We start from the raw sequence: 287,732 nt of genomic DNA, 5'->3' as shown, positions 1-287,732 counted from the left end.
ATTTAGAGTTTATTGTAGACATAGATGATATAACAGAGACGCTGAGACTCTCCCTGGCCCTGTGCCCCTCCACCTGCAGATTGCTCACATTCCTACACCATAGCAATCACTGGATCAAGCCTTTGTCTGCAGGAGACTCCTGTTAATATACATGGAACCAGAGTGACACATTGAGCTGCTGGCACTCTCGAGCACACGAGGATGGTGACAGCAGAACCCCTAGTTAACTCCAGCATAGAAGGAAACAAGTCCTTTGAATGAAAAGAGCACCGTGCTGTAGAAGGAGACCTCAGTGGGCATCACTGTGAGGGCAGCAGAAAGATGGAAAGAGGCCCCAGTATCCCAGGAGGAGTCTGGCGAACAGCAAAGACTAGACTTGCTCACTTGACACTGAACACTTGAAGGCTGTCATGTTGATGAAAGCGTCGAGTTTGACTTTTCTGGAAAGCATGTTGAACTGGTGGCAGTTAGAGGGAGGAGTATGGCTCCGGGAAAGGAGCTTTCTACTCAGGCTGTGTGCCACCAGCAGAACAGGCTGGCTCTGGTGTGTGTGTGGGGGGGGGGGGGGGGGGGGCGGGGGGCGTCACTCAGGGAAGCAGTCTGAAGGACTGCCTTCTCTCAAGGATCCCGACAGCAGCGTCCACCCCCAAATACAAATCAGAATCACCCAGAAGAGCTTGACAAACATCAGCGTCCCAAACCTCATCCCTTGAGATTCAGTTTAGCAGGTCAAGGAGGGATCCCTGATTTTGTAGTCTCAATCGGCACCCAGGTGACTCCATGACAATAGTGTGTGAACTGACGTTTGGGAGATACTTAGATAAATAATCTAAAAATTATTCCTTTCAAAGTTTCATTTTCTCTAGCATTCACTCTGTCCAAGGGAGAGGTCAATTATACTAATCCTTTCTATTTCTTCCCAAGAAAGAAAATGACTTGGTTCTGCAACTTTTGTTTGCCATGGTGACATATCCCTGGGAGTTCTGTATTTCATTGCCCAAATCCTAACTCCACAGGGGAACACAGGACTACAGGGGGAGCATCATAACCAACAGCATAGGCTCTGATACTGAGCTAATGGGTCCCAGTGGTGTAGTGCTCTCCCTAGAAAGGAGGCCTCCCTGAAAAGGATGCCTCCTCAAAGGGGGCTTATCATTGTTCTTAGGTATTTGGACAAGAGGTAGTCAGGGTGAAAATGCACCATGCTGGGGCTTAGGGGGAGATCAGTGTTCATGTCTTTGGTGGCCTGGCTCTAGGCGTATCATCAGATTTTCCTGAGCCTTGATTTCCCATCTGTAAATACACTAGGTGATTTTCAGATAATTTTATTATTTTTTAAAAGATTTTATTCTTAGGTAATCTCTACACCCAATGTGGGGCCTGAACTCACAACCTTGAGCTCAAGAGTCGCATGATCCACCAACTGAGCCAGCCAGGTGCCCCTCAGATACATTTTTATTAATTCTGAAACTATAGTGACTAGCATTTACTGAGTACTTACCATGTACACAAATGCTCACTTTCTGTCATACATGTGTGTGTACATAAGTATGTATGTGCACATGCATAGGTACTGTGTGCGTATACATGCCACATAGGTGTATACTCACATATGCATATATGTCTGTGTGTATGTATATAAATATATGTGCACGTATGTGTATACACACATGCATATAAGTGTACACACACAAATACTCACGCAAATATGTATACGTATATTGTGTTTCTATGTATGTTTATTTCTCATCCTTACAACAGCCCCAAAGGCTTCCATTTTCTGGTACAGACAGTGAAGCTCTAGGACTGTAAGCATCTTCAGGCAGGTCTCATAGCTGGTGAGTGAGCCAGGATGAAATTCAGTTCCACTGTAATGGATCCTCTGGAAAGACTGACTGGATGGTGTCGAAGCTAGTGGACTCCCTCTGATTTTCTCACAGGCTTGTAGCATCGGCCCATAGGGGGCGCTCTATGTGTTAAGGCTGCTTGGCTGGGTTTCCCCACAGCTGTCTCTGCTAGCGAGGCCTTCCGACATTCACCAGCCTTCTCACTCTCCCAGCCTTGCCATCTGCTTCTTGCTCTAGGTGAGGCCAGACAAGAAGGGACTGAGGCTTCTGATGCCCACCTTCAACGGACCCCACAGTGTCTGGGGCTGAGCTCCTGTTTCTAAGTCAGCCAGATCCTCTGCCCTCCCAGTTCCCTTGCAGAGGTCACCATCCTTTGACTGCTGAGTCCAAACCCAGCGGGGCCTTTGGGCTCTTCCGAAAGCTCTGTATTTTCCATAACACTGTCCTATGCGCTCCATCTTTTGCAACTGGCTTCAGACTGCCTTTGTCCTGCCCTTACTCCCAAGGAGACAACACGTGGACTCCTCCTTTGTGGCGAGCTGCACTTGGGTCACTAACTTTAGTCTTCCTTGGCTTGACACTCCATGGCCGGAAGCTCCACCCAAGCTGGGGCCGATCTCAAGACCTTCCCTAACTGCTTCTCGTTGCAGAGGACAGATAACAGAGCTGTCTCTTTAAGCCTGTTTGACAGTGGCACGCCCCAAGAGAACCCTAGCATTTTCTATTAGGAATCTATCTGCACCCAAAACAACTCCAAGTGGTCGTAGAATCTAAATTGAAGCAGTGTTCTCGCTGTCTAAGTGCAAGTTCAGGACAATCTCCTCTAAGCAGCAAAGTTCTGAAAGTTTGATTACATACTAAGTGAGTGAAGACGTGGGGCAACAGCCCCGCCTATATAACTGGTGAAACTGTAAATTGGTCATACTTCCAAGGACAGCAGTTTGACAGTATCTACCAAAATGCTAAATGCATATACTCTTCGACCCTGCTCTTCTACTATTCCACAGGGTGTTTTTCTCTTGCTTCTGTCATAGATTACCACAAATTATTGCTTAAAATAACACAGGTTTATTATCTCATGGTTGTGTAGCTTAGAGAGTTAAAAGGCTCATCTAGTTTCTTGCTTCCAGGACCCACAAGGCTGAAACCAAGGAGTTGGTGGCCTGACTCTTATGGAGAGTCTTGGGGAAGAATACATTACCAGGCTCATTCTGATTGTTGGTAGAATTCAATCCACTCAATCATAGCATTGAAGTCCCCCTTCCTTTGTTGGCTGTTGGCCAGGGCTTCTAGGAGCTGCCAGATTCCCTGGCTCTTGGTTCCCTCCGTTTTTAAAGCCAATAATGGTGGACTGAATCCTTCTCAAGATTCAAATCTTTCTGTCAACCTCTCATCTCTCCTGCCTCTAGCTGGAAATAGTTCTGTGCTTTTAATGGCTCATATGATTAAACGGTATGCCTAGGATAACCTTTCTTTCTTAGGGTTCATAATCATAATCACATCTGCAAAGTCCCTTTCACCAGGGGACGTAGCATTTTCACCAGCTCAAGGAATTAGAGCATGAACATCTTGAGGGAGAGCCAGTCTGCTTGCCACAGCCTCACTTGCACAAAATGATGTAGCTACAAGAAGTTCATTGCAGCATTGTCATAATAGTAAAATAATGGAAACAGCCTAAATGTGAGTCAGTAGGCAGTAGGTTATAAATTACGGCTGATACAATGAACTATGCTCTGCAGTTGTTTAAAAGAATAAACTGATATGGAAAGATCACATTCTTGTCTTTGGTGCAAAAAAGGTGAGTATAAATGTTACTATTTGAAGAAAGAAAAAATATATATCTATGTTCTGTATGTATATGATATATGTGCATGTGTGTATATAAATGTATAAATACCCTGCAGTATTTTTTTTAAAGATACATAAGTCTACTGACAGTCGTAGCCTCCAGAGGAGTCTGGAGAGTAGAGCAGGGTGAGGGCACTGGGCTGGGCGGAGGCTGTCTACATTCCCAACCCAGCTCTGCCCCTTGCCGTCTAACTCAGAGAAGATAATCTCTCCTGGCTTTATCTCTTCATCTGTTCATTTTTTTAACTGTAATCTCTTTGTGCCTCACATCCTCCTCTGTAAATGGGAATGGTCATAGTAGCATCTCTCTCTTGAGTTGTAAGGATCAAATGAATTAGTATATGTAATGGTTTAGAGCAGGGTCCAGCACAGAGTAAATGCCATGTCAGTATTTGCTATCATGACCTGGTCAAAAACAAGTAAATTGTAATAATAAATTATATAAAGTATAAGAAATTATATTGTACATTATAATAGAGAAATATGAAATATAATTAAGTTGTATTATATAAAAATAATAAATATATTATATATTATAATAAATGATAATAAATAGAGGATGGGGGGACCCTGCACCACATTACTAACCTGGCGACTCCCATGTGGAACTTCCAGGCCCTCCCTGCTAGTGCACCTCTCAGAGCAAGGGTCTGGAGAGGGCAGGGACTTGCCCCAGTCACTCTGGGAGTGGAAGGGGTGGTGGGCGGCTACAGCTCTGGTGCTCCATCCCATGCCCTGTCAGTGGCAGGTGCAGGCACCCAAGAGGCAGTGAGTCCTATTCTGTCGCTTCCCATCCATGAGGGCTTTCCTGGGGCTTCAGGAGCTGTAATAACAATTTTTAGAGGAGGACATGTCAAGCCAGCATCTTTTCTGCTTTTCTTCCAAGTGTTCCCCTTGCAGGGCTCCAGATCTCTGGGCGTGCAGGCCAGACCTACCTGAAGTGGGCCTGCAACCTCTCTCTCTGTCTTCTTTTGAGCTGTGAAATGGGTAAATTAAGATGGAGCAGTTTCACTGGAAGAACCTGAGTCACTCGGGCCATGTGCTATTTTCTGAAGCTCTGGGAAGTAGTGTCAGAGAAACACCAGAACGTCTTCAGAAGCAGCTCTCACCGACTGCCAGGGGAAGTCCTGCACCACTGACGAGTTACGGGAAAATCCAGACATTCCCATGATGGACCAAAAGGGAAGGCAGGGGAAAGGAAATAGGGAATTCGTACTAAATGGCCTCACTTGGAGCGGACACTTGAATCCTGGCGATTCTTTCTCAGCACTCCTCCTGCCAAAGGGAAAAAAGGAAAGAAGCAGTGAAAATCCCCTTCTCCTCTCTCTTTGTCCTGATTTCTTAGTTTTCCTTCTAAACATCCAGCATATGGGTCGGGCTGCCCCCAGAAGTCCCCGCCTTCCTCTCAGGAGCTGAAACCCTTTTGCTGCAATGAGGCAATGGAGTAAAAGTGGAAAGACCTCAGGCGGCGGGTGGTCCAGGGACCAGCCTGGCGAGGATGCCCCGCCGCAGAGGCTGTGACTGTCCTCACAAAAGCAGACGTGCCCATCCAGTGCGCAGGACTGCCGCTCCCTGGTTTTCTCTCTCTCTCCTTCTCTCTTGGCTACATCTTCGATTTCGGCCTGTGGTGAATTATTTACTCGGAGCCGAGCTAGGAGAGCGCAAGGAGTAGACAGCCCAGCGGGAGCAATGAGGAAGCCAGGGCATGAGCCGTGCAGGGTGCTTCGGCAGCTGGCAAGCAGAGCACCGGAGCGGGGGCTTCAGAGATCGCTCCCAGGTAGCGCCTAAGTCAACAGGTATTTGCCCAAATGAGGCTCTTATAACGCAGCCAGCGCGGAGCCCGACGTGCCAGGATGTGCCCCGGGCCAAATCCTGGGGAGCCACGTGCCAGTCAGGCCAGCAGGAGCTCTGTCTCCCCATCTGGACGCTCACTCCCGCTTGGTGACACCTGCCCCTGCCGGGAGAGGGAGGAGAGCGCCGCCGGTCCCCTGGTTTCTCAATTGCTCACAAGGCCTTGCTCCGGCTTCTCCGGCTTCTCCAGGGCGAGGTGGGAAACCCTGGAGCCTGTGCTAAGAGCCCAGTGGGTTCCTGAGGACATCGACCTACACCTGTCCCAGCACCTGCACAGGTAACAGGCCTTGGCCCGCGGGCCGCCCCCAGCGCCTTCTGAAAGAGTCAAGGCGACTTCCAAAACCTCTCCTGCCTTATGGGCCACAAGAGAGACTGCTGCTTCCTTTGAGGAATGAGCCACGGCCTATGCTAGTTTTGGTCCCATTTTCAGGGTCTGCCTAACACGAGGTAAAGCACTACTGTTTATCCTGGGGTTTTCAGCTGTTTTCCCTGGAAGCCGTGCACTGTGCACGAGCTGGAAGCAGGAAGCCAAGTGAGCCAGGGGAGAGGGCAGGCCCGTGGCCACACAGACCCGCCGCTCTGGCTCCAGGCAAGTGGGGGGGGGCGGTCCGGCCTGGGAGCTGACACTCAGAGAGCTGTTTTACTTTTGTGTCTGCATTTCACAACCGGTCACTTTTGATGGACTAGAGAGATACAGTTTATGAAAAAGAACACAGACTTGCCCTGGAGTGACTCTGGTTACAGTTGCCGTGGAACCAACCGGACGAGCTGTGCGCAAATCCCCGCTGGCCCGTTTGCTCTGTGTCTGCTTCACTTAAGGCACACAGACTCTTCGGACTTCCCAGCGGCCCTGCAAGGCAGGCGCTTTATGCGTCCTCCTCCTACGGGCTGAACGCCAGGCTTAGGGAGCTGACTTGCTCAGGATCACACGGTTGGGAAGGGCCTGAGCAGGAATTTGATACCAGACAGTCTGATTCCAGAATGAAGTGATCGTAACTGGAACGGGTCCAGTAGAGGTACAGTTGTGAACAGACCCCTGCCTTCGTCCGCTGGGCGGCCAGAACAAAGTAGCACAGACTGAGAGGCTTAAACAAACATTTATTTTCTCACAGTTCTGGAGGCTGTTGGTCTAAGATCAAGGTGTTGGTAGGGTTGGTTTCTCCAGAGGCCAATCCGCTCGGCATGCAGACGGCCACTCTCTTGATGTGTCCTCACATGGCCTCTCCTCTGTGTACACACATCCTCAGGGTCTCTTTGCATGTCCCGATTTCCCCTCCTTGTAAGGACACCAGTCAGACTAGATCAGGACCCACTGTAAGGGCCTCCTTTTACCTTAATTACCTCTTTCAAGACCCTATCTCTGAATATAGTCTCATTCTGAGGCACTGGGGGTTAGGACTTCAACATAGGAATGTGGGTGGATACGACTCAGCCCATAGCACCCAGACATCTCAGATGAGGAGACTGAGGCACAGAGGGGTTAAATCGCACAGAAAGTAGGACCAGCATTTGGACCTGGGCAGACCAGTTGCAAGGTCCCACTGTCAACCTCTACTCCACCCTATTTGCCAGCCTCTTGTGCTGGGTCACTCCATCCCTCTATGTTTTGAGGCCATGATACTGGATGTTAGAAAATGAAGGTGCTGGACTTCCAAGAACTGGTAGAGGCTAACATCAGACCCCATATCCAAGGCAAGAACAAAAAGGCACATCAGGAGAAGTGTCTGATCAAAGGTCTTAGAATAAGTCCGCAGGAAAAAAAGAGGTTTCCAGAAAGCAAACTCTCTGGGTTACACCCTCCAATGGGACCAGTGTATCCAGACCCTGAGACCTGGTCCCATTAAGAGCTCAGGCCTGGAGTCAGACAGAGTGGGTTTATAGGTGGTTCAGACAAGCACCGCGAATACTCTGAGCCTTCATCCCCTCAGTGAGGGAGATGCACAAGGCTGATGGTGAGGGTGATGGGAAATAACGCGCATTCCAAGCACTTTGCACAACACCGGGCACACGGTGAGCTGTCAACAACCCAGCCCAGGCTGTCCTGAGTATGAGGGCACCTCGCGGTGGTGCAGCAGGAGGAGCTGTGAGAGAGCCCAGAGAGCCCTGTCGGCAAGGAAGCGACCTCAGGCAGCAGCCCGGGGCCCTAATCTGAACCACTTCTCTCCCCCACCCAGGAGCAAGGAGACTGGAGGGCGATTCTATCCCTGCTTCTCTCCTCCCCCGGTTTGCAGGCAGAGCCAACTATGCTGAGAGGCTTAAAATTCCAGACTGATTTCTTCTCTCCAGCGGTTTGCAAAAGCTGTGAGCTTGAAAAGAAAGTCAAACTTTGACCAGGGAGGGGGCGGGTAAGTAGGCCATGGAAGTGGGGGAGGGAGGGACGACGTCCATGTAAGTTTCTAGACAAAGTCCCAGGTGGCATAGGCTGTGTCAAGGCTTTACTGCTGCTCCGAGGGGACAAGATTGCCTTGGCCTGGAGCCAAACTAATCCTGGTTTCCTGCCTCAGGATCTCAGGGGCAAGAACAAGCCTCTGTTCCATGGGAGAGAAGGAGACAACCCCAGGAATCCTTTCACCAAGAATTGGGAAGCCTGATGGGAACTTGCTCTCCCCCAGATGGGGCAAGAAGCATCCTGGGCTCTGGGCACAGCCAGGTCTTTACCCAATGACATCTGTGGCCCAGGGTGGGCTTTTATCTCCTTAAAAGTGCCTTTCCTTGGGGTGCCTGGGTGGCTCAGTCAGTTAAGCATCTGCCTTTGGCTCAGGTCAAGATCCCAGGGTCCTGGGATCGAGCCCCACATCGGGCTCCCTGCTCAGTGGGGATCTGTTTCTCCCTCTGCCCTCCCCTACTCCTACTGGTGCTCTCTCTCTAATACATAAATAATTTTTTTTTAAGTGCCTCTCCTCATCTAGAAAGCCAGTCTGCCATGGTCAATATTGCCTACACCTCCAATGTCCAGAGGACTAGATCAAGTATGTGCATAACTATGTGCAAAAGTAACCGAAAGGTACTCCACAGAACCCAAGATGCTCTTGAGCATCCTCCAGGAAAGCAGCCTTGCCGGCTGGACTTCCCCATGGAGCCCAGTGCAGGTTAGAGAGATCCAAATGATTGATGCTGCCTGGAATAATCAGAAAATATATTTGTAGTAAGCTCTGGGCATTTCCCTTCATCCTCCCCATAGGAGGTGGGTAAAAAATCATGACATAAGATTATTATAATCATAAGCTCCATGAAAAGAACACATTAGCTGTTTGTGGAGAAGCAATGAGATCTAAGACCATGCTGGTTACTGCAGAGGAGTCCAGGTAAAGGCAGCTTTCACTATACCCACTTGCTCGTTCTTGCCTTTATTCAGTTCAACAAGCATCTACTCAGTACCTGTGGCCGAACACTGGTAATCTCAGTCATGGTCTTTCTCAAGATTCATCTCTGCCCTGGTTCTACCACAAGCACGAGGTGAGGAAGAGAATCATTAACCCCAACTGTTACTACTATCCCCTGCCCAGCATCACCCCTGGCACGTGGTGGACCTGAGACACGGTGCCCCTTTTGCTGGAGTCTCATTATAGGCTCAGACTGACTTGGCATCAATACTGACCCAGAAACTGAAAGGCACGTGGGTGCCCCAGCTCTCTCCTCACCTCTGCCATGGCCTGCCTGGGCCCGCTTTGCTTCTCCCTCTGTCCTGTTCCTTCAGGTGTCTCAGAGTGGAACAGGTGCAAGACCATGTATGCTTTCCTTAGAGCATAATTCCAGGGAAGTGTTATCCTAATGGACTAGCATTTTCTTTCTTCTCTTTTGCTAACTGTTCCCCCACCAGTCCCCTGACAAGGGGCAAGTAGGGGGAAAGCTCTCTGCTCACCACACACACCATGCTGAATTTCCTGCCCCCTGCGTCCCCCACCCCCACTCCCCAGGTTGCAGAGCATCTCAAATACAACAGTGAGGAGCCATTGAAGGGATCTGGGCTGGGCAGCTGTACTTTGTGAAGGTGACTCTGGGGTTCAGGACAGATGGATCAGGGTGGGGAAGGTTGGAGGTGGGTGATAGTGACATCTGGAGGCTGCTGCATTGTCTAAGGGAGACACAGTGAAGACTTGAACTCTGGAAAAACCAAATGGAATGAAAAGACATGAAGACATGTGGGAGGTAGACTACCAGGGATCGCCAACGGCCTGCGCTTGGCAGATTCAGGTGAGGCAAGATTACAGATGATGCTACGGTTTTGAGGCTGGGTGAGCAAGAGGATGTTCGTGCTATTAGCTGAGTAAGGAAGGAAAGGGGAGGAACATGTGCGTGCGTGTGTGTGTGTGTGTGTGTGTGTGTGTGTTGGGGAGGTGGCTGCTGAGGCAGACACGTTCAGATGGGTACCTTGAGTTAGAACAGTTCCCTGCTACTGCTGTAGCAGATAGACAGGTTGGACAGTCAACCTGGGGCCTCTGGTTCACAACACTCGGCAAGAGGTCAAGCCACAGACCGAGATGGGAAAGATGGGGGAGGCCAACATCACGGAGCCTCAGAAATGGCCATGGAAAGTTCTGTGCCTGGCCTGGCAAGCCCCTCCCTCGGCCGACCACTCATGAGGGAAACTCACGGGGAGGTCCTAGTGTCAGTAAAGGGTGCTCTGATGTGCTGTGTTCTCAGACTAAAATCATTTCTGCCCCCCATGGATATTTGTCCTCCAGATAGTCAGGCTCAGTGTTCTGGGGTTTTCCTCCGTACTCCAGTGTGAAACTGTAACTCTAGATCATGAAACCTCTTTCAGGGAGACTCTTTGGAAGAATAATGAATTATCATGAGGGTTTTTCCACATGGCAGGAAACCAAGATCCATCAGCAAATCCTAAAAGGAGGCAGGTAGGAGGCAGATAGAATACTGAGCTTTGCCAGAAGTGGCCAAGGCATGCTGGGAGTTCCTATTTCTTTCCAGTGGCTGGTGATCACCCAGAGCGTTTGTCTCCATCCGACCTCAGATAACAATATGAATCATCTTCTCTTCCTCCTCTGTGGTGTGAGCAGATTGCTGGAGGGAGATTGCAGGGGCTTTGCTTTCTTTTCTGTCTTGAGCAGGTGTGCAGAGAGGTGAAGGTCACCCCTCCCTTGGAGAAGCCAGTGCTGGCTCCCAACCGGCCCTCAGGACTGCTCGTTGTCATTGGCTGCCAGCCCCTGGGCTGCCACCCCTTCCTCGGGGTGGCCTGTTTCCTCCCGCGCTTCCCCACAGCGGCCCCCATTGTATCCATCTGCGCACACTGCGGGGAGAAGCCGCCCAGCCCTGGTGACTTACAGCACAGGTTCATAGTGTCCCACCTGAGCCGTAGGTGTGGGCAGGGCTGGCTCCCCCCCAGGGCCGAGCAGCAGACCCCCGGCCAGCCTCGGGGATTTGCAGGAGGCTTCAGTGCTCCTTGGCTGTGGAAGCATCACCCCATCCCTGCCTCATTTCACGTGGCGCTCTCCAAGTGTGCCTGTCTGTGTCCCAGTTCCCCTGTTATAAGGACACCAGGCCTGCTGGATTAGGGCCCAGTTTCCTCCAGTGTGACCTCGTCATAATTACATCCTCTCTGACCCTATTTCCAGAAAGGGTCACACTCTGACACTCCAAGGTACTGATGGCTATGCCTTCAGCATATGAATTTGGGGGTGACACAGTTCAACCCAAAGCATCCCTCCTCTCTCTCTATCAAAACCTTTTCTGAAAGCCCTAGTTCCCAGAGGAATAAGTGGCTGCTAAATCACAATGCCTGGCCCCCACGTCCTGGCCTCACAAAAGAGCATCAGAACCCTCAGCTTCTCAAGGAAACTCCCAGTGGGAAAGTTAGGCACCCATCAGGGCCTATCTGAGCTCTGGGCTCCCTGGAGCACCGGAGACCTACGGCACCAGATCATTGCCAGCTGACCTCGCTGAGCCAAAGACCATCGGATTCATTCTCCTTCCCTTCTCTGAAGACAGTAGATACAGGACCCCTGAGAATTAATGGTTTTTGTGTCCAGGATGTTTTCCCTGGAGAGAATTCAGTCAATCCTGGGTTCAGGTGTTTACTTCTCTACCCACCTAAAACACTCCTTTGATTAAATATTACTCAAAGAACACTAGGAGCTTTGGTCCGTGTAGAAGAACAAATATTCTGGTTTTGGCACTCTCTGCTAATAAAATTGTTTTCCTTTGTCTTTCTGAATTGCCTTCTTGCTTGACACCCTTCTCAGACCCCTCATCCATGACATTTTGGAAGGACACCCTGCTGGTTCAGGGCAAGGAGCTGGTGTGTCTCAGACTCCCAGAGGGCTATCTGTGGAGACATGCCACATGTGATGCCCTGTGGAGGCCTCCACCAAGGGGAGTCATGACCAGGTGCGTGTGATAACCAATACCATGGGGCCACCCCCAAGGGCTACACCCAGTTTGGCCCAGGCCCCACAGGGTTTGCCACCTAGGCCTTGTTTGAAATTTCTAAGCAGGGTCAGACCAGTTTCCTGGTGCCCCCTTCCCTCTAGCTCACCTTCTCCAAAGAGAGTTCTGAATTATCACTGGGGAGGGAGGATTTCGGGGCGGGACCAGGCTGGATGGGAAGAGCTGGGGATTCATCTTGAAGCCGCATTTGCATCCAAACACAATGGTGTTTGTTTAAAGAATATTCTCTTCTGGATGATAGGTGATCAGGAGCCCTTGCCCACAAGAACTTTGGTGGAGTTTCAGACCACTCCTCAAACGAGGGACCCATTCTCATTCTCCAGCTCTTTCTGGAGGAGTCACACCTGTTTCCCACAGTCAGGCTGGTCACTTGTACCCACCTCCCCGACATTTGTGTGCCACACCCAGGCTATGCCTAAGGCTATGGACTTGCCGTAAAAGGATAATTCCCTGGATCCTAACTGAAGGGACTCCTCCCTTCCAAGAGGAAATGCCTTCTACATCTTTACTTCTCAGCTCCCAAAGTGCTTGACTCTTGCATCATAATCTCTTGGTCTGGTTTTGTCCAGTTTAGATTTGTCATTGGCCTCTTACTTCTGCTGCCAGGGACCCTGCAGGATGTGGTCTGTGAGCACCATACTCCACAAACAAGAGCCAAAGGAGCACGAGCTGGCTCTAAAGCTGGGGCACTGCTGACCCATCCACCACAGCTCTCTGAGACTCACACTCAGTGACCCCAGGCACCCCCCATCTTCTTGAGTGTCGAAAGGGGATCAGAAAAATTTCCACTTCACATCACTGGGATGATGCGGCAGGGCTGTCCACACAGCAGACAGCCTGCCATGTCACCAAATCTTGGTCATTGCTAATGTGACCACCACAGTTTGTGCAGCTCACACCATAAACGCAACGTGCCACAGCCTGAGAGAATAGTGGCTTCCAAGAACCTGCAATTCTGGTGGGAGTGACTTCATCAGGGTTCCCTGCAAGGCAGATCCTGAGGCAAGTACGTGAGTGAGGTAGCTTATTTGGGTGTTGACCCAAAGAGAGGGAGATGGAGAGGAAGGATGGGTTGACTCTGTGGCTTCAATCTGTCAGACTCTGTCAAAAGAATGCCTCCTGGAGCCTTCGTTCTGAAGGACGGGAACTTTACCCACTAATCCACTTCCCCATCAAAGGTGGCTCCTTGGGGCTTCGAACCCCCTGGACCTCTCAGGTGTCAGACTCAGAGCATTAGTAAAGGTCCTGGGGTAGAAAGCAGAAGGACTTGGCAATGGGCCTGTGGCAATGCTAATTGCTGGAAGTAAGTCTAAACTCATGGCAGCAAAAATCGGGGGTAAGCCGGGAGATGTGGGGGGCCTTCCAGTGGCATCTGCTATGGGGAACAAGACTGGAAAATGGGGCCAGCAGACCCACAGAGGCTATGCAGGTGTATGTACACGTTTTCACTTCTTTATTTCGGTTTCTTTCCTTGTGTTGCTTTGCAAAAGTAATATATGCTCATGGTAAGATTCAAATAATTTATAAAGTTGTCAAATGAAAAGTAAATAAAAGTACCTGTCTTACCTAAACCTTGATTCCCACTCTCTAGAAGTAATGTCATGTTAAGTTTTCTCATGTTCCTCTCTTAGTATTCTTTTTTTTTGTCTCTTAGTATTCTATACACATTTAAACACAAATACCCATTTTACCCAATTTCATTTTCCCCACAATGAATCCCAAGCATGCATACTGCTTTTTCATGAAAGAGATTGTTCCATAATCCACAGTATAGATCTAGCTCATTCTTCTTAACAGTTGAACAGGAATCCATTGTGTGGTGGTGCCTTAATGTACATACTGTCTTCTACTAATAGACTTTTAGGTTGTTTCCAGAATTTGCTATGATAAACAAGGCTGTAAGGATCATTCTTACGTGTTTTGCTTGCTTCTTCAAACATACCTGTAGAGTAAGATCTTTGAAATTGTTTCATGAAAGTCATATGTATTTAAAACTATAACATTTACTTATAATTTTGGTGGAGATTGCTAACTGGCTCTGCAAACACAGTATATCAATTCACATTCCCACCAACAGGGTGCAAAATGTGGGTTTCCTCACACCCTGCCATGCTAAGAATTATCCAGTGTTTTCAGAGTTGCCAATTTGTTGTGTAAAAACAATCACATCTGGTTGCTTCAATGGTATAGTAGTAAGGATGAACATCTTTCCATGTGACTATTGATGATCTGTATTTTTTATCTGTATTTTTTTAAAGTAAAACTGCCTTTGCCTTAATTTCCCCAGTACTGTTCATATTTTTCTTACTGATTTTAGCAGAGTTCTTTGCATGTTAATAGGGTTTCAAGGATTGAATCACCAATGTGAGAATTCTATTTGAATTCTTTGTGTCAGATTTTCCCTGACCTGGTTTATAATCTGAGTCACCCAGGAAGTTTGATAAAGTACACACTCCTGGACTCCACCCCAGAATTCTGGATCCAGTGTGTCTGGGTTGCGGTCCAAATATCTGCATGCTTTTTTTTAAGCTCCCCAGGTGATGCCGATGATCAGATTACTCAGCATCTGGCTTAAAGACAGCCGAATTTATTACCCTCGGGTTTACCTTTTTGTAAGGCAGGTTCCCATCTCCCTGAAACAGAGGTAAGCGACTTCAAGTTTCAGGTCCCTGGATCCATTAACGAAGGCCCTTTCCAAGTGTGTTCTCACAAAGGCTCAGAGGATAAGAGAACAGAGACTCGGCACAGCTGACCCTGACTCCCAATTGACCTTAGGAGAGCATTGCCCGAGGCCAAGAGAGGCAGCAGGCACCCCGGCAGGCACCCCGGCTCCGACTCCTGGCCAGGCAGGTCAGGTGCTGAACTCTGCCAGCCCTAAGCCTCCCCCCAGAGGGTAATGATCCGATTGCTTGCTTTGGGTGGAATTAGGGTGTGGCACACTTTTTCTGTTTGGTTAGCTGGTTTCCTTAAGGTACCCCTTGCTTGCCCTCCTCCCGAGCAGTGGAAGACTGACTCATTCTCCTGAGCTTGATTGACATGAGCTTCTTCCCACCCACTATCCAGAGCCAAGGTCTGCTCTCCATGATTAGACCAAGTATTCTGGGGCTTGAGAGCAAAGAGAGTTCCCTCAATGAAGCAAGGAATCTTTCTTCTTGTTTTTATGTCATTGTTATCAGGCTTTGCATGCCTCCCATGTGAGTGTGAGTTGCAAAAATTGATTAAATTCAGCTGTTTGTAACTCAGAATTCCTTTTCCCATGGAGACCCTACTTGGATGAAAGTTAACTGCCAGCATAGTGTTTATTTAATAAAGTCCATTTTGTCAGCGGTGGGAGTCTGTGTTATGTGAACGGAGGGCTCAGTCCTTGGAATTCCCCATGAGATTTAGGTGGGGATCCATGCTCTAATAAAGACAACCAGAAAGAAAATAGCAAGCACAACACAGTTTATCAGAGCGAAAATACACTCTCAGGGTGGAAGAGTGAGAATGTTCCTCTAGGTGGAACCAGCCCCTATGTTGTTTTGGGATTGGATATTACTGAGTCTCTCTAGGCTGAGAGGAGCTGTGATATAGAGTGCGAGATATCTAACGGAGGATGTTTCCAGCCTTTGGGAAACTCCTCCCACAGGTTGGGAGAGGGGGTTTTGACCCTTCAAAGATTGGGAGGGAGCTGTACCCACAAAGCAAATGCATTATAATGAGTCTAGGGGTTCCCCTGGGGCAGGGGTGGAAGAGGAGAGCCTATGTTCTGCACCTATGACTTTTCATCTATCAGGCCCAAGGGCTTGGAAGCCACAGGGTCAGAATATTGTGCTTCCCAGCCACCAGCCCCACTCCTGGGCTTTTAATGCAGAGCTATTTTATCACCATCCTTGCCTCTAGCTCCTGTCTGTTATCATTCTCCCCTCAAGGACTTGGGACTCTGCCTCCAGGGCATTCCTTCCCCTGCTCAGGTCTAGCTTCTACCTAACAATTTCACCCACGGAGTAGATGAATGTCAATTCCAAGGGGCCAGGTGAGCAGGGCAGCAGTATCCTCCCTCATGACCCTGGCTCTCGTATCACTATGGAGCACCAGAGGCGCTCCCCACGTGGCTCAACACAGCAAGACCTGGGCAGGGAGGGCAGTTCCCAGAAGTGGCCAGGTAGTCAGAGGAGAGAAACTCCCATCCTAGAAATCGTTCATAAATGTGGTTTATAAATTAGACATATTCAGGTTTCATAAGTTGAGGACCTCTGATATTTCACACTTGTGCTGGCTGCTTCACAATCCAAGTAACATGAGGCTGGCTTAGCCTATTTTATGCAAAGTAACAGAAAATAGATCAAGTTTAAGTTCATAAATAAAGCTGATTTATAGATTGTAAAATCCACTTTTTAAAAACTCTGGCACTGAAACAGATTTACGACTGGCCACAACCCACAAAATCTGTTTCTTACTTTCCCTCAAAAAGGGTTTGATTTAAGCATACTTCTTCCCAAACCCTTTCAAATGCTGAATTCTAATAACACTTCACACTTAGTCCCATGAGTTCCGGATCAATTAGGTTGTTACTTTTTCTCTAAAGCTGGGACATAAAGGATTGGCTACCAACAGTCACCCGCAAATTGCTGAATGGCAAGTCCCCTCACTGCCCATGACTGCACTGATCTTCACAGATTGTCCCTTTAAAAGGTCAGAGATGGCTGTTCACAATGTCCTGTTTTTTCCTTTTCTTTTCTTTTCTGTCCCTTTGGGTAGGTGGGTGGGGGAGTCAGGAGGCAGTCCGGCTCCTAAAATGGTGAAGGCAGAGATAGAACCCAAAGTTCTTACACTTGCTAAAAAAAAAAAAAAAATTCAACCAAGTACTTTGGAAGATCTAATTGGCTTTACTAATGATCCAAGAATCCGGTGGCCTCCCCATAGAGGGCTGCTCCAAGGAGTGGTACAAAATAGAAGGCTTTTATAGGGAAAAGGATGGGGCAAGGAGTTACCAGCAAGAGAAAAGAAAGGATTGTTTTCAGGCAAATTCACCTTCCCTGAGGGAGACCGACAAGGGGGCTTGATTGGAGGATGTCCTCATCTTCCTTTGGCAGAGAGGGCACAGCTCATTTGTCCCAATCAGGAAATTCCTGACTGACCGGTTAAGACTTCCATTTCTGGGGCAGGTTGAAACCGCAGTGGGGCTTGGTGACTTGGCCTAAGTGATACCATTTGGGGCTTGTGGGATTTTTTTCCTTACAGACATGTGTGCACTAGCCTCCAGTCGTGAGGCTGGAGTTTAATTTATCCTTGCCCTTCTTTCCAACATTCCTCATCCCCTGCTCCTGCTTGATTTTTCTCCTTTACATATATCCTCCTGCAGCATACTAAATATTTTACTTATTTATTTATAACCTTCATAAGGGCAGGCGTTCAGTCTGTTTTATTCACTATTATCTTACCAACCCCTAAAACAATTGCTGGCACATTTTATATGCTCAATAAATATTTGTTGAAGGAATGAATGTTGAAAATGTTGTTCAAGGTCTATCTGTTTTACATCAGATGTGTCTCTAGATTTATTCCTTTGTTTACGAATTTCCTTCTTTGCCTTCTTCCTCCTTTCATCCTACTCCTTCCTTCCGCGTTCAGGTTCCTTACTCCTGAAACACATACTTATTAATTCCTTCAGTGAGGCTCTCTTAGCAGAAAATTATTTTAATCTTTGTTTGTCTGAAAATACCTTTGTTTTCCCCTCTTAAATAATGTTTATATTGACATAGATTTCCAGAATATCAGTTATTTTCTCCTAGTACTTTAAAATGAAATCCAGTGTGGTCTACATTCTGTTGTTGCTATTGAGAATTGTACCGCCAATCTCACAATATTTACTTTTTAAACTGCCTTCTTTTCTGTGATTGTTTTTAAGATCTTTATGTTGGGTGTTCTGTAGGTTCACTCTGATGAGTCAATGTAAGGATTCACTTTTCTTGATCTTGCTTGGGATTCCTCTGGCACACTCTGGACCACTATTCCCATGCCCTCATCACCCAACTAGGGTACAAGACAATTACAGGTACCAGAGCTCTCAAAATAGCCAACCTTGAGCCTTTTTTCCCTACCTGTTCTTTCCCATGGGGACTATGGTAAAGGTTCTTGCCCACATTTCCCCCTCCTCTGTCTGCCTCCTAACCAACCCAATGCTTCCCCCGCCTCTTGAAAGCTGCGTGTATAACTCTTAGCTTACCTATCTTGAGCCACTGTAACAAAATTCCAGAGACTAAGTGGTTCATAAATAATAAACATTTATCCCTCACAGTTCTGGAGCCTGGAAGCCCAACATCATGGTGCCAGCAGATTCAACATCTGGTGAGGTCCTGCTTCCCAGTTCATAGAAGGCCATCTTCTTACTGTGTCCTCACAGAGCAGAAGAGGCAAGGGAGCTCTTGGTAGAGTAGGTGGTTAGACATGAGCTGGAGGCAAGGGTGGAGATACACAGGTGACCCATTCAAAGCCCCAGGGCTCAATATCCTGACCCGGTAGTTTCCAAGACCCTGGGGGTCTAACAGACTAAGTGCAGAACATGCTCTCTCTTCTTCTACCTCTGCCCCAGGGTGACCCCTAGACTCATTTTATCTCACTGGCATTGAGGTTTTGCCCCCCTGATGGGACAAGGATGCCATGAGGGTCCGGTACCAACCTTGTAGGCCCAACAACTCCCCCTCCTGACCTGTGGGAGGGGTCCCCCCAAATGACTGTGAGCAGCCTCCATCAGAGACCACTCTACAATGCAAGACCCTGCTTACATAACAAGAAAATATCCTGCAGCCTCAGGGCAGTTGCCACTTCTGGGCCTCTGTGTTCTCTGTTCTTGTGAGTGTACTGTCCTTAATACACTGTGTGATGCTTGCTGTTTTCCTTCTGGATGGCTTCATCTGAGCATGGATCCTCATGTAAATCTTTCATGGGGAATCCAAGAACTGAGACCTTCATTCACACAGCACAGAATCTCCCACCGGTAACTCTCCCTGGGCTTCTTTTACAGGGGTCTGGTCCCATTCATGAGGGCTCTGAAAAAACCAGCACATTGGGCATCAAGTTTCCAATACAGGAATGGAGTTGGGGGAGCACCCAAACATTTATTCCATAGCTGTAACAAACCTTCTTTTCTATGTATCGTCTCCTGATCTGTTGGCCTCACCATACTTAAAGAGTAATAGGATCGGTATTTTAAAATAAAAAGAGAAGGGCACTACTGATTCCAGGAGCACTAAGATCAAAGAATTTAGTAGGCTCCAGAAACTATCAAGGCCAGTGAGGCTAAAGCAGAAAGAGAAGGTCTTGTGGCCCTTTCCCGGGTGACTAGCAAGGGCCCGCATGAGATGAGACCACAGAGGGCCTAGTGCCCTTTTCTTATATTTCCACATCAGATGTACCACACACCACTACTCCTCAGACACCTTGCGACTTGGCGCTTTCCAGAAGCCCTTCAGTATGGAACTTCACTGGGCTTGTCCCCAACATATTCCCTGGAACCATTCTGTTATAGATCTTCCTCCTCTTTCCCTGAAACTACTCCTCTTCATTCCTCCCCATAAAAGTTCTATGATCTTTGTCCTACCACTTGACAACTGATTTTTAGGGTAGATTTATCCTGGCCAATTTATTGTCAGGTACGAGTGGGTTACTATAATTTCCTTCATCTAGGAGACATGTTCATCCATTTATTCAGAGCGTATGTAACATACTTATTGGACACATGTTATGGGAGAGCTGGACAACAGAGGACACTCCAGGGGGGAAAGAAAGCAGTTGAATTCAAAGGAGCAGGGGAGAATGGTAACCACATACTGCCGGAAGCAGTTGGAGCAGACCATCGGGAGGGGGGAGGGAGTGTACCTAAGTAGTGAGGGTCTGCCCTGCGGGCCACTGTGTCTTGCTCACTCTGGCATTCCTATTAGCCCAGGTTCTTCCTCTGGTTTTTATGAATCTTCTGTGTCTCTACGAGTCTCCTTTCTTTAAAAAACAAAACCAAGTTCTTTAGACTTGATTTTGCTCTCAGACAGCTTAGAGCAGAGGGTGAATATTTAGTTTATGTATCATTGGGTCTCCTGGCTTTTCATCCTATTCAGATCGAGAACAGCCTCTTGACCTTGACATGAGATTTGGATTTTGTTTTGACATAAGTCAATAGAGAGCCATAGAGAAGTCTAAATCCCAGGAGTGATTTTAAAAAGATTTTCTCGGCAGCACCATGGAGAGTGTCGGGAGGAGTGTGTGTTATGGGAGAGATGATAAGGCCTCACAGAAGTCAGGCATGGATGAAGAGAAAGTGACCAGACAAATGAGAGGTGACTTTGCGTGACATCAGGAATGACAGTGGCCTTCAAAGAAAAAAACATGAGACAAATATTTAGAAAAGGGGGCAGCAAGTTCTATCTGGAGCTTGATAGAGCTTGGGGAAGATGGAGCCTGAAGTGCCTGTGGGACATTTGATAGAACATTTAATAGGTATTGAGCTTTGGGGACCTGGAGTTCCGTGGGGAGGTTCCGAGTCACACACTGAGGTTTGAAAATTGTAAGGACAGAGATAGCAGATGAGAGTCATGAGAACAGACAAGAGATATTTGCATCTAAGAGCCAGAGAATTCTGGGAAGGATCAGCTTACAGATGAAAGGGAACAGGAGTCACTATGGCCTGGGCACTGGAAGTGGGGATGTTTCTGGAAGAGTCAAACAAAGAGAAGAATTGAAAACTCTGCCTTGAATCAAACAACTGGAGGGCACTAGGAAATTTAGGGAAGTTTTAGAAGAACATTCAAAGCCCCCAGGTGTTGGGGGCTGACAAGCAGCTGGTGGTGAGCAAGAGGCCACACACAGCCTGCTGATGTGTCCACTTTTTCAAGAGACAGGTGCTTTTGGTGGGAGGAAGGCAAGCGGGCAAGTGGGCTGTGGGCAGCAGATCAGGTTGTGATCCTCCACACACCCAGCAAGGATAATGAAAAGGATAAAGCAGAGAGAAAGATGGTCTAGAAGAACAAAATTCCACCATGAATACTAAGGCAAGAAAGCTTGGTCTTTCTTGTAGTTGTTTTATTTGGGGGCTGGACCACGATGGACCATTTTCCTCTGTCCCCTTCTTCCACTCTCAAGATCCAGAGTCCCTGAAACCTCCTCCATCCCAGCAGAAAACCAGATGGCACCCATGAAACCAGCACCCCAGCCCCAGGCCCAGAGGAGGAGCCACACAACCCGAGGTCTGGGCAGGGTGCCGAGGCCAGGGAAGGGCATAAAGAGGGAGGGGGCCAGAGGGCAGCGTCCCTGGAGCTGAGCTCTATGTGGCCCAAATGACTACAAGGAGGGCAGAAACATAAGGCCATTTGCCCCATCCTCTGGTCAAGGATCACCTGATGGCCAAGAAGGGAGTTTTGATTCTCTTTCTGTTGAGGAACAGCCTTCCCTCTGAATGCTACATATGGATGGGGTGCTTGTGATGTGGGGCAGGAGAGGGCGAGGTAGGTGGTTCCCAGGTGGAGAGGAGCCAGGGCGCGGCCCCGTTAGGCCACAGGAGGGTGTCTGGCTAGCTTGGACAGCAGAGAGGCAGGAGAATGATGCTTCCAGATGGGCTCTATTTCCTCTGTGGACTAAGAGGCAAGGTCATTCTATAAAGAAGGCTTGGGGCGGTTTGAGGAAAGTGACAAAGCCTGGAAATAAATACTCACTGACAGGAAGGTGTGAGCGAAGTGGCTGTGACATGAAGAACGGGGCCCTCAGAACCTGACAGGTGCCCATTTCACCCTGGCATGGGAGCCCCGTGAGGGCCGAAAGGACAGGTGGCCCCGTGAGGGACCGCGCAGGGACAGAGGAGGAGGAGGCGGCCGAGGATGGCCCACACATCACTGAGAGGGTGGCAAGAGATCAAAGCCAGAGAGGAGACCAGAGTTGAAAATTTCCCCTCTGACTCATTTCCACTCAAGGCTTGGGCGATGTAACGCCCCAGGGAAATTTTCAGTTCAGTGCCAGGCCAATCGATTTCATCGTTTTAATTACAGCTTGGTTGCAATGCTCTGAAATTTGGGGATTCATGGTTTGCATTTCTGTGTCCTCGAAGACTGAAGATTCAGCTGTTTCCTGTAAAGTGTCTCTCTTTTGTTGATTTCCTCTTTGTAGACAGGCAGATCGATTCCGCTTCACAGAGGTGACATGATCCTGGAGTTGAAAAAGTCCACATGGGATCTTGGGTGTCAGAGTGAGGGGACAGGTTCCAGGGGAACCCCAATCTCCTCACCTTTGTCTAGCCCACAAGCATCGGCAGTGGCACTTACGTCCAGCCTTGGGAGGGCAGTTAGAAACTGTGCACGGGAGGGTGGCAGGAAGGGTGAAGCCGGTGTTACTAAAATTCCTGCGTGGGAGTCTTAATTTGCATACACCTGCCCCGCCCCCCTCTAAGAAGCTGAGTTCCCCATCCCTTTATCAGGCACCTTCCAGGTGAGGACTACAGCTCTAATGCCAACATCTGTTTCAAAGGGAGTAAACAGACACCCAGAAAGACAAGGTGTCTCCCCAAGGTCATAAGACCGCCCACCTGTAGGGGAGCAGCAACAGAATCCAGGCCTCCTGACCCCCAGCCAGTCTCTGGCCAGCTCTACAACTGCACCAATCCAACCGACAGTGACAACCTTCTTTTGCTTCTATCCAGTAGTTCATGTGTGGGATGAAGCAGTGAGGACTGATTGTACCCATCTTATTTCCAAACTAAGGACACGCTGGAAGTGAGCACGCTTCCGCCTCTCTGCCGGCCCCCTGCACTTGCGAGCCAATCTGGGCTCACGGGGCTACTCACAAGGGCCTTGGGTTTGGCCTGGTGTAGGCTCTCCCCAGATCGGTGCATTTGGTTCCCTGGATTCCTCTCCATCCTAAGAGGCCTCGAAAAGTCAGAGGCTTCAGGGAGAAGAGACCAGGACTTCCACCATGAAAAGGAACCAAGGTCACAGAATCACGTTAGGCTCGAGCCGGCTGCCTACTGGCCCAGCTCCAGAGGGTCCCCTGGGTTCCCTCCAGCAACTCGAAGAGGCGCCTCTGAGCTGGCTGCTGTGTGTTCACGTGCCTCTTAGCTGCTCTCCACGTGCACCTGTTAGTGGGGGGACATCCGCCAACTCAGGGAGACTCTTCCTCACTCCCCTTGGGTGGGCTTCAAGGGCAGCGCTCTGCACTCCTGCAGACTCCCGGATCCGGCTGCTCTTCCACTCTCTCCCCTCCCCCTCCTCTCCCCTCTCTGCTCCCTCGATCCTCCCAATGCTCCTCCCAATGCTCTCCGGAAGCTTCCAGTATGCTCTGCACATTCTCGCCTTGGGGCATGTGCTCCTCTGCCTGATACAGATCAAACACACAGTAGACATTTGTTGAGCAAATAATTTTTTGAATGAGCAAATGAATACTGTGATTGTGTCAGCCTAGAAAAGAGCTCCTTCCCTGTCCTCATAGATTTAAAACCCTTATGCTCCGCAGACTTTACCCATTTTTCAGAACGAATCCAAGAGCCCCTGCCCAAACCTATTCGTTGATCTCTTTCCCACACGGGGGGGGGGGGGGGGGGCACATGCTGTGGATCAGCCCCTGGGTGTCCCAATGTCCCCCGCGCTCTGCCGTCACAAGGGTCCCCTACGTGCTGTTGATCAGTTTAGTCAACTGCTTCCTGTGCCTATTTATTATATAACCAGTCTCATTTAATAAACATATGGAACATCTCGGTAGTGCTTTACAGCTTTCCACAGGCTTGGACATATGTCACCCCAGGCAGCGGCTATGTCAACAAGGATGGGTAGGGACTGGGTCCCCATTGGCCAGATAAGAAAACTGAGGCTCCTGCCCAGAATTGTAGAGATTGAGACAGACTTTCCAGAGACAAAACTCACCTCCCCGCCCCCTGGACCAAGGACTGACTCTCAGAACTGAAGCCTGTTAGGAACTGAGGGTCGACCTAGCCCATTCTCAATATCCATGTGTCCTTTGTTTCCTTTATTTTGTCCTTCATGTCCTTATCCTTTTACTGGCTTTCCTGGTCTGCCTGGGCCAGGCGTTCTGCTCAGGTAGATGCTGCATTATTCCCCAACAACCAGGTGTTAAATAGAAAACTATAAGCCCCAAATGGTGGCACTTAAGACAAGTTTTGGCTTCCCCTGGAAATGTAATTTTAACTGGTCAGTCGGAAACTTTCTGCCCAGCATAGGGAGGTAGTCTCACCAGGGCCCTCACCATCCTCTCCCCTAAAATGTGAGGAACTCACTCTGCATGGTAAGACCCTCTAGTCTTCCCCCTAAGGGAAAGTGACATTGCCTGAAACAATCCTTAGTTGTTTTTTTTTTGCTGATAAACAATCCTGTCTTTCCTTTTGCTGATAACTCCTTGGCTCTTCCTCCTTCCTATAAAAACCTTCCATTTTGTACAACTCCACAGACAGAGCTCCTCTCTAATTGCTCAATGGGCTGCTGCCCGATTCATGAATCGATTTATAAAGACAATTAGGTCTTCAAATTTATTCAGTTGATTTTGTTTTTTAAAACAGGTAACCCACAACACATTCTTGATCAGCCCCCTAAATTAATTCTACCTTCCCTCCTCTCCAAGAGTTTGGTCCCAGCAGGTAATAATTATTAGACACTTTGAAACTACTATTTCTTCAGGTAAATATGTTTTTTTCTTATTTGCACATTATGCAAAGGGTAGAAATCCTGGATTTCCATATTGTGTTGATTGCTTCACCTGATTAAGTTTTTAATTAGATTAAATTTTGCACCAGTTAGAAGGAATGCAGAAATAAATTGGCTGTTGCATGAAAGCTTAGGTTGTTCGGGCTTGAGGACAGCTGGGTGGAGGGCAGGAGGAACAAAAGGACATAAAAGTGGTGTTCACTTATATTGGCTTCGATTGAGCAAAAAGGGCACCCAATCATTTTTATCCAGAACCATCCTGGGTCACAGGAAAGCCAGGTGAAGCCTCCCAGTCTTAGTGCCTCAGAGTGATCTTTCTCTCAGTCAAGTCCTTCAGTTTGATGAGTTTGGTTCATTTAAATGCAAATGTCCTTGGGAATGGCTCACACCTCGGGGTATTATCAGCAATCTTTGTTTTTCTTTGAGAGAACCAGGTTGGGGGGGTTGAGGGGGAGCCCCAGAGAAAACCTTCATTTTGCCTGTCAGTCCAGTTAGACACCAATTCTCAGTGGTTCCCAGCTTGCACCTAGAAAGATTAAGCACTAGACACCAATTAAGCTGAATATTTTTTCAAGTCAAGCTTCTCCTTCAGTGTGTTCATTTTATGCCTCAGGAGGCGGGGGTTGGGGGGACCAATGTCATCTTGTGGTTACTTCTCTTCCAAAAGCAATTTGAAGAAGGGCCTGGCTTTCTCGGTTTGTATTTACACAGTGGCTTCCTAGAGCTTGATTTGCAAGTCTCAGCAGGCAGGATCTGTCTCTGGAGAAAGACTGCTTCTCTAGATTTCATGTTGATTTACCCCATTCTACTTAACGATCTATAGTCTCTGCAGTTTCAAAGTCCCCCCCACTCCCCAGACTCTGAGATGGGGAGCAGGGAAGAAAGTCTGGTTCTTCCGTCCTTAGGTGTCCCAAGGGCTGATTTTCCTGGGAGCAGAGGAACCGAATGGAGGAGGGATTCCCTGGGAACCCCCACGTGCTCCCTAGCAGGATCTAGAAACCTGGGATCTCAGGTTTCACAGGCTCCCGTCCAACAGGGGATTTATCTTTTTCTCCACGTTGCTACACAACACACATGGCTAACACTGTTATCTCTCTGCTAGCCTAACACCACAGTGATTTAAGGAAATCTGTGACCTATTCACCAGTGGAAGAAACATGAACCAGTCTTCTAAAGGCCACCTCAAGGCTGAGCCCCACTCCCACTCCTGGTGGCTCAAATAGTGCCCCACATTTTATATGTAGAAGGAAGCACCACAGAGGATGAACAGCCTTCTTTCTTGTCCAGAAAGGTATTTTTGGTGACTTTTCTGTTTGTTAACTTCTTGTTGTGCATGTTAGTTTCCCCAGTGTGGTGGCAACCATCCTGATTACGTCACTCGCAGGTCTCTATTTATCTGTTGACCCCTCTGACAGTGACTGGCCCCTCCCCTAGAGAGCAGTGCTTTCACGTGGAACCCAGCCACCAGTAATCCAGGAAACCCAAACACAACCCCAGGGGAAGCCTTTGGGCTGCTAAGGTCTTTCATTAGGCAGATCTTTTGCCCCCAGTTTTGTTGAGGTGTAATTGACATGAAACATTGTATGAGTCCCAGGTGTACAACGTAGTGATTTGATATACATGGAGATGTTGTGAAATGATCACCACAGTCATCACCGGCTTTAATATCGGTCACCTAGTTATAATTTTTTTCTTGTGATGAGAACTTTTCAGATCTACTCCATTAGCTACTTTCAAATATACCAGACAGTACTGTTAACTGTACTCTCCATGCTGTACATTACACTCCTTGACTTATTTATCTTACACTGGAAGTTCGTACCTTTCATCACCTTCACATATTCCCACTCTGCCTCTTACAACCGTCAATCTGTTCTCTGTATCTATTGATATGAGAAAAAAGGCAGAAGAAAAACTATTAAATTTCCTTATTACTTATAGCCCACTGACATGTCCTTTTTTTTTTTTTTTAAGATTTTATTTATTCATGAGAGACACAGACAGAAGCAGAGACACAGGCAGAGGGAGAAGCAGGATCCCTGCAGGGAGCCCGATGTGGGACTTGATCCCGGGACTCCAGGATCGCGCCCTGGGCCAAAGGCAGGCGCTAAACCGCTGCGCCACCCAGGGATCCCCATGACCTTAAAACAGGCAAAATCTTGCTTCCAAAAGTCCTTAGAGACTTGCCCTCTCCCTAACCCCCTCCTGACTGGAGAGTACATAATGGGCCTCTTCTTATGACCTCAGTGCAGCTTTTTCTGCCCACAGTTCCCATCCCCATGCTTTATATAATAAAACCACCTTTTTGCACCAAAGATGTCTCAAGAATTCTTTCTTGGTGATTGGCTTCGAACCCTAACATCTTTCTTACATCATCTATGAATTAGTTTTGTTTTTAAGATTCCACATGTAAGTGGAATATCCTCCACTACTTGTCTTTCTCTGACTTATTTCACTACACACACACACACACACACACACACACAGGTTGTTTCTGTGTTTTGGCTAGTGTAAATAAAGTTTCAATGAATATAGGTGCAGGTATCTTTTCAAGATAGTGATTTCATTTCCTTCATTCAAATACCCAGAAGTGGAATTACTAGTGGGTAGTTAGTTCTATTTTCAGTTTTTGGAGGAGCCTCCATACTATCTTCCATAGCGACTACACCAGCTTCCATTCCCACCAACAGTACACAAGGGTTCCCTTCTCTCCACAGTCTGGCCAATGCTAATTGTCCCATCTTTTTGATGGCAGCCATTCTAACAACTGTGAGGGGATATCTCATTGTGGTTTTGATTTGCATGTCCCTAATGATTAGTGATGCGGAGCATCTTTATATGTACCTGTATGTCTGGGAAAATGTCCACTTAGTTTCTCTGCCCATTTTTAAAATCAGATTGCTTTTGCTATTGATTTGTATGAGCTCTTTATATTTGGGGAGTATTAACACCTTACCAGATATATGATTTGTGGAAATATTCTTCCATTCTGTAAATTGTCTTTTCAATTTGTTTATGATTTCCTTTGCTATACAGTAAGCTGAGACACAGTCTGATTTTGGCTAATAAAAAGAAAAACAAGTGTGGGATTTTGGCTTATAAAATGAGTTTATAAATGTTCCCTCTTCTTTTGTTTTTTTGGAAGAGTTTGGGAAGGATTGGAATTAATTTTTCTTTAAATGTTTGGGAGAGGGGATCCCTGGGTGGCTCAGCAGTTTAGCGCCTGCCTTCAGCCCAGGGCGTGATCCTGGAGTCCCAGGATCGAGTCCCAGGATCAAGTCCCATATCCGGCTCCCTGCATGGAGCTGCTTCTCTGCCTTTCTCTCTGTGTGTGTCTCTCATGAATAAATAAATAAAATCTTAAAAAAAAAATGTTTGGTAGAATTCACCACTGAAGCCATCTGGCCCTGCACTTTTATTTGTTGGGAATTTTTTAGATTACTGATTCAATCTCCTTATTAATAACTGGTTAGCTCAGACTTTCAATTTTCAATTTTTATGATTCAATCTTAGTAGGTTATATTTTTCTAGCAAGATCTGATTTCTTGTTACTCTCTTATCTAATCTCTGATTTCTACTGGGCTCCTCCTAGGCTCCTAAAACTTCAAAGCTCGGTTTCCCCTCTGACCTTGAAGATTGCTTCAGTACTCTGGCTCTTACTAACTGATGTTGGCATGAAAACTGAAACCTAATCTTCTTCCTTGACATAACCTGTTTTAATGGTAGAAGGGCTTGTCACTAGACTAGAGAAATGGACTTAGTGCCATGTGATATAATACAATAATTTTGGCAGAGAGGCAATATGTTATTCAGAAGGAGGGTAAAGGTATAGATTAACATTAGCTTGTGATAAATTAAGAACATATGTTGCAATTCCTAGGGTAACCACTAAAAGTATAGAAATATACTGCATAACTCTCCAGCCAAGAGAGTGAAGGTGCAAAATTCTGTGACCTGGAGACTGATCTCAAATTGGGCAGGAGATCAAAAAGTGAGAAGTCAGAGCACCAGCAGGTAAATGAGACTATGGGATGTGGTGGCCGTGTTGCTCTTTCAGGTGGGAGAAAAAAGTTCTACGGAAACATAAAATGTACTGGACAGCTGCAGCTTCTCCCATACCTACTTATATTTGATCACCTTTTTGTATGTAGCACTATGAGCCAAACAATGCTATTGCTATGGCCCCGAGATGCCCTCAGCAGGGGAGGTGTTCAAAGATGGCATCAGAGGGGGCCTGTTCTCTCAGAAAGAGTTTGAATTCTGGAGAAATTTTAAAAATCATCTGCCAAAGATTATTTTCTTCTTTATTTCTCCATGCTTTACCTATACCTTCACCTTTTGACCCAGAGATTAGAGTTCAACAATCACCACTACTACCCTCAATCCCATTAGCACCCCAAAGACAAGACTAATTCTAGGAAATAATTAGAAATAATCAGAGAGAGTGCACAGCTCAGACAAATGTCTAGTGACTAATTATGATTCATGAGTGCCTCTATTCATTAAACTAACACCTACTTAGTGCTTACTATGTAAAATTATATTAGAACTAGCATTTATTGAGCACTTACTATGCCCCAGACATTTTCCAACGCATATTAGTTATATTTATGCATTTAATTCTTCCCAAAACTCCACAAGTCCTATTATCATGTTCATTTTACAGAAAAAACTAAGACATGGAGAAGTTAAATAATGTGCAAGATAGTAAAGGGGAGACTTGGAAATTAAACATGGACTGTCTGGCTCTACCTCATGCTCTTCTCCACACCGTGTATATGATGGTTCCCAGAATGATCCCTGCCCTCAGCAAACCTTTTGTATAGTAAGAAAGTAAACAGGTACATGCATAACTCTAAAAGCAGACAAACAGGATGAAAAATAAAAAAGTGTTGTAGGTGGCATAAGAAAAAGGAAGAGATCATGTAACAATAAGAAAGAGAATGTCTTTGAAAAGATAAGGATTTATTTCTACTGGCCTCATCAATAAATATTAGCTATCAAGTTAGTATTAGGAAGAGATGGGACAAGCATGCCAAGAGCAGAGGACAGTGTGAGCAAAGGCATTAGATCAAGTAACCAAGTTATGTTTAGAAATGGCCAGCAAGGCTGATTTGCCTGGAATGTAATAGTAAGAACACCATTTTTCACAGTGAAAGAAACCATCAACAAAACAAAAAGGGAACTACCTAAATGGGAGGAGATATTTGCAAATATTATATCCAGTAAGGGGTTAATATCCAAAGTATGTAAAGAGCTTATACAATTCAACACCAAAACCCCCCCAAATCCAATTTAAAAATGGACAGAGGATCTGAATAGATATTTTTCCAAAGAAGACATATTAGATGGCCACCAGATACATGAAAAGATGCTCAGCATCACTAATCATCAGGACAATGCAAATCAAAACCACAAGGAGAGGCACCTGGGTGGCTCATTTGGTTGAGCATCTTGATCTCAGCTCAGGTCTTGATCTCAGGGTTGTGTTGTGAGTTCAAGCCCCACATTGGGCTCTACTGGGCATGAAGTCTACTTAAACAAAACAAAAACAAAAACAAACAACAACAAAACCACAATGAGATGTCACCTTACATCTGTTAGAATGGCTAAAATCAAAATGACAGGAAATAAAAAGTATTGGTGAGGAGGTGGAGAAAAAGGAACCCTCATGCACTGCCGTTGAAAATGCAAACTGGTGCAGCCACTGTGGAAAACAGTATGGAGGTTACTCAAAAATTAAAAATAGAAATATTGTAGGATCCAATAATTCTGCTATTTACCCAAAGAAATGAAAACACTAATTCAAAAATATATATGCACCTCTATGTTTATTACAACATGATTTATAGCAGCTGAAATATGTAAGCAACACAAGCGCTTCCATAACTGGAAGTGTGTATCTCCCACTCCCTTTCATCCATTTTGCCCAGCCCCCAGCCCTCTTCTCACATGCCAACCCTCAGTCTAACTGAGAAATACAAATACCATATGATTTCACTCATCTATGGAATTAAAAAAAATAAACAAACAAAAAAGCAGAATCAGACCTGTAAACACAGAGAACAAACTGGTGGTTGCCATTAGGGAAGGATGTGGGGGGATGGGCAAAATGGGTGAAGGGGAGTGGGAGATACAGGCTTCTTAGTTATGGCATGAATAAGTCATGGGGATAAAAGGCATAGCATAAGGAATACAGTCAATGATATTGTAAGACCCTTGTATAATGACTACACATGTGGTGAGCATAGCATAACATATAAACTTGTCAAATCACTATGTTGTACACCTGAGACTAATGTAATATTGTGTGTCAACTACACTCAAATAAAAAAGAATTTTGTAAATAACAATTTAAAATAATCATCTCACATATGTTGAAAACTGCCTTTAAGAACTTTGTGCCAGGGGATCTCTGGGTGGCTCAGCGGTTTGGCACCTGCCTTCGGCCCAGGGTGTGATCCTGGAGTCCCAGGATCGAGTCCCACATCGGGCTCCTTGCATGGAGCCTGCTTCTCCCTCTACCTGTGTCCCTGCCTCTCTCTCTCTCTCTATCTCTCATGAATAAATGAATAAAATCTTTAAAAAAAAACAGCTTTGTGCCAATTTACACCTTCAGCAATAGAATAAAATATACCTGTCCTGCTGTCCCCTCATCAGCACTGAGTATTAGAGTGGTTTGAATGATCTGTTGTATTAATTTGTGAAGAAAAAATACTAATATATTGCTTAATTTGCATTTCTCTAGCTTACCAGTGAGATTAGACATTTTTCATGTATTTAAAACAAAACAGTAAGAACAACAATGATGGGACGCTGGGTGGCTCAGCGGTTGAGCATCTGCCTTCAGCTCAGGGTGTGATCCCAGGATCCAGGATCGAGTCCCACATTGCGCTCCTTGCAGGGAGCCTGCTTCTCCCCCTGCCTGTATCGCTGCCTCTCTCTGTGTCTCTCATGAATAAATAAATAAGATCTTAAAAAAAAAAGAACAACAATTATGATGGTGATGATAATAAAAGTAATTAATATTCCAATGCACTGGGCACAAGCCTAAGCACTTTATGTATAGTAAATAATTTAATCTTTACCACACACCTATGAGGTGGCTACTATTATTATCTACATCTTAGAGATGAGGAAACAAGAATAGACAAAGACAGTATCTCACATGAGGTCACAAGGCTAGATGTAAACCTGGTGTACAAATCCTGGAAGACTGACTCCTGCATGTGTAGCAGGTTGCCTCTCTCCTGTGAGGCTGGATTGGAGCATTAAGAAGAGTCACCCAGGGAAAGAACACAGGCTTTACAGACCTGGATTCAAATACCCATTAATTAGTGATGTGACCTTGGGCAAGTTATCAAACTTCTCTTAATATCGATTTCCATGCCATAAAATGAGACAAAACTACCCGCCTCAGGCCACTGTGAGGATTAGAGATAATGTGTGTAAAGTGCCTGGCACATAACTAGAAAAAAGGTCTGGGAATGTCAGGTTAAGGAATAAATATCTAATTCAGTACATGCTCTTAAAGAACTACAAGTCGCAGGATTGCAGCTGAGTTCTAAGAAAAATCATTTGAAAGAGTTTATTAGAGGCATAGGCTCTTAACTGGAATATTCTAGACCTTGAAGGGAATTTCAGACTCCTAAGTTTACCTCATCAAAAATTATAGGTATATCATCCAGGAATTCATCCTATAGAAATACATGTGTACTAAAGAAAACTAGAAAAGGATGTGATATTTATAAACAAATAGAAATAGCTGAAACATCTTTTTATTTAAATATAGGATCCCCGTTATATAAATGATACAAGGAATATGATGGAACGTTATCAAGGGCATTAAAAATATGATTGTGGGGGAGTATATGAAGACTAAATGCTCATAGTGGATTATTAAAAGAAGCAGGTTATAAAACAGTATATGTATAGTATGACCACACAAACCCTCGTAAATCAGTTGTACATATCCAAAAAAACCTGAAAAGCTATAAAATAATTCTAACAGTAATCTTTCACCACTGGAATTATGAGTCATTTTAGTTTTCTTCTTTGTATATTCTCTATTTTCCAAATTTAGGAAATGGGCCGGATATTTCTTTTTATATTTTTATTTTATTTTATTTTAAGATTTTATTTATTTATTCATGATAGTCACACAGAGAGAGACAGAGAGGCAGAGACACAGGCAGAGGGAGAAGCAGGCTCCATGCAGGGAGCCCGACGTGGGATTCGATCCCGGGTCTCCAGGATCGCGCCCTGGGCCAAAGGCAGGCGCCAAACCGCTGCGCCACCCAGGGATCCTTCTTTTTATATTTTTAAAATATTTTATATATATATTTATGTATTCTACATGAGTTTATTTTTTATATATTCTACATATGTTTAAAGCTTTAATTAGGAAATTTTTAATAACTATAATAAACCCATATGAGGGAAAGTGATTCTGAAGCATTTGTCTGGTTAATATGGCGAGTTACCAAGTGCTTCGTTTTGTTTTTATATTGTTATATGTTAATTGCTTTTGCTTTTAGGGTAAAGATTTAGAATTTGAAATAATTTAAAATAAGCTTGACCAAATGCAAGCACTGAGAGTTTTTTTCTTTACTAAACATTTTGAGAACTGAGGCTTTCATGCCAATGAGTCAGGGAGGCAACAGCGTCCCAAATCAGTGCGTTGGTGTGAAGAGACTTTCCACATAGGCAGGGTGAAAGGTGGCAGAAGAGGCATTAGTTCTGCCGCCATCAAAGTGGAGGAAGATGTAGGCTTTATCTTACTGCTGACTTTCTGTCTCAGAAAAATCTTAGTGTCATTGTAGAAAAAACATTAAATTATTAAAGTCTATGCTTAAGAAGCTGAGGAGAGGTGTTTTATGAACACCACTGTGACCATTAAATCTAATTTACTGTGGACTATGATTTTATTTTCTTAAATTCATGGTGACATGCTCCTTTGACTCATGTAGGGTGGCAGGCACATTGCTTTATGAGGTAGTTCCTTGGTTTGAAAAGTGCCCTGGAACCAAAAGGAGAATGAACAACAAAGGGAAGTTCGCTTGTCTGGAAAATACTCCCAGTGGGCAGGCCAACTTGCAGTTAGCTGTGACCATGTGCTGAGGACTCAGCCTAAGAAGGAATAGAATTGACATGATGAATGCGGGGGTGGGGTGGGGGGATGGGGGAATGGGGAGGTGGGAAGGGGGGGCACAAAAGGAGTTGGGGGTAGGGGAGTTCCGGGGCAGTTAGTGCTATCATATAATGGAGGGTAGACATCTCATCTGTGTGCTATACATCAAACTCCAATTAGATTGAGGGCAGTGATGATAAACTTTCACTGGAGTTACAACATTAATGTCCATTTGTTCATTTTTTCTACGTATCTTTTCCAGTTGTGGGTATATACTGGGTTTAATTAAAGCAAATGTGGATTCATTTCTTTTTAAGGCTTTCTTTACATCCTTTGACATGATTTAAGACACTTTGCTTGCCAAGACTGGGTTGGTCTCAGTTGTTATATTTGGAAGTGGTGAGTGAGGTCATGTGGGGATGAGATCAGTCATGCCCAGCATTTTGAGGAGAGCAGAGGACTGAAAACACAAGCATCTTAGTGAAGACCAACCTCTAAGGGCCAGACAGAAAAACTTGAAAACCAAAATGAAGCAAGAGGTGAGGGCAACACAGGAGACAGGGAGATTAAGAAAGCCCCAGCAGAGAAAACATTGAAGGAAAGGGAATGACCAAAACATGAAATGTGGAAGACAGAGCAGCTGGAGACTGAAGTAACTGGCAGCTCATGGACCTAGAGATGAGCTGGGAGGAAGGTGAGGACAGAACAAATGACTGTATGTCCTGAGCTGTGATGAGGGTGGAGGGGGGACATGAAATGAGTGTTACTCACTCTATGTGTTTTTAAATTAGCTTTATTGAGATATAAGTTTACAATCAATAACGCCCATTTTAAGCATATATATTGATGATCTTTGGCAAATGTATATAGTTGTGTAACTGCCGTGGTTCTGGAACAATTTCATTATACCAAACATTCCTTGTGTTCTTTACAGTCAACCCTGTTTCCAGCCCCCTAGCAAACACTGATCTACTACTGCTTCCTGTCACTATAGTTTTGGCTTTTTGTAAGAATTTTATATAAATGGCAGTATACATTATGCAGTGGTCTGTTTCTGGTTTTCTCCGCTTAGCGTATGCTGTTGAGATACATCCATGTTACTGTGTGTCTCAGCAGTTTGCCCATTTTTTTGTGCTGAATACTATTCCCTCCTATACCAAATAATATATTATATTTCTAAGATCCAAAAAAGTGCTGATCCATTCACCAGTTGATGGACATTTGGTTATCAGTTTGGGACTATTAGGAATAAATCTGCTAGAAACAAATGAGAACATGTGGACATATATCTTCATTTCTCTTCTGCAAACACCTAGGAAAAACAAAAGATTTCTAGGCATAAGGTAACTTTACACTTAACTTTATAAGAAATTGGTAAACTGTTTATATCAAAGTGGGTAAGAGTTCCACCAAAAAATGGCAAGTTTTGGCAAAGTTGCCATGCATCTTTGCCAAAACTTGATACCAACAAGCTCTTTATATTTAGCTATCTTAATGGATGTGTGATAGAATATCACTGGGATAGCAATTTTTGTTTCTCTGATGACAAATAATGTTGAACATCTTTCATAGGCTTATTTATATATCTAATTTAGTGAAGTGTCTATTTAAAACATTACCTATTTTTTAATTGAGTTATCTTCTTGTTATTGAGTTGTAAAAGTTCTTTATATGTTCTAGACTTAAAATCTTTATTATATATATATATATAATGAAGATCTTATTTATTCATGAAAGACACAGAGAGAGGCAGAGACACAGGCAGAGGGAGAAGCAGGCTCCCTGCTGGGAGCCTGATGTGGGATTCCATCCCAGGACAGGGATCACACCCTGGGCGGAAGGGAGGCGCTCAACCACTGAGCCACCCAGGCGTCCCTAGATACATTTTCTACAAATATTCTTTCCCTGGCTGTGGTTTCCCTTTTCATTTTCTTATCAGCATTTTTTGAATAATAAAATCTTTAATTTTGATGATGTCCAACCTATTGGTTTTTTCATGTTAATGATTTTTGTGTCATACCTAAGAAATTTTTACTCAACACAAGAAAAAATATATTCCTATTTTATCTAGGAGTTTCCTCTATAATTTTATATCTTAATTTAGGTTTACTATCCAATAAGAATTAATATTGAACATGATCTAAGATTCATTTTTATATGGTGCCCTAATATTTGTCAAACAGATAATCTACCCCCCATTGAATTATTTTTCCCCTCATTGAATTATCTTGATAACTTTGCCCCAAATTAATTCAACATATGCATGTGGGTCTCTTTCTGGTCTCTATTTTTCCCTTTTAATCAAATTATTGATTTCTACAATTGTATTTTAAATCAGTCAAGAGGATCCCTGGGTGGCGCAGCGGTTTGGCGCCTGCCTTTGGCCCAGGGCGCGATCCTGGAGACCCGGGATCGAGTCCCACGTCGGGCTCCCGGTGCATGGAGCCTGCTTCTCCCTCTGCCTGTGTCTCTGTCTCTCTCTCTCTCTGTGTGACTATCATAAAAAAAAAAAAAAAAATCAGTCAAGAGAAAAAAACAGTGAGAAATTAAAAAATACAGGGCCATTTGGATGGCTCAGTTGGTAAAGCGTCTGCCTTCATCTCAGGTCATGGTCCTAGGTAGAGCCCCACATTGGGCTTCCTACTCAGTGGAGAACCTGCTTCTCCCTTTCCCTCTGCCCCTCCCCCCACTCATTTGCTCTCTCTCTATCTCAAATAAATAAATAAAATCTTTTTTAAAATAAAAAAATTTAAAAATACATTTATACTGTATTTGTATTTTATACTTATATTTACCCATGCAGTTATCTGTACTAGAGCTCTTTGTTTTTTCATGTGGATTTAAACTACTGTTTGTCTTTTCATTTCAGCTGAGAATACTCCCATCAGTATTTCTTGTAGAGCTTCTTGGCTAGAAACCAATTCTCCCAGTTTTGGTTTATGTGGGAATGTCATAATTTCTCCTTCATTTTTGAAAGATTGTCATGCTGGATATAGAATTCTTGATTCACTTTCTTTTTCTTTTAGCACTTTGAATATGTTGTCCCACTGCCTTCTGGCTTCTATGGTTTCCTTTTTTTTTTTTGCTTCTATGGTTTCCGATGAGAAGTCAGTCAACTGTTGATCTTCTTGAGATTCCATTGCATTGTTTGTTTCTTGCTGCTTTCGTGGCTCTCTCTTTGTCTTTGACTTTCAACAATGTGATTATGATGTGTCTAGGTATGGATTTTTAAAAATTTATCCTACTTGAAGTTCATTGAGCTTCTTGACTATGTAGATTAATGTTTTGCATCAAATTTGGGAAGTTTTCAACCATTATTTCTTCAAATATTCTTTCTGCCTGTTTCTTCTTTCCTGTCTTTCTAGAATTCCCATTATGCATATGTTGATGTGTTTAATAGAATTTCAGAGTTCTCTGAAGCTCTGTTTACATTTCTTCATTTTTCTTTCTCTTCCCCAACTGAATAACCTCAATGGGCTTATTTTCAAGTTTTCTGATTCTTTTACTAGTTCAAATTTGCTGTTGAGCTCCTCTTGCCCCTCGTGTCAGGCATTGTACCCTTTGATTCCAGAATTTCTAATTTCCTTTTGTGCATACATGCATACATAATTTATATTAGATACATACATATAGACACATACATAATTTTTGTCTCTATTATTATTTTCTTTGTTGAGACATTGTTTTCAATATTCTTATACTCTCAATTGTTCTCATGCTTTCCTTTAGTTCTTTTTTTTTTTCCTTTAGTTCTTTAGACATGATCTCCTTTATTTCTTTGAATATATTCAAACTAGCTGACCTAAAGTCTTGTCTAGTAAGTCTAATGTCTATAGAGATCGTTTCATTCACTGTTTTTTCCCTGTCCATGGGCCATATGTACTTGTGTCTTTGCATCTCTTGTACTTTTTATTAATAGAATGAGGCAATTCTGAAAGTCAGAATCTACCCCTCTCTAGGGTTTATAGTTATTGTTGTTGTTGCTGTTTGTGTAGTGACCCTTCTGGATTAATTCAATTGAGCCTATACTTTTTGTCATGTTTGGCCTCTGAAGTCTCTGCATGAATAGCTTAGTAGTCAGCTCATTGGAAATTCCCTTAAATGCTTGAAACCAATAAGACTCCCAATCTTTGTTGTGGAACTCTGTGTATATATTGAGGAATACATTCAACCCTTAGCCAAGCAGTCTACATTTCTGCCCTGGCCTTCACTTATTGCTTGTACGTAGCCTCAGGGTGAGAATATAGACCTTCTCAGATCCTTCCTGAGGATCCTCATAGCTCTGAGCATGCACATAGCCCTACATGAACATGTGAACTTCTAGATTGCCAGGAATATCTCAGAGCTTTCAAAGCTTTCTGTAGACATCTCATTCCCCAGCACTTGCTTTTAAACTTTTGGGTAACTTTTGTTCTCCCAAAATGTTAACCTACTGCTTCAGACAGCTGCGAGGTTAAGCAATTGTCCCTGACTGTTTCCAACAAATACTCCTTGAGAAAAGGCTTTTCACATTTGGAAAGCTCCTAGTCAATTCAAATAAAGAGAAGTCTTGGAAGTGGTCTCTTTTAAAGAACCACCAAATGGGTCAAATAATGACAATTCTCTGGGGAAGGGCTTCAAAGAGTTCCAACCTGCTTCTGCCTCCTCTAGTGGCTAACAACAGGCTGCTGGTTCTCATGTGACTGTAAGCTGTTTGTTTTCAAAGCCACTGCAGAGCTGGGAAAAGGGGATGGGAATAGGGCAAGTTAAAACACCACAAAAAGGATGCCTGGGTGGCTCAGTGGTTGAGTGTCTACCTTTGGCTCAGGATATGATCCTAGAGTTCCAGGATCGAGTCCCACATTGGGCTCCCTGCATGGAGCCTGCTTCTCCCTTTGCCTCTCTGTGTGTTTCTCATGAATAGATAAATAAAACCTTTTTAAAAACCCTACAAAAGTCAACATTCTTACTGAGATTCTGCTGTTTTTCTTGACTAAAGACTCCCAGTTTGCTTCAAGCTTTGAGTAATTTCTAGAGATCAGAAAAAGCTGAACTTGACTGATTTTTTCCAGTGGTCTTATGGCCCTAATGGAAGAGGTGATTTTCAGGGTCTTTACTCTGCCCTTCTTGCTGAAACCCTGTCTTTTGATCTCCTATCTAAATACAAATGCCACACTATCTCTAATATTGTGTCTTTATAGTAAATCTTAAAATTAGGTAGTCTGAGTATTCCAACTTGGATCTTATTTTTCAAAATTATTTTGGCTTTTCTAGGTCATTTGCATTTACATATAAATTTTAGATAATGGCTTACCAATGTTTACCCAATGAACCTGCTGGGATTTTGATTGGAATTCTCTAAATCTATAAATCAATTTAGGTGGAAGTGACACTAAAAATATTAAATCTTCCAATTCATGAACATGATATATCACCCCATTTCTTTAGGTCTTATCTAATTTTTCTCAACACTAGTTTTTCAGTGTACAGGTCTTGTGCATATTTTGTAAAATATATCCCTAAATATTTTTTGATATAAGTATAAATGGTATTAAATTTTAAAATTTAATTGTTCATTGCTAGTATATAGAAATACAGTTGACTTTTGTATGTTGATATTGTTAAACCCACCATTTTTGTAAATTCATTAGTATTTTGTACATGTACATGTCACAATACCTGGGAATATAATCAGTTTTATATTTTTGCTTTTGAATTCTGTGCATTTGGGTTCTTTTTCTAGACTTACTGAATCAGTAAACTTCTCCAGTACAAAGTGAAATGGAAAAAGCAAGAGCAAACATTCTTGTCTTGCTCTAGATCTAAGGGATAAAATATCTGTCTTTCATCACAAAGCATGATGTATCAGATTAAGAAAATTCCCTTCCATTTCTAGTTTGGTGAGTTTTTTTATTTTAATTTTTAAAAAAGATTTTATTTATTTATTTGAGAAAGAGTGAGAGTGAGAGGGATCATGGAGGGAGAGGAAGAAGCATATTTTCCACTGAGCAGAAACCCCAATGTGGGGCTTGATCCCAGAACCCTGGGATCATGCCCTGAGCCAAAGGCAAACACTTAACTGACTGAGCCACCCAGGCACCCCAAGTATTGAGTTTTTTAAAATCATAAATAGGTATTAAATTTTGTCAATTACTGTTTTTGCATTTGTTGAGCTCATTATATGGCTTTTCTTTTTAAAACCTTTTTACATGGTGAATTTATTGACTTTTCACATGTTAAACCAAACTTGCATTCCTGATGTAAGTTCTATTTGGTAATGATATATTCTAGATTATGTCACTAGATTCTATTTTATTTTTTTTAGATTCTATTTACTAAACTTTTTTTTTAAGATTTTGTTTTTTATTTACTAAACTTATGCTAAGACTTTTTTCTCTGTTCTGAAGAATTTTAGTCTACATTTTTCTTTTATTGTATTGTCTTTTTATGTTTTTGTTATCAGGACAACATTGGTCTCACAGAAAAAGTTGGAAAATGTTCTCCCTTCTTATTTTCTTGAAGAGTTGCTATAAAATTGATATTATTCCTTTAATGTTTCATTGAATTCACCAGTGAACTGGGCCTGGGGTTTTCTTTATAAGCAGTTTTCTGTGTGTGTGGTGTTTTAAATACACTTTCTATTTTAGGAGGGTTCTAGACTTACAGAGAAGCTATGAAGATAGTACAGAGAGCTTCCATATACTCTACTAATATTTTGCATTTATATGGCAACTTTGTCACAACTATTAGCTGATATTGGTGTTTTTTTTGTTTTCGTTCGTGAGTTTGTTTTTGGTTCCAGAATCCCATCTAAGGTACCACATTAGCTCTGGTCATCATGTCACTTTAGGATTTTCTAGGTTGTGACAGTTTCAGACTTTCCTTGTTTTGTTGACCTTGATGGTTTTCAGGAATATTGGTCAGTTATTTTGTAGAATACCTCTCAATTAGGGTTTGTTTGATGCTTTTTCATGATTAGACTGGGGTGATGAGTTTTGGGGAGGAAGACCACAAAGGTAAAGTACCATTCATCACATTATACCAAGTGTACATGCTATTAACACAACTTATCACTATTTATACTAACTTTGACTACCTGGCTGAGGTAGTGTTTTTTAGGTTTCTCTACCTTAAATTTTCTTTTTTTTTTATCCTTAGGAAGTTTTAAATTATAAATTTAACTTCATTAATAGATACAGGGTTATTAATAACTTATTTCCTGTTAAGTGAAATTTGTTTTTTCAAGACCTTTGCCCATTTTATTTAATTGATTGAATTTTTTTACATAAATTGTTCAGACTATTCCCTTAAATCCTTTAGTGGATATCCCTTATATACTTTTAGAATCTGGAATAGTGCTCATCTCTCATTCCTAATATTAGTAATTTGTGTCTTCTTGTTGATTTCCTCCTTTAGCAGAAACCAAAAAATTGGGATGCCTGGGTGACTCAGTGGTTGAGCATCTGCCTTTGGCTCAGGGCCTGATCCCAGGGTCCTGGGATCAAGTCGCACATGGGGCTCCCCATGGGGAGTCTGCTTCTGCCTCTGTGTATCTCTCTGCCTCTTCCTCTGTGTCTCTCATGAATAAATAAACAAAATCTTTTTTAAAAAAAATAAAAGAAAAAAGAAAGAAACCAAAAAATTGTGATATATTTCCTTTTTTGGTTCAAATATTTTCTAATTTCCCTGTGACTTCTTCTTTGACCCATGGGTTATTGAGAAGTATATTGTCTCATTTCCAAATATTTCCAAATATTTTATGCTGTGTGGCACATTCTGATGACAGAAGAAATGATTGCTCAGATTCAATATCTTGGAACAAAGAGAGGCCTAAAAGAGCTATACCATCAGGCACTGCCAAGAAGTACAGGTGACAAGATGAAGCCCCAAGTCCTGGCTCTTGGTTTTATTATCATAGAATGTAGAGTATGCAGAAGCAAGGAAGGAAAAACAACTCAAGAAACCAATTACATGAGAGGCAGCAGGGAACTGCATATGTGACTATCTGCAAGGGTCTCAGAGAAGCATTAACTAGGGAGCTGCAGGGAATGGGAGAACTGACCTCAGTAGACCTGGCTATCTTATACACCATCATTGCTGTTTTCATTGTGTACTGTTTTCGGTTTGAACCAAGGGCAGGAATAACTGACTTTTGCCACAGGCATAAAGCTATGTGTATTCCTATTCTTATTGTTTCTTTTACCCACTAAGGTCCTGATCTCCCACAAAATTTATTGGAAACTGACCCAAATTTCATTTTCTTCTCTTTGAAGAACTAACTTCCTGTAATATTTCTTATGGTGCAGGTTTGCTGAAGATAAGTAGATCAGCTTTTATTTATCTGAAAAGTTTTCATTTTTATTTCACTTTTGAAAGCTATTTTTGCTGGGTGTGAAATTTTAGATTGACAGGTTGTTTGGTCAAAACTTTATGTCATCCTGTTGTCATCTGGATTATATAGTTTCTGGCAATAATTCTTCTGACATTCTTATTTTTGTTTCTCTGTGTTGTTTTCTTCTGGTTGCTTGCAAAATTTTCCTTGTATCTTAGGATAAACAGCATTAGAACTAAAATTTGCAATTCAAAGAAAAAACAATTGTTTCTCTATACTCTAACAATATTTCAGATACCAAATATGTGGTGGGGTTTTTTCCCCCCTACATTAGACAGTTCTTACAATCACTACCTAGAGCTAGCATGGACCCCACAGGTTAAGGGCTCAGTCCCACAAGATTGCCTCTATGTCAGACATTACAGTGTCAGGCTGTAACCTGTACTTCCAACTGACCAGTTGTAAATCACTGTCCTCACTACTCCGTCCTTGGGTTTAATAACTTTCTAGAATGGCTCATAGAACTCAGAGAAATGCTTACTTATATTTTGTTTAAGTTATAACTCAGGAACAGCTAAATGGAAGAAATGCATAGGGCAAGGTCTGTGAGTGGGGGTGCTCAGAGCTTCCATATCACCTCCAGATGCACCACCTCCTAATATCTCAATGTGGTCATGGACCTGGCAGCTCTCTGAACCCCATTGGTCACGTTTTTTTATGGAGGCTTCTTCACATGACATGATTTACTAGATCATTAGCTATTAATGATTAACTTACCCCTTTCTCCCTTTCATGGAGGGCTCTTTCTCCCTTTCATGGAGGTAGGGAGTGGGGTTGAAAGTTCCAAACTTCTAATCATATGATTGGTTGCCCTAGCAAATGGTCTCCCATCCTTAGAACCTTTTAGAAAGCCACCTCATTAACATAAATGCCTGTGGATGACAGGGACTTGTTATGAACAACAGAAGATACTCCTTTCATCTTTATTACTCCATTCTTGAGCTGAGATAAAAACTAAATATTATCATGAAAGACACTCCCATTGCTCTTATCACTTAGGGAATCACAATGGTTTTAGGAGCTCTGGTCAGAAACCACAGACAAAATATGTATTTCTTATTATATCACAATGACACAGCAACACTGGGTAGAAAGTTTCAAGGAGCTCATCTCTGGGGACATTTATATTCTCTGAAATGTGGGAAGCACAGTAATCCAGTAAAAATGGTGTGAAACTTAGAAAATGCGAAGATTTAAAGAGTAGTTGGTAGGGGCACCCAGGTGGCTCAGTTGGTTAAGTACCTGCTTTTGGCTTGAGTCATGATCCCAGGACCCTGAGATTAAGCCCTGCATTGGGCTCCCTGCTCAACGAGGAGTCTGCTTCTCCCTCTCCCTCTGCCCCTCCCCAGTGCTCATGCACTTGCACCGAGGCCACCCTCACCGCACTCCTAAGTCCACACTGCAGAAGCGGCCTGCCCCAGCAGTGGCCAGCCTCGCTCTCCATCCAAGGAGAAACCAAGGTTCACCTGCCGGAGGCCTCCCACCTGCTCCGCCTGGTCTTTGAACTCTGGAGGCTGCAAGGCCAAGGAGCGGGGCCTTACGCTTTGCAGGGCGGGGAGACAGTGAGCAAAAAAAAAAAAAAAAAAAAAAAGTCTTTTCTGATTGATGCTCCGGATTCCCCAGCCACTTTAGCCTACAGAACTATCATTCAAAGAATCCAGGAGTTCTGTGGTCGCCATCTGCCAGAAGAAGGGCACTTCATCAGTTCCTGAAACATGAGAGTGTTCAGGACACGAGCTGACCCTGCAGCCCGGCCCAAGCAGCCTGGGGACACGGGCAGAAAGGGACCAGAAGCTGGTAGGGCGTGAAGTCATTTTTTCAGAGACGCTTTAATTGTCGTATTCATACACTGTCAGCATACATAAAGGCATTCTTTTTTTTTTTTTTAAAGATTTATTTATTTATGATAGACACAGAGAGAGAGAGACAGAGAGAGAGAGAGAGAGGCAGAGACAGGCTCCATGCCGGGAGCCTGATGTGGGACTTGATCCTGGGACTCCAGGATCGCGCCCTGGGCCAAAGGCAGGCGCTAAACCGCTGAGCCACCCAGGGATCCCCACATAAAGGCATTCTTTACCAACATGCTGTCTTAAGAATAAAAACGTCTCAGGCCTCTCCCCTGAGGCCTACTTCCGGCAAAAAAAAAAAAAAAAAAAAAAAAGCAATGCACTTGCTCTCTCTCAAATAAAATCTGTAAAGAAAAGAAAATAAAGAGTAGCTGGTAGAGGCAAGGAGCATAAAGTAGAGCTAATTAGGGGGAGAAAAGACAGGTGACCAGATTAGAAGATGCATAAATTTATAACAAAACTGACCAAGAAGAAGAAAGGTAACTTGAAGAGCAGGAGTAAACCCTATCTGAAACCCTTCACCATGAGACCACTACTCACCATCAAAGGTTCATGTACATTGTAACTTATTAAACATCGCTCTTCTAGGCTCCCTCAGCCACTGGAAATCCAAGCAAGATTGACAGCCCAGAGCTTAAAGACCATCAGGGTTACATATCCAGTCCATTCCTAGGCCTGGCTGTAAAGCCTTCCTAAAATCCTTGGCTCTTGTTACTCTATTAAAAATAGAGAAGAGTTCATACATGGTCAGACGCTGAGGTTAGAACTACACCTTTAACTCTTATGAGAGAGTACCACGGGGTGGGCACTTGGAGCTTTCAGAGAGGCACTGTTTGAATAGGGCAGTTGGATTCACCTGGAGTGACCACATATGAGGCCCTTTCTCTGTGTCTTATTTGCCTGTCAATCATTGCCAGCTTTAGATTTTGGATTTGCCTATTGTCTCAGCTTATGACCCAAGTTTTGCCCAAATTTTGTATGTCAAGTGTGCTAAGTGACCCCAGCCAGGTCCCTTTTCTTCTTCCACTTCACAAGTTAAGGTTTCACTTCACACCCATCTGGATATCTTAGACTTTGCATGAATTTGTAAAAGATACTCCTTTCTATAAGTACACATAGTTCCATATGAGGGTTCTTAGCTCTGCAGGTGGATGTAGGCTAGATTTCAGCCCCTGCACATCTCCTTGACTAGTCACCCTTGTACAGCATAGAGCTCACACAATTGCACACAGCTGGCATGGTACCCTCACTCTTCTTGCCTTGGTTTCCTTTTTCTTGGCATTAAAAATTAACAGTGGCTTTGCCTGCTGGGCCTTGATCTCTGAATTTACTGAATTTTTTTTTTTTAATTTTTATTTATTTATGATAGTGAGAGAGAGAGAGGCAGAGGGAGAAGCAGGCTCCATGCACCGGGAGCCCAATGTGGGATTCGATCCCGGGTCTCCAGGATCGCGCCCTGGGCCAAAGGCAGGCGCCAAACCGCTGCGCCACCCAGGGATCCCTGAATTTACTGAATTTTTATAAAACCACTACAGCTGTCCCTCCAGGTTGGCCCCAATCCCACCCAGGTGGATTATACTTGCTGGCTATTTGCTCCATATTGCTAATCCCCAAACCAATGAAGGTCAAGACAGGGAATGTATTCACAGAAACTACCTCTCTATTTGGGTCATGGAATCTAATGCCAATGTCTGCTAGCCAGGTTGTTTTAGATGAACTGAATTCCTGGAGCCCATTATGGGAATGGAGCTATGATTTTCCACCCACCCCACCAAAGGCTGTCAATCTATATGACAAGCCAGTCCTTCTATCCTTTCATGTTCCTGCTAGTCACTCCCATTTCCAAAAGAGCATGGGCCATACCCTTCAAACTGTAAGCTGCTAAGCTGGGGCCTTGTTCTGACTCCATACCTGAATGCTACCAGACTTGCTCTGACCCTGGGCCTGACCTGTAGGATCTTTTTAGGAAGCAGTTCACTGCAGGTGGGGTCTGGGCTCTTTCTTGACTTCAGTATTTGGGATCTTCTGCTGTTCCTCAGTGTCACTCCTAGAATGTGGGTAGCATGAACACATGAAAGTCCAGTTTCAAACTGTAAAGTGGTTCTTTCACAAAGTTTCGGTAGAAGAATCTGAAGTTGGGCAGCCCAGGTGGCTCAGCGGTTGAGCATCTACCTTCGGCCCAGGGGTGATCCTGGAGACCCAGGATCGAGTCCCATATGGGGCTACCCGCATGGAGCCTGCTTCTCCCTCTGCCTGCGTCTCTGCCTCTCTCTCTCTTTCTGTGTCTCTCATGAATAAATAAAATCTTTAAAAAAAAAAAAAGAAGAAGAAGAAGAGTCTGAAGTTGATAGCCAAAATGTGACCTGGAAATGGGCCAAGGCAATATTTCTCAAATTATGCTCTATGAAACACTAGTACTACAGGCACGTTATGGGTAAAAAAAAAAATTTTTTTGTCTGGCCAAATATACTTGAGAAATCCAGGAGTAGAGACAACTAAACAGATTCCTTTGCTGCAGAACTTCTCAGGGTTTTTAATATGCCAATTCCCTGCAAGGGAATTCAGATTAAAGAGGATTTCTCAAATTTAGGTGATTACAGAGCATCTCACGATACAAACGCTGCTCAGAATTTTCTTGGGGGAAGTTGTTGTGTGGATTTTTGTTTTCCCTGTTTCCCATTGTTGCTTTCTCTGGAATTTAAAGAGGGATTGGGGGCTCTCTTCAGGTAAAGAGGCAATGCCAAGGCCCCTCTGTAATCATGCCAGCTGCATGTGAAACAGAAATAATTACGGAAAATGCCTGCTGATTATGTCTCTGAATCCAGCCCCTTCAGCACTGAGACCTGATTGATCTCTGTTTAACATTCGGCATGTGATTTTCCTGCTTTTGCATTCTCAAACCTGCTTTACCAATGCTGTTCTTGAAATATGCTAATAATTTCCTTTGAAACAACTGGCCTGCTCATTTAAAAAATGACAGGTTTTCTCTTTCAGCCCTTCTACTGAGTTCTCTTTGATTAAAGGTGTCTTAAAAAAAAAAAAAAAAGAAGTCATCTTCTCAGTTCTCATCCCTACCCAACCAAGGAAAGAATGACAGGGAGAAGTTTTTTCAATTATGAGCCACCATCTCTACTTCAAACTGCTTACTTAGTTGATCCAAGTGGAGAGCTTCTTTCAACATCAAAGCCAGGTCTTGACCACTCTCCTACCCAACTTCATTTAGTTTTCAATGAGCAGGGAAGGGCATATGCTTCCCCGGGATGAAAATGCTCCATGGTGAAAAAAGACAGAGCAGAAGTGGTAGCAATGGCACGAAGACTGTTTGGAGAAAGCTAGAGGCCTGACTCCTCAGCACCTTGCAATTAACTTAGTAACTAACAAATATATAAATAAATTAAAAGTTGAGCTATTCATGTTTTCATAGTGCAAGTTCTTATGGAACAGAGATCCTGGTAGACCAGGCTTGAGACTCCTAGGAAGGGATGGAATCAGGGACTTTGAGGGGGCTGTTCATTCAGCAGCCACCCTGTGCTGTCAGGTGCAAGGCAGCATGCAAGGCAGCTGAAACTTCAGTTTTCATAGGCAGCAGAGGCAGGAGCCCTAGGTGATGACGCTTGTTGTAGCCTCCCGGGCCCCGACTTCCCCCAACCTTTCCACTTCCTAGCAGAAGACAGATATTAATTCTGGTATCTGCTTCTTGCCAGCACAACCCATGTCCTTTGGAAAAACATTTAGCTCAATTGAAGCCAATTGGTACCTTCCGTTCCCTGAGCCACATCATTTTTTTGGTGTGGAATATGGCCTGAGGCAGTCCAATCAGAACTGGAATCTTGCTTGGGAATCTGGGGCAGAAGCACTCTCTCTCTCACTGGATACCAATGAGAAAAATCCCTTATTGGCATGTGACAGTTGGATAACAGCCACAAGGGGAGCCACCTAAGCTGGACAACTGATTGGAGAAATAGCAATAGTCTTGGATGCCATCCAGCCTGATCAACTAAACCTGAAATCCCTGCTTTGTCAGTCACAGATCTTCCTCTAGCTAGTTCAGGGGAAGGGATACCACAGAGAATATTTCGAAGCCCAGAGAATGACTGGAAATAGGCTTTAGACTGTGTTTATAGGCACACACACACACACACACACTCCTTTGCAGAAACAGTATGAAAAGAAACTGCAACCAACATCACCCTATGCCACCTCTGCCCCAGGCCCACAAACAGGATGCCCTAGTCTAGCCTGTTTCCACACATAGGTAGTGATCAATTTGGTGAAATTTGTCTGGGACTTGGCCAATTTTAGCATCAAAAGTGTCATATACCCTCAGTGTCAGGCAAACCAGGATGGCCTACCTTACCAATCGAAGCTTTAGGAGGGCACAACCGATTGGTGGAATCCATGTTAAGGCAGCAAGGGGGCTGAGCCTCTACATTGAAAAAGAGGCAGTTACAATGTGGCCAATGATCAAAACACGAGGAGGATGTTTAAAAGACTTTGAGCAGCCAAGATTGACAAACATACAGTAAATCACTATTGCCAGACTTTCCGGGTCCATGAATAGCATTGTTCACCACTTTTGTTTTTCTTTCTTTCTTTTTTTTTTTAAGATTTTATTTATTTATTCCTGAGAGACACACAGAGAAAGAGAGAGAGAGAGAGAAAGAGGCAGAGACAGAAGCAGGCTCCATGCAGAGAGCCCGATGTGGGACTCGATCCCGGATCTCCAGGATCACGCCCTGGGCTGAAGGCAGCGCTAAACCGCTGAGCCACCCGGGGTGCCCTATTTGCCACTTCTAATTGGACTTGTAACCAAAACATCCTGCCTGATCCAGGAGGCCTTCAGCAGCTTCTGCGAGCCCTTGAGCTGAACTGGGAGTGCGTGCCCTCGTGCTGTTCACAAGGATATGGGGCCATGTATGTCTGGGGCTTTTCCTCATGGGATTGCAGATCCAGCACATTTTGCCTTGGGGCCCCAGGAACAAAGTAACGAAAAATCATTGAATAGATAGAAGGGAGAGGAACAAAATTCATCTTATTTGTTAAATGAAACAATGGATTTAATTTGTTAACTTTGATGACAGTGAGCTACACTACCTTGCTGTGAATATGGTATTTTGACTCTGGCACCAGGGTCCAGATTACGGAGCAATAAACCTGGAAGACTCTGAATCTATATCTCCATGAACTACCGAACAAGCGAATGAGGGCGTACGTAGAAGATGGTGGTTGCACTCATCGTTTATAAAACTGTCTACACTGTAGCATTCAGCATGTGGAGTTCTGTCAACGTCACTTACAGTTGCTGCTGAAACGCATGTAACATGGCAAGTCCCCAGTGGGTCTGGGCTGGCAGCCAGTCAGTCTGCACTGCAGCAGTGCCCGGGTAGGAGATGGGGCTTCCCACGCCCTTGCCCACCACCACCACCGCTGACAGCCACAGCTGTAGAGCAAGACACAGGAGAATGTCATGCACCTCCCCACAGGTGCAGGTGAGCCGAAGGACAGATTAGCTCTGCTCTTTGCCAAATCCCTCCACACACGGCAAGTCTCCAGTAGCCTGGAGAGGTTGGAGAACAGGTGTTACGGTATCCATTTGCAAGACAAGCAAACCCATGGTCTTCTGGTAAGGCAAGGCCCAGTAAGAAAAGATTTGTCACCTGAGGCTCTTTGCCTTTGAGGGCTTAGAAGGGCCAAGAAGGCAGAACTAGTCTTATTTGTTAAATTCCAATCATCAAAAACAAAGTCAGTGATTTTTTAAAGGTGTGAATATTTCCCAAATTTCTATCTTTGGGCAGATTAATTTCATTCTAGAGTGGATTGGTTTCTGCATTTGGGCTGAACTACTTGATAAACACAAACTGCGGGGCATTTTTCCTCTTTATTCTGTACAGAAAAAACTAATTTGCCTGAAGTTACCATTTGTGTTCTAAGTCCATGAATGGCACAAAACCATGGTAAGTTATTTGTAGCAGCCCCTCGAAAGTGTCTGAGACCTCACTCATTTCCCTACTGTTCTGCCTCATTATATGCAATCACACTCCACAGAACATTACCTGGCCTAAATGGTCCTCCTCTGGGGAAATTTCACTTTCTTTCCTGTGTGTTCCTGATTCTCACACTCCCATAGCCATTCACACCCAGTCCTGGCTTCTCTTGCTCTCGTCTAATCTGCACACAGGCTACTTCTGGCTTTCTGAAAACCCCCAGCTCTGACTCCTTCCTCCCTACCTAGCCCACCCCTTACCTTCTCCAGTAGCTGCCCAGGTTGGCCTGTGCATGCTCTCTCTACCAGCAGCCTGGAAGAGAACCTCAGATGTACTTGTTCTCCATGGACCTTAATGTCTGGAAAGGGGGATGCATTTTACTCAACCCAGCCAATCAAATTTTCAATTCCTGGGGATCAGGAGTTCAATCTCAGAGAGCATCCCTATAATCTGTTGGTCGTAGGACTGGGGAGCCATGTGAGGCCAGGCCCGGGGAGGGCCATGTCTGGCCTCATCAGCCCAGAGGTGCAGAAAGCAGGTGCTTTGAGAGAAGAATGAAGCAATGAACATAACTGGGGGCTCTGGGAAGGGGCAGGGAAGCCATTTCTCATGGAAATCTCAGTTGTCAAAACGAGTTCCTTTGGGGCCTGGCCATGTTTCCTGGCCTTCCCATTTCTCCTTAAGTGGAGAAGAATCTGTGTATTGTACCCCTCACCATTGCTGCTCCTGACCTCACTCTTAATTTGGTGGGGAGATTTAGCTGACAGCATCTGCCTCTAGCTTAACTGCAGCCTTATTCTGACACTAGCTTTACCATCTCAGGAGGAAATGAGGTCTAATCTACTCTCTATGTGCTATGGGCTGAATTATGTCATACCAAAATTTGTACGTGGAAGCCCTAATTCCCAGTTCCTCAGAATGTGACTGTGTTTAAATGTCTCAAATGGTAATTAAGGTAAAATGAGGTCATTGGGGTGGACCCTAATCCCAGGACTGGTGTCCTTATAAGAGGACATTAGGCCGCAAACACACACAGAAGGAAGATCAGGAAGACATGGAGAGAAGCTGGCCACAGGTAAGCCCAGGAGAGAGGCCTCAGAAGGAGCCACACCTGCCAACACCTTGACCTCAGACCTCCAGCCTCCAGAACTGTTGTTGAATGACCTGCTGAAGCCCCAGTCTGTGGTCGTTTGTCATGGCAGCCCCAGTCAACAGAACACCATAGATCTCCATCCTCCTGGCCTATGGCTTGCTCACACTATTCCTCAGGAGGCCAGTCCCCACCCCTAGAAGGAGTCCCTGTCCCTGTGGCTAATGTCTCTTGCTGAGGCTCCCCTGGTCCCATGTCACCCCTCTATTTCTTTCTGCAGGCTGGGCATCCCTTCCAGTGTCTCTCCATTCATTTTTTTCCTTTTTTTTAATAATAAATTTATTTTTTATTGGTGTTCAATTTGCAACATACAGAATAACACCCAGTGCTCATCCCATCAAGTGCCTCCCTCAGTGCCCGTCACCCATTCACCCCCACCCCCCACCCTCCTCCCCTTCCATCACCCCTAGTTCGTTTCCCAGAGTTAGGAGTCTTTATGTTCTGTCTCCCTTTCTGATATTTCCCACACATTTCTTCTCCCTTCCCTTCTATTCCCTTTCACTATTATTTATATTCCCCACATGAATGAGAACATATAATGTTTGTTCTTCTCCGACTGACTTACTCCACTCAGCATAATACCCTCCAGTTCCATCCACGTTGAAGCAAATGGTGGGTATTTGTCATTTCTAATGGCTGAGTAATATTCCATTGTATACATAAACCACATCTTCTTTATCCATTCATCTTTCGATGGACACCGAGGCTCCTTCCACAGTTTGGCTATTGTGGACATTGCTGCTAGAAACATCCGGGTGCAGGTGTCCCGGCGTTTCATTGCATCTGTATCTTTGGGGTAAATCCCCAACAGTGCAATTGCTGGGTCGTAGGGCAGGTCTATTTTTAACTGTTTGAGGAACCTCCACACAGTTTTCCAGAGTGGCTGCACCAGGTCACATTCCCACCAACAGTGTCAGAGGGTTCCCCTTTCTCCGCATCCTCTCCAACATTTGTTGTTTCCTGCCTTGTTAATTTGCCCCATTCTCACTGGTGTGAGGTGGGATCTCATTGTGGTTTTGATTTGTATTTCCCTGATGGCAAGTGATGCAGAGCATTTTCTCATGTGCATGTTGGCCATGTCTATGTCTTCCTCTGTGAGATTTCTGTTCATGTCTTTTGCCCATTTCATGATTGGATTGTTTGTTTCTTTGGTGTTGAGTTTAAGAAGTTCTTTATAGATCTTGGAAAGGAGCCCTTTATCTGATGCGTCATTTGCAAATATCTTCTCCCATCTGTAGGTTGTCTTTTAGTTTTATTGACTGTATCCTTTGCTGTGCAGAAGCTTCTTATCTTGATGAAGTCCCAATAGTTCATTTTTGCTTTTGTTTCTTTTGCCTTCGTGGATGTATCTTGCAAGAAGTTACTGTGGCCGAGTTCAAAAAGGGTGTTGCCTGTGTTCTCCTCTACGATTTGGATGGAATCTTGTCTCACATTTAGATCTTTCATCCATTTTGAGTTTATCTTTGTGTATGGTGAAAGAGAATGGTCCAGTTTCATTCTTCTGCATGTGGATGTCCAATTTTCCCAGCACCATTTATTGAAGAGACTGTCTTTCTTCCAGTGGATAGTCTTTCCTCCTTTGTCAAATATTAGTTGACCATAAAGTTCAGGGTCCACTTCTGGGTTCTCTATTCTGTTCCATTGATCTATGTGTCTGTTTTTGTGCCAGTACCACACTGTCTTGATGACCACAGCTTTGTAGTACAACCTGAAATCTGGCATTGTGATGCCCCCAGCTATGGTTTTCTTTTTTAAAATTCCCCTGGCTATTTGGGGTCTTTTCTGATTCATTTTTAACTCGCTTCTGCCCCTCTCTCATGTTGGGGACCCATCTATCACAGACCCTAACTAAGGAAAGGAACAGGTAAGCTCTGGAGCACTGTTGGGACCAAAAGCTCCATCCTAAGAAACCCCAAGGGCTGGACAAATCAGAGGCATAGCTCTTGGTTGGGTTGGCCAACACTGTTGCCCAACAAACATGGACACACTTGTCACAAGAGTAAGCCAATAATTCAAGAGATGAGAGTTTGGACAAGAGAAAGAGAGAACTTTAGTTCAGGTGCCAGCAGCCAAGGGAGGTGTCAGGCTCACGCCTCCACCGACCTCTCTGCCTGCAGGATGAACACCTAGAATTTTATAGGAGAGGTTCAGGGGGTATGTATGAGACAGCAGGCTGTGATTGTGTGATCATGGCTGGGGGCAGGATGTGTTCAGCCCACGATCACAGACAGAAAAGCAGATGTGTGGGGAGTGGTTTTTCAGGTATTCCATTGCTATCAGGGCTTTTCTGCTCTGGGAGTTGGGAAGTTCTAGTCATTGCAAAACACCATCATCAATGTCTCAAGGAAGTGCAACAAGAAATAGTCACAATGGGTTTAGTTAGAGCATGAGTTAAGTAGTCTTGTCTATTTCTGTTTTTAACCACTGGGGTCCACAGACCTGAGCAGGTGCCGGTGGCCTCACTCGCGTGATGCCTTTTCTCATCGGGCCCTCACAGTGCTGACAGTGACTAGCATTTTCACCAGATGGCCTGCCATCTCCTCAGTCTCAAAGTCATCTCGCCATCCAATCTGGTCCCCTTCACAAACTCCTCTTCCTCAAATACAATGTTTATTTCTTGATCCCTGTCTCACCGATCACACCCCATTTCTTTGCTCCTCTGTGCAGCAAAACTTAAGAGCACATTCAGTTCTCTCCCTCTGATTCCCCTCGCCCCATTCTCTTTATTTGCATGCTAGACGTATAGCGTGTTTTACTGAGTTTAACTTTTAAGTAACATTAGAGAGAGCTCAGTCCTTGGCCTGCCTCTTGGTATTCTCTGTCATCTCTCAGCTTTACCGCCACCTCTCCACCCAGACCCTCAGGTGTCTCTTCCCCATGCCCCCTCCCACTCTCCAGGCACATGCATCTAACTGCCTCTTGACTTCCTCACTTGGGCGTCTTGGAGATGGCTCAGACCCCACACATCCCACAGTGAACTCCTGACCATCCCTCAAGAACCAGCCCTGCCTCCCACCTTCTCTTCTCAGCTGAGGCAGCTCCTGACTTGCAGGGGCTCAGGGCCATGTCCCAGGGATCACCTGTTTTTTAACTCCTGTACTCCATCTCTCACCTCGCAGGTAATCTTGCTGGTTCTACCTTCAAAACATCCAGAGGCTGAGCCTCTTGCCTCCTCCACTGTCCACACCCTGGTCTGAGCTACCACATCTCGGTGCCTTCCCGAATGATCTTCCTGCTTCTGCCCCAACCCTCTATGATCAAATCTTAACAGGGCCCTCAGTGCCACACTATCATCTTCGGCTCCAGGCCCTCTGCAGGCTTTTTGTTGTGTTCAGAATAGAAGCAAAATCCTTATGTTAGCCCTTTGGGATCTTCCATTTTCACCTCCCTGTGGCCTCGGTCCATCTGATCTCCCCTTTTCCCCCTCTCTCCTTGTGTTCCAGCAACACTGGCCTCCTGGGGTTCGTCTCTCTGGCCAGGCTAGCTCCTGGGGTCCAAAGACCCCGGGGGTCTTTGCACTGGCTGCTCTGGCTCCTGCTTGGGATCCCGTCCCTCCAGCTACCTGCTTAGCTAATTCTCCTCCCTCCCCCCTTCCTAGGCTTGGATCTTGCCTGCACCACGTGCCTGAGCACCCGCTGGGCACGCACATCACCCCCTTCTCGGGCTCTGCGGGCCTCTGTCCAGCACTTTCTACCTCCCGGCACACCGTTCACGTACTGATCATGTGCAATGCTTAGGGCCCAGCCCTGGCTCCCTCGTCTCATGGCTCTGCTAGAACAGAAACTCGAGAGAGAACCTAAGTCTGTTCTTTCCCAGATATAACCCAAGTTCCTAGCACAGTGCCTGGCGCCAAGCATGTGCCTAATAGGTACTGGTTGGAGGAAGAACTAGAACTCTCTGGTAAGCCATCCACCACTGTCCTCGGCTCCCTGAAGTGGGAGGCTCAGGAGGCGGCTTCTGTCTTTCACACCCGGCCTCTTTCCTTCGCCTCCTTCCTTCGTAAACATTCTCACTCCCCACCGAGCAGTCGGCCACCCCCAGGCAGGGGATGGTTCTCTTCACCCCAGGGCCTCCTGGAATCATCTATTGAATTCATTTTTTAAAAAAGCTCTGCTCTGGCTCCCTCTGGCTCCCGCCTCACCAAGCTGGATGGTCTGAGGGGTGGTCCCACGCTGACATGAGTGTCCCTTCTCTGACTTCTCATACCTGCGGTCCGAGGGCAGCCTCTGATTTAAAGACAGATCATCAGCAGGAGATGAAGCACCGTAAGCCTTTTTTATTTGGAAATCCAGAAGAGACTCGGGTAGAAACCTGGCTTGCTCTCTATCATGTATATTGCATTTTAAATTTTCCGTTGACCCCTTAATTGTCCCTACCCAGCATTTTGTCACTTTATTTATTGCCTTCCTATCTATTCCACGGGTGTGTGCTCTGTCTTTTAAGCAAGGCCGTAAGTTCCTTGAGGGCAAAGGCTGTTTTATACAGCGATACCTTGATTAGAAATTCCTCAGAAACAAGGCTCATTTACTCAAAGTCAACTATGTGCAAAAATAAAAACAAAACATCTTCATAAATCATTCTAAGCAGAGCTGCCTGCTTACAGCTGCGTGTCAGAAATACTTCAACGCAGGTTCTGTTTGTCTCCTCGGATGCTGAAGTCAATGGGGCCCATCACAGGGGGTGTCAGCAGCCTGGAAGGTTTGTGGCTGAACCTGGAGCCTCTTCACTGTGTCTCTGGCCTCAGTAGCACCATCGTCAGGCCCCTCAGGGAACTTTTCAGGACATACCCCCTGCTCCCCGCTCCCAGGGCCTCCTCTGGAGCAGATGGGTGCCGGAGCCTGTCCTTCCTGCTCACTGATGAGTGCTTGTATACACCACACTAGACACCTCGAGATTTCTCTGACAGCAGGGACTTCTACGTGCTCTTCCTCAAAGTGCTCCAGTAATCCAGAACAGAGCTTGGCATGAAGCACAAACTTGAAAATACTCTTATGGAACAAGTGACTCTTACCTCCATGGGAGTTCATACTTTGAACCCTTTATCCCCAATTACTCAATGAAATGTTGAGGAATTATCAATGATCTTCATGGGGAGAAATGTGCTCATTCCCTCTACCCTTTTAAGCAAAAATACCCCTGAAATAATACCATTAGGCTTGTGAAAGGGATCCCATAGCTGGCCTGACCTCCCCCAGGGTAAGGCGATGCCCAGAGACTTCCTCACTGGCTGCCATCCCTGCTCCCTGCTTGTCCCTAGAGGAGGTCGGGCTATAGCTGTGTCTCTCTCTCCTGAACCATCTTCCTTGTGTCTACAGGTTCTTTGGGCCTCTCGAGCTCTCTTCTCTCCTGGGCTCCCTGCATCCTTCATAGCTACTGAGGTCCCACCTTGTTTCCACTTGCCCTTAACATTGACCCAGCTCTGCTCGCACCTTCCTTCAGACACAGCAGGTCACATTTCTATAATCTTTGGCCATATTTGGGATCTGGTTCAGGAATTTTCTTTTCTTTTTTTTTTTTTTAAGATTTTATTTATTTATTCATGAGAGACACAGAGAGAAAGAGAGGCAGAGACACAGGCAGAGGGAGAAGCAGGCTCCCTGCAGGGAGCCCGACGTGGGACTCGATCCCAGATCCGGGATCACGCCCTGAGCTGAAGGCAGATGCTTAACCGCTGAGCCACCCAGGCATCCCATGGTTCAGGAATTTTCTTAGTATAACCTTTTTTTTTTTTTTTTTTTCCTGAAAATCTGGAACATCCTGTATTATTTCTCTTCCCGGTAAAGTTTCTGACAAAGACATTCTTCTTGGGGCTGAAAAGTCTTTGCTCACAGAGGTATCACTTAGGTGTTTTTTTAGATTATACCAAGAAATTAGATCCAGAGCAAAAAAGCTTCATGAAATGGGGGCGCCTGGGTGGCTCATTGGTTGAGCGTCTGCCTTTGGCTCAGGGCATGATTCCAGGGTCCTGGAATTGAGTCCTGCATTGGGTTCCCCAAGGGGAGCCTACATCTCTCTCTGCCTCTCATGAATAAATAAATAAAATCTTTAAAAAAAAAAGTTTCATGAAACAGAATTTAATCATTAGGGCCTCGAGGACAGGAACCCCATGTATACAACTTTGTTTCCCTTTCACTGTTTAGAGAAGTTTTAGCCCAGCACAGACCCATAATAAACACCTGTTGAATAATTGATTGACTGACAGCCAGCCAAGCATGCCGGATGTTTCTGTCTGGCTGCGATGTCTGGGATTTTTTTTTTTCTCCAGGAAAAATTGTGATTATTTTCACTGCAATTATTCACCAGATCTCCCTCATTTGTTCTTTATTCTTTCTTTCTCTCCCCATTTTTCATTTTGAAAAATTTTAAACATAGACAAAACTGAAAGAATGCAACAATAACCCTATTATGCTCTTCAACTTGGATTCAACAATTAGCATTTTTCTACAGTTGTTTTTTCTATCTCTCTCCATATATTTCTTCACTAAATCTACACCCATAGTTTTACAACTCTGTATAATAGAAAAACTTTGTTGCTGGGTCATTTGAAAGTCAGTTGCTGACATCATGACACTTCACTTTCTAAATACTTCAGCCCTTGCCTCCTAAGAATGAGGACATTTTCCATATAACCACAACAGCATTATCATAGCTAAAAATTAATAATAAAAAAAATTAATAATAATTTCAAAATATAATCCAATACCCCCTTGGGACGCCTGGTGGCTCAAGTGGTTGAGCATCTGCCTTTGGCTCAGGTAATGATCCTGGGGTCCTGGAATCGAGTCCCACATCGGGCTCCCAGTAGGAAGTCTGCTTCTCCCTCTGCCTATGTTCCTGCCTCTCTCTGTGTGTCTCTCATGAATAAATAAATAAATCTTTAAAAAATAATAATCCAATATCCTTTCATGTATTCTTAAGTTGGAGACATTTGTTTTTGGACCACAAAATGACTTTGCTTTCCAAAACTGTATTCTTGTTCCTTATAGATTCCTTGGGTTTTATAGGTGTGGTAAAGACCTGTAGTTCACAGGATAGTGTTGCATTCTCTGGTTGTTGGATGATAAAGGGTTGTTTAGGCCCCAAAGATGGGTTGTTTCCAGAATAGACCGTGTCCATCCTTAAGCAGGGGCAGGAGAAGTGTGGTTTTGGGAACACTAAGGCCTGCCATGGGCCCCAGATAGTCATTAGAGCTCTTTAGCCCATATCAGCCATACACTGTATGATCTTCTTCTCTTAAATCTGTTGCTAGCCTCCTTTATCTCCTTGTATTTGGAATAAAAACACTATATACAAGTCAGCTCATCTCTTGGCAATTCTGATTCAGTAGGTCTGGGATGGGAATCTCAGGAAATTATATTTTTACAAAGCTCTCCAGGATTAGAAATCTGGCAGGGGGAAGGAGGTATGGAAAATCCCCCATTACATGGTCTGCCTACACAACACTTCTCTGTACATCTTATGGATGTGTGTTTGTGGGTTTTGTAAGATGACTCCAATTATCTTTGGAAGTGAGTGGAGTATAGACTATAAATAAATCAGAGACTTCCTCAGAACATCCACGCGCACCGGAGCCAATCTTGGGACTCTGCAGCTGGCATGGGCAGGCCGTGGGGGAGAAGGCTGGGGATTTGGAGGGAGGTGACCTGTTTCTACCCTTGGTGCTGCTGTCAGCTAGCTCCTGGATGGTTTGGGATAACGTCCCTGAATTCTCTGAGCCTCAGGTCATCCTCCAAGATGAGCAGAGTACTACCTACCTCAGGAGGAATTTGATGGGATAGTGTATGTGAAAAAACTGTAAAATACGCAGCAGGAGTCTAGTTGAGTTGGAGATATATTCACCCCAGAACCCAGATCTATCTGGGGGACTGCTGGGACAGGCACACTGGGAGTTCATTTACTCAATGAACTGAGAGACCTCCCAGGAAGAAGCTCATAGGAAAGGAAGGGAGCTCATCCACAGGCTGGAGGGGAGGAAGGGGAGGGGCATCTGAGGTTAGGGAAGAATCTGCCCTTGACCTGGAAGGTTCTATTTGCTGTCCAGGGCATAGGGAGGGAAAGGTCATCATGCCAGAGCGTACAAAAACTAAAGGAACTGGTTCTTTGCCATCTCTGTGGAATGTGGACAGGGCACATTGCCAGGACAGCTGAAGGCTGCCCCCTACTTCCCCGGTCAGCTCTCAAACTCACCGGCAGCGCAGGTCTGCATCGGCATTAACAGAGGTTGTACTGCAGGGGGCGCTAGTGGTATAGCCACCCGGTGGACTTGTCTTCTGGGAGTCTTGGGTAAAGGGATTTACAAAAGGGGAAGGTGGAGCAAGAACACTACCTTTCACCTGGCAACATGGTGTTGCCGAAGAGAACAGGAATCACTACAGAGGACTTGGAGGGGCTGGGGGTCACCCTGAAGCCACCAACAAGAATTCCCTTTTAGGGCAGTTGTGGTGATGTTCTTTCCCCAGGCCCATTTGTCAGGGGGTTACGGGGCAAGAGCTATGGGGAATGAGGGACTATGGTGCTGACATCCCAGCTCTTCTCTGGAGCTCCTCTCCCCACCTCTGGACCAAGAGAGGCAGAGATGAGGCCCCAGGTAGAAAGATCCATGGGATGCAAAGCAAGAATCAGGTGTGTGAGCAGCCCAGTGGCCTGTTCATCATCATTAATGGATTGACATTCCCCTAATGTGAGGTGAGGAGCTCCGTGTCCAGACACCCAGGAGGCTGTGTGGAGGTTTCTGGGGATGTTTCCAGCAGCGTGGGTTGCAGGGCAGGAGTGGAAGGGAAGTGGAGACAGAAAGTAGTTGTGCTGCGGTTGGTCCAGACAGAGGCTGATGAGTGGGGGTGAGCTTCACCCGCATTTATGGAGACTGAAAAGAAGTCAGTGATTTTTCACCCTGTTTTTTTTTTTTTTTTTACTGAACTATAATTTCATATAGAGAGTACATACATCACAAGCCATTGACCTTTTTCACATCCAGCACAACATGGAATCAGCACCCAGACCAAGAGCCAGAAGGTGTCTGGCTCCCCAAAGCCCCTGCTGTGCTATTTTAGTCAAGTCCCAGCCCCAGCCCTCCAGGTTACCCATTTTGCCTGTGGTGTGGCCAAATGTTTCCTTGTCACTCACCTTCCCAGGCTCTGCAGTGCACAGAGCTGCCCTGGGCGAGGAATGCAACAGTGTCGCGCCTCAATATAAAGCTGGAATAATGGCATTTACATCATTGGCTGTTGTGAAGATTAATAATAATTGCATAAAATAATACATGAATGGCACTTGGAACAGTGCCTGGCATGTAGTAAGCACATCATTAATGTTTATATTTTTAGGGGAATTGAATTCCTTAACTTAAATCACATTGATGAGTTCTTTCTCAGTTATGATGCAAGTCAGATTTCAGGGAAGATTGTGGCAGGTGGTCACCACATGTCTCTATGGGGTATGCAAGTTTTGAGCTTCTGTCACTCAGAGTGGCACTTTTCAGGGACAGTAGTCCTTGACTCACAATGGATAGAAGTGTTATACTCCAAAGTGTCCCTTCCCATTAAAGCCAGCCTGTGGTGGATCCTGGGACTGTGACGGGACCTGAGCCACACTCTATAATCTCCTCTTTCGACAAAAGCCTCTGCGTAAACACATTTCAAATTTGGGGGCAGCAGGGGAGAAAGAGCTCTGATTATCCAATCTTAGTGTTTAATATTTTGGTCCTAGTTAAGGCGTTGTAATTTTGTTTTTCTGTTCTCTCTTAGTTGGGTATTTTGCCTTCATTCAAATATTTGAGGCAAAGAAAAATTGAGCTATCAGATCATAAAGTTTCCATTGTATAAAGACACAAATATCATTAAATTGTGCAGGGCTCCTGACATCTCTGACAACAGTAACAGTGAACTGGCAGGAGAAATACTGAAGCTACATTTCTGTGTTGCTACAAATAGGTAGCTGTTCATACTGTACTATACAGTCAAGAAAAAAACCCTAAGGGCTTCCAGCATGAGAATATTACATTGATAAATGACAGCCACAGTGCTGTACAGTGTCAGGGGCTGAATAAAGGGCAAGTCAACATTTATAGAGACTTAGCTACTCAGCTCGTTACCTGTAAAAACACAGAAACCATGCACGAGTGGCTGAAAGTGTGTGTTGAGGTGTGGTAGGAAAGTCAGCAAAGGTAAAAGTCATGGAAAGACAGAGCTGCGTGTGTGCTGGCTGCAGTGGGGTTTAGAGTCCTAGGTTATAATAGCTTTAGCCAAATGATTTCAGGTTTCTAAGCTTTCCTAACCTGCAAGATGAAACTAACAATCAGGGTGCACACACTGTAAGTTAAATCACTTTTTAAAGAAAATGATTTCAATATCTATAATATCACCCTTACAGAAAAGTTAGGAAGACAATTCCCATATGTTCTTTACCCAGACCTTCTAATATTTTGCCATATTTGTTGCATCATCCTCTGTGCATATTTCTTCTGACATTTTGAGAGCAACTTGTGTTCTATCTTGCCCCTTGGACCTTTGAACCTTCAGTTCACATTTCCTGAGAACAAGAATCTTCTGTGTAACAATAGCACAGTTATCAGCATCAGAAAGTACAACGCTGTGTGATACACTAAGGCATGCTATAGTATGTAACACCATACTGTTGCCTAATCTACGGTCCGTAGTCCAGTTTTGTTAATTGTCCTATTTATGTCCTCTACAGCGTTCTTGGAGTTCCTAACACAGGATCATGTATTGCATTCAGTTAGGTCTCATTAGGTCCACTAGTCTGTAGTGGTTCTTTGCCTATTCCCTGTCTTTCACAATAGTGACATTTCTGCAGATACAAACTAGTTGTTTTACAGAATGTTCCTCAATTTTGTTTTTTTCCAGCATTTATTCATTATGAGATTCAAGTTACAAATCCTCAGCCAGAATACCAAAACAGTGATATGTCCTTCTCAGGGTATCTGAGATATCTATGATATCCATCTGATCCTTGTGAGTGATGTTAATTTTAATCACCTGGCCAAGGTGTCCAGTTTCTCACTATACAGTTACTAAGTTCCTTCTGCAATGAATAAATGTCCTATTGAAAGATATTTGAAGACACTGTAAATATCCTCTTTATCAAACTCCCTTTTCACCAACCAATCTTTACTGTGATGGTGATTTTCAATTTCACCCTTCCATTCACATTTATCAGTTGGCATTCTATGGAAACAAAGATCTCTCCCATCTCCTTTATTTAGTTATCTGTTTACTATCAGTATGTACTCAAGATTCCTAATTTATTCAATATTTATTTTGATACATATATGTCTAGATTTAGCTGGTAGAGGCCCTTCAAGCTGACTCCTGTGATGTTTTGACATTCCTCCACCACTATTTCTTACTCTCCATTACAAAAAGATCTTCTAGGCTCATCTAGTACCTTCTATACTCTGGTCATTGAATCGATCGTTTCTCCAAGGAAATCTTCTTATGGTGGAAAATGGTGTTAGAAACCAAGATCTGGTTGCAAATGTGCTCATTGCTATTGAGGTATCATTGCTCTGGGATCTTTTCAGTGGACAGATCTAGGGAATATGTACATGCATGTAGATGTATAAACATATATGCATATATTTACTGTTAATTCTGATTTCAAATCTACTCCACAAGAATCTTATTTGCTTTCCTCACCCTTTCCTTGTCTTTCATTATAGACCATTCCACATCACATCTTCTTTCTTCCACAGTAAAAATCTTAGCTCCCCAAAGCAATGCATTTTCTTATGTGTTCAATTGCACAATATGCATAAAATAGTTTAATTGCTACACCATAACACTATGAAAAAAACATAAAGAGCTCAAAAATTTTTTGAAGTTGTTTCCTTCTGTAGGCTGAGGTTATATAGCCCAAGTACTTTGTTTAAAAGGTATGCATATTAGTTCTTTTACCCTCTCACAGTGTGGCATTCATTTGCAATATAGTTGGGTTCAGGTCTTTCTTTTTGGATTACATTTTAAGGAACCTCCCCATCTTTGTTAATTTTATTTTACTTTTTGGAGGACCTTAACATGTTTCCAAAAGTCAAACCTAGGAAAAGGTTGTACCCAGGGAGGTGTCCCTCCTTCTATCCCCTCCATCTTATCCTCTCACCATGTATAGGTAACTAATTTCATTGTTTTCTGGTGTATCATTATTATATGCTTGTGATTGTGTTAATTATCCAGAAGTTTTCTCTTGGATGAAGGAAGTTAATTCTCCAGGAAAGGCATATAATGGTCTCTGAATTTTTGCACTCAGTTCCTATCTGTTGTGTTGCCAAAAAAAGCAGATATTTGTATGGTTTACTATTTTCCTTTATATCTAATAAAAAATAGCATATAATATATACTCTTTGCTTTTTTACCTTAATAACATATCCTGGAAGTTATCTCCATATCTGTTCACAGAAGTGTTCCTTATTCTTTCTTATAGTCCAGTCAACAGTGTTTTATCAAGTTTTTGAATTTTTGCCAGTTTGTGAGGGGGTAGTTTCTCTGTAGTGTTAATTTGTAGCTCCACTATGAGTGAAGTTTAACATTTTTTCATATGTTTACAGACCCTTTTTTTAAAAAAAGATTTTATTTATTTATTCATGAGAGAGAGAGAGGCAGAGACACAGGCAGAGGGAGAAGCAGGCTCCATGCACCGGGAGCCCGACGTGGGATTCGATTCCGGGTCTCCAGGATCGCGCCCTGGGCCAAAGGCAGGCGCTAAACTGCTGCGCCACCCAGGGATCCCACACTTGGACAATTTTTAAGTATGTAGCTCTGTTGGCATTAAGTATACATTCACACTGTTGTGCAACTATCACCCTCATCCATCTCCAGAACTTTTTAATCTTCGCAAACTGAAATTCTGTACTTAGGAGTTGTACTATGCTAGGTACTTCGTATCAGTGGAGTCATATAGTATTTGTCTTCCTGTGACTGGCTTATTTTCTTGGCCTCACATCCTCAAGGTTCAGTGACTTCAATGACTTCAGACTGTCACTTCTAGCATTTAAAAAATTTTTTGGACTGCCAGGTCTGAAAATTGCAATGACTTCAGACCTGTTGCCACACAAATGGAAATAGACTTCCTACCCAAAGTCTGACTGACTTTTTTCCTACCCTTCAACATTGTAAAAGTTTAAACCCTATCATATGTTCCTTATTCTATAACATTAATAATGGTTTTACTCCTCTGATCAAAGCCTTACTGATACACAATTGATATGTCTTCATTGGGAATTGAAGTTTTGGCTATTAATTGTCCTTCTTTGTTTCATTTGATGTTCTTTGGTCTGTTCTGCTTTGATATCACAGCTCCTGCATTTTTTAGATTTGGGCTTTCTTTTCTTTTCTTTTTTAAAAGACTTGTTTGTTTGTTTATTTAATCAGGAGAGGGGGCCAAAAGAGAAGGGGAGAGAATCCTTAAGCAGACTCCTGCTGAGCACAGAGACCCACTGGGGCTGGATCCCAGGACCCCGAGATCAGGACCTCAGCTGATTAATTGAGCCATCCAGGTACCCCTTGGAAATCTTTTAATCGGTAAATTAAGCCCATTTGTAATGATATTGTGATATCAATTCTGTCATATTATTTTCTTTTACAATACCACATGTATTATGCTATACTTACTGTGGTGTTTTTTTGCCCCCACTATCTGGCATGTATTCTTTGCTGTTTTAAAATTTTTTCTCTTAGGGTTTTAAAATAGGATTTGATATTTGGGAATATTTATATTTTGCTTTGTGGTCAAGTTTTATATTATTATATTACCCTTAGTTCCTTCCTTTGTTTCTTTTAACATCTCATCTGTCCATTCTACATGGTTTCCTTTGACTTCCATCCATCTATTGCCTATTTTTTTCATTTATTGCCTATTTAATAGTCAATGATATGATTCTGTTTTTTTCTTTCTCCCTTCTCCTTCAATTGCTTTTAGTTGCTTGTGTTTTACTTTACCAGAAACTATAATGCATACATACTATTCTTTCAACCAATTAAATATATAAATGCTCTCCATCAATCATTTTGCTGGTTTTCCTCAGTTATCTCTCAGATGAGGGAAGTTAATTATCCAGGAGTTTTCTCTTGGATGAAGGAAGTTAATTCTCCAGGAAGGGCATATAATGGTCTCTGAATTTTTGCACTCAGTTCCTATCTGTTGGTTCGTAGCTGGACACAAAAATCCTTGGCTGGTATTTGCTTGCATTGAGTTTCTTATAAATGCTGCTCCATTGTTGTGTTGCTTTGTATGTTGATTTTAAGAAGTCTGATGCAGGGATGCCTGGGTGGTGCCTGCCTTTGGCTCAGATCATGATCCCGGGATCTGGGGTCGAGTCCCATATCAGGGTCCCTGCAAGGAACCCACTTCTCCCTCTGCCTATGTCTCTGTCTGTGTCTCTCATGAATAAATAAATAAATAAATCTTTTTTTTTTTTAAAAAGAAGTCTGATGCCAGCCTAAATTTGTGATCCCCATAAGTAATTTGATCTTGTTGCCTTTAAAATCCAATAGTTTTACTCAGATATATTTTGGAGTTGATTATTCCAGAATAGTTTTTCAAGGTACATGGAAGGTAATTTTGATATATAATTGAAATTTTCTCCTATTTCTGAATTCAGAATTTACATAACTACATAAGTACCATATAATTTGTACAGCATAATGAATTGACTAACATATATTGTGAAATGATGACCACAGTAAAGTTAACATTCATTACCTCATATAGATACAAAAAGAGAAAAAAAAAAAGTTTTCCTTGTAATGAGAACTCCTAGGACCTACTCTCCTAATAACTTTCAAATATGCCATACAGCATTACCCATGATGATGCAGTTAACATGTCAAACATTACATCTGGGATTCGTTTTAATACTAATTCTGCTTCACTGGTGTGTCTACATTGAGGACTCCAGTTATATGTATTTTGGTTCTTCTTTCCTTTTACCTCAACCACTTCTCTTTGAACACTTTTTTGTTTCTTTCTTTCTTATTGTTCAATTTCTTGATTATTTTCTTGCCATTCTTCAGTGTCCTTTTACATATATTTGACTATATTCTCCCATGGGCATTTCATAATTATTTTTTGTTTCTCAGATCGTTTTGTCTTCTTTTCCATATTTTTCTTGAATTTGATGAGCTTTAATTGTATTGCTTCTTAATTTTTGTCTAGTCTGTTCTTAGTTTTCGAATTTCTGATTTTAGTTGTCTAGATGTACGCACATTGTGTATGTGTGTGTGTGTCCATATACATGATGCTTTGTTCAGTTTGGTAGTTTGATGTGTGGTGTAACAATTTCTTCTGCTTCCTGGTTTTGTGTGTGTGTGTGTGTGTGTGTGTGTGTGTGTATGTATGTGTGTCATCAGCCAAAAATGTCAGGATTCATTTTTTTTGTCATAGGAAATGTGATTCCTTTTTTGTTTTCTTTTTGTGGTAGTTTTGTATTCATTCAATTTGATGTTACCCCGTTACTAAGAATTTTGACACTGGATTCCCAGTTCTATTTGTAGAGTGAAGTGCAGTTTTTAATAGATAACTGTCTGGGGGAGGGACTGGCCGTCTTTTATTTCTGTAGGATCTTTAATTTGCCCTTTGTACTTCCTTCTTTCCCTTCTCTGCTAGGCCTCCAAAGGGCATTACCCTCTCTTTATTTATTTGACTTCTCCCAGAAGCAAGGCTTCTTCAAGGCTGCCACCTCCTGTCCCATTCTCTTTCAAACCTCTTCCCTGTTAAGTACCTGACCTGTGTTCAGTTTTAGTTTTTGGTGTTGGACTTTCTCTTTGTAGAGGCTTTAAGCCGGGACTTCACTTAAGTCCTTGGCAGCAGTGCAAGGAGCGCTGCTGGAATCCGATGTCTTTTCTTTCTTCTACTTAAGAAGTAATTAGAAGTTCAGTTCCCGGCATTCCCTCTCCTAGCGGTGCCGAAGGCTTGTTTGTGTTTGTATTTTGGTGAGTAGAGATTCAGATTCAGGCAGCTGCCTTATCCTCCAGACGGGGAAGCTCCTGAAATCGCGTTCGAAACAACCAGCGCCAAGTAACAGTTCTTTCTTTCTTAGGAGCACGGGGAAACTTTGCGTGTGGCAAGGGCATCGTCAAGGTTACAGAGATCTGTTACGAGACAGGTGTATTTTCCCGAGATGTTTATGTGCTAACTCTTCTTTCTTCTCTTAAGAAAGCAACACATTCAAAGGAAAAGATCGAAAAAACAAAATACGTCGCATCCCTTCTTCCTCTTTCGCGTTTCTTAACAACAAAATAAAACAAAAATAATCCTGCTACTGAGGGCTGTCCATTTTCTCGGAAAAACGTTCCCTTGACCGCTCGCATTCTACCCGTGGGCCCCCACCTCTGACTAAATAAATACCTACAATCGACAACTGGGGACCAGGGATGTTTTGCTGCGAGATTAGAAAGAAAACTGCGGCGAGCAGGGGCGAAGTCGGGTCCAGCAGGCGGGTTTGCACCAAAGCACTCAGGCGGGCGGGCCGGGAAGGGCGAGCCCGAGGGGTCCCGAGGCCCGGGAGCGGGGCGCCCACGGCCTCCCCGGCGGGCCCCGGTGCGTGTGCACGTGTGTGTGTGCACGTGCGCGCGCTCCGCCGGGCCGGGCCGGGCCGGGCCGCCACCTGTCACTCACGGGGGCGGCCGGGCCCCGGCGGGGAGGACGCAGAGGGGCGGGGCGGGGCGGGGCGGGGCGGGGCCCGCGGACGCCCTCCCGCCGGAGCCCCGCGTGCTGCCGCCATGGAGACGCGGCAATCCCCTCCTCCGGCCCGCGTCCCGGCCCCCGCAGCCGCCGCCGATTGGTCGCCCTTTGCTCCCTGACCCGCTCGCCGCCTCCGAGGCCGCCGCTTCCTGCTCGGGCGCCGCGCCGCGCTCCCGGCCCGGGGCGGAGCTCGGGCGCCGGGCGCGCGCCGCCTTCGCCGCCGCCGAGCAGCCGCCCGCGCCGGAGGAGGAGCCGCCGCCGCGCCCTTCCCCTTCCTCCGCTCCTCCCCCGGCCCGCTCCCCGCCCGCGCCGGCCCCAGGCAGCACTCGCGAGCAGCGGCGGCCGCGGCCGGCGGCCGAGAGGGGAGAATGCGGCGGCGCTCGCGGATGCTGCTCTGCTTCGCCTTCCTGTGGGTGCTGGGCATCGCCTACTACATGTACTCGGGGGGCGGCTCCGCGCTGGCCGCGGGCGCGGGCGGCGGCGCCGGCAGGAAGGTGAGTGGGGCGCCCTGCCCGGGCCCGACCGGCCCCCGAGCCCCCGGCTCCCCTTCCCCCGCCAGCCCCTCGCGCGCCGACGCGCCCCCTGCCCCGCTGCGGACCCCGCGCCGGGACGAGGCGGGCCGGGCGCCGACGGGGGCTCCCGCCCCTCGGCTCTCCTCCGCTCGGGCCCCCGCTCCCCTCCCCCGGCCTCCCGGCCGGCCCCCCGGGGCAGGGGCGCACCGGGCCCTCGGCGCTCGGCCGGCTCGGGAGACGGCGGCCCTGCGGGACCCCGGACGCCTTCCTCGGCGCCCCCCTGCCCCTCCGTGCGCGTCCTCCGGGTAGACGTCCCCCTCTGTCTGCTCCGCGTAACTGAAGTTGAGTCTGGTCCGGCCGCCGGGAGCCCCGTCCCCTGCGGTGGGAAGTTTAGCGGCGGGGGTGTTGGGACGCACAAAAGGGGGTGGGGAGGAGAGGAGGGAGAGGCGGCCGCCTTTCCGAAGCGCCGTGTGCGGGAGAGAGGAGTCCAAGTTTCTTTCCAGCCCTTTGATACAAGCCGCTGCAGAGCCTCCCCCCTTTCCCCCTTGTCAGCGCGCGGCGGGAGTTGGGGGGCAGCTCGGGGTCAGCTCGGGGTCTCGCCGCTTTCTCTGCCCATCGCCCCTGGGGGCGGCGGCGGCGGCGGCGGGTGCAGCCAGCCGGGTGCCGGAGAGAAGGGGCTCCCTGGGCGGGTGTGAGCCGAGGGCCCGCGCGCCCCTCGCCCGGAGTGGGGCCGGCCACAGACACCCCCGCCCCCCGACTTCGAGGCTCTGGCCCGCTCGGCCCGACCCTCCTGGCCCCGCCTGGCCCGGGCGCCCTGCGCGTGCCTTTCCCAGCCCCGCTGCCTGGTTACGCGGGGGTGGTCCCTGTCCTATGGGCGTGCTTTGAGCAGGCTCCCGGGGGCCGAGGGGCTAGGCCCCGGGCACCGCATAAGCCCCCCGACAGCCGGGCGTTTTCGGGAGGAAATGGGGCGGCCAGGGAAGCCCCGACGGCGGGGTCCTGCGGCCGCGCGCGCTGCCGGCGGAGGGCTTTGGCTGGGCACATGCCGCCCGCGGGGTTGTGGCGCTTAGCGGGCAAGAGGCTTTGAAAGCAGCGCTATCTTTTCCAAAATCCTGTAACCCTCATTACTGTGGCGTTTAGTGTCACCGCGAACCCAGGAAATTCTGAGTTCATGGAGGTGGACCGCGGGTTGGGCTGGAACTAGCGAATGGTATTCTGAAACAAGCCAGACGGGACCGACCGTGCATGAACAGACTTTTTAGCCTTCAAGTCAGACAGGTGAAGTCAACGCTGAGGTTTGGCCGCCTCTGAGGTTTCCCCCCTTGTTTGTGTCATTGATTCACTGATTCATTCATTCTCACCTGAAGGTATTAGATGGAGGTAGGTATCTTGTGTGAGTCTTGGGAAATTGCATGGGTTTGCTTTATCTGGAGGGAACAGAAATGGAAAGTCTTTCCATGTGCTGAATTGGCCTAGCTTAGTTCTGCGCCAACAGGGTGCTCTTAGCCCAATTTCTTTTTCTTTTTTTAATGCAGAGAACTGCTGTAGATGTACCTGAAGTCTCTTGTTTATTCTTGAATGGTGAAGAGCAGTGCATCCAGTAGGAGCACTGCAGCCCTTTAAAAACTATGCTCATGTTAAACTGAAATTCTTTTCAAAACTTTGCTTTGCAATAAACTAGGCCTTGGCAGGTCTGCAAGGTCTGGTATGCTGGTGGGACCTGGCAAAGCCTTCTGCCTTTCATGCAAAAGAAAAACAAACAAATAAGCCACACTGGTATTTCTCTTTCCTTGGGTTTAGTACTTTCCTTAGTACCTGTGATTAGAAACAGCAACAGTGTGTCCTTAGCATCCAGAGAGGCTGCTTTCTCCCTGGTGGCCTTCAGCCGCTGGTTTTTGAGGGGTATCCTTAATTGAAAGAAAAAAATCCAAGAACTCTTTGTGACCTAGTGGCAATGGGAAGGTATGGAGATCAGGTAGGAAAAAAATGTGTGGGAAATGAACAATTATACATGGATTGGTGATTTGGGATTCTATTCTTTCTGTCAACGAACCATAAAATTTAATCCTAGCCCTTAGAATGGTTTAGTGATTTGTCAGTTGAGGAAGAGGTGTGTAAATGCAATAGCTTTTGAAATCACAGCAAAAGACTCATTAACTTAGGGTTGTGGATGCTGGTATAAAAGTCGAAGCTGCGAGACCATTCTGGAGGGCCTGAATAGAACCCCGCTGTCCTGAATTTCCTAATCTAGAGTGTAAAACTGGATAGTCTTCCTTCCTCCTGAATTGTTTCCATGGATTTAAAGACTAAAGAGTCTTCAAATTTAGTTCATCCTTATGATGAAAGGAAATCTGTTGGGTTTTTTGGGGGGGGGGCTTGCAAAGTATGGACTTAAAAAAGATCATGTGGTATGCAAGTGAAGGCAGAATGTAAATAATAGCTATAGTTTTTTAGATGCAAGTGGAATTAATGTTTCTTCTCTTGATTCATACTATGCTATAATAAGTCAAAGCTCTTGTTCTGTATTTAGCACGTTTCGCTCTGCCCTGATGTTTTTCACGGGGTACCAGGCTTCAGTATTAGGCTTTGGGGGATTGTCTGACGGGAGCCTGCCTGGTGTTTCTGCTGCTTCAGCACCCCTGCCCGGGCTTGTTGCTCTGTGCCCTGCCTGTTAAATAACTGATCTCAGGACTGTTATTCTCCATTTGGCAAAACCCACAAAGTCAACTCACCTCAGATTGCAGATCTAATACAGTGAACAGGAACAGGTGCTCAAAAGCAATCTGGGCATAGCAGCACCATTTGGGACTCAATGCTGAGGTTCAGGGTGGGTAGTCAATCAGTTTATGCATAATGTTTAAAATTATACCATTTACACATGTATAGATCTCTGCACTCCTCCCATAGTTTGCTTCCCCCCCCCCCCAAATTGATGATTTGCACTTCAATGATGCCTTTCCTTCAAACATCTTAAATGCTTTACAATTTTAATCATGTTAAGTCTCCCCAGGCCTTGGCAGGTTGGCAGTGGATAGAGCTATAGAAGAGAAGAAGGGATTTCTGTTGCAGTGAGCCTGCCTCTGGGTAAAGTGTGGCCGTTGAGGATGGAAAGGGAATGGTTTCCCAGTTTGTGAAGAATGATCTCTACCAAAAGAGAGCATGTCCAGCCTGAGATCCCTTGTCTGTGCTGCTCACATCCTCGGGAGGTAGGTGAGAGTGTTAGCTGAAGGACATGACCAAGGCCTGGGCATCCTGTTCACTTCCCATCCTTCCTTGATGAGTGGATGAACTGCTGCAGCCCTCACTTTGGGGGGCTTTGGGGGTTCGAGGATGGAGGGCTGGGGGGAGGGCGGTATTCTTGTAGGAGGCATTTGCAGGGAGGAGGGAGTGGTGAGAGACCTCACTTGGTTGGAGTGTGGCACGTGTATAGGGGAACAGTGGGGTATGAAATTGGAGAAGGAGGTGGGGACTGGGCCGAAGAGGGCTTCACATGCCAAGCTGACTCATTGATTCTCAGTTTGGTCTATCAGGGAAACAGTCATGTTTCTTGAGCTGGGTTATGGACATTCACAGGAAGAGGAATGGCATGAATCCATTTATTGGCGCTGAGTGACGTTAGCTCTCTACCACCTTCTGCTTAGTGACCTTTACTAATTCACTCTCTGACCCTCAGTTTTTCATCTTTACAGTGGCGATAATCATTTTCACCTTATGGCAGAGAGCTAAATGCCATTAGTAGGTGTTGAGAAATAGTAGATGCTGAATAAATGGTTTTGGGGCTGGGGGTGGTGATAAAGAACAAGTAAAAAGCCACAATACTCCTTGAAAAAGCCGAATATTGAACCAGGAATCTGCAGTGTCTTCTGGCTCTCTGGAAAATCGTTGATGTTTTTATTTTTTCTTTAGCTTTCATCCATTCCTCTGAGATTGATTTGTTTGGTTTATTTGGGCTTGTTCTAAAGAACCTTGAATGACATTAAGGACTGCCTTTGGGGGACGCAGTCTGGACTGCGCCAGCTCTCTCATGCCTAGCTGCGGTATAGGAGTGGGGTCCCCACCTGTTGGCAGCCAGCAGGCAAGCTGGATGGAAGGCACATCTTTCTCTGGCGATTGTGTGAACAGAGCGTGTGATAAACGTGCCCTTCAGTGGAGACTTCCTGTGGCAAGGAAGCCAGCCTGCTCCATCCCCCACCTACGATCTGGGCTCCCCTCTGTCTCTGCAGCCTTGCTTCTCCTGGCGGGAGGGGAGCTATGACTGCTCTCGGCTGAGTGGTTTGAGGTGGAACATGAAGCTGCCATGTGCTTTGATGGGTGTCAGTAGATATGTGAGTCTGTGGGTGTATGTGCAGGAGGGGACCCATACTACACCTCGCCACCTATAATCAGTTTGGAGTTTAAAGAAATTCCATTTGAAATGAGAGTTTGAAGCTGAGGCAGGGAGGGCAGCAGAGGGGGGAAAAACACTATCGCCAGAGAATCTGACAAATGGCACTGTAATATAAACTTTTCTCTAAAGAAAATCAAGTTTCCCTGTTCCCAAGTTATGTTGTGGCTGCCTCCGGGTGCTCAAACATAATGGAAACAGATTGTGACTGATAAACAGTGCCAAAGTAATGAGCGCTTCCCTTAACCCTCTAAGAAAAATGGAAAAGAAGTGGCTGTACCCAGTACAGAGTAGGGTCAGCTTGCTCAGGCTGTCAAACCTTGAGGTAGGGTTGAGGAGACCCAACTGGTAGAGGTTGTACGTGGCCTTCAGGCCCTCTGTAAATCTCTCCACCATACCTCCTCATGCGTGGTGGGTTTCCTATTTGGATCAGAGGAAGAGGTAATCAAGAGGTGGTCAGGAAAATGACTGGGCATGCACGCATTTATATCTCTATATGCATATAATATTTTGTTTCTGCCATTCATGTTTTTCAGATCTTTGGGGAGTGGGAAGTAAGTTTGGGAGGATGTCGATTTCAAAGCAGGCAATGCTATGCTGCCTACCTTCTAGCAAATCCGAGGCAGTTGGCTTAGTGGAAGGAGGAGGTGGTGGTAGTGGTGGTGGTGGTGGTGGTGATGGTGATGAGGGTGAGGCTGAGACTGCTTGGGGCAGAGACACAGGCACACACAGGAGTTCACTTTGAGGTTCTGGCTGAGATCCCAGGAAGGACTCAGGGTATTCCTGGGGAAAAAAAAAGAAAATCTATGCAGCCTCCTAGCTGGCCCAGCAGAATTCGAGGGATGAGAAAAGTAGCCAAACCTGGCCAAATCCACTCCCTGCTTTTGTTCTTCTGCATTTCTCCTTGTGAATCCTCTTCTGGAAGGTTTGCATGGATGAGATGATGCTGAGACATATAAGCTGGGTGGATGTCCAAATGGAAACACACCCATACCGTGATGCCACACAGATTAAAATAGGGGGATGCTTCCATACTGGTTGGTAAGTAAATGTCACTCCTAAGACTCTGAATGATTCCCAGCCCCTGGCTATCCTGGTCTCTTCCCTTGGGAATCCCTTCACCATGATCAGCAACCAAAGAATTGAAAGCTGCCACTGCAGGGGCCTTTTGTACCCTACCTCTGCGTCCACATCACAGTGATACTTAAACATGCTGAGTATCACTCATGTAAGTGTGCCGCTTGGATCCAAGGAAGCGTTGGCCTGGTCTCACTTCTCTGACCTGAAGGGTCATCTTTCCCCTTGAGGGTGTGTTTGAGTCTCTGCTACTGGGGACCCTTGTTCCCCTCTTGTTGTCTTGGATCCAGACTGTCTTGCCTCCAGACTGCCTTTTTGGTGAAGTTTTTGAAGGCAGACCTCCTGGTACTTCCACAAGCAAACCCACCTGAGAGGGTTTTAGGAAAGGCTGGGCCTGGTAAGGAATGTCCCTTCTTTGAGAGTTTAGATTGAATGTGTTGGAGGGAGTACTCCTGTGGACACTCATGCCTGCGTGTTGGAGGGAGCCCTCCTATGGACACTCATGCCCACAGAGTGGAACCAGACTTTGTCTCTTAGCTGGTGTGAAGGTTCTCTAGCCTTCAGCCATGTGCTTGACCTTAAGGATTGGTTCCATGGCAGGAGGTACCAGGAGGACCTGTCTGGTTTACCTGTCTACTCAGGAGAGCCTCCTCCACCTTTCTCCTTTCTGATCATGGGACCATTTCTAGGAAATAAAAAGCCAGACTCGGGGCACCTGGGTGGCTTCACGGTCGAGCATCTGCTGTTGGCTCAGGTCGTGATTCCGGGATCGAGTCCTGCATCGGGCTCCCTGTAGGGAGCCTACTTTTCCCTCTGCCAATGTCTCTGCTTCTCTCTCTCTCTCTCTCTCTGTCTGTCTTTCATAAATAAATAAAATCTTAAAAAAAAAAAAAAACCCAAAAACCAGACTCAAGGAGCCAACAAGGCCTTTCCTGGTGGAGCACGTCACCCTCACCCCTGGTCCCTTGGCCTAGGCAGGTAGATCTCTGCTCCTGCCCTCACTCTGCCTCTTGGAGCATAGAGTGAGACACTTGGCATTTTTGCATTCCGTCATGTCCGGGATTACAGGCCTGGGAAACATGTCGTTTTATACACATTGGGTTTCTTAGCAGGCTGGAATGTAGAAGGCAGTGATTCACTGGGGCTGGGTCTGAGAAAACCAAAAACGGTCGCATAGAATCTCACTCCCGGGCCTAAATTGAAACAGCTCTGCCAGGCTTTGGGAATTCTGTGCCGTGAGCCCCACGTGTTACAGGAGCTGGCTGTTGTGGAGCAGCGGCTGAGGGGTGGCTGTCTGGGGACGTGGAATGGGCCGGTCACTGTGGCCCAGAGTGGGCATCAAAGCTGCCTTGGGCCGCCTGCCTGGGCAAACTCTCCTCTGTCTCCTCGCCCTCTGCCCTCCCCAGGGTCTCTCGGGCCCTGAGTGCTGGTTACCCGATCCTGCCGGGGTAGCTGTTTATGGCCTGGGGATTTTTTGCGGGGAAGAATGGTCAGTCTGGCTGGGACGGAGTTACTGACTTTCCAGAGCCCCAAACTGGACACGTGTTTTGTCAGTGTCCTTGTGGGGCATGATCACCCCCGATCAGGGTTGCTCAGGCTTGACCTGGTTGACATTTGGAGACAGATAATCTTTGTTGTGTGGGGCTACACTGCGTATCATCGGGTGTTTAGTGGCTTCCGTGGCCTTGACCCCGCATGTGACAACCAACAGCATCTTGAGGCACTGCCAAGTGTCACCTGGAGGACAGAGACGTCCCTCATTGAGAGCCACTGCTGTGTCTATGTTAACTTTCATTTCTTTTCTCTCTGTGACTTTTATGGTTAGATCCTAGCAGAACAGGATGGCCTCTTTGTGTGGTCAGGGGTGGAACCCCTGGGCAAGGGTTTTAATCTAATAAACACTTAAGCTGTTAGCACCCACTGTGTGCCAGGCCATGTCCTAACGCTGCTCTGTCAATATGAACTCAGTGACTTCTCCTGATAGCCCCTTCGGTTCTGTCATTTTACTGATGGAGCCTGAAGCACAGAGAGGGGGAGTGACTTTCCTAAGGTGGCGGAGCTGGTGGATGGCTGACCCAGAGTCGTCTGCTGGGAGGAATCTCCCGAGGCCTCGGTGGGTGGTGGGCTTTGTGGCAGCTCGGGGCCTGGAAGGTGTCTGGCGGCCAGCAGCGTGGCATGTGGCTTGCTGTCGGGAGCCGGCCTTGCCGTGCTCTTGGCATGCCCTCATCCTGCTGCCCCTTGTCAGAGCATTCCTGGAAGGCATTTTGGAGCACCCATAGTAATGCTTTGATGGTAGTGTCAGTCTGTTTTGCCTTTTTCATTTTTTAACCTTTTGCGCTGTGAGAGGTTTTGTGTGTTCTCCATCCGCCATCTGCCTGTCCTGAAGACGACCGTCCCCAGCTGCCCCTCTGGCAGGAGCAGAAGTCAAAACAGGCTCTGGTCCCTTTCATTCATCCTTTCAATGAGTATTTCTTTAACACCTAGTGTGTGACAGGCACTATTTGGGTGCTTGGGAACGTGGCAGGACTATAACAGGCAGGATCCCTGTCCTCATGGAACTTTGATTTTAGTGGGGAGCTAGACGAAACCCAGGATAGGTAAGTAGCCGCTGCAGTGTGAAGAAAGGTGCCAAGTGCAGAGGGAGGGGATAGGAACCGAGTGGGGGTCCAGCTCACTGGAGAAGTGAGCTTTGAGCCAAAACTGGAAGCAGATGAATGTTTGGGACTCACTTCGCTTCACACGCAGCCAATGGTTTTAGCCGTGTCCTGTCTTCGTGATGCCTCCTTTTGCTGACTTTTGCCAAATAAATGAGCTAGTTTTTTACCTCTGTAGATTGATACCTTTGGTTTGTCACAGGTGGGGTTTCCTGTGTGGTGTGGGAACCTTGGGTCTTCTTGTTCCCGTGGAGCCTTGGGCCACGTGTACCCATCCTAGGAGAATGGTACGCCTGCTCCCATGCCCCTGTGTCCCACTTTGGACCTGGGGCTGCTTTATGTGCCTGCAGGTTAGTTTGCTCATCAACTCAGTAAAATGTGCCTTTGGAACAATCTCGTTGCTTGATTCCTGGGCTGATCTCTATGAGATGCTAAGTTGGACCTGGGAAGCATGCATTGTCCATTGTTGAGTACACTGTTAAGTGGCATTGCACATTGATAGAATGCTTTCCACGCATGTTATCACTTAACGAGAAATCCTTGCGGTCCCTGCACACCTGTTCCAGCGCAGGATTTCCACTGTGATGTAATCTCTGGGAGTTGCTATGGGCGATGGGGCTTGTTGATTCCTGCAGGAAAACCAGCCTGTAGGAAACCAGAGGTCAGAAGCCTGCCTGAAGCCCGGGCTTTGGAGAGGTTGTGCTTGGCAACGTGGCCTACGTTGATGCTCTGCAATCTGTAGTATTTGTGGGAAATAAAATGGATGTGTGACTTCATTGCCTACAGCTGTTGTAGGGAGGTGGCATGGTAGGAAACTGCAGATTCTCCTCGTTCTCAAGTGGGAGCATCCAGTTGCTTTTCAGAGAAAATGTTGGCATTTATGAGGGATCTTAGGTCCTTTATGGGGGTTATGCATGATGCCAACAATTGTTTCTGGATGAAACAACTGGAATATTTGCATGGCAGCAAAGGAAAGGTAATTTTAAAGACTTTCAGACTTAAGAGCATTTGGGATGGTTTCTTTGACTTTGCTTCTTCAGAGGCCAGTGAAGGAGTGAACTCCTTCCTGGAAGGGTACTGCTCTAGAAGGATGACACACTTCAATGGAAGGGTCTAAGCTGAATCACCTGGGATTGCTGAGCAGTTGATGGAAATTAGAGGTCTGCATTTGGGAGATGCCCATAAACTAATACTCTGTTATCAGGCTGTGGCAAGTGGCGGTGCCTCTTGTGCATGGGGATGCCCAAGGCTGTCCTTGATGATGGGCCGATTGGCCAGCGTGGGAAGCTTCAAGTGTCATTATCTTGGCTCTTTCCACCTCAGGAGCTCTCCCACTGACCAAGATTTTGAGCTTTTGTTGTGACCTTCACGAGGCTCACCTTCTTTTCCTCTTTTCACTGTCCCTGCCCACTTCTGTTCCTTCCCTCTTCCCTCGTGTGGACAAGCTCACCCACTTGTTTTTCTTGCTCCTCACTTTTGATAATCTCTGATTTTCCCCTTCATATAGAATATACCTCTTTTGATCAAATCTAAGATGCCATTATTCATAAAACCACCACTTTATGTACCAGTAGGCAAGGAAAAAACACTGTTCATTGAACTGTGACACATGGTTTCTTTATCAGTTAACATTTTTATTTGTCTACTTATTTAAAGAGCTCTTTTAGACTTAATTAGACATTGATTTTTCCATATATCACTCTTGTACATAGATAAAAAGGAAAATACACATGAAGTGTAGGGGTAAGGTGTTCCTAAAACTTTTCCAGTATCTAGTTTTTGACCCCAAGATATTTGTGCCAATTTTCCTCAAAGTCATCTGTGCCACCAAGACCTTTGGTGATGCAGCATTAAAAAAAAAATCAATGAAAGCGCTAAAAGCTCTTGGTTCTGGGCTTTTAATGTAGCTTGGCAGTTATGTAGAGTTAGCCAGTTTTTTACTCATTTGGGAATATTTTCTGATTTCCCAATTCACCATCTACTTCTCCACTTGATTTGGTTTCTGAGGACTGTGAGAGCTTTATTGTTGTTTCTGGGATTTTCTTCCAGGCCACTGACATGCATCATGTAGACTTTGCTGCTAGTCTGTTGTATGTTTGACCATGTGCTGGTAATGACCTAATTCTCAGGATCCATATAAACAGAAGTTTACTTCTTTTTTTAAATTTATTTATTATTATTTTTTTACTTTTTATTTTTGAGAGGTGAACAGTGATGAGCACAAACCCACTCAAACACTTTGGAGCAATCTCTATTTACAAATTACCCTGTTGAATTCTGGGATCTGCAGAAGTGAGCAAGATACTCTGTCTTCCTTCATGGAGCTCAGGATCACTGAACAAACCAACTAGAGAAAGACCTAAAAAGAAAAAAAAAAATTAGAAGTAAGTCAAATAGGGACTGAATAGTAGATGAACTATAAAGCATCACTATTAATTTTATTAATGGAATCTTGGGGTTGTTTTTTGAAAATCCTAATCTTTTGTAAATCCAATCTTAAGTGTTTATGGATGCAATGATACCATGTCTGGAGGGAAAATTATGGGAGAATAAGATAGGGCTATGTGTTATTGAATTTGGCTGATGGTTACCTGGGGTCCATCCTACTATTTTATTTTTGTGTACTTTTGAAAATTTCATTAATTTTTTTTTAATTTTTATTTATTTATGATAGTCACAGAGAGAGAGAGAGGCAGAGACACAGGCAGAGGGAGAAGCAGGTTCCATGCACCGGGAGCCCGACGTGGGATTCGATCCCGGGTCTCCAGGATCGCGCCCTGGGCCAAAGACAGGCGCTAAACCGCTGCGCCACCCAGGGATCCCTCATTAATGTTTTTAAAAAGAAATTTACAGTTGTTCGTAGCTACAACTAGCAAACCGGGTGAAAACTAATATTTTTTAAAAAGCAACTTGAAGGCTTAGTGACAGAGTCAGTGGAAGGTTTCTGCTCTCAGTTTCCAGCATGTGCATCACAGGGAAGGTTCTACCAAGCAATGCCCCAACACCTGCTGAGTGTCTTACAGTTTGGTCAGATTCAGATACAGTCTGCCCAGAGACAGCACCAGGTCCCGCAGGGTAAAGGCTCAGTCCTATGAGATTCTCCTCCACTTCTGACGCCAGAGCTGCAGGCCCAGGTTGTCCCCTGTGCTTCTGACTGACTGGCTGTAAATCAGAGGTTACCATCACCCTTTTCTTGGGTTTAATTAGTTTGCTAGAGCAGCTCACAGAATTCAAGAAGCCTGTTTACTGACTAGATTACTGGTTTATTACAAAGAACATCAAAGGATATGAAGGAACAGCCAGAGGAAGAGATACGCAGGGCACAGTCCCAAACAAAGAAGCTTCTGTCCTCATGGAATTTGGGGCCTGGCATGGTGGCATAAGGAAGCATTCTGGTTCTCCAACCTGGAAGCTCTCCGTACCCCCTCCTTTAGGGTTTTTGTTACAAAGGCATGACTGATCAAATCGTTGGCCATTGGTAATTTATTCAGTCTTTTCCTCCTCAGCCACCCCCAGAAATCAGGGGATGGAAAGTTCCAGCCCTCTAGTCCTGTGGTTGGTTCCCCGGGTGCTTTTCAAAAGTCACCTCATTAACATAACCCCAGTTGTGGGAGGGGGCTTGTTATAAATTAGGAGACATTTCTTTCACCTTTCTGGCTGTAAGGAGTTTTCAGGAACAGAAGACAGAGACTAAAGTATTATGAGAAAAGATGCTCCTTTTGCTCCCAGGAAATTCAAGGGTTTGGGGAATCATGAGCCAGGAACTGTGGATGAAATTTGTATTTCTTGTAAATCACAGTATCATAGTTAGCAAAGACGTAATCAGCCTTGTGTATCCTCTGTAATTTAGGAATGTCTAGTGGTGATTCTTCCAAAGGATGCTTCAGGGTTGCCTAAGATCTTGGAATTGGCACCCGTATAACAAGGAAAATATTCTTATGTTTGATACCATTTCTTTTATGAAAATTATTTAGGCCCGCCTGGGTGGCTCAGTCGGTTAAGTGTCTGTGTTCCTCAGGCAGGTCCTGATGTCTTGGGATCAAGCCCATGTTGTCTGGCTCCTTGCTCAGTGGGGAGTCTGCTTCTCCCTCTGTCTCTGCCCTTCTCCTATTCATGCTTGCTTGTGTTCTCTCTCTCTCAGATAAATAAAATCTTTAAAAAAAAATTATTTAAACTCCTAGGAGATGGCTAATTTTGGTGATCATTTTGATGGTAGAGTGTCAGTTTAGGGTGCTCTGTGAGTTTGCTTACACCTAACCAGCCTGCTCGGTGGCCCAGAGACCCTGTCACCCACCTGAATTTGGTGGGTTATTATATTATGTTGACTCCATCCTTCTCATTTGACAGGTGTGAGTGGGCAGACAGCACGTTTCTATGTTTAGTCCTTCTGCCAGCTTTTCCACTCATCCTGGGCAGTTTGCTTGTTGGAATAAACAGTCCATTAGTGGGAGCTGGGGATGATTTGGGAAGCCAGGGTGGGAGACCTTTAATAAATACACATTATTCCCCTTTGTTTCTCCAGCAGGATATTATCGCTAACACCTCATATTTTACATCAGATTTGTAAATGAGCGACTTGTGACAAATGTATGATAATGCATGTGTTCTGGAAGGTATAATTCTATAATTCCTAGTACTTCAAATTTGTATCAGCCTTGTCACAGAGATGCCCGAAACAGTTTTAGAGACAGTGCTCGTTTCTTTCATTTCTCTCTGCCCAGAAGAACATCAGGAGCTAGTTTTCTTCCCGCACTCACGCATGTGGTTTTTTGCGGGCCCCAAGGTGGTGAACTTGCCCCCCAGGTCACATGGCAGCAGTTTCGTGGCTGGAATTGTCATGGTCCCCCAGCTAAGATACGGCTTTGGAGAAAGTCAGCTGTGGCTGTCCTGGTCTTAGAGCTGCAGTCAGGGACAAGTCACAAACAGGCTTCTTGTGTATGAACGCAGAGCTACAGCTGCAGGCCTGGAAGGTGCTGATTGCTGGGGCTGGGGATCATCTCGGTAACCTTTTTCAGTGAGAGCTGCTGGTGTGTGGGAGCTGGCAGTGAGCTGGGAGGGGGAGCGGCCTGGGTTCTTAGGAGATCGGAGTGCCAGCCTGAGGGTGGGTGTGCAGGCCTCAGAGACGGTGGGGCCTTCTGTGGAGCATCCCCGCGTGAGGGCCGCGGAGGCTTGTCTCCTGGCCACATTGCACTGGCCCCAGAATGGGATTTCTGATGATGCCATCGGTCTAGTTTTTCACGCAAGCACTAGAAAGCGCTGGTGTCCTAACCACCTGTGTCATAGGTATCTTGAAGCAGAGCTCTCCTCAGGACTGTGAGACTTTATTTTAGGTTTCAGCAGAGGGTAGGAGGCCTCTGTGCAGGGCTAGAGTGGGTTCAGGGTCTGAGCTGCCCATAGAGTGGAGTCTTGGTGACCCAGGTTCTGTGTGTGATGAGGGAGGACTTCTGGGTACCGGTAAGCGCAGCCTGCTTGGTGTCCGGAGGGGTACTGAGTGTCTGGAGGAGGACTGAGTCTCCGGGGCGGTTGCCAGGACAGCTCAGTAAATCCATGTTGGAGCCTCGGGAAGTGGTCTTGCGGAGCCCAGAGAGATTGTGCAGAGAAGTCTTCTGTGGGCAGTTGGCTCTGGGGCGACACGCCTAAGGGGACATGTGGCACGGCGGCCTTAGGCCTGGGTTGGATGTCTGGCTTTTCCAGTTAGCTGTGGAAACTCAGGCAAGTTACCTAACTCCTCTGTTCCTCCGTTTCCTCATTTATGTAGCTCATCGGATTGTTCAGTGAAGAATAAGTCCGAATGGGGCCTGGAACTTACGTGCTAAGTGCCCCTAGCTGCTGGTGCTGACACAAACTCTTGGGCTGGTAGGGTGGCAGGTGCTGGCACCCCGAGCTGGCTGGGGCTGTCCGCCGTGGCTGGCTTTCACCAGCCTGGGGCTTCTGTGCCCACTGGAGCTGGCCTCCCTCTGCCGTGGTTAAGCAGAAGAGCCTCCTTTCCCAGAGAGCCCCTCCACCTCCACGGGCCTGGCCTGGAACCTTCACCGTGGAAGGGGGGTGAGGCCGGGAGGGATTCCCACAGATCTTGCTCGTTCTCCAGCGTGGAGGCTGAGCCCGGGGCGGCGGGGTGAGTGGGGCAAGGGCCCCGGGCGGCCAGCGCGGGCTCTGGGGGCCGCGGCAGGCCCCTTCTCCCGCACGTGGTTACCAAGAGCTTATTTCCCACTTTTACCCCTTAATCTCTCATCTTTGCAAATTACACCAGGATGTGGTTTTTAACTCTGTGACTGTATAATTAATTTTTTAACTCTAATTGGCAATTGGTTTGTTCAATATCTTGAGCTGTTATTATCCGAATGCAACGTGTTATTTGAAAACTTTTCCACAAGGTTTTAATTAGTAAACGTTCTTTTAGTTTCATTAGTTCAGTTTCTGACTTGCTTTTGAAACTGTAGGTGAGTGACAAGTGGAAGACAAATTAATAATTGTGGCAATGAAACAAAGTCCCCCACCCCGGGAGGGCCCAGGACTAGTTCTGTCAATTAGCACGGTGTTCGTGTGGTTTCTCTGATGCCTCTAATTAAGACAATTTATGACTAGATTGTAGATTAATAGATACACTGTGTGATGATTTTAAGAAGTATGATCTATACAAAATTCCGGATGTTTGGTTATGATAACTCAAAGATCCTGGCTCTGGCGGCAGGCCCACATTCAGATGCTGCTGGTATTCTGATTGGCCTCCATTTCCTCATCCATAAAAAGGATTTTTGGAAATTCCTGAGCTGCTGGTGTGGTGCCTGACCAGTTTAGCGAAGGCCTACTTTTATTTTTACTGGCACATGTACTCACCCTCCTTTCTTGCAGATGCTCCTTGGTGCCGGCTCTGGGCTTCTCCCATAGACGAGGGGGCTTGCTTGGAGGGAGACACCCTAGTGGGTGGTGATGTCATGGTATGACTCACTGGACTAGAAATGACATCAGGTGCAGAACCCCCGATGGTGGAAACTTTCCCTCCCTTTGTGGTCTGGCTCCCTTTCTTGGGCCCCACGAAATCACGTGGATCTAGGGAGGGCCCCATTTATAATGGAAGCTGTGGTGCTGAGCGAAGCTAGAAGTGTCACATTTGGGTTACATTTTTAAGGTTCTGTGATTGGTCAAAGTGCTGTGTGGATCCCAGGGGCATGAGAACAAAGCAGACCTAATGGATTAATGGCCTGAGGGAGTGAGCTGATGGGATGGCAATTTCATGGGTGTCTGACTTTAAGTCCTGCCTTCCCAGTCCACGACGTTCAGGCTGGTCAGCTAGGGGCCTCTGGAGCTGGCGCACCCTTGGAGATCCACCCGTGCTCTGTTGGCCCCCCGAGGTGGGCTCTCCTCGTCCCTCCCCCTCAGGGCTGAGCTGGGGGAGAGTCTGGTTTAGGGACCTTCCACAGGGTCTGCAGTACTTACTTGTTTCAAGAAGGGAGTGTCGATATGGGCAACTAATATTCGATAAAGGAGGAAAGACTATCCATTGGAAGCAAGAAGGGAGTGTCGAGCTGTGAGAAGGCACGTCCTGGCTCTGGAGGTCCGCACACAGAGAAATAGGGGACAGAGCCTAGAAACCAGTCCTTGCCCAGCCTGACGCTCAGGAAGGCCTGTGCATGGAACATACCCATTTAAGTGCTAATTAGGCAGCTGGGATGATGGAGCCCGGGAGCCAGGCTAAGAGATGACCTTTAAAGGTTGTCTGCAGCCCTCTGATACAGCACATTGAGATGTTTCAAGATATAGAATTCCCGTTCTAAGGCATTGCTCTTTCCCTTAAAGAGGCTGTCTGGGCTGTTAAATGGTGCCCAGGGAGTTTAAGAGATGGACAACATTCAGCATTTAGTTTCTTGTGGGGGGTAATGGGGGGGAACGGGACACACTGTGTTTGTGCTCCGTGTCTCTGGAATGATTCGGACCAACATTACCTGTGTGTGTATGAAGTGTTGAGGATCCCTCTGGGCATTTCTTAGGCCTTCCCCCAAGAAGGAGCCCCACTGCCCTGTCCTCTGATCTGTGTGTAAGTAGAGGGAAGTGGTGCCCAGGACAAAGGAGGAAAGAGACTGGGTCGGGTGTTGGTCTGAGCTCTTCTCACCAGCCCCGAACGCTGGGCTGTGTGCCCTTGGGGGAGAAGGTCTGCAGCCCCAGAATCCTGCTAGTCCAGCAGATAGCAAGGCTATCTGGGTCCAAGGCTGTCCAGTCTCCCTGGGTCCTTAACTGTGTGCTGGTATTGACACCCAGGACCTCCCCAGCCTGCTGAGCCATGCCATATAATATTTGAATGCCTGCATCCTACAGGCTGTGAGCGTCTTGAGGGCTGGCATGTGCTTAGCTACTCCCCTTCCCTGCCCTCCTCCCTCCTAGAGAGATGCATTAACAATCATGGTGTGTTGACACTGAGGGAGGCTTTGGGGAATGAGGGCCCTGTGGGCTTGGGAATCTGCATTCTGGGAGAGGTGCAGGTTGAAGGCCACCAAAACGGTACTGGATAGCCCTATATGGTGCTCCAAGGGGACTCACATAACCAGCAGAGAGTCCTGAAGGGGGGACATTTGGGGAAGAACTGATGATTGGAGGGATACAGCCATGAGGACATGGTGGAAGGGATGGAGAGGAATCATGTGCAAAGGTCCTGAGGCCAGTCAATTTGGTGTGATTGGGCAATTAAAAGCAAAAAGAAGGCTGGTGAATGGAAGCACAGTGGGCAAGGGAGGCACCAGGTCGGTAAGCACTTAGGAATTTATTCGTGTGTGTCATTGGGTTCCCTGAGTATGCACCCAACACACAGTTGGTGCTCTGTGACCATTGGTCAGTGAGATGAGTCTCAGACTGCTGGGGTCACTGTGATGAGAATGGCTGCAAGCCCAGACTCTGTGGAGGGTCTGCTGCTTGGTAAACATGCCATGCTATACAGCACATGCTGGCCCCTGCCCCCACCCTCCCCTGGGCTTTTTCCCTGCCGGGTGACCCAGCCTTCTGTTACAAGTCATTTACCCCTTTATGCACTGTCTCTGGTCTGTAACAGTTGTGGTCTGGCAGACATGGTCAAGGTGGGGAGTCACCTTCCTTTCTGGGTGTGAATCTGGCTTTTCCTCAAGTGCAGTGCATCCTAGAGCGTTTTTTCCTCCAGAAATGCTGCATTGCTCTTGCAGCCAAACAGGCCCCAGCTGTATCTGTGTGCTATTAAATCACTGGGCCTTAATCAGTGGGGGTGCCGCTTTACCTCGTCTGAGGAGCGCACGGAGACCACGCCAGGATGCTGAAGGAGAGGAGAGAGAGATAATGAACAATAAAATTATCAATTGTTTTTAAACCCTCTTAGTTCCTTCTAGTTGTATTTAGCAAAGTTTTTCCATTGTGAACTCTCCTTCCACCAATTCATCAAATCATAAAACTGCTCTGCACATGGATGGTAATCTGGAGGCAGTCACCTAGGTTAAAATAGTCTCTGGGTGGACACGCTGATAGGCTAGGGATTAGGCATCCATTGTTCTCTTATTCATTACATTCCTGAGTTTTGGGAGCTACCTCTGACTTCTTATTTTAATGCTCTGTGCCTTCGATGGCCACTTATAAAATAAAACTGTGTCTAAATAAATAAAATAAATAAAACTTGATAATACTACTGACTTCTGGTAATAGAGGATGGGAGGTTTAGGGCATCGGACAGATAGGGTGGAGGTGGATGTGTGTTGTGAAATGTGGGGGCCACTGAGTCGGCACACAGCCTGGTCACACTTCAGTCAGTGTCCCTGAGGTCATCGGACACTGCTTGCCAAAGGGGCAGACTCTTCTGGAGCATTTGTTGGGATGCCTGGAACAATTTGTGAAGTGTATGGAGCCAACCCACCAAGGTAAGGGAGGAATGCGGGTGCCACTGGAAGTGTGCTGAGCCACAGGGCAGAGTTCTGTCCGCCTTTGTGCAATGTAGAGACCCAACAAAGGGTTTTACTCCAGGACTTGGCATGCTTAGGAACCGAGAAAATTCTGTCCTCCATTATTTGCAGTGTTTGGAGGTACAGAATAATGAGACCCTGGGGGATGGCATCTGGAGTCATTTGAGCAAGAATTTAGAATGGATAGTGATAATTAATGATACCTGCGCATCTCTCTGCCCTGTGCCGAGGAGTGGTTAATTCACTTTTAAACAACTGGTGGGTGAATGGGGTGTGGGTGGCTGGAATATTGCCCATGTCAAGGGAAGAGGGTGAACGGGGGGTGGGGGGGGGAGCAAGCCTGGAGGGAGACTGTCCTGCAGCACAGCTGGCTCCCCTTTGGAGGTTGGAGCTTCCTGTCTCTGACCTATTTGGGGGTGTTCTCCTTGTCTGGGGAGGAAAACAGCTGCAAAGTGAGTTCTTTGTGTGCCAAGGGCATTGATTTCCCTCTTTGCTCCTTATTCCTCCTCCTCAATTACAACCCCTTCCGCCCGCCCGCCCGCCACCCAGGACATAATTTCTGTAGAAATGAGGATCCAATTGCAGACTGAATCTCCTGCATGGGAGCCCTAGGAGCAGTTAATAACTTATCATTAATAACATGGATTTAGGGCACAGCACTTTCTCCCCAGCTGTGTGTTGGCCATGCTGCTTGTGCTTTTGGGGAACCCTGAGAGTGTGTATGGAGAGGTGGTGTGGGAAGCTTTGGGCTTCGGAATCATCATCTGGGTCCAGTCTAAGCCCTTCTTACTGCTGTCTGTCCCTGGACAGGCACCTTCCTTAAGTCTCTGTCACCTCCCCTGTAAGATGGAAATAACAAGACCTCTTTTGTTCCAAGGATTAAGTGAGATGTTGTCTGTCAAGCACGTAGTATAAACCTGTGCCCCAGCATGTAGGTAGAAAGTGCTCAATATAGTGTGTGTGTGTGTGTTGTTAACTCAGCTCTCAGTCATTTTCTGTCTGCAGCTACAGACACATGTACTCATACACTTGTGTGTACACACACATGCAGCCACACACTCCCACAACTTTGCTTCTTCCTGGCTGAAAAGGTGTGTATGTCATTTCATTAGATATGCAAGGTTACTTTGCGTAGGTTGCGTACTTTTTTGTCTACTACAGGGAGAAACGTACTTTGCCAGGGAAGGTGGAAATGAAGATCCTGGTTTGAAGCTGGCTTCTGTCCCCTTCTTTCACGTGGCAGGCTCCAAGCAAGCATCTGGCACAGCCCCTTCAAAACCTGTACACAGTGTCCCCGGAGAGGAGGGGACGTGGCCTGTTAGGACATGCATAGTGTCCGTATTTTAAGAGCTGCCTCATCTGAGGACCAGTACTAATTAGTAATTTCACTAAGGCAATATATGTGGAGTGAAGGAATTTGTCCATTGATTGCACTTGATTTGCTGGCTTCAAATGAAATTTCGAGGACTGCAGTAGCCTTGGACTCTGTTATCTTCTTGATTCTCCCCACCCCCCCCCCCTTGCTTTTCCCCTGTGTCTTTTAATTGGTTTTCCTTGCAGCTTATTACATCTTTCATACCTGCCCACCCTGCAAACTGTTGTCCAGTGTTTCTCAATCTGGCCACACAGGAGGAACACCTGGGGGGATTTAAAAGTACAGGCACCCAGTCACTACCCCAGACCAATTAAATTGGAATGTTGGGCCATAGGGCTGAAGAATGTTTTAGAAGAAGCTCCCCACTCTTGATTCGCATGCAGTCAGGTTTGGAAACAGTGGTCAGGAAGGTTAATTACTGAGAGTTTCCATCTTTGGCCATAATTGCTAAGCATCATGGAGTCCTTGCATATATGTTTGGTCAGTTTTGTGGACTTTGAATTGGGTCTTCTCTGTGGGTGCTTGATTTAGAGTTGAATATTGACGAGCATATAATGGATTGCCCATTGGATTACTGAATGAGGCTTTTAGTTATAACTAGTTATTCTGGAATCTCCAAGAAGCTTGCTGTTTGCAATAGAAAATAATGATCAAAAGATACCAGAGTGACAGTTTAGAGCTTAAAGAAAATGTAACTTTTCTTATAGGCTCTGGACTGAGTGATACAGGGAGTAGGGTATTCGGTCATTGAGCAATCATGGGTTTTATTTTTGTGTATTTTTTTAAATTTTTTAAAATTTATTTATGATAGTCACAGAGAGAGAGAGAGAGAGGCAGAGACACAGGCAGAGGGAGAAGCAGGCTCCATGCACCAGGAGCCTGATATGGGATTCGATCCCAGGTCTCCAGGATCGCGCCCTGGGCCAAAGGCAGGCGCCAAACCGCTGCGCCACCCAGGGATCCCTATTTTTGTGTATTTTTTTATTCTGGATTTGGTGGTTTTTGTTGTTGTGTTTATGGGTTTTTGTTTTTGTTTTTGTTTTGAGGAGGGAGGTTTGACCCCATAATGTTGAGTGTCAGTGACCATGTGGTTGTAAATCTCCAGAAAAAATCATTCTAGACAACCTATTATGGATCATGTACCCGCTGATTGGGAGTGTTGGGAACTTTTACATGATTAGAGGACACTGACATTTGTCGTTAGGCTGCCTGTTAGCCACTTATCTTCTGGGGGGATATCAACAAAGCTGTCTGTCCCAGTCTGACCTGGAATTGGTGAGTGCTACTAAGCACTCTGCACAGCAGCCTGGCTGCTTCCCCTCCACAGTCTCACACATGCCCATTTGAACTGAAGGTAGAGGACCTTCCAGTAGCACTTCTGTCCTTGTCTCCCTATTGTTATCAACTCAGTATGATTTACTTTGTGTGTGTTGAGAAGCTGAGTTGGGAGGGAAGGGGAGGGAGGTCCCCGTGGTTCTGAGGTTTCTGAAATCTATGAACATCGGCTGATTTCTCTGTTGAAGGATAAACTGGCTAGAATTTAGGAATGCCATGAATGGGTTTATCCACGGGGAGGTTGAAGTTTTGCATCTGTTTTCTTTATTCTGCACAGGTGTGTGTGTGTGTGTAACAAATTTGTAAAAACAGTTGAGACTTCAGTTATTGTCTTTAGAATACCTGATAAATTTCCCAATGTGTAAATCACATGTGGTCAAACACACAGGTAAAATAACAGAAGCCACCAAGTTGTGTAAGAGCTTTGAGAGAGGAATTGCCACAGGTCTGGGGTCTCACTCTGGGTTTTACAGGTCTTGAAACTCAATTTGATTAGTTCACCTTGGAATTTTTATCAATCAAAGATTGGGGTTTCCGTGAATCAGGGTTGTAAAATTTTGGTAAATAAGATTGACAGTTTATTAACTGATGACGAGAACCATGCTGTTGTAAGAAGGCTCCTAGGGGCTCATGTAATCAGGAAACCACAACACTGCTGGGGGAGCAGCTATGTTTTCTGTAGGCTTATTTCCCTATGCCTATGAAGCTTGATGAATTGGCCTTCACCATTCTGGGGATATTTCTGTATATAGAATCAATACCCTCTCCCTAAGGTGGCAGTGGAGACTCATTTTTCACAAAAACCCAGTGTACAATTTATGAAAGTATTATCTCAGCCCCAAATCCTTCCAGACTCTGCTCTGTGATACCCAAGCTAGTACTCTGCATGCCAGCTCATTTCTGCTCTTGCCAGCAGCTCCCTGGCAGGCCAGGTGTGGGTAGGGGGCAGTCAAAGGACCAGCAAAGGACTTGGTCCTTCCCCTAGGCTTCCTCTTCCCATGAGCAGTCCTCAGGGACACTTGCCCACTTCACCTGCAGCAGCTGAATCTAGCTTTCAAACTGCCTCATGGCCTCTGCCTTGTCCTCAGTGCTCTGGGCATCAGGGCCTCTTCTCTGAGTTTGTAAGGGTCAGTCCTTCCAACTTCTCCCCTTCGTCCCCCCAGTCCTGGGGGCGCTGGCCGGTTCTGCAGTTGCTACAGCCCTGATACCTCAGTTACCTAGTTAACAACTTTACACCTAGTTAACAATTCCTGTTAAAGCTACCCTCTGTTTTTTTTTTTATTTTTTTATTTTTTTTTACCCACTGTTTAAAAAGCTCATGTGGCATCTGAATTCTAATTGGATCCTGACTGATACATCTGACTTTCTTGCCAACATTCTTTAGTATTCAGCCAGCAGAACTATTTCCTGAGACATATTGTACTTAATTAGATTACGGTTTATGTTACGTTCCATAGATTTTTTGCTCAAGTCATTCTGATGAGATTTTGTTTTTGATTCCTCTATGAGATTTGAGACATACTCTTTTCTCATCAGCTACACTTCTAAGTCATCAGCTAGAGTGAGCTATTTCCTGGAAAGATCACCCCAGATGGCTAATGCCATTCATTCTCTTGGTTCTTTTTGGCTTTATTTTCAGAGGGTGACATTTTCCAACCTTATCACTAAATTCTATGCCCCTTATGTGACAACTCTGAAATTTCCTTCAACTATCTAGATCATGGCTGTTGTGTATTTAAGCCGTGTACACTCCAAAAAAGATTTGAGGCAGCACATAAAAAATGCGTATATTGTATATAAACACAGACTCATTAAAACAAGAGCTTAAAAATCTAGGGCCCAATAATTTGCAGGGGTGGGGAGAAAGAGGAGAAGAAAACCGAAGTGCTAGGAGAATTGAAGAATGAAGGAGAATGAACATGAAGCATCTCTGTGGGGCCAGATACTGGGTAAGTGTTGCCCATCTGTGTTGATTTTAACCCCCAACATAATCCTGCCTGGTGGGTATTATTATCCCCATATGTAGAGCAGGAGCCTGAGACCCAAAGGGTTAACAGCATAGCTCAGTGCTCACGAGCTTTTTAACAAGTCCGCTGATACTGGACCAAGGGAAGTTCCATCAGTTGTGCATAAGTTGGATCTTGGTAGCCGAAGGAAACATGTTGAGTTACATCGTCCTCGTTTTCTAACAGAATGGAGCACTTCCTCATGAGAGACAAACATCTCGTAGCCTTTACACTTGATGAGAATACTGGACTTTAAAGATCACTGCACATCATAATGGATGGTGTCAGTTGGACAAAAAAAATATCAAAAACTAAATGCAGAGAGGTGCATGTGGCCATTTATTTAAGTCAATGCCCAAAGCTGAAGCAAGGACATGGAGTTCATGTTTGTGAGAGAGAATGATTGCCTCTGTCTAAGGCCCGCCTTCTGCAGCCCTGACGGGTCATGGGTGAGACCCAGGGGTCTGTGGGTCACGCACCTCATCCTGTTCACTTCACCCTTGAGAGGCACATGAGGCAGTTGCCAAGAGGGCAGGCTTTTGATAAGTGGGTTTGAATCCACCCTCTACCATTTATTGGCTGTGTAAACTCGGGCCGTGTAAGCTCCTCAATCTGTCGTAGCCTTAGTTTTGTCACTTAGAAGGGGGGGGGTAATTATAATGTTACTGTTCTTTTGATTTAAATCTGCACATTTTCCCAGAACATCTGATGTTAAAAGGAATATATGTAGTAGAAGTAAAAACCATCAAATAGGAAATAGAACTAAACAATTCGAGGAAAGGAGCTAAAGAGCCAGGTGCGCGGGAACTAACCTCGAGTACTGTTCTGTGTACAGGTCTGTGGGGGGCTGATACCCTCTTTATAGACGAAACAGCTTCACACGTGGAACCTAGCCTGTGTTAGGTGTGCTCCTAACTCCCATTGGGGTGGCGAGGATTAAAGCAATGTGGAGAAAGCTCTCAGTGTAGGGCTTGAGTCACATATGGTTCCGGTTCCTGGTTTCTGGGTTTTCACTGTGATTAAAAACTGGCCCCTCTGCCCGAGGTGTTCTGATTCCCAGATTTTTGTTATCTGTCTCTGATTGAACAGGGTGAGAGAGAAAAAGCGATCAGCGCGAGCTGGGGACCCAGAACCTGGCTCTTCTATGTATCCAGCCTGCAGAGAACTGGTATGGAATGTGGCAGTGGTCAGCAGACCTGTGGGGCTGCATCTGTGCATTCTGTGGCTTGGACAGACTTTGGTGTGGCCCCTCCAGCGGGAAATAAAAACAGTGACCCCAAGAACTGATTGTGTCCCATGGACTCTTTTGAGCACTTGGTAATGTGTTACTTCATCTAATCCTTATAAAAACGGCATGAGGCAGTTTTATCATCCCCTCTGTGGACAGACTGCCAGATAAAGAGGGGTTAAAGGAGTTACCTTAGGTGTTGGAGTTGACACCTGCTCTTGCTGGCCCCTTGGGCTGGGCCTGCCCTTAACCATCACACTCCACTGCTGTCTCCACGTGATGGGTTCCAGTGCACACTTCTCAGAACAAAACCAAGTAGTTCTGGCTTCAGAGGAGATAGTGACTCCGGTGTCCTGTTGTGAGAGGAGGTCAGCAGCAACGTCCTGGCAGGTTCTCCTCCCTGTTTGCTCTGCATGCCCCTACTCCAAATGCTGAATTCACCTGGTGGAGTCTGGGCCAGTCTGGTGGCTTACATAACCAGTGGACTGCCAAAGGGGGGACACTGAGCTCTGTAGGCCCAGCCTTCAGAGGCCAGGCAGTCTCTGCCTTTCTCTCCTGGAGCTGGGCTACTGTGCTGTGAGAAGTCCCGGCCCCTCTTGCTGGAGAGAGAAGCCTAGGGGAGTTTCCCCGGGGGATAGAACACTCCATTGTGGTGGTGGCATGGAGAACCACGGGCCTGTGCCTCTGGTAAGAGAGGCCTGCCCCCTTTATGCCCAGTGACACTGGTGGGCCATCAGGACTGTCCAGGCAGGGAGATCCCTGGGTAGCTCAGCGGTTTAGTGCCTGCCTTTGGCCCAGGACATGATCCTGGAGTCCGGGGATCGAGTCCCCACATCAGGCTCCCTGCATGGAGCCTGTTTCTCCTTCTGCCTGTGTCTCTGCCTCTCTCTCTCTCTCTCTCTCTTTCTCTCTCTCTCTGTCTCTCATGAATAAATAAATAAAATCTTAAAAAAAAAAAAAAAAAAAAAGGACTGCCCAGGCAGCCCAAAGTGCCCTGAGATCTGATAAATCATTGTCGTCCAGGCCGCTGCTTTTTCAGAGGGCTTCTCTGCGGGAGTGTGCCTGGAGTTCCTGAGGCTGGGGAGCGGGAGGGAGTGGGCTCTGCCCTAGGTCTGAAGACAGTTGCCCTCACAATTCTTCTCACTGATCCTGGCTGGCTTCAGTTGGGTTTGCTTTCAGAAAACCTACAAATCAGCTTGCATTTATGCTGTCTTCTCATTCTAGAACCTGTCAGTGTGGCTTGCACCAGGATAGAAAATATTACCTTTTCAGATTTTAATTAGTGAAACCGAACATATTAAATACGTACTTATCTGTGATAATTATGAAGAAAGAATTTCTTACCAATTTCTTAGTCATTTGCTGAAGTGATTTGGTGATTAGGGGCAATGCTAGCTGAGGGGGCCGGGAGGCTGACCCGAGGGCCCCACAGCAGCCTCTCCCACCTCCCCTCCAGGACCTCTTTAATGCTTCTGCATTTGACTCTCATCTTACTTGAGAGATTTCTGTTATCCATCAAGCAGAGTCTTTCTTAATTCATAATTAATTCAGTTTTTCAGCCTCTTCTGTATAATCCTTAGCAGCCTGGGGTGCAGGTGGGGAGGTGCTGTCCATGTTGGGTTTCCTTAATGGCCCTTCATGTATTTCTTCTCAAGGGAAGAATCGGTGTGATCCGAGTTATATACAGGCGTAGAATTAGTGGGACCTGGAAGCTGCAAGTGTTTAATTCACTCTGAGGTCCTCCAGCTCAGGCTCCTTATTCAGCGAAGACTTCCCCTTCAGCAACAGATGGTAAATAGATTCTGCAGGATGAGTAATTCCTTCATTTCTGTCTGAATGGTTTGTTTAGAAGCAAACAAAATGATTCCCTCTTCCTATTAAATTTGTTGTGAGAACATCAGGATCATACTAAGTTACTGTCCAGAGCTACGCCTGTGGGGAGGGGATAGAGATTTCACAGTTCAGACTCAGGGTCATGGGGGACACCGATAACGTTCCTCACCAGACTCTTGAATTTAATGAACTATTTATCCAGATTGTTAAACTGCTAGGTACTTTGCTCAGGAGATAAAATTTTTATCATGTTGAGATTACTATGTTTCAGCAAACCAACTACTTTTTTTTCCCCATGGTAACCATATTTACAGGTGGCTATTCAGTGGCATTAAGTATGTTCACATTGTCGTGTGTGCATCACCACCCTTGAGCTCCAGAACTCTTCCGTCTTCTAAAACGGAAACTCTGTCTCCATTCAACACTAACTGCCAGTTTCCCCTTCCCTAGCCCCTGGCCACCACCATTCTTCTTTTGTCTCTGTCAACTTGACTCCTCTAGGGACCTCTTATGAGCAGAATTGTGGAATATTTGTCTTTTTGTGATTGTTTATTTCACTTAGCAGTATGTCTGCAAGGTCCATCCACACCGTAGCAGAATTCCCTTTCTTTGTGAGGCTAGATAACGTTCCGTTGTACGGACGTAGGCCACGTTTCGTTTATCAGTTCATCTGTCAGTGGACACTTGGGTGGCTTTCACCTCTTGGCTGTTGTAAATAACATCGTCCCTTACATTTTAATTTTAAGAATGAAACAATTATCTATCTTTGATATTAGAAAGTTTGAAATACCTATTTTTTTTTTTTTTGAGAGAGAGAGAGAGAGAGGGAGAGAATGCCTGTCTGTGCACACAAGTGGGGAGGGGGCAGAGGAGAGGAGAATCACAAGCAGACTTCCCATTGAGTGTGGAGTCCCAGGCAGGCCTTGAACTCAACAACTCTGAGATCATGATCTGAGCTGAAATCATGAGTTGGACAGACGCTTAACTGACCAAGCCACTCATGCGCCATGAAATCTCTTTTAATAGTAGAGAATTATGGTAACGTACCAAATAATATGTTGTATCGTACTTAACTGGTTGGCAGTTTAGGGTGGACATGTGTAACTGACTCTTTAGGTTGGCCCCTATAAAATAGATAATACTGCTAATTCTGCCTTGGTTTCAGAGATCAAAGATAAGTTAATATGTATGAGTGCCCCTTGTAAAAAAAAAAAGTATATAAATGCTAGTAATTAATAACCAGGATAAATTCTGAATTTCCTTGTTTGCCTTCTGGGTAAGTACACATTTATAACCATGTTTTTCTAGAAACTTCAAACACTTTACACTCACTCTTTTTAGCACAGACTTGGACTATAAGGTGTTATTTGTGGGATTAGGAGGTTTTGAAGGCATATCTAAATATTATGCAGGTTCTCTAGAGTTAGTGTGGCAGGATGTCCTGTACCCCTGTAGAAGAATGCCAGAGTTTTCTCTTCTTTCCTGTTGTTCTGCTTGGCTGTATCTGTTCCTATGAGGTCTGATGGCCATAATGTAGGATAGTATACTTTTTAGACTATATGCACATAATTTTTTTCTTTCCTTCTCTCTCTCTCTCTCTCTCTATCTATCTTTTTTTTGGCTCAGTGTAGATATTTATTGGCAGATGTTGAGTGCAAAATAGTAACAAATCCAGCATGAAGAAAAAGGAGGTGAGGCATGGCTCCTCTTAACCTTGAGGGCCCTGGAACCAGGCAGGGGTGCCAGAGCATTTGACTTGACTGTGGCTACTTTGGGCCCAATGTCCTCCAAAGAATGAGCTCCCAGGCAGGAGGGCTCCTCACAAGACAGGTGAAGGGAGCAGCACTCCAGAGGTGGCATGGGCTATGTCCTACCCTAGGCTGCTTGGCTTCTGCCCACCACACACCTTGACAGCTCAGCTTAGGGTAGGGGTGTTAGAGGACTGGACTAAACCTGCCTCCTCCAAACTTGTGTGTCTACCTTACGCCTCAGTTTCTTTCCTCCCAGTGATTAACCAGGTTGGTCCACTAGGCTGTGTTGGTAGCCCAGTCCACCCCAAAGTGAGAACTTTCCAGATCATATCATATTTTAGCCATTGTGTGGGCCGCAGGCTCTTGGAGGCTACTAGGATCCCTGAGGGCTGGCCATAGCCAAAAAGACCCTCTCTAGGACACAGAAATTAATCCAGGAGGATAGGCATCAAAGCTACCACCCAGATGTCTTGTGGATTTGCCATGTCCCCTTCCTGGATGTATTTATTGATCATATGCCAGGGACTGCCCAAGATGTTGTAGGAGATATGAGGGACTTCAGTCCTAGATGAATCTGGGAAATTCTAACTGGTAGAAATTCTAACTGGTATGGTGTTACAGACCCAATCATCTGTTGAGTTTTGATGTTCTTGATCGCGCAAAATCACATACGTGAAAGGAGAATCTGAGCTTCAGCAGTGCCATTTAACCGTAGACTTTTAATTGCCTTCTCAGCAGAGGTGGCCTTCCATACCCTCCTGTATCATACTGGCCATCTTTGATGGTGGCATTTCTACAAGCAACTCACCATGTGCTTTGTTGGGCTTGCTTGTGGACTTGGAGCAGTCTCAGTGCCCCCTGGCCCTGGTTTGTTTTCTTTACTGGCACCAATTTTATCCATTTTGCTAATTGGCAGTCATGTATACAGCCTATTCTACACCCCTATGATAGCGATTCCAGGGTTCCCTGAGCCCCAGGCTGGGGTGCATGGCAGGAGCACATCACATCAGACGTCTTGGGAGTCTGGGACAGTAAACAGAGTTAATATGCATTCTTTGTTGCAAGGTTTTTGAAAGCATTAATCTACTAGTGCATTTCCGAATCTGCAGCAAGTCCATATAGCTCTGTAGCTCTGACCAGGATGGCTTGTTTCCCCTTGTCAGAGCTCTTCACATGTCCCATGCTGTGGAACCCAGGAGACGACAGCAGGGAAACCCCGGGGGTGGCATATGTTACACCATTGTGGCCACAGCCATTGCAAGTCTTTTGGCAACTGCCCCTGCCCTCAGAGGGTTCACTGTGGACAGCTTAATGGTATTTTGGCCTTTGTTCCTGGAAGGAGACTTTTTCTTTTCCCATGTTCTGAGGCTGCCAGGCAGGAGTTCCTGGAGTCTCCCTCCATCTGGCTCTGCAGATGGCTTTGCAGACCCAAGCAAGAGGGCTCCATCCTTTCTTTGGGCCTGATGCTTGCAAGGAGGCCAGTTGCTCCCATCACTCTCAGCTTCTTTCCATTCTAGGGTTATGAGACACCTGGCTCTAAGGAATTGCTTCATCCATGGCTTGATGTCCCAGATGCTGCATATGTGAATATTTAGTTAATAGCATTTATTTCCTGTCCACTAGGACCCAGGTGCCTTGAGGGCAGGGCCCATGGTTTATCCCAGCTTCTCATGCAGTCTGTGGTGAAGAATTGAAGTTCAAAATGGTTTTTGCTCAATGAGCGACTGGAAAATGAAGGGTCAGGTTCTGAAAGTAGTTTTAACGTGCTACAATTCCAGGCAATGTGCCCCATTATTCTGCTTCAGTTTTCTAAGTTCTAAGGTGTAGCTAATATTCCTCAAGTGGCTCCAAAGAACACTGGAGAAACTTCCTTGGTTCTCCACCTACTGTGTGCCTGCTACCGTGCAGAACTGGGCCATCCAGGGTTTGTGGTCAACATTAGCAAATCCTGTGAGGTGTAGGCATGACTCCCCTGATTCTGCAATGAGCAACCACAGAGCTGAATAGCTCACTCATGGTCACAATGCTCTTAAGTTAGACAAGTGTAACTAACATGCAGCGCTGCCTCCCTGCAGAATCTCTGTGTGTGTGTGCGTGTGCGTGCATATTTGTGTACACAGAAATATATATATGGCCTCTTCTCTGGCTGGAACCATGGAGGGTGCAGAAGAGAAGAAAAAGAAGGTTCCTGCTTTGCCAGAAACCCATAAGAAAAAGCAAAGGAATTTTGCAGAGTTGAAGATCAAGTGTCTGAGAAAAAAGTTTGCCCAAAAGATGCTTCGAAAAGGCAAGGAGGAAGCTTATCTATGAAAAAGCTGAGCATTACCACAAGGAATATAGGCAGATGTACAGAACTGAGGTTTGAATGGTGGGGCTGGTAAGAAAAGCTGGCAATTTCCATGTGCCTGCAGAACCCAGGTTGGCATTTGTCATCAGGATCAGAGGCTTCAATGGTGTGAGCCCGCAGGTTCTAAAAGTGTTACAGCTTCTTTGCTTTCACCAGATCTTTATTTATTTATTTTTATTTTTATTTTTATTTTTATTTTTATTTTTATTTTTATTTTTATTTTTATTTTTATTTTTATTTTTATTTAATTTTTATTTATTTTTATTTTTTTTTCACCAGATCTTTAATGGCACCTTGGTTAAGCTCAGCAAGGCTTGTTAACATGCTAAGGATTGTGGAACCATATATAGCATGGGGGGACCCAAATCTGAAGTCGGTGACTGAATTGATCTACGAGCGTGGTTATGGCAAGGTTAACAAGAAGTGAATTACCATGGCAGAGAACACATTGGTTGCCCGATCTCTGGTAGATATGGCATCATCAGCATGGAGGGTCTGACTCATGAGATCTGTATGGTTGGAAATTGTTTCAAAGAAGCAAACAACTTTTTATGGCCCTTCAAATGTTCTTCTCCACTGGGGGGAAATGAAAAAAAAGACCACCCATTTTGTAGAAGGTGGAGATGCTGGCAACAGGGAAGACCAGATCAATAGGCTTATTAGAAGGATGAACTCAAGTATCTACCATGATTATTTTTATAATCTGGTCAGTTAATAAATGGCTACTTTCAAATGGGGAAAAAAAGTATACACACATACTTATGTATGTGTGTACATATTTAGAAAGTGGAGGAATACATATATATGTGCATGATGTATACACGCACACCCCTGGTGTAGGACACATTTAGGAGGTGTACGTGTGGGAAATATGCACACACACACACACAATGTACCATTGACCCTTGAACAACACGGTTTTAGCTGTGCAGGCCCACTTATACACAGATCTTTTCTAATAGGGCACAGTATTGTGAATGTATTTTCTTTATGATTCTCTTAATATTTTCTTTAACTTGCTTCATTGTAAGAGTACAATATAGAATACATATACAGAGTGTATGTTAATCGACTCCTTATGTTCTCTATAAGGCTTCTGGTCAACAGCAGGCTAGTCATAGTTATGTTTTGGGGGAGTCAAAAATTCGATGCAGATTTTCGACTCTGCGGTGCCCTTGAGCGTCCTGTGGTTCAAGGGTCAGGTGTATGTGTGTATATGTACGTGTAGGTTCCCCTGACACCTCGTGAATGTGCTCTACAACAGGGGCACCTCACTGTAATTCTGGCTTTGGCAGTAAGTGTTATACAAGCATTTCCACCATGCTTTCCTTCTTTGGCTTTTGTGGCCGGCTCCTGTCAGGTGCTCCCTGGGTCCAGGCACTGGTACACACATCTTCTCAGACAGTTTGTGCCTGCTCTTGAGCGTATCAGGTGCCAGGGCATGTTTGTTGAGCTGAGATTCCCAAGCATGCCAGGTATATTCCCAGTTTGTCAAGACAGGTAAGACAATGCCTTTTTAGATGACTTAAAAGATTCTTGACATGATCCTAATGGTGTTTGAACAGGTTTTCAAGTCCTGGTCAGCCAAACTCTGGGCTAGGAATAAGTGTTTAATAAACCATGTAAAGAAAAAAAAAAAAAATAAACCATGTAAGGGTGATGTAGAAAAAGCATGTATCATAAGTGGAAGTGTGGGTTTTATGAATCTGATGGATTATTGTCTTTGCTTTTTTTGTGTGTAATGATTCCCATTCTTCCTGAGGTTTCCCCTCTTTCCTCAAGAAGCTGTATAATATGGATTCCTTTCCTGGCACTTTGGACTGGGTTGGCCTGGAATAGAGGTTGATGCGTGGTGAGAAGTTCATAGGGGAGATTTTGGGGATGGTGTATGTATTCCTCTTCTGTCCCTGTGCCAGACAGAAGCACAAGAAGTGGCTGCAGTGAAAAGTTGCCTCCTAAAATTAGCTCTCCTCTTCGTTCCTTGACACTTTTTGGTTGGTTGACATAGGCACTGTTTGCCCTCCTTGGTGAGCTGTCTGCATTGTGTAAAAGTGCAAAGACAAATTGTCCATCAGAGGAGCTAATTTTAGGTGCTAGTAAATTTTAAGGGCTTACGAGGCTCAAAATTGTTTCTGTTGTTTCAGAAGAAGCACCCTTCCCACCTGGAAAACAAGCCTAACTGTTTTCAAGGCAGACAAGGGGAGCCCAGACAAGCCCCTTGAGGGCAGATGTGTCTCGGGGGCAGATGTGTCTGGTTTATTGTCTCCAGAGTGACTCGGTGGTGGGCAAATGGGTCTTCTGTGCTGTAAATGCAGGGGCGGAGCATTCTCAGGGGAAGCTTCTGTTGGAGACGGCAACTGCAGCTTCAAAATAAATCAGTAATTTTGGTCTCAAGAGTGAAGTTGTGTCTCTCTGAAATTATAAGCCCAAATAGATGAATTCTTGTTTTAGAATTCCCAGTTTATTTTCTGGAAGAGCTTGTGGCAGATGTGGTTTTGTGGGGAAAGTTGATACCCAATTTGGGGTCTTTGAAGTATTCATATCTGCAAGAGCGAGGTGGAAATTGCTTGTTGATCTGACATAAGGCTGCACAGGCTTCTTAGTTGTAATGACATGCACTTAGTATGAGAACTTGGGACAGCTTGTGGCTTTTTTTTTTTTTTTTTTTTTTTTAAAGAGCAAACTAAGTCTCACGCAGTTTTTCACGTAGGCATTGATGGAAACAGATTCCGTGGGGCAGACTGCAAAGAGACACTCGAGTAATGCAGAAGTTGAAAACATTGCGGTAGCCGTGACAGTGGAAGTGCTAAGGGACTGTTCTGGGGGCAGCCGTGGTGAGCGTGGGCCGTAGGAGAAGAGCGGAGAGTACTCAGAAGTGGCATGGAGAAGGGTGTTACGTGAGGACTCCCTCTGTGGGACCGGAAGTGACATTTTGCTTTTTGTAGGTCACTCTGAGGCTGAGACCCAGGCCTTCCTGGGGTGGCGTTGGGAATACTGCACTTTGCAGTAAGGCTATCTGATGACCCTCGTCAAGTGTGGTTTTGGAGAAATTATAACAGCCTCCACTTCCTTCTAGGTGAGGCTGTCTGGAAAGACAGTTGCTAGAAAGAGCTGTTTACAGAGACAGAGGGTTGTGGTCCTTTGTGTTCTAGTCATCATCCCTTAGATCTCTGGGAGCCCCGAATCCCCTTAATTGGACGTTGATAATGGTTGTGGGATCTCAGTTTGCACATCCTGGGACGTAATGGGGCTCTTACTCTCTTCACCTTGGCTTATTTGGTCCTTGCTCATGGATGTGAGTGACTGTGCTGCCTTCATGAGAAGGTGATTATTTTTCATTCGGCAGGAATTGGGTTGAGCATGGAGATGCTCTCCCACGACTGCTGTCTTTCCTCCAGATGAACATCCACAGCCACGAGCAAGCTTCTGTCTTCAGCCTTGGGGCTGAGAAGAAATGCTGGTGGGCTTCCCTCCTGCCTGGTTTGGATCAGATGTGGGCCAGGCTGTCCTTATCCCCAGGGGCTCTCAAGGATCAGTTGCTGCTTCTAGAAAGGAGAATCTTGCAGGATTTTTATGGTGTGGCTGTAAGGAGAGAATGAGGTGGCTAAGGAAGGAAGGAAGAAAAGGATAAAAAGGAAGAGAGGGAAGGAGGGAAGGAAGGAAGGAAACAAAATGCCAAAACCCCCCAGCCATGTAATTATCATGTAGGCACTTTGCAGTTAACCCTGATTTTGGCCTCAATTCTGGAACAAGTCAGCTGCTTAGACAGACCCCTTATTAGGTAATGGCTTGTTATGTATGCCTTTCCTTCCCTAGTCATTTACTCAGCGAGCGTTGGTCCTGCCTGACCTTCGCTGATTTCCATTCAGCATGTTCTGGAGTGATGCTGTGCATCTCTGGCAGGACTCTCCTCACTCAGGGTGCAGACGCTTGTCCCAGAGAGCCATGTATTGGGTTCAATTAAACAAATCAACTCGACTCTTTTTTTTTTTTTTTTTTAATCAACTCGACTCTTGCTCACTGCGTGCTCACTGGGCAAGGCTCGCACTGTGTTCCTTTTCAGGATACAGCAACATTTGGGGGTACAGCACCCTTGGCTTCTCTGTGTTCTCCTAGGATGTGGGACAGGGATCTTGGACCCCCTGAGGCCTGTAGGCTCTGGGGCCAGGAAGTGCTGCAGGAAGCAGGGCATATGGGCATGGACTTTATTTGGCACAGGGCTCACTCACCCACTGTCACCCTGGCTCCTTTCCCCAAAGCTTCATGAAACCACTGTCTAAAAAACTGAAATCCTGTCTTCTGGGGAATCCTCCTCCTGCAGTGCAGTGCCTTGTCAGAACCAGCTGGTGGGCCTCGGAGGGCCGGAGCTGACATTTTAGCTTGAGGATCTGGATTCTCAGCCCCCTGGTGCTCTAGCATCAGAAATGGGAAGCTTTAAAACCCCTGCCTAGTTGGATACCTTGAGTCATAAAATAAATGTGATGTGCTAAGCAGGGGTGGGAGGAGGGAACAGGTGGCTGGAGCTGCTTCATGCTCGCCACCCACTTAGGCTCCCCTTTCTTAATAGGGTTTCAGAAATCCTGGAGTGCATAATTTGCAACCCTGGAGTTCCACCCATGTCCCCTGTCGCTTCAAAATGTAAATGAAATTTGCAGAGCTGGGAGGAAGGGGCCCTCATTCCTTCTCTTTCCCTGGGTCCCTGGAGGTGCGGCAAATGCGCCCCTGAGCAGTGATTGGCCTGTTATTACTGGTCTTTGCTGCTCGCTGAGCTAATAAAGGGGCAGAAGGAAGCCTCTATAAAGGCACTTGGGGCTTTGCCAGGCTGAGTCACAGCTGACTTAGGGAAATGCCACACAGGACGCCTTCAATTCCCCCCCTGTTCTAAATGGAGGTTTGCAACTGCATACTCAGAAAATGAATCAGAGTGGGGAGGGGGGAGTGTGCAAGAGAAACTCAGCAGAAATGGAAGTGTGGGAGGGCCACAGAATGGTGCTGTATGTAGAGACCCACAGCTTCAGTCCTGATCATTCTTTAGCGAAGGTGTGTTCTGATGCCAGAAGTTGGGGTAGGGGGAAGGATGGGGGAGCCACCGTGGAGTAGATCCATTCTGTTAGTTTAGCTGGGCTTTAACCCTGGCTGGCACAGGGTGCTCAAGGCACGGAACCCTCTCTCCACCTTCTCAGCCCAGGGCATGGTGGTGGGGTGGTGTGGGACCAGCTGGTGGGAGGCAGGGACCCTTTCAGACTGGAGGGCCCTCCTAACCTATCATCTGAGGCGCCTTGTAAAAAGGATCCCCAGACACCATTCCAGATCCACACAGTCAGTCTGCAGGAGAGACAGGAAGTCTGGAATGTATGCAAGTTCCTGGTGGTTATAAAGAGCCTTCTCTGCTAGACCCCTCACTGCCCAGTGTGCTCAAATTGGCCTCGGACCTTGTCCAGTGAGGACTGGAGCCTGACTTTGAGGCCGCCCTGGGGTCCTTGTCACACTGTGTCTCATGGATTCTAAAATGCACCTTTTTTCTCTCTCATGTTTTAACATCTCTGAAACCAGGGTGCATCTTACAATGGACAGTGTTTCATGGTTTAATACCATTTTTCTTCCTAAGTGGCATGTAAAACTAATGGCATGCCCTGCAGTCGATGGTATCTCCATTCAGTGACCCATGTCACTCTTGCTTATGCTGTTGTGGGAGCAGATTCTTTCTGGCCCACCTCATATATATAACTCATGGTAGTCAGCACGGGCGAAGCGTTGAAGCTTACATGAGCAGCGGCACACGACAGCGAGAGCTTCTGTCCCTGTCATTGCAGTGTGCCTGTTTAGGAGACTCATACTTGTGTTTTACTCTGTGTTGGGGTTTCATGTCCTCTTGGCTCACGAGGATGATCATCCCCCTTTACACATCAGGGTCCTGGCTCCCAGGGAGCGGCCCAGCAGCTTGTTGAGGATGGACAGTTAGTAAGCGGCAGAGTAGCTCTGTCTGATACCAAGTCCAGTACCCTGTGTGCGTGGCAATGTGCACACTGTCTCTCCAGTCCTTCTCGCTTACCTTTCCTGTCCCCGAGAGCAGTCGGGTGATTGCAGTAGACATGATTCATTCTTTAGTCTTCAAACCTGCCAGTGTTGTGTAGTAGTTGTACATTAACCACGAGGAGACTCCATGACCTAGGGCATACAGGCTCTTTTCTGCTTAGGATTGCGTACTGGAGAATTGCCAGGTATCGTCTGCTCTGGGTCCTGGACTTTGAGAGCAGAGTTCTGTGTTTTCTGCATGCATGAGCCATGTTATCTCTGGACGGCTTATTCCTCCGTGGGAGCCTGGCCGTGTGTGGGGAGAGTGTCCTATCGCCCGGAGTTTGCAGCATGAGGAGCAGCAGTGGATGGAGATCATTTCCCAGTGCTGGCCTCCAGAAGCCGGGGCATCCTGGTGGCCTGGGGGCAGGGCCCTGGACACTGAAGGCCCCATGTCCCTTCAGTTGCTGACACCTTTGGTGATTTGGCCCGCTGTCCCTCGACCTGGTCGCTAAGGTTGTGACCTCAGTGCTGATGTTTTATGTTGAGCGTTAGTCCCTGTTCCTCTTATTTTACATTAAAGGCTCCAGGGGTTGAGATGGGAAGCGGATGATGGAACTGTCACGAGTAAGGGTCGACACTTACTGTAGGCCAGGCACTGGTGAGAGAGAATTTGATGATGCCCCTCATCAGCGCTGTCTAAACGGTCCCTCTTCGTTGGTTGGCCCCATGCTGCCATCCTGGGTGGTCGTGGGGCGCCCTGCTGCCCAGTGGCGACCAACACGTTCCCTCTCACTTCTGCAAGCGTTCCTGTTTGGACGAAATGAGTGAGTTCATCCTATTTACATGTGTCATCTCATTTACTCCTTGTAATAACGCCATGAGAAAGTATTCTTTCTCATGGCGTTATTATATGTATTCTCCCCATATTTTCAGGGATAATTGGGGCCTCCCGTTTATGAGACTTGCCAGTGGGCAAGTGACAGCAACGTGGGGGTCCCCCTGTTGGTCTGGGCAGGCCAAGCCCCGAATCCAGTGCTCTGGTTGAACACAGAAACGCTGGTTCTGGAAGCTGGATCACAGTTCCAGGAAGGCAGGGCTCCTCAGCCACTCTGGAGAGGGTCGAGTCCCGTCAGCAGAAGGGGTGCTCTGGGGACATATGTTGCGGTGCGGGGACTGGCAGAGGCGGCAGTGGCTCAGACAGCAGCTGATACGTGCAGGCCCTCACCTCCTCCTCGGGGTCAGCTGCGTGTACGGACCGAGACGTAGTTGGGAAGAAACGGGTTGTAGTTTCACAGATTCTCCGTGTGTATGAGCACATGTATGCATGTGCACGTGTGTGCATTCTAAACTGTTGATTAAAGGAAAGAGAATTGCGGAGGTCTTCTAACTTGCAAATAGGTTTTCTTTCTTTCTTTCTTTCTTTTTTTAGAGATCTTGTTGATTTATTCATGAGAGACACAGAGAGAGAGGCAGAGACACAGGCAGAGGGAGAAGCAGGGTCCCTCTGGGGAGCCTGATGCGGAACTCGATCCTGGGACCCCAGGGTCACACCCTGGGCCAAAGGGAGGTGCTAAACCGCTAAGCCATCCAGGCGTCCCACAAATAGGTTTTCTATGAGTAAAAGTAGTTTATGTATCGTGGGTAGAGCACGAATTTCGTAGGGTAGTTTATATGAACAATTAAAACAAAAAATTTTCTTAGATCTTCATTAGACTTGAGATGTTAAAAATCAGAGACAGAGCTCAGGGAAGGGAGAAGCAGAGCCTGAGCAGTCCCTTGGGCAGCTTTGGTGGGGCATTAGCTTCTGGGCAGTGGTGGTGTGACACCAGATGCCTGGATTCAGCTGCCCCGCTGGCTGTGCGGCCTTGGGCAGTGCGTGTACCCCCATTCGTCCTGCGGGTGCAAACAGGTGGATGTCAGTGGTGTAAACCGTAAAGCACTGTGGAAGGTGTTGCTGAGGTCTGGACAGGCTCATTCATCAGGCTTACTGGCTTGCATCGCACAGGGTGTGGGGTGGGGGTAAACATGGTGGTAGAAGACGAGCTCAATGCCACCAGGAGCGCTCACTCTGAGCCACATGGATTTGTTCAGCCCACTGAACTGATCTCACACTCCACTGCTGGCCTCCTCTGGCAGTTGAAAAGCATTCCCCTAAGATCTGTGTCTCCTTAGGAGAAGTGGCTCCAGCAGTCCTGTAAATGGGATCTAGTTGCTTAAAGAGGCTTTCTCAGATGGGTGAATTTGGGCCAGATGCTTAGGGAGTAGTGGATGGATGAGAATACCCAGGTGTTCTTGCTGTAGGCACGGGGGTGGGGCGGAGTGGGGGGGAGCAGGTGTGTGACCTCGGGGAGCAGGTGGGTAACCTGCTGCAGCAGTGGGCATGGGACTGTGCAGGCTCCCTGTAGGGTATGGCAGGGACCTGCCAGTGGTCAGCAGGAGGAGGGCCACCAGCCCTGCCACCGGGTTTGCGTGGTCAGTCTCTCTGTGACATGTATCTGTGTCTGGAGCCACCAATGCCTTTGGGCCATTAGGGTTTGCTCCTGAATTCTCTGGCCTGGCTGGGGCTGGATCCCATGTATGTATCGTGACTCCATTACCATTTAGGTTACAATATTATAAAATTGCTGCATCTATAAAGTTTAGACCTATTGACATTTAGAGACAGTGGTGAAATGGGGCAGGTGGAAGCTGCTCAGGTTGGACACTACAGGGTTAACAGCAAAACAATAAGTGGACCTTGGTTATTAAAAGATAGCTCTTGGGGCACCTGGGTGGCTCAGTCAGTTGAGCATCTGACTTTCAGCTCAGGTCATGATCTCAGGGTCATGGGATTGAGTCCCATGTTGGGCTCTGTGCTCAGCACAGAGTCTGCTTGAGATTCTCTCTCCCTCTCCCTCTCTGTCTGTCCCTCCCCTCTCCCTAAAATAAAATTTTAAAAAATCTTTTTAAAAAAGGTAGCTCTTTTCTTTCAGAGCTGTGCATTTGATTGGCAGATCATTCATCAGGATTCACCAGAAACCAACCAGTGTTTATTCAGCAATTGTCCTAGGCTTTGTGGGATGCAAGAGGAGTGTAACATATGCCAAGACCATATTTGCCCATAAGGAACAAGGAGTGACCCTGGCTGCTTGTAAGCCAGAGGCTTGTTCTGATGCCAGGCCAGCCAGCCCTCATTCAGGCTCAGAATCTCTTGGGGCATGGGGATAGGCATCCACAGGCAAGGTTAGGAACCACTGTGCTAAAATAAATCGCCTCTTTGGGGCTGCCAGAGTGTTTTCCTGTATCTCTTGTAACAGTTACTTTTTCCCTGGCATAGTGGTTTACCTATTTATTTTCCACACCGGGAATTTGTAAGGCAAGGATAAATAGAGTTACACCCTGGGACTTGAAGAAGAGCATGTGGAGGGGCAGTTGCCATGTGGGCATGGACAGGGGGGCAGGAGGCCCCAGATGAAGCCTTCTAGGTTCACACCCCTGCGAGGCCCCCTCCTAGTCCCTGCTGCCTTTACGCCAGCCTGGAGGTGGGAGAGCTCCCCTTGAATTCTCTTGCCTAGACATGAGAACACATCTCATGCTTCAGGTTTTTGTAGCACAGCTGGGGCCCATGTGGACATTTTGACAGAGGGCTGCACAGCTAGACTGCTGGGTAACCAGTTTAGATCTGACCACCTTCTTGCAGTTGGGGGCTGGCTTGGGTGCCCTGCCTTCTCCCAGCATTCTTCCATGGGGCAGCAGCCGTCATGCTCACAACTGGACTTGGGGTTTCCCTACTTAGGAAAAGAAGGAGATACAGACATCCACCTGTTATGATGCATGCAAAGGCTTATTAGCTCAGTGCTCGTGCTCACCAAGCACAGTAAATGTGAGTTGCTTTTCTGGACACCACCTGCCTTGCCCTACCTGAGGCCTCCAGACAGACTTCTGAGTCCTCCAGACAGACCCCCGAGTACTAGAACAGAGAGAGCCCAAGGAGGTGAGAGGACCCTTCCTACCTACATCCTGTTCACTTCCTGTTTTTCTGTCAGAAGACCTTTCTTCTGATGACCTGTACCCACTCATCCATAGGATGGGAGGAACCTGGCAGCAGTGCGAGGCATTAGGGGGACCCTCCCGTCCCCCACTGAGCCCAGCACAATGCAGCTGCTCAGCAAGTATTTCTCGATTGGCAGAATGTGCTACAGAATTTGAGTGCTTTCACAGTTATGAAGTTGGGGTCATCGAAAAGTAACCCCATGAGCAAGGTCAAAGAAAGATTGACTCAGAGAGATTTTTTCCCTATGAGTCCCCTGAGGGGGTGTGGAAAGCTCTACCTTGTGCCTCTAGGCTGCTTTACCCATGTCCCTTGATGATATTTGATCCAAAAGAAAAGGACATTGCCTGAAGGATATAGTGGAGGCTACACTTTGAAACTGCTTCTTGGGCTCCTACAGGCAGTGTGGCCAGAGTAGATGTGACTGCATGACTTATGCCATTTCATGTAATCATGAGCGTCTGGAGCGTGCACGGAAGCCTCTGGGCACAGTGTGGTAGGTGGCCTTCTAGTTGATGAGCCCTGCCATTCACAGGGGCCAGTGTGGTGGAAACAGGTGGGGAGGAAGGACCACAGAGGCTGGGTGGTGTCCGGATGGAACCAGGAGAAGCGCAGGTTTGGGAAAGGAAGGGGGCAGCCGGGTTGGCCGGGGCAGAATGGTCGAGGGTGATTCTTGGGGCAGGACCTTGGGTCACTAGCACTGTGAGGAGTTACAGAAGTCTCAACGGAGGCTGCAGACTGGAGTAATTTTATGAAGCACACCTGATGGTGGTGCTCAGGCGACCTGGGCAGAAAGACTCGGGGTGTTGGGTCAGCCATAGGACACAGGGTGGTGTGTGTGGACACAGGTATGCTTAGGGAGGAGCCTTTAGGCAAGCAGTCAGTGAGCCCCCAAGTCAGAAGGCCAAATGAGTCCATTGCGCCAGTGTACTAATGGTTTACCTCGTTTTGGACATGGGTTATCTACCGTTCAGGTTTATTTCTGTTTCTGTAGTAGGATCAAAGGTGGGGAACCACCTGCACAGCATGTGCCCCTGTGACTTGTCACCTTGCCCTCCGGCAGGCCCTGGGGGTGATGGTCTCCCCTAGCCTGGTGCAGCTCTCCTGCTCAGAATACCAGCATGGAGCAACTGGTGAGAGCCACCAAAGCACCCTGACCACCCACCAAGTGGTCCTTCTGGTTCTTGCAGTCTGGCCTCTAGCTCCTTTTTTTCAATGCTATGGTGGTTTTTAATTTCTGTGCCTCTTTAACCTCTCTTTTATGTTTTTCCTGTGTGGTAGGAACATTTTAAGGGAAGAAGGGATCTCTGGCTTTGCCCTGTGCATGCCCTGTGCATGCTGTTCTTGTCTGAGTCACTGGGCTGTCAGGAGCTGTGGTGGCCAGGGTGTCCCACTAGCATCACACAGGGGCAGGCTATGGAGTGACCCCAGGATGGGTCATTGGGGTCTGTCCCCAGCTCTGTTACCTGGGGGGTGCTCAACTTCTGCTCTGTTTCTCCTCTTAATAACTAGAGGCTTGTGGGAGGATTGAATGAGTGAGTGTAACAGGATGTTGGACACAGTAATAATGCAATAAATTGCTCACACTGCCGCTGTTCTTTATTTATTTGGTTTCTAGACATCTATGCCTAAGCCCTGAGGGTCCCTCCTCAGCTGTGCTTTTTCTGTTTCTGTTTTGTTTTGTTTGTCTCCAAGATTTTTCTGGGGACTTTTCCTGGTTTGAGACCAGGAATGCAGATGCATTGAGTATGAGTTCAGAGGGGTTTGGACCTGAGCCTGGGCTTCTCACAGAAATGGAGAGGTTGTGGTATATGGTTTTCTTTGGGCAGGTTACTAGTACAACTGTAGGACCTTGGGGGAAATTCATGTTCTTCTCTCTAATGCAAGAGACACCCACTGCAAGGTAGAAGCTGATCACAGGTGAGTTGAAGGTGTCATGGGAATATGGGAAGGGTTGGGTGTATATTTATGTAAGCACCTGGGTGTGTGCACATGTGCATGTGTGTGTGTTTGCATGTTCCACAGTGAGGTTTCCCCATTAAGTTCTGACCAGAGATGCTCTCGGGTCCTCAAGACACTGTCCTGAGAAAGCTCTGCAGGGACCCAGGTGGGCTTTCTTTAGCCAGCTCAGATCATCAGGAATTGTTTTAAAGTTTTAACTTCTGATTTTCCCTTTAAAAGCCAGAGCCAGCCCTTGAATGGAAACAAGTTTGCTGTTATGCCTCTCACGGTGATTAGCTTGTTGCATTAAATTAATTGTCAGGTTGCCTGGCACCAAAGCTTCTTAAAATGAAAACTGTTTCCCTCTGGAATGTCTTATGGAGGAAAGAGAAAAGTACCCTGAATGCAGAGTCTAGAGCTAAAGACCTGAGATTTGGGTGCAAAATGCTTTTTGCTTTTTTCCTGGGAGGGGCCGCTGATTCACATTGCAGCCACCTGCTTTTGTCGTTCTTCGCTTTCTAATGAAGGTCCTATTAACAGGTCCTCTCGGGATGCCTGGGTGGCTCAGCGGTTGAGCATCTGCCTTTGGCTCAGGGTGTGATCTCAGGGTCCTGGGATCAAGTCCCACATCAGGCTCCCTGCATGGAGCCTGCTTCTCCCTCTGCTTGTGTCTCTGCCTCTGTTTCTGTCTCTCTCAAGAATAAATAAATAAAATCTTAAAAAAAAAAGGTCCTCTTGATTACAAGCAAAAGCAGCCTAATGCAGGCTAACTTAAGTGGAGAAAGGAATTTATTGTGAGGATGTGAGGGTATGCCACATTGCTGAGAGTAGGAAGGCTGCCTGGCCTCCTGAAGGCCAGGTGTGAGGTGGGACTTGGAAGCAGCCTGGAGCATGGCCTAGGTCATGGCCTGGGTCATGGCCCAGGCACAGCAGTTCCCCCCCCCCCCCCCCCCCCCCGGTTGCTGCTCCCTCTTCTCTCTGCAGAGGGCTTCTCTCTGCCTTGGGAATCCTAATCTGCACACCCTGGTTGGGCCTCCCAGCCTAGACTGAGCCAGCACCTCCCCAGAGGAATTGCTTGGCTTAGCATAGCATGGGTGTCTGCTCGCTGCTGGCACATCTGGAGGGACTGTGGCATGACCCGTGTGCCGGGGCAGGGGCACTGCGGGCTCCCAAGGTGCTAGGAGTACCTGCCTTTGAAGCATGTGTCCAAAGTGCCTAGGTTGCTCCTGGTGAAGGATCTGAAAGCACTTGGTTTCCAGCTCTGCCCACGATGGTCTCCCACCTGAGCCGACAGCAGGCAGGTGAGGAAGAGGGGAAGAAGTGGCAGCATGGGCCCGGGGATCTCTCCCGAGTGTTCCAGTGTCAGCCTTCCCTGTGTGTGGGCTGTGAGGGTGGCGATGGGGAGAAGAGGGAGGGGTGGCCAGGGAGAGGGGAAGTATGGCTGTTGCCTGCCCTGGGCCTGCGCGGGGAGCAGGGACCACCTCTGATCTGCCTTTGGGTGCCAGCCAGGCCAAAAGCGCACCCTGAGCAAGCATCTTTCCTGGTAAAGCATGGTGTCTTCAGGTACTTACACAACACGTGGCATAATCGCGTCCTGTCCTGCCACCAAGGCCTCCTGGATGACTGCAGGAGTGGGCCAGGGGCATGGGGAGACTGTAGAAATATCCTTGGCACCCTCCCACCTGCACCCTCCCTTCCGAGCACATCCTGGTGGGGCTCTTCCCTTGCCGGCTGGCCCGCTGAGGTGCTTTACGCCCACTTTGCTTGGGTGGCAGCTGGACATCAGGACCTGAGAGTCTGGGCTCGTGTGTGCAGGACTTTGAATCTCTGCTTCAGAAAGCTGCCTGCACTGTCCCTGTGCGTGGAGCACAGCGAGTGCTGGAGGGGCAAGCCCCGGGGCTGAGACCGTTGGAATGGTCTGGTCCAGGCCATGCTGGTTGTACCCAGAGCTCTGCTTGGGGCTGCAGCAGCCTAGCACAGAGAGCCAGGGGCCCTTGAGCAAAGGTGAGCCTTCCTTGTACAAGTTTCTTTCTCCTTTCTTCTCTCCTCCTTCACTCACAGCCCCGTTTGCCTGGCATTTGTGTCTGTCTGGTCTGTACCTGGAACCAGAGGGTACAGCCGCTCTCGAGGAGGCTGGGGAAGGGACTGTGGGAGATGTGTAAGAACTAGAGGATGTGACCTTCCCTTAAGGGCAATGACCCTGCACAGAACAGCCAAAGACTGTTTTGGGGCAAGAGATGAGCAAAAATGAGATAAGAGCAGAGTGCCCCGTACAGTGTGCCGAGGGAGTGGATGGCATGGCCCGTTGCTGCGTGGGGGAGGGGGGGAGTTAAGAGCTGAGAGTTTTAGGGTTGATGGGGCCTGGGCGCGGGGACCTCCCCAACACCACCAGCATGTGGGGTTTCAGGTACTCCTCAGGTTCCCTTCAGAGCCTAGTGAGTGACGGAGGCCTGTTTGTGCCTGAGTGGTTAAGGGGTCATGGTCTCATGAAGGTGCTTTCAGGGGAAGAGGGTCAGGGGTGCTCCTGGGCTTGCGGTCGGAGCGCCCATTTGGGAGGTGCATGGGGGGGGGCTCTCTTCCCTGTGCTTGGTGACATGTCGCCGTGGCCGAGGGCGAGCCACTGGTTCTTTCTCGCGGACTCGACTCAACATGTGCTGATCTCTGACATACAGGGGGAGGCAGTTGCATGAAGGACTTAAATCTCTGTGCAGCGCTTGATGTGATAGAATGAAAGTCTTTTTGTGACAAGCCTTGAGTGTCAGAATCTCATCTTTTTCTATTTTTTTTAAAGATTTGTTTATTTATTCATGAGACAGAGAGAGAGGCAGAGACACAGGCCGAGGGGAGAAGCAGGCTCCTCGCAAGGAGCCCAGTGTGGGACGTGATCCCAGGACCCCACGATCGTGACCTGAGTGGAAGGCAGACGCTCAGCGGCTAGTCCCCCTGGGTGCCCCAGAATCTCCCCCTCAGGGAAGCCAGTTTTGACGTGTATTTCCTTGAAGTCTGGAGCTGGCTTCAGGTGCGGGGGGAGCTTCCCACCCACTGAGCAGTTGCCGAGTCACCCAGGATTTGAGAACTAGGCCACTGTGATTCCTTTTTGACCACATTGAATATGAGGTTTTCAGTTTAGCTTCCTGGTGAATTCACACCTCATTCCTGCCTCTTGTCCGCTGTCACCTGGTGCCTACAGACTGTTACTTGTAAAGGAGTTTTCTCAAGTGACTCTTTCTCGGTGAAATTTAGGAAGACACTTGAGCTTAATACATTGACAGACGTTTTCCTTGTTATTATCTCTTTATCTTTGAAAGATTTATTTTTAGGTGGTAGTGAGGTGGGAGGGATTTCTTACAGAGAGGAGGGTGATTGGCCGTAAGTAGGTCCCGTAATGATCAGGACGCTGGAATTAGGGTTGGGCCGACCAGGTGGATCAGAGCTATACTGACCACGTGAGTCATGATCTGACATAACGAGCTGGCTTTCTGGGATGGGCATGGCCCAGGGAATGTGCCTTCTGCTCACCTTTGCATCTAGAATGTTGGATTGGTCTCTTGAGCTTTGCCATAAACACTTGGTGTCGCATAACAGGATAGATATGGCGATGTGTCATTTCGCCATTTCCAGTGTGCAGGCCTCACATTGACCAGGGTGGTTAGCCATGCATGGTGACCAGGACTGTCGGTGTGACTTCTGGGGTGGTCCCCCCCCTTTAGTCCCACTTAGTGCTACCATCTGCAGGGGCATCAGGGTGATCTGCAGTATTTGAGCTATGAGTGACAAGACTGGGTTCCCCATCAGAGTCCCCAGTTGACGACTAGGAGGCAAGGCCGTGCATGACCAGGCTTCTCCCCAACTCGCTCAGGTCTCAGCCTGCCTTCTCATCTGCCCTGTAAGGACTGTGTGGGGCTCAGTCAATTTGGGCTGTGACCAGAAACCCCACAGACTGGGTAAATAATGGGCATTAACTTCTCACAGCTCTGGAGGCTGGAAGGCTGAGGTCAGGGTGCCAGCATGGTCAGGCTCTGGGGGAGCCCTTTCTCAGGTTGCTTTCTTGCTGTGTCCTCACCTGGTGACATGCTTAACCAACTGAGCCACTCCAGTGACCTGATGGGAAGGGAGCTGGAAATGGGGGTGGTCTCTTCTATAAGGGCACTACAGCCATACATGACGGAGTCACCTCCTGAGGCCCCACCTCCTAACATCATCATATTGGGTGTAGGACATAAACATGAACTTGGGGGTGACACAGATGTTTGGACCATGGCAGACTGGCAGGCAGCTTGCTCTATGTGTGGCTCCACCTCACCTCAGAGCCTTTGTTCACACCATCTTAGTGGCAACGCCATCCCAGCCTGTCCTTACCCTGCAAGGCTTGATTTGGATCTCACCTCCTCTGAGAGGCCCTTGTTCTCAGTCTAGCCTGATTTAAAAAATTTTGTGAAGAAGTTCAAATATGCATAAGTAGACAGAATATTATTATGAACTCCACATACTGTTCCCCTGCTCCAACTGCCATCAGCCTGGGGACAGTCTTGCCCCATCCATGTGCCTTCTCAAGCAGGCCCCAGAAATCATTATTTTCATCTGTAAATATTTTAGTATGCATTGTTAAAATATAAGGGCTCTTAAAATAACTCCTAGTATCATAAATCCTACCTTTAAAAATTAGCACATTTATTTAATCATCAAATATTCAGTAATTCAGATTTCCTGTTCATAAATGTCACAAATTTATCTTACGGTTTTTTTGTTAACTCAAGATTTAGATAAAGTCACTCTGATGATTCATTTGCCTTTAAATCTTTTTAAATATCTTTCTTTCTTTTTTATCTCTCTCATTTATTTTTTTTCTTGGTTTGTTTTTGCAATTCATTTGTTCAGGGGAACCAGGCGTTTGCCTTACACTTTTCCACAGTCTGTATTTTGCTGATTGCATCCCCATGGTATAGATAAGCAAGCTCCTTTGTGCTCTTTATTTCTTGCAAATTAGAATTTGGACCTAGAAGTTTGATCAGATTCAGGTTTGAGTTTTAATTTTTCATTTTTGGGGAGAGTGAGCAAGATTAATGTTCATCATGTGTTGGGGTTGCATTGTTCAGTGAGTGTCCCATGGTATCTTGTGGTTGTCTCTTTGTGATGTTAGCAGCTGTGAATGTTCCATGCCTGGATCCCTAGTTCGTGGGGATTGCAGTATCGTGGCGTTTTCATTCTGTAAGCCATTTTTACTGTCCTTGGTAGAATATTTGTAGAAAGGAAAACTCTTCCTCATCCACTGCCTACCTTGTGCTGCCCATATGGGAAAGACAACACACAGCTTGATTCTTTCTCTTTTATTTATTGGTTTTCAGTGAGTTGTGAACAAATAGAGTGTTTTGTTGGTTTGATTTGGCTTTGTATTATTATGAACCATGGATTTATTATTATTTTTTTAAAGATGTTATGTTATTTATTTGACAGAGCACAAGTAAAGGAAGCAGCAGAGGGAGAGGGAAAAGCAGATTCTCCGCTGTGCAGGGAGCCCGATGTGGAGCTCAGTCCCAGGACCCCAGAATCATGACCTGAGTTGAAGGCACATGCTTAACCAACTGAGCCAACCAGGTGCCGGGAACTCAGGGATTTAATGATGTGTTTCAATTTGTTATAGTTTGTATTCTGTTTAATGTTCAGATTATCTCAGCCTTGGTCAGTGAGCCCTTCTCTAGGTGGCTCCTAGCTCCTTTCAATGTGATCCTGGTCACCTTCGATCACTGTCTTGCTATCTGGTATGAAAAGATTTCTGAGGTCACATTGTGCATTTCTTGCCCCAGACCTGGAATTAGCCATTTTCCCAGAGAGCCTTGCTTCCTTTTATTAGGAAGTGGTGTTTGTAGCCATTGTCTGTTCCCCGGGGCGGCGGGCTTCTCATGCTCTTCCCCTAGACCCTCTCATACCTGGCTGATAGTTCTGCAGATACCACCACCATATGTTGCCAATATTTGTTACCCTTGTGACTCCTCCCATTACCTAGGATATAAGTGTCCCAGGGTCAGTAGCTGGCTCGCACATCTTTGGATGCTTAGCCACCAGCACTAACCTTGCCACATAGAACATCTTAATGCAGACCCCTGCTGACTAACCCTTCATCAGGCTTGTGAGGGGTTTCTCAAGGCTACCCCTGAGTTTCTCCAGGTCCCAACTCCTAGCCTGGGTTATAAGGAGGTTGTTAGATAGTAAGGGTAACCTCTGTTTCTTCTCAGAGTCTCCATTTGGTTCTAAGTGGTCCAGGGGTTGCTGCCCAGTAACAGCCTGTTGATGTACGGTTTGATCTGCCTTGTGGATGTTGCCTGCACCCTAATCAGCCCTGCTAGGACTTTTCCTGAGAGGGATGAGGTCCCTGCCAAGGGTGTATCTCCTGGAGCTGCCAAGCTGCAAACCCTCTTGGTGTCTGAGTCCTACCAGTGCGTCCCTGGAGTCTTTGCTTCATGGAACACTGTTCCTTGTTTAAATGGAGCCCCTGCATCTCTTCCCTCCAGTGTCACTATGCCAGCTGGACACTGCTATCCGGACCTTCATGGTTCAGAGCTGGATGTGGAAATGCTCCTTTAGCTTCTTTTCTGCTCTTCCCTCCACAGGAGTCAAAGTTCCTCTCTTCTCTAGGCTGCCTGGGTGAAAAAGCTCTCTTACACACACACATACACAGACACACAAGAACACACACACATCCTTACTCTTCAATAAATTTATTTCTAGTAGTGCCTGTGGCCGGAGGTCATCACACATGGCCAGACATGGCTGAGTCTCAGGCTAGGTCATGCTGGCATAGCTTCAACCCCTTGGTTAAGATAAAACTTCCAGTGACTTCCTTAATTTTTTGATAGACTGAATGGCTCATAGCAAACTTTGAGGTTTACACCAGGCTAGAAATTGGTTAATTTCGGTTTGGACTTCCCATCTTTCTCCAGCTTTATTGAAAGCATTCCCTAGGATGGGTATATGCCAGATGTTTCTCCATGGTGGTGCATGACGCCGGCCCTATGTTCCCTGAGGAGGGGTGATCTTAGAGCAGTGAGTGAGCTAGAGCCAGTGTCCAGTGGGTTGGAGCTGCCTCCCTTTATTTACACTCCCTGGATCTGGATCTGCTTCCAGATCTGGATGTCTGCTTCCCACTCTTCTCTCTTTTCTGCTGGAGCATCAGTCCTCCCTGTGCCTGCCATATGCTGGCAGAGGCCCGTGAGGATGTGAGGAAGTCTGAGCCACCCCAGCACTGGAGAAGCAGCTTCCAGTATTGGAAGAAGCAGGGACTCCTGGGGGGCTCAGCGGTTAGGCACCTCCCTTTGGCCCAGGGTATGATCCTGGAGTCCCAGGATCAAGTCTCACATTGGGATCCCTGCATGGAACCTGCTTCTCCCTCTGCCTATGTCTCTGCCTCTCTCTCTCTTTGTGTCTCTCATGAATAAATAAATAAAATCTTAAAAAAAAAAAAAAAAGAAGCACCAGCAAGGTGTTCACGCATGAAGAGGCAACTCTGTTCTGCTGACCTGTCCTTACCTGTTCATTTCCTCATTTTGCCCCCTCTCATATTCTCTGCTTCTTCCTCAGTCCTTGCTTCAATGCTCAGGATCTCTCTTTCCTTTAGTTCATCCATTTCCTGATGGGCTCTGTCATTGGTAAGGAGAGTTCCAGCGTCTGAATACTCCAGGTTTGGGCAAGGAGACATTGTGCGAGGCTTTGTTTCTATTGTAAGGGAACACCAGTGTCTGTTTTTGTTTGGGGCAGATGCCCTCTTTCACTCTGATCCCCTAAAAGATGGATGGTATCACATTCGTTCATTTGTTTGTTTGTTTGTTTATTTATTTATTTATTTATTTATTTATTTATTTATTTATTTATATTTTGTTTATTCATGAGAGACACACAGAGAGAGGCAGAGACACGGGTAGAAGGAGAAGCGGGCTCCCTGCGGGGAGCCCGATGTGGGACTCAATCCCAGGACCCGATCACGACCTGAGCCAAAGGCAGACAGTGAACCACTGAGCCACTCAGGTGCCCCGGTGTCACCTTTACAACCTGCTAATGCTGGTGTGCGTGTGTTCCCCTGGAGGAGGGTTACACTGGGGGAAATTTGTTGACTTCCCCATAAGGAAGAGCAGCTGGATAATGTCCCAGGCACTGCACCAAGCACTTAACATACAGATTCAGTCCTCCCAACAGCCTTGGGAGGACACATGCTATCACAGAACCCATTTTTTATAGCTCCTGGAAAGGGGACAATGGGAAGGTAGCAACTAGCTCAAGGTCACACAGCTAGAAGGAGGGGAGATTGAGAATTCGCACCCAGGTCTCTCTGATTCTAACATCTCCCCTTCCCTCCTGGACGCATACCGCCTCTTGTAAGCAGCCTAGGTGCTAGGACTTAGCAGAATGAACCTCTGCCCACAAGCGTGGGTTGGCCGTTTGTTGCTTCTCTCAGATAGATTTGGTTAACTAGAGGCTAATCACCGACTCATTCATAGTTGGGTGGGGAAAATAGTGTAACTCTGCCTTAAAAATTTCCTTCTGGATTAGGTCAGGGTTTAAAGAATATGAATCCAAACCCCAAAGCTTCCAAACCAGTCACTGCACACTGATCCTACCTCTCCCCCGATCTTGTCTCTCTGTGAAACCTACACTTTTTCACGTTGTAAGTCAGGAAGCAGGTGTGTTGTGTTCGGGGGAAATCCTGTGTTGATGTTTGCACTTGCACTGTATCTTAGCTTTCTTAGTTGTATTTCTTTTAATGCCCCTTTTTTCTTGCAAGGCTAGAGAAACCAGAAAACCACAGTTGATCAATCAATGTGAGGGCATATGAATGGTAGCGCTGTGTGTGTTTTCCTCCAGAGGATTTTAAAGGTCTCAGCTATTATTAACATTGAATTTATTATCTAAACTTAGGATAAGCCCACTAAAGATGATTCGAGGATGAGTTGTAAATCTGTGCTGTATATGTATACATATGTGTGTGTACCTGCACACACATGCGTATACTTCTGGACACTGATACATACCCACGGGATGTGAATGTCCCTGCAGGATTGTGGTTCAGGATTTTCTTGATTAGCTGTTGAAGTGCCCAGTGTCCCTCATTAATAATAACTTATTTGGGGTTGTGTTGAGTTGGGGAAGGCATCAGGCATTGTAGTGATATATTAAGGGATGGCTATAAAATCATGAGACTGGAATTTTTTTTTAGATTTTAATTATTATGAGAGAGGGAGAGAGCGAGTGCTTATGAGGGGGAGAGGGAGGGAGAGAATTCTAAGCAGACTCCGTAATGAGCATGGAGCCTGACACAGGGCTCAGTGCCACAACTGCAAGAGTCTGACCTGAGCCACGTGATACTTAACCACTTGAGCCACCCAGGCGCCCCAGGAGACTGGGTTTAATAGACTCATCAGGGACGCCTGGGTGGCTCAGTGGTTGAGCGTCTGCCTTTGGCTCAGGGTGTGATCCTGGATCTGGGGATCGAGTCCCACATCGGGCTCCCTGCATGGAGCCTGCTTCTCCCTCTGCCTGTGTCTCTGCCTCTCTCTCTGTGTCTCTCATAAATAAATCTTTATAAAAATAATAGACTCATCAGTGTGTGTGCATTCAGAGGGAAGGATGATCTTCAAAGATGTTACTTTCAGAGGGGGCTATCCACTTACTTCACTGATGCTGTCCTTGCTCAGAGCAGTGCTGGAGCTCTGCCTTTAACAGCATCATCAACAGCTAGCTTACAGGCTGTGTGAGAAAATTGCACTTGCTGTTTGGGACCCATTGTGAGTGTCTGACCAAGAATGAAATTACTGAGCTTGATTACCTGCTGTATTCATCACTCTTGGCTCTGAGTGATTAGTAGCTATTTCCAAAAATCAAATATGCCTTAAAGGATGAAAATTATGCTGTTGCCGCTGGGGTAGGGGGAACCAAGCCATGACAGGGGCTCCAGAAATATTTTGGCTACTGGCACCTTCGTGGGTATACCAAAGGTCTCCCAAGGGGATTGTTTTGAAGGGTGGCCTACACAACAGGTGTGTGAGTTCTAGAATCTGAAAGTAGCCCATCTGTACCCAATGATGGCCATATTTACATCACCTCCACCCTTAAGTATAGACTCCTAAGCGATTCAGGCTTCTGAGAGTTGGCCCCTCACCACTTTTTACTTTTGTCTTTCACTTTGTACCCACTTGGGATCATCCTCCCTTAGTCTATGTTGTGAAAGACCTTTAGTGCATTTCTTAGGGGCCTTTTTTGCTTCCTTGCTTTCTGCTGAGATGAGAAGGGGAAGCGTGTGTGTGTGTGTGTGTGTGTGTAATTTGTATATAGATTATTTATAAGGCAGCAGGTGTACTTAAGCCCTTCTGTCCTGTGGGAACAGAATGTTCTAATTGCTTTCTTTTGTCTACTTTAGCCCCATGATCATAATTTTCGTTTGTTTTCCAGCATCTGCAGTTTTGAAAATGACTTGTACACTTAGCAGATGTGATACAGAAACCAAACCCCAAGCTCACACTGAGCAAGCACTCTGAAAATGCGGGAGTGCCATAAAAATGCTTTTCTTAGGCATTCTCCCTCATTGGTGAACTTTGTAGGGCCCCAAAGTATAGCTCTTGCCATGTAATGAAAGCATGCACAGAGTGATGTGTGCATGAGCTAGAGATTTTGTCCCTGTCCTCTGGACTTCTGGTGACACTTCAACTACTCACATGCCCAGCTCAGATTTAAAAAGAAACACAGATGTTCTCAGATCTGTATAATGTCAAAAATATCATCCAGCATAGATTTAGATGGAGTTAAATTAAGTACAGGTTTTGATAGGTACTTTCTTGCAGTAAATTTTGATCATTTCCTTTTAGTGTTGATGCAAACATGGAGACTAGGAGAGTGGAACACACCAACTCTTAGGAATTCAGCATGTTGGTTTGTTGGTAAACATCGCTGGAAGAACTGTCTACCAGAAGAGCCCTTCTAAACCCAAGCTGTGGTTGTACTGGGTTTGTGACAAGCTGCCATGTCACCTTGTCACCAGTGGAATGTTTAATGTTATTAAAAAGCAAAGAAAATATAATTAGGAGTTCTCTCGAAGGCTGTCCATCGCATGAAAAATCTCCCTGGTTGTACTACGTGGGGGAAGTGGCTGTGGTGTAGCATAGTGGGAGTAATTCCAGGGCTCCTGGTACTTCAAGGAAGCAGGTGGCTGTTCTCCTTAGAGAGATGGGAAGGAACTTTTCTTGTGTTCCGGAATATACCAAATTTCTTCAGGTCCTTGGAGAAAGCATGGACAGGGATCTTGGGACCCTCTACTGATTTTTGCCCTGAGTCCTTCCTATTAATTCAGCAATGAAAATGGAGGTCTTGAAGGCTTAGGGTCCATTAGGGAATATGGTCTTTCCTTCTGAGAACCCAACTGTGTGGTCATCAAATCCAGGATATTGTGCTCTCATCAATTGTATGAATACTAGAAGATCATCACGTTCCTTTGCACTACTGTTTGTTTTCATGACTATTGTTCTTTACGAAACAAACCACAACGTGACCTTCAGATTTTGCTTTATTTGTTGACGAAGTTGAAATGACTTGTCGTGCCATGTAAGCTGATCTCCACCAAGCTATTATTCTTTATTCTTGTTAAATATGAAGGCTTCCCAAGCCTGGTTATGCGTTGCGGCTGAAAAAATGTTTGAAGTCAGTAGACTTCCAAAGAAGACAGCCAAAGTCTGAAGTCAGTACCAGTTGGAGCATTTGTAGGTGAAGATGTGCTAACCCGTCACGCAATTACAATATAGTGTCTTTCCCCAAAGCAAACTAACTGAAATGGGGGGAAGGAAGTTATATGAGGCGGGGTGGGGCAGTGGAGAAAGAAAGTAGAGCTGGGAAAGGTCTCTCTGTTTTCCGAATTCTGCAGTTTGCTGGGTACCCCTCCCTGAGGATGTCACGCCAGGCTGGGCTGGAATTTGATAGTTTAATTAAAGGCACATTGAATAACGAGAGATGAAAGGTTTACTTTCTGGGTTTGGATTGTGAGTCTTTCAGCCAAGATTGTGTCTTAAATTTTGTATCTTACAATATCACCAACTATGGAAAGGCCAGTCACATTTAAAAAAGTCCACAGTTGTGTGGAGGGCTAGTGGGAGTGTCTCACCAGAGCTCCTAGATTTTTGTAGGCTGGAGAGTGGGGTTTGTAGCAGCTTCCAGGCAATGAGAAAATTAAATTGGGGTGTGAAGGGTAACAGGCAACTTTGTGTTGGATGACCCGATCCTGAGAGCTCTTCCCGTGATATTCCAGTCTTCCGTTTAAGTGAAAAGTCAAGCTGTTTTTAAACCTCTTGTCTTGCCTCATATCATCATTTCTTCAGAACTACAACATGTGTGCCAATCCTTCTAAAAGGGATTTTTGGCAGAGTTCCTGATGTCCCCCTCCTGTCTGTCTTTCCTTCCCTCAAGTCTGTGTTTCAGTGACCAAAATACGTCAGACACAGGGAGAATGGTAGCCTCCTAGGAGCTTGGGGTCTAGGTGGAGGCCACGTGTAAATGGGTAGCTGCCCTGTGGTGTGGTGGGGCTGGGGTAGGTGTCGGTGGAGGGGGGAAAGAGGGAGGGCCCCTAATGGTGGAGAGGACAGCCGTGGGAAGGCCTATTGGAGCAGGGACCCCTGAGCTGTACCTGAGGATTGGCGAGTTATCCAGACGAGAGTGTATTTGCTGGCAGGGTGGGTGGGGACAGGACAGTCTTAGCTAAGGGAACGGCTTGAGCAGAGACCCTGAGAACTTAGTGGAGCGGGGTGCCTGGGGGCTGGGTGTGGGGAGACACTCCAGGAGGCCCCAAAGCCCGGAGTGAGGTCACGGGCAGGGCTAGATCGTGGGGTGGAGCAAAGGGCAGAGAGGCGCCCAATGAGGAGTGTAGTGGTGGGGGGCCTCCTGGGGTGCTGTGAGGAGGTGGGTGTGAATGGGACAAGGAGCCTGCTGACTGGGGAGCCATGTGCCTCTTTACTCTAGCTTGTGGGGGCTACGGCTGAGGCCTAATGCATGCTGACGCTTTGAGAGGGTTAGGGTGAGAAGGAGAGGGCTTCACACCTCCCCACCCCAAGGTGTGTAGAAATACGTCAGCACCTCCAGGCCAAAGAGCAGGAATGAGGACAGCACATCAATGTCCATGCACCCAGCCAGGTCCAAAACCGTTGCATCTCTGAGTCGGACAAGGCCTGGGCTGCCAGCTTGCAGGCTTCTGTGGCCTCGGTGATGGGCTTTCCTGAAGCCAGTGGAGCCCCGTGGGATGACTGGCCCCAGGACCGCACAGTGCACCACTCTCCCCTCAGGGCTTACTGGGAGCAGGAGGGATCCACAAGGCTGACTTTTGTTTCCCGACCCAAGCCCTGAGGTTGTAAACATACAACTCCATAGCTCAGTCTGGGGGTTTTATATTCCCAGTGGTCGGTTAACGGATGTTCATATTTCGCCAAGTGCTAGAGCCTGAGAAAGATCCAGAAGACATATGTTCTCTTCTGCCGGGTGCCAGCGGCCTTGGTTTAAAAAGGGGGACAGGGTCTGAGGCTCCTCCCAAATCCACCGTGAGCCCTGCAGCTGGCGCTCTGTGGTGGGTTCCCCTAGTTCACTGTTCTGCCTTCCCTTTCCCACCTGCTTTGGAGGACTCTCTTCATAGTTTGACTTAAAACCTGTGAGCAGTTGCTTTTAAGAAGAGTCAAATATGCTGGAGCATCTCACTGTGCACCTTAATCGCCCTGAGTGATGAGCTGCATTTCCACTTCCTCAGGGCTGCCTGTCTGCTACTCTAGGCCCGGTTACCCAGGCCCAGCGTGGGGTGTAAGCAGGGTGCCTGCGCTCTCCCCAGGTGTGAGGTCATCGTGCCACAACTCCCTCCCTTTCACCAGAGCATTGTGTCCAGGGTGCAGGATATAGAGCATCTTTGCTGGTGAAGACAGAGTGTCCTTGTGGTCGTGCCCTGTGTGTGGGTGGCTCTGGCCCTTAATGCCCTCTGGGGTTCATTAACGCAGTGGCCTTCCTGGGCCGCAGTAGGGGTGGGTGTGGGAGCAGAGAGCTGGCTTGTATGCCTCAGCTGTCATTTTTCTTTTTCTTCTCTGGAGGTTCTCACTGCAAGCTTGCTGGTTAGGTCCTCTCTAGTCCCCATGGGGGCGGGGAGCATATGGGCCCTAAAAGGGCACTGTGGGGCTCGGCTGTGACTTCGCGCCCTCCCAGCCCATCCTAGGCCATCTGTCCTGCCTTCCGAACAGGCCTCCTGTTATAACTGCTCTTTCACACCCCACTCACCATATGCAGCTCGTTCTAAATGCAGGTGCACTTGAGGATCGCATTCAGGGGGTTATAGAGAAAAGCAGTGTCTGCACCACCTTGGGTTGTCCCAGCCTCAACGGGGTCACGTGAGGGCCCTGGTGCTGCTGACTATGGTGGCTCTGGGTGCTGGCCCCTCAGTCCCTGGGAGGTGGCTCGTGCCCTGCCTTTTCTGTGGCGTGCCCCATCATTTGGAGGGTGTGGAGCCCAGGTGTCCTCTGTCCATCCCGTTTATTAAATAAAGCTCCTCAGTTAGTTCTTATACTAGGGTTGGAAACACTGGTTTCTGGGTCTGTCTGCATAGACTCATCGCTTCTTGGGCAGGGAGGTGCACGAGAAAGAAAAGCAGGAATTATCGGAAAGTAGAGAAGGGACTTTGATAAGGATGTTTACGTGAGACTTTTTTTCTGGGTGCGTCTTACCTGAATGGCCAGAGTACCTGAGCTTTGGCTGGGAAGCATTTTCCAGACCCTTTCCTCTGAAATCCCCTCTTGCCTGTGCCAGAGCACTCTTCCAAGTGCCCGGAAGGGCCCAGCCCAGAAGAGCCTTGTCGAACCACCGTCTTCTCGAATCTGGGTCAGTGGCCCTACACGCTGTCCCAGGGCACCCTGCACTTTGCCTGCCCGGGACTTTTAGTGCTTCCGCATCCTTCAGAGCAGCTCAACCTGGCATGTTCTGGATCTTTGAGAGTCCGTGGAGAGGATTTTCTAGATGATCGGTAATACTTCCGCAAGCCCTTTCTTCCCAGAGCACCCGTGACACGGTTTTCACTCAGTAGCCACATGCCGCTGTTCGCGGTGCATAAGTAATGCAGTGTATTTTGGGCACTCTCATAGTTTTGTGATGAGTTTGCTGTTCGTTTGTAGTCTGTTTCTAATCTGGCTCATTAGGAATTAGCAAACTTGTCTTATGCTCAAAATAGATTATGTTGCCAGGATTTAAAGCCAAATTCTGACTGCAGATATGCTGTGAATTTTTCTATTTCTTAATACTTTTTTCTTTCCTATCCTCTAGCCTGTGTGCTATTTGGGGGAGAAAAGCCACAAATCTAAAATCTTTTGAGAGGAGACAGTACACCGCGTGTCCTTCAGGAGCGGCCATGTGCCCTGGTACTGAAAAGATTTCTTCGTTCTGTGACTCACTTAGTATCAGAGTCTTAGAACTCAGAGTGACCCCAGCTGGCCCCCGCCCAAGCATTCCGCTGCATCCCTGAGGACAGGCCTCACCTTCCTGCTGGGATTCCCGGAGCCAGCACCACTGCAGCCTCACTCAGGCTCTTGTCTGAGCCATGTAGAAAGGTCTGGGGGATCTCATTTTCTTTATTTGTAAATTACAGCGTTAGGGTAGACAGCCCCTGAAGACCCAGCTTCTGCATCTCTAAAGCTTCTAGTTAGCTGATCTCCACCAAATCTGGAACTTACTGGTCCTTCTACCTCTGGCACATGAGAATCTCCCAAATATTTGAAAACTACTCTCCCACCACCTTCTTCTGCCACTTGTGAAAGAAACCTGTCCAATTCCTTCACATTTTAGGATTTTTGAGAACTTCCTTCAACCAGCCCCCATCTGCTCCAGTTGCCTGTGTGCTCATTGGAGCTTCTTTACCAGAGCCGTGCTCCCTTTGTGTGTGATCTCACTGTCCATTGTAGTTAATGTCAGCGCAAAGCAGAGGCCACTATTGCTTTCCTTGTTAAATAAATTAAGTGGCTTTGGAAAAGCACTTAACATGGGGTCTGGCAGTTAGAGAACACTCATTAAATGCATTTCTCGATGCTGCTATGCATTAACTTATGCAAAGGTTCCGTTGTGCTGGGAGCCCAGCTGGGAGGGGTCCAGGAGCCCTGTGTTTACCCCCACTATTGGCCGGGCTGCCTAAAGGAACACCAATTGCACACAGAGGCTGTTAGGGGCTCACTGAGGAGCCAGCCAGCAGAAGCTGCACTGTATCTGGAGCACAGCGGGGCCTTGGCTGACCCTGTCTCCTCTCCCAAGTAGGGAACCCCTGCCTGCAGTGCCCCAAGGAGTGTCTGGAATTTCCGCTTAGACAGGTTTGGTAGTCTCAGAGACAGCTCCGAGTGCCCAGGGTCAAACTTGGCTGATGATGGCTAAATTGCTTTAATGAGTTTTTAGGCCACCAGCAAAGCAGCAGACTGGGTCAGGATGGTAGCTGGGGGGATGAGTGGACCTAAGGTAGAAGGAGGATGATGAGCTAGCTCTGGGTGCATTGGCACAGAAGCAGCAGAGGCACTGGCCCCTCACTCCTTCCATGCCCAACTGCTCTCTGTTTCTCATGGGAGTGGAAAACTGGAATGTGAGCCCCAAAGAGGTAGGAATGTGGGGCCTTGGCTGGTCCAGGTGTGGGGTCCCTGGAGTAACTGTCTTCTGACCTGGTTTTTATTTATTTATTTATTTTTAATTTTTTAAACACTTTTTAAAAAGCTTTTTTATTTATCCATGAGAGGTGCAGAGAGAGGCAGAGACACAGGCAAAGAGAGAAGCAGGCTCCATGCAGGGAGCTCCACGTGGGACCCGATCACGGGTCTCCAGGATCATGTACCAGGCTGAAGGCACCAAACTGCTCAGCCACCCTGTTTGTTTATTTTTAAAGATTTTATTTATTTGAGAGAAAGAAGCAGATTCCCCACTGAGCAGAGAGCCCAATGTGGGGCTTGATCCCAGGACCCTGAGATCATAACCTGAGCCAAAGGCAGACGCTTAACTGACTGAGCCAATGGGTTTGGTGTCCATCTGTCTGGTGTACCCATGGTGTGGGTCCCTGATTATATGTGGAAGCTCCTCGAATGTTGGGAAAGCCCATGGGAGGACTAGGTCATGGGCCCCTCCAGCTTGCCTTGCCCCCTCCTCTGGTTCTGTGTCAGGGCTGGGTCTTGCTGATAAATATGAAATTAGGCATCTCAAGGAAGGAACCACAGTGAGCCGTGATGACCTGCAAACTGTCTTGGAGCTTACTTAGGGAAGAGAAATTCAGGGTGGCAATACTCAAATGAAGGAGGGCAGTCTGTGCATTTCTTCAAGCGTGTACAAACTAGTGTTGAAAGAATTAAACCAGTGATTAAAAACATGTTTTGAGCATTTTGTTGGAGAGTAAAGGCCTGCTATATTAGGTGCTTCTTTTCTTTCTGAATACCTCTAAAAATATCTAGTATCCGTTGTGCTGGCCTCCCTTTGCTTTGGAATTATGTTTCTTGAGCATGGGGTGAGAGGATGAGAATCTGTTTACCACCCCCCACCCCATTATAGAGCTGTTGTACACTAATGATAAACTCAAGAAGAGCACAGGAAGCTGTAAGAAGTAATACACAATCTGTATGTGTAAGTGACATTGCCATGGTTCCTTCTAAGCTTCATTCTCTTTGTTTCTTAATATACTTGAGATAATAACATGTTAGGGGTTTTTTTTTTTCCTTACTTGAAAATTTTAACACTACATCATAAGTATTTTTACGTGATCTGAAAAGGTGTTTTTTTTTTTTTTTAAGATTGTATAGCTATGTCCCAGTCTACCTAGCTAATTCCCTGCCAGTCATTTAACTTGAAGTGAACATGTTTTTACACAAACCTTGGCTGAGTTTTTCACCATTTCCTTAGAAGAAATTCCTGGGAGTGGAATTACAGGGTCAGAGAGTTTGAACCTTGCTAAATCTTTTGATAGGTTTCCCGTGTGTACTAACTGGATTATTTTCCCCATCACTTTGTATACGCTGTTTAATAAGGGTTACAAATTGTATCCCTTTGTCTATTTCTGGGGCTAATATTTTCTCTGACTTTGTTCTTGTCTTTTTTAAATAGGGAGGACCTCACGTTATACATTTAAATTCTCATTCTTTTCCTCTGTGGTTTCTTACATTGCTTTTAAATTTAGAAATGCCCTTCTCATCTAGAAGTCAGATATAAAATAATTACATATTGTTCTGGTGTTTGGTTTGTTTGCTTGATTTCCATGTTTAACTCTTCATCTGAATTTATTTGGCATTTTTGAGAAGTGAAATTCTGAGTCGCTTTCCCTCTCTGCTCTCGGAAGCTAATAAAGCAGTGGTCCAGGCGTGACAGCCATTCGCTATTTCTTTGTTTCCAGGGGAGCAGTTTCTAACTGTCCCTCCCTTGTGCTCCCCCCTCTCTGGGTTGGGGCCAGGTGGAGGGAGTCCCAGACTGGGTGGGGACTAGCTTCCTTGACTCAGCCTCTTTTGATGGCAGTGATGCTCTGTATTGACAAAGCTCTTCCCCCACTTCGGCTCATGGGACGGCTCATGGGACATCTCGTGATTGGGATCTTCACCCTCCTGACCACGTGAGGGAGAGGCACCCGGGGAAGGGGGGGGAGCGAAGCGAGTACACAGCGTGTCCTGGAGCATCCCACTCTGCATGGTCCACACTGTAATTCCATACTCCTCCCCTGGGCCCAGCTCAGGTCCGGTCTTGATGCTGCCACTTGCTTGAACAAATCCCCGAGGAGTCTGCCTTGGTTGCTCCATTTTTATTTAAGTAAGAAGAGTGGGAATTAAAAAACTATCAGTGGGCAGCCCGGGTGGCTCAGTGGTTTAGCACGTACCTTCGGCCCAGGGCCTGATCCTGGAGACCCGGGATCAAGTCCCACGTCGAACTCCCTGCATGGAGCCTGCTTCTCCCTCTGCCTGTGTCTCTGCCCCTCTCTCTCTCTCTCTCTCTCTCTCTCTCTGTCTCTCTCTCTGTCTCTCAGGAATAAATAAATAAAATCTTAAAAAAAAAAAAAAACCCAAAACAACAAAACCTATTGGGCTTGCCTCTGAAGCTCAAATGAGACAAAGTATTTGAGGCTGTGTTGAGGGATCCCTGGGTGGCACAGCGGTTTGGCGCCTGCCTTTGGCCCAGGGTGTGATCCTGGAGACCCGGGATCGAATCCCACATCAGGCTCCCGGTGCATGGAGCCTGCTTCTCCCTCTGCCTGTGTCTCTGCCTCTCTCTCTCTCTGTATCTGTCATTAAAAAAAAAAAAAAAAAAAAAAAAAGAGGCTGTGTTGAATCCTCCAAATGTTAAATAATGAAATGTTACAATGTTGAAGCATTATAGCCTACTAAATTCAATCTTAGGTGCTAAGGATTGTAAGATATACCATCACCTTATTATCCCTAACAAACCAAAACAAAACAGTGACCAAAGTGTTCTGCAATCAATTTTAAGACTCCTCTCTGTTTCAGAGATGTCAAGATGGGAAAAATCATGCATCTTTGAGCAAATGACATTTGGTGTTTGAACCTGCCTCTCCTGAGGCATGCTCTCACCGCAGGCATGGCTTTTGGGTGCTCGTGTAAGGACAGTAGGGGAAGACAGTCATTGTGATACCCAGATCTTATTCTCCAATACAGAATCTTCATTTTGTGCCAGTTCCTGAGGCTCGTTTTTCCTCTTTGTAATTCCACTTTGTGATGCTTTTCTTAGAGAGGATGCTATTCTCCAAATTTCTACATCTCATTTCCATTGTGCTGACAGAGAAGCTCTGAATTCAGCCCAGGTGTCTTCCTCTTGTCTTTGAATTGTCAGGCATAAGCCACAGAAGCCATCAGAATCTGCCTTCTGTGTGGAAGCCAGCAGCCCTTCATCCTGTCCCCTTGTGGAGATGTGGGGGTGGGGGGAGAACCCTTTGCAGTCTGGCTTTGAATTTGAATTCTGTCTCTGCCATTTATTGTTTGAGGGATCTGAGACAAGTGCCATCTTTCTGATCCTTAGTTTTTTCCTCTAGAAAATGAGGGTGAAAGGATTTTTTCTGGAGCCTTGTCAAGAGGATTCAATGAGCCGATGTGTATGAAGCCCTAGCAGCGTATCTTGGGCATATTGTAGATATTGTAGATACATCACCTTCCTTTTTGCCTCTCTTACAAGTTGTAGGTGACAGCAGAGTGCAGGGGATGTGAGTTTTACTCCCTTGGTGGTGTATCAAGTACCTCCAGTTGAACCTGCATGTGTATTTGCATGCGGTATTGGATCGTGCATGATCCGTTTGCTTCTCTTGTCTTGTGTCTAGAGTCCCCTTCAGTAGTTGTGTCTGGCTGCCCTCTATAGATGACCCTGCCACAGAGCTCCCACAAGAGAGTAAGGTCCATACCTTGTGGCCTGAGCTGGCAAGCTGTACTTTTTACATTTAACCTAACATTTCAAAATACAGTTAGGTCCACAGGCCTGTTTCTTCTTGTCATGATTTCTAGCACAGTTTGGCCTCCTGACCTCCTCCTGACCAGACTCACCATCTTCCCTGTCTGAATACATTCATCCCTAAGGAGGGAGGTGTGCTCTTCAGATCACTAACTTGTAGGGCTTCACTTCTGGAGTGCTGCTCCTTCTGGAGCACTGGACATGACAGAGTAAGGTCAGAAATCACTGGGGCAATGTTCTGCTTTGATGCTATTATTAGACTCTTCAAACCACCGTGTGTCTTTAGCCTTACCAGACTTGGAGGAGGGCAAGTGGGAGGAGGGTCCTGATAATGTCATTTTGTAAGAATCTACAGTGTCGTATTTGGTCCAAGGTCATTCAGCAAGAACCTATTACAGTAACCCTCAGACCTGAGAGCTCACTGTCCGCATAGCTTGCTTTTCTCAAACCTGAGCCCTGGCTTTCCACTTTGCTTCCTTATCAGGCTTCTCTGATGGTATGCATGGGGTGGGAGACAGGCAGGGGGCTGAGGGGTGAGAGTAACCCTAGGTAGTCAGTGCGTTGTCCCTAAGTTAAGAGACCATTTTTTGAGACAAAAGGCTGATCTTTCCCTACCTGGAGCTTCTCTTTTCTACCCCATTTCCTTAGGGGAATGAGGGGGCTTCCCCAGGGTTTACTGGGTGGAGCCAGATGGTATTGCTCATTTTGGCATGAATGGGTGCTAGGAGGCACAAGTGCTTTGTGGAGAGGAATCACATGGTCTGTCTTGCTGCCGTGGGCTCCATCATGGAATGGAGTGTAGGCAGGGTCTGTGCTGCACAGCAGAAAGCCTGCGTGGACGTGGCAGACGCAGCAGGAAGATTTCAACTGGGAGCCAAGTCCATTTCTGACTCATACTGTGTCGGGTGCTGTTGCCCAGAAGTGCATGTGGTCAGGTGCTGCAGTTGGGGAGCGGGTCTCACACCTCCTCACCTGCTGCTGCTTGCAGGGGTGCTTGCTGGTGGCAGGTGGACGTGAATCACCGACTGATTTGCAGAAGGGTCGTTGCCCTGCACTTGAATTCTCCTGGCTCCGCTACACGTGCCAGACTCCAGTGCCACGTACCACCGTGGTGTCTGCCTAGCTTTCTGGACATGTCCAGTTCAAGAGTGGGACCTAGTTAGCGAAACACACTAAAAATGGGAGAATCAAAAACAAACAAAAAAAATGGGAGAATCGGGCAGCCCGGGTGGCTCAGCGGTTTAGCACCGCCTTCAGCCCAGGGTGTGATCCTGGGGACCCGGGATCGAGTACCGCGTCAGGTTTCTGGCATGGAGCCTGCTTCTCCCTCTCCCTGTGTCTCTGCCTCTCTCTCTCTGTGTCTTTCATGAATAAATAAATAAAATCTTAAAAGAAAAAAAAAGCAAACTGCCCTAAAGGTAAAGTAGGATTTAGCTCAGCTTCTATATGGTTAAGCCTTTATTTTCCTTCATTAATGAGAAATGTAATATATTCTCCTTAGATTTCTTTTGATGTGGTGTTAGAAATAAAGATTTCCTTCCAGACTTTAAATATTTTTATTATTCCCTGGCTTTTTAGTTCTTGTTTTACAAGTTGCTGTGCTACATCCTGACACCTCACTTATCCCTTTTGCCTTTTTCTCCTTGGATTTTGTTCAGTGCCAGTTTGATAGGAAAAAGTGACCTTGTTTGTCACTGCTTGCATCTCTCCTGTGACTTCTGGCTGTGGCCCCGCCCCACTGCCTCATCGGCTGTTGACCAAGCACCTGCTGGAGACCCAGGCAAGAGTGCCTGGCATCTGCTCTCCAGGGACTTACAGACTGCTGAGTCTAGCTAGAAGCTTCTGGCTCTTCATAGCCACTACTGACCATCAACCATTGGCAGTCACCACTTCCTTGAGCTTCCCTTTGCTCGTTCTCAAAGCAGGTAGACTCATCCCCATCTCTGAGTTCTTACGTTAAATGTGGAAATTTAGGTGAACATTTAGCAAATTTTATATTTAAATGAGGGAATTAGGTGAAACTTAAGCATGGGTATATCTTATAGTTAGGAAATTCCAGTAAATGAAGGTCTAACTGGCAAATCTGAAGAGTCATGGTTTTTATGTTGAAATGCATATGTGCTTGCTTGCTTTCCTTCTTGAGAGAGAGAGAGATAGAGAGAGAGAGACAGCATGAGCCAAAGAGGGGCACAATGGGGAGGAGAAGCAGCATCCCTGCTGAGCAGGGAGCTGGACATAGGACTTGATCCCAAGACCCCAGAATCACCACCTGAGCTGAAGGCAGATGCTCAACTGACTGAGCCACCCAAGTGCTTTTTCTTCTCTGTGTATGTTCCTTCTGATGAGAGGATGCATCTGTGTCCCGGGTTTCCTAGTGCGGCTCACTTCCACGGCGGGAGGCTTTTTTACAAATATATTACAGTTCCATCCTTTCCCCTCCTACGCCTGATTCTGCGTGTGTCAGTGTTTAGATATCATCTTGTTTACAAATCCTCCTCCTCAGCCCCCCTTCCCTTTCTCCTCAGGGAGAGGCCTGTGTGTGTCTCAGTGGTAAATGAATTGTCTAAATCATTTAGCATAACGCAAAATAAGGTGACTCTGGTAGCACGTGCCTTTATACAACCCACTTCTACAGTATTTAAATTTATGCAGAGGATCTTCTTTCTGATTACCGAATGATGGTGTTAAGGGGAAGAAAAAAATAAGATTTGTGCTTTCCTGGGTCCTTCGTGGTTTTGGAAGAGCTCTATCCTTATTTCTCTGGTTTTGTGTCATCGTGGGAAAATGTCAGCATTCCCTGCAAATGTGTATATTTTGGAACAAACCAGAAACTAAGAAAGAATACATGGCTATGCAATAAAGATTCTTAAAAACATGAAAACAGAAGATGTGTTCTTTTCGCATGTGATTTGGGTGACCTTTGGGAGGATCACAGGAGCTGATTTATTTCAAAAACGTTCACAGTATTTCAATCATGGAGTCTTGATATTACTCCTGAAAGAAGGGGCCTTACCCATCATTTAAGATAATCATGGACTTCAGGTCCAGATGCTGGCTTCAGATGCTGGCTTCAGACCCTGGCTGTGCCCCTTACTTTGCTTTAAAATTTTTTTAAAAATTGTAGTAAAATATATATAATACAGAATTTTCCATCTTAACCATTTTTAACTGTACAATTGAGTGACATTAAGAACATTCACACTGTTGTACAACCATCACCACCATCCATCTCCAGAACTTTTTCATCATCCCAAACTATAATCCTGCCCCCATTAAACACTGACTCCTCATTCTCCTCCCTCACCCCCAGCCTCTGACCACCACCATTCTACTTTCTGTTTCTAGGAATTTCACTACCATTAGGAACCTCACATAAGTGGAATCACACGGTATTTGTCTTGGTGGGACTGGCGTATTTCACTTGTGCGATGTCCTCAGGGCTCATCTATGTACCATTTTTTCCCCTTTTTAAGGGAATTACATTGTATGTATGTATCATGGTGTGTTGATCCATTCATCTGTAGGTGGACACTTGTGTTGCTTCCACCATTCAGCTATTACAAATCAACTATGAGCATCTGGTGAGATCTCTGCTTTCCATTCTTTTGGGTCTGTATTCAGAAGTGGGATTGCTAGATCATCTGGTAATTCTACTTTTAATTTTTTTAAGAACCACCATACTATCTTCTTTAATAGTTGCACCATTTAACATTACCATCAATAGTGCACAGGGTTCTAATTTCTCTACATCCTTGCCAACACTTGTTATTTTCTGAGTTTTGGGTGGGGTTGGTTTTTTTTTTTTTTTTTTAATAGATCTTACTTTGCTTTTTGACCTTGGATTGTTTTTGTTTGTTTGTTTTTTAAAGATTTTATTTCTTCATTTGAGAGAGAGAGAGTGTGTGTGAGCGAGTGAGTACGCAACTGGGGCGGGGGGGAGACAGAGAGGGAGAAGCAGGCTCTCCACTGAGCAGGAAGCCCAATGTGGGTCTCAATCCCAGGACCCTGAGGACCTTAATCTGAAGGCAGATGCTTAACTGACTGAGCCACCCAGGTACCCTCGACCTTGGGTTGTTAAGAGAATGAAATAAGTTGATGATTATAAAGGGTACCAAGCCTTGTAAACGCTCTGTAGGCCTGACTAGATGATTTGTGCCAAGTTGAAGTTTGTGGATAAGGAAGCTGAGGGGAGACCCTGATGACAGCAACACACACCCTTCCTCAGGCTCAGGGTCATCTGCTATAGGTCAGAGGCACACCATGAGTCACCTCCTGGCCGCATCAAGATGGTGGGATGGAATAGGTCCCCTCTTTCTCGTATTTCTCAGTGTCATGGCAGGTCCTCTCCTTGTTTTTGGCAAGTGATTTGAAAGCAGGTATAAAACATTTTTAGTTTTCTGTGAGTTGATTATTTGGAACTTGGAAAATCATCATACTTTGTGTGTGTGTTGGTGGAAGGGACTGGGCTGTTGCAGGATCAGGAATCCCTGCAGGGGTGTGTGGGACAGATAGAAGAGGCAGGCATATAAAGATAGATATGTGAAGATAGGCCAGGCTTCTGGTAAGTGTGGGAGTCTGGAATATAACTTCTATGAACTGGACATTGCCTGGTCTATTCAATCCCTTAATAAAATACATTTGCATATTTGCTAAATGCTCTCTGGGTACTTAACTGGTCAGCTACTTCTCATTCCCCTGCCTCACCTGGGTAGGAAGGCTGGTTTTCATGGTTTTTCTCTGAATACTCACTTATAAATTACCCTTTTAATGTTCATTTTAAACCCAAAGTGTGGATCGGCCTGTATGCATACCAGGGGTAGATGGGGAGTCCCCAGCTGAGTCCCAGCAGTGGCTACTTGAAATTCAGAGCCTCAGCCCAGCTGGTTTTAGAAGAGGGGGCTAGAGGGCTGTGTGTGAGCAGCTGGCAGAGAGAATGGTGCTTGCTCAGTTTAGCTTCTGGTATTCCTGGAGTGTGAATCCAAAGGCAGAACCCTGGAGTCTTTTCTAGCAGTAGACCCTAGGAATAGGCACTGGAGCACTCTCTGGCTCATCACTGTGGGCCCCGTGACCTGGACAGGGTCCCTGCTCTCTGGCTTTCGGTTTCCACATCTGAAAACTTGGGGGGGGGAGGGGCCATATGACTGGTTCTGTGGCAAGTAATTATTTTCTGGTAAGATGCCAGGGGCCCCCTGTCCATCTGTCCATCTGTTGCAGCAGCAGGAATGAAACACAGAAACTGGATCATGAGGTGAAGTGGAAGTGGCAGCAGTGTGGGTGTGTTCAGGTGGGCACATTAGCATGACGTGCTGGCTTCTACCCTTCAGATAACCCTGATGTTCCATCAGGAACCTGCCACGGGGACCAGTTGCCTTTTCTGTGAATGCTGCTGTTGCTCTGTAAAGAGATGTAACAGATGCAGAAGGGATCAAGGAGAAAGAGATGGTCCAGCTGGCCCTGAACACTGTTTTTCCTTGGCTTTATGTAGCATATGGTTTTCATGTGGGAAAGTGTCAGCCCGACAACCCTTACTGAAGCCCCTGGTTTTCCCAGGCCTCTTTTACTATTCTGATGATTCAGAGGATACTAGGCCTGTCTTTATCTGTGACAGTCACGTGGGTGACATCCATAAGATGGCCAGACTTTCCAGCTGCAACAGCTGTTCTTTGACGTTTCTCTCGGGCAGCATTTGACTGTCACCGTGTTCAGTGGTAAATAGCTCATTTTGTTTCTCCCAGATGATGTTCCTCCTGTCATTTGGGCATTTGTCAGATACCAAGAGTTTTGTTTTTAATAGCTTTAATTGCTAACCTTTGAATCTTAATCAGTTTTAAAATAGCACCCTTTCAAACACAACCATGCCTCTGAAATCTGCTGAAACATGCTCAACTTCCAAAAGCCTCACCCATGAATGCTTTGCAGCCTGGTGTCTGTAGCAAGGAGGTGTGCAGAAACAGATCTGGGTCAGTATTTTGACCTAGATCATGATTTAGAGCAGGTCAGGGGAATAAATGTTACTATGCTGCTTTTGGGCTGCGTTTCAAAGAGATAGTTCTGTTATGACAGGCTCATTGTTCCCTATATCCAGAGTGACTGCAATTTAGGATCCAGGGCCCTTTGGGGAGTGAAAGCAAAGGAGAGTCAGTAATTACAGGGGAACAGTAGCTCCAGATCAGGACAATTGGGGTCACTTGTATACCTCAGATGACCACAGATCCAGTGGTCTCTCCATGGTCTCTGTTCCTTGCTGTGAGAATTATGGTAGTAATCAAAATATAGAATTTCAGTAATTTTTCTTGAATTTTTTTTTAATAATGAAAAACCCGCAGAAGTAGATGCAATGAACTGTGTACTGACCACCCTCTCAGTAGTCACTGGGATTTTACTGTGCTTGGTTTGTCTCTTTCCATGTGCGCTTTATTCTGTCCCTATTGTAGTTTCACGCAAATCCCAGGCATCGTTTTTCTCCTTGTGATACTTACTTCAAAGGAAGCATCTCTGGCCTGAGTCCCTGTTCTCATGAGGGGCAGGAGGAGCGAAGGGACTAATTAGAGACTGGAGGATGGGGGAGAAGCTGCATTTAGAAGGTGTCAAAACGCCCTGTGAGGAGCTGATTCAGGGCAGAGGTTATGGTGAGCATTTCTGATGTTATGGCTTCCAAACATGGAGGGGAGGATGGCAACTCATTTTCCCTTTGGCAACCTTTGGATATCTCCCTGCAGATCTTCGGGAAAGTTCTCAAGGGAGGTTGGGCTCCCTTTCCTTGATAACCTGCAAAAGCAGGGAGAGAAGGGGCTGAGCATCCCAGTGGCTCCCCGGTGGCCCCTCCAGAGTTAGGGCATCTGGAGACTTTCTCACTCATCCTTTCTTTCATCATACTACCAAGATGATCCTCACACCACCATTTCTCAGAGTGCCTCTGTGTTGCTTGACAATTGGCCAATTCAGTCCAGACCCTCTGAATCAGAATCCCTGGAGGAGCAGGGAAGGGGCTCTGAAATCCATATTTTAAACTCCCACCCTGGGCACCCAAGGCTTGGGAGTCTCTGGGTCAGGCCTACAACTTGAAAGATGGTTTGTCATGGAAGCGTATGTGCATTTGTTCCTTGTGTGTCTAGTGTTTGAAGCCAGTCTCCAGTTTCCTCTGTATTTTGTTTTTAAAACACTTCAGTGGTGGGTGAGAAAACACAGCCAAGTCAGTGGCTCTCAGCCCCCTGAAACACCTGGGGATGCTTGGATTGTTCAGCTTGGACTCCGCTGAGGCTGGGGCTTAGGCATTTCCATGTAAAAAACAAAAACAAAAACTCTGCTTCATAGCTAGTGTTGAAAGCCACCCCCCTTGGCATGATGCCTGTGTGGGGCTTGGCCAGGTGGGTGTTGGGTGCTGCCTCTGAGCAGTGGGTGCAGGAGGAAATGGGGTGGTGTCTGCAGGCCCAGGTAGGATGCCCCACAGAGAACCAGTTCTTGCCTTGGTGGCAGTGGTTCTCTCTGAACTTGGAAAGATCACATTTGAAACAAGGTCTCTGTAAATAATTACAGAGAGAAACAGGCGTTCACACTGCTCGTTTTCTTACCCACTTGCCCAGCTCCTTTGGGAAGTGTGTGTGTTTTCAAGAAGCTTACGGCATGTGTTTCCATTATCCTGAGATTATTATCCAGAGAGGAGAGAAGACGGTCCACTCCTTGTCCAGGCCGCTTCAGGCAATCAGTGTACACGTTTCTGGTGCTCCCTGGAGGGTTTGGATCCAGTTCTGATCTCTTGTGAGATTTCTTTCTTCTCCTTTGCTCCTTATTGATCTGTAGATGCTTATGTTTTTTGGCTTGGCTAAAAATAAGCGCTTTTTCCTTCTTCCTCCTGAGCTGGGAATTAAAAAGACAGTCATTATACTTCTGCACTTTGGAGTCAGGCATGAGAAACTGATAAAGGCAGACTGGCTCTTTTTGCCCGCCCCCTTTCATTATGACTGTGAGGGAGCCCCAGAGGAACAGGGTGGCTGGGGGGTGGTCCTGACTCACGTCTCCAGCCCCAGGCCGAGAATTTGATTACACCGCGTCATATATGGACATGACCATTCCTCCTTCCCCAGTATTTTTTGTTAATAATTAAATCATGTTTCAGAATCACTCCCCTATGTCTTTATGGTTGGGTCAGCTTTTACTGTGCGTGTACCACACGGTGGGCATCAGAGTAAGAAGCCAACCTTGTGGTCAGGGAGCCTATGTTTTTAGGAGAAAGAAGGCACCAAAATTGATAATGATGCAGTGTCATCAGGACTGAGCCGGAAGTGTGGCCCATGCTGGGGGTTCGGTGGGACAGGGAACAGGGGGTCTTGCCTAAGAAGTGGTGATGGCATGTCGGGGAGCTACGTGTAGCTCATTTGTGTGTGTGTGTGTGTGTGTGTGTGTGTGTGTATTTGGAAACGTACCCATGAGAAGGTAAAGGGGAGAATCATGTAGGGCATGTGGATGGAATGTTCCCCTGGCAGCACTGCGTGGGAGAGGTGGGAAACCAGTCTAGAGGCAGGTGGGCCATTGGGAGGGTGTTTCTGAGAGAATCTGGAGGGAGAGGCTGGAGCCAGAGAAATGGGAAGTGGAGTCAGAAGAACTCGAGGCCTGAGGCAGTGCTGGGGGTGAGCGGGAAGGCGGTGGAGTCACTGAGTCCAGGGAGATGGCCAGCCATGACTCTCCATCCTCAGTTCTGTGCTTTGACACCATCCTCAGTTTGGAGGGATTGCTTTTGTATTCTTCTCAGCATGTTGATCCCTGACTGATACATATGGCAACATTTAAGGTGGGACACCTGGGTGGCTCAGTCGCTTGAGCTCTGACTCTTGATTTCTGCTCAGGTCGTGATCTCGGGGTCGTGGGATCGAGCCATGTGGGACTGCATGGTCAGTGGGGAGTCTGCTTAAGATTCTCTATCTGTCTCCCTCTGCCCTATGCATGTGAGCTCGCTTGCTCTTAAATAAATCTTTTCAAAAACCAAAACAAACCAAAAAAACTATTTATTATGGTGAAACTTCTCATAGACAGCAGCCTACTTCCTGGTGAAGTGTGGTTTCACCTAGTGTTCACTTTGCCTGTCCTCAACTTCTGGCAGAAATTGTTGGAGAGCTGGTCAGGCTGGGACTGCTGTGGTGCAGGGTGGGTGAGTGCCTCTCCCCTGGGAGAGAAGAAATAGAAACAGAGAGCTGGTTCCCCTTTCCTGGCCCTGAGGTCCCTTGTCTTTCTCTCCCTCCCCTCTCTTGAGATCTCAGGCCAGAGCTGCACCTCATGCCTGCTTTCAGCAGAGCTTGTCTTGATTGGGAGCACTTGCTGGCTGATGACCTTGCTGCACCCCTGAGCAGGGGCTGAGGCTTGGGGGTCACTGTTCGCAGAGGCTGCCTCCTGCGGGGAGCACACCTGCCCCTGGCACTGCCCCGCTTGCATGGGAGGCTTCTTCTCGGCTTTGCCTGGTGGGTGTCGTGGTTTCCAGCCTGGGAGCTTGAGCTGAGCAGTATTCCGAGGGTTGTTTATGTGCTGGAGGCCCTTGTACAAAGTGCCTGGACAGAGGAAGGCACATGTCCCAGATCTTCATAGCAAACGCCAACTTATGCTTCATCCAGTTTGCTTCTGAAACTCTTACACCTGCTGACCCTTCAGACAGTTGTTGATAGTAATAAATACAGTTGTAGCCCTTTGGCACCAGCCTAGAGGACACAGACTCCACCCCTCACCACCTCTGCTTTTAGGCTCTGAGTCTTCAAAGACTGAAGCACTGACCCAGAGGGGAGAAGCAGTGGCCCACAGATGAAGGCTACCCCTGCCCTTCCAACAGCCAGATCACTCGAGAAAGCCCGCATGTGCCCAGTGCTCAGTGAGGGAGAACGCATGGTGATGAGCTACTTTTCTCCCAAACTGAAATGGGGAAGCCTGATACCTACCGAGGGCCTTCTACCAGGGGAAGATCTAGAACATTTCAATACAGTCTGCATGGTGGTGGGATGGTGGAGTCGGGTTCCTCCGGGCCTGCCGGACTGGAAGAGCACCCTGTGGCCCCCTCCCTGCTGCAGAGAGGGCCAGATGCCTTGCTCCTGAATGTCTCTCCAGAAGGATGTGCCTCACTCCCTCAAAGTCAGTTCCGGGGTCTGCAGCATCTTGAGGGGCTTTCCTATCTGAGTCTTGGTTGTCTGGTTACAAGAGCTGCTGCTGCTGTCACCTGGCTCTAGAGGTCATCCTGTGGCCTAGATCTCGTCTCTCCTGGCAGGGAGTCATTGCAGGGCTGCTTAGGGTTTAGCAGTGGTAGCCATGAGTGCAGCCTGATTGCAGGCTTCTGGGGCCCAGAGCATGTGCAGCTCTGCTGGTTTGGGCGCTCTAGGATTATGGCAACTCTTGGGTCTGGTGTTGTGCGGAGGGACGTTTCTCAGCTGAACACATCCCCTCTCCTTTGTAGTGATACTGGGGTGGCCCAGTGTCATGGCAGGGGCACATAGGGCCCCCTCCAAGCATTGGAGTACAACAGAAGTTTGAGGATCCTTGCATTTAGAGGATTGAAAATACCACTTGATTGGTGTGTGTGTGCATATGCATGTGCCGCCTCGGCTGGCTTAACGAGGTGGGCGAAGGGCTTTGTTTTGGTTTTGTTGTTTTATATGTTGGCCATGTAAATATAAACAGACAGGTATTGCATAATTCTATGTCCAGAGCAGGAAATTGCAGCCAAATGCTCTTCACTTTCAGAATAGTGTGGCTGGACGGAACACCCACAAAACTGCCTTACAGGCTCTCCTGCCTCATTAGGATTTCCTCTCTGGAGATGGGGCAGATTGTTGAATTAGTCTGGCAGGGCTTCTCTGGTAGCCATCAGAGCCGTCCATGCTGACGTGTAGGCTCTGCGGGCTTCCCACTCTGATCTAATCCTCTCGAATGCTTCACGTCCTGCCCGTGTCTTACCTGATTGTGCCATAATGGAGTGTGACAGCCCCCAGGATGGGGATGGCTGCAGGGGCTTGGGAGCCAGTGAACCAGGGACCTGCCGGCTTGCTCTCCATTCCTGAGCTTCGGAGCCAGGGAGTCATCAGTTCATTTGGTGCCTGGGCAGCTGCCCACCTATGTGTGCTTGTTTCTCGGTACAGAAGACTCACTTCTTTATTTCACCAAAGGAAGCCTGAGATAGAAAACCCAGAAGAGACTTCACAGGCTTGAAATAAAAGGCAATATTTCATACATCTCCCAAGGTGGCATATTTGCTCCCAAAAACTTATGTTTGGATAAAACAAACAAAAATCCTTTCTCTCTCTCTCTCTCTTTTTTTTTTTTAACTTTTGAACCTATTTCTGAAACCTGCTTTCAGAAGATGTACTAAAACAGCAACTTCACGTTTCCTCTTTTCTTATGCTTTGTTTTTGTCAACAGCCTCCCCGGAAAAGTGAAGGTCTCCGCTGGAGTTTGAGTTGGGAATCAGGGAGGGGGTGTGTCTTACTTTATTCTGAAAGGAAAGTCTAATCTCTTCTGTTGCAAAAAACTTTTCTTACAGAGATGTCTTACCCCCTTATACAGCGGTTTCAGAGCCCTCCTCCTCCTCCTCCTTCTTCTTCTTCTCCTTCCTTCTTCCTTCTTCCTTTCTTCTTTTGAAACTTAAAGCTCTGCTTTAAAAAGCAGAATTCAAAAATTCTGCCCAGGGCACCTCTGTAGAGCTGCTGCAGTGCTTGGCCTTCCCGTGGAAGATATGCTGGAACACCCAGCCCTCTGCTCAGCCTTTCAAGATGGCAAGAGGCATCCAGACAAGCTGGAGAGTGAGCTTCCCAAGTACAGGCTCTGCTGCTCGTCTCTGATGAGTTTTCTGGACAGAAGCCTGCTGTCTGTCTTCTGAACACACAGGAACACGTCTTAGCCTTTCCCTTCCCTGAGGAATCTGTCCTTGTGGTCTCCAGGCAACTCACAGAACCTCTACTTAGGGCTGCTGTGTGCAACTCTTCAGACTAGGGTGGATGTAGCAGAAATATACAGGTGTGTCAGGGCTTTTATGTGATGTCATGCAGCTCTTTTCTGTTTACTCTGCGACCCAAGTTGCTTCCTGGAACGTAATATTCCTCCTGTTGGGCAGATGTGTTCAGGTTTTGTGTGGCCTTCTGGATCAGATTTTGTAGCTTTGTCATCATAGTGATTCCAGAGCACCTGATTGTCACTGCTGCCTCGCTGTCCCACCCTGTCCCTCACGTCCCTGCAAGCTCTGGGAGGCAGGAGCCTGGAGGAGCATTTCCAGCAGAGCCTTCTGCATGTATCTCCTGCCCTGTTTCCATTCAGGTACAATCAGTGCTGCATGTGTAGATCCAGGCAAGGGCGATGATAAAGGTGGGGCTTTTCGTCTAGATGCCTCCGGGAGCCTGGTGATGGCCCAGCCAGAAATGAAAACTACCTCAGAGCACAGGATGCTAAAGAGGTAGTGCAGGGCCCATGTTTCCTTTATAAGGCAGTGACCCTGAGCAGCCGGCCTCCCCAGTGTGGCCCTGGGAGGAGGATTTCCAGTCCTATGATCCACTCACAGTTGCCTTCGCCCAAGGTACCTTCCCTCCTAGGCCCTGCTCCTGCCACATGGGTGTGAGGAAGGACAACACAGATGCTGGGCTCCACCTGTGTCCTCAGCTGCAGGTGAATGGAAAGAAGGCCCTCGGAGGGTCCGGGCTCTATTCCCTTTTACTTCCTTGACTCAGGCTTGAACTTGTGGCCTGTGAGTGGACCCAACACCCAGTTGGAATCTGGAACATGACTCTTCCAAAGGCTAGGGCAAAGTTTTTCAGATTTTAAGTCACAACCTGTAGAGCAGATCATGAAACTCCTTTAGGAAGATGGCATCCATCTTTAAAAGAAAAATAGAAGAGAAGATACTGGAGCACGTGACATCTACTAGCGTAGGTAGTATTGAGTGAAACTTGTTACATGTATGTGGATGTGTATACATCTGTGTACGTGCATATATTAATATAATGTATGTATTATATTTATAATTAATAAATATATTAATATAATTAATATAATACATAATATATGTATCATATATTAGATATGTGTAATATGAATTATGTAATATTAGGTCTCTACCTTGAGTTTATTTCTTTCTGTGGGTTTTGGCAAAAAAAAAACTTGAAAGCTGCTGGGCCAGAGCATAGACAGGACAGGAGTAAGAGGAGAGGCTAGGGAGAGGAGAGGAGCTAGCCAATCCCATTTAGAACACGTATTCATGTTTCGGGTAAGTGTGACAAGATGGGCATCATTGTGATGTGCGGCCTTGGTCCACTCCTCAGATGGCTCCTCATAAATCATCTTCATGGGGCAGGGTCCCCTTCCACCTGCCCATGCCCCACATCTCCCTGCAGCGCCTGCTGCCTGGCTCCCAGGTGCACTACTCAGACACTGCACTGCCCACCTTTGGTCGCCTTTGCACCCTGTTACCTGTCCCCTGTCCTCTGTGTTCCTGCCTCGTGCCTGGCTCTGGTTTGGGACAGGCAGTCCCTCCCAGCTCCCTGCACTTAGATTTTCTTGTCCACCACTTTGAGGAAAGCTTTTAATACTTGGTGACCTGACTCCAGTGCATTCAGCCCCCCTAGGTACATCTAAAGGAGATAAGATGGAAACAGAGAACGAGGACAGGCAGGCTCAGTGCCATGCCTGGGACACACACACAGTAGAGACCCACTGATCACCAGTTCTGTTTCTCTTAGTAAAAAGAGCATTTCTGTAGTCAGATTTGACAGACACCCTAAATAACAATTTATGAGGACCCATCTCTTAACATTTTAAAGATTTTTCTTTTCTTTTTTTTTTTTTTTTGTTTAACATCACGATAAGCACATTTTCATGTCTCTGGGAAACAGAAAACATCCCCATAATTCTTGCTACGTTGAAACCAGCATTACAGTGGCCTTGGTGTTCATTTCCCCAGTCCTTTCGAAAAATACTTCTCAGGGAACATCCAGTCTTGTCTGAGGACGGCTTCTCAATTCACCAATCACCAGTCCCCCAGAGTGCCCTCCTGACCCCCCACCCCTGCTGCCTTTTCATAATTGCAACCCAAAGGTCTCAGTGGTGAAAAGTTCCTTTTGTCAGACCCAGTGAGCTGAGCCTGTCTGGCCATGGCCCTGGTCCCCACCCCCGCGGGATGGATTACAGCCATTTGTTGCCATTGTTTTGCTCCCCTGGCCCTCCTGGCCGGCCTGGCACGCCAGCAGCCCGCAGGAGGCCCTGGGCCCCGGGGTGTGGGGTGGGGGGCCCTCCTGCCGGTGGCCCTGAACATTCATGCTCTCTCCTTCACTGGAGTCCGGTGGAATCGATATGTTCATAAAAACTACTGGTGTCCAGGCCTCTTACCAACTGTGCAGATTTATTGTGTGGGTCTGTCTGCCTGGGTGTCTATCTTCTAAAGACTCAGAAATGGTTTCTCTTTTCACCCATTATTTGGAGAGCATAATAAGTCTCTGTCAGATTAGCTTCTTGGAGGCTCTATGCTTTTTGAAAAGCACTTGCATAATCAGAGTGTCTGTTGAGCTGTTACGCCAAGAACTTATCCCCATTGTGCAATGGGAATGTATATTTTGTACGTTTTAAATATTGCACTGTTCAGTCCTTTAGAAATCAAGCTGCCTGTGCCTGGAATCAAGATGTGGTTCCCTTGGTCATGCGGTGGGTGAGTTCTTCTCCATAGGAGATGAACTCTGCATAGAGGGGGGGACCACAGGCCTCTCAGCTCACTGACCTCTGTGCCAGCTTTCCCCCGTGGCACAGAGCCGATGCTTTCTGCCTTTTTAAGAAATAGTCTTGAGTCAGATGGGATGAAAACAAATAGCCTCAGGTCAGTGGGAAAACCCGCAGCTGAGCCACAAGAGGTGTCTGGGCCCTTCTATTTGTATCCTCTGCCCCCGCTGTGAAATCTCTGGGGGAGAGGTCATCTTTTTTTTTTTTTTAAGATTTTTTATTTATTTATTAGAGACAGAGAGAGAGAGAGAGAGAGAGAGACAGGCAGGGAGAAGCGGGCTGTATGCCCAGAGCCTGATGTGGGACTTGATCCCGGGTCTCCAGGATCACACCCTGGGCTGAAGGCGGCATTAAACCACTAAGCCACTGGGGCTGCCCTGGGGGAGAGGTCATCTTACAGGCATCCCCTCAAAAAAGATATGGTGAATCTTAACCCCCTGTCCCTGAGAATGTGACCTTATCTTGAAGCAAGTTCTCTACAGAGGTAATCAAATTAAAATAAGGTTATTAAGATGAGCCCTATTCCAGCAAGGATGGTATCCTTGTCAGATGGGAACATTTGGACTCAGAGACTTGCTGGTTGGGATCTAGGTTTGGGGCTTTGTTTTCTAGACATCAGGGCCTCCCAAGTAGGGCTGGCTCTCCACTCAGTTTTACTTTTAAGTATTTGGGTTTAGGTTTGGAGCCTGTGGCTGGCCTCTAAGCAGTTTCCCAAATTTGTGGGTTCCTTCCTGTCGAAGAGCATCACTTTCCCCTGCATCTGGGTGAGCGAGTGCCCTCTGATTTCCACCCAAGGATTCTCGAAGCTGTGCATGCTGAGCTCTGGCTCTGTCAGTCTCTCCTGTTGCATCAGGCTCTCTGTCTAGAATCTTGGTCTGATCTCTGCAGTTGGGCCTGCTGCCTCTGAACTGTGGGAGAGTGGCGCCTCTCTGCCTTCCCCATCACAGCTCACCTCTCACTCCCAGCCCATACTTTGGCTTGGCTGTCCCTGAACCGGTGATTGGCGTACAATTCAACCAGGAGATTTTTTAGAAACGGCCATTAATTCAGATGTTTAGGAAAAAGAAATTTTAGGGGCACCTAGGTGGCTCAGTCAGTGAAGTGCCTGTGTTCCGCTCAGGTCATGATCTCCAAGTTGTAGAATCAAGCCCCACTTTGGGCTTCATGGTCAGCGGGGAGTCTGTTTCTCTCTGCTGCCCCCCGCCCCGCCCCCAGCTTATGAGCATTCTCTCTCAAATAAATCTTAAGAAGAAAAAGAAATTTTATCTTATTCCAGGACCTTCAAAAACAGATCAGAAATGTTCAGGGATAGGTCAGTAAGTTCATCCCACCACAAGTGTTATGATAGGGGTGCGAGTGTAGGGTGTATGGCCAAATGGGGTCTCGTCCCCTGGGCTGGTAGCAACGGGGCAGGACTCTCCCAGCATGGCTCCACAGGCAGGGTCAGGCTTTGGGGTCTGCAGCTTTTATAACCTGAAGGCCATTTCCAAGAGAAAGAGTGATTATAAAGCCAAACTGGATTCCCAAGTGTGAAGAACACAGAACGGGGAAGTCACAGAAGGTCAAGAATCGCCTAGTGTGACTAGAGGACAAAGTGCTGACCAAGACAGGTTAGCTAAGGGGCCAGGTCAGGAGAGTGCCCTGAGGGTTCTAGGAAGTGAAACACGGCTTGCTCTAGGGCCTGAGCAGAGGATAAAGTGTTGCTGTGAAGGGCAGATTCCCTAATGGCTCACACATGGAGAAAGAGGGAAGCACTGCATCAGGTCAGGAGACACCATGGAATCCATGCCACGGACTTGGGGTCCCTGGCTCTGCGGATGGCCAGAGCCATGTGAATGACACCGTGGTAGGACTCCAGGACACAGGCTGGGGTGAGGGAAGGTAACTGGGAGCTTTCTCTGGGTGACGGATAGAAATAGAGGCAAAGGCTTTCACTCTCTAGGATGTGGGTCCTGGATGTGAAATGCTGACCAGACAGCATGTAGGCCTCGCCTTTGGGTGCTGATGTCATGAGACTGGGGCTGGAGTGGGGGAGGAGAGGGAGCAGAGTACAGAGATGTGGACTTACAGCAAGGACCTGGCTCCTGAATCCTGTGGGCAAAGCAACATGATGGGGTTGAGCACGGGAGGAGCTGGTGGGTGTGCTGGTTGGCCTCCAGGTGTGGCTGCTTTCCGGCAGCTTCTGGTGACGTGGCTGAGGCCTGCTGTGTTATTTTAGCATCTATTCTGGCTTCAGCACTACTTTGCATTGTCATCCTAAGAAGTTTCCTTGTCCCTGGTAGAATGTTAATTGGTTAATTAACTCAAGAGGCTCCATTTTGTGTTTCTTTTGCCTTCAATGTTTGTTTCCTAAAACTGATCCTTCATGATGTCACCAACAACTTTCACCCTATTTTCCAGACACTAGATATTTTATTATCATTTGTCATGGATCCGTTTATGGTAATTTTTGTTGGGTAGGGGAGGAAAGTACTTTACCTTGACTCATAACCTATCTTATTTTCTGTAACTTAACTTCCTGGTCCCCCTGGTAGGGCAGATACCACCTGCAGGTTGTGGCTATGTAAAGCACTACGGAACTCTGAGGCCATGACATGCAAGCACACCTCCCTCCTCAATTTCCAAACACTTTCTACAAGTTCTGATTCATTTCAATCAGTGCCTGAAATGTAGAAGGTGAAAAGTAGTGCTGGGAAGACAGGTGCTCTGGTCTCGAGAGGCTGAACATCCTGTTTGGGAAGCAAGAAACATGAGGTATTTGAAGAATACTTTGGTTTTCTAATTGAAGATAAATAATTAGGGAATTGATCAAGTACAATAGGACACACGCAAGGTCAGGCTGGGCTGTGTTACATTATGATTTGGAGAAACTATCACGCAGGAAGTGAAATTTGAGCCAGAACCCAAAAGCAAGGAGAGAATTCAGGAAGGTATAAATAAGGTCATCCTAGGTGAAGTCTTATTTAAGGCCATGAACTTTGTAGTCATATGACCCTGGATCAAGTGCCACCTCAATTTCTGCATTTTTAAAGATTTTATTTATTAGCACAGAAGGAAAGGGGACGGGCTCCCCACTGAGCAGGGAGCCCGACATGGGACTAGATCCCAGGACCCTGAGATCATGACCTGAACTGAAGGCAGAGGATTAACTGACTGAGCCACCCAGGTGCCCTTCAATTTCTGCATTTAAAAGCAGAGAAAATATAGGAACTTAGTGTGTAGAGTTGGAATAAGTATGAATCGAGATGTATATGAGCCACTAAACATGGTGCCTGGCAGGTAGGAAGTATAATTATAGCAAATAAGAAAGCTATATCGTGTCACCATACATCTGTGTAGAATGACTTAATAAAAAAACCAAAATGATAATACCAAGCACTGGCAGAGATATAGAGCAACTGGAATTCCCATGTTGTTTGTGGGAAAGCAAAATGGTGTGACTATTGTTGGCAGTTTCTTATAAAGTTCAACACATGCTCCCATGCCACCCAGCAGTCCCACTTAGGTATTTCTCCAAGGGAAATGAAAATTTTGTGCTCACAGTATTTTTGATAACTTAATTCATATTTACCCCAAACTGGAAACCACTTAACTGCCCCTCAGCTGGAGAATGGGTGAACAAGCTGTGGTACACCCATAAGAAAGAGCGAGGTGGTACGCGGTGGGATACCACCCCGTGGCAGAAAGGAAGCAAGTACTGATAAACATACACATGGACGATCTCCATGCACAACATGAATGAAATAAGCAAAACAGAAGGTCACTTACTGTATGATTTATTTACATGTTCCAGAAAGGCAAAACTACAGAGAGAGAAGGCCGATCAGGGGATGCCAGGGCTGAGTTAAGGTATGCAGGGGAATTTTTGAGGTGACAAAATTGCTGTATATCTTGCGTGTAGTGGTGGTTCATGAATGTGCAATTGTCCAAACTCACAGAGCTGAACACTAGAGTGAATTTCACTGTATGTAAATTGTATCTTAATTTAAAACAAATCATGAGCCAAGTCAGGGAACTTAGAACCATCATGTCATTGTAAAGAGCCTGCTGGAACAGGCCTGGAATTGGGCCGTTGGCAGGATCAGTAAGAAATAAGCCTGGGTGGGTAAGGTGGAGCCTGGCTACAGGGGGATTGAAAGTGTTTGTACCTGAGGGGATAGAAGATGGTGAGCCACCCTCAGGACTACCCAGGCAGTAGGAGGCAGAGTGATGGTGGCATTTTGTGTCATGCAAGGGACAGATAAGGGAGCAGCCAGGGACCAGTGCATTTCTCCAGCATGTGGGTAAAGCCTGCACACAGTGGATCTGTCGAGGGGTTGTAGAGAGGGGCTTGAGGCCATCACTAACATATGCTGCATGTTCTAGAGATGGGAATACTAAGGTATGAAGTCAACAACTTTTGTTTTGGAAAAATGCCCAATAGAGGAGAAAGCTAAGACCTCCTGTGACACCGCCAGACTTTGCATATGGGACCAGTGGTAGTCTGCAGGATATTTTTAGCCAGAATATCCCCCTCTTCCCATGAGAGCAGAAGTGGCCAGCAAGTGAGTAGAGCTTAAACCACCTCATGAGACAGCTGGTCTGGCCTACTGGAAGGGTTCCTACCATCTCTCCCTCCAGGTAAATCAAGTCAAGTTGACTCTCCCTCTGGAGCTCTTGTGTTTTGCCATCCTAGCACAGATAAAGATTTTTGTACCATTGGCCCCTAAGTTGGTTGGATGAATGCTGTCTGATGGCTTTGTTTCTATGCAGAGCTGTGAACAAGCAGCCACAAAAAGAACCAGGCTCAGAGGCAGTGTTTCCGCACGGCTCCCATCCCCTGCTACTTGAATGTCCAGCACCTGGGCAGCAGTGTGTTTCTTCTTGCATCACATGCCTGAAGTGGTGAAGGGACCGACCCAGTGTGTCTGCCCAGGGCACTGACACTGCTTTTTGATGATACAGAAGCTGGGGTTGAAATAGAGCTTTATCAGAAGCATGCTCTTTCACCCATAGTCTGTAAACATGCGAGCTTACCCAGCCCAGGAAGAGCACCAATCACCCTGCAGTTTTGGCTGCTATCAATGTGATATTTTATTTACGCAGGGAACTGTCTTCTCTTCTCTTACTGGTTGCTCCTGCCTCCACAAAGATATCTGATGCACATGACTTCTATTTGCACGACACCAAGCCGTTCCATCCATTTCTCTCAAAATGCTGAGCACTCCCTTGAGTTTATTAGGAGGATCTCCAGAAAGAAGATACTCATTGTGAGACTAGGGGATCAGCAAGAGAAGTTCACCTAATTGCATTTCGGCCAGGTGTGAAGAAAATATTTAAAAACTGTAGTTTAGTTTGAGACCGCATGGACCATACTTTCTTCAATGGGAAAGAGATGGTCACTTTGCTCTGCCCTTGGCCCTAGGGCTCCACACTGCCATGGCCAGCCTGAAGACCACACACCGAGTCCATAGGGAATCACCCTGGTCCATCTTGGTTCTGACAGGTGGGCTGTACCACTGAACAGAGTGAAGACTGAATTGGATGGCTCATGTGCAGCAAGGCCAGGTGAATATCGGTCAGCTCCAGGATGGAAATGCAGAGTCTTCCTACCACCTGCAGGCAGGCTGGCTCTGGCCATACTGCGCCTCCTTGTCCCTTCATCCCTTTTTCACCAGGGATTTGGTGGACCTGGTGGACCTGGTAGACCATTATGCCTCTAGGGAACCAGAATCCTGGAGGAGTGCCAGCTTTCTGAAGCCATTGGCCAACCCATGTTTGCCAGTTTGTTCCCAGCTCTGGAGGAGTTGGCCAGCACGCCTTCCATTTCTGCCTTTTGAGCCAGAATGACTACGGAGAGTTTTGGAGGAGTGGGTGGGGAGGTGGAAGTCACAGCCCTTGTGGTGTGTTCTGTCTCCAGGAGCCACGCACTAGGGGCTTCTTCCCTGGCTTCTGGGCCAGTGTCCTAAGCCTCTGCTTATTGGTCAGACCTTCATCTCTTTTCTCCAGGGTGACCATTGTCATGTGAAAGTCCCTCCTCCCTTCCTCCCACTGATGACTTCTGCAGCCCATCTTCCATATCATAGCAAAGGGATATTGTGTTAGTTTCGGGATTATAGTACTGATGGCAGTATTAATGACAGTAATGTTGCTGAATATACAGTGTGCGTCCGGCACTATACCAAGAAATCCTGTGTGGTGACTATCAACTGCTGTTCCCATTCTTTAGACAAGAGCTGAGCCTTAGGGAGGGTGTAGATGTGCCCAAGATCACGGTGTCCACCTAGTACTCAGGAAGAATGCCTTGTGGTGTTCTTGAAGACAGGGCCTGACTGAGCAGTTATCTCTGCAGCTCTACTAGCTGGCAGAGGACCTGGCATATAGTAAGCATTCAAACTTGTTAAAGGAATAAATCGTCTCTGGCAGATGGCTTCAGAAGCTCAGAAACTCTTTCAGCCCTGCTGATGCACAGGTTATCCCAGATCCCTTTTTATATTTACTTAAGGGCGTGTATAATATTTAAACTGGGGGCTGTTGGCTCAGACTGTGTCTGATACTTGGTTTTGCTCCATGTAGCATCCTGTGACTGCCCTTCCATGTCATGCTCCCGTGGTTTTTATGGGCAACAGCCATGGAAAATCACTTCCTGTTTTCTGTCAGCTGTTGTTGAGGATTTCCTGTATTATTTCAGTCCACATCCTTGTCTGTTATCTGTTGCTTTTTGGCAGGTCCCCCTGAGCATAGTGGCCCTAATGGGAATGATTGATGACTCCCCACGACGCTGTGGGACAGTGCCTCTGCAGGTCTCTCCAGATCCGTCCGGGGCTCGCGTGTGTCCCTGCCGTCAAGTGACAGCTCAGTTGGCTGGCTGGTCCAGGACTGCCGGCCGCGGCCTGGGAGCCTCCTTGCCCGAAGGCCCAGGTTAAGTGCCAGGGACCTCGGCTTCCTTGCGGCCTGTGCAGGCCTGTGCGGGCCTGTGCGGGCCTGAGAGGACACGCCCCCTGCACGGCAGGTGCAAGCTCCACCCCCCGGCCTCGGGGGCGGGCGTCCCATTGGCTGAGCCGTCCCACGGCCACGCCCGGCTACGCCCACGCCCGGCCACGCCCACGCCCGGCCACGCCCACGCCCGGCGGCCGCGAGGGGCGGGAGGAGGAGCCAAGAAACGTGGCCGACTTGAGTCCGCCACCTTACGTTTCTGCAGTCCGTGACTTTCGTGACAAATTTAGGATTTTGCACCAGAAATTCAGTCTCTCCTAAGGTAATTATGACTTCTCTTGGGGACTGAAAATGCAGTGCGTTGAAGCGTAGCCGTCGGATCTGGGCTGAATGGAGACGGACTCCATCACGTACGCTTTGCCTTTGGGAGGTTACTTGCATACTTGTCCTCGGGCTCGCGGCCGAAGCTCGTTGCAGCCTAGCTCTCGTTCCTCTTACTCCCTATACTCCTGTGCCTGGGAAGCTCAGAGTTAACATTCAAGTTGACCACAGTATTTTGCTTCCCCATTTCCCCAGTCTCTGTGTCCCATCCCCTCCGTGTTGCTCTTTAAGTCTTTCGTTTTAAGCTTTTGGAAGATGGGGTATAAACCTTTGGTAAGACCCACCAGCAAAATTCCTTAAAAAGGTAAAAATTTCCGGCACTGCCAGTTCATTGGTTTTGCTGGTAAACCTCGGGGTTCTTGTACTGCTGTCCAAGCTTGTGTACACAGGAATGCAAGTGAGTTTGCATGTCCTGCTTGATTTGACTCAGATGAACTTTGCCATTTTTCACGAGCACATGGGCGAGTCAACTTTGTAGTGTGTTTCTTCTGGCACGTGTTACATCTGGTCCACCATGTCCTCGAGGTGTTGGGCGAAGCTTCGGTATCTGAGCTGTATCACAGCTTCTCTGTCTGCTATGTTCGGGTACACTTGCTCAAATACTCTTGGAGGCTAGCATTCTGGATGATGCCACCAAGACTTAGAGAGATGGATAATTTATAAAGTTCTAGGGATGCCTGGCTGGCTCCATTGGTTAAACATCTGCTTCGGCTCAGGTCATGATCCTGGGGTCCTGGGGTGAAGCCCCGCATCGGTCTCCCTGTTCAGCGGGGAGCCTGCTTCTCCCTGTTCCCTCTGCTGCCACTCCCCCTGCGTGTGCACTCTCACGCATGTTCTCTCTCTCAAATAAAATCTTAAAAAAAAAAAAAAAAGGTTCTAGAACCTGGATTTGCATCTAGTTCTTTCTTGTTTTAAAGCCAATGGGCACATGAATCTTTGGCTTACAGAGAGTAAATTAGCAGGCAAACAGGCTCTTTGGAATGCAGCATTAAAAAAAAAAAACCACTGTGTCAAAAGAGTGTAAACTTCTCAGACCTAGTATGTACTAGAGGAGAGATACAAGCACCACTTGAAACAAATTCTGTGGAGTTGACTCACCTTGGTGTCCATTTCTGAGTCCCATAGACTCTGTCTGCAGCAGAAAGAAGGCTCATGACTGGTTGTCAGTAACTATGAGGTCTTGGGTAACCCAGGTGATTTTTTGTGCTTAGTTTTCTCTGCTATAAGATAGAGTGCCTCATAACTTAGAAGACTATTGTGTGGGACAAAGGCTCACTTTTTTGGGGAACCTACTGTGTGTCAGAACCTGCTGGCATCATTATCATGATGCATGTTAACTCATTTAATTCTTGCAACATCACCATGGGTGGAAAACACGATTCCTCTTGCTGTGAGCTCCAGAGCAGGAATCTGAATTTGCCTGCAAAGCCCAAGTTCCCTGCAGCAGATCACCTGCTCCCCAACTTTCCCTTTATGATTAAATGAGATAAAGTTTGTGAATAGGAAAAGCAGTCTTTGAAATGAAATATTAATGTAAGATTATAATTTTCTGAAATTGAGTAAGATTAGATAAAGAGGAAGGGTGGGGAGCCCCCAGTTACTGTCTTATAAACTGTGGGCCAGAAACTTAGATGAGCTGGATTTGGTTATTCTAACTATGCAGGTAGGCACTGAGTCATCCAGTCCACCCGAGACCTGCCTGGGTATGATGGATGGATTACAGACCCTGGGCCGGTCAGACCTGGGTGTGACCCTGGATGCGCTGCCTGTTTGTCACATGCCCTCAATTCTCTTTTTGGTGTTCAATTCTCTCGTCTTTGAATGGAGGCATTAATACCACATCTCCAGAATGCTGTGAGGAATGGCAGAAAGAGCATATATACAGCTACCCCACCACTCCTGGCACCTAGGGACTTCTCTGTAAATGTCTGTTCTGTGGAGGCAGTGCCACTGCCACTGTGACTCCCATTGCCTACATGTTCTACACTAGAGGAACAGGGCCAGTCAAGCTAGAGATGGGTGACCTGGTGGAAGAGAATGGTTTGATTTCTGTGTCTATACTTGCCCGTGAACTCAGTGTTAGTGCCCAGCGTACCCCTTAGTTCAGGTCAGCACCAGCATTGGCCCTAAGTATCCAAGATCAGTTTGGTCTTTTGTCGACCATTCTGGAAGGAACACTCAATAGAGGAAGAGATGCACACAGAGGAGATGGGCCTCTCCATGGGTCTGGCAGTGCTGAATCCTGTCCAGAACAGCAGGGACCCTTCCAGGGCCTGAGGGAAGAGAAGACCTCCCCGACTTCTAGAATAGTGTCTTGTCCTCACACCTTGAAAGGAGAGGCTAGGCTCATGTCCATTTCCAGAAACAGGTCCTGTGCCACCACAGGTTTCCCTGGCTGCTTTGGGCAGCATCCAGACCTTCTGGCCAGATACAAGCCTTCTGCCACAATGCCTTTAATGATGTGAAATAGTGCATAGGTTTGAAGTTCCAACCTAAACGTGTCTGTGCTTAAATTTATTATTCATGAAGGTAATTTAAAAACATGACAGAAAGTTTAAGAAGTAGAGACAAAACTCATTATTCTTCACTCTAACACACCATTTTTATTTTAGTGCGTTTCATTCCAAGCTAACCCATATGGCTACGTAGTTTTATATAGTTGTTTCATTGTGTACATAAAATTTTGTTTCCTGCTTTTTCTTTTAACATATTATAAGCGTTTACATATGGCTGTGTGATCCTTATAATTAGAATTTTTAATGGTGGCATAATATTCTTTTGAGGGGCTATAACATAATTTAACCAACCTCTTTTTGGTACTTTTTTTTCGTAAGAAACAATGCTGCAACATTTGTGCATAAGATTTGTTCCTTATTCTAGGTTAGTTCATTAGGATAGATTCACAGTAATGCAATTTCTCAGCTTAAAGGTTATAGGTGTCTTTCTACTTCTTGATGTGTGGTGCCCAGTTGCTTTCCAGTCAGGCTGGACTAATTTACACTCTTTCCTTTTGCTTTTTTTTTATTTATTAAAAGAAAAAAAGATTTTATTCATTTATTTGACAGAGAGCACAAGCTGGGGGAGTGGCAGAGGGAGAAGCAGGGGGCTCCATGTGGGGGCTTGATCCAGGGACCCTGGAATCATGACCTGAGCCCAAAGGCAGCCGTCAACTGACTGAGCCACCCAGGCGCCCCTCCTTTTGCTTTTTCATAAGATAGTGGGACATTTACAACTCATGTTGTAATACCACATACTGTAATAGTCTGGAGAATGTCCCAGCTGTTGGAGGCACAGAATGGACATGTAAGTAAATGTGCCAGGGGTTGAGGGAGCAAACAGCTTGTCCCTGACCAGGGCTGTCCGTCCTGTCCCATGACAGAACACAAGACGGTGGGAGGCTCCTGTGGCAACCAGCACCCTGCAACATGCCAGCAGACTGTACCCAGCTGGGCGGGGCTTTCTGTGTTGTCGAGTGCAGTGTCCTGCTGCATGCCCCTCACACCAGACAAAGGATGCAAACACTCCACTTGGCTTCTGTGATCTGATGTAAATAACCTCCTAAGAGAAGAGCATGGAGCTTTGGGAAAAACACTGTTTGGAAACAGGCCGGAGTGGAATCTGGGCTCAGGCGGTGCTAGGTCACCCACCTTCCCCCATGTTTACCCATTTATAAAGTGGGCTGATGATGTACGACAGTGTTCTGTTTGCACAAATCATTTGTGAAAAAAGAATTTGTAATTCATAAAATGAAAGCCCAGTGAGAAAAACAGATTTAGGACAACCCATTCTAGGATTTTTCTGTGATGTTCATGTGTTCCCATGGCAGAATGCCTTCCTAGGCATCGACCCCAGATGAAGAGAATGTTAATGAGAATAGATTTTACATTAATAAAGGTCAATGCTGTATAGTTCCCGTTTGCTGTTACTCATTGGTTAGAAACTTCAGAAAACTCCTCCCCACCATCTCACTGAGATGCTCATAGTTTATTTTCCTTCACTGCTCATGACATGCATCTTCCAAGGTGTGGCTCACATGTAGTGTCTCTGGTCCTCTAGCCATGCACACTGATTTTCTAAAAAGACTCGAATTATCATTTATTTTCCAAACACATCCTTCCTCAGCCTTCAGGTTGCACAGCCTTGGTGTTGGCCACAGAGGTGTGCTGGGCTTTGCTGCCTTCCCCTTCTCTCCTAGGGCAGCTTTGGGGGAGCCACCGCCTCTCCCCTCACTTCTCTGCTTCTTTCCTTTTTCTAACATCCGGATCTCTCTGAATTTAATTGGCCCCAAAGAAAAGAGAGTCGAAATCTAGAGAGTCTTCCCTTTGAGGCGTGCGGGTCAGGTACTGTAAGGGGAACCTCGGGTTTGGGGCAGAATGGCTGTATCAGCCTCACCGGACAGTCTGGAGGAGGAAATGAGACAAGACCAGCTGAGGCTTTAATAAGAGATCGTCCCTCCTGGTCAGCTGCACCTGGGCTTTGCTGCCAGGGATTTCTGACTCTAATGACCTGTGATTCCAAAAGGGGGAGGGGGCATAATTCCATGTTTTCCATTTAATTTCTAATCCTGGGTCCCCTTGGAACCCTTAGCATATCATTCTAGGACTTACTTTCTCCTGCAGATGCTCTTCCAAACAGATCTGTTGTTCCTGGAGGATCATTCCCTTATTATATCTGACTCAAGTGGTTACAGAGCTGAGCAAGGGGAGGACAACCCCCCCCCCCCCCCAGCAGGTTGGATTTAATCAGCAAATGGGCAAGTTGGTGGCACCTACTGATGGCAGGGGAGCATTGCAGCACAGGTCTATGAGACCTGATATATCCGTGAGCTGAAGCAAAGTGGGGAAGCAGCTCTACCGGGGTGTTGACACAGAAGTCAGGGTGCTGCCAGACTTGGAGGAATCCTGGTGGCAGTGGGGGGTGGGGGAGGGTGGGACAGCGTGGGTGTGCATGTAGAGAGGCTGGTGAGGGTAGGTTGTGGCTCTTGGTCCTCAAGGCTGAGGAGGGTGCCGCCTGGCTACTCCTCCTGCTGGCTGCTGCACACCGTGCCATGCCCACTGCCTGCCTAACCTTTCTCTTCCCACTTTTATTTCATCTACTGGGAATTATGTTTTTTAAATTTTAATATACAATTGATCTTCGCAAAAGTCATGGGGGAAATAATTTTATTTTTAAGATTTTATTTATTAGAGAGTGAGAACGTATGTACGAGCAGCCAGAGGGGTAGAGAGAGAGAGAGGGAGAGAGAGAGAGAGAACTTCAAGCAGATTCCCTGCCGAGTGCAGACCCCGATGCGGGGCTTGATCCCATGACCCTGAGATCATGACCTCAGCCAAAATCAAGAGTCAGACGCTTAACCAACTGAGTCACCCAGGCAGCCCAGTAATTTTCTAGAATACATTTTTTTTTTGGGGGGGGGGGTAAAAAAAGACATTTTCTTGTCAAGGTTGCTGCTATTCATCATTTCCCTAAAGAGAATCTGCTTCAGCTAATGTTGAAGATTCCAGAACAAGAAGTAGAGTAGCCGTTAAGAAGGGGCTTTGTCCAAGAGCCCCCTCCCCCAAATAGGAGAAGCTGTTTCTCTGTTTATAGGAAGAAAGAGGTAGAATCAGATCAAGTGATAGAAAATGAGACCATAAACAGCTCCTTAAAATAGCAGGTGCTTAGCTGACTTGTGGGCTCTCATTCTGCCATCCTGTGCCTCTGTATTAAAAGGCCTGCTGCTCTTGCCTTCAGGAATGTTTATGATCTGGCCCAAGAGTCGTCTTGCTTCATAAACTCTTATTTAGAAGCAGGAATAAGGAAAAGCTGCATGTTAATAGCCTGCCTTGTGCTCCCTCTGCTCTGGGCTTCCTACTGCTTTGGTCATCTACTGTGAACATGGGAGTTGAGGATGGATTGATTGCTCTTGAAAAGAGAATTGTGGTGTGAAATGGATTACTCCTGGGCTCTGTGTCTCATTGCAAAAATTGGCTTTAAAATCAGCATTTATCAAGAGATTCACACCTTAGCTCCCTGCAGGGAAAGGGAGTGGAATTAAAATTGCTATTAAAAATTGACAGACACCCTAGAAATACAGTTGACAGATGTTGGACCAGGAGTGTTTAATGTAATTATTTTCCCTTTATGTAAATAAGATTTATGCACACATTTAGTTTAAAAAATTTTAAGCTGTTTTTTAGAGTAGTCTTAGATTTGCAGAAAAAAACGAGAACACAAGTACAGAGATTCTCATATACTCCGTACCCAGTTTCCCCTCTTATGACCATCTCAAATTAGGATGGTACGAATGTTATAATTTTTTTTTAAGATTTATTTATTTTTTTTTTATATTTTATTTATTTATTCATAGAGACACAGCTAGAGAGAGAGAGGCAGAGACACAGGCAGAGGGAGGAGCGGGCTCCATGCAGGGAGTCCGATGTGGGACTCGATCCAGGGTCCCCAGGATCACGCCCTGAGCTGCAGGCGGTGCTAAACCGCTGCGCCACCGGGGCTGCCCGATTTATTTATTTATTTATGATAGACACACTGAGAGAGAGAGAGAGAGAGGCAGAGACAGAGGCAGAGGGAGAAGCAGGCTCCATGCCAGGAGCCCGATGCGGGTCTCGATCCCGGGACTCCAGGATCGCGCCCTGGGCCAAAGGCAGGCGCCAAACCGCTGAGCCACCCAGGGATCCCCCCAAATGTTATAATTAAAGAACCAATACTGATACATTTTTATGAGCTGAAGTCCCTACTTTATTCAGATTTCTTGAGTTTTCCCCTAATGTTCTTTTTCTTTTCTATGATCTGTCCAGATCCAACATTACATTAACTTGTCAGATATTTTTGGGCTGCGCTGTGACAGTCTTCAGCCTTCCTTATTTTTGATGATCTTGATAGTTTTTAGGCATCCTGGTCAAGCATTTGATAAAAATATATCCCACATTTGGGGTTTATCTAATGTTTTCATCATGGTGAGACTGGGGTTTAGGATTTGGGGAGGGGAGACCACAGAGGTAACATATGTATACATGTTAACAAGTCAGTGAATGAGCTAATGATGGGGGCGGGGAGGGATGTTCAGTAACCCTAGTGTGAGGACAAAGAGAGGAAGACCGGTCCCTCAGATTAGAAGAAGGCAAGTTTGATGTTCTCAGTAATGGGACTTAATGTCTAACGCGTTACAGTCCATTGGAGCCCTGTCACATTTTTATGGGATAGGATAGAGGGGTTTTTAAATTTCTGTGTTGCATATTGGAAACCCAAGGCCCTGAATTGCCCAGGGTGTTAGAGATAGACCAGGATCACCTTGCCATTCCCAAAGCACATCCCAAACCTCTCCTAATTGCATCTTAGGCTCTAGAGTTTCTGGATTTGAACAGGCGGGGGTCACTGATGACATTTCATCTATATGTGGCCACCAGGTTGTGAACAGGAAGATTTTGACCGAATTAAGGTAGTTGACTGGCTGTGCGGGATAATGCACCTGGCCCCCTGCACGTTAGAAAAGTTAAATAACGGAGGATAAAAAGCGGTGTTCTTCTAACTCATGCCTTTAGTACGATTGATCGTTACAGCTCCCAAATAACGAGCAGCCCCATGGTATTTCTCACCAGCCCACGTTTCTCTAAGACTACACTGTAAGATAAACAAAGCAGTGACCTTTATCATAATATATTTTTTTATTTGCGAGCAAGTGATTATGTATGAAGTAGCCTGTGACTTGAATCCACAGTAGAAATTTGCCCCTTCCATTTTAGCAGCATTGAGTTTCATGAACTCAGTTGGAGAAATGAATGCGAACAACTTTAAGTGCATTAGTGAAGCCAGTGGTTCTCAAGCCTGACTGTGCGTTAGAGCTGCCGGGGGAGCTTCTAGAAAACACCCAAGCTGAGACACGGACCAGGCCTTGGGGCAAGGACCTGGCCTTTCTGTCTTGTTTCTTCCCTCACCACTCTACCCAGCTCCTGATTCTTAAACCCTTCCTATGTTAGGATACTTACCTGAATAAAAGTTTTGGAAACTGTTGGGAAGTTGCCGTTGGAAGCTCACCCTGAGCTCTTCCTACTCTTCTAGCTTGTTTGACTCGCTCTCCTAAAGTGATGAAACCTGGCATTAGGGGTTCTCACTGGTACCCACGCACAAAATGCATGTTCAGAAATGGTTGAATAACTGAGCCAGTGTGGTTCTGGTCTCTACAGTATATTATGTCCCCTTTCTATCCTGAGAATCAGGGAGGAGCACACTCTTCCTCTTAAATTACTGCTTTCAGTGGGAACTGTTATTTAGAAGCAGAAATCTTTTTCCCACCAATTATTTTCATGTCTTATTGCTTTTATTTGAAAAAACATTACTATCTGTGTTGATATACAGTGTCACAGAAACCATCTCTTTTATAAATGCAGAGGTCATTGTTTGCAGGGTACAGGTTTCTGGTCTTAACTGAAATTTGATCATGGTTCAGAGTGACCTGACTCCTAGCCTAGCTAAGGAGGCTTCCCCTGAGTATTCTGATATTCTTTTCTTAGGCTGTTTCCCCAGTGAGTTAAAATTACATTTGCCACTTTATTAATGGGTCATACCTTATTTGGAAACTAAAATTTTGATAGTGATACCTTATATCAGCAGATTTTTTCCATCCTCTCATAAGAAGACCCAGGAATACTCTTTTGCACTGATGTGGTGGGATATCCACCCTGAAGAATTAGAAATAATAAATAGTCCTTCCGTTCCTCTATGGATCACTTTATAGTGAGAATGCTGGAGTATGGGAAGTCTTGGTCTTTAGCAGGAAACTAAGTCTACTCTTTAAAAAATTTGCTTTCAAGTAACTAGTTAGTTTTCAGTATCAGTGGGCTGTGGAAATATAAATGATCATATCTTTTTAACAGGTCTAGCAACCTGGCTTTCTTTTTTACCTCCCAGAACTCAAATGTTGCTGTTAGAGATTGGTTGTGGTAGCGGTGATCACTGAACAGTCATTAAATAACAGTGGAAAGTAGACAGTTGATGAAGAAAAAAATCAAGTAGTCATTCAGATGATATTTTTGGTTACTTAATCGTCTCTGAGCATATGGTCTAGCCGGCTGAAATAATTTAACAGTGACAAAATATATTTCAGTAACGGGAGATTAAAAACAACCTATTTATTTTCCTTTTTCCTTCCACAGTGATATATTTATCTCTGTTAACAAATACAATGTTAGCCACTTAAAATTTATGAAGACAGCCTTTGCTGAGTCTACAATATACCCCAACCTTTATCATCCAGTTTTACGTGTGTAAGCATGTTTGCTTCGGTGGTTCATGATTCAAACGTGTTACCATAAGTGGTGTTAGTCTTTATATTGGACTGTGGACAAGAGAATGTGAGATGAAATGACATTTTTACTGTGCAGACTTGACCCTTTCGTGACTCATCTCTTGGACTCCCATCATCTCATGGCTCCCATGTGTGGATAACTGACTGTCTGGGTCACAGCAGTGTTCTGTCTCCCTTTGGAATATTCTGTCCTCAGCTCTGCCATTCTCCGTCTTAGGCATTGACACACAGAGTGGTTTTAGAGTATGCTCACCAATTTTTTGGCAGTCCTCTTCTCAAAATGTGGGATCTACTTCCCCTCCCCTTGAGTGTGAGCTGGACATAGTGATGTGCTCCCGGTCAACAGAATGTGCTGATGTGACAGGATATGGTTTCTAAGATTAAGTTGTAAAAGGAGCCCTGGTGTCTGCCCCTCTCCCTTTCTCCCCCAACTTTGCTCTCCTCTCTGATCTCTTACTACGGGGAAGGCCAGCTGCTGTGTTGTGAGGGCACACCAGCAGCCTGTGAGTGACCAATCTTGGGAGCAGCCCAGTCGGACCCTGAGATGGTGGCAGCCTGGGCTGACATCTTAACTGCAGCCTCATGAGGGACCATGAGCCACCCGGATTCCTGACTCGCAGAAGCAGAGTGTGAGATAAAAAATGTTTCTTGTTTCAAGCTCCTCAGTTTTGAGGGAACTTGTTTTGCAGTGGTTAATAACATAAGTCACTTAGCCCTTCTGGATCGCTTTCTCATCTGGGACAAGAAACAGGGATGAAATAGGGCCCTGAATAAGCTGATGACAATCTATTCCTATGTAAAAGGCTGCTCTCAAAAACCAGCTGACCCTCTCTGCATCTCTCCCCCAACCCCCCACTGGCCTTTCTGCCTCCACACCTCTTAGCCACTGTCGGCTGTTTCTGGCAAAAGTCAAGTCCACTTGTTACTTACTTCTTCTTATTTTGAAATGGAGGCAAAGCATATTGGGAATATGGGTAATACTCTTTTAATAAGTAAAGCTATATTTACACTAAATTAATTTTCATAACTACTCAATAAACCAACCTACTGGATTTTACTATTTCTGAAAATAATGTCATTTTATTAAAACTCATTGTTCTTTTATCTTCTTGGAAATAGGATGAATTTTGGCTTTTGTACTCTCTAATTACGGTAGATAAATAGATATCACTCAGTCATTTGTTTCCATCTGATTTCACTCCCGGCCTGATTTAATTCCATTTGTGCTTCAGGTAATAGACTGCTTCCGTTGTACACATTTGTAAGAACAATGTGGGCAAAGTGCATATCTCGAGCTTCTAAAGACTCTATGAAAACTCAACCAATTCAAATACGAATAATAACAGCTGTGAGCTCAGGTCAGTTAGTAAGTAGGAGGACAGGAAATTGAGTTTGCATTATCTGACTCAAATGTTTAACAGGGATGAGACCATCTCATGCCGTAGGTGAGGCTCTCCAGGGCTTTCCTGCAGTGTGGTCAAAATGATAAAGTCCAGGGGCGCGGGGAACAGCACACCCCCTGCTCCACGATGGGTGATGGGTGTTGGCAGACCTCTGTTTAAACTTCCCTGACACAATCCAGTGTTGGGCCAGAAGCACTGAGCCCTCCCTGGTCTACATTTGCCAGCAGCATTGGCCCTCAGTGGGTTACTCATTATGCATTTGGTGTCAGCAGCCCTCCTCAGAGGGTGGGAGAGACAATGCAAGGATGGGGCTGCAGCCCAGGAATAAAAGCAGGCTTACCAGATCCTGGGCTTTGAATTCTCTGCAACTTCTGACCCAGCATCAAACCTCATCATGACTCCTCTAATCTCAGCAGTTTATCCTTGTCACTAAAAAGAGGACCTGTCTGTCACCGCATCGTTTTCTCTCAACTGGGAGAAAACAGATCAGTTGGTAGCGCATCCCGGCTGTCAGTGGGTCCTGGGCACCAGAGGCTTCTCCATCTATTTACATTCTGCACGTTTCCCGTTTGAAAGGAGCCTCCACGGGCGTAAATAAGCCTCGTAATGTATGTAGATGTATGGCAGGGGGTTGTTGTAATGAAAAGCTTCCACTGCAAAGTGGGCGAAGCCAGTCAAATCAATCTGAGTAAGTAGTGTGAGAGCTTTTTTCAACTCTGTTTATTATTATGCATCTGACGTGCGACCAGCAGCATACTTGGTGCCACGGGGATACGCCAGAGATGTGACAAAGCCCTTCTGCCCTCAAAGGTATGCCCTGCCCTGAAGTGCTTTCAGATACCAAGCATATGGAAGATAGGTAGAAAGGATAAAAAAGTGCTGGGTGTATCTGGTCCCCAGGAATGCTTGGGCAAGCAGGGACCATGGGACTGGTCCCAGGGCCCTTTCAGCCCAGGGCCCCCCATGGGGAGAGAGAGGCTGGTGACTTCCTCAGACTCCTGTGCTAGAACCCGAGGCTCCAGCTCCCGGGCCAAGACTCTTCCCAACATGCCCCTCAAGTATTGGTATCTCCCACTGGCCCAGGACCCATTCTCACTCAGCTCCTGCCCTCCCAGGGTGCTTTCACATGCTCATCCTGCCTTTCCAGAACTCCAGCCACATGTCTCCCATGTTTGCCAGCCACCTCCTCTCGGTATCTCGCAGTAACCCCAACATTTCCCAAACAGAGCTGTCTTTATTTCCCAGCACCATTCATTACCGCACCCACACAGCGTCGTCGTATTCCTTAGTGGTGAATGCCCCGCCTGTCTGAAATGTCCAGGTTGGAAGCCTCCATCTCTGATCCTTTCCTTTCTTCCTTGCTCCTCTCTTCCAGCCATCACCCCATGGCTGTGCCGACCTCCTCTCTGCATCTCCAAGACCCGGACGTGAGCCAGCTCACCACCATCCCTTGCTGCATTGCCCTCATGGCCCCCTGGCCTCTCCTCTATCCCCTCCCTCTGCTGCCTACACTACAGCCAGAGTGATGTTTCTGGAACACAAGTCTCAAGTCTCCGTATCTTGCCACTTCCACATCTTCTTGTTTCCTGTCTTTCATGGTGTTCTCTCCACCACAACCCTCCTCTCCCTCATGCCCATCATTTCTCCTTGCCAGGTTAATTCTTGACCCCCTCAGATCTCTACTAAGCTGTCAATTCTCATACATAGGCTTCTTGGAGCCTTCCTGGCACTGCTGCCAGTGTGCCCTGCCCCCACAGTCTTCAAGGTGTGCCAGTATTCAGTGGCGCGGTGCCATCATTGTTGGATGCTTGTCTGCACCCCAGCGGACACACTCAGCCGAGGTGAAGCTGCCAGGTCCCCACCATGTCTCTGGGGACTTTCTTCCACCCAGCGAAGGCCACAGGTCAGGGTTTCAGGAAGAGAGTAGAACATGACAGGTGTCTGGAAGGGTGAGCTGTTGACAGGTGGTGGGTCGTTCATGGGCACTGGCTGTCTCAGGCAGCAAATCCAATCAATGATCGTGAACGATCAAGAATTTATGGTGCTCAGACATACTCTGAGATGAATAGTTAATACCTTGTTTTGCTTTACTGTGTCTATCTTGCTGGTAGAAGGGGAAGCTCTCTTATCTAAGGGCAGTGCATAGAATGATGGAGACCGTGGAGTCAATACTAAACCCCCTGGGGTTCGATTGTAGCCTCGTTGTGACCTTTGTGCTACTTTAGCTTTCAGTGCCTCAACTTCCTCATCTGTAAAATGGGGCTAGTTAGAGTACTGTAAGGAAGATCAGTGTGTGCACAGTGTTTAGAGGGGAGCTTGGCATCTCCTGAACGCTCCCTATTAGTAGCTTAGGCAGTTCCTCCTTTTCCTCCTCCTGCTCCTCATTTTCCTCTAGGAGAAGGTAGTTACCATGGTAATTTGCAGTTCTTGACTTGGGAGTCCAGAATAAGAGAGTCCTTCGTGAATGACCTCCTAGAAACGTATCCTTGGATTTTTATGATTTTGTGATAATTGGGCTTTTGTAACTTGGTTTAGCCTGAGTCCTGATTTAGGAAAAGCCACCTTTAAGCTTCTTACTTTTTTCTTTGACCTGTGTGGGCAAATTGCTTAGGCTTGCTGGTCTTCCACGTCCCCATTGTGAAATAGGAATTATAAACTGCCAGGGTGGCTGTTGCAGGGATGGGAGGTATCTGTGTGCAACACGTGGCACATGGTAGGTGTTCATAAACGGCACTTAGCTTTATTTCACCTGCTTGGGACTTTGTCATTCAGCACACTCTCATCTCCCACTTTAGGTTTGTGGTGGGCTTCGTGGACTGGGGTGGGGAGCAGGGTTAAGGAATGTTGCCTGTGGACTACTCAGTCTTGCCTGTGGGAAGAAAGAGGCATTTATTTTCTGAGAAAACATGGACGGTTGGCCTACTTCAGTGTTGATTTTGTCAACAGTACAGCGAATGCCGTGGTTCTTACACATAGAAAGTAAGGCTCCGGCCCCACCAGCAACTTTCACTTTTGATTTTATTCAAGTACAAGGTTAAATGGTTTGATCCGTTAACCAGTATAATGCCTGTGGAGAAAAAAGTTATTAGCCACAAAATGCTACAAGCAAGCTGCAAAATAAAAATTAATAATGCTTAATTAAAAGCCTGCACAGCATGACTCTGGTTACTTTATTACTTACCGAATTAATATTCACACGTTTCCATATATTGTAAAGGCAGTAGTAGGTTAGTCTCTCCCTCTCATACTTTTGCCAAACTTGCTGTGAAATCATTGCCAATAGTAAACCGGAAGTTTATTTTTAACCAAATAATCTCAAAAGCCAAATTATAAATACCTTTGGAAATTTTTTTTTTTTTGCAGCAAAAAATACTTGAATGGGGATACAGATGCATTTTAATACATTTGTTAAAATGCAGGATAAAAATCTTCAAAAGTCCCAGGACTTGGGGCGCTTGGAGGACTGAGGCCATTATCACAGCTGGGTGGGACAAAGACCTCCAAGGTGCCAGAGGGTTCCTCACCAGACTACTGTTTCTGCAGTGGGGTCATCCTCCTGGGTGCCTCGACCTGTCATTTCCATGTTGACCCTGCTGGTTTAAACCTAACTGTATCACTGAAGAAGCAGCTGAAGGAAAAGGTGGCCTCAAGAGGGAGGAAGCTTAGGCATGATTGCTCTTTAATTACCATACCGTTTGAGTAAAAATGCAGATTATTGGCAAAGCAAGTCACATTTGGGAAAAATGTATGATTTGGCCCAGCCCCCGAGGGTTGCCCTCCTTGCAGATCTCACTTTACATGTTGAAGAGCCAAAATGTCTCCAGTGGACAGCTTTTGCACAGCGCACAGCCCACGCTGGTCTGGAGGAATGCTAGCTGGACAGACCTGCGCGGAACTGGTCGGGTCTCCCTGAGGAAGGGCTTAATGCTGCTGCGGATCATCCCGGCAGCATCTGCTCAGGAGAATGGCCAGTCGGCAATGCTTGGCTCACACAAGTCTGTGTAGGAAAATGACTAGCCATGGGACATTTCTGATCTGGGTTATATACAGAAGCCTTTCTTATTTGATTCGCAGAAATCAGATTCCAAGTGGTTGAAAAATATATTTAGCTCTGTGGTCATGGAGATGTTTTTTAGTTTGATTTAATGTTGATGGATTAAATTGTTTGTGCAGATGAGCTGAATAAATTCTGCCAGAACTTATATCTTATTCTGGTTTCACATTAAACCCTTAATTTACAGCTCTGTTCCATTGGCAGTGTTATTAGAGTTAGCCCTAGGAAAAGCTTGGCTGGTCCTTCCTCCTCTGTCCACTGTTATTCAGCGGAATTAAATCATTTAGCAACCTCAAGGGAGGGCTCCAAGGGGCCCGGAGGGAGAATGGGGTCCTAGGGTGTCCTTAAACTATCTAAGATGTCTGGAGAGCTACCCTGATTTTAATGGCTTTAATTTAACCCCTACTGAGTTATTTAATCTACTTTCCCCCATCTCCCTTCCCTACCTTCGCGGATCCACAGAGACCTGGGATTTGCCTCGAGTATTTCCTTCTCATAGATACACAATGCAAATATAAAATGAAGAGGGACGTGGAAATCCTTCACTGGAAAAAGTCACTCCCATACTTTTCTCCCCTCAAATCTCCACCCTTTGAGAACTTCTAGGATGCAGTCCTGGAGATGAGAATTCTCTCTCCCTCATCCTTTGCATCCCCGGGGTCCACTGGCATCCTAACACTTACTGTTTATTGAACTGGTGAACGCAGGTGTGCTTGAAAAACTGATCAACTCATTTGGTGTCTTTGTTCCCCGTAGGAGGACTGGAATGAAATTGACCCAATTAAAAAGAAAGACCTTCATCACAGCAACGGGGATGAGAAAGCACAAAGCATGGAGACCCTCCCTCCAGGTACCACAGCAGCCCCTGGGGACCCATCCAGCCTTGGGCTGGTGGCTGGTGGCTAGTGGCTGGGAAGTCCTCTTGCTCAGAAACTGTAGAGCTGAATGTGACCTGTAGAGCCTGTGGAGCCTGCGGGGTAGAACATGGATTTCATAGGGCTGCTGGAGACACCGCTCTATGGCAATGTGTTGTGGTCTTCCTTCAAGCCCATTAGTGGGTGGTGAAATAAGTGTACTAGGAAATGCCCAAAATTTGTTGAAAGAAAAAAAAAATAGAATAAAATAGAAAATACAGGATAGTATATCGATTCACAAATTTTTTTAAAAGGCTGTTTTTTAGAGTGATTCTAGGTTCATAGCAAAATTGTGCGTAAAGTACAGAGATTCCTATATACTTCCTGCCCCTACACATGCATACCACCCCCACTGACAACATATCCCACCAGAGTGATACATTGCTACAATCAGGGTACCAACAGGGACACATCACAATCATCCAAAGTCCATTGCTTTTATTAGTCTTCACTCTTGGTGGTTTTAACAAATCTATGGGGACATAAATCCACTGTTACAGTATCCTACAGAATAGTTTCACTGCCCTAAGCATCCTCTGTTTTCCAACTCTTCCGTTCCCCTCTCCTCCCAATCCCTGAAACCACTCATCTTTTTCCTATTAGAATCATACAGTATGTTGCCCTTTCAGGTTAGCTTCTTTCACTTGGTAATGTGTATTGAAGGCTCCTCCATGTCTCTTCATGGCTTAATAGTATATTTGTTCTTATCACTGAATAATATTCTGTTGTCTGAATGGACCACAGCTTATCCATTCACCTACTGCGAGACATTGTGGTTACTTCTCAGCTTTGGTAGTTGTAAATAAAACTGCTATAAACATCTGTGTGCAGGTTTTTTTTGTAGATAATACATTTTCAGTTCATTTGGGTAAATGCCAAGGAATAAGACTGTTGGATCATATAGTAAGAGTATGTGTAGTGTTGGGAGAAGCTACCAAACTCTTCCAAAGTAGTTGTACCATTTTGCATTCCCACTAGCGATGAATGACAGTTCCTGTTTCTCCACGTCCTCAGCAGGCATTTGGTGTTGTCAGTGTTTTCAGTTTGGGCTATTATAATAGGTGGGAAGTGGAAATCTCATTGTTCAAGTTTGCATTTCCCTAATAATGTATAATATTGAGTTTCTTTTGATATGTTTATTTACCCTCTGTTTATCTCCTATGGGGAGGTATCTGTTCAGGTGTTCCACCCATTTTTTTAAGTGGGTTGCTCATTTTCTTACTGAATTTTAAGCATTTTTATAGATTTTGGATAACAGTCCTCCATCAGATATTCATTTGCAGATATTTTCTCTCCATCTTTGTCTTCTCATTTTCTTTCTTTTTTTTTTTAATTTTTTTTTTTTATGATAGTCACAGAGAGAGAGAGAGAGAGAGAGAGAGAGAGGCAGAGACATAGGCAGAGGGAGAAGCAGGCTCCATGCACCAGGAGCCTGATGTGGGATTCCATCCTGGGTCTCCAGGATCACGCCCTGGGCCAAAGGCAGGCGCCAAACCGCTGCGCCACCCAGGGATCCCGTCTTCTCATTTTCTTGACAGTATCTTTCCCAAAACAGAAATTTTAATTTTAATGAAGTTTATCAGTTCTTTCATGGATCTTGGCTTTGATATTATACCTAAAAAGTAATTGCCCTACCCAAGATCACCTAAGTTTTTTTTTCCTATATTACGTTTCAAGTGTCTTATAATTTGCTTTTATATATAGGTTTGTGATCCATTTTGAGTTAATTTTTGCGAAGGGTGTAAGTTCTGTGTCTAGATTGATTGAATGTGGTTTTCCAGTTGTTGCAGCACCATTTGTTGGAAAGACTGTCTTTACCCCATCGTGTTGCTTTTGCACCTTTGTCAAAAATCAGTTGACTGTATTTATGTGGGTCCATTTCTGGACTCTATTATGTTCCATTGATCTGTTAGCCTATTCTCTTCCCAATACCACATTATCTTGATTACTTTATAGTAATTCTTGAATTCGGATAATGTTGGTCCTCCAACTTTGTTCTTTCTCTTTAATGTTGTGTTCCTTATTCTGTTTGTTTGTTGCCTTTCATATAAACTTTAGAATCTGTTGATACAAAATAACGTGCTGGGATTTTCATTTGTGTCAAACTTCTAGGTCAAGTTGGTAAGGATGGATGGACATCTTGACGATATTGAGTCTTCCTCTTGTGAACGTGGAATCTCTCTCCTTTTACCTAGTTTTTAAAAAATTTTTATCATAAGTTTTACAATTTGCTCGTATGAATTTTGTGCCTGTTTTGTTAGATTTATATTTGGGGAGGCACTAAAGTATATGGTATTTTGTTTTTAATTTCAAATTCCGCTTGTTCATTATTCATGTATAAGAAAACAATTGACTTTTGTATATTAACCCTGTATCCTACAACCTTGCTGTAATTACTTATTAGTTCTAGGAGTTTTTGATTCTTTCAGATTTTTTACATAGTCATATCAACTGCAAACATCTTCCTTCTTAATCTATATTATATTTTTTTGTTTCCTTATTGCATTAGCTGAGACTTCTAGTATGATGTTGGAAAGTGGTGACATCCTTGCCATATTTCTGATCTAGCAGGAGAGCTTCTAGTGTCTCAGCATTAAGTATAGTTAGCTCTAGGATTTTGCAGATGTTCTTTATCGAGTTGAAGAAGTTTCCCTTCCACTCCAAGTTTGCTGACAATTTTTATCATGAATGAGTTGGATTTTGTCAATTGATTATATTGATTTTCACATGTTGAACTAGCCTTGGATACCTAAGATAAATCCTACTTGGTCATGGTATATAATTCTTTTTATACTTTGTTGTACTTAATTAGCTAATATTTTGATTTTTGCATCTATTTTCATAAGAGATATTGATTTGTTTTCTTGGAATGTCCTCTGGTTTTGTTACTAGGATGATGCTGACTTCATAGAATAAGTTAGAAAGTATTCCTTCAGCTTCTATCTTTTGAAGGAGATTATAGGGAATTAATATGGTTTGTTCCTTAAATGCTTGGTAGAATTCACTAGTGAACCCATCTGGGCTCAGTGCTTTCTGTTTTGGAAGTGGATTTCCTATATAGATAACATACAGTCAGTTGGGTCTTGTTTCTATCTACTCTGACAATCTCTATCTTTTAATTGGTGTATTGAAACCATTGCCATTTAGAGTGGTTATCAATCTAGTTGTATTAATATTTACCATATTTGCTACTCTTTTCTTCTTGTTCTGTTATTTTTATCTTCCACACTTTTTTCTGCCTTCTTTAGCTTTCATTAAGCATTCTACATGAATCCATTTTTCTCTCCTATTTTTTTTCCTTAGTTTTAGTGGTTGCCTTAGAGTTTGCAATATGTATTTACAACTAATGTAAGTCTAATTTCAAATAGCACTAGCCTGCTTCATACTTAGTGTTTTTTATAACAAAATATTAAGAATTCTTCCCTTCCGTTCCTGTATCATCACTGTTATTATTTCACATGTATGTGTGTATATACATATATATAAGCATATATAATCAAATCCATTGTTGCTATTATTCTTTTGAATAAACGGTTATCTATCAGATAAATTAAGAATAAGAAAACTAAAGTTGTCATTTTACCATCACTTTTTCCTTATCTGATGTTCTTACTTTGATTATGGAGTTCTGAATTTCTGCCCTATATAATTTTCCTTCTGTCTGAAAAGCGTCTTCTAATATTTCTTGCAAGGCAGGTCTACTGGCAACATATTGCTTCGATTTTTGTTGTCTGAGAAAGTCTTTATTTTATTTCTCCTTCACTTTTGAAGATTATTTTCACAGGATAAAGAATTCTAGGTTGGCAATTTTTTTCTTTCAGCACTTTAGATATTTCATTCTACTCTCTTCTTGCTTGCATGGTTTATGAGAAGTTGGATGGAATTCTAATCTTTGTTTCTGTAAAGCTGTCCCCCCCCCCAACTCTTCTTTTAATATTAAAAAAAAAATCACTAATTTTCTACACTTTGAATGTGCTATGTCTAGGTATAGTTTGTGCTTTTTGTTTGTTTGTTAGTCTTTGTTCTTTATCCTGCTTGGTGCCCTCTAAGCTCCCTGGAGCTGTGTTTTGGTGTCTGACTTTAATTTAAGGAAATGATCAGTCATTATCACTTCAAATACTTCTTTTATTCCTGTCTTTCTTTCTTCTCATTCTGGTATTCCCATTACACATGTTTGTACACTGTTGGTAGTTGCCCAACATTTCTTGGATACTCTGTTCTGATTTCTTTTCAGTTTTTTTTAATGTTTGCTTTTCAGTTTGGAAGCTTCTGCTATCTTATTCTCAAGCTCAAAGATTCTTCCATCAGCTTTACTGATGAGTCTATCAGAGCCATTCTTCATTTCTGTGGCAGTGTTTTGATCTCCAATAATTGTTTATGATTTTTTTACAAGAATTTTCTCTCTCTGTTTACAGTATTCATTTGTCCTTCCATGTTGTCTACTTTTTCCATTAGAACTTTTAATATATTAATCATACTTGTTTTAAATTCCTGGTATAATTCTGGCATCCCTACCATATCGGAGTCTGTTTTGACGCTTGCTTTGTTTCTTCAAACTATGTTTTTTTGCTTTTTAGTATGCTTTGTATTTCTTCAGCACTAGATATGATGTGCTGGGTAAAAGGAACTCCAGTAAATAGGCCTTTAGTGACATGATGATAAGGTCTAGAGGGGTAGGGGACACATTCTATAGTCATAGGATAGATCTGCACCCCTGGGCTGTCAACTTCACAAATACTCCTCAGTTTCTCTATCAAATAGGTGGGACAGTGTGGCTAGAGGTGATTTGAAATGAGTATTCTCATTCATTTGGGGAATATAAATAATAGTGAAAGGGAATATAAGGGAAGGGAGAAAAAATGTGTGGGAAATATCAGAAAGGGAGACAGAACGTAAAGACTGCTAACTCTGGGAAACGAACTAGGGGTGGTAGAAGGGGAGGAGGGCGGGGGGTGGGAGTGAATGGGTGACGGGCACTGGGTGTTATTCTGTATGTTAGTAAATTGAACACCAATAAAAAATAAATTAAAAAAAGAAAAAAAAATGAAATGAGTATTCTCCTTTTTCCAGGTTGATTAGGCTCTGATAAACTCCCAATAGGTTAGCTGTGGTAAAACAATTTCTCTTGAGGGCAGGCCTTGTTAAGAACAGAATGCTCTGGCATATTTCAAAATGATTCTTTCTCCTCTCCTGTTCTATGGGAAACATGAAGGGATCTGTCTCCCACTATTCACTATGAGAAACCTAGTTAAGCTCCTGGTGGTAAAACTTACAGAGGTGTGGGGGCCCACCTATGGCTGAGGCCCCTGGAGTTTTTATTTCTCAGCCTTGTCTGTGGTGACCTCCAGCTGTTCATCCACTACAGTCTGGTTTTCATTCCCCAGACAACGTTCCCCTAGAGGTTTCTGCTGTGATTCCCTGTACTCACCTGTTGGTCTCTCCAGTTTTTGGAGTAGCAGCATGTTCTATGATCTCACTTCTCTGAGCAAGCTAAGAAGAGTTGATGTTTTGCCTTGTTCAGTGTTTTGCTTTATTATTAGAATGGAATGATAACTTCCAAGCTCTTTATACACTAGAAACCAGAAGTTAGTCCGTGACATTTTTACTTTGATGATGATGAAGAGTCTGTATATTGATGTTTCTTACTGAGGTTGGATAAGCATCACCCCAGGGAATACAGACCCTCCTTTGTCTACATACCCTTCCCATTGTCCCAGTTACACTAGATGTGAAATGTGTGTGTGTGCACGCGCATTAGATATATCTATTAGGGCGGCCCCCTCTCTTCTTTCCCAACTCCTAGATGAGTCAGCAGCGTGAGCCACAGTTCCTTCCTATGTAAAATAGGCATTACCCACGCAGTGGGGAGCATCTGAATGGAATACTTAGCTAATAAGCATTTCTTTATTATAATAATAGGATATGCTTCTACTGTGTGGATTAATGAGAGACTTCCTGTGGGTTGTCTTCTGTTTAAAAAAAAGAGTGTTCTAGTGGATTTTAAGACATATATGGAGAGGGAGGGGGAAGCCATCTTCAGGGCATATACTAGATGTTACTATTAAGAGTCATACTCTAGTTAAAATCCATTCAATGTGATAGTGACCCTGGCTTTCATGTTTCTAGCTGTTACACAGTAATTTCCTTCAGAGATAGGAATGTACTGATTTTCCTCTTTTTTTGAGTTACTACTAATAACTTTTGATGAAGGCACTATGTCCTTTTATTTTGCCAGAGGATGTCATCTGTTTTTGTTGTGACCTTTTTTTCTCACTAAATCAGCATACACATGAATTTTCCCTTTAGAAGTTATTTTGCCATGGTTAAGAAACATATTTTCCACAAGAATGATGGGCAGTACCAGAGTTGTGGTCTGTAAGGAACCACTGTTCATAGCACTTTCCACTTTGTAAAGTGGGTTGCTCAGAAGCTCAGTAGCTTCCTGTGTTCTAGGTGTTGGATATCTAGCAGTTGTAGACAGATGGGTGGGAGGAGGCAGCATGAAGCCGAATATAGGAGCCTGGTGTCTTTCAGCATGGCCACGAAACCCACTGACAGATGTAGGAGCCAGATTAGAGATAGCAATGATGCCCCCAGGCAACAGCTCCAACTTTTTTGACCAAACACCCTATTAGCAAAAATATTTTGAGTATAGCTCACTCTCCCTCTGTATATCTTAAAATATTCATAAATTAAACACATAATACCTTACGAATCTATTGATGCATTCTAAGGCATATTTTCAATAGGATATTATAATGGATTAGGAAAAATACTTGAAAATATCTACTGTTTCTTTATCCCTGAAGAGTGTCTCATGTGGCCCCAGTTCGGATATCACTGCTCTTGAGTCAACCATGGCCACAAAAGCCCAGATTATTTTTTTTAACTAGATCTCCTGTCCCAGCCCATTGTACTTTGGGGGAGAATCTGGAATTTCAATAAAGCATGCCAGTGAAGTGGCTGTGGCAGAGGGGAGGCCTGGAGGCTGGAGTCCTGGCCTTCATTTTCTGTTGAAAGCTCAATCATGTACATCCCAGCTGTAGATTCTAGGGGCTTGAGCACAGACCAAGCTGCATGCTACATGCTGAGCCAGGGCACAGCCCCAGTGGGCTTTGTGAGCTCTGGGCAGGGGCAGAACCACAGTGTGTGAACGGCAGCAGCTAAATCCTTAAACAATTGAATCTAGTGTTTGCCTTTTAGAGACCTGTGATTTCCTCAGCAAGCTCTCCAGTCTAAAGCCCATCCAAGAAGGAGGTTGGGGAATTGGGGTGAGAGATCTGGTCAGCATCATCTTTTACTTCTGTTTAGTCGGATCCCACTGTCATCAGGGTGACTGAGTGCGGTTGTGAAGCAGGCTGGCCCTCACCCAGCTCATGCTGGCCAGGGGTTCTCCCTTGGAAGCTCCCTGGGCTCGAGGGTCACTCAGGGAATCCTCCGTTTCCCTTCATAGATCTGCACTTTGTCTGGGTCACAGACAGCTTAGAAGTCAGATAGTTCTCCTCCGGTTGCCTAAGGAAGGAGGGAGTAGTGTGTTTCCTTTGCACCTGGGGTGGGTTTCCTGGTGCCTTGCAGAGGAGGCTGAGGTCATGCTCATGGGGAGAGTCCTGCTAACTGCCCAGCACTCGCAGGGAGTCCACTGGCACCAGAGAGGGTGCACAGTATTCTCAAGTGGACATGTTCTTCTATCACAATTTTTTTAGAGGTTGAGGAGTTGCTGTAAGATTCTTGAACTCCTGAATGCGTTGGATAGCAACACCCCGTGTCCTCTTTCCAGTGTTTTTGCCATTTCTAAATAGCAGCCGCACAGCAACTGGGATGTGAGAGCTGTCCTCGAGAACCACAGGGCTTAAGGACAAGGCCAGCATCCTGAGCCAGGCACCGGCCTCAGGGCCTAGCGCTGCCCCCAGGTATTTGGCCTTAGAAAAATCGTGTCTATTTGCAGTTTCATTTCCCTTCTATGTAAAACAGAGACACTTTCTCACTCTGAGAGCCCTAGATTCTGTTGTTTCACCTCTGTCTTTCTGCTGCCTTCCAGCCTCTCATCCGAGGTTGGGATCACCAACCTCACTGCCTCAGAAATGGAGTGATTCCCTCCTCGCAGAGTTCAGGTCTGGAATGGAAGGAAGGCCTTTGGCCCTGAGATTCCAGGACTGATTCCTTCCATATCAACTACTGAAGTTTCTTTTTTGGTGCTGATTGTCTGTTTTTTTGTTTTCTTAAAATCTATCTGATGGAGATGAATTTTTTTAAAGATTTTATTTATTCATGAGAGACACACAGAGAAAGGCAGAGACACAGGCAGAGGGAGAAGCAGGCCCCCTGTGGGGAGCCCAATCCAGGACTTGATCCCAGGACCCCAAAACCAAGACCTGAGCTAAAGGCAGATGCTCAAGTGCTGAGCCACCCAGGTGCACCCTGATGGAGACAAATTTAATCTTTTTTCCCCCCTGGATACAGAAAAAGTCCTCTGCCTTGAAAAATTAGTCTCTCTTAGTAATTGTGCCTCCTGCATCCTCTCATCCTGCATCCTCGGCATCTGCCACTCTGACTGATGAGGCCAGTGGGGCAGGATGGCCGATGATCCAGGACAGGGAGAAGCAGAGGTTGGCCAGGGGTGGGAAGGCCGAGGCCTGTCTCTGAGGCACGTTCTTCGTAAGCAGCTCTCATCCTTCAGATGCTGACGTCTCCTTTGAGAGATTTTCTTTCTGCCTCTCTAAAACCGTGGTGTCATTCTGGTGTTCGTTACAACCTCGTGGAAGGGGGAGAGACACGGGTAGGGGGAGAGTCCTGATTACATTCTGGCTTGTCTGGGAGGTGGCCCCATCTGTCCCGGGGTCTCCTCCCGCCGCGGCCCTGCCTGCTGCTGCTTCATTACCCGAGACAGTTGATTTCTCCAAACAGAAATGGCTCGCGTTCACACAAAGATGAATGACACGGGAATGGCGAGGTGTGTAATAGAACCCAAATCCCAGTGTGAATTGCCGCTGATGCTAATGGAAACGTTTTAGCTTTTCTACTTCCCACCTGCCGGAAGAGAGATGAGATGAACCACTTGTATATTTATTCAGCATTGCTGCAGAGTCGGGAGAAATGCTCCCCTGACCTTTCTCCTTCTCAGGGATTTACTGGGTTCCAGCATGGTATGTGTTTTTTAAAACATCATGGTAAGATTCACATAACATAAGATTCACCATTTTAACCATTTTTAAGCATACAGTCGAGTAGCATTAAGCACATTCACACAGTTGTGCAACCATCACCCCCGTCTATCCCCAGAACTTTTTCATTTTCCAGCCTGAAACTCGTCTCTATTCAACACTGACTCCCATTCCCCCTAGCCTGGTCCCTGGCCACCATTCTCCTTCTGTCTCCATGAACTCAACTCCTCCCAACACCTCACATAGGTGGAATCATACGGTATTTGTCCTTTTGCGATGGGTGTGTTTCACTCTGTGTAGTGTCCTCTGCGTTCACACATGTGGTAGCACACGTCAGGGTTGTTGCTTAGGGTTGAACACTCCTCCCCCGTAATCTCTCTGTGCCAGGCACCCTGCAGGCCGCATGGTCAGGGAGCACTGTGTGACAGCCATGGGACAGCTCACTCTGCGTGGCTCGCCATGACCCAGACCTGAGGCCCAGGGCTCTGCTCTGCACAGCGTTGTCATTAGGAAAATAAGTGGTTGAGTATCCTTCGGAGAAGCATCTTTTTAAAAACAAGCAGTATGTTATTGTGGAAAAATTAGAAACTCAGATCAGCAAAAATAAGGAAAGTATTCAAGTGTAATTCTACTACCCCAAAGTCACCACCGTTCTCTGCCACTGCCTGTTCCTCTGGATTTGTTTTGGGCATATATCCAGATGCACTTACCCACGTGACTAAGATGACGTGGTGTCTGCAGCCAGATGTGCCAAGCGCAGGTATGGGAGGCCTGGGGCCTAGGCACAATTTCTGAATCAGCTCCTGGGATTTTCATGTTTTCATGAATCTTTACAAAAAATATGCAAGTAGTCCACCACGTAACACTGCTAAGGATTTGGGGGTTAGCTGAGAAGTCTACCCCCACAGGCCCCCTCTCCTGGGCATAGCACCTCAGGGCTCTCTCCGAGCCTGTCATGGGCGACACCTCAAGCCTCCATCCTCCCTCCCCCTCCTGGGATGGCTCAGGACAGGCCACAAGCAGCCTCTACCAGCTGGTTACATCGACATTTTTATACATAAGGCACCACACTGGACTTCACCCGTTTCTTCCTGGGGTATTCTATCATAAACACCTTCTCGTGTCCATGAATACTTCCTATACAGCATTTTTTTATTTTCATTTTTTTATTTTTTAATTTTTTTATACAGCATTTTTTAAAAAGATTTTATTTATTTATTCATGAGAGATGGAGAGAGAGGCAGAGACACAGGCAGAGAGAGAAGCAAGCTCCATGCAGGGAGCCCGATGTGGGACTCGATCCCGGGATTCTGGGATCACACCCTGAGCCAAAGGCAGATGCTCAACCGCTGAGCCACCCAGGCGTTCCCCCTATACAGCATTTTTAATGACATCAATGTACTGTTACCTAAGCTCCCTGAACTTATCCTGTGCAGTAGGACATATAGAAAGTTTCTAGTAAAGAGATAAATCTTTATATGCCCTTAATTACTTCCTTGAAATAAATCCCTAAAAGTGAAACTGCAGGGTCAGGGGGAAGGCACGTATTAAAGAATTTTTTATATCGGTCACCAGATTGTCTCCCAAGGTGGCCTGTTTCCTTGCACCCTAGCCAGCATTAAAAAAAAAACAAACCTTCTAATGTCCTTCCCCCCACCTTCCAACAAGTAAGAAAAAAAGCTGCAGACAGAGATCAGGTCAGTAGCCAGAAGTAGAATTGTCTTGTGCTCTATTAGTAGAAATAGAGCATTGCAAATAATTCAGATGTCATTTAGTGCCCTTCATGCTGACACACCACACCTGAACTCCTCTGTTCTGCTCTGGGCACAGGGTTTTCACAGATGCTCATAAGCTAGAGTAGGTCCAGATGATGTGACTCAGACGGTGAGGGGGCCGGAAACAGCATCTGATGAGGAGCACTTAAAATAACAGCATGTTTTTACAGAACGGCTTAGAAGGGGAAAATGGAATCGTGATGTCCAAATATTTGGAAGGCCGCCATACAAAAGAGGCTAAAGTCTCATTTTTTTTCTTTTTATTTGAGACTCCAGAGAGTGGAAGTTGCAGGCAGTTTTTGTTATTGTATAAGGAAACCTATGCCAACAATTCCAGCTGTCTGGTGAAACAGACTCCCTTTGAAACAATGATTCCTCCATCACTGGAAACTCATAAGCAGTGGCTGGATGCTAGGAGTTTTAATGAAAAGATTTTCCCACACTTATAGAGAAATAGCCTCCCTGGTTCCTTCTGACTCCAGCCACATAGGATGTCAGCATTCAAGAGAGTAGTACATGGCTTCAACTCAGAGGCTCCATCACACCTGGGGAAGGCCGTGCCATGGCTTGTGCCATGTGAGAGGGTGCTTGTCAGGGGGAGTGCGACCTGCACAGACCTGTGGAGTTACCTTTGGTGCTTGCTTCAATTCCTTTAAAGTGCGTCGTAGGCCACAGTAGAAGGAACACGGCGTTGGGAAGTGAGAGACCTGGGTTTGAGTTGTGGTACCATCATTTTACACTTTCCCAATCTGTAAAATGGAGCAATAATAATACATATTTTACAGGGTGATTGCATGGTATGGGATTGGGTCTGGGTGAAGTGGCTGTCCTGTGGTCACTGGTTAATAGGCTACTACCTCTTTCTCCACCTGTACTTCCAATGCAACAGCTTCAGTTCTGTTCACTTTGATACTTCTACTAATATTGGGGATGAAATAGGGGATCAGTGGAGACTAAGTACAACAAACTAGATCGATTATAATTAGACATTGTCACTTAGAGGAAAAATGAAGAGTTTCCATTTAAAATTTGGAAAAGAAATATGTGAAGATTGCATGATTTCAAGCCAGGTATGGACCTCATAATGCAAATCATAATTGCTTCAGGGTGGTTATTTTTGTAGTTATTTTGACGGCACAAGTAATTTTAAATAAATTAAGGGTATTTACCCTATAACATCTGAGTTTTTCTTTTCATTATGTGACTAAAGAACTTTTAATCTCTTCTTTGAATTCCCTCTTTTTTCATTCTTAAAAATGAATTGTGTACGATTTCTTATTCCAGGAGACAGTTTCTCATTGGTGAGCAAAATTTCTTTTCCTACCAGCTATTCAGTGACAAATAATAATAAAATATTATTTACATGTCATTGTCATTAAATGGATATATTTGTTTGTAGCTCGAGCCTTGCCCCAGTCTCCTCTTTCATGTTATAGCATTATGACCTTCTAGAGAAAAAATATTAGGGATTTTTTTTTTCTCTTAAGTATAGTAAAATTACATTCCATTTGAGATCAACCAGGAGGTTAAAATAAATCTGAGAGCTTTGTCCTTTGATTTAAAATACATTCTATTTCCCTTCTTGGCTGCTTTCCCGGAAGAGGCTGCTCTGTTTTACGCAGACTGGCTTTCAATTTGTTTAAGCCATCCTTCCCGGGGAGGATTTGAGTGAAGCACTACAGTACAGCACAGCCGTGGTAGTAGCACAGAATCCAGAAGTCTCCTGCCCCCGTCCCCCGCCCCCCCCCCCCCAATCTGCTGGCCTGGAGGGACCCACACCAGCCAGGGCACTTTGCTTCCCTTGTACACTCGTGACGACAAGGCTGTCCTCGGGGACGGACACATGTCAGCACAGCCCTGATCTGCCAAAGGACCATCACATCTGACAGGTCTCTGATGTGAAGACCACATGTGTATGTCCCTAAGCACTTGGGTTTTCATAGGTTTCGTGGTATTAACCCTTTAGAAGGTTCATCTTCATAGATTGACATCATTGTTGCTTTAAATATGAGGCCTAGCAAAAAACAAATTTTGAGAAAGAAATGATGTTGTTTGGAAATGTGGTATTGTTTTAAATTTAATGGAAAGAGTCATCCAAATGCAAGCAGTTCCTGGTTATGAAAGTGTCTTTTCCAAAAGATCAGTTTTAGGGTTGGTTATTAGGAGCCTGGAGCAAGCTTTTCTGCAGAAATGCTGTCCTGGGTGGCACTTAGGACCCCCACGGTAGCTGGAACAGGTCCTGACCTTAGACCACAGAGCCAGGCCTCCCATGGACCTCAGCACCTGTGCGGCCTCTGTCTGGGCCCCGTGGATCGTGTGCAGTTATGATCACCAGCTGGTCTCTCTGCCTGAGGGGTGCTGTGCTGCTCTGCAGTGTGGATGAGATTGGGGTATGTGGTGGGGGGGGGTGGGAATGGGGGGGCTACTGGTACTCAGCTAGGAAGAAAAAGATTCTGAAAAGTCAGGAGTAGCTCAAGAGCCTGCTGGGGCGGATTACGGGGGGAGAGAAGAAACTCTGGCTTCAGAAAGCAGCGTGAAAGAGGAAGCATGTGAGCGGGCAGGCTTGCCGGGGAAAGTCAAAGACAGGAAAAGAAAACGGGAAGAAATTGTCGGGCCCGAGCTGAGGTCCATGTGGCCAGGAGGCAGTGCGGTAATGGCCGCACAGAGTGGGCAGGTGCGCGTCTGCAGCATGGACCAGTAGGTACAAGTGCAGGAAGTTGTCTTCTCGCTACTGACCTGAGGACCCGAGCCCGCGGGGGCCGCAAGCTGAGACTCATGAGGCCTGTGGGAGCGTCTGGTCCGAACCTTCTCTCCCAAGATGGTGGCCCCGGGCTTCATCCTCTCCTGCCTCTGGACATTGTTTCTTGTGGCTCGGAAGGCTAGAAAGGGACTGTGTCCTTGACCGGCCCAACCGGGAGACCTCGGGGTGTTGATCCAAGGGTGTGAGGGGGGAGTGCTCTGGCTTCCCCCTGCCGGTAGCCAGCCCCCCCCTCCCCGGCCCTGGCCTGGCCTCCTCTCCCAGCAGGTAGCAGCTCTGGCAGGCCAGGGTTCCTGCACTGCCTGCATCCGTGGGAGCGGCCGCAGAACGAGCTGAGGCTGCCGGCCATGCCTGGTTGTAGAAGGCTCCTTTTGTGGGACACTCCTTTGCATTATTAAACATGTGCTGCGTGGCAGGTTTGAGGCTCGGCCCCTGCCTGGGAGCAAAAAGAGTGAACAAGCAAGCAAAGGGACCAGGCAGCAAAGAGAGCTGCAGGCAGGCGATGCAAGTGCATGTGTGGGGTGCGCCGGAGGTGTGCTCGGGCCTATGAGGGTGGAGGTGCAGACGGAGGCCAGCCTCCACCCTGGCCGGAACTAGGGCGCCGGGCGGAGAGCGCAGAGCTCATCAGTTTCTATTTGGTTTCTGTCGCCTCTATCTAGACACCGATGTCCAAACCAAAAAGGCTGAGCAGGATGAAGAGGGGCTGAGTACCGGTGTCAGACGGCTTTCATGAAAGCGTCTCCAAGTGCAGATAAGCAGAGAGATGGGCCCTGCGAGGACCCACGGGTCTCTGCAGAACCCGCTCCGTAATTCCTGGGGAAGGGCAGAGCACACGCGGTCATCTCTGTTTTCGAGGGTGGACTTGAACTCTGTCCTCGGCAGAATTTTGAGTTAAATTATTAGACGGTAGGAGGCTTGTGCCAAAGCTGTGGTTGGAATGGAGCTGTGTGTGTGAGGAAGAGGGAAGAGGAATGCTGTAGCCGGGGACACCCGAGAGGGCCTCTTGGAGGAGGTGACCACGTTGAGAAGCAGCCCCGCCTCACAGTTTCGTGATGTCTCATAGTACACACAGCATGAGCTCTGCATGGATGGGTTTAGTAAAGGTTTACAGGTAGTCCGTAGAGGGTAGAGAGACGAGGTTGACGACAACAGGAATGAGATCTCACACATAAATGAGAGGTGCCATCCTGGGGCCCTGGCTTCTGCTGTGGTTCCTCATTGAGGAGATGGGAGATGCCGAGAGGACAGAGCAGGGCAGCGCACACAGGGGATAGATGTCCTCGCAGGTTCAGGTCCACGGTCCTGGGCTTAGAGAAGAAAAGATGTGATTCTGGGGACCTGGGACGCATCCCTGGGGGTAGACGGGGTCTTCCTCGGCAGGGAGTCGAGGGGGCAGGTGTTTGGGGGTCAACCATGCCCTTACTTTGGGGGTTCCCCCTCTGAGCATCCGTCCTTCTCCCCGCAGCCAGAATCACTTCCTGGAGTACAAATTTGGTCAGCACTCACCTGCTCAGAGCTTCTGTGCTCCTCAGAATGCGGAGAATATAGTTTGAGCAGTGGAGCTAGGGCTGAGACTTGGGGCTGGGCACAGACTCGCCTTCTCTCCTGTCATCCCAGCTTCATACCCCCTTCCCTCCATCCTATTGTGTCTTCCAACACAGCCCTTCCAGGGCGTGGCAGGCTCCTACTCATGTCTGAAGACCCAGCCCAAATGCCCCTCTTCTGGGGCTTTTTCTACCTCTGGATTCCAGACTCCTCTCATCTTGTTCATATCACTTGGCACACCTTTTCCCACAAGGTATGTATAGCTCCGGGGCAGAGGCTGCACTCCTCGTATGCTTGCTCAGGGTTGGCATCTTCTCTGTCCTGGCCTGTTCCACCCAACTTGGGGGAAACAGAAGGCAGTGAATGTTTCCTCCAAAATTAAGAACTTCCTTACAGTAAGTTTGCCCAGAATAGAACGGCTGTCTTATGCAGTGAGTAGTTCCCCAGGACTGCAAATGTGAGCAGGAACAGAATGCGAGCTGCCCTACAAAAGAGGCTTCCAGATGTCAAAGGTGACAGGGTGGGTTCTGGGACTCACCAGGAAATGAGAAGGTAGAAATGGGACCAGAAATCCATTCCCACCCTGTCTCATGCCCTCTGCGTGCGCGCGCGCACACACACACACACACACACACACACACACACACACACGGCTTCACGGGGTTGGGACCCTTCCCCTCCTTCCCCTTCCCTCCCCCTCCCTCCCCCTCCCTACTGAGCCAAAGCATGGCATCTGTGTCTGCAGTTGGCCCCTGCTGGCCCATGGCACACAGGGTAGGGCTGCTGGGTGCTCTGCTTCCTGTCTGCACTCCTGGGGTATCTATTTCTAAGAAGAAACAATGGAAGTGAGAAGCTGAGGGGCCTCCCTGATCATGATATGACTGACAGCAAAACTAATATTATCTGAGAATAGGCCACTAGAATTCCCATGTTCTAGCCTGATCTCCAGCCTGACTCTCCTCTTCCAGGCAGTAATTCCCATGCTTCCAAGCAGGCCTTCCCTCCCCTCTCCCCGTGGCCCATGATTGAAATGTGATGGTATCACACTGTCTCCCTGCCTGAAGCAAGCAGACACTGACATTGTGTTTATTATTTTTTCTAAGTGCTTCCTGGGCATAGCAGATGAAGATGGAGGAATAGAGGTGCAGACATAGGTTAACTTACCCACGGTCCCCCTTCTCTCTTCTTTTGGGCACTGTAGGTCAAAGGCAGAAGGTGCTCCTGGGCAGCACTGAGGTATGAACTGCATTCTCCTATGTGTTTTAGCCCATGCTCACCTAGCCAGGTGCCATGTTCACCTGGGCAGGTGCTCACAGGAACCTTGGAAGGAAGGTGAGGCTCTCCACTCATTTCCCAGGTTCAGCTGCAGAGGTGAGACCCCCAGGGGAAGCCATGGAGGGGCTGGGTGGGCTCGGCATCTCCCAACGACCCTCCCAAGCAAGGAGCCTAGGTAGGGGTTACATCAGCAAAGTGGAGGTAATTGAGTTTGCTTGGCCAGTTCCGCCTATGAAGTCAGTTAATGTTGTACAGTAGTTAGTGGCTTAGGAATTACTGTTGCTGTCATTACTTCGTTTATTTTTCACAACTTCAGAGGTGGAATGTTCTGATTACATGCAGACTAGGGGTGAGGAGGGGTGGGTGGACTGAGCTCATGCCCAGGTCTTGGGCCTGGGACCCCTGCTCTTCACGGCTGCTTCTCTGCTCACGTTCTGTGAACACTGGCCGTGGCCCTCCAAGCCCCCACTGTGACCTGAGCATTGGCACAGGACTGCTGTTCAACCCGAGTCCTCAATTGCTTGCGTGGCGAGCGATGATCTGACTGATGGGCTCACGAGGGCAGCAGTGTCAGCAAACGAGTGGAAGCCACTGTCCAGCACAGGTAGAGAAAGCTTCTCAGAGGCGGATGTCAGAAGCAATTGGTCATGTGTGCATAGGCTGCTGGGCTCTGTGGGTGAGAAATAGCAACAAAACAGGAGATTCCGCTCTCAGGCGAGGAGTTCCTTCCCAGTCCAGCTGGGAGGAGTATGTCTGGGGTGATGGGAGGCAGGTGGGGCAGCATCAGAAACCTCCTGCTTCTCCAAGAAGCTTATTAGCCTTGAAGGACAAACTTGACCTTGAAAGGCAGGGTGGCCTTGGGCTGGCTGTGTGTGTTCACAGAGTGGTCGGGGACCCCGGCAGGCTGCCTGGGGGTTTGGCTGGAATGGGGTGGGGATTCTTACCCAGCCCCATCGGTCAATATGAGGGCGCAGACAAGTGGCTCTTCCTGCCCGCACATGACCACCAGGAAGCATCTCAGTTTTACAGAATCATAGGTTTCCACGTTCTCAAGGCCACACAGTCCCTCCTTCTCAGAGAAGTTTACCTCCTGGAAATCCATTTCCTCGTCAGCATTTTCAGGACCTCATTTAATAAAAAGCAGTTTTCCTGGGCCTTCGTAGGGTAATGTTGGCTCTCTGCTCTAGTGTTCTCTAATTGCAGGCTCTTTTCCCATTTTCCTTGGGGTTGAAGCTGCTTTCTGGCTTCTCCTGTAAAGTTTTCTATCTCCAGGGTATTTCCTGTGCACTGCTTTTGCCTAGCCAAGTGCACGGTCACTAGATTTGCCTGTATTTCTTTGTTTTCTAAAGTTCTTTTGCAAGGCTCTTTCTAATAATTTTAAGAAGGTGATAGAAGTACAAGATGATGTATGAATGGCATTTTTTAAAGTCAAGTTATTCAAACGTTGTATCTATCATTTGGACTGTTTCTCTCCAACCTGCCCCTCCTATTCTGTTATCTTTGCATCTGGGGGCTTCCCTGGCTACCTGGGATCAGACTGGGGTACGCATGCCCTCTAGGAGCCCTGCTCTCTCTTTTTCCTGCCTCTGCCTCTTCGGGTGGCTCCAACCCTAGGAATTCTGTATAATACAGAAATAACTCATTCCTATAATGGTACTTTAGCCCTGCGTTTTTCAAATTACGGGTTGTGACTATTAGAGGGTGTGTCAGACCCACGTAAGAAAAATAGGATAGACTAGATCTGTTCACACATTGGAAGGGTGAAACCTTCATTTCAGTTGTGTGCATTTGTGCACATCATGACATCTGGGACAGGATAGAAAATGTGTGTCCTAGTCAAACATACTAGAAAGTCCCTGCCAATTTCTAACATATTGCTAAATTTTTATGAAAGAGAAACCAGTTATAATCTGTCTCCAGTAAAATGGCTGTATGCCTTGGGAAAATCATCACAAGGCAAGGCAGAGCCACCAAGAGTCCTGTCTAAGAATGTTCCCAAGGTGGCAGAGTCACTGTGGACTGCCTCTGAGTGGGTTCCTATAGTCTTTGGAGGATGGTTTCTCTTCTGTTACTGCTACTTGTTGTTCTGATCTCAGCTCAGATAGTCTTTCCCTGGGGAAACCCTCCCTGTTCCCTCTTCTATCAGCTTCCTCTGCTAGATGCCTCCACAGAACTACATTCCTTACCATCAGAACACCTAGCTCAGTTTTTAATGACACATTATGGTCATTTTATTGTCGATCTCCCTCCGTCTCCTAGAACATGACCTCCCCAGGACAGGTCTGTTTTTGCTTATTGCACCTGCAGGAGCCAATGTGATGCCTAGCGTGTAGTCCACACCTAATACACACCAGTGGCTTGAGGCCAAGTACCTGCAGTCGACTGACACCAGGCATCCTGTAAAACCCTCTGCAATACTCAGGTCTTTTTCCAGAACAGGGGCGGGGTTTTGATAGCACAAGATGTACGGGTGGGTTGAAAGCCCCAAGAGGTCAGCAGTGGCTAAGGTTGGGCCTAAGGCTAAGAGCCAATAGCCACTGCTCTTTCCGCACATAGACCCACACCAACCAGGAGTGAGGTGACCTTACTGTTCCCAGGGCTCCAGGCGAGGATCATGTAAAGCATAAGCAAAATTATAGATGGACCATCTCTTGGGTCTCTTCTTTGGCTATGGATGGAGCTCCGCAATTCCCAGTTCATAGTTACAAGCTTCACGTTGCAGTAAAGAATATTCAGGCCATTAAACATTAGTGGGAACCAGCTCATTTAGATTCCGTAGAGAGTGTTGCAGGTATAGATTTAGGCTGAGGCTCTGACTTGTGTTAGTCTGAGCACAGGTGGGTGGTTTTTTTTTTCCTCCATCTTAGGAGTCTATAAGGGTGAAGGCAGAAAGGTGGGGTGAGAGGAGGATCAAGTTATTTCTAGGGTCACCTTAGCATGAAAAACATGTTTCCAAAAAAATGTTTTGGAAACATTTTATTTTAGGTGGGAGAGAATGCTGACACTCTGGCTGGCTCCCATAAGCAGACACTTATTGAGGGCATGGCATCGTCATAGCCAGGGAGCTCGTGAGTTTTGAAACTGTTTTTCCATTTGAGAGACTGGACCTCTGTGACCCCAAGCATCATTTCCACGGCAACCAGCTGTGATGAGATGAGGGTTTTGACCTCGCAGGACAATTGCAACAAGAAGCAGATGAGCTTTTAGATGGAAAATTTACTCTATGGCCTTGAACAAATCTCCTGTAAGTGAATCTCAGTTTCCTCATCTCTGAAATAGAGAAAGGAACAGGACATTCTTTTGATTGTACGTGAGAAGATCCATGTTGGAAAAGCTTGTATGTAGGTATTGTTGGTCTTAACTAAACAACCTGACGTTTGACATGGGGCAGAACTATTGCCTGCACATACTTGCCTGTTCCAAGTAGCTGTCAGCAGGCCTGCTTTCAGCTCTCTGACTAGCACCTTTCTTTGTTAAACTGGCTTCCTGGCTGGTCCTGGACAGGTGAGCTCACTGCCACCCTAGAGCCTTTGCACTGTGGTTTCCTGAGCATTTTCCTATGTTCTTCTCAGAAGGCTACATGGCCCTCTCCCTCCCTTTGTCTGCATGTCTGCTCAAAGTCTCCCTAGTAGAGAGCTCCTATCAGACACCCCATAAAACAGCAACCCCAGGATGATCTGTCCCTTTATGCCTTTTCGTCACAGCACTAGGACTACCTGGAATTTGATGAGTATCATGCATGGGGGCAGGGTTGTGGTCATTGTTTCCCTTTCTTTTTTTTCCTTTTTTTTTTTTTTTTTTTTTTTGAGTTTGGTTTGAGTTAGCTACACCTACCAAACTGGCATATGTGTAGGCCATTATATCCCTCATGAAGAACCCTTTTTTATTACTTTTATTTATCTTTAGGAAACTATTTCAAAGAATAAAAAAATTGATCATGACCCTGAAGGTAGCAAGTAGCAAGCAGTGGTCTTTTAAAGCCAGATAGACATCAAGTCCTGAATTTTCTCTTTTGCCTTGGGTCTGTCTTCCCTTCCACCTCTTGGCCTCAGCCCTGACACCTTCGCATGCTTCTTTAGCTCTGCCTTCATTATGCCCAGGCTTGTCCAGGCTCTTCCACCACATTGTGCTCTTTCTTCTAGATCCCAAGGTACTGCCAACACTGCCCCTACGCCAGATCCTAGTAAAAACTACCCACTCTACTATTGTGTTCCTGGAGAACTCTGTGCTTGGCCTTCTAGAATAGCAGCCACTTATCTGATCATGAGTCAGGGCTGCCTTATGCATGGACAGGACAGGCTACCTTGGCTCTGTTCCCTCTTGAAGTGTGTGCTAAGAGGCATGTATGGTAGGAAAGGCTTCGCTCACCTCCATGTGGGGTCAGACATGGCAACAGCTTTGAGAAGAATCCCTGAGGGAGTCTCACTGAGGGGTGTTTAGACAGCCTCTTCTTTGGGGGGTGTTATTCTTTGTTTAAACATTTATTTTCATGGGGCACGTGGGTGGTCCAGTAGGTTAAGCATCTGACTCTTGGTTTCCACTCAGGTCATGATCTCTGGTTTGTGAGAGACTCCACACTGAGCACAGAGTCTGCTTGAGATTCTCTCTCTCCTCCTCCCTCTGCCCCTCCCACCCGTATGCTCTCTCTCTCTCTCTCTCTCTCTCTCTCTCAAAATAAATAAGTCTTTTTTTTAAAAATTATTTTTGAGTTACCTGATGTAGCACAATGGGATGCCTTATGTTTAATTTGGACATTATCTTTTTCACCATATCTGAGATGCTTTTCGGCATTACCATAACCCCTGGAAAGGTGAGACAAGCAGATAATCTCTTTCTTACAAAATGTGGTACCATGCTTACGCACACTTTGGCTGGAAGAAAATGTTGTTCATTAGACAACACCTGAGGTCCAAGTCTTTAACTTCCCTGTTGTGAACTGTAAACATTCAGCTTTCCAATTTATGGGCATGATGATGCTTGCTCAGGCTGTTTCTAACTAGTTTGTTGATTACAACTGCCATCAGAGGAAGCCCTGGGCACTAATTCTTAAGGTAGCACCGTTACTGAGGTGTGTGCTGGCCACCCTGGCCTCATTTCCCCCTTGTCCCACACCGTCTGCTCTGCTGCTTTCAGGAAAAGTGCGGTGGCGAGACTTTAATCAGGAAGCCTACGTCGGAGGGACGATGGTCCGCTCTGGGCAGGACCCCTATGCCCGCAACAAATTCAACCAAGTGGAAAGTGATAAGCTGCGGATGGACAGAGCCATACCCGACACCAGACATGACCAGTAAGTACAAAGCCGTGTGCTGGCCTGGAGCTTCACTTGCTTTCCCACAGTCCAGCAAGCAGCTTTTACCGTAACACTAACATTTTTCTGATACTCTGGGAAACTGAATGCATACGGGGCCTTTAACGGGGTGATAAAACTCGGAAAACTTCTGAGGCACATAGCAATGGAACTTCACCTACTGAAAGTGAAGGCCCATTTGACATCGGATTCTAGTCTTTCAGCTGCCCTAAGGCCAGATCCAGAGGCTGTGGGTTGCTGGCCAGAGTGTGGGAGTCAGCAAGAGAAACCTGTGGTACTGGCCTCATGTTCACTAATCACTTATCGTTTCTAAAATCCATTCACAAACAAGCATAATTTTTCCACTGTTCACAACCTTGTTGGAAGGAAGAAAATCTGAATCCTTGCTTATTAGGACAGCTTAAGTCAGAAATGATATAGAGACCAGAAAGGGGAAAGAAACAACCTAGCAGAGTAGGTGTAAAATGGAGACAGAGGCAGGGTGACATCTTACCATACCAGGTGCTCTCGTCTGCGTCCTTCTCTTGATTCTTCAGGGATCTGGGACCTGAGGGTGGAGGGTACCCTGGGGTTTTTCAGGCTTGGCTGATGAGGTCTCCAGACATACTAACATGTGTTTGTTTGTCACCACGTACCACAAAAGTGATATCCACAGCCCTCACTGCAACTATACCCTAAACCTTGCTGCTAAGAATCTCTGTTGGGGAGGCTGTCACATGGGCATCACTAGGGGTTAGTATTGTTTGAGATTGTAAAAAAAAATAGGGAGCTGCATTTGGAGGAGAGCTGTTTTCCTGGGTGCTTGATAGGCACTGCTGCTCACTGAGTAACTTAGAGAGTCACATTCTTCTGTCATAGATTACACATCTGCTGCTACTCAGACACTGTGTTTGGGTCTCAGGATTCCAGTCAGAAAAGTCTTGGGGTGCCTGGGTGGCTCAGTCAGTGAAGCATCTGCCTTCAGCTCAGGTCATGATTCCGGTGTCCTGGGATCAAGCCTCTAGTCAGGCTCCCTGCTTAGCAGGGAGTTTGCTTCTCCCAATGCCTCTGCCCCTCCTCCTGCTCGTGCTTGCTCTATCTCAAATAGATAAGTAAAATCTAAATAAATGAATGAATGAATGTTTTATCCTTTTCTGGCTGGTCAGGGGATGACAGTACACCAGGAAGCAAGGGGATGCAGTATGCTGAGGCTTGGACAGTCTGTTCCAAATCAATGCAAATGGGGCCCCAAATGGAAGTGGGAAGGTCAGGAAAGGCTCCAAGGACGGGTAGGTCTTGAGCTGGAAGCCTCCAGAAAGAAAGGGGGACAAGGCTGTGACAGGCAGCCCTGGGCTTCCAGAGAGCCAGCCAGGGATCAGATTGCTCTGGGTTTGTGTTCCAGGGATTAAGAGGAGGGTAAGTGACAAGAGACAAAAGTCAACGAAATTCCACACGAACACATCTTAAAGTTTGGCTTTATTTATTTCGTAAGTTAGTAATATATATGGAAAAGTTTTGTTTTTGTTTTTTTCCCTCTCCCACTCTCAGGGGAGCTTGACTTAACTATGTAGGTACCAGTTAACTGCCAGGTGCTCACTTCCTAACAGTTGTCTTTGCCTTCTAGATAGCTCTATTTGCCCATAACAGTGCATAAAGATACAGGTTTACAGGTCTTTTGGAGCAGGGAAGGAAGTGTGCAGTGTGTGTGTGTGTGTGTGTGTGTGTGTGTGTGTGTGTGTGTATGATACGTATTCAATATATGAAACATGCGATTGATGTATAAATGGATGTGATACATAGCATTAATTCTTATCATTTTTCTAAGTCCAGTCCAGGAGGTTGTCTTTGTCTGATATTTCCTATGATCCATTAATTCTTTTTCAAAGGCAGCTTTATTCAGTCCTAATGCTGTGCTCCTGGTTAAAGTCAGCATGGTTAAGTGTTTAACACCCTATCTAAACTAGGATTTGCTGACCTAGGATCCATAGACACCGGGGAGCCCACATGGAAGCTTTGGGACCCTGAAAGCTCCAAAGCTGTGTGTACAGTCCCAAGGTATGTCTGGGGAGAGGTCCCAAGTGCCTGTGTCCCCCCTACACCTTCCTCCCCCCCAAGCTAACTGGACTCTGCACGGCCCCTGTGCTCCTGGGGGTTGCACTTACACAGTCCTCCAGACTCATGGCACCAGACACAAAGGATGTCCTCCTTGCACAGAGAGGAAACCGAGGCTCCTGCTGTAAACACTTGTCCTTAAAAACTTAAGGCCAGGAAGGGGCAGTGTGGCTTTTAAGAGGGTCTTGGCCTAAGCCCAAGAGAGTAGTTAAAGTTCTAGCAGGATCTAGCTCAGAAACCTAACCTGGTGACTTGAACTGACTGTTTAGAATCCCATCTCTGTAAGTTGATGTGAGTGTCTCTGCACCGTTTGGGTTTGAGTAGTTTTTCTGCTGTGGCTTTTCCTCCATAGACTTTTCCTTAGAGCTGAGGGAAACTCGTGTCTTTTGTGATGGCTCATCAGTGTGTGGGCTGCGGTTCTGCCTCCACTGCAAGCCCTTTCAAAGTCCCCCAAACTGTGTGTGTGTGTATGTATTTTTTTTTCAGTTTTTGAAAAATGAGTTTGTCCAAACATGTCTATTCATCCCTTGATGGTATGTGTTATAGGTGGGTTTAATTCTAGTTGCAGCTACTGTGTCATGTTCATTTGCATGTGTTAAAGGAACAGCTGGGATGCCTTCCATGTTTGTTTGACTTTGGCTAAATTAAAGTCCACCCAAGTCTGTGCGATGCCTGGAACTGAGCCAGTGTGCTCTCCTCCAAGCATAAGCTCTGGGATAACCTGCTCATATGAATGTCAGGTTAAGGAGGTCTAGTTACCTCTGTGAATCTCCCCCCACTGTTTCTCTGATAGAGAACAATTAAGGCATTTGACCTTCCATATAAATGTCACTTGTTTTTGTTTGTCTCTGCAGAATCCCCATTGGTCTAGGATTATGGAAACATTTGGATTCAGTCTTCACTTGAGATAAATCTGAAAGCAGTGCACGTGGTTAATTAAGAACAAGGTTTTTGGAGTCACACAGATCTTGGTTGCAATCCCAAACTCTCCAGTTCTTAATTCTGTGACTGTTATCATTTGCTAGATGATGTCACACGATCACTCTGGTTACCCTGAGGATTAAATGGAATGTTCACAAGAGCTGGTTCCTCCTCCCACAAGATTTTGTTTGGGAGCCACATCAGCGAGGCAGCCCTTGACCTTGACCGCCTGCCCTAGGAGTGCAGCCTCTGGCCCCTACACCAGCATTCCTAATCTCCCCCCACACACTTGATCTCCTATAATCCATATCACCACCTACACACCATGCATTTGACTTATTTACATGTTCATCTGTCTTTTCTTAGTAGAATAGTGAGACACCGTGGCCAGGGTTATTATTGGACAATTAACAGCACTCAGTAAACTCAGTAAATATTTGTTGAGTGAGTGTATTGTTTAGCACACAGCCTGACATATGGTGAGTAACTACTAAGTCGTTAGTAATATTAACAGTCATAAAAGAATAAAGGAGAGTAAAAGAGAGGTTTTTAGGCAGTGGAGATCAGATGAACCCCATGATAAACCCCAAATAACTATACCGTGTTTGTGTCTACTCCTTATTTTCGGTCCTTTGAGATAGATAAAAGAAGTCAGAGCATCAGAGCCTTGCAAAAACAAAACAAAAACTCTTGGGCTGTGTTATTTTATTTTGTTTTATTAATTTATTTTTATTTATTTATTCACGAGACACACAGATAGAGAGAGAGGGGCAGAGACACAGGCAGAGAGAGAAGCAGGCTCCGTTCAGGGAGCCTGACATGGGACTTGATCATGGGTCTCCAGGATCACGCCCTGGGCTGAAGGCGGTGCTAAACTGCTGAACCAGCCAAGCTGCCCTGGGCTGTGTTTTATTTACTTTTTTAAGTATACAAAAAATACTGTGCCAAAAAAATACGAACATAGAAGCAGGAAGCCTAGGAAAGCTTGCCAGGAGTGAAATCCTAGATCTGACATACAGGAAATATTGGACACTTAGAAATTACAGTGGAAGCCCATCCTATTCTTGAAAGTACAGTTTCTTCAGTTAAAAAAATAAAAAAAAAAAAGCTTCTCTACCTCATTTATTGTTACTTGAAATCAAATAAGTTATCGAGAGTAAAAGCAAATTAAAAACCAATGAGAATTTGAAAGTGCTTTTTCAGACGATTTGTTTCTTACCCCTCCCACCTCTGGGAAGCTGTTACGGCCGTGGCAAAAGGTCATGCAAAGCACATTGGACAAATCTAGATATGTATGTACTGCAGGCGGAGCCAACAGGACGCACTAATAGAGTGGCCAAAGGGTCTGCCTGGGGGCAGAGGTGTGGGGGACACATCTGGAATTAACATTCAGGCACGTTAAGTTCCAGATGCATTGTATGTGACTGGATTTGTGTATGGTGTTCTCGAGAAAGGTCTTAATGGTAATGTAAATTTGGGGATGATCAGGATGCTGATGGTTCTTAAAGCCATGCCACTGATGTCAACTCCAAGGCAGTGAATGCAGACAGAAATAAGGAGAGGCCCATAGACCAAGCTCTAGATGACTCCACCATTGAAATGTTCACCTATAAATTTGAAGCCAAGGCTAACACTTGGAGTACAGTCCAGTGTGGTAGACCACTTTCAATTTCCTGTGAGTGCCAAGGCCCCAGCGGGGGAGTACTCTTGTACTTCTTAGAGTGGAGGTATGTTAAGGCCTTTCCAGCATCCAACTCACAAGGGTTTTGTGTAGTTTGTTTTTCGTTTGCATGCATGTGTGTGTTGTTTTGCTTTGTTTGCCTGGAAATGCATCTGACGGGAAAGTCAAGTCCAGAAATCAAGTGCAGCCCAAGAAGTTTATCAAATATCATTCTGCCTACTGGGGAAAGCTGGAGCTGATTTGCTTTAAAATTGTTTATATAAGTAAAATCAAATAAACCTTTAGGGAGAGAAATCTTATTATCTTGTTTTCTTCTTTTCCCTGTCAGCTAAACACCATTCCTTTTCATTTGTTTATTCAAGTCCCTTAAAAATGAGAACTGCTTGATAGAACAGGTTTTGTTCAGGTTGCAAAAGTTAAATGATTTGAAAGTTTCTCTCTGTTACCACCCTTTCGCTTTGATCACTAAATTTAAAATGAAAGGTTGTGAAACATTTTTGAGTCTAAAGCTGAAATACTGCTCCTGAGAGCAGGGCTGTCTCAGCTACATCCCACAAAGGATCCTCTCTTAGAGAGAAGTGTGTCCAAACTTCCCACCTAATGGATTCATCTGACAGGCTTTAAATCAAGAAAACACTGCTTTTACTTAGTCTATAAATTAGAGTTGTAAAGGTTTGGTTTGGTTTGGTTTGGTTTGATTTGGTTCCGTTCAGGATCATCACTGAGGGGCTATGTTTTAAGGCAAAGCTTTAAATGTCTGGCTGTAATGCTGCCCAAACACAGAAATCAGGACTCTTGAGGGGGCCATTCTTCCGTTCTTTCTGTGATTTTTTAGAGAATTTCAACAAAAAGGCGGGCATTTAAGTAATGGGCTGTGCTGTTTATTCTGGCTGGAATGTCAGCATTGATGTCAGTTGTTTGAAAAAAGTGGCTGATCAGGATTAAGGGTTGTGGGGAAAGATACAATCTAAACTTCTCATTGTTACTCAGTAAGAATAAACACTTTGGAAGCCAAGAAAAAGTTTGCTACATAAACTCAGCTGCTTGGAGGGATGCTCTGGTGCAGGCAATTATTATAGGACCCAGAGTCTGATTTTTAGGAGAGCAGAGGATCCAGGGAAACAAAATGAGAAGCACCCCTCTGAAGGGAATCTGGCTCCTTGTCAGTAGGTGCATGAAAGGGGGGCTTTTCAGAGGGCCCAGGGCTTTGCTTTCATTTCACATTTTTCTTATAAAAGTGGTCTCATAAACACACAACTGACCTCCCAGTGTGGCAGCTGCTCCGGGGCCGAACTGGCCAGAGCACCTGCTCCCTCTGCATCTCAGTGGGCTCAGCCCCATGAATCCCTGGCACCTGCTTTGCAAACTGAACTCTACTTCCTCTGTCCCGCGGGCAGGGTCCTGGTGGAGGAGGAGGCAGGTGCCACACCAAGGCATGGCACGTGAGACACATGCTTCTCTAAGCAAGGGCCACGGCTTGCTGTAAGTTCAAGTGGCCTTGGGCATTTGTGGGCGGTGGGGCAGAGGGAGTTTGGCTGTGGTATAACAGGCTTTAGAGTCTGTTCAGTAATAACAATAACAGTATTTATTGGACATTTTATCAGTGTCATGGCCTGTGCTCAGCCTTTTATGTGCATTGATTTTGTTTAATCTGCTGGCACTCCTGCGAAGTAGGTAGAGAGATTATTCTTCTGATGACATCATCTGCCAGTCTCCAGAAGCCAGTGAATTGAGACCCCAGCCTCCAGAAGGCACAGGAGCCTCCCCAGGAGGCAGAGTCCCTGACAGTGTGCTGGACAGAGGGGGCCATCCCCCTTGGTCACGTTGTCAGCAGGAGCACATTTAGGGCTTAGCAGGCACGTGGGATGTCCCCAGCCCTCCCTGAGGCACCACCTGTATCTAGAGCCCTGAGTCCCTGGGAAGTCCTGGCAAGTTGCAGTTCTGAAGCCGTAACATTGATGGCATGTCTGCGCAACAGATGGGGAGCTGAGGCTCGGAAGCCGAGCCCCTAGCCTGTGGTCAAGCACGGCAGTTAGTGGAGGAGCAGGAGTGCCAAGCACCTGACCTCCCCGTCGGAGTTCCATCTCCAGCACAACTGCCGTGCCATGGCTCAGCACAGACGTCTTTCCCACTCCTGGTTTTCAGGCGCGAGGCCTAAATGCACTGAAAAGCCCCAAGAATTAGTGACTTAGAGCCAAATGCCTGAGACACATTGGTTCCCCGCTAGCTACATGCTGATGGGATCCTGAGAAGAAGCAAGATTTTGGTTTCTCTCCTTCCAGTCTCAGGCTCTCCATGGGAATGTAATGGAAGGGTGCACTCCGTCTTCATTCCCCTGGGAGAGCTGTGGGCAGGCTCAGGACATGCATGCCACCTGGACAGTCAGAGGCAGCCAGCTGTAAGGCTCCCTGCTTTCACAGGTCCCCTGCCACCTTGTCCTAGGGCCTGACTTACACCTTTCATGCAAAATTCAGACCACAGCCATGCCTCTGTTCACCGGCTTCTTTTGTTTTGTGTTTGCTTGTTTTTATTTTTAGTGTTTTTATAAAACCAACTCCAGCAACAGGCCACTCCTCTCTTCCCCTTTATACAGTCCCCTTTTTGACTATTGGAGGCCTTATCTGCATCTAAAATTAAAAATGCCCTGAACTGGGAGACAGTCTGAGGCATAGACAGTGGAGATTGTGCCTGTGTTAGCAACTCCAAAGGGCCTGGTGGAGGTCCCCTCTTAAAAGATCAGTAGCGAACATTTTGTTTTTTTTTTTTTATTTTTTTTTATTTTTTTTTTATTGGTGTTCAATTTACTAACATACAGAATAATACCCAGTGCCCGTCACCCATTCACTCCCACCCCCCGCCCTCCTCCCCTTCTACCACCCCTAGTTCGTTTCCCAGAGTTAGCAGTCTTTACGTTCTGTCTCCCTTTCTGATATTTCCCACACATTTCTTCTCCCTTCCCTTATTTTCCCTTTCACTATTATTTATATTCCCCAAATGAATGAGAACATATAATGTTTGTCCTTCTCCGACTGACTTACTTCACTCAGCATAATACCCTCCAGTTCCATCCACGTTGAAGCAAATGGTGGGTATTTGTCATTTCTAATAGCTGAGTAATATTCCATTGTATACATAAACCACATCTTCTTTATCCATTCATCTTTCGTTGGACACCGAGGCTCCTTCCACAGTTTGGCTATTGTGGACATTGCTGCTAGAAACATCGGGGTGCAGGTGTCCCGGCGTTTCATTGCATTTGTATCTTTGGGGTAAATCCCCAACAGTGCAATTGCTGGGTCGTAGGGCAGGTATATTTTTAACTGTTTGAGGAACCTCCACACAGTTTTCCAGAGTGGCTGCACCAGTTCACATTCCCACCAACAGTGTAAGAGGGTTCCCTTTTCTCCGCATCCTCTCCAACATTTGTGGTTTCCTGCCTTGTTAATTTTCCCCATTCTCACTGGTGTGAGGTGGTATCTCATTGTAGTTTTGATTTGTATTTCCCTGATGGCAAGTGATGCAGAGCATTTTCTCATATGCATGTTGGCCATGTCTATGTCTTCCTCTGTGAGATTTCTGTTCATGTCTTTTGCCCATTTCATGATTGGATTGTTTGTTTCTTTGGTGTTGAGTTTAATAAGTTCTTTATAGATCTTGGAAACTAGCCCTTTATCTGATATGTCATTTGCAAATATCTTCTCCCATTCTGTAGGTTGTCTTTGAGTTTTGTTGACTGTATCCTTTGCTGTACAAAAGCTTCTTATCTTGATGAAGTCCCAATAGTTCATTTTTGCTTTTGTTTCTTTTGCCTTTGTGGATGTATCTTGCAAGAAGTTACTATGGCCGAGTTCAAAAAGGGTGTTGCCTGTGTTCTTCTCTAGGATTTTGATGGAATCTTGTCTCACATTTAGATCTTTCATCCATTTTGAGTTTATCTTTGTGTATGGTGAAAGAGAGTGGTCTAGTTTCATTCTTCTGCATGTGGATGTCCAATTTTCCCAGCACCAGTAGCGAACATTTTGAAAGCTGAATCCCTGAGTGGCTGTGCACACACATGGCTCTGTTTCCCTGGCTGTGACTCTTGAGTTGTAGTTTGGGCAGAGATGGGTTGGTCCAAAATGAGTAATATAATTTTGTTGTTTTATTCTTTGGTCCCCTTTCTACCAGCATCCTCGGGATACAGTGATGAACACAAAGGTCTTTTTGGTCCTTGAGGAACTTACAGTGCAGTGAAAGAGGCCAACGGCTAAATGGAAAGTTGCATGGTCTAGGAAGTGCAACCCGCCAGCTTGAGGCTGTTCTTCACCGCACTCTGTCCTTTGTGTTTTAGACCCAGTGTGAGTTGCTGTTATCTTCTGGGTGGCCTGTACCACTGGTAATGCTTTTCTCATGCTCAGTATTGGTAAAGCTGTCCCATCTTTTCTTTGGTTTAGTGTTTTCTGTTGTCCATCTTTTCCCATGCTTTCTTCACTTACAACCTTTTTGTTCTTACGTTTAAACTATATCCCATGTAAGTGGCAGCTAATAGGATTTTGGATTTTTATATTCTCTGACAATCTTGTCTTTTAATTATTTAGTCCTTCTACATTTAGTGGAAGTTCTGAGGTATTTGGGATTGACACTAGCATCTCCCTGTTGGTGTCCTTTTTATGCCACCTGCTTTGTGTTCTTGTGCTTTGTGTTCTTTTCCTCTTTTCTGCTTCTTTTGCATTAAATATTTCCCCCTCTACTAGCTTATTGCTTTCTTTACTTATAAGACTTTAACATTAATGAATAATTTTATTATTTCCTGAGCAACCCACAGACCTTAACAGCACTTCACCCCATTAACTTTCCTGTCGGTTTGACATTCTTTGTTGTCATATGGCTTTAATTCCCTCTTTATGTGTAAACTCCATGGTGCATTTTCTGTTGTTTTATGCAGTATAAATGTATTACATATTTCAATTTATTCATATATTTATGTTTCCATTTTTCCTCATTTCTTATAATTTTCACTTTTCTACTTGGGACCATTTTTCATCTGAGAACTTCTGTTAGTATTTCTCTTGGTGCTACTTTTCTAGCAATGAATGCTATCCTTTTTGAAAATACCTTTATTTCACTTTTAGTTTTGAAAAGTATTTTCATTGAATTTGGAATTCTAGGTTGATAGTACTTTGAGCACTTTTATATAGTCATTCTCTTGTCTTCAGGCTTCCCTAGTTTCTGGTAAAATATCAACTGTTAATCTTACTTTCTCACCTGTAGTGGGGTTTTTTTTTTTGCAGACATCTTAACTTTTTCTTCTAGCTGCCTTAAAAATATTTCTCTTTGTCTTTGATTTTAAGTAATTTCACTGAAATGTGTTAAAGTGTGGTTTTTTGTTTTGTTTTGTTTTGTATTTAACCTGTTTGGGTTTGTAGTTTCCTGAATCCACAGCTTCAAACTTTGGTAAGTTTTGCTTGTGCCCCATTTTCTCCTCCCTCTCCCTTTTGGGCCTTAATCACATCTTTGTTAGATATTTCTAAATGTCCTGTGCCCCTCTGTGCTTTTTTCCATATTATTTATTCTTTTTTTATTTCCTGTGTTCTAATCTAGATATCATTCTATTGGCCTTCCTTCTGGTTCATGGATTCTTTCTTCTGCTGTATCTATTTTGATTTTAAAGTCCATCTACTGAATTCTTAATTTTACTTATTGTATTTTGGTGCATGCGGACAAATGTAGAGATATTTAAAGGCCCTAGCTGGTGTTTTCATCCTCCAAAGAGGATTTAGTTTTGCTGCCTGGCAGATAGTTAAAATAGGGCAGATCAACTGGGTCAAGTCTGGAATTGAGCTGCCTTAAAGCTGGGTTTTGGTCTTTTGTAGAGCACTGGTGAGTTTCCAGTTCTCTTGCTACTAGGAAGTAGCTCTTTGGGATTCCACCTGGAAGTCTGGGAACTTTATTAGAGCCCCCTCTCGTTGGCAAGACCTGAACTCCAGTTCTGGCCTCCACAGCACCATGACACCTGCAGAAACTTGGCTTGCCTTCCCACCTGCAAAACCCTCACTTATGCTTGGCTTATCCAGTCTCTTGGCTTCATACTATTTGAGGGGAAGAGGATTAGAGAATGCTGGCCTTACTCTGAGGTCCTCTCTTCTTTTTGGGAACCTGGTCCCCTAACACCCAGCTGCCTTATCAACTCTCCAATGCCTTCAAATAGATTTTTTGGTATGTTTCACCCAAACTTTGTAGTTGCTTTTAGTGAGTAGATTGGTCTATACCAAGGAACTTTATACTATCACTGAAAATAGGAAAAAATCTGAGTATTCTATTTGTGATCCAAATTCAACCTGAATCTTGACCATTCTTAAATTTTGCCCTGAACAGCATTGTCTATCCCAAGTGATAATAAGTAGAAATAGCTGTGGACTTGAGTGGTTAATGGCTCTGTCACTTAACTCCCAGACTAAAGTTGAAATAGTCTCTGTAAACTCTGGATTTCTTTTTTTTTTTTAACTCTGGATTTCTTATCTGCAAAACCACAATAGTGCATGCCCTATCCAACTTACATATTGCTATTAGGCTCAGATATCTGTGAAAGAACTTCATAAGCAGCAAACAAATTCACAAATACAGGATAGTTTGTATTATTATTTTATGTGACTAGCAGCTTGTGTATGAGAAATCAGCTTTGAGCAAAGACTGAATTGTTATTCTGTTAAGCTTTGCTTTCGATATGTGCGTGCCATTGAGCGCAGACGTTCAGCCTTCTCTGTATGAATGCCTCTGTTGTGCTGAGGGGTAAGTGGGTCTTCTCGTGCAGCACAACACTGGAGAGTGTTGTTATTGATCAAAAACAGTTGAGGAACTAACTTTGAAATGGTAATCCTGCCTATTTCAGAAAGAATTTAGAGAAAAAAAAAAAGATGGAGGTCATTGGCATGTTGTTGGTAAATGAGATGAATCTTTGCGTCTGAACAAACCCTCTCCTATGTCAGCCACACGCTTAAACACATTGCTTCACTGTCACCACGTAACTGTTAAAAGTTTTTCTTTTCTTTATTAACTGAAGGGTTTTGTATATTTTAGGAAATAGTATAAACTGTGTTTCAGCTCTCTCAATCCCTTAAACTGTATATTTTACTTTTTTCTGAAACAATATGATTTCAGAGATTTCTTGTGACTTTTCTGATAAGCTGGAAAGAGGTGGCCTTGTCAATTTATGATACCTGCGTTCTTATACCTAACCATCTGCCTGCCCTCTGGTGTAACTGACCTGTTCACAGGGCCCTGGAGTGCTAAGTGTTAGTGGTGGAGTCTGTGAGAACCCAGCTCTCCATTTCAATCTGTAAAATTAGAAGTACAGACTTTTAAAATAACACCCATCTTAACTATACTGAATCAACTGTGATTTCCTCCATCTGACAATGATGAAAGAAAAAGAAAATCCACATCTTTGGAAATTCGAGCCTATTAAAAGAAGGAAATATCCCAATAGGAAAATTGAACTTGGATTTGAAGTTTTATACTCGTGTTGATTTCTTTTGACTCTTGCATTCATGCTTTCATTTAGGAAGCATTTAAGGGCTTACTGTGTGTGACAGGTATTTTTCTGGTCACTAGGGAAAGCTCAATAAAACTGATTAAAAAAAATTCTGCCTTCATAGAGCTTACATGGAGGGGGTAGGGGTAGGAGACAATAAAATATGTGATTAAAAATTATATAGTGTAAGACGATGTTAAATATTATATAGGGAAATAATAAAAGGGTGGGGTCAGAGAGTGTGATAGTCAAGGTTGAAGGTCCAATATTAAACAAGTGGTTAGGCACAGTGAAAGAAACAATAAAGTGAATAGGCACCAACAGAATGAGAGAAAATATTTGCAAATCATATATCTGATAAGGGGTTAACATCAAAAATATATAAAAAGCTCATACAACTCAATAGCAAAAATTTAATAATTAATATATAATTTAATTAAAAGGGGCAAAGGACTTGAATAAACATTTTTCGAAGGAAGATATGTGAATGGCCAACAGGTACATGCTTAGCATCACTAATCATCAGGGAAATGCAAATCAAAACGACAAGGAGATACCATCTCACACCTTGTTAGAATGGCTATCATCAAAAGACAAGAAATAAGAAATGGTGAGGATGTGGAAAAAAGAGACCCTGTGTACTGTTGGTGGAGTGTAAATTGATGCAGCCACCATGGAAAGCAGTTTGCAGATTCCTCAAAAATTAAAAGTAGAGCAACCCTCCACTCTAATAATTCTACTTCTGGGGATTTATCCAAAGGAACAAAATCACCATCTCAGAGGTAGCTACACCTCCATGTTCACAGCAGCAAAATTTATAATAGCCAATACATAAAACAACCTAAGTGTATGTTGATGGATGACTAGATAAAGAAAATGTCACACACACACACACACACACACACACACACACACACACACACACACAGTGGAAACTTAGCCATAAGAAAGGAAGGAAATCCTGTCATTTGTGACAACATGGATAGACTTTGAGGGCATTATGTTAAGTGACATAAGTCACACAGAGAAAGGCAGATATTTTCTGATTTCACGTACATGTGGAATCAAAAAAAAAAAGGAAAGGAAAAAGAAAAACTCCTAGAAAAAGAGATCAGATTTGTGATTACTGGTGGTAGGGGTGGGGGGGGGAGCCTTGAGGAAGGGTGACCGTAAGGTACAACATCCGGTTAGAAGTAAGTACTCAGGATGTCAGTGCAGCTTAGTGACTTTAGTCAGCACTGCAGTATGGTGTGCTAAGAGACAGCATCCTAAGAGTTGTCATCACAAGGAAGACTACGTTCCTTCCTGCCTTCCTTCGTATTTGTATGAGATGATGGATGTTAACTAAACTTACCGTGGTAATTACCTCACAGTATGTGTTAAGGTGAGTCATCGTGCTCTGCGCTGTATTCCGTGCTGTATGCCAATTTATCTCAATAAAACTGGGTGAAGTTAAACAAGTCATGTGGGAAGGGTCTCCCTGACAGGAGGACATTTAGGCAAAGTTCTGAGGGAGGGACAGGGGAGTGCCATCTGGATAGTGGGGAAGGGGTCCCTTCCTGGGACATGGTGGAGGAAAGTTCCTGAAGAGGGAGTATGCAGGCGTATCAGGGCATCAAGGAAGGGGGAGCAGGAGATGTGAGGTCAGGGCGTTGGGGAAGCCTGGAGGCTTATTATAAGGACACTGGATTTTCCTCCGAGAGACATGGGAGCCACTGCAGGTTTTAGAGCAGAGAAACATCACCTGAATCAGGCATCTAGAGGATCATTTCCTTAAAGGTGGGTGTGCTGAGACCAGGCTTATGGGGGGTTGGGGGAGAGGGAGGTGCAAAGACAATCTAAGAAACCCAGTGGTTCGCAGCAAGGGGTTAGCAGAGGAGCTGGTGAGAAGTGGTTGGATTCTGGATGCATTTTGATGGTAGAGACAAGAAGGAAGCTGAGCAATAGCATGTGGAGTGTGAAGGAAGAGGCCAGGGTTCTCGTCCGAGCAGCCTGAAGGAGGCCCTATCCTGAGAAGAGGAGCAGGAGTGCTGGGGGTGGTGCCCAGGTTCGAATCCTGGTGTCCCCTCACCAGCTGCCCAACCTTGGTGCAGCCCTGAGCCCCTTGCCACTTCCATCAGGTATAAGTTGGGGTGATGAAGGGCAGTGGCCCTTCCATGGGACTGTGGGGAGGTGTGAAGGAGTTAACTCCATCCAGCTCCTCGGCATGTGGTAGGCGCTGCATGAACATCAGCTGTGGGTAGGGAAGCCTTGCTGTAGGGACTAGGATGGAACTTTCCATCCGAGTGGAAGGAAGGGTCAAGTGGGCAGTAGATCTGAAATTCAGAGCACAAGCCTGGGTAGAAGTTACACATTTTGGACTTTTTTTTTTTTTTAATTTTTATTTATTTATGATAGTCACAGAGAGAGAGAGAGGCAGAGACACAGGCAGAGGGAGAAGCAGGCTCCATGCACCGGAGCCCGATGTGGGATTCGATCCTGGGTCTCCAGGATCGCGCCCTGGGCCAAAGGCAGGCGCCAAACCGCTGCGCCACCCAGGGATCCCCATTTTGGACTTTTTAAAAAAGATTTTATGTATTCATGAGGGACACACAGAGGCAGAGGCACAGATAAAGGGAGAAGGAGGCTCCCCACTGAACAGGGAGCCCGATGTGGGACTCGATGCCAGGACCCCGGGATCACGACCTGAGCCAAAGGCAGACACTAAACCACTGAGCCACCCAGGGGCCCCCACATTTGGGATTTCAAAGCAGTTCTCTGTGATATTGATGACCATTCTGTTCCCCATCCCTGAATGTGTGTTAGTAAGCATGGAGATATTTCTGATCACCAGAATGGCTTAATAGGTTTGTTCTTCATGGACTTTCTCTCCTTTATGGTGACTGCTGAATTTCCTCTGGTACCTACACTGTGACCCTGAAACCAGCACCTTTTTTATGGTTGATAAATGCTTTTTATATGCTCTTGCATTAAGTACAAAGGCCAAGGTAGTTCATGTTTTTGATACTCCCATCCAGGGGCTGCGTATTGGCGCTGAAGAAGCCCTGTGTGTGTTCTGAGCTAGAAGAAAAGCAGGGCCCTGCCTTCTGGTCCAGGTTGCCTGGTATGTGTGGGCCTGTGGGACTAGGGACGGCCTGTGGGGCTTAGAGTGCCTTTCTCTTCTGGCATTCCTTTCAAAGCAGCTCCTTCCTCTCCACACCACTCTCACTCCAGTCCCTGGCTCCCCACCACCCCCCAAATTGCTGCAAGTGCCCCCCTCAGGGGCCTAGGCCCATCACTCAGACCCACCTCCCCAAACACCCCTCCTCCCTGCTCCTTCCCATGCAAGAAACAACAGAAGACCTCAGCAAGCCAAATCCGCCCTCCTGGCCTTGCCTCAGCATCCCACAGCAGCTGGCCCTGCCTCCTCCCCCTGCTCATCCTTCAAGACACAGCTCACCTTGCTTCTTCCAAAGGGCCACCTCCGACTGGCCCCATGCCCAGGGATCAGTGCCCTCAGATGACCTACACCCACAGCCCTTCACCATCCCCACTGTGTGCTGGAGGGGCTCCCTTGTTTCAGAGCTCACATATTCTTTCTTCCGACATTTAGTAAGCTTCTTGGGGATAGAGACCATCTGTGATCATACGGCTCCCTAGTCCCTCACTTAAACTCCTGAAGAACTCAGATTTTTTTCACTTTAGATAGATATTACTTAGATTTATTACATAATATCCTTAATTCCGGGGCAATATCTTGTAATTAAATGCTAATATTTTTTGCAGGAAAACTTAATGAACATTCACACGAAGTGAGATGGATGAAGCTGATAGACCTCAGTTGGGGTCAGGTTTTACTGCCAAATGAATTCAGATGGGCTCAGGTTTTGCCACGAAATATGATCTGAGGTTTTTTTTTTTTTTTTTTTTTTTTTTTTTGAGAGTTTCAAACCTTGGAAATGTAGATTAGGAATTATGGACTCCTGGTAGGTAAATAAAGAAGAGTAGCAAAGTAAATGTCATCCTGCTGCCACACATGATGAATTGCAGCTAGCCCTAGAGGGACCAGAGCCTACTTCTCCTGCATTAACATAGCTCGAGATTAAGACAACCCAAGTTATCAGATGTATTCACTCTCAGGTATATTAGATGGTGGAAGAGAGGTCATAGAGAAGAATAGAGACCCTAGGAATAATCTCTAACCAGCTCAGTCTCCTGGAATGCTTCTGGAGTTACCTGGAGATTTCCCCTGCAGATTAGCACCTAATGCAGCTCCTGGTATTCTCTGTAACTCACCGTCCACCACTTGCCCAGTGGGCAGAACCGGATCTCACTTGGTGGCTCCCTTTATGCAGTGACTCAGTTGGCACTGTCATCTCCAGAATCCCATTTGTAAAGAGATGCCCACCAGTGCATGGTGGTGTCGTCATCTGAACATGCTTTTATCATGGCCTCCAAGGGGAAGAGGGTCCTAGGATTTGTCCATTCTGTGATGTAAACAGCACCAACCCTGAGGAGCTCAGGGCAAGACACGGATGACAGTGCTGATAGTGATGGTGACGACGATGCCCCCTCCTGTCATTGGCAAACGGTATCTTAAGCAAATGATAGCTGAAAAATCTCTAAAATCTGTCCATTTCTAAATGGACAGTGATCCACCCAGAAGAATTTGTTCTACCTTACATAGGACAGCTTGTATCAGACCTCCTCAAAAAATACCTAATTTCTTAAACAGTTTTTCTTTTTTTTAAATCCTCTTAAGATTTTTTTTTTAAACATTTTATTCACCTATTCGTTGGAGACACAGAGAGAGGCAGAGGGAGAAGCAGGCTCCCTGCGGGGAGCACAGTTGGGACTCCATCCCAGACCCACTGAGCCACCCAGGAGTCTCCAGTTTCTTTTTCTTTTGACAGTAGCTTTTAAAAAGCCCGCCTGCAGCCCGGGGCATGATCTGGAGACCCTGGATCGAGTCCCGCGTCAGGCTCTCTGCGTGGAGCCTGCTTCTCCCTCTGCCTGTGTCTCTGCCTCTCTCTCTCTCTCTCTCTCTCTCTCTCTCTGCATCTCTACGAATAAATAAATAAAATCTTAAAAAAAAAAATCTTTAAAAAAAAAATAAATAAAAAAATAAAAAGTAGATACACATTTGCTATATATCACTCCCCCCAAAAGGAAATTATCTAAAGAATTAAAAGGAATTTAACCCCATCTGAAAAATCTCAGTAGGCAGGGACAAGCATTAGCATTCTTGTCGATGCCCTTCCTGATCCGTCTCTTATATTATCCTCCGATAGATGCATGTAATTATATAAAAATATATTTCTATATTTGCTGTTTGGCATTCTACTTTTTTTCACTCATTGATCCATAGGAAACATTTTAAATATAGCTTTCATTTTTAATGGCTTTATATATTCCATTTTATGTTTATTTAGCTAGTCCTCTGGTGATGGAAGGAGAGATTGTTTCTTTTCAGTTTTAATGCAAACAGTGTTGGGTGAATATTTTTGAATAACCTTTTTTTGCCCACTCATTTGAAAGGAAGTCCTGTTTTAAATGTCACTGTATTACTTGGTTCTGAGAATCTTCCAGAATGTATTCCATATATTGCTGAGTTTGGCTACTATTTTATTTTGGGTTTTGGATTAAGATTCATTGAAATTATCTGTGCTTTCTCTCCCTCCCTCCCTCCCCTCCCTTCATCTGGCTTTGGTTTCATGTTTATGCTAGCTTTGTAAAATGAATGTTAGAACAATCGTCTTTAAGAAAAAAAAAAAAGGATGCTTTAGAAAAACTTCTTTACAAAGAAATTGTTTCCTGAAATTCACTATAAAAGTCATCTAAACCCAGAGCTGTTTTTGTTTTACTCACAGTGGTCCTTTAATGACTTTTAAAAATTCTCTCGTGGATGTGGACATATGGTAGGTTTGTCTGTGTTGTATTTGAATTAATTTTGATAATTTATATCTTCCCAGAAGATGATAAGTTTCACTCGATTTTCAAATGTATTGGCGTGAGTTTTGTGCATATGCACTTAAATCTCTTCACTGCTTAGAAATGCCAGGGGTTTGTCTCTCTGGGTTTTTTCACTTTTTCCTCTTTGTCCTTTACTCTTTCTTCCTTTCATCCTTGGGAACCAAGTGCTAGGATTATAGGTGAATTCTAAGATTTATCTATTTTCTAGCATATTCATGTCAGCCTATGTTATTTTATATTTTCTTCCCTCTTCTCCCCCCCCCCCAATTAGAACTGAATGTTTACTTTTTGTCTGTTAACATTTGTTTCGCTTTGACTGAATTTCCCCTATTATGAAACGTAGCATTGTAATTTCAAACCTCCTCTTAAATGACCAGAATACTGTTATTCCTCACTCTGTCTGGAATTCTACTTTTGGATTCTTTTCTAATACCTTGCTTAATTCAGAGAGTATCAAAATTATAAGAAATTGATTTTTTTTCTTTTTTACTCGTTTAAACTTAAGTCCTTTTCTTTTGGATCTTTTTTTCTCTTTTTTTCACTTTATTGTGGTGTAGTCAGGCATTACAACGTAATAGTTTGACCTGGAGGACACAAAGGGCTTTATTTGTGATGTGAGATGCATGACAGCCGGGGTAGTTGCCTGCAGTGGAGTGTCTTGTTCCCTGATGCTCTGCTAAGCACCTCACAGGCCTTTCTGGCAAGAACTCTGAAATACGTGCCCCTTTTGGTATTGTGGTTTTATATAGGACGAAACAGAATCCCCAGGTTGCATAACTCATGAATAGTAGAGTCAAACTACTGCAGCCTGACTCCAGAGGCTTCAATCTTTCCTTCTCATTTCTATAAATATCTGATTTTTTTTAAGGCTAATAATATCATTGTTTCAAAGTTCAAAATTTACCTGTTAAACGGGTTAATTGCATTCAGAACCTCTTGATCCAAGTTTTTGCTTCTTTTTTATTTTATTTAATTAATTAATTTATCTTAAAGATTTATTTATGAGAGACACAGGCAGAGGGAGAAGCAGGCTCCATGCGGGGAGCCTGACGTGGGACTTGATCCCGGGTCTCCAGGATCATGCCCTGGGCTGGAGGTGGCGCTAAACCACTAAGCCACCCAGGCTGCCCTTTTTTAAAATTTTATTTATTTATTCATGAGAGAGACACACAGAGAGAGAGGCAGAGACATAGGCAGAGGGAAAAGCAGGCTTCCTACTGGGAGCCCAATGTGGGACTCGATTCCAGGACCCCAGGATCATGACCTGAGCCAAAGGTAGATGCTCAATCACTGAGCCACCCAGGTGCCCCAATTTCTGCTTATTTCTAAGAGTATTTGCTTGATATGTGAGACTACTCTGATTTGGTACCTAGAAATTATGTATTCATGATGGATTATACCTTTATTAACAAAAAATTACCCTCTGGTATTGCATCCAATGTCTTCCTGTTTGGCCATACATCTTACTTTTTATAGTGTTAATTTTCTACTTTATTCTACACATTCTTGATATATTTTCATCTCTCTTTTTTAAGATTTTATTTATTCATGAGAGAGAGAGAGAGACAGAGACAGAGACATAGGCAGATAGAGAAGCAGGCTATATGCAGGAAGCCTGATGTGGGACTCGATCCTAGAATCTGGGATCATGCCCTGAGCCAAAGGCAGACGCTCAGCCACTGAGCCACCCATGCATCCCTATTTTTGTCTTCTGTTAGTTTTCTTTTTGTGTTAGTGTCATTTTTATTAAGATTTGTCTTTTGTAAGCAACTAGTACTGTATTTTTATGTTTAGGCCAACCTGATGGTCTGAAGTGTAAGAGAATGCCCTGCCGTTTTCATGGTGGGATCTGTTCTCTGGTTTTTTCATGTCATTCTGTTTTTCTCATGCCTGCTTTTTGCACCGCTTTCTTTCCTCTGTCACGTGGAAAATATGTCATGTTTTACTTGTTGGTCTTCTGTTTTGTCCATTATTTTTCCCTCCTGTGGCTAAGAGAGCTTGTTTCCCACATAGGAGTCAACTAGTTGCACCTTTTTGTGTTTATAAAACTTCAGCAAAAACACTGAAATTAAAGGAGTACTGGTTTAATGCCAAGAATAGAATCATACATATTTCCAGGTGATGAATTAATAAGCTTTTACTTTCTCCTCACTTTCTGGTTTTGTTGATTTACCTGGAATTTGACACAGATTATTGTTCTTTTATATCATCATTTAATTATATTTCATATAATGATTTTTTAAGCAGTTTTTTGTTTGCGCCACCATATTTACACAAGCCTGTTATGATCCTACTACTGAAGTATTTTTCACAAGTCCTACCATATTTTCCCAGAAGTTGAATCTTGGTTTTATTTATTTTTCTAAGTTTATTTATTTTAGAGTAGATCTTCAAACATATTTTCAGGCAGCCAGGTAACTGAAGTGCTCCGTGGGCTTGCTCATCCTAAGAATTACTTTCCACTCCCTTTGTACACGAATGGTAAATTCACAATGCACAGAATTCTTGGGCATGTCTTTTTTTAAGACTCTTATATGCTGTTTTATAGTTTTCTGTTTAGTATTCTGATTGTGTTCATTTCTTGTGCTGTGTCAGGATACTTTAAGCAAAAAAGACATTTTATTGGGGCACCTGGGTGGCTCAGTGGTTGAGCATCTGCCTTTGGCTCAGGTCATGATCTCAGGATCCTGGGATCGAGCCCCACATCAGGCTCCCCACAGAGAGCCTACTTTTCCCTCTGCCTATGTCTTTGCCTCTTTCTCTGTCTCTAATGAATAAATAAAATCTTTAAAAAAAAAAAAAAAAAGAAAGACATTTTATTGAATTATTTAACAAGGAGGTAACTCCTCTAAAAGTTGCTTCTGCTGAACCGAGAACTGTCCTCACCGCCATAGTCAGCATTTTTTTCAGCCTCATCCTCTTTGCCTTCTGGTTGTAAAAAGGCTGCTGTAGCTCCATGCATCACAATCACTTTGAAGACAGGAAGTCAAGGGGTCAAAAATGCTCTTTTCTTTAGTGGCTTATTACTTTTCTGGAAGTCTGCCCAGCAGACTGTTGTAATCCCTGGACTAGAACTAAGTCATGGCTATTTGTGACCATGACTGAGGTTGGGAAAATGAGTTTGTCTTGAGGCATTCAGGATTTACCTCAGGGGCTTGGCAATTCACCCAAAGCAAAATCCGGCAGAAAGGAACAAGACAAGAGAGGGTGGTTTTTGCGTTAATGAGAAGGATGTATCTTTCTTCAGGTGTGCCTAGAGGCATCCCACAGAATCGTAGAGTCAGAAGGACTGAACGTAAAATGTAGTAACTGTCGGTGTCCGGATATGTTAAAAAACCTTATCATTCTTTTTTTTTTTTTTTTACTTTTTTTAAATTTTTATTTATTTTATGATAGTCACACAGAGAGAGAGAGAGAGAGGGGCAGAGACATAGGCAGAGGGAGAAGCAGGCTCCATGCACCGGGAGCCCGACGGATTCGATCCGGGGTCTCCAGGATCACGCCCTGGGCCAAAGGCAGGCGCCAAACCGCTGCGCCACCCAGGGATCCCAAACCTTATCATTCTTTACCATAATATGCCATTCTGTCATAATCTAGAAGTTGATGATTTTTCCCGAGATTCCAGAATTGCTGTTACATATAACATGAACCAAGGATTAGGGAACCAAACAAATTATCCTGACATTGGTTGGAAAAAATATGCATAAGACATGTCAAGACCAACACTGGGTGTCTGGTTCTCTATATGGAACACCGATAGACTAGGGCCAGAGGAGCAATTAAAATAGTGAATCTTCTCTTTCAAGGTTACATTCTTTTTTTTTTTTTTAAGATTTTATTTATTTATTCATGAGAGACACAGAGAGAGAGAGGCAGAGACATAGGTAGAGGGAGAGAGGCAGGCTCCTCACAGGGAGCCTGATGTGGGTCTTGATCCCGGGATTCCAGGATGACACCCTGAGCCAAAGGCAGATGCTCAACCTCTGAGCCACCCAGGCGTCCCTCAAGGTTACATTCTTACCCTTTTTTTTTTTTTTAAGATTGTATTTATTTATGTGAGAGTATAAAAGAGAGAGCATAAGTGGCAGAGAGGGGGAAAAAGGGAGAAGAAGCAGACCCCCTACTGAGCAGGGAGCCCAATTGGGGCTCAGTCCCAGGACTCTTAAGATCATGACCTGAGCCAAAGGCAGATGCTTAACCAACCGAGCCACCCAGGCTCCCCTTTTACACTTGTCCAGTGACAGAACGAGCTGTCTGCCTTCATCCTTACAAGCAAAGGGATCTGGTGCAGTCTTCAGTTGCTAGTCATAGGATCGTTATGTGAAACGTTATCTGTATATGACAGTCAACAACAGAGAGCAATTAACTATATATTTGAAAGAAGTGGTCCCTTCAAACACCATCCTTGACGGCACGTCGCTTTCTCCTACCAAGTTTGAAAAGTCAGAACTGCTGCTCAGTGGCCACCCAGACTCCATTATTTTGAGGCCACAGCTGAAAAAGAAAGATCCAGGGCAGAAAAGAAAGCCCACTGCCTGGATAATCCCCAAAAGGGATACTCTTAAGGATTGGCCACTTCAAGACAGTAGGGAGCAGATAAAATAAAAGCACATCTCTTCACGGAGCACTGAAAATAAAAACTCAATCTTTGGCAACTTGGAAACAGAGGTGGTATCGTTGAGCAGGACAGTTGATGCCTCGTGGCCCAGGGGAATAGGTAAGGGGCAAGAAATGGAGCATATGGTTCTTATTGTCTGATAAGCAGCATGGACTTCCCTCCAGAGGGGACAACCTTTTCCCTGGCATCAGGAGGAAGGAAAGTTTGAAGTCCTGCACTTTCCATCTCTGCACTGACCCCACCAGAATGGTGACCTGAGTGGATGGCTGAAGTGTCCTTGGATGCTTTATGAAGCTCAGATGGCTTCATCCAGGGCTGTCATTTCTGCAACTTTCAAGAACTCTTGACTCCTGAAAAAGTTTTCAGTTAAAATTTAGTGCCTGTAAAACTGGAGGCAGTGAAGGGTAGATGATGCCCTTTGAATGAAAGAAGAGTTTTATTCCATCACATGGTACCTGCTGCAGGCAGCAGGTAGAAACCTACTGTTTTCCTTTCCCGGGAGGAGAACGCCTGTGGATCCCGGGTGCCCTTTGCTGTGGCTGGTGCTGAGCGTGAAGTGTGTGTTGGTGCGTCATCTGCCCTCCTGCCCCAGGGGTGTGTGTGCTTTTGTTTCTGGAACCCCTGGCTTTCCAGGGGCATCAGAGGACTTCACAGGGAGTGTGGTCAATAAGACTGGCTTGAGTTTCCCGTGCCACAGTGAGGATAAATATTTTGTTTGAGGACATGGCTCCTATTTCATATGAAATGCAGGATACAAGAACCTGCAGAATTCAAGAGAGCTGTTTTAGACTAATAATTTCAAAGCAAGACAAACCCATGGTGATTAATGGGGCTTATTCAAATCTCCTGCCAACTAGATTTTTAAGAAGCTTAATTTCAGATGGGTTCTTAAATGTCTCAGGATTTGGTTCTCTTCAGCTTTAAGAGACCTCCGTAGAATAAGCTTTCTAGCTATTAGGACTGATCAGAAATTAGTTGATTAGGTGGAATATTGTGCCATGATCGCTGGAGGATTATTCAGAGTGTGTTTTAATTAAATGAACACCATACAACAGCTAGTTAGCTTTCTTCTTCTTTTTTTTCTTCCCTTTGAATTTTTCCTTCTGTTCCATTTCCAACACCCCTTCCATGCCATGGTCTGTGCAGCCTTCCTCGAACTCCACAGCAAAACACACCGTGAACTTGGCCATGGGAGGCTGATCGTCTGTGGGCGGCCAGAGAGGAAGCGCCTGGGGGTGAGGGAGGCATCCCACCCAGTCTGGCCTATAAATGCTCTTCATGCTCTAAAGGTCGAGGGACAGCCTGTTTCAAGTACATCCCACCTCTTATAGTGTGTCCAGACTTCACATACGGGCTGGGGCTCGTTCCTGGGACCCTGGATGTGTCAGGGCCTTAGTCCAAAGGCCTCAGACTTGACTCTAAGTGTCAGGCTTCACAGCCGTGGTAGAGCGTGAGGAACGCAGCACTGGCGGGGTCCTTACATGGTGGACACTGGGACTCAGGTTGAGGTGGAGGGGGATTGGGAAACCAAGATCTTTTAGAGAAGTGGTTTTTAACCTTTGTGCTATGTGGTCCATACCAGAATTGGGTGTATAATTCCAGAGCTCCTCACAGCTCTGTGTCGGAGACCCGTTGTCCCACAGTCTTCTGCAAAGCTTCTGAAAATGAGGCCCAAGAACAACCTGCATCATCTTCACCTGGGGAAAAGGGGATCTTCTAAAATCAGAATCTCAGGCATCACTCAGACCTCCTTAGGTGGGCGGGGCCAAGGTATTTGCATTTTAGTACTCCCTTCTGAGAGTCTGACACGAACTGTCTGGACCTTGTGATCAGGAGTCCATGCCAGGGCAGCTGCCCTGCCCCCCAGATCCTTTGGCATCTTGAGTTGAAGAGCATGTGTCCAGCAGGTGCCTGCACCCTGGTTGGCCCCAGCCTGGCAGGTGCCCCGGCTGTACAGCTTATATGGGAAATGCCAGGTCACGTGGGGACAGCTGTGTCCCTCAGGCTGCCAGAATGCAGGCAAGCAACAGACCCGCCCTTTCTTCCCTTTGAAATGGAAATCATGCACATGGTCTCTGTGGGTGAGCAAAGGGGACAAATGTGCATTCGGGCCTCTTGGGGTCACCTGCTGTTCAGAGCCTTCCTTCCAGCGTCCTGGGTGTTAACATCCCTACACACACACACACACACACACACACACACACACACACACACGTCTCCAAACACAAGCAGCCAGCAAAGGGGCTGGAAAGCAACAGAATCTGCTTCGAGGGTTTTGAAACGTCCTGGCCTTGCTGTCTGAGCTTGAGCCTCACACATTCTCCTGGTTTGTCTCACCCGGCCGGCAGGGGTGCGTGGAGGCTGACGCTTTCAGGCACTGGGTCTGTGGGGACAGTGTGCTCAGAGCAACCCCAGGGCTCCCTTTGTGGCCCTGTCGCCCCAGGGCTGGGCCCTCGGTGTGTACTTTGGCATAGGATGGTGATATGTGCCACTTCGTTGAAAAGCTAATCATTACACCTCAGGCCACGTCTCCCCATTTCACCCTACCCTCCTCTTGGTTGAGGACAGAGCTGTCTTTGTTTCTCATCTGTAGAATTTGATTGGATTTGAAGGCACCTGTTTTTTCCGTAGGGTAACCCAGGCCCACTCTGTGACTCAAGAAGGTGGGAGTAAATTTACCCCGTTGAAGTTAAAACCTCAATAGCAGAAGGAAGGACAATGCAGGATAAAGAAAAATTTGATGAACTAGTAAATCACAAAATAGGCAGGATTATTTAAAGCTTGATCTTCAAAAAATAGGAATCTCCAAGAATACTGATGAATCAAATAAAGAAAAACCATCATTAAATAATATTAGGAAAAAAGCACAGACATTATTATAGATACAGTAAAGCTTGTAAAGACCATAAGAAAATAGTAAGTACACTTTTATGCAAATAGAGGTGACAAACTTACATGGAATGGATAGTTTTTTAGGAACAGGGAAATTACCAGAATCACTCAAGAAATAAAAAATATTAATAAATACAAGCCATGGGGGAATCCCTGGATGGCTCAGCGGTTTAGCACCTGCCTTCTGCCCAGGGCATGATCCTGCAGTCCTGGGATCGAGTCCCACATCAGGCTCCCTGCATGGAGCCTGCTTCTCCCTCTGCCTGTGTCTGCCTCTCTCTCTTTCTCTCTCTCTCTCTCTCTCTCATGAATAAATAAATAAAATCTTTAAAAAAAAAAATACATACATACATACATACATACAAGCCATCAGCAATAAAAAGTTTGCCTTCCCCAAACTGACAAGGCTCAAGTGGGTTTACACAGGTTTACTCAAGTGTTGTATACACAAGCCAGTTTAAAGAATAGAAATGAAGGAAAGGGGGATCCCTGGGTGGTGCAGCGGTTTGGCGCCTGCCTTTGGCCCAGGGCGCGATCCTGGAGACCCGGGATCGAGTCCCACATCGGGCTCCCGGTGCATGGAGCCTGCTTCTCCCTCTGCCTGTGTCTCTGCCTCTCTCTCTCTCTCTCTGTGACTATCATAAATAAATAAAAATTAAAAAAAAAAAAAAAGAAATGAAGGAAAGCTACCCAGTGTGCTTCACGAAGGCAGGAATACCTTGCTATGAAATTGGAAAAGGAAGGTATAAGAGCAGAAACTCGTAGACCAATCACAGCTATGGTTATATATTCAAAAGATCTTAACAAAATACTCAAAAATCTAATATTTAAAAAAAAATCATAGCCAGTTAGAGTTTATTTTAGGACTACAAGAATGACTGAGCAACAGAAACTGTATGAATACAGTTGACCTTCTCAGTGGATTAAAGAAGCAAAGCTAGGGGTAGTCTGGGTGACTCGGTTGAGCATCTGACTCTTGGTTTCAGCTCAGGTCATGATTTCAGGCTCGAGATCAAGCCCTGCCTGCATCTTGGGCTCCATACTCAGCATTGGAGCCTGTTTAGGATTCTCTCTCTCCCTCTGCCCCTCCCCCCGCTAGCACACATGCAGGTGTTCTCTCTCTCTCTCTAAAATAAATAAATACAATCTTTTTTAAAAAATAAAGAAAAGCTATATGACCAATTTATTAGATGGAAGAGGGGAAAAATCAGTAAAATGTGGCACTTAACAAGGGAATTTCCCTAACCAGATGAAAGGCATCTATAAAACATCCACAACAAACATTATGCTTAATGATGAGAATTGTGATTAGATTAAAGATGGGTTGGAGGCAGGGATGTTCTCTACCTCATTTTTTAAAATCGCATGTTATGTTGCAGTCCATAATCACTGCCTTACCAAGAAAAGAAGCATAATATATACAAGAAATGGGAAAGAAAAGGACAAAATGTGGGTGAATTGATTAGTGGAAAATCCAAGAGAACCTACACACTGTCAGAACCAAGAAGAGAGCCCAGTGAGGTTGCCAAGCACAACATCCACCTGCGAAATCAAGCACCACACCAGCCTGTTAGCAGACCCCACTCTTTATAGGAAGCAGAATGTAGGAATGTTAGGAATAAATGTGACAAAAGATGTGCACAACTTTTTTTTTTTTTAAGATTTTATTTATTCATTCATGAGAGGCACACAGAGAGAGAGAGGAGCAGAGACACAGGCACAGAGCCTGACATGGGACTCGATCCTGGACCTCCAGGACCACGCCCTGGGCTATAAACCGCTGAGCCACCTGGGCTGCCCATGCACTTTTCTGGAGAAAATTAGAAAAGTACAAAATATAATTGACTAGGGCTCTTGGCTGGCTCCCTCAATGGAGCACACAACTCTTAATCTTGGGATCCTGAGTTTGAGCCCCACGTCAGGTGTAGCCATTACTTAAAAGCAAAACAAAACAAAAGCAAAAACAGTAAAACATAATGAAAGGACAAAAAAAACCCAAAAACACCCCACTCAGTATTACAAGGATACAAATTCTGTTCGAATTAATGTAGGAATTCAGTACAGTGTCAAATGGTGCTTTTTCTCATGGAATTTCAAGAACTGATCTTTAAATTCAAAAGGAAAGGCAGGTGGCCCCAAATAGCCAATAAAAAGTCTTGAAAAATCATGGGCAACCTGCCTCGTCTGATGGGAGGACTTCCAGTTGAGGCAGTGTGGCGTGAATGCAGGGTTACATGAATAGATGAACAGAGCAGAAGTGGAACCAGAAATAGATGTCTGCATATAAAAAATGCGGTGTGACAGCAGTGACATTACAAATCAGGGAGGAAGTAATGAGCTATTAAGTGGTGCTAAGACAACGGATCATCCACTTAAGAAAAATGAGATGACTTAGTCCTACCATTCATAAAAATATAAATGGGTAGGTGGAGAACATAAATGTGAAAAGTATTTGTAAAAGTTAAAACATCTGGAAGAAAATCTATGTGAATGTATCAGTGACCTGAGGTCATGAGGACAATTACCCCAGGGCCACAGTTTGAAAAGCAAACTTAAAACATATGTTGGACAGAAGACATCACAAAATTAAAGAATCTGCCACAGGCTTGGACAAGACTTTTACAACGCATCTGGCTGGCAAAGGATAATGTCCAGAATATACAAATTCCTGTCATCGGGTTATAGTGCGGTAAAAATCTCATCAAAAAGTAGACAAAAAATATGAGCAGGCAGTTAACAGAAGACTCCAGTGAACTTACAAACGTACGGACAGATGTGTGGCTCTAGGATCTGGAGAAATAAAAATCGGAATCCTAAGCAGCCGTTTCATACCAATCTGCCTGACAGAATGAAAACATTCTGACAGTACCAGGGGGTGGTGAGACCATAGAGCAAGATGAACTTGTCCTTGTGGGTAGGGGTGAAACTTACAACAGCCATTTTCCAGCGCCCTTGGCTGTCTCAAGTTCAGTTGAAGAGGTACATAATCTCTTAACTACCAGTCCCACATGTGAGTAGATAATGCCGAGAAGCCTTCTCAAGCGTGCAAAAGACAGTGTCCGCTACTCCATTATTCCTAATAGAAGTTGGCAATCCACGGAAAAGGTAAAATGTATTGTGTGCCTACTGTGGGAAGCTAGTCAGCAGTGAACTTGAAATTAATAGAACAACGTGTATCAAAGCAGGCATATTCCCACAAGGTGCAAAAAGCAAGTCATGGTGCAACGTCACCCATATAAATTTCAGATGTATGCAGAGCAATACTACATACTGTTTATGAATATGGACATATATAGTTTACTAAAGACCCACTTGGGGTAATGAAATACCAAATTCAAGTTGGTGGTTACTCCCGTGAGGATGGGGTTTGAAGTAGGAAAAACACAAACTGAATTCCAGGTTGCTACAGAAAACTCTGTGCTGGGCAGCCCCGGTGGCTCGGTGGTTTAGTGCCACCTTCAGCCCAGGGCGTGATCCTGGAGACCCAGGATCGCGTCCCATGTCGGGCTCCCTGCATGGAGCCTGCTTCTCCCTCTGCCTGTGTCTCTGCCTCTCTGTCTTTCTCTGTCTCTCATGAATAAATAAATAAAATATTTAAAAAAAATATAAAACTCTGCTAACCTCCACGTTCCTGTGACAGGCACCAATGATGCACAACCGCCAAATGCGTATTCCATTGCATTACATTATACTGACCTTTCCCATTTTCATTGTTTTTTTTTTCATATATTTTTATTTGATTTTCCCAGTAACCATGCAAGATTGTGAGAACCATCTTCACAGATGACACAGGCAGTAACCAAGGGTACCACAGGCTCTTAGCAGAAATACTAGACCAGCCAGGGTGATGGTGAGCCATGGCACTGGGGTAAAGGAGAAACTACACATCATTAAACTTTTCCATTATTAAACAGAGCCTCTGGCTTCCCCGTGCATCTGGGGATACATCTGAAGAGGTGCACTGGGTTCTTGGATCAACTTTATGATGAACCCCAAATACAACACCCGCATCAGAGAAAAGTCAGGCCCAGAGACAATTTCACTCTTCAGAAGGTCTCGGAAGCACATGGTGCTTGAGATCGACTATTTCTTCCATTTCCAGGCCCTTAAAAGTTCGAATATTGATAGCTGTGTGGTCCCAGAAAAATTTAAAACTAAATTAAAGATTAAAAAAAAAGTCATGTTTGTGTTTTAAGTGTGTTATAGAAAGCTACCAGAGTGATCACTCTAGTAGCAGACCTGTGGAGACTCATGCAAACTTGAGTCCCAGGCATGTGACCAGAGCCCAGGTTCGCTCCCCAGGCATCACATCACTTCCAGCTAGCTTCGGCTGGGAGAACAAAACTAACTGCAGACTTGTCCTGCCACTGACTTGAAATAAGCTGCGGTTGGTACTCCATTCCCCAAGAAAGCTCAAGTATGAAAGTGCCCTCGGCAGCCAAGTCCCCCGATGAGTGGCTATATCGAGCCTCCTTTCACTCGCTCTGGAGTAGTGAAGACTGGTTGGCACAGATAGGACTCTTTAAATGCAAGATTTATTCTGTTTCTTTTTAAAGAAATTCTTCACTCTCCCCCCACCCACCCCCACCCCCTACTTCTCTTGGCTCAGTGTGAGGAGTTCGGATCTGAATCCATACACGTCCACACACACATACACTCCTAACTCATGCGGTGTAAGCTGTTTCTCAGTTTTTGCTCGTTATCCCTCTTTGCCTTAAAAATGGGATACCTCTTAAAAAGGAGCTGCTTCCCAACTGCCAAGTCCTAGCAAAACTGGGTGCCTTATGAATATGTAGAGGAGTTTTAATAAAACGATGTGGATGCAGCAGCCCTCTGTGTTCAGGAAGATGTTTCCAGGGCCCCCTGAGACTCCTGGTGCTCACGGAGAACGAGGCTTCCCACAGACGAAAGGAAGCCGAGAGAATAGGACATGATTGGATGGGTTAAGTTGACTACGATTCGAGGAGAAAAAGTGCTTCCCTGTTTGAATACTCTCATGGCTGGGGTGACTGGCACTCGGTGAGCAGGTGAGCCCAGATGGGGTGGGTGCAGCCCACTCCGCTCCGCACTTCCCACCTGGCTGGGTGGCGCTCACTCACTGCAGAGGGTATTGCCCTCCTGATGCTGGTCGTTAGCTGTACGGATGGAGCTCCGGGGAATGACAGTCCTCAGGAATTTGTTTATAGTTGAACCTTCTTTAATCTAACAATTGGTCAGTTCTTGAAATTGAAAGACAAGGAACTTGCCCATCCATCTACGTGTCATGAAAGACGTGGCTGTTGGGAGCCGGAATGAGGTGTACCATGTTAATGGCCAGCATGCATTTTGTCCCCCGGGCAACAATGACTAGTATATTAGGCAGTTTTCTCATGATTAATGAAAAGCAAGCTTTCCAGATAACCAGAATGAACAAAAGAAGTCCACTTTGTGATTGTGACCTAATTGCTTCTTAATTGCAGTGCTTTTCTTGCCCCTTTTCAAAATGTGCTCCTCTGAAGTTGTTTGCCCAGTCAGGAGGGAAAATTAGTGTCTGTGGACCATTTGCCTTTCAGATGTACCCATTTGTGTGGAGTTGCTGGCCATTGTGAGTTGCTTGCACGGCCACGTCAGGCCTTAACTGCTTAAGTGCTGAGCTCCAAAGATGAGTTGGTTTTTTTGTTTTAAATCTGTCTCCTTTTCCCAATGATTCGCCATTGAAGAGAAGTACCTTTAATTCTGGAAGCAGATCGCTCATAGCTGCGGTAAACTGCGTTAAGAGCTAACGGGTAAAACGAGGTCTTTAAAGTGTTTTGGCCCCATGGAAGGTTCTCAGCTTCTTCCATGCTGGTGGCAGTGTGCTTCATGGCGTGAATTACAGGGACAGTCTACAGATCACAGAGACCAGCCTGGAGGGGCCTCGCTGTGGGGACAATGACAGGTCCCCACCCTACTGCAGGCTCACAGCAAAAATTTTTCACTCTTTGGACCTTGGGTATAAAAAAAGACGATTCGAGAACTGTTTCCCAGCAGGCCAAAGCTTCTTTACTGTCTCCCCAGCCTTTTTTCAAGCTGGTATCCATGGTACCATCATTTTAATAACTCTCTGAATGCACTTAAACCCCAAGCTGATGGTTGCCTGGTGGTCCTGAGAGGCTGTAAGCCCACCCCGGACGTATTTCTCTGTCTCTGGAACCATCACCTCTATGCTGGCATGTTCTCCGTCCAGGGGGCCTGCTCTGAAAGGTCCCTTGTGATGGATTCTCCTGAGCTCCATCTATACCTTGATGGGTCACTTCTTTCTCTAGCATGGGGCCCTTTAGCGTCCTCAACCTAGAGCAGCAGTCCTGTTTTTTAAAAGAACCATTCCATGTTGTTGCAGTCTTGTGTCTGTTTGTGGAGACCAGACCTGAGAAGTGCCTTGTTTTGACCTGCCCCTAGTTTATCCCTGGCTGTTCCAATCGACTTTGTTCAGAGGCTGTCCCTGGGGTCTTTGAGTACTCCTCAGAGTGAGAGGCGAGAGCGGGCGTGCTCAGGTTCCCATGGGCCTGGCCCTCACCCTGCCCCAGCCTGGCAGGGTGACAGACGTGCATCCCTGTTCCCCTGGGTTGGGGAGGGCAGTCAGCGGGACCGAGTCAGGTTCCACATGCAGTGCTGCCAAGAGTCGCAGACGCCTTACGTGCTTGCTGCCGAAATGAGAAAAGAACATCGACACGAATTTGGTTCCACCCCTCAGAAATAACCACTGTGAATTGTGAAAAGCACATCTCTAGAGGTGTATCTGCATGTGAGAATAAATGGGACTTCACTGTTTTAAAACACGCTTTTTTTTTTCAGCGTTAGAAAGATGTTCTCAATATGTTACTTTTCGCCGAAATCATCTTTTAAAATGTAACTCCGGTTGTGTTTTTCTGTTTCCTTATGTCCCGCCATCACTCTCTCTCAGAATAGACCAGTCCCTTCTGCAGATAACCAGTTTATCCCAGAGTGTCCACCTTTGCAGGTTGGGCTGCTTGTGCTCTCCAGAGCCTTCCCGAGGCTGGTCAGGGTCCTTCATTCAGAGAACCATCTTTCTCTCCCCTTAGGTGTCAGCGGAAGCAGTGGCGAGTGGACCTGCCAGCCACCAGCGTGGTGATCACGTTCCACAATGAAGCCAGGTCGGCCCTGTTGAGGACAGTGGTCAGGTGAGGGCAGGAGATGCCACCTATTAGACCTACAGGAGGTTCTCCCTGGCAGGGATGCTGGCCACAGCCCTGTGACCCAAGCGCACCTGGGCTAGGACTGTCTGTGGGGGGACAGGCAGGTCACTAGCACAAGGAGTGGCCAGTGGCTTCTCCAACCAAGGATTGGGACCACCCCAAATGATGCCCCTAAAAGGCCTCCATTCTTTATCTGTTTCCTTAGTGTGCTTAAGAAAAGCCCACCCCATCTCATAAAAGAGATCATCTTGGTGGATGACTACAGCAATGACCGTAAGTACTGAGTCTGACTCGGCCCCCCTCCCCAGCCCTTCTCCTGGATGCCAGCTCTCCTTACTGTGGGTGCTAATGACGAGTTTCCTGAAAAAGCCGGAAGTCAGGGCCACAGAAAGAAGAGGTGCCTCTTCGATGCCCCAGGAGCTCCTCCACCCACAGATGACCGAGAATCACAATCTTTGAATACGAACCTTGTAAACGAGATTCCAAATGCCCTGCTTCTTTCTCTCCCCAGCTGAGGATGGGGCTCTCTTGGGAAAAATTGAGAAGGTACGGGTTCTCAGAAATGATCGGCGAGAAGGTAAGACTCTTTTTTCTTAATTCAATACCAAGACAGTTGAATTCTGACTTTCCCAAGCCCAGAGATAACTTAAAGAAATGTTTCAGCTGAAAGCACAATTAACTTCCTAGTCTTTTTGTCTGTCTCTCTCTACCAGAGCCTCCTGGGAGCCTCGCCCAGCAAAGCCTAGGGAGGACATTCAAAGCTTAATTGAAATTGTTTGTATACTAGGGCAGGAGTTCAAATTACATTTTTATTTATGTATTTAGAAAATTGGCTCCTCTTTTCCTTTTAGAACCTAGGAAGTCTTATCAGTCCCTGGAGTACGAGAGTTTAGAAGAAAAACAAAGATTTAGCAATGAGAAGTTTAATGACTCTATGCTCCAGGCATCTGATAAAATAAGGGATTCAAGTTTGACAGCTCGCTGAAGGTGAGGCATCCCAAGAAGGAAGATAACACTGCAATTACATGCTTATTGGATCTTGCAAATGCCAGCTTCAAAACCTGCTGTCACTCTTATCTGCTGGAGCTGGGCTCATCGAGTTGACTTTATTGGCAGTTATAAGAGAGACTCCAAAGGGGGAAAGTATTACTTTGAAGTGTCTGGAAAGGAAGCTAAAATCACAATGTAATTAACATCCAGTGCATCAGTGCTGTTGGAGGGCACGGTGTCTGGATTCTAGGCTCTAGCATCATCCAGAGAAATCTGTCAGTATAGGAAGATGCACAGATTTTACACGTGCCCTTTGGATTATATGAGAATGACTGTTGGCCCTGGACTGGTGCTTGCATTCCCTGACCAGTGTATACTCTTCTGATTCACTGTACAGTCCAGCCGGAGTCAAGCAATGCAGTCTTTCTTAGCATAAATTTTCAGCCACGATAAAGTGATTGAGCCTGTTAGGACAGTGCCCTCAGCACCGTATTTTAACCAACTAAGGTTGTCAATCCAGATGTTCAAGATACATAGACAATGGGATCAGCTTTGCTCCTAAGCAAGCTCTATTCACGGGACTCACATCTGTCTCCCAAGCTTAGAATAAACCAAAACCTTGAGATCAGACGGAAAATCTTGAATTCTATTTGCTCCCAAACTGCATAATGACTTTTTGAATTTAAACCCAAAGTGTCTGCTAGCACAGGAAAAAAAAAAAAAAAAAAAAAAAAAAGAAGAGGAGGAAAAGAAAAATTATTTTTCATGTCGGCGTTTTATAACTGATCACTTGCTAGCCTTGTCAGAGAGTGCCGTTAGCCTCAGAAATCATGCTTCTAAGTACTTCAGGTTAGGATGTTCATTTGGGTAAGAGCCCATATTGATGCTTTGTTTTGAAACAGGATGAAGAGGGGCAGCTGGGGGAAGGCAGAGGATGGGAAGCCTGTATGGAATAAATGAAGTATGCGAGAGTTGAGTGAGAAAATGCACGCATACAACTGCATGTGTGCTTGGGTGTACCCGTGTGTTTGTGTGTGTGTATCTCATATATTTAAGCATATATACAGGTGCCTATAGTATTACTACTTGATGACAGAAAATCAGTTGCCTAAGGTATTATGGCAGTGAAGGAATGGCTGTAACCCCATTTAGTGCTGGGGATTTTATATGCCAGTGAGTCTTCATCTGGCTCTTTATTAGAATCAGCTGGGGAAATTCAAAGATGACCACGCCCTTCTAACTTGGCAGGACTTGTGTGCCAAATTCTGTGTCTCAGGGCTGGGCTGGTTACCAGCCAAACTCTCTGTTCTTTCTGCCTTCTGGATTGTTCTTTCCTTGGACTCCTTGGGATCCTCCACACTGTGCCTGACGTTCAGGAGTCAGCCAAGAACTTCTGGGGAGGTTATCACCAGAATGGGGCTAACCTTCTTTCCCAGATCTCCCCCTCTAGAGTCCAGCCACTGTAAAGACCCTGAACTCTGTCCTCTGACACCACAAGCCAAAAACCTGATGTTGTGGTGGATCATAGAGTAACCTCAGGAGAAACAGCACATACACAGGGACTTCACTCCATGTGATTTTCTTCTTTGATGGACTGAACCCTCTCTAGTTTCTGCATGCTCCTGACTGCTCTCTGGCCCTTCCCGATACTTGCTTCCTATGTTTTGATCAGGGTTTATAACTGTGCTCTAAGGAAGGGTCTGCCCAGTACAAATGGATTCTCTTGCCTTTGCAACACCAGGCCTGGAACCTTTGTCTCTTCCTTCCTGTGGTGTGCAGCTCTGTAAGAACCATTGAACACCCATTTTGATGACTGTGTATAAAAGAACTTAAAACACTTATCCTTACTGGTTGTGAATAGTCATGTTATCTTCATAAACAGTCATCCCCCGTTATCCACAGAATACATTCCAAGACCCCAGTAGAAGCCTGAAACCATGAGTAGCATGGGACCCATGTATACTGTGTTCTTTCCTATGCATGCATACCTCCAACAAGGTTTGAGTTATCAATTAGGCACAGTAAGAGATCAACAACAACAATAATAAAGTAGAACAATTATAACAGTATACTGTATAAAAGTTATGTGCATGTGGCCTCTCAAAATACCCTGTTCTACTGTACTTATCCTTCTTGTGATGACATGAGATGATAAAATGCCCACGTAACGAGATGAAGTGACACAAGTGACAAAGTGACGTAGTGTCAGGCCATTACTGACCTTCTGACGATACATCAATCAGCAGGAGGATCGTCTGCTTCCAGACTGCAGTTGACCATGGCTAACTGAAATTGTGAAAAGCTAAACCACAGACGAAGCAGGGGGTACTGCAGAGAGCCCAGCATGAAGAACAAACGCCATTTACAACCACCTTGTTTAGTGACACATATACTACTTGTGATAGGACTTGGTGTGGTAGTAAACACTGTATATTAGGAACAGATCACAAATACGTGATAAATGGTATGGTTGGGCCGATAATGGGACTGATTTTGTGTAAAAGCCAATCACCTGAGGTTTGTCATGTATGTTTACTGGGCGGTGGTAAGTCCTAGAAAGAGATATTTGCAGCATTGTTCTCATTACATTATCACCATTCACATCGGCTCCATCAGCCCTTTGAAGCATCTTGAGTAAAACCTTCTGCGGCCCAGCTAATTAGAAAACCCTGTTGCTGTGTCGCAGGAAAGTAGTTGTGAAAGTTCCACACTTTCACTTGCTTGATAAAGGAGACTTCAGTTATGTAAAGGCCTTTCTCAGAGGGCAGTAGTTCTAAGAAAATTGTCTCCCCGGTCATCCAATTAATTTGGAAACAGAAGTCCTGACAGAACTGTGTCTTTGTAACCACAGGGTGGTATTGATCCTACCACCCAAGTTTGCACGAGGGCTGCAGAGCCGCATGGTGGGGAGGCGATGCGGTGCTGGATGGGCTGTTCTGTGGCCTTTTGCTCAGCTACCCTGATGCGCTTTTGAAATTCCTTCTGCAGGCCTGATGCGCTCGCGGGTCCGGGGGGCTGATGCAGCCCAGGCCAAGGTCCTGACGTTCCTGGACAGCCACTGTGAATGCAACGAGCACTGGCTGGAGCCCCTCCTGGAGAGGGTGGCTGAGGTGAGGCCCAGGGTTCACACTGGTTTTCCCTGATGCCGGAAATCGGGGGAGGGGGTGCCTCTTGGACATCTATTCGAAGAGTATTTTATTCACCATAGGGATCTACGTCTGGAGGGGAAAGCACTTGACAGGTAGGAGGCAAGGATCAGCAGAGACTGGTGAAAGCCGGATTTGTCGAATACAACCCTTTGCTTTTTCTCACAAGGACCTTCGTTCCTTGCCTGCAGCTTTGCAGCCAACTCTGAGCTCAAAAGGGGCAGAGTGCTTAGAACAAGGCCTGGCATCCAAGTGCGATCTGAGCATTGGTTGCCTCAGTGCTGGGGGGCAGGTTGGCCTTCTCCAGCCATGCTGCCCCCTGAGAAACCTGCCCCGCAGGCCTGTGGCAGCACGGGGTGCCCGTAACCACACAACCGACACTTTGAGGCTGTCAGGGTGACCCGTGGCACACTCTGTGTGCCTTTGTCTCTCGAAACATCATCAGTGGTATTACTTTTGGCCTTTTGCCATTTCTCTTGCTTTTTACTTGTTTTATTGACTTTCTTTCCTCCCTACTGAGAAAGTGTTTCTTTGGGGTGATACAGCCAACTTAATGAAAGTACTAGAGAAATGGAAAATGAATAAGTCATGCCTTTTACAAGTCAGGTGTGACAAGGGTATAGCTGGCGGACAGTAAGTCATGAAATACTAACTACAAGCTACTAGTAATTATGATATAATATGTTGATATTGTCCACTTGTAATTTGTAATATTACGATAATCAGTATTCCTTACTTAGTACTAACTACATGTTAGACATGTTACATATTACCTTTAATTTAGGTATTACCCCCATTTGACACATGAAGAACTTGATATCATGTCCAGAATTCATACAGGAGGCGGAGCCAGGATGGCAAAGCAGGTTCTACTACATCCCTAACTGAGTCCTCTTACACATAAACACATATCTAGTTGAAAGAAGCCCCCCTGGAATCCCCACCCCTGCCCCCCAACCCCTATCCACCATCCCACCCCACTGCCAGTTCTCACAGCACTATACTGTCCCCAAGGGAAGCAGAGGACACAGGAAAGCCACAACCAAGATACTACCGGTGAAGACCACACACTTCTACAGTGGAGCTGTCAGGATTATTTCAAATACCCTCTCCTCAAGTAAGGATAGCAGAAGGAGTGGAAAATTGTAATTCCCACTAATTCCAGTCCTACCAAAAGAAGTCAAAAGTAGTGGATATTATGGTCTTTGACTCCCACCCCCAGGTCCAGACTGAGCCAGGCAAGGAAGATTGACTTCTGTTTGCAGTGCCCCCCGTAAACTTGCAGCTGGGTGGTGCTGGAACTTCATACTGTTCTCTTATGTGTTCGTCTGATGTATTCTGTTCTTAGCTCTGCAGATTCTGTTACTAATTTGTTTTTCTAAGTCTTTCTTCTGGTTAACACGGGTTCTGTAAATGGCTCAAGGAAAGCACTTACCCTTTTATTAACTCGCCGCATGGGGCAGTGCCTCTCACCAGCATCAAGCCTCTGATTTTAAAGAGGGCAGGAAAGGTAAAAGACCTTATGTTCACAAACGACCAGAATAATAACTGTGGCTGTCAAAGAAATGCCTCCATCTAAGGGGGAAAAAATGTTTTGTTGGGTAGAGTCACAGGTAAGACAAAGTTCGAATCTGGGATTCTTGAGCTGATTTGGGTTACCCTCGGCCATAATGATAGCTATGCTCTCCTCATCACACACCCCTCAGGCCCACAGAAATAGATTCCTAGCATCATCGTGTGAGGATCTCAGCCATGAGTCCATTCCCAAGGTTGGCCACAACTTGCATATTAGGACATTTAAAGACAGCTGAGCTTAGATTCTATCAGAATGAAAGCCCCCCGTGGTTGGAAGTTTTGACATTTGGGAAAACAGAAAAGAATACTGGGAACACCCGGGTGCGGTCCTTGCCTTCAGCCAAGAAAGCAAGCGCCGGAGGTGTCCCATGGCCACAGCTGTCTAGCTGCTCCCCTCCCCGACCCTGCTCGGCACAGACCAGGGCCCATCAGTGTGACGGCAGAGGGCAGGGCGTGTGGGATGGGGAACCCCGGGGCCCCCGTAGGCCCAGTGGGACAGGTGGTGAGAGGGGGTGGCTGTTACTGAGGCTGCCTGACACTGACATCTGCCTCTGGTGGGGGGTACAGGAGGCTTTGTTTTGTTGGTGATACCTACTCCCGTCTTTTGTTGATTTGTTTTTTAGGACAGGACTCGGGTCGTGTCCCCTATCATCGATGTCATTAATATGGACAACTTTCAGTACGTGGGGGCATCCGCAGACTTGAAAGGCGGTAGGTGCCGCTCCTGCTCCACCCTGCCTTGCTCAGGCCGTCCGCCTGGAGGCTGATCCCTGCTCCCCCTCAGGGTCGTGAGCAACAGTGACCGCAACTTTCACACCACTGGCGCCCATGCTGCGAGCAGAGGGCGCCTCCGTGCTGGACAAGTAGCATCTCATAAAGAGAGAAAAATAGTTTCATTTCCCTTAAAGAACTTCCTGTGTTTCCTGTTCTCCTCTTATCTCTTTGACCTTCTGTGGCTGTTATGACATGTGGGGCTTAGTGCACAGTTTTGGTGTCATTTTTAATCAGTGAAGATTAAGCCTTCCCAAGTCAGAGCCTGGATGAGGAGTTGCCAGAGCTGACAGGCTGTGTGGTGAGCATCACGGAGCTCAGGATTTATAGAGTAGCAGGGCTGGGCTCGGCTCTGCCTCCTTCCTGATACCAGCTCCTCTGACAGCCTGTGTCTCCCTGGGGGAAAAGCCATCTACCCCACCCCAACTCTCGCTGACCACCCAAACCCCCTAGTCACCCCTGCACCTGGCTTGGCTGTGGGCTCCTGCTCCCTACCCTGCTGACCACCCACATCCTTGCCTCCAAGGGCCACACCAGCTTCCTGTTGGTCCTCACAGCCTCGGGATGTGCTCTTCACACCCACCACCCCTTGGGCCCCACGAGTGACTTGTCTCATGCTCTTACCTTCTCAGAAACTATCACAGGCCCCAAAGAACTTATGTGTATGTATGAGCATTTGCTATATTAGAAATTAAAGGCAAGAGATTGTTAAAACACAAGACGCAGGTACACATCCTGTTGTCCATCAGAGTACCGATGCTGTATGTCCTGCGGCTTCTGAAAAGCTCTATCATATGCTTTTGAAAGAGTGTGAGTAGTGAAAGAGGCATGTAAATATAAAAGTAGTTTTGGTGTGATAGACCCCCCGAAAGGGTGTATGGACCCCCATGGGCTCCTGGACCATCCTTGGAGAACCACTGGTCTCATGTGGTGCCTCGTGGTGCCTCATGGTGCTGAGAGGTGCATAGGGATCATGGCAGCCATTTGAAGGAACTGGTCACATGACATCTGGTTCTTCCTGGTTGTCCTCATGTCCCTGGGACTGGCAGGGTTGGTTGGGGGCTGGTGACCTGTGCTCCAGGGTCAGAGCAGTGAATGTCCTGAGCTCTGAAACTCATCTGGTTGGCAGCCACACCTCTCAGAACTTGGCTGAGGGCCAAGAGGTCAGCAAAGACTCCCCAGTACTGCTAAAAGAGATGTCAAAGCCTTTGCCTTCTGTTTGTGCAATCTATTCACTATTGATTCTTTACGCCTAAGATCCATGATTTTTTTTCTAGTTGTCCAACACCCCTCTTGCTTGGTGGGAAACAAGGGCCTTCTTTTCCCACCTTCTAACACTTTGAGCTGAGTAGAGAGGTTGGACCATTCCAGACAGACACACACAGGATTAACTGATAGTCTAACATAAAAAAAAAAAAAGAAGAAGAAGAAGAAGACGTTGAAACTGTAAATTTGGGCACAGCCTCTGAAGACAGAATGCCAAGAGTCCGTGAGACTCGGGTTCTTGACCCACCTGCCCTGTCACCACAGGCCGGCCAGTTCACCTCTGCACCTCAGCATGCCCATCTGAGAAGTGGGGGCATAGTAGCACCGGCCACGGGGGTAGTAAAGGGGTGAGAGTGGCCAGCACCAGGTCAAAGATGTGAGTGAGCAGCTCCCCCATCCCAGGGCATCAGCAACAGGGCAGCCGTGGTGGGAGGACTCTCCTTACATCAGGAAACGTAAAATTCAAAGAAGATGCTTAGGAAATGGTAAGAAGGTTTGAAGTTTTAAAGAGGACAGATCCTTAGTTATCAAGAGAACATTAGTGTTCATAATGCGTTCTTCCCCTGAGGATTTGCAAGAGCTGAGGTTTGATGGGCTGTTTATGTGAGAGTCAGTGCAGGACACAGATGCTCTGGGGTGGGGGCAGGGGGCAAGAGTGCTGGCCTCCTGCTGGGTCAGAGGAAGAGTAGGCACCTAGTTTACTCAAATTCCTTTAAGAAAAAAATCAAGGATGACATTTTTAGCAGATTCTCAAAACCTAATTTAGTTTCTTTGGACCAAATTAATAAAATATTAACAATTATACCAAAAATGCAGGTAATGTTACATCACCTGGCCCATTGAGGACTTTGCATTGTCTGTAATCACATAGGCAGGACGTTTGTTTTTTTCCTCGTTGAGGCAGGCTTTCTCCCTTGGGCAGAGCTGGGCTCTTCATGAAAGCCCAGTGGGGCCTGCCTCAGTTTCCTCTCTGTGCCACTATCTCTGCTGCCTGGCTCCCCTGCTGCTCACTCTTTTTTGGCCAGCCTGCCACACTTTGCAGTGACAGCTGGGAGACCATTTGGGTCCCATGCCCCATGGCTGGGCCAGAAACTGCATCCTGTGCTGGCCCAAGAGACCACCAACCTCGCATCCTGGCCTGTTCAGGATACAGACCCATTGACCTCAGAACACCCTGAGGAGAAACCCAAACATAGGTATTGCACAGGGCCTGCTGACAAAAAGCCTGATGGCATAGAGCTGAGGGATAGATGACCCTGGAGTAATTAGGTTTGGCTGCCAGGCCCTCGGAAATGCAGTAAGTGAGCCACCTGTCACCACGAAATGGTCTCCTCGTGCGTCTTGAGAGCATCAGCAGATGGGGTGTACTGGTTCCCACTGGCTCAACGTGGGGACCTTCTGAGTAAGGGTGAGACCCAGCAAGCAGCTTGTCAAATGTCATAAACTACATGCAGGCACCAGGTCTGGGCTGAGCCGTCCTGACTGGCCTGTAGATTCTACAAATGAATTGGGACAGCCGCCGTATTTCTCAGAAGTTGCAGCCTGCTGCCGGCTTTGCCACTTCCTTGGGCTCATTTTCATCTAAAAGCCTTCCCTCTGCCACCTTGCCCCGTATGGTTTGGTTGCAGTCAAGGGACATGGAAGCCAAGTGTGCCGGCTGGGAGACCTGTGCTCTCGTCCCCTCCCTGGGCTCTTTTGGCCTGGGACAGGATGGGAGGCACAGTGGCAGATTGGACTTTGTCCTCCTTGCCGCCCTGTGTTCCCTGTCAGAGTTATTTGCAGGCATTTTATGTAGGAAAGCCCACCCCACATTTTCTGTTGGGGGTGAGCTCCTCAGGGAAGGAGTCACTGGTATGCGCCCTTTTCACTGGCTCCCTGGCCCTGGGTCCACCCTTGGCGCCCTCCCCTCTGCTGCTTCTCGAGTGGTGGTTTTATTATTTTGGGGTTTGTTTTTGTTTTTGTTTTTGTTTTTTTTCCTGTGTGTGGCTCTCAGTCCAGTCCAAATACCAAATCGTCTGAGCTGTGAGGGACGGGGTGCCAGGAGTACCCTCTGTTCTCATCAGCACCCTAATGTTTGGTTTCTTTCCTATGGCCTGCAGGTTTTGACTGGAACTTGGTCTTCAAATGGGATTATATGACCCCTGAGCAGAGAAGATCCCGGCAGGGGAACCCAGTTGCCCCCATAAAGTAAGTGTTAGCACCCCCCTCAGTGACCCCGCTCGGGGCATTTGTTTCGTAGACGCTAAGTTAGGCTCTTTGTCCTCCTGCCCACCACCCACCCTGTTTCCCCTGTCAGAGCTCAAGGGAGAGTTAGCTTCTTCCATCACAGAATAAAGTACTTTGAGATTTCCTCAGATGAAGCCTGACGTACATATATATGAGACAAATCTCCAAGTTTAGGGACTTCCTTCACATTTGTACCATAGAATGGTTTCCAGCAGGGCCGGCTCTTCAGGTTGAGCTTGGAGACTAAAGCGAACAGGGAGGGTTGGGGGGGGCGTGAGTCCCCTCAGCTGCTCCCCTTCCTGCTCAGCCTCCCTCCCTGAGCTACCCCTGCGTTCCCATTTGCCCACAGAGGAGAGAACTCAGGCCTGTGCCCTGCTGAGAAACTTGCGGTTGGGAGTCAGGAGTCCACCACCTGTGGGAGGTGTGAGTGTGGGCTGCCCCTCCATGCTAGACACACACTTAGGTGGCAGCCCTGACACAGCCTGCCAGCACTTGACACTGAGTTCTCAGGGCATCTACTGGGAAGGAGGTGGGGGCTCAGTTAACCCCACCACCACCCTGCCCAGGCTGAGTAAACAGAAGTGTTGAGTCCCAGCTAACAGGAACCAGCTTCAGGATGAGAATGAGGATAGCTGACGTTATCAAGCATCTCCTGAGTATGCTAAGGGCTTATATGTATTATTTACATATTATTTTTTCTAATCCTATGAGGAAACTGAGGCATAGAAAAACCAAGTCCCTGCCTAGGGCCCCTTGTCAGTGAGTGCCCCCAGCTCCAATAGTCACCGTCTTACAGGGAAGGCTGGGTCCAGGCCCTGGCGCTGTGGGAGTGTCTGAGCAGGGCAGGTGGGAGGCATTCGAAGTCAGCAGTGGAAAAACAGTGAGGATGTCCTGAGCTCTGAATGGGGAGCCATGGCTATGCCATTGCTTTTAAGATCAACTTGTAGACATGACGTTGGCATGAGAATGCAGAAGATCTGACCTTAGCCTCTGGCCCGTCCCTCTCTTCCCTCCCACTCTCTCTCTGCCTCTCCAGAACCCCTATGATTGCTGGTGGACTATTCGTGATGGACAAGCTCTACTTTGAAGAACTGGGGAAGTATGACATGATGATGGACGTGTGGGGAGGAGAAAACCTGGGTATGTATGAGCCTGAGTCTCTTCTTTCCAGTCTGATGAAACCATGGCCTTTTCCTACCCTTCAGCGATGTCCAAATGAAAAGTGGAAGCTTTGAAGAGGCTGTTAGGCAGGAGCTGGCAGTGTGCAGGGAGCCAGTTGGAAAAAACTCTAAAGGCCTTGGTCACCATCACTTGCCGTCGGCCCCCATACAAGTATCAATAGCATCCCTTTCACTAGTGTCTGGGGTCAGGTGTTAACTCTGTCACCTGAAGAGCTTACAGACATGGGGAAACATGTGGGATCTGTGCTCAGCCATGTGGAGTGGAAAACGAGCCCTGGCCAGCCTCTGGGGTTGGCCAAACTGGGATGGTAGAAATCAGACGGAGCAGAGAGGCCTTGGCATTTAAGCCCTCCTTTACAACTTTGTGAATGATTCCAATTTGGTTTGATTTTGTTTTTGTTTTTAATAACCCGTGCAAATCAGTTTTCCTCAGGTTTAGGGACAATGAAATTTTATAGACTTTGGTCTACATTTAGTAGCCAAATCATATTTATTGCATTAAGAGAAAAAAGACTCAATTCTTTTTTTTTTTTTTTTTAATTGTTTGTTTAGGGTTTTCTGTCAGGGGTTCTGAACTGATTCTCCTCAGCTACGGATGCTTTCGAGTTAATTCCATCGTTGGATGGGTGCACCCTGGGAGGAAGCAGGGCAAGGACGGGGAGGAAAACGTGACATCACTGTCATTTTTAGTGGTTTTTCCTGTAACAGAAATTTGGGTATTTTTCATTTAAAAGAAAAAACTAGACTAGCCTCTTATTTTTCTCTCATTTTATGATGCTAAAGTTAGTGGCAACATCTCCTCTGTGGAGCGTTTGTCTGTGGTGTTTTGATGTTGAAAGCCTCTCTAGGCTCAGTAACTACACTGGGGCAAAGGACCAGGAGTCAAACTCCTTTTGGTTTTTTTAACAATACGTTGACAGGTAGGAGGGACTTGTATTAAAGTGGTTTGAGCACGAACGGCGTCAGAAGATTTATTAACCTTCTGAAGAGAATTCTGAGTCCCCCTCACTGCACAGACATCCCCTGATGGCTTTGTGGAGACCCTGCCAGCCAGGATCCCACCCACCCACCCAATAGGACAGTGCATCACTTAGGCAACCATCTCCTGAAGCCAGGATGTGCTTTGCAATGTGTGCCATTAGCTGAAAGCACGGATTAGACAGACGAGATGGTGGCCAGCCTTTGTGTCACAGAGGAGAAAGAGCATTGATTGAAGCATCAGAAGGTTATTTCGCCCAGAGAACAGAAAAGAGAGAGAATTTTTTTTAATGACCTGGTTTGTTTGTTGCTGCTGTCGGTTTGGTTTTTATATTCATGTAGCTGTGACACAGGTGAGGTTCCCTGGAAGGGCTTGAGGGGATTGGGATCAGGGTGGAGTGGGACAGGGAGGAAGGGGCTGAAGCAGCCCCTGCCTGGGCACCGTCTGGTACCTTCCCTCCCCTTGCCTGGCTCTGTAAAGCTAAAGAGTTCCAGGAGTCTTCCACTGTCTTCAGAGCTCCAACAACAGAAGTCCCCAGTCTGAGTCCATCTTTCTGACACCACTCTGACTTCCTTTTCTGAGCACTGGGTGCATACCAGCAGGTGTCCAGCCAGCGTGGTATGTGTGGATATGTGTCAAGGGAGGCAGGGTGCAGAGATGCCTTTACTCAAAATCCAAAACCACCTCCTCCAAGTACACCCTCCTCTCCTCCCCCACTTCCCTGCCAAAAAGAACCACTACAGCTTCCATGTTTCCTACCTACTAATGTAAGTCTAATGTAAGCAATTAAAAAGACAAAGAACCTGATACCTAGCCCCCAGGAGACATAGGGTCAGGCTCCTTGGATACCTGTATCCTTTGTGTCATGTCCCCACAGTATTCAGATAGAGGCTGCTTCTGGTACATCAGCTCATTATATGCTCTTTTTTTTTTTTTTTTTTTTTTTTTGAGATTTTATTTATTTGAGGGAGAGCAAGAGAGATCACAGAAGGAGATGAAGAAGGAGAGGGAGAAGCAGATATTGCCATTGAGTGGAGAACCCGATGCAGGGTTTGATCCCAGGACCCCAAGATCATGACCTGAGCCAAAAGCAGATGCTTAACTGACTGAGCCACCCAGGCGCCCCACCCCCACCCCCACCCCATTTTTTAAAAATTTAAGTAGTTAACACACAGTGTTAGTTTCGTTAGTTTCAGGTATATAACATAGAAATTTTCCACAACTCCATACACTTCATTTCCTGCTTTCTTGAAGGACCAAGTTCTTGCCTCAGATCTCAGAGCTGGTCGTTAGCAGAGCTACGATGCACACACAAGCTCCCTAATTCAGAATCCACCCAGTTATCTTGAGGAATCATTCCCAAGTTGTGGTATCCCCAAATTCAAGCAAAACCAGAGCTGAATATAATTGTAATTGTATGTGGCCTTCAAAATCTCCCACTAGATCTCTGAAGGGATCCCTTCGTATTTAACAGCTTCTGCCTATAGAAGCCATTGGGCCTTCCTAGCCCCCAGTTTTGGAGGTTCCAGTTAGGCAACCCCATATCTAAATTTTATTTCCTGAAATACAGAGAACTTCTTACTCAAGGTTTTTTTGGACTCTGAGAAAGAAAATCAGAAGTCCTTGACTGCAGAGGGTGTGGGTAGTCATGACCCTACATTTTTCAAGGGTTCAAGGGTATTGGTTACAAAGGGCCTATGACAGCTGCCAGGATCACTCATTTCCAGCCGATGGGGTATTCCTACTACTTCAGCTTGCCGCATCCAGTACGAGGAGCTCTTGTGATTCTGTCCCTAAGTGGGAGTAACACACCTTCAACTGAGCAGTCAGGGCACCTGCGGCTACCACAGATGAGGCTTTATCTAGAGGATTTACCCAGCACCTCACTCATGGTCTACGGTAATCCCCCCCTTACTTCTGATCCTTCTCTACTTGTAGCAGTGACTGCTAATTCTGTGGATTGTCTTACCTCCTCCTTGTGTTCTTGATGTCAAGAAAGTGCCCTTTTATACCAACCACAAAGTCTCCTGCAGTCACTTGGATGCTTAGTGATTAGGACAGGTGCCTGGTCAGAGGGTGGCAGCCACGTGCTGAGCTTTCCCCAAATACGGTTATTCAGAACAGCGTTTGTGTTGACGTTGGCCTGAGCAGTGCTGGCCAATGTAACTAAGCATCTCATTACTCCTGAAGGTTGATTCTGTGTCAGAGCAGGCGAGCTATTGTTTACTGGCTAGTAAACTGGCTAGTGGCCAGCTTTGAAGGATCTGTGAATTACTCAGGCATCTTTGGTCACTACCGTAGTCCAAGAGACACCTGTGAGCTTCCCAGGTGACTTAAAGCCTGCTAATAATGCACAGTTATGGATGAGTATCAATTTTGAAATTTAAGGAAGAGTTTTTTCACCTGGATGGAGAAAGCGCAGGTGCATAGTAATGCTCAGTGCCCCGGAAGTAAGTTTTAGAGGAAGACGGCATATATGGTGGTCTGTTGTTTCTAAAATCAAAGCTACATTGTGGGCATTTCATGCCTATCAGTGTTTATACACCTTCAGCGACACCTTTTCTAACAGTGTTGATCCTAAGCAAGTGCAAATGTACTACCCCATGGTCATGAACCAGCTAGTGAAGAATTCAATGTGAGCATTTCATTGGTAGATACTGTGATGCTACGTGGACATGCATGGTCTTATGCTCAGTGTCCTTTATATTCAGAATAGACCAAAGATTCACACTTATCTCAGGGTGTCTCATCCGAATCTGGAAAGTGTTTCCACATGCTCTTTCTTTTGAATTTGGAATAGAATTGTTTAATGAAAACATTGGATTTGGTGACACAGATCTCATTGGCTTTTCCCTAATTCAGATCTGTGCTAAAATCTAAGATTGTAAATGTTCCAGGGTAGGTAGTTTATTTGACATTATTCTTCATTTTGTCTGTATCACTTTACATTTCTGTAAAACAACACCACTGGGGAAACACCCTCTTAGTGAACCCACGGATGAACTTTCATTCGATCTTTTTTTCTCTCTTCAACTTTATTGAGGTCCAATTGACAATTTAAAATTGTATACATTTAAGGTACACAGCTTGATTTGAGATATCCGCCTGCACATACCTTCTGGATTGTGCCATGGAGCCAGGAGATCCAGGATGTGTCGGATGTCTCCACTGTAGAAAGTTTGGGACCATGTTCTGGAAGGAGGCCAGTTCCTTATTCACATCTCTTTCAGTAGTTGAGGGCACAAGTGCCCTTTGATGGGATGGTGATTGGCAGGTGTCTGTACCCTGTCTGGGGTGGCTGCTGCTCAGAGCAGTCTGGGGCTCTGTCAGTCATTGTGTCTTCATTCCTCATCGCAGAGATCTCATTCCGAGTGTGGCAGTGCGGTGGCAGCCTGGAGATTGTCCCCTGCAGCCGCGTGGGACATGTGTTCCGGAAGCAGCACCCCTACACTTTCCCTGGGGGCAGCGGCACTGTCTTTGCCCGGTAAGTGGTTGTGGGAGGCTGAGCAGGGACGAGGACATTGGTGACCACCACCCAGACACCCAGACAGGACTTAGCCCTGGGCCGTATGGAAATAGGTTTCCTTCATTGGCATACCACACAGCATTGATAGGGATCAGCTGTACACACTGCAATGTGCGTGCCTCTCAAGGGCGTTACGCTGAGTGAAAAGTTGCATACTGTACAATCCCACTTTTAACACAGTTTCAGACACAGCTACAGTGATGGAGAGCAGACGGGCGGGGCGGGGCAGGGATGTGACCACAGAGGGGCAGCCTGAGGGGTGTCCAGGGTGACGGTGCTATCCTGAATCCTCATGTGATGGTCATCGCACAAGACTTTACATGTGTGAAAGCTCATACAACTGTACACACCTCCAAAAATGTATGAGAAAGCATTATTGTAAAGAAGAGGGACTTATTTTTTTGTATGCATTACCATCCAAGGAACAATATGTAAGTCAAGCCATACTAAATTCAAGCCAAAAAGATGGGGCATGGGGATGTGATTTATGATAGATAATAGATATATTTTAGTAAACATGAGGATGCCAAATGAGCTTTCTGAAGAAAATAGGCAAATTACCAGTCTCAGGCCCACGGTTTTTTCTAGGGAATTCTTTTAGGTGCTAAAGATAAAACTGCACACAAGCCAGCCAGCCTGGCCTCCAGGAGGTGGGAGTAGTCAATCCAATATATGAATAGCTAAATAAGATGATTGCAACTACTGATAAATGCTGTGAAAAAAGATAAAATGTGGTCATGTGGTTGAGCATGAAAGAGACAGGAGAGGTTTGTGGGGTGGCATGCAGCCAGAGGGACACTCTGAGGAAGTGGCACTTGTTTCAGACCCAAAAAGTGGGAGGGAGGGGCTGTGGACTCTTGGGGAGCAGTGCTTCCTGCAGGATGAGCAGGTTCTCGGTGCTGAGAGCAGCATGACTTCTTCAGAGCAGAAGAACACCAGGTGGGACTGGAGCTGAGACAATGAGGGGACAGTAGACAGGATGAGGGAGCTAGACCGGCCCTTGCCAAGCACCTGTGTAGGTCATGGGAAACTGGATGTTGTTTTGATGCCAGGGAAAACTGCTATACATTCCTGACTTTCTCTGGTTTAAGCTACAGTGAGGTCCATCTGGCCACTGGGCAGAGGGTGGCCAGGAGGTGACACCAGGAGGAAATGATGGTGCAAACATCCCTCCCCTCCACTACAGGAGCAGGGGTGAGGGCATTTCTTAGAGCCATTGCCGTGGCCCAGGCCGAGAGGAAGTGCCCTGCCCAGGGGGTGCCAGGCTTGGCCACCTTCTGGAAGGCAGCATTTACAGTGGCCTGACAGTGACAGGAGACCAAGAGCCAGGAATTAAGAGTGAATCCTTGGCCGTTGGTCCTACAACTTGGCTGACCTGGTGCCGCCACCAAACTAGGGGCACTTGAGAGAGGGTGGAAATGAGCTGGAAAGAATGACTAACATATCTCCTGTATAGTGTTTTAAAACTTGGATTCAAAGTACAGATTGCACAATACACACATATTACACAGAAGTTAGTTTCAGCAAAGAATCTGGGTTCTGGGAAACTTTCATGAAGTCAGATAGCAAAACTTCTGACCAAATGATCTTCTTTCAAAGGCCTGTCCTTTCTCGAATGTTGTCTGACTTCATTTCTGTTCTTTATTAGAAACAAAAATGTGTTCTTATCCAGTGAGCTCTACAAGAGCAAACAGTGATAGGTATGTTTTTCCCCCCCAGGGACAATGTGAGATTCCTCCCCAAAACCTCCTGTGTAGACATATCAAATACCCAAATCAAAGCTATTGGTTGCTACCAGCACACGGCAGGCTTTTAGAAAAGAGTCTGTTAGCATACACAGAACATTGCTTTATACGCTTTTTTAAAAGCACTCTTCTTTATATATTTTTTAAAGATTTTATTTCTTTATTCATGAGAGACAACAGGCAAAGAGAGACATAGGTAGAGGGAGAAGCAAGCTCCCTATGGGGAGGCTGATGCGGGACTCCATCCCAGAACCCTGGGATCACAACCTGAGCCACCCAGGTATCTCTAGATAGAGATTCTAAAATGGGCAGTAGAACAGCATGTGGAGGATGATCTCATTTGTGTAGGTTAGTTTGTCAGTGAATGAGTGAGTGAATGAATGAATGGAGCAAGTAGCCTAGTGGGGTCCTTTGTTGTTTTACCACTCCCAGGTGTGCATGTGGGTGCTAGAAAGGGTAAGGTGATGAGACCCACCCGCAAAAACTTTCTTCCTGTCTCTGGTTGTGGCAACCACATCCCATAAGACCAGTTGAGAGTGATCCAGTTGGACAGGTCTCTGTGTTTCCAGTTAGCTTCCTACAAGCCCCTAAGAGACTGGAGGACTCTGTGTCTGCTTGAGTGGATGTGTTCCCCAGGGGCCAAAGAAGGTCCCAATCAGAATAACAGTGTAGAGGTGGGGTAGATCCTTAGGTGGATACTTGGTTTTAGGTTTAGAGTTAACTGTGAGACAGTGAGACTTTACTAATATGATTTAAATTAAATACGGGAAACCAATGGTTTAAAGTTACTTTCTTAACCACCAAGCAGCAGAGCTGGCCCATGGGAATCACACCTTCTTTCTGCTGCCTGCCTCCTGATAGTGCTACTTTGTCTACACTGAGTATAGGGTTGGGCAGAGGGGAAGCAGAAAGCAAAGGGAGCCTGGATGAATGAAAGTGGACCCTTCTAGAGGACACCACCAAGAAGATGGTTTGGCACATAGTAGGTACCAAATAAACGTCTGAATGAATGAATTGAAATGAGCACTGAGTAGCCCAGGAAGCTGATTTGTTGAAGTTATCTAGTATCTTTTCTCTAGCAAGTAGACAGAAGGATATTGCTTTGCATTTAGGAATTAAGAAATGACTTAATTACTTAATGACTTAGCTGATTCAAAACCACTGTGTCATTGGAATTCACAAAACCCTGAAGCCATTAGGACTAAAAGGGACCTAGGAGATGCTTGAATCCAATTCTTTCATCTTATTGATGAGCAATCCAAGTCTAAGAGCCCTGAAGTCACACAGCTGGGCAGAAGTTGAGGCATGGGCCACTTCGGAAAGCCCCCAAATCCTAGTAAGAGTATTTAATGGCTCATCTAAGAAATAATGCTTATGATCCAGCATCCCAGGCACTTCAAATCTTTATTTTTTTTTTTTTACTTCAAATCTTTAAATGCTCATTGCTGTACATCTACATTTCTTACAGAACAAGAGTAAAAAGTATCCTCAATCTCATTACCAAAGACAGCCTTATAATGTGGCAGATCCATCTCTCACCCCGTCCTCCCCTCCTGTCTTTTCCCTTCTCCCTGCACACACAGGTCTACCCTGCACTGGTCTCTCACCCAGCAACCAGTCAGGGACATCATTCCACAGCAGCAGGTAAAATGTCCACCAGTATTTTCTTTTTCTTTTTTTTTTTTTTAATTTTTATTTATTTATGATAGTCACACAGAGAGAGAGAGACAGAGACACAGGCAGAGGGAGAAGCAGGCTCCATGCACTGGGAGCCCGATGTGGGATTCGATCCTGGGTCTCCAGGATCGCGCCCCGGGCCAAAGGCAGGCGCTAAACCGCTGCGCCACCCAGGGTTCCCCCACCAGTATTTTCAATGACTGTAGAATCACCCATTTATTCAATCACTTCCCTGTCGATCATCATATGGTTTCTAATTATTTTTTTTTTTGCCATTAATAACAATGCTGAACTGAGCTTATCTTCACATATATATATTCTCCTTGAGGTAAATTTTTAGAAGTGGGAACTGCCGAATCCAAAGTGAGGGCCCACTCATTCATCTTGTCTTGCCCGTCTCATAAATGGCCTTCTCAACAGTTCGTCTACTGCACGAAGAGGGAGAAAAGGACTATACATCACTTAATGTGAAAGATATGTGCCCTGAATAGAAATTATTTTAATAATTGTAGCTCAGATAATTTGAAAGGCTCACCATTGAAAAGAGATCTTCCTGGTAGAGAAAAGGAATTCTTTTCAAAGGTGATCCTTGCCTCCCTGATGTATTTATTTTGGAAGAACATAATGTCTCCTATATGGGTTCTAAGGAGGAGTGAGTCTACCTTGGAATCGAGTCCAGGATATGGGAGCGGAGAGGCTCACGGTATGAATGTTGATGCCCACGCATGCAGGAGCCTTTCATACAGGCCGTAATGCAAAAGTAGCTTGTTCCAATGGCTTTGACTGATCATACATCATGGTTTTGAGATTTAAGTAGGTATGATTATGAGATTTAAGCATGTGGTTTTCTCACTTGTCAGAAAAAACCCATTCTATCTGTGTCCCTCCAGCACGATGTCATTAGTGGGAGCCCCCGATGTGGGCCATAAAGCTCTCCCCTTCGCACTGTTATTCCTTGTCCAAACAGGACACTCTCTCAGCTCAAGTCTGCAGGGGGAAAAAAGTCTTTTGAATAGTAATTCTTATGTCTTTTTAACTTTTCCACAGAATTATCTAGTAGCGTTACAGCTGCGATGAGACAGGGCACAGAGGCCAAGGGTTTCTGGGCTATACACCCTGGTGCCAGCCATCTGTGCATACGTCATGCAGGCTATTGCAGTGACGCTCTGTGTCCTTCTTGCTGGCCCAGCCCCTGTCTCTTCCAGTACCTGCCTGTGCTTCAGTTCTAACTCTGACTTTTGTTCTTTGGCAATTTGTTTCCGTGAAAGACAAGAAAGCGAGTTCTATTGGTTCAGGAAGCACCCACTGAATGCCAGCTACGTGCAGACATGGGTATGGGTGCTGAGGGGGACAGCCCGCTCTCTGCATCACTGCCATAGCTGCCAGCCCTCCTCAGAGGACCTTCCTTAGTAGCCCTCCATGCAGACAAGTACAAACGAAGTGATGCTGATGGCCAGGAAGCAAATCACAGCTCAAGGAGATTTATTTTGTTTCTAGTAACACCCGCCGGGCAGCAGAGGTCTGGATGGATGAATACAAAAATTTCTATTACGCAGCGGTGCCTTCTGCCAGAAATGTTCCTTATGGAAAGTAAGTGTCACTTGAGCCCTCTCATGCTGCTTTGCTCAGGATCATTGGAGGTGGGGGGAGCCTGTGGTCAGCCCACACCCCATGAACCATTCTGCCTCCCGGAGTCCAGGACGGTTGCCCGGGTATCAAAGCAGGGGCCTCTGCTCAAGGCTGGCCGAGGGCCCGAGGCAGGAGGCGTATGGGAGGTGGGACGAGGGTGTGGGGGCAGGAGTGTGGACGGGCCCCACTCCACTACCCGGCCCAACCCTTTCTCATCAGCAGTTTTTCAGATTTGATGTAAGGAACTTGTCCGTTCTTAAAGCTGGTAAAGGAATCTTGTTTCCCTCTCCTCCAGTATTCAGAGCCGATTGGAGCTTAGGAAGAAACTTAGCTGCAAGCCTTTCAAGTGGTACCTGGAAAATGTCTACCCAGAACTAAGGTAAGCCACTGGGGATCAAAGGGCTCAACGGATGTCAGAGAGGCAGTGAGGTCCCAAGAGGTAAAGAAGTCAAGGAAGGTTGCACCTCAGGCAAGAAGCCAGGAGCTGGGGTCCCGGTTTCCTCACCCTGCAGTTGTCCCAAGGCACCCTGATAATGCAAACACGCACCCTGAACAGCAGCCTCCTGCCAAGTGACCTTCCCATTCTCCACAGAGGTGGAAACAGTCCCGGGTGTCACCTCATTTACCTCCTGCCCTATTGGGAGAGGACAGGGGCTAAGTGACCAAGGTCTGTTGTGTCACCAGCTCTGTAAGTTGGCCCCCCCCCCGGTGTGCACTTTGGGCACCCTCTGCCCAGCAGGTGCCTCTCCCCAGCCTCCCTGTTCTGGCTCCTAGAGCCTCACCCACGTTGTTCATCTTGCCCTAGAGAGCAAGTGTCCAGAGCCAAGGTTAGTGCTGGTCCTGGCAGAGGCCAAAGAATAAATCCACTCCCCACCTTGCTTCTGCTGCGAGGATGCCGCTGCCCCTCCTGTGGGCTGGTGAACAGATGGCAGCGCCCAGCAGAGGTCCAGAGCCCGGGACCCTGCCTGCAGCAGCGCCTCCCCCTCCAGGCTTGTTCTTCCACGTGTGACATGGAAGTAATAACACCGGTACCCTGCTTCCCACCCGCAGACTCACTGATGGCAGAAATACTCTTCTGAGTCTTCTCTCTATACCCAGCATTTCGTCTTAAATTAATGAGAGCTCCACATCCTAAGGGAGCACTGAGACCCTAATCAGAGGGCCTGCAGGTCTGCGGGTTTCGGGATCCATCTGAACTTCATCTTCATAACGGGATTGCCAGACAGGTTTTGCTTTAATGTGGCACATTCCTTATTGTGAATATTCCCAGAGCATCGCACAGCGAGTCCCCTATCTCCAGTGCAGGGACAGTGAATTCAAGAGTCACGCCCATTATCTTTTGTGCTAACGGCTCCTTCAGAGCCCTTGTCACAGAGATTTGTTTGAGAGTTAGATAATGTGGCTTTGCCTCATCGCTGCTATTCACTTACATCGCCCTCTGGAACTGTTTCCTGTGCTTGGGGAAGTAATGCACAACATCATGCCACACACCCCTACCCCACCCCAGAGAGCAGGGACCTCAGAATGTTCTCCTCCCTCTGGCCGCCTCCATGAAGGATGGCTTTCGCTGAGGCCTGAGAAAGCCATGGGGGCTTCACCCATGGGAAGCCTCCGGTCATTATCCCCCTCCTAGCCAGTGAGGGGCTTCACACCAATGCATTGTTGCCCTGAAATGATGCGTACTCTGCTTTTGCTGTCACAGTTGTCTGTGACTTGGTGGGTGATGATGCCAGGCCGAGTGACATTAAATGCAGTTTCACCCTGAGGACACCCATGATTTGGAGTGACATCGGGCCTGTGCCACTTAAGACCATATGTAAAGCATTGAGCACCACACCAGCAGGTGAATCTGCTTCCCCACATCCATGCCAGATAAGGAAGGGAAACACCAACTTAATATTCGTATTGTGTCTGTAATAAGCACTACTGTTTACTGGGTGCTTGCTATATGCCAGGCACTGGGCTCTACGTGCTTACAGTGAAATGTTTTCTGTGATACTTGCAACAGACCTGTTCACAGGTGCTGTGCAGAAGAGGGGTTTGAGGTTTAGAGAGAGTGGGAGTCTGAGAGGTGACACAGGCCCAGGCCAGGCACAGTTTTGGGTCAAATCCTAAGGCATGTTGCCCCCAGCCACCGTGCCCTGTTTCTGTTTGTCTCAGCCGCCTGACAAAGCCACTCAAGCTCTCCCTTCCACTAGGTAAAGGTCAGATCTTAAGTCTCCTGGGAAGTTCAAGGCAACAAGACCTGACCTTATGAATTGCTTTTCTAAAGAGTTTCTAGGCAGCCTAAGATTGAAGAATAGAGGAGCTTTTCCTTTCCAGAAATATTTCCCTGGTAATGGGATAGAAAGAATCCTTCTCCAACTTGAAGTCTTCACTTAGGGTTAGCAATCCAGGGCTTGTGAGAAAAGCTGCCTGGCTGACACAGCCCGCCTGTGGGAGGAAGGTTATGAGCCAGGGGAGTAGGCCTCCTCCCGTGGTTCCTGCTGCCTGAGACAATCACTGAGCACGGGGGTGTGCAGCCTGCAGAATCAAGCAGATGTTTCTCCCCTTGCTTTCCAGGGTCCCTGACCACCAGGATATAGCTTTTGGGGCCTTGCAGCAGGGAACCAACTGCCTGGACACTTTGGGACATTTTGCTGATGGTGTCGTTGGAGTCTATGAGTGTCACAATGCAGGGGGCAACCAGGTATGTGTGTGAGGGTCTCAAGCACCTGGAGGCCCAGAGAGAACAGAAAAGGGCTCTGAGCTTACAAGTCTCAACTGCTGCCTTTGTCCGTTGACCCAAGATGTCTGAAGTAGCCCCTGGCCCCTGCTGGTCACCCACCTGCGGCTGCAGGATCAGGTGGGATGCCCCAGACTTTGTCATCAGCCTCGGGCCAGGCCCTGCTGCAGCAATGAAGGGGATAGTACTTCACATTGACATCCAACATCCGTTGTCAAGGCAGGGCCATAGCACTTGTGACCTTTATCTGCTCCTCTTCTTCCTCTTCCTCGTCTTCCTGTCACCTCTCTCATCCCTGTGGTGTGTGCTCACCCCAAAGCACCTGTCCTATGTCTGCATCTGTGTCTGGTCTTCGAGCATGCTTGTAAGCACCAGCCTCCTGGCTGGTTTAATTGGTGCTTAACCACAGCCCCTATGGCTGCTGCCAAAGTCATATCGGTCCCTGCCTATAAGATAACAGTGGGTTAGATAGAAAATATTAGTCGTCACTTGTCCTGGACAGTGACAGGCTGACACACACAACTTGTCCTGGAAGCCTAAACTCCCATCACCTTCTGTCCTTACTGAAAACAAGACAGAGAAGTGACAGCCTGTAGGCCTACATGTTCCAGATGACAATGTTCTAGAAAGCAGTTTTCCCAGAAGAAAATAATAAGCATTTGGTAAAATGTGGGCTGTGTACACAAAAAAGTTTGGGTAATGCTAGGTACTCTCATCTCTTTGAAAAAAATGCCAAGCTCTAAGAGGACCTGCAGTTTAAATGGTGGGGGTGCTGGGAGGGGGTTAACTCAGTGTATCTCAGATTTATTGATCCCAGAACCTTCTTTAAATAGAAGTATTTTTAAAAGAGTTGGTTTCCAAGTCCCCCCAAGGAGTACCTTGGCAGACTGCAATCCCCAAATGCTTTACCTCCTCTCTTCGCTTGGTAATGTCATTTTAGCAGTTGCTTGGACCGATCCAGATGTCCTAAACTAGACAAGGGAGGGAGAGCCAGCTTCAGGTGGCAGCCAGGGCCGGTCCAGCACACACATGCCACACTCGGGCTCCTGGGGTCTCACCTTTGTCCTGCAGGCACAGCCCCTGGCTCCTGCAGATGCCCCAAGGACAGACTGGGAGCTTTGGGTGAGCACAGATCCAGCCCTGGGTGCAGCCAGATTTGTGGATTTCGAGTATTTCAACCTATGATATGTGGGTCCCCATTCGTACTCTTTCCCAGACCCCATAGATGTTAGGAGTCAGGTGGAAGAGCTGTAAGGAGAGAAGGAAGGAGAGTAGGGGGGGAAGATGAGGCAGGCAGAGATGGGGACAGGAGGGAGGGAGGACTCCATAGCCAGAATGGAAATACTAAAATGTTGCCTTCCAAAAAGTTAAGCTTGGGGAAGACAAGCTTCTTGGATCTAACGATTCTCCAGAAGCTCAGTTGAATCTTTGTCAGCAAGGTGGTGCTTCAGAAAGGTCGTGCCTCTGGTAAGCATGAGGGTGCTTCTGGTCTTCACAGCAAAAATTCAGAAATTTGGCTCATGCATATGCAGCTGGGTGAAGTGCACCTTCCCCCTGCATGGTACACAGCAGAGGACATGTGGCCCACGTTATCCACCATCTATATCGCTGGACTTGTAATGCCAAGTTGGACTCACGCGTCTCCCCATTGAATCACTGGGGATTCCCTCTGTCACGTTTGCAATGTTCTGGTGATTCGGTGATAGTTAAAGGGGTCAGTCCCTTATATTGTAGCCGCTCTACTGGGCCGTGAGAAGCCTTACTCTGTAGAGCATTTGAAAAGTAAGTACCATGGCTGCGAGTGAAGGATTTTCCGTTGCTCCACACCCCGCCTTCTCCGTGTCTCAGGCACCTGCTTCTGTCTTGGGCCCTGTGCTTGGCTCTCACCCACTCAGCATGGTCTTAGGAGGGGAGGGCACCTTTTACCCCACAGCCGATTAACCAAAGCTGGTGGCTGCTGGGCAGCAGGCTGCCATGGCCTGTGTGGCCACCACCACCTATGATGGCTGGTGGCTGTGGCTCTGGATCCCCCAGATCCTGCCTGCAAGTTGGTCTGAGCCGACCACCACTCCTCTGCAAGCCCACAGGGAGGCTGACTGTCCTGGCCTGCCTGGCACATTGCTGGTTTACACCTGTTTCCTGTGCAATTTTGAATAGCCTCCCCCACTCCCGGTCTCAAAGTAGCCTGGTTCAGTCCCCTAGTTATAGGCACTGGAGCTCACTGATGACGAGCTGCCCTCAGGATGCCATTTGGCGGGGAGAAAGTAGATTGGGACAGTGGAGGAGGCCACCCAGACACGTTCGGGGAGCTTCTGGGTTTGTGCCTCCCAGTGTGGGGAGGGAGGGGCACCCCGAGTCCACAGGGAAGGAAGCTCTCATGCTCTGGGCCTCCCAGACTTCTCCCGCATCCCTGTCCACTTGGCTGCTCATGAGTGTCCTGCATCACGTTCTTCATTGTGTAAGAAACTGGTAAGCGCCCCCTAGCTGGGTGCATGGGTGACACTGCTGTGCCGTGGCCCAGCCCAGATGTTGGCCTGTTCCAGTGCTGTGTGGGGCTGTCATGAAGAACAGACATGACAGCAGGTGCAGAGCACTCCGTTCCCACTATTTTCCCCTTCTGTTATGAGACCGTTGCTGTTCTCACAATGATGTGGGGCAGAGCGGGACTTTCCTTCCTTCCAGCAGGTATCTGCTGAGTGCCCACTGGGCTAGGTGTGGTGCCCTCGGAGATCCTAGACAGGAGGACATAGCCCTGCCTGTCCAGGGAGCAGGTTTCTACTTGATCTGAGCATTCCTCCCATGATTTTGTGCTGGAATCACCCCAAGAGCTTATTAGGAAATTCTGGGGATGGGTCTCCTGCCCAGAAAGCCTGATTTCACAGGCCTGGGGTAGCAGAGCATGGGGGTTTGTGATGGCTCCCGAGGTGGGTGACCCTAAACAAGCAGCTGCACAATAAGAGTTTTCTAGAAGGAGAGACCACATGAGTGGGTGACAGGCAGCATGACAACGTAGTGTACGGTCATCTACAACCTGGGAACACCCTCCTCCTGGACCAGCCTGTGGCCCAGAGAGCTGCCTTCTAGAGCAGCACCACCCAGTTGTGCTTTGTATGATGAGAATGTTCTAGATGTACACCATCCTATATAGTTCCCACCAACCACATGTGGCTACAGAGCCCTCAGGGTGTGGCTGAGGATGTCAGGTGTTCATTCTGTTTGACTTAATCAAGGTCAATAGTGGCCACCATATGGGGAAGCGTGGTTCTGGAGGCAGCAGGAAGCCAGAGCTCACGCTTGCCACTTGCAGATGTCCCGACTCATAACCCTGCCATGAGTAAGTCCCATCTGAACTGATGGAAAGCGATGCTTTTTTGAGTGGTGTGCCACACGGGTGAGGAATGAGAGGATAAATAATATTTCCTAACTGAAAACAGGATCCCATGCTCTGGACGAGTAAGGTTTGTTATCTGGTTTCTGGTTGAGCCTCAGCAGACACACAGGAAATGGGAAAATTAATGGCCGTGCTTTTTTAAGAGTGGCAGCTCAAAAAAGCAATTCTTAAATATTTATGAACTTTATTTTACAAATTCAGATCATTGAAATGCAACAGAAGAACAAAGTGGCAGCCAGCTCTGTTGTTTGCACAGCTGAATTAGGTTTTCTGGAATTCAGTGTAAAGTCTGCTTTAAAATAATTAAGCACACAATAGCAAGAAGGTGGTAGAAACATCCATACGTGAGCTTTCACTGGGTATCTGCAACCCTTCCAACATCGTTCAACACTTGCTTCCAAAGAAGTATCTAGAATCTTACCCACGAGTGGGGGCATGATGAATGAATGAAAGGCGGGGTGCAGGCGCTCCTTCCTAGGACCTTTTGACCCTGAATGCTGCCCTGAAGCACAGGTGATGCTGAGGACCTGTTGGCCCTTCGGAAGCCCTGGCTGAGGAGCGACAGCATGCAAGGACAGCATGCAAGGTTGGAATCAACCCTCGGGGGAGGCTTGTGGCCCTTCCCGGAGAATGCTCTGCAGTGCTCACTGCCAGGAGCTGCTGATGGGGACAGGTGGGAACAGGGCTCTGTGCTCTGAAGTTTGAAAGACACTAAGGAAAACAGCCTAAGCAGGTTCTTCTATTCTCAGGCTTCCAGAGCCTTTAAGAGCTTCTTTGTGACTTTGCAAAAAGAAACATGAAAGAAACATGGCCCAAACTGTTTCCCAAACTTATTTGACCTGAAACTAGCTTTTCATAGAATCCCTCCTGGAGCACACTTTGAGAAACACTCAATAAAAGTGAAAACATTGAAGCCAAGGAAGGTGAGGGGACTGGCTCCAGTCTGCCTCCCTGTAGGAGAGGAGGAAGCTGGGAACAGGCTTCCATTTCCTAGGTGGGCTGCCTGTCTGGGACAGACCGTTTGTTCCAAGGTGACCGAAGTACCGAATAGGGAAGCCTCTTTAAAAGATCATTTATAAATCAATGAATGAGTGAATGAATGAATGAAAAGATCATTTTTCCCTCCCTTATCTCCATCCCCTGAAAACAGAAAAAAAGAAAAGTAATCTCTCTATAGCACTTAATAGCACCTAAAGTTATATATAAGTGTATTCACGAGTTAGTCATTCTTCCGCTGGAGAGCCAGCCTGGTGTGAGGCCCTTCACTGCCCCAGACCCAGGCCTGGGAGTGCCCGAGGCCTGCAGGGAGCACTGTACTGTTACTGGAAGAATGGCTCAGTCGTAGCAGTTTTCCTGCACAGATAGCAGAGGGGGATGCGGTGGTAGGAGTGTGTCCCAGTGCTATTCTGGGTTGGAAGATGCCTGGCTGCTTCTGGATCCCGAGGTCTCACTTGGGTATCGCCTCCTTGGAGAGGTCAGATCCTACAGTGAAGGTCGGAAATCCCTCCTCTTGTCACACTCGTGGCCCTGCCCAGAACCTTCTGCCTGGGGCCACGCTCACCCATCCTCTCCATTCTCTGGCCTCTTGCCCTTTTAGACAGTCTTAATTAGCACTCAGAATAAATGGTTGTACTCTCAGCCCTTAAGGGGTGTGTGTGTGTGTGTGTGTGTGTGTGTGTGTGTTTCTATTTGTAAAAATCATGAGCAAATTATTTTAGCATCCTCTGGCTTGGTGTTCCAATCTGTAAAGTGAGGGTAATAGAAGCCCCTCTCCTGGAGCGTGCAGTGGTACCCAACACATAGGTGCGCGGTGTTAGCTGTGAGAGGTGTGTGTGTAAATATACAGATCCATCCCTAGGGATCTCAGACCTTCGTGAGCATCAGCAATTCAACTCACGGCTCAGTGGTGAGGCTGCACATCATGTATTTTGCTTAAATAGACCATGTATAATTTATCGTGTTCATATGTTACAATCCACGTTCACAAAGGTGGTTTCCAAACCACACCTGCTGGGGGACAGGGTCTTTGCAAAATAGTGTGGATGGAAAAGTTGGCCCTGAACTGTCCATCCCATGGGAACCATGCACAAGCCACCCTGTTTCCAGCTCACCTTCCGTGGTAGAAAGCTGGATGTAGCACTTCGCTTTGTGTCTGGGGCTAAAATCATGGATACTGTTTGTCTTAGTTACTCATGTTCTCAAAGCCCTTTTGCCACATCAGCCAGTCAACCCAGTGGTACGCTGGGAGGTGCCAGTTGTGGCTTTGCCCTTTGGCAGAAGGTCATGTGTCGGGGGCACCATTGGCTCAGGAGCTCCGTCCGGATCTGCACTCCGCAGCATGGCCGGTTCCCTCTCAGGGCCCCGTCACTTCCGAGCCCTGCATGTGGCATGTCCCTGACCTCCTGTTTTATGTTCCAGGAATGGGCCTTGACAAAGGAGAAGTCGGTGAAGCACATGGACTTGTGCCTGACGGTGGTGGACCGGGCGCCCGGCTCAGTCATAAAGCTGCAGGGCTGCCGAGAGAATGACACCAGACAGGTAGGGCGCCTGCACGCCTGGGCCCGGCCTTCCTGTGCACCCTCCATGACCTCGGCGGCAGCGTGCACCCCAAGTAGATTGCCTGCCCTGGTTAGCGATGTCCAGCCGCCCTGTCAGAGCTCGCCCCTGCTCTCCACCGTCTCCCACCCTGCTGGGGAGCTCCTGGCATTAGCAAGCACTCCCTGAATCCCATGCTGGGTGAACGTGGGGTGTTTGTATGCAAGGTGTGGGGTGCGAGGGCTCAGGAGGCTTCCCTGTCTCCCAGGTGCACAGGCTCTGGGCAGCATGCCTTCTGCCCTCTGCCTCCTCTGAGCTGCTCCACCTTGAGTTCACCCATCCCAGGTTATGTCTTTCCATAACTTTTTTTTTTTAACATTTATTTTAAAGCGAGAGAGAGAGTGCAAAAAGCAACAGGAGAGGCGAGAGAAAGGGAGAGAGAGAAACCCTAAGCAGACACCCTGCTGAGCATAGAGCCCAACATGGGGCTTGGTCCCAGGACCACAGGATCGTGACTCAAGCCAAAATCAAGAGTCAGAGACCCCACTGATCGAGCCACTCAGGCACCCCTTTCCATAACTTCTTGCTTAATCCCTTTATATTTGTGCCTCACCCTCTAACCAGATTGAAAAGGAAGGGGCTGTATCTGTATGTCCAGCTCCTGAGAAGGTCTATAAACACCTTCCCTAGGCTGGGCACTGCAGTAGGGGCTCCCGACCTACAGGTCATTTCCTGTTCCCTGTGCCGTGCCAGATGAGCAGTGCTGCTGGTCCCTTTTTCAGAAGCATCTTTGTCACAGCCTCTTGTATGTGGGCCTCCTGAGAGATTTGTCTGGTGATGTCAGTGAGCCCGGGAGAGAGGTGGGTGCTGGTGGCTGTGCGTGTGTATGTCTGAGTGCTGGCTGTGATGACTGGAACCCCATCACTTTCTGGCTCCTCAGACCCCCACATGTGGAGGCACAGACCTCAGGCCAGGGAGTAGAGAGGGACAGCCGGAAGGACTGGGCAGGGTGTGCAGCAGTGGCCAGCCACGCCACGTGGAGAACACAGTCCAGGCTCAGAGCCCACCGAGAAGTTAGTGAAACACTGACCTGCAGATAAGTACTAGGAAACAAAGTGAGGTTTGTAACAACGTCACCAAAGGGGGAGGTGCTTTCATTCTGTTTCATTTTGGTGTGCTAGTAAACCCACAGCCCTGAAGAAAAGGCCTATAAACACACCTTTAAACACACACACACACACACACACACACACACTTTTATTTCTCAAGTCAGCTGTCTGATGTTGCTTATTTCTGATGACGTTCTCATCCCACGCCACCAGATATTTTAAAGAACAGTTGCATGTTCTTATTTATCCGTTAAATATTTTTACTTTTTAAGTTTCTAAAAATGCTAAACGAGTAAGGTCGAATTGATGAGACCTTCTACACACACACATACTCTTCTAAGTGTCTATCTGAATATATTACTTTTTCCAAACAGTTCAGATTGTTTTTAACCTTTGAAGCTGATTTTCTCTGACATGCTCCCTGGTGGTAGCTTGGAGACATGCCTTTTCTTGAGCCATGGGGTAATGACTAGTGTCAGAGATGCAGCCAACGAGAGGAACTTCCAATGTGCCAACACATGGAGCCCTGTCTTGTCTTCGTACAATCCCTTTTTATATGAGATAGGTGGGTGTAGGGAAACTGAGACATGGAGCCTTCCAGAGCCAGGAGCCTCAGTGGGCTTCTAGTCCAACACAGATTTCACAAAAGAGGAGGCTGAGACCCATAGAGTCAGCGCATCTCTCCAATGTCACCTGCCAGGACCAGGTCCCTTGCCTAGATCCCAGTTGCCAGGGAAATGCTTGCATCTGTCCATCCCTGGCCTGCTTGCGGGGTGCCCCTCATTCCCCATGCTGCAGAACCCCAGCCTGGCTTCTGATGGATGCTTAACATCTGGAGGAGTTCAGTAGGACCTCACCTAATTTCAGAGCTAACAGCTGTTCCTGGTGCGACTCCCAAGTCTTGGAAAGCATAATGATGCCCCCAAGGCTCACACCATGGGCTGGAAATGTCCTGCAAACAGCTTGTCTGACCCCGAGATTTCACCCAGTGGAGAGCCGTGTGGGGGCTGTTTCGCTAGAGCCTCCATGTCCTAGAAATCTGACCCATGATTCTGGGCTGACGACACTGCCTTCCAGAGACAGAGCTGGAGTTGGGTTATTTTTTTTAAAGACCTCTCATTTAGCTGAAGCTTTGACACATGACAGGCACAGCCCCTCCAGAGAAGGGAATCAGATTCCATTCATTCCACATTCTTTGTCAAGCCTGATTTCTGGCCGCTCAGAGTGACACCGGGATGTTGGCAGCGCATACACACTTTACATGACAATGGAGGGATGATTGACAGCCAGGGAGCCAGAAAGGAGGCCATGATGGGCAGGTAGCTGTGACCTCCCCACTGCTCATCTGATTGCACTGAATTTCACTGTTGGCAGAAACTCCAGGTTAGAGATGGTGTGAGTATCATAGGGGCCTTGATACATCTTAGCATCCTCTTCTTGTGCACAAGCCAGTCCTGGAGGTGCTGGGTTCCTGTCTGCCTCGCTCTACCTCTTTCCCCACCTCATCCATTTGCCCTCTGAGAGGAGGCTCCTCCACTAATTTTATCTTGAAACTACACCGTCTTGCCAGTTGGGCTATTTGGTTTCCAGGCACGTCTGTGTGTTCGTGTTGTGTGTGCATTTGCAGAGTCAGAGGGGAAGGGGAGGCAGGAGGAAGAGAATTCAATTCCACGGTGTCAAAAGGATTTGCAAAAATACGGAAAGGAGCTTTAGTGCACACAGCGTAAAAAATTAATTAGAATCACAGACTATATTAATGAAGGGAGAGCTTTTGGGGGAAAAAAAGTGTGATCGTTTTTTCTTTTAAAGAACAAACATCAGAAATTTTTACGTAGGGGTAAACAACAAGGTGAGGGGACCTCAGATTTCTTTTAGGCTAGCCTGTGGGCTGTTTTCTTTCTTGTTTGGTTGGTTGATTAGTTGATTGGTGAGTTGGCTGGTTGGTTGACTGGTTGAGTTTGGTTAGCTGGTTGTTTGAGGTTAGTGGGTTGGTCTTGGTGGAGGGAGGATGTACACACTCAAATAAGAAGATGCTACACCCTGTGCTTTACAAGTATCACATTTGAGGGGCACCTGGGTGGCTCAGTGGTTGAGCGTCTGCCTTCAGCTCAGGTTGTGATCCTGGGGTCCTGAGATAGTGTCCCGCATTGGGCTCCCCACAGGGAGCCTGCTTCTCCCTCTGCCTGTGTTTCTGCCTCTCTCTGTGTGTCTCTCATGAATAAATAAATAAAATATTTAAAAAGAAAAAAAAAGAAAAAAAAAAAAAAGCATGCAAATGTCACATTTGGAACTCAGCAAGTATTGCTTGGTCCCTGCCATGCAGAGCACTGGGGGCCCTTGGAGTGGCTGAGACAGGTTTGTCACACCCCCATTGAAGAGCTCACAGACTAGTAGAGAAAACAGACATTATTAGAAACGGGTCCTTCAGCATGACATCCTGTCCACTCAAGCATCTCGTACCCATTCCCCTGCTTTAATTGCGCATAAGGCCCTCAGTGGGAGCACGGAGGTGCCCAGGCCACGGCCTCTGGGCAGGGCTACCTTCCGTAGCCAGGGGTGGGATTGGGGTCCTCTTTCTGGCTCAGCTTCTTGGGGCTCCTTCTTTATGGTGAAATATCCTCAGAGGAGGCCTTCTTGTGGATGAATGCAAATTCCCTACTGGAAGCTCCCTACCTCAGGTCCTTGCGTTAATCACTCAGAATGGCCAGGTGTCCAGAGCACTGGTCCTTGGCTGCGGGGACAGCCAGGGAAGGGGGGTGGTGGGGTGGGAGAAGCCATCCTCAGCAGGCCCAGCACAGAGGTTTTGAGTTGCAGACCAAGGCAGAGAGCGTAGGTTTCCTTCCTGGATGCTGAACCACCCCTGGGCTGCTTTGTCTTGGGACAGTTGGTAATTCCTCCATTATGATCAGAGATCCACCCCCACCTCACCCCCAAAAAAATACTTGGATTTTTTTGTTTGTCTATCTGTAACGTAGCTAGAAGACCCTGCAAACGATGTGTTTCGTGTGGGCTGTTTGGTGTTTGGTGTGGGCTCTGATCGTAAGGCACTGACTGTCCTGTCTCCTGCAGAAATGGGAGCAGATCGAGGGCAACTCCAAGCTGCGGCACGTGGGCAGCAACCTGTGCCTGGACAGCCGCGCAGCCAAGAACGGGGGCCTGAGCGTGGAGGTGTGCGGCCCCGCCCTGTCCCAGCAGTGGAAGTTCACGCTCAACCTGCAGCCCTAGGAGCGCCCCGAGGCCGAGCCGGCCCGGCGCCCACAGCAGCAGGCCGAGTGGGGTGATCACCTTATTGATTATGTTTCTTGAACTTTCTGCGAAACTATATACCTCAGTATTCCATCATGGTCTGAAAGTCGGAGAACTTGCACGAGGCCCAGGGCCCGGGTGGACACCGCGCTCCTCGTCCCGTGGGAGGCAGCGAGGGCCGCCGCCGCCGCCACCGAAGCCCCAGCGATCCCTGGGAGGGCCCGAGGAGCCGCCGAACACGAACACGTACCAGCGGGGGCAGGGGGGCAGGGGCGGGGAGGGGGCAGGGAGTGTAGTTGCGACGTCACCGCGAGGAGAACTCTTGAAATCTCCATTTTCGATCCCATCGAAATCCCATCTGGTTTCCACGACGCCGAACCGTGTCATTTTGCAGATTTCTGTTCTTCCCCCGTCCCGCTCCTCCGTCCCCGCTGTCTTCCCAGCACAGCCCCCTCTTCCACGTGATGTACTTGCTCTGTTTGAATATGAACTTTTCTATGGTGGGACACTAAGTATAAATATATATAAGGAAAGAATGTACGGTCAGTTCCTTATGGTTTCTGTAGGTTGTCCTCATCGTGTCAGTTCCCCACAAAGCAGTTCACAGCCGGAAGGACGGGGACCGGGCCCTCCCCCGGGGAGGAGGTGGCCTCGTGGCCCCTGGGAGCCCCATCAGTGAGCAGGTGCTGCGGGGGCCCCTGGGGGCTTCAGCTTGGGAGTCGCTGCTAAGTGTCGGAATCCATTGTTGTGCCCTCAGTATCTGTAAACCTGGATGGGTTACTTATTTTGACAAACATTACTTTGGGTCTTTTAAAATTAGATTTTTTTTCTCTTAGGGAAAAAGCAAAAAAACAAGAACCCAGCCCCACAGCTTCCAATAGGTGAGGGTAGGAAGCTGTCCTAGACGGGCATCGGGCTAATCGTGAGTGTCCCATGAGCTGGCAAGACGGCCTGAATCTGGCCTGCCCACACTGTCCCTCCCAGACCTGTGTGCCTGCTTTTGGTCATGGGGCCCCGGAGTTAGGAGAGGGGGACACCAGACGATGCCTAATCAGTTGACGTGGAGGATTCCAGGCACAAAACAGGAGGCTTGTGCTTTAGGAAGCAGGGGTCCGTATAAACCACAAGACAGTTAGGAACTAAAAGCTGTAGCAGGAAGGGATGCCCAGGAAGGTGCCTGCAGAGCCCCCTTGGCCCCCTACAGAATGGCTCCCTCCTGCCTTCTCCCCTCACTGCCTTCACCCACCCCTCCCGCACATATGCCCAGCATCAGAGAGGCCACCCCGGGACCACCCACAGCTGCTGCGTGGTGGGGCATGCGTCAGACATGCACATCCTCAGGCCCCTTTGGGGAGGGCCTGGAGGTCACAGAGTGAGAAGTGGCCCTAGAAGATTCTGCTGGGTTGACACTCTGCAAAGTGCCACTCTCTTCCCTGTCCCTTTCTTCTAGGAAAGGGGACACTATTGGTCTTTCTTCCTCCACTGCAAAAGCCCCATGTGTTTGCCCTGGGACACTGGGCTTAGGTACAGAGGCGTGGCTGGGCCACCATCCTGCGTCTTCCTGCCCTCTGTCAAGCAACCAGATGTGCTCACAATGCACAGGGAAGCCACAGATGGCTGACCTCTGCACTGTCTTCAGAGGCTGTCGGGACTGCAGGTAGGCCCTTGGGGACAGCGCCAGCTCCCTGTGCGAGGCTGCTGAGGGCAGGTGGGACGGGAACCAGTCTCGGTACTGGTGATTCTGCCCCAGCACCTGGGTTCCATCATCGGACCCTGTCACCTGTGAGCTCCTGCAGGCATTAGCAAAAAATACCCGTTGCTAGCAAACAAATCTGGCTTTGATGTAAAACCAATTCGAGTCAGGTTGTTGATGAATCCTTCCCCCACACGCCCCCACCCCACCCAGAACTCTCACCGAGCTTGTACCATCAGGATCCCCCCACCCCCCCTGTTCTGGGGCTGTTCCCCGTCCCTGAGCGGGTGGGGGTGGCAGAGGTGGCCGGCCGTGCGGGCCTCGTGAGTAGAGGTGGGCCGGGAGGGCTCCCTGGAGGTGGGCTATGTTTACAAGACAACAGTGTGCCAAAGTGACTTACTGTGGTTGCATTATTTCTTAGTCATCGGGACGATCCCACCCTCTCACTCCCGTTTTTACAAATACAGATTCTTTCCCAAGAGCCCTTTGAGCAAAGCGTGGCGAAGTTAGTCCTCTTCTCTCTGATGGTCTTTCTTATGTCTTCATAAAAGCTAAAATGATGGTATCTGTGAGTATGTTTTGCAAATTCAAAATATAGTTTGGTAATTTTTTTTCCAGTTGATTTTTAAAAAAGAACTGCTGTACAGAGCTTGTACTTTGTCCATTTTATAGATGGAAACCATCCTTGAAAATTGTTTAACTTAAATAAAGAGAAGATACTTTATAGATAACGCTCTCTGGCGGTGGCTGCGGTCATTCTTGGGCTTTACTGGAGGGGGGTGACTCATGTCTGAGAAACGGCCTGTCTTCTTTGGGGACCCTGCTCAATGACCATTTCTTAGCACACTTTTAAAAGCATTTGCTTAGTACTGCTGCGCCCTTGTGGTGTTTATTCTTATTTGTAGTAATAACCATTATCGTCGGTGGAGTGTTTATGATGTGCCAGGCACTGAGCCAAGCCCTGGGATTCGTTCTGTTGTCCTGCTCGCGGTAACCTGAGAGAAGATGTGATGGGGTGCCTTTCACAGCTGGCCTGAGAGGCTGTGGCTTGAAGCCCTTAACCTCAAGAGCAGGGGCTAACCTGCTCAAGGTCACACCACTCCCGAGTGCTCACCTGGAGTCAGTCCTGGGCACTCAGAGCCTTGCACACCGAATTGGGGTGGGGCGAGGGGGCAAACATTTTCACAGTTTTTATAGTATTTAAAACCCACAGGCGGGCAGCCCAGGTGGCTCAGCAGTTTAGGGCCGCCTTCAGCCCAGGGCCTGATCCTGGAGACCCGGGATCGAGTCCCACATCAGGCTCCCTGCATGGAGCCTGCTTCTCCCTCTGCCTGTGTCTCTGCCTCTCTCTCTTTCAAGAATAAATAAATAAAATCTTTAAAAAATAAAAAATAAATAAAACCCACAGGCTTGTTTACCAGTTCTCTGGGGCTCTCTGGGGCCATCTGAAGCTGCCTGAGACCCTTCCCCCTTATTCTCAGCCTTTGAAAATACCTACCTTTGAAATACCCCGCAGGTACATCACAAAAACACTACAATGGCCTGTTCTTGGATGGGGACTGGGTGCTGAGAGGGGCACACCGGAAAGGCTGGCCCAGATGAGTTTTTCTTAATGTTCCAGAGACCACATTTCTGCGTCCTCTTTCCCCATTATCTGAGACAACCAAAAACTCAGTTTTCCTACCATCTGAGAAACAAAGATCTTAGCATAATTGTGCAGTGTCCCTCAGAGTCCTAGGAGTGTGTGTGTGTGTGTGTGTGTGTGTGTGTGTGTGTGTGAGGTTCCTGCTTTGGCATCAGGGAAAAGTTTATTCATTCAGTATTTGTTGAGAAATTCTGTATTGCCCTGACAGTCCTGAAGACTTAGGAGGGGAGGGAATGTTCCATGCCAAGCAAGAAGACAGGGTGCTCTGCAGGCTCTGAGTGGGGGCTTTGCAGAGACGAGCCTGGGTAGTAGAGTCAGGTGTGGGCTCTGGAATGCTCTGGAAGGAGTTTCAGCTGATACAGGGGGAAGGGAGCTCTGTGAGCCCTGGACTGGAGCTGGAGAGGGTCAGATGTGCAACATTGATTATAACAAAATATGTAACCTGACTCAGCTGTTTGATTCTACAGTACATTCCACACTCTTAAAAAATATTCCGCCAGAAAAATAAAATCTCATCATCTCTTCTGTTCATGGACCTCCCTAAAAGCAAAAAAGCAAACTCCCTTCTTAGACCAACTTACTAATATTCCTGACCAGTTTACCGGTAAGGTAATACAAGGGTCGGTAGTTGATTTTCTGTATCGTGTGTGCTGCAGATGATACACATTGTTTCCAAGACACTGTAGGACCAGAGCGTCCCAAAACAGTAATGAGAGATGGCTCTGCAGCCCCTGCCTGAGCCCCTGGGGACCTGGGGTCAGTGGGACAGGGCTGCAAAATAGACCGTTGTGGTGCTCACCCTACGTCACACCTGCGGCCTGGGGTGGGGGTGGGGTCAGACGACCTTGAACGCATTGAACGCAGTTATGAGAATAAAGACGGCCTCCAAAAGGCGCTGGCCTCCTCGGTCCTGTTGGAGCCCAGGCTGGGGGAGGGGGTGGCCCTCCGGGGGCCGCCTCGTGAGACCTCCGAGTGGCCCCTGTGGGCTCGCTGATGAACTTGCAGGATGAGCCGTCACGTCGCTCTCGAATTGCAGGAGACTCTTGGAGAGCTCGGAGTCGAGGGTAAGAAATCTCAGTTACATGCAGCCTAAATGAAAAGAGACATTTACTGTCCTGTATAACGAGGAGTCTAAAGGTGACAGGGTTCCGGGTCAGTCCTGGGGCTCGACCCTGTCGGAACAAAAAGTACGGCTTTCTGCCTGACTGCCCCCCTCCACCCCCCAGGCTGCCTGTCCAGGTTGGCTCCCCTTCCCCCTGCCCTCCTCCTTGCTTTCCCTCCTTCCTTCTCTCCCTCTCCCTGCCTCCCTCCTGCCTGCCTGCCTTTCTCCTTCCCTTTCCCTTTCCCTTTCCCTTCTTTCCTTCCTCTCCTTTCCACTGAGCACCCCCACCCGCAGGCTTCTCGGGCCCGCAGCCCAGAACCGGGCGCTCAGGTGCTTAGACGGCCAGCAGTCGTCCTCTCCGGGGCCACTGTCCTTGGTCACAGACGTGGGTTCTGCTGGCGAGGAGGACCGGGAGGGCCAGCCACCCACTGGGCCACCACGGCAGCCACCACGTTTGCTACCCCCGGAAGAATTCTGGAAGCAGGTGGACAGGCGGGGGCATCCTCCGTGGTGGCGGCTTCCAGGTCTCCTGATGTCTGACGTCTGCTGGCAACGTGGGGTTTCTTCTGAGCTTCTCAAATGAGTGAAACACATGGCCTGGGATTACAGACACGACTAATTAGACTAGGACACAATTATCAAAATATTTTTATAATAAGTGCTTCTCGTGCATTAAATAACAAGGCCTCACATCTCATAGCTACTGTAATTTCAAAGTCGTGATGAGCATGAGCAGTATTTTGAAAAATCTGTGATAATTAATGTTCTATGAAAATATCTGTGATCTTTTTTTTTTAAATGGTGACAAGAGTTCCCAGTTTTATATTCAATTGGAGGTTTGTGAAAATAAAGATGTTGGGCAGCCCGGGTGGCTCAGCGGTTTAGTGCTGCCTTCAGCCCAGGGCCTGATCCTGGAGACCCCGGGTCGAGTCCCACGTTGGGCTCCCTGCATGGAGCCTGCTTCTTCTCCCTCTGCCTGTGTCTCTGCCTCTCTCTCTCTCTCTCATGAATAAATAAATAAAATCTTAAAATAATAATAAAATTATTTTTTTAAAAAATATTTTTTTTCCCATCAAAGTTTCTGGAACCCCTGAATCCTAAGAACCTCAGTGTAGATGACATCCGTGACCTGTCTGTGCCTGAACCATCCCCCAGCTTCAATGGGTCTGTCCCTTTGCTGTAGCATCACCTGAAAATGGGGTGTGAGGCAGAGGGGAGTCTGACATGGACACTGGACCTGGGCTCACCCCGATTCCGAAGACCAAGTGGGAAGAGGTGCCCCTGAGGATGGACTTATGTGAGCCATGCACCCAGAGACTCATAGTCATGGAATTTTCATTTATATTGAGAACAGCATTTAATGAATGCCTTGGCCAGGTGGGCAAGGGAGCCCAGGAGCAGCTGCAGGGGAGCCACCGGGCCCCCAGAACAACCACCGGCTAAACCTATAACAGGTGAGCTGGAAAGGGCCTGGGATTTTCTGACCAACTTCTCTCCATATTGGAGCCACATGGGACTACAGCGAGCAGAAGGTTGCCCAGTGAGCAGGGACCCGGAAGAAGGACTTTGTAAAAGTGCCTTGATAAGAGAGATGGAGGTGTTTCTTGACCAACCCGGGCTTGGCCTCATGCAGGAAACCGTCATGTCCAAGCCCACCTGGCGTGGACCGCAGCTCCGGACTCCCTGCTTCCACGGAGCTCCTCGCCACAGGCTGCGGGGAGAGTGGGATGGGAAGGGACAGAGGGTATCACCTGTCGGACACCACCCTTGGGTGCCATCGGGGACAGAAGTTTAAGGGCAGGGAGTAAGGCCTGGGGGGACGCAAGAAAGGCAAGTGGAAGGAGGTACTGGGGTGACCCCAAGAAGCCTGGCTGTGACTTGCCTGACCCTGGAATAAATGCACCGCCCCCCAGATAACTGGCCTGCCTGCCGCACTGTCATTAACCCCATTTCACCATCGGGGAAGCTGAGACTCCCCTGATCCATGCTCCTCCCAGCCCCACGGGGGACAGGGGACCTCCAGGAGACGACCGCGCTGAGACAGGACGGGGTCAGAGTGCGGTTAAGGGGGAGCGTGGGGCCCGTGCAGAGCTGCAGTGTGTCGGGCTGGGACGGGGGCACTTTGAGGAGCAGGGGGCAGGTGACGGGCTGGTGAGAAAGGCTGTTGATGGCCTGCCGAGGCCTGGAGGAGAGACTTCCAGAAGCCTCGGGAGTCTTCTTGTGAGTGAAAGGTGAGGTCTCAGAAGTGGAGAGATGGGGCAGCCCAGGTGGCTCAGCAGTTTAGCGCTGCCTGCAGCCCAGGGCGTGATCCTGGAGACCCGGGATCGAGTCCCACGTTGGGCTCCCTGCATGGAGCCTGCTTCTCCCTCTGCCTGTGTCTCTGCCTCTCTCTCTCTCTCTCTCTCTCTCTCTCTCTCTCTGTCTCTCATGAATAAATAAAAATAAAATCTTAAAAAAAAAAAGTGGAAAGATGGCGCTTCCACTCACCACCTGTGTCACCTGAGGAATGTCATTTAACCCGGTCTGTGACATGGGGACAGTTGGCTCGCCCCACAGGATGATGGCTGGGCGACTGCCTCCCGGGCCAGAGCTGTAGCTGCCACGAGCCACCGTGGTTTCCCCCCCAGGCATGTGGGCACAGGAACAGGGGGCCGAGGCAGTCGGTGTTAGAGACTGAGTTCTCAGTGAAAGGTCACTGTGGGCAAGAAAGTGACCGGTGTCAGGCCTGCCATTACACACCCCAGAAGCTGCACCAGAGGCCTCAGAGGGACAGCTAAGCACCTCTCCATTCTTTTTTAAAGATTTTACTTTTTTTTCTGATAGAGTGTGCCCCTGCATGGGGAGGGGACAGGGGGAGGGTAGGGGCAGAAGGAGTGGCAGAGAGAATCTCAAGTAGACCCCCCACTGAGTATGGAGCCCAATGTGGGGTTTGATCCCATGACCCTGAGATCATAACCTGAGCCAAAATCAAGAGTCAGATGCTTAACTGACAGAGCCACCCAGGTGCCCCATATCTCTCACTTTTAAGTGTTCCCCTCCCCACAGCCACATGTCAGGAGTGAGAGCATGGCCCATGTCTCTCCAGTCGGGGCAACAGCAGCTCACAGGGCTGGAGTGGGGCGGGCAGGACACAGCCACAGAGTGACGTCACTAAGCCATGTGAGTCAGTTCTTAGCAAGTGGTGAGTGTTTAAGGCTTATTATGGAGCCTCAGTTATATCCCCCTCACCCCTCAAAAATTCGTGCTGAGGTCCTAAACCCCAATAACTCAGGATGCGACTATATTTGGAGATAAGGTCCTTAAACAGATGAATAAGTTAAAGTGGGGTCTTTGGAGGGGGCGCTCTAATCCAGCATGACTAGTGTCCTTATAAGAAGAGGACATTAGGGGAACCCGGGGTGGGGCGGGGGGCTCAGTGAAGCATCTGCCTTGGGCTCAGTTCATGAGCCTGGGGTCCTGGGCTTGAGCCCCATGTCAGGCTCCCTGATCAGCAGGGGGCCTGCTTTTCTCTCTCCTCTCTGCTCATTCTCTCTCTATCTCTGTCACTGTGTCTCTCTCTCAAATAATAAAATCTTTAAAAAAGGAGAGAGAGAAGAGAACATTAGGACACAGAAGCCTATAAGGAAGACTGGACAAAGACACAGGGAAGACGACCATCTGTATACCAAGGAGGGAGGCCTCTAAAGGAGCCAACCCTGCCAACACCCTAATCTCGGACTCTGAGCCTGCAGAATTTTGAAGAAGTAAATTTCTGTTAATAAGCCACCCAGTCTATGATACTTTTCTTGGCTGACCTAGAAAAATAATGCAGATTTTGGTACCGGGAGATGGGTTGCTATGTAATAAACACCTAAAAAGTATGGAAGTAGCTTCACAACTAGGGATGTGTAGCAGCTGGAAGAGTTTTGAGGAGAATGTTAGAAAAAGCATAGATCGCCTTGAAGAAACTGTTGGTAGAAACATAGATATGAAAGACAATTCCGTCAAGGGCTCCTTGAGAAAAGAGGAGAGACCCATGAATCATCACAAACAGGCTGCTGTTGGAATATAGACTCTGAAGGTGCTAATACGAGTTCAGATGGACATGAAGAACTGGCGATTGGAAACTGAGGAAGGCCGTCCTTGTCAAAAAGTGCAGTGAACTTGACTGCGGGGTGTTCTACTGCTAGAACTCGTGCGTGATCAGCTTGGTACAGAGCTGGGGAGTTTCCAAGCAAACGGTTGGAAGTACAGCTTGGTTTCTCCTTGCCATTTGTAGTAAAATACAAGAGAAAAGAGACAAATTGAAAAAGAAATCAGAACTTGAAGATTTGGAAAATTCTCAACCTGTCTACACTTTGAAAAATGAGAAAGAGATTAAGGGTGTCACTTAAGGATCGGATCAGCCATCTCCATGGAAGCCAGAAATAGAAACAGGCTTATCCAGGAAAGATCCATGAAGAGCCTCCTGTCTGATGGCTTGGACCCGTCAGACCCATCTCAAGTGTTCTCAGAATGTTATAGCAGCAGGAATGCCAGCTTAGACCTAGGGGACCAGAGACAGGACAAAATGAAGGAAGGCTGTTGGGCTTCCGGGATTCAGCAGGATAGCACAACAGAGCCATCCCTCTGGGAATGCCTTATCCTTCAGGCAAAGACAAGAATGACCTTGAAGGCAGTCTAGAGGTCACAGGGCTGCCACTGACACACAGTCCCCAGGGCTGAGAGTCACGGCCACCATCCTGGCTGGCCCAAAAAGCAGAGCATGGAGCCAAAGAGGATTATTCTTGAGCCTTAAACTCTAATGGAATTTGCCCTGGGATACTGGTAGGGATTTGCTTGGGACTGACACTCTTTTCTTGTTTCCAGCTTCTCCCTTTGGGATTGGGGATGTCTGTCTTAGACCTGATCTGCTGTATTTTGGAAGGAGATAATTAAGCATAACCGGGGCTCTGGGGTCCAAGAGCACCTGCCCTGCGGGTCCCGAACAGACCAGGTCCAGCCACTCACCACTGACCAAATCCAAAAGGGGTGAAACAAGAAAGGGATTTAGTCCAGTGAGGCCAACACCAGGAAGACTGTGCACTAGCACCTCAAAGACAGTCTCCGAAGTGCTGAAAAGACTCCTGGGTTTATGAAAGGAGAAGGCAGGACAGAGGTGGGTGGGTCCGTGCAGCTGGGTGGAACGTCATGTGGGTCACTGTCTTGCAGGCAGTCACGAGGGGCCCTGCCGGCTGGGGGGAGCCCCTCCTGCTCCTGGGGTCTGGGATGCTTGCCTGCTGGGTCTTCTGCCTACCTTAAGAGATAAGCGGGAAAGAATTTAATTAGTCCAGACTGAGGTCAAAATGGAGTGGTTGAAATCCCCTTTCGCCTGTTGTCTGGTTTGAGGCAACAGTTTGAGATGGTACGAGAACAATCGTACCTCTAGTCTCACCCATAACTGCTTTCGGTGACGTTTACGTGAGATTTGGATCTTATAGCTAATGCTGGAATGTGTCCCGGCCTGCGGGGCTATTGGGATGGGGTGAGTGTATTTTGCATATAAGAAGGATGTGATTGGGGGGGGGGGTCATAGGACAGGGTGTCATATCCCTCCCCAAAGAGAATTGTGTCCTCCTCGCAATTGATCTGTTGCAGTGCTAACCCCCAGTACATCCGAATGTGACTGTGTTTGGGGATAGGGTCTTGAGAGAGGCCACTGAGGTTAAGTGAGGTCATTGGGGAGGGCCCTGATCCAATAGGACCTGTGTCTTTATAGGAAGAGATCAGGACACACACAAAGGGAAGATGATGGCCATCTATAAGCCTCAGAAGGAGCTAACGCCTTGATCCCTGGCGACCCCTTGATCTCAGACTTTTAGCTTCCAGAATTGCGAGAAAATAAATGTCCAATGTTGAAGTACTTCGTGAATGATCCTTCCCTACAGCTGCCGCCCTCAGAACTCCTACAAAGGCTGGTGCCCTCAGGAATCCCCAGATCCAGGAGCACAGCTCGGCTCAGCCTCCTGCCAGCTCCAAACCAGATGTCCACAGGCCTTGCCTGGGAGCGCACCCCCGGGGCAGGGGTTCAGCACGGACCAGCCCCAAGGTCACTCCCGGTGTCCCGGACCCCACTCCTGCTGCGGGCTCGGGCACCAGCTGGGGCGCGTCAGCGGGCTGCCCACCTGCAAGGTGAAAGCGCCCATATCTCGAGTGCCCACAGTTGGCCAGACACTGCCAGCTGCATTACGAAGGACCTTGTTTAGTGGTCACTTCCACCTTTGCACCCCATGAACAAAGTGGGGCTTCGTTAAGCCGGAGACACGGCTGGTGGCCAGGAGAACCATCACTGGTACCCAGTTCCCAGACTTCAAACTCCAGCTCTCTGTGTGACAGTGGCAAGTCTCAAACCTTGCTGCATATTGCAAATCCTTTGGGAGCTGAAAAACAAACCTGTCTACACTACTGGCTACAAACAGAAAACGAAAAGCACGGACGCACACCAGCCCGAGACCGATGCGGCTAAGCCTCAGCTGTGTCCGCGGAGCTCCCCGGGGATGCTAACGTGCAGCCAGGCTGTGACCAGACCAGGGCTTCTCCAGCTGTGTGCTGCGGGGTGACCTGGAGCGCTCGTGGCGACAGATTCCCGCTTCCCACACCCAGAGTTTCTGATTTGAGAGATCTGGGGTGGGGCCTGAGAATTCATGTTTCTAGAGAGCTCCCAAGTGACGCAGTGCTTCTGTCCAGCCACACTTGAAGGAACAGGCACTTGGTTCAGGCTGTGACTGGCTCAACAGCCTCTGTTAGGCGACAGGAAATCCCCACACTTTTTTTTTAATCTTTTTTTTTTTAAGATTTTATTTATTTATTCATGGGAGACACACACAGTGAGAGAGACAGACAGACAGACGGAGGGAGAAGCAGGCTCCATGCAGGGAGCCCAACGCGGGACTCGATCCCGGGACTCCAGGATCAGGCCCTGGGCTGAAGGCGGCCCTAAACCGCTGAGCCACCGGGGCTGCCCCCACACTTTTTAATTTAAAGTCTGCTGCGAGTCCCACGGCAGTGTCGAGAGGCCGGCGGGTGGTGCTCAGGCTGCGGGTTCCGAGCTGGGCCGCTGTGTGCCCGGCTTCCGTGGGCTCGAACTTGGACTCTGGCTGTATGGCTCTGGGTTAAGTGTCCTAACCCCTCCGAGCTCTGTTTTCTCCTGGGTAAGAGGGGCATAGGCTCCGCAGGAAGCCGCAGCAGCCACGTGGGGGCTTCTCCTCGGCCTCCTCTCTGACCTGCTTCATCAGAAAACCTTTCTCCCCGCGTCTGCAGCTCAAGGGGATTTAATATCACGGACCTTTCACTTCGTGGTTTCCATCTGGAATCCTTGGGTGCAGAAGCCTGTGGGCGACAGAACTGATCTTGAAAATCAGAGGATAAAAAGGATCCGAGGGGCGTGAAGCACTCACATGTGGCCGGGACAGCCTCGGAGAGTGGAGGGTGGAGACGTCCCGAGCGCCGCGCCTACCGAAAATCTACCGGAGAACCGAGGCCGAGAGGCCGGTGAGCTGGGCCGCGGGGAAGGGCTGGGAAGTAGCCCACCCTCCGCCCCCGGCTCTGTTCTTTTGCTCTGGATCAGGGATTTGGAGACCAATGAAACCATACCACTGGCCCGAGCTCCTCCACCTCCCTAGACGGGGGAGGAAATCGAACCCAGAAATGGGTTCCAGAAAGCATTTTAGTACAAATTCTTCCTTTTGGTCTATGTTAGGAGCTTAATCGGTTTGTTCGCATCAGCTCCTTAAGGAAGTGGGTGGGCTCTGGGCCAGTTCTCTAGAAGCGGTAAGGAGCCCAACTGGACACCCGGTCCAGGTGGCTGCTCTCCGCCTTACTCCCCAGGCAAGCTTTCGGGCACCCACACACACACCCACACACCCCACACACATCCAAATACCCCCACACACACCCACACACACATACCCCCCCCCCACACACACACACATACCCCCCACACACACTCTCCCCAAGCCTTCCTTGCTATAATCAAGCCCCAGCCTTCCCGCCTGGGCTCTGGGCTGCCAGGAGCAGACGGGGCAGGGGAGGCGGTGGGGTCCCAGCACGTTCCAAGAGCAGACTGCTCCCTCCAGGGGACACCCGCTGTGTCCTCCCTCTGCCACCGCCGGGTTCAGCAGGGCTCCTGAGAGCAGAGCTGCCAGCGCGATAAACACTGTTGTCTGTCAAAAGTCTCTTCCCATAATGATAGTTTAGGGGAAAGAGCTGCTCAGGCTGGCAGCTCGGGTCCCACACACCTGACCCGAGTTACATCAGCCGCACCAGTCTCCCTCCCTCCCTCTCTCTCTCTCTCTCTCTATCTCTCCTCCCCCCCCTTTGGTGATAACTCAGTTTTTTACCTTTCTCTTTCCCTCCTTTCCTTCCTTTTCTTTTAGCCACGTTAGGCCCAGAGGCAGAAAATCCAAATCGGGGGAGACTTCACATTCAGAAGCGCATCCAGGCAGGTGGAGGTCTGCACGGCCAGGTGGCACCGCAGGTGCCAGGTGCCAGGTGCCGGCCGAAGCCAGTGCTGACACCAAGAGGTTGCTGGGAGATGGGATCGAGGGATTTCAAGCAGCCCCCTGCTCCAGACTAGCGCCACCTGTCACTGTCACCCCCCCCCCCCCCCCGCCCGCGGTGTTATTACATCCTGTGTCCCGCAGGCAGAAGTGTCTTCCAGGAGAGAGAGGAGAGCCTCACAGGCAGCTGGGGGGGGGGGCACCTGCAAGAAAGCCAGGCCCCCCCACCCACATGAAGACGGGCTGACGGGGCCGTGGGGGTCCCTACAGACGAGCCTGTGCTCCTCAAGCTTGGCCCAGGGCTTGCTCTTTCTTTTCTTCCCTTTTCCTTTTTTTTTTTAGAGATGGGGGAGGGGGGCAGGGTGGGGGGAGAGCATCTCAGGCAGGCTCCGCGCCCAGCGCAGGGCCCGGTGTGGAGCTCGGTCTCACACCCCCTTCACAGAAGCTGCTTCCCAGACAGGAGCCTCCCCCAGGCCAGCCACCCCCCTGTACACAGCCTGCTTTACTCACTCCTCACAAGGAAAGCCAGCCTGGCAGGAGAGAGGTCCATACTTTGAATATTCTTTCCTCTCAACTTAAATTGCAATTTCAGGAGGTGACAACTACCACAAACAACTTTGTGTTGCCTTAATACATTCTAAATGGTCTCACATGGTAGGGTCAGATATTCCCAGATTGGCTACAATGGTCCTGGAGCCACATCTTAGTGATGAGGGTAAAAACTGAGAGTACGGGCCGTGGGCTCAGGCTGTCTGAATTCACGCCCTACCTGTGTCACCTACTACCAGTGTGATTTGACCAAGTTTCTTAACCTGTCTGTGCTTCCATTTCTTCATCTGTGTATTAGCGATAACAAAAGTACCTATGTCATTGGGTTGTTATTAGGCTTAACAAAAGCTAATATATGTAAGGTGCTTAGTATAATTACTTAATAAGTGGCAGTAAAACAATGTCAGCTCTGGTTTCATTAATCTTTAGTATAAGCCCCAGAGCACCCAGAGATATACTAGGCACCTACTGTCTCCAGTCAGTTTTTAATGAACCCAGAAAGAGCACCTGTGTGAAAGCACCTGCATACCTTTGCACATTTTCTGGCTTCAATGCTCAGTCTACAAAAGGTGAAGCTGGAGTCTAAAAGCATCCAGAGCTTGGGGTCATAGTGGACCTCACTCTTCATCAAGTGCACCCTCATTTTCTTTGAGGGCAGCCAAATGATTTATTGTTATTTCTTTTTCTTTTCAAAAATTTTTAAAGATTTTATTTCATGAAAGACAGAGAGAGAGAGAGAGGCAGAGACACAGGCACAGGGAGAAGCAGGCTCCATGCAGGGAGCCTGACGTGGGAATCGATCCCAGGTCTCCAGGATCAGGCCCTGGGCTGAAGGTGGAGCTAAACCACTGAGCCACCCGGGCTGCCTTCTTTTCAATTTTTTATTTAAGTTTTAGTTAACATACAGTGCAAAAGTGGCTTCAGGAGAACAATACAGTGATCTGTCACTCACATGCAACACCCAGTGCTCATCACAAGTGCCGTCCTTAATGCCCATCGCCCATCAAGCCCACCCCCGACCTAGCTCCCTCCAGCAACCCTCAGTTTGTTCTCTATCTTTAAGCATTTCTTATGGCTTGTCTCCCTCTCTCTTTTTTCCCCCCTTCTTTCAATATGTTCATCTGTTTTGTTTCTTAAATTCCACATATGAGTGAGATCATATGGTATTTGTCTTTCTATATTTTGATTAGTTTCACCCACATTGTCGCAAATGGCAGGATTCCATTCTTTTTGATGGCTGAGTAATATTCCATTATGTATTTGCACCACAACGTTATCCATGTCATCAGTTGGTGGACATTTGGGATCTTTCCATGGTTTGGCTATTATTGATGATGCTGCTACATTGGGGTGCATGTACTCCTTCGAATCCATATTTTTAAAGAATTTATAACCTTTGGGTGAGTATCTAGTAGTGCTGAATCGTAGGGTAGCTCTACCTTTAACTTTCTGAGGAACCTCCATACTGCTTTCCACAGTGGCTGCACCAGTCTGCAGTCTCACCAACAGTGTAAGAGGGTTCCCCTTTCTCCACGTCCTCTCCAACATCTGCTGTTTCCTGTGTTGTTAATTTTAGCCATTCTGACCGGTGTGAGGTGATATCTCATTGTAGGTTTGATTCACATTTCCCTGAGGATGAGTGATATTAAACATCTTTCCATGTGTCTGTTGGCCATCTGGATGTCTTCTTTGGAAAAATGTCTATTCATGGCTTCTGCCCATTTCTAACTGGGTTATTTGTTTTTCAGGTGTTGAGTTTGATAAGTTCTTTATAGATTTTGGATGCTAACCCTTTATTGGATATGTCATTTGCAAATATCTTCTCCATTCCATAGGCTGAGGGCAGCTAATCTAAAACACACCAGCAGTGGGATACATGGGTGGATCAGTCAGTTAAGCATCTGCCTTCGGTTCAGGTCATGATCCCAGGGTCCTGGTATGCCCCATGTTGGCTCTTCACTCAGCCGAGAGTCTGTGTCTCCCTCTCCCTCTGTGCACACACTCTCTCTCTTTCTTGCTTTCCCTCAAGAATAAATTAAAAATCTCAAAAAACAAATGCAACCCGCCAGCAGCTTGCCATTCAATGAGCAGATCCCAGCTGCCGGGGTGGCACAACCCATGCAGGTTGTTCAGGTTATTAGGAAAAGCTCTTTTAGATGGAGCCCACCTCTGGCCCTAATTCTGAGCGGTTTCAAATAAGTCCATTTGTTCTATCTGACAGCACTTCAAATATTCAACAGCTGGAAACTCCTCCAAGGGCCCACAGTGGTGCTCCAAGTTATGAGTCGAGAATGAGTGATTTGACTAAAAGTTAAGTGATGTACTCAAGACCCCACAGCCAGGCTCACGTAACCCAGAAAACAGAGGCTTGGCTTCTGACTGGCAGTCCACACTTGCTCCCCGAGACCTGAGAGGTGCCCTTCATTACTCTCCCTTCCAAAACGTACCCCAGGTCCGGGGCTGCTCTCATGCTCCTCAGCTGCTCCAGGACAAGCCCCTGCCTTCTCGTGCCTCGCGGCACCCCCAGGTTAGCCTCTTCGTGCCCACAGTTGCTTTTCTTCAATGCTGTCTCTCCCTAAGTGCTAAAATGACTTTCAAAAAAAGAGATCCGATGGGGCATCTGGGTGGCTGAGCGGCTGAGCGGCTGCATTTAGCTCAGGGTGTGGTCCCAGGCTCCGGGGATCGGGATCCAGTCCCGCATTGGGATCCCCGCAAGGAGCCTGCTTCTCTGTGTCTCATGAATAAATAATCATGGCTCTACTCGTAGGCGCCTACTCAAGGGAGATGAAAATAGCTGTCCACACACAAACTTGTGAAGGATAAATGGGAAATACCTCTACTAGTTTTGCCACTTCTTGTGACTCCTGAGCTATTTCAAAATAAAAAATTATTAAAAAAAAAAAGACATCAGATGAGGTTGCTTCCACGTTTTTTTCTTTTTTATTTAAATTCAGTTTAATCATCATATAATGTATTATTAGCTTGAGAGGTAGAATTTAGAGATTCTAAAACAGCAACAAAAAAACAAACAGAAAACAAAAGGAAAAACAGAAAGAAAACCTTCCGATGGCTTCCAAATACTGTTAGTGTGCAACGCTCCCAACTCCCCAGAGCCACCCAGTCTGGGCCGTGGCTCCCTGCCCTCTGCCCCCAGTCTGGCCACTTGCCACATTCCCTGCGGTCACTCTGCTCTGCCCTTCCAGCCTTCTTTTTGCTCCTTTAAGCTACAGAGCTGATGTCCACTGCTCTGACCATTCCCTCTGCTCAGAATGCTCTTCCCCCAAGATCTTAAGGACCTGCCTTCTTCTCTTGAAGCCTCAGATCAAACGTCCCCTCCTCAGAGATGCCTCTTGTGATGGCTCTCCCGCCCCACCCCTCCTTTCTTGTATTTCCGTAACACTTTCTAAAATGTTCTTGTTTGTGTGTGGATGTTCCCCGTACATCTTGCCACCAGGACATGAGATCCCTCACGAGAGGGACATTAATGCCCAGAATAGTGTCAGCTATAGAAGGTGCCTACATGAAGAATGAATGTTTCTTTCTTCTTCTTTTTAAAGTAAGCTCCCTGCCTATCGTGGGGCTTGAACTCACAACCCCAAGATCAAGAGTTGCATGCTCATCTGACTGAGCCAGCCAGGTGCCCCGCCGAACGTTTCTCTTTGTCAAGATGCAGTTTGCATTAGTACTGTGGCAGCAACAACTTTATAAAGACTCGGTTCCGTCTTGGCTCCTCTCAAGCAGAGAAAGTGGGGCCCAGCGGTACCCACAGCCAGAGAGCCCAAGTCAGAGCCCAGGTCCCCTCAGTCCCACCACCTGCCACATGGATTCCGGCCTCAGCATGGTCAGCCTGGCCTCCTGCCTCTGAGCTGAACAGCTGTCTGCCAGAACTTTCTAGAGCACAGCTGTGTTCTTGTGGAGACACACCCCTGCTTAAAAGCTCTCAAGGTCTTGCCATTGAGGAGCACAGGGGGCCTAACTCTTCCAGGATTATGGACTCTGTAGATCTGAAGAACTCCACAGACCTTCTTCCCAGAAAAAGTTAAATCTCATCTACATTCACAAAACAATGCTTTCCTTTATAGTTGGAACCCCCATGCCTGCCCTGTGACTAAAAACAAAGGAAAACATTTTCCTGCTGTGACCAGTCATCACTAGGTCTTAATCGACCTTGACCCTTGCCAACCACTTCCAGCCCTTTCACTCATTAGCCCTCTGCCTCACTCCTCCCTGGGCCCTACTAAGCATCCCTGAAGTCCTAGCTTTCAATGGCCCTGGCCTCCCAGAACATTCTTTCAAGTTTCCATAGCGCTCTGCACAGAACTGTCCCCTGCGTAAACGGTGGCTCCCTGTGTCTGTGCCTCCCTCCGCCTGGCTGCTGGGCAGGCAGGGACCTGGGTCTCACCGGTCTTCCCAAGCTGGCAACCAGGAAATAGTTAAAACCCGCCTCCTTGATTTATGCAAGGTTTTTCTAGAAAGACTGGTTCAATGAATTTAAATGAACGATAGCAATTAACTATTTCACACATTAAACCATTAATGGAAGACAGTTTATCTATCACCCTCAGAGGGGCAGGGGACTTTTGTCTTCCATCAGAGATGCTTAGGAGACAAAGCACAGACTTTCTGAGGTGTGAGTGATGGAGGGAAGGCCCCACTGACGGGAGGATTTTCAGAGTCTCTCAGATGGCAGAGGGCCAGCAGTCTACACCGCCGGGGGCGCTTGCGGCGGGAGCAGGAGCAGGGAAAGGATTTGTTTCTTCCGACACGCTCCTATTTCAGTGCTAATCATCAGATCACGGGGAGACCCTAAGAGGACCCTACACCTGCGCTCCCGGTTCTTGGCAAGATTAATGTGGACCATTCTGGAAAGACTGCTGTTTGTTTATCTTTGTACCAAAGATGCCCAGAAATAGACATAGGAGCCTCTTTGTTCCTGGCTCCTCCCGGCACCTCCCCTGTGCACAGGTGAGACACCTGCTCATTCACTTGACCACGCCGAGCAGATAATGCAAAGAAGAATCTAACTTCCTGCTTCGTGTCCAGCTGCTGTGTGACCAGCTCATGGTTCTGTTCTATTTTTTCTCTTTTACATGGGATGAAACATTTTAATCTGACGGTACCACATGATACTGTACAGGGAGCATGTCCAGCTCCAGATGTTAAGGAAGTTCTCAAAAATAACTGGGGTTGCGAGGGCCTGGGCCCTGCGGTGAGCGGCCGCGGGCAGGGCGCGGGGAGCACGGGGGTCTGCTCTCGTGTCCTTCCTCGTCCAGCGGCTCTGAGCACAGCTCCTCCCATCCACCAGCTCCTCGGGCCCAACCACAAGCCGATCTCCTCCACCCTCTCCGAGGAATCGCTGCCATGGTAACGTCCAGCCAGCTTGGATGCAAAGGTCCCCACGGATGGTCCCAGGTCCCACAGGGCCGGGGTCCCCGAGCAGCCCTCCACCTGTCTTCACCACATTCGGCCCCTCCCTGACTGTGGCCCCATAGGCCCGATGGCGTGCACTTCACCAGGCCGCAAAGGATACAGGGTCCTACAGGTCCTCAGGTCAGCGCAGCATTCCTTGAGAAGGTCTTCAAAAGCGAATTAATTTTGTAGCAATGAGGCCGAGTTGCTTTTGCTCAAAACGCTTGAGGTCCAGGCTGCGCTGGACCCCATCAGGCTTGATGGCGAGGAAGGCACTTGTTGGTCATCGTGCCGTCCACCTACTTGGGCTGCACCTGTCATGGTTCTGTTTTCTGATTTTTTTTCAATTTTATTTTATTGTGATAAGAGCATAACACGGGATCTACCCTCTTAATGAACGTTCGAGGTGTACAATAGAGTGTCGGTGGTTACAGGCACCATGTTATCCAGGGGGTCCCCAGAGCTGTCCCTCCCACTTACCTGAGACTATGTGTTATTGATTAGTAACTCCCCCCCCCCCCACCAGCCCCTGGCCACCACCAGTCCCCTCTGATTCTGTGACTGTGGCCATCGTGGGCGCCTTAGGCGGCCATACCTCATTTTATTGTGCTTCGCCTGGTGGCCCTTTGCAGGTTTTTTGTCTTCTTCAAATTGAAGGTTCAAGACTTCAGTGGAGGAAGCCACTGCGGATGGGGTGGAAACAGCAGGAGAAGTGGAATTAGAAGTGGAGGCTGAAGCTGTGGCTGAATGGCTGCAATCTCATGATAAAATTTTAACGGATAAGGAGTTGCTTCTTATCGATGAGCGAAGAATGTGGTTTCTTGAGATGGGATCTCCTCCTGGTGAAGAGGCTGTGAAGTTTGCTGGAATGCAAACAAAGGATTTAGAATATCACAGAAGCTTAGTTGTTAAGGCAGCAGCAGGGTTTGAGAGGACAGACTCCAATTTTCAAAGAAGTTCTACTGTGGGCAAAATGCTATCAAATAGCATTGCGTGCCATGGAGAAATCCTCCTTGAAAGGAAGAGTCAGCTGATGCAACAAAATTGATTGTGTCTTCAGACGTGGCCGCAGCCACCCCAGCCTTCACCAGCCCCCCACCCTGATGGTTCAGCGGCCATTGGCATCAAGACAAGGGGCGCCTGGGTGGCTCAGTCAGTTAAGTGTCTGCCTTTCACTCCGGTTGTGATCTCAGGGGCCTGGGATCAAGTCCTGTGTGGGGCTTCCTGCTCAGCGAGGAGCCTGCTTCTCCCTCGCCCTCTGTCCCCGCTCTTGCTCATGCACTCTACGTCTCTCTTTCAAATAAGTAAATAAATAAATAAATAAATAAATAAATAAATAAATATCTTTAGAAACAAACAAACAAACAAAAAATCAAGGCAAGATTCTCCACCCGCAAAAACGATTACAACTCCCCAAAAGCTTAGATGATGGCATTTTTAGCAATAAAGTATCTTTATTTTTTTAGGATTATTTATTTATTTATTTATTCATTCATTCATTCATTCATGAGAGACACAGAAAGAAAGGCACAGAGACATAGGCCGAGGGAGAAGCAGGCTCCATGCAGGAAGCCCGTTGTGGGACTTAATCCAGGGTCTCCAGGATTACGCCCTGGGCCAAAGGCGTCACTAAACCTCTGAGCCACCTGGGCTGCCCATAAAGTATCTTTAAATTAGGGTCTGCACGTTGTGTTTTTAGACACTACTATTGCACACTTAATAGACAACAGTCTGGTGTAAGCATAACATGTATCTGCACTGGGACACCAAAACACTGATTTGACTCACTTGAGATATTTGCTCTATTGAGGTGGTCCTGGAAGGGAATCTGCTGTATCTCTGAGCAGTGCCGTACAAGTGGGATCCTGACATGTTTGCTTTTCTGTTGCGCAGCTCATTTCACTCAGCATGATGTCAAGACTCAGCCATGATGTCACATGTGGCAGAGTTTTCTTCTTTCTAAAGGTTGAATATCCCGTCTGATGTACAGTCCACATTTTCTGTATCCATCCACCCGCTGGCAGACACTTGGATTATTCCACATATTGGCTGCCATGGCTAACGCTGCAATGAACATGGGGACGAGAATCCTTGAAGACCCTGACTTAATTCTTTTGAATAAATACCCAGAAGTGATTGCTGGATCATTTGGCTGTTCTGTTTTTAATTTCTCCAAAGAAGACATACAAATAACCAACAGGTATATGAAAAAATGCCAACAGCACTTATCATCAGGGAAATGCAACTCAAAACCACAATGGGATGTCATTTCCCACCTGTCAGGATGGCCATTATCAAAACAAGAAATGACAGCAAGTGTTGTGGAGCCTGTGGAGAAATTGGAACCACTATACACCTTTCGTGAGAATGCAAAATGGTGCAGCTGTTGTGGGAAATAGCCTGGAGGCTCCTCTGTTTTCTACTTTTTGTGGGTCAACACAGCTTTGATCATAATATCTATTAAAATCTTTTGGTGTGACTTGGAGGCAAGCCCTCTAAAGCACTTGGACATCTACTGTTCGTTTTCGGCCCTCCGGGTGTTCTCCATCCATCTCCACAAAATCTTTTTTTTTTAAAGATTTTATTTATTTATTCATGAGAGACACACACAGAGAGAGGCAGAGACACAGGCAGAGGGAGAAGCAGGCTCCCTGCAGGGAACCTGATGGAGGACTTGATCCCAGGACTCCGGGATCACGCCCTAAGCCAAAGGCAGACGCTCAACCACTAAGCCACCCAGGTGCCCCTATCTCCATAAAATCTACCATGTTTTGAGCACTCACCCTCGTGCCGTGAGATCTGCACACATTAGCAAATCTGAGTAGAGTGTCCCTTATTACCAGAAGGAAGAGTGGGCACTCCGCGACAGGCATGGCTGGTAAAACATACATACTTGAGAAGACGGTCATTTCTCATGGTTCAAGTGGTGAGCTCAGTAAGGAGCAGGGAGGCCATGGCGAGATCCTAAAGCTGTGCTGCCCCTCCCGGCTCCTCGGATCTGGATAGGGAATGCTCCCTACAAGGCCACCTGCCTCTTCCTCTCTTCCTCCTCCCCACTTCCCTAGACCTGTAATCCCTTCTCCCCCCCACCCCCCACACCGCACCCACCCCACTTTAAGCTAGACTGTCTACACTGGGTTCTTTTTTTCCCCTTTCTTTCTTCCTTTGGGTTCTGCTGCTGCTTGGGGGTAGGTCGGCAGGAACAGGGAGCATAGGAGAAGCCTGCTCTGGGGTCTACCTGCAGCCCCAGAAGGCTTAGCCTCTCCCTAGAATGTGCACGTTCTGCAGGTTCCCTGGTAAAGAATGTTTTCCCTGCTACTTGGCTTTCTGGTACCAAAGGGACCTGTGGCTGCCAGGCCCGGGGCAGGGGGAAGGGGACTTACTTTCCGACACTCTGTAAGTCAGAATCACTGTCTCCATTTTACAAGTGAGAACAGTGAACCCCAAACAGCCTGATAGCTTGCTGAATAAAAAATGCAGTCAGGAACTGAATCCAGAACTTACCATCGGAAGCACCACACACCAAAAAAAAAAAAAAAAAAGAAAAGAAGAAGAAGCACCACACACCGCAGGCCACTTGACTCTCTCCTCTCTCTCTCTCTCTCTCTCTCTCTCTCTCTTTTTGGAAAAATAGATCTAGTCACACAACAGGTCTTCTTGGCACTACACACATCACATCTGGGGTTGTTCTTGAGTCCTCTACTGAATGAGCTGTGGTTGCTTGTGAGACACAATCACAGGGGAAGGGAGGTGGCCTGCCAGAGCTTGTGGCCAGCCGGCACCTCTGCCCCCAGGGCGCTGCAGACCACCAGCAGGGAGTGGGAACCAAGGGCATCATGGGGACCCCCGAGGTTTCCCTGTGCTGGTGGCTCCCCCACCTGGGTTGGACCTCGGTTGCTTCTGAGCCACGAGATACCAGAAGGCTAAGGACAGAATCTCAGAAATAGAAAAAAATCCAGAATGGGACTCTAAGCCAGCTTTTGGCACATTTTAGCAAAAAGACTATCATCTATCTATCTATCTATCATCTATCTCTGTCTCTATCGATCTATCTATATCTATCATCTATATCGATCTATTATCTATGATCTATTATTCATCAATCTATTATCTATCATGTATCTATCATCATCATCTATGTTTGCAAGTCTAGCAAGCTGATCAGGGAATGAACGTCCTACTTGCCAGCCTTTCCCTGGCTAATGAGGGGACACGTGACCCAGCCAGCCCCGGAGCACCTGCGGGTTGGGCCGCGCGCGTGGTAGGAAGCAGGCCTCGGCGCTGGTTGGCCTGCAGGGCCATCCCTGGACCAGCACCCACCTCCCGCCTGGGTACAAGAAATGGGGTGACGAGAGCAGGTGGCCTGTGACAGTGCTGACCTCCGGTGTGCCGAGGTTGTGGGTTTGTCACGGGGGGGGGGGGGGGGGTGCTGAGGCCATGGTGTGTTAGTGAGGACAGTGGTGCCTGGGGGTTCCCCTCCCGCTGTCATCCCCGTGTCCTTGGGAAGGAGGCCAGGCAGGTACTCTCCTGGGGAGCCGAGGCAGAGATGCTGCTGAGCCCGCCCCTGGAGAGGCTGAACCCTGAAGTGGGGTCCGCGCAGTGCGTCCCCAAGTGCTTTCCACCGGCAGGAGCCTCCTCCCCGAGGTGGGGGGTGCTCACCGGCGACACGAGCGGAGACCAAGGCCGTGTAGGTGGACAGGGCCCGGCAGCGTCTCCGAGGGTTTGGGGGCACCCTCCTGCACCCTCCGCTGGAGCAGGCTCCTCGCGGCCGGTCGGGTCACCTGGGCCCTGGGCGGGCCCCCGCCCCCTTCTGGCTGCTCCAGGCTGCCCTCTCCCGGGAAGCCGCGGTACTGCGCGACCTGGCGGCGGGGACGGCGGCGGCCGCGGGGACCCCGCGCTGCGCTCTGGAACCTCCTGCGCGGACCCCACCAACTCTGCGCCCCCCTTGGCTTCTTGGGACCGCTCCCCAAGGAAGCAGGTGGAGCCCCGTTTTCGCCTCCTCCGAAGTCCCAGTCGAGCCAGGGGCCACCGGCCTCCTCCGGGCAGGGCCTGGGGGTCGGGGGGGCAGTGCCCGAGGCTTACTGTCCGCGGCGGCCCCGGAGCCCGTGCTGGGCGGCGCACCCCCTGCAGACCGCCGTCCCCGGCCCGGGAGCCCCCGGCGCCCCACTGGCGGGGTTTGGCTCCTGGGGGCGCGGCAGGAGCCGGGAGGGGGCGCGGGACGAGGGGTCCTCGCCCGTCAGGCCGGTAGCGCCCGGGCTCCGCTCCCCGCCGCGTGCGCCCCGGGTCCCCGAGGCACCGTCTCGGCCCTGGGCGCCCCCGCCCCCGCCCCCGCCCCCGCCGCTCGGGCCGCGCTGCTCCAGGCCGGGCCCCACCCGGGTGGGGGGGGGGGGGGCGGGGGCGCGGCTGCCGTGGGCCCCTCCAGGCCGGACTCCCCGCTCGGAACCTGCTGGCGTCCGAGCCGCTGAACCCCATGTCACCCGCCCCTGGGCCCCTCGCCCCAACATCCCCAGAGCCGATTTCTTCTTTCCCGAGCACCCGGTGTGTTTTCAAGGACCGCCGACCCCCGTCCACTTGCCGCGGCTCCTCCCTACGGGGGGTCGTCAGCGCCCGGAGGAGGGGCTCGGCCGCGCGACCGGGAGGTCCCGGGGCCCCGGGTCACCTGCTCACGGCGCCACCCGATCGGCCCGCGGGCCCGGGACCGGTGCTCTGCTGCCCTCTGCCGGGCGCGGGGGGGACGGCGGCGCCCTCCGGAAGGCACCGGGCGGCCCGGGATTCTGGTTTGGAGACGTTGGGCCGAGTCAGGCCAGGGGCCAAGCGCTTCTCTTTCTTCGCTGTGACGGTGTTGAACTCAGACCAGGCCGACCCCAGGCCACCCTCCCAGCTCTTCTACGGTCCCCAGCAGGGCAACAGCCCTCTGGACGCCATCCTGTCACCTCCAAGAATACGCCTAGGTTGCAGGTCCTGGGTCTCTTTTGGGGGTTTGGTTACTCCTGGTGGCTATGCTGGATGATCAATGTGACCAAGAGGTGGCGGCCACCACAAGACTTAACCCAGGCTGCCCAAGGTCACACTGGTGCCAAGGGCTGGGGCCGCGGGTGGGGCGGACCCGGAGAACGCGTCTTACTCCATCTTTTTCTAGTTCCTGGGACTGGGGACAGGGAGGAGAGGGGACAGTCAGCCACTGTCTCCTCATCAGGGGTGCCTGGTGCAGGGACCCTGGTGTTCGGCTGTCTCTGACTTCTTCAGGAGCAGGTCCTTCCTCCAGATGGATCAGTTCGCCTTTAAAGCACACATTTTAACATGGATGGACCCCACATTCCCTTGCCCTGTGGCATCGGGGGGATTAGACTGGGGCACAGTTGTGGGGCTCGTGCCTGATGGCCCAAGACGCTGCCCGCAGCAGATCCCAGAGCCTTTGGCCCAAGATGAAGCAGGGGCACACAGGTTTGCTCCATGAAACGAGCACATTCATTTTGTGACATAACATTCACACTTGACCTCTCCCTGGCCCACACAGATCTCCCCAAACAGTGCCTTTAATAATGTTCTGCCCCAGTGACAGAACACGGGCCAGCCAGCGCACCCCCCCTTGTGGCTGGGAAAGTATGGTCACCGTTCCTTGGTTAGTTTTCCACATAGTGTTATTACTCTAGTTACGTGAGGTATTCGTGTGCGTGCCTCCCACTACTTGACAGTCCTTGATGGAAAAGACTGTTCTTGTCCCTCCCCAGTATCTAGTGGTTTAGAAGAGTTCAACAAAAGTTTCTTAAAAAAAAAAAAAAAAAAAAAGATTTTATTTATTTATTCATGAAAGACAGAGAGAGAGGCAGAGACACAGGCAGAGGGAGAAGCAGGCTCCACGCAGGGAGCCCGACATGGGACTCAATCCCGGGACCCCGGGATCACACCCTGGGCTGAAGGCAGGCGCTAAACCGCTGAGCCACCCGGGCTGCCCCGAGAGTTTCTTTAATAAATGATCTTTGGTCTACTTTCCCTCTGCCGTCCTCTCTCTGAAACCAGAAAGCAGCTGTTCGATTTTCTGAGTATTCCCCTGGGCCCCGAGAGATGGTCTAGAAGGCTGGGCCCCCAGGATCAGTAATCTCGTCATTCATTCCTTCTGTCTCCCTGTTGAAGTCTCACCTCTTTCTGGGGGCATCTCTGTTCTTGGGATATCATTTTTTTTTTAAAGATTTTATTTATTTCTTCAAGAGGGACACAGAGAGAGGCAGAGACACAGGCAGAGGGAGAAGCAGGCTCCTTGCGGGGGACCTGACGTGGGACTCGATCCTGGGACCCTGGGATCACACCCTGAGCCAAAGGCAGGCGAGCGCCACTGAGCCACCCAGGTGCCCCTCTTGTGATATCTCTGATACGTGCTACATCACGTCCCCCACCCCTACTTGAGGGGAGTCCGTGCGGGGCAGTGAGCCCTGGGAACCAGGATGCCAGAGAACAGGACGGAAGAGCCCAGGTAACAGGAGGCACATCCGACTCCCGTCCCCATCCAGAGAGGAGAGTCGGGCATGAGTCCTGGCTCACCAGGGTCCTGTGGGGCCCAGGGAGGAGGGGAGGGACGGCAGAGGTAGAGGGGGGGCAGAGGAAGGTGGGGGGAAGTGAGGGGGGGAAAAGCGGAGAAGGGGAGACATTTGCAGAGAGAGGAGTCGGAGGGAGAGAGATGGAGAGATGGAGAGATGGAGAGATGGAGAGATGGAGAGACAGATGGACCGCGGTGGAGGGGAGTCAGCTACAGAAACGGACCACGTCGGGGTCAGCACATAATGAAGGAAAGACCAACGCGTCGCTTGCTGGAAAGTTGGGCAAGCAAAGATCTGAAGTCTTTAAAACTTTAAAAGAGTGTTTGAAAATTATTTTTGGACCAAATCAGAGAGGGAGACAAACCATAAGAGACGCTCAACTCTGGGGACAAACTGAGGGTCGCTGGGGGGGGGGGGCAGTGGGGGGACGGGGTAACTGGGTGACCGGCACTGAGGCGGCACGTGATGTCACAAGCCCCGGATGTTATAGGCAACCGATGAATCACTGAATTTTACCTCTGAAACTAATAATAGAAGAAAATTATTTTTGGCTCACAGGAGAACTTAAAACATTGCCAGTATGTGCTGTGAGGATGTTTTAATTTGGATTTTAAGTTGAAAAGCACACGCTTCTCCAAATCTTTTTATTCTCCTGTAATGAAGTGTGAAAAGAACCCTGGAAAGTGGGATCTGACATTTCGTTATACGCAAAGATGTTCTATGTTAATGACAACAGTGCCCCCGCCTTTTGGCCTCTTAGGCGACAACCACCGACGGCGAAGTCACGGACGGCCCCTGTGCTTTGCTGATGCCCCCGCACGTCCCAGCTCTCACACGTAACCGCTTTTCCTTGCATCTCTCACTTTGCTCACAAGGAACTACCTTCTGACAAGCAGATGCTCACCCCAGTTCCATGCTTCCAATTCCAGAAGCTTCTGAAAAGGGGGAGGATGACCGGCAGTGGTGATGGCAGCAGCTGAGGGAGCAGCAGGCAGCACAATCTGGCCTCCGAGGGTGAAGACCGGTCACCCAGTTACCCTGTCCCCTGTTCGTTCCCACCTGCCCCCTCCTCGACATGAACAGGATGGGAGGGCGAGATAGAGGAGGGCACCCATGGGAACCCCCCATCCCGACCTCCCCCAGCATTAGCAGCAGAATTGGGAAGGCTCAGGTGTCCTGACATGCCTGTGGCCCCTGGGGCTCCCTTACCTGCCATCCATCACGCTTTACTTTGGGAGAATCCGTAGGGTGGGTTCGCCAGGCTTTCCCCAACCTCTGCTATTATGTAATCTGGCAACAGATCCTGTGATGCTTTTCATGGATTTCCTTCATCATCTCCTCCCTCCCCAGAGAGAAGCAAACGCAATATATCTGATTGTATTTCAAAGTTGCTGACTGTAGACAGACTTTGCTGAAGAGATAAAAACCACACGCGATACCAGGGTTAAATCACATACATTTGTGTATGTACGTCTGTATATGAAATACCTCACATTTTAGAATTCAAAATGTAGCACATGATATACAAAATGTGTAAAAATTTACTGCAAGGGTTGGTGTGAAATTAAAATCCTGACAGAAGGGTTCACTTTATCTTCACAAAAGGGATGGGGATGTAGTTGTGTGATATCCCCTGAGGGCGGCTACAGAAGTGCAGTTTATGATAAGATTAAAATCTTCCTCCTAATGAATCTTAACTGGAAACCGTAAGGAAAAGCCAGATAATGTAAGGGTGCAAAGAGGGTTTCAAATAAAGCAGCAGTCTTTCTAGATTCCTTGACACGTTTTTTCCTGTTGCTGGTGGCGGCTACCCCTGAACTCAGAGAAGTGGGAACCTCCAGCTGGGGCAGAGGAAGGTGAGCAGCTGGGGCCGGGGCATCCTCTGGAGAGGCAATGGTCTTCGTCTTCGTACGCTGGTTCCTTCTCCATCCCCAGCAGCCTCTGCCCAGGAGCCCAGGAGCCCAGGAGCCCAGGAGCCCAGGAGCCAGGCCTTTGCCTCATCTGTCTTCTGCTTCTCCTCAGTTAAGACCAGGGCTGCCAGCAGGTGCGTCCTGCTCAAGCCCACAGCCCGGGCTCAAGGCCACCTCCTGCCCACACAAGGCCCTCTGGGACCTTCCCATGTCGGGAGCTGCCTCTGGTGGAAGACCTTCAGTCATGGGCAGAGTGTTCCCTGCTTTCTGACGTGTCCTGTCCCAGGGCCCAGCATCTCTAGACACTGGAACCTACTCCCCTCAGTGAGCTGACGTCCGATTCCTACTGATAGGCACCACGAGGTGCCTAGGAGACTGGGAAGTCGGAGACAACGTCACCTTCCCTCTGGAGTCTGCGCCTCACCAACCAGGCTAATCACTCCGTTTTCCCAACTGCCCCTATCATTTTGTTTCTATGTGGACCCACTGTCCTGGCTGCCAGGACCTCCTAACTGGTCATCGTCGTCTCTTCTTGTCGGATGGTGGCCAGGATGGGACTCATGCCTTAACTGTACAGCATCTGGTAGAGTGGTGGTCCCACTTTGGATATCGTCCTTCCATTGATTAAATACTGGTAGATACTGATGAGGCACACACTTTAAAAAGCCACAATCAGCTACGTACGGCATTGTGTTGACACAGATAAAAGTGACTCCAAAATGCCTCAGTAGAAAAACCCCACAATCTCACAACTCCAGACCTTAAATCTACACCTAAAAAATATTATGTAACCATCCCATTCTTTTTGATCTACTGAAATAATACACATCACACATCCCCTTCTTCCTTCTTTTGTTCTTCTTTCTACATCCTATTCACTGAGGAAGCTCTCAATTATGAAACTAGATGCATTTTAATTTTTTTGGCATAAATCTAACTTTAAAAAAAAAAGCAGTCACTCATTTCTCTCACTCCCTGTCCCCTACCTCTGGCAACTACCAATCCGGTTCTCTAGATTTATGAGCTTAATTTTATATACATATAAATATATATTTATATTTTCTGGATTCCACATATAAGAGAGATAATATTTATTTTTGTCTTATTTCATTTAGCATAATTCCCTCAAAGTCGATCCATGTTGCCACAAACAGAAAGATTTCATTCTTCTTGAAGGCTAAAAAATATTCTACTGCATGGAGATATACTTATATATATTATGTATATATATATATGTATACGTGTGTGTGTGTGTGTGTATATCTCCATATCTTTTATTACCCATTCATTCATTGATGGACACATAGGTGGCTTCTATATCTTGGCTATTGTAAATAATGTTGCAGTGATCACAGGGCTGCACATACCTTCTCAAACTAGTGTTTTCATTCTCTTCAGATAAATACCCGGAAGCAGAATTGCTGGATCATATGGGAGTACCACGTCTTAAAAGTAATCTCTATGCCCAACACAGGGCTTGAATTCATGGCCCTGAGACCAAGAGTAGCATGCTTTACTCCTTGCACCCCTGGTAGTACTATTTTTAATATTTTGAGGAACAGATGCATTTTAAAGACACCAAGGCTAGGGAAAGAGCTAGTTAAAATAGCTAAAAATCTCTTCAATAGCTAAAAATCTCTTCCCAGTAAATGATTTTTTCCTATCACTACTTTTGCTGAAGTTGTGACCTTCTTGAATGATGTGGGACATTAGAAGTTAACTGGGGACAAGCAAACCCTCACACTAGTTGTCAGGCTGGAGAAAGGGGCCAGTACCCTATTTCCTTGGAGAAAACAGAACCAAGAAAAAAAAAAAGAAAGAAAGAAAAGAAAAGAAAACAGAACCAAGTGTAAGCCAGAGACAGAATGGAAGGAACAGAAATTTTAACTGCATATGGGTATTTATGAGGTAAGAAACTTTCTTTCTGCTTGGTTATGACTTCTTCAAGAGCTAGAATCACTTTTTGACTTGTTGCTCACATGTAGTGCCACGCTTTCCAGAAATACTAATGGAGAACTGGTTCCCAGGAAAGTGTCTTCCAGACATATGAAGTCGGTTGTATGGCAAATTGGCAATTTTGGTCAGATACAGGCTGGTTCCGGCCTTCTGAGGAGGCTGATTCTGTCTTTTCTGGAGTATGCTAAGCCAGGCATGTCTGGTGCCTGCCTGCCAGGTAAGCGCCCTCCCATGCCAACTGCCACCTCCATCTCACGGGTGGGTCCTTCCTCCTTCATGGCTCGATGCGGAGGCCTGCTTCCTGAGGACCACTGCACAGCCATGCACAATGAGCCAGGCCTTCCAGTCCCTGTCCTGGCATCTGCCATCATCTCTGCAACAACCGTAGAGTTCATTCGATTCCGGAGGCCAGGCCTTGTCTAATGGAACCAATAAACCGGATGTCTTTAACCAGAATGATCCAAATGCCAAAGTTTTCCAACGTAACTCATCTGCGTTATATGACCTTAGTATTATAATGTTCCATTGAGTATAGTTAGACCTTGTTAAAAATTGAGGCTGTGTGGTGTGAGGAGACAACGTGACTGACATAAAGAAACTGGTAAGGGGATCCCTGGGTGGCTCAGTGGTTTAGCGCCTGCCTTTGGTCCAGGGCGTGATCCTGGAGTCCCGGGATCGAGTCCCGCTCGGGCTCCCTGCA

At 47.0% G+C, this 287,732-nt stretch overlaps 1 protein-coding gene and 1 long non-coding RNA gene across 8 annotated transcripts; one reads left to right on the top strand and one right to left on the bottom strand.

The window, feature by feature from the left end:
- Positions 1-68,077: 68,077 nt before the first annotated feature.
- On the top strand, positions 68,078-259,141 carry GALNT2 (polypeptide N-acetylgalactosaminyltransferase 2). 3 transcript variants are annotated; one of them, XM_025448668.3, is made up of 16 exons: positions 68,078-68,290; positions 168,181-168,274; positions 189,986-190,139; positions 222,887-222,985; positions 223,206-223,273; positions 223,512-223,577; positions 226,979-227,100; positions 229,335-229,422; positions 232,848-232,935; positions 234,011-234,114; positions 238,492-238,618; positions 243,580-243,672; positions 244,007-244,090; positions 246,274-246,400; positions 252,246-252,365; positions 256,541-259,141. In XM_025448668.3, exons 1-16 carry the CDS (start codon positions 68,165-68,167, stop codon positions 256,694-256,696), a joined length of 1,716 nt encoding a protein of 571 aa, XP_025304453.1. In that variant the 5' UTR covers positions 68,078-68,164; the 3' UTR covers positions 256,697-259,141. The 3 variants fall into 3 exon arrangements, with proteins under 3 accessions (XP_025304453.1, XP_025304454.1, XP_035571427.1); XM_025448669.3 differs by lacking the exon at positions 68,078-68,290 and adding an exon at positions 71,310-71,511; XM_035715534.2 differs by lacking the exon at positions 68,078-68,290 and adding an exon at positions 152,536-152,604.
- On the bottom strand, positions 78,067-93,136 carry LOC112660920 (uncharacterized). Of its 5 annotated transcripts, XR_003137311.3 has the most exons (6): positions 92,467-92,922; positions 87,505-87,610; positions 85,430-85,694; positions 83,858-84,045; positions 83,258-83,337; positions 78,067-78,779 (listed from the first exon to the last, which is right to left on the bottom strand). It is a non-coding gene; the product is annotated as an uncharacterized LOC112660920 (long non-coding RNA). The 5 variants fall into 5 exon arrangements; XR_007410107.1 differs by having other exon boundaries at positions 83,258-84,045; positions 92,467-93,136; XR_007410109.1 differs by lacking the exons at positions 78,067-78,779; positions 83,258-83,337; positions 83,858-84,045 and adding an exon at positions 91,860-92,124 and having other exon boundaries at positions 85,160-85,694; positions 87,505-87,646; positions 92,467-92,927.
- Positions 259,142-287,732: the final 28,591 nt, after the last annotated feature.

The sequence above is a fragment of the Canis lupus genome, chromosome 4 (genome assembly GCF_003254725.2).
Source record: "Canis lupus dingo isolate Sandy chromosome 4, ASM325472v2, whole genome shotgun sequence".
Taxonomy (NCBI): domain Eukaryota; kingdom Metazoa; phylum Chordata; class Mammalia; order Carnivora; family Canidae; genus Canis; species Canis lupus.
Note: the sequence above shows the minus strand (reverse complement) of the source record. Positions and strands in the feature narration are given on the sequence as shown.

What these genes read in the sequence shown, in the direction of transcription:
- GALNT2 (XM_025448668.3), top strand. Translation starts at nt 68,165, where the DNA reads ATGCGGCGGCGCTCGCGGATGCTGCTCTGCTTCGCCTTCCTGTGGGTG. An exon ending in CAGAAATGATCGGCGAGAAG is followed by an intron (nt 223,578 to 226,978) that starts GTAAGACTCTTT and finishes TTCCTTCTGCAG; the next exon opens with GCCTGATGCGCTCGCGGGTC. An exon ending in ATCCGCAGACTTGAAAGGCG is followed by an intron (nt 229,423 to 232,847) that starts GTAGGTGCCGCT and finishes TATGGCCTGCAG; the next exon opens with GTTTTGACTGGAACTTGGTC.